At 45.5% G+C, this 222469-nt stretch overlaps 3 protein-coding genes and 2 long non-coding RNA genes across 6 annotated transcripts; 2 read left to right on the top strand and 3 right to left on the bottom strand.

Annotated features, from left to right (window-relative positions):
- Nucleotides 1-21236: 21236 nt before the first annotated feature.
- LOC129387097 (uncharacterized) lies at nt 21237-26131 on the bottom strand. The gene is made up of 3 exons (XR_008614402.2): nt 24813-26131; nt 22404-22454; nt 21237-21349 (listed from the first exon to the last, which is right to left on the bottom strand). It is a non-coding gene; the product is annotated as an uncharacterized lncRNA (long non-coding RNA).
- Nucleotides 26132-66246: 40115 nt separating this feature from the next.
- Bcs1 (mitochondrial chaperone BCS1) lies at nt 66247-162037 on the bottom strand. 2 transcript variants are annotated; one of them, XM_050186697.2, is made up of 9 exons: nt 161850-162037; nt 159477-159601; nt 152590-152801; nt 146880-147019; nt 138793-138987; nt 125910-125973; nt 122920-123089; nt 120006-120123; nt 66247-66761 (listed from the first exon to the last, which is right to left on the bottom strand). In XM_050186697.2, exons 2-9 carry the CDS (start codon nt 159585-159587, stop codon nt 66500-66502), a joined length of 1272 nt encoding a protein of 423 aa, XP_050042654.1. In that variant the 5' UTR covers nt 159588-159601; nt 161850-162037; the 3' UTR covers nt 66247-66499. The 2 variants fall into 2 exon arrangements, with proteins under 2 accessions (XP_050042654.1, XP_050042655.1); XM_050186698.2 differs by having other exon boundaries at nt 161859-162037.
- LOC126539886 (uncharacterized) lies at nt 92246-101384 on the top strand. Its single transcript, XM_055075685.1, has one exon. The coding sequence runs from the start codon at nt 92514-92516 to the stop codon at nt 93504-93506; it is 993 nt and encodes a 330-aa protein (XP_054931660.1). The 5' UTR covers nt 92246-92513; the 3' UTR covers nt 93507-101384.
- Nucleotides 162038-162254: 217 nt separating the features above from the next.
- rho-7 (rhomboid family intramembrane serine protease rho-7) lies at nt 162255-217222 on the top strand. Its single transcript, XM_050186701.3, has 9 exons — nt 162255-162475; nt 171448-171565; nt 179885-180007; nt 189153-189297; nt 197076-197225; nt 202527-202597; nt 210899-211000; nt 211736-211833; nt 217016-217222. The coding sequence occupies exons 1-9, from the start codon at nt 162438-162440 to the stop codon at nt 217107-217109; spliced, it is 939 nt and encodes a 312-aa protein (XP_050042658.1). The 5' UTR covers nt 162255-162437; the 3' UTR covers nt 217110-217222.
- LOC129387034 (uncharacterized) lies at nt 177341-189116 on the bottom strand. The gene is made up of 3 exons (XR_008614352.1): nt 188596-189116; nt 182359-182457; nt 177341-177549 (listed from the first exon to the last, which is right to left on the bottom strand). It is a non-coding gene; the product is annotated as an uncharacterized lncRNA (long non-coding RNA).
- Nucleotides 217223-222469: the final 5247 nt, after the last annotated feature.

The raw sequence follows: 222469 nt of genomic DNA, 5'->3' as shown, positions 1-222469 counted from the left end.
GAAGAGGTCACTACTAACCAGCTTCAGAGCTTGGCGACCTGGGCCTGCATCAGTGAGACATTTATCATGAGCTTTTTTTCTTTTCTTTTCAGAGTGTACCACATGATACCTGGCAAAGTCTTCTCGGTTATGGCCAAAAAAAATAAGGTATTTCAGTGCGCCCTCATTTGTGAAGGCCATCAGCAAGTTTTGGAAAAAACTGTCCTTAAAGAATTTTCAGTTTTCGGCAGCCACGCCAGCCACCCACCATAGGACCCAGCCCAACAATGGATGCCCCATAAAGTGTAAAACAGCTCCTGCAAGCACCAACTGTACGTTCCGCTATAACCAAATATGGTATACCAAGGTTCGTTGCCCGCACAAGGTAACCCCTGCCGCCCACAAATTCAGAAGTAAAAGGACCCGACTAGAAGACAGGAAATTGGAAAGTCAAAGAGAAAGACGAAGATTGGATAGAAGAGTAGGAAAAGGTAACTACCGGTTTCATTCGGGTAGGTCTGTCCAACGTTACTGGTTGGGCCTACAAGGTCGGAACAGCCTGCATCGGCTCAACTGCCAGGAGCCCCTTTCCCCAGACAGGGCAAATTTTATTTATTTATTTATTTTACAATACTGCCGCTCTCAGCCGAGAGCCTAGCAGACGGGCATGAACACTTTCTTTTCACCACATAAATACATGTGCGAGCTACACAAAGAATGAAAAAGCAACAATATTCAACAAAATACAAAAGATAAGGTAGATAAGCTATACAACAGAACACTAAACAAAGCAGAATAATATGAACAACAACCGGGGCATATCATAGCCAAAGCAAAAACGTGAAGCATTTGGAAATAAACAAGTGTATACATTTTTTTTTTCGAAGTACTGTTAGTTTAACATAAAGAGAATAGGGAACAAACATGAGAAATCATTAATAATCTCTTGTGACGAGCTCTAGTTGTGAAACGAACAGGGATAAAGAATTTGTCGCTGTTAATGACGAGTTAAGTTCATTCCATTCTCTGATTACTCGAGGAAAGAATGAGTACCTGAATGCGTCATTAGAAAAGGAATACTCGGTTAGCGTATGTTCGTGTTGATGCCGTGTTATTCTAGATTGCGAATATGAAATGTACCGGGTGATATCAATTTTATACTGACGGTGCAGCATTTGAAACAGAAATTTGAGTCGACCTTGTTTCGCTCTCGTCGATAATGTGTTGAGGCCTGAGGAAGCTAAGAGACGTGAAGGTGAGTCAGTAGTACGATATTTGTTATGAATGAACCTTGCGGCTTTTCTTTGTACACCTTCAAGTTTAGCTATGTTAGTTGCTGTGTAAGGAAACCAAATTGTGTTAGCGTATTCTAAAATAGGTCTCACAAATGTTTTGTAGGCCAGAAGCTTAATGTTCGTTGGAGCGATCTTTAGGCGTCTTTTTAGATAAAATAGCTTTCGTAGTGCAGTAGTTGTAATGTTAGTTATGTGTGTTTCCCAATTGAGGTTTGATGTCAGTGTTATCCCTAAATATTTCTGTTGCTCAACCATGGAAAGAGGCGTGCCATTAACGATATAGGTGAAATGAGAGGGTTGCTTTTTTCTTGTTATTGTCATTGCCACTGATTTATTGACGTTAATAGACATTTGCCACTGGGAGCACCACTCGGCTAGCGTGTTAAGGGAATCAGAAAGATCGAGATGGTCGTTATGGCTGTTAATTTCTTTATATATCACACAGTCATCCGCGAAGAGTTTGATTTTGCAGCCTATATTATTGGTTATATCGTTAATAAAGATCAGAAATAACAGCGGCCCGAGTACCGAGCCTTGTGGTACTCCAGATGTGACAGGAACGACATCAGATGGCATGTGGTCAAACATAACAAATTGTGAGCGGTGTGTTAGAAAAGCTGTTATCCAAGCAGAAACTTCTCCTTTCCCGATGGCATGCTCCACTTTTGCAATTAGCTTAGTGTGACTCACGCAATCAAAAGCTTTAGATAAGTCAAGTAAAATCATGTCAATTTGAGAACGATTATTAATACTAAGAGCAAGGTCATGAACTACCTCTGTTAGTTGAGTGATGGTTGATAAGCCAGATCGAAAACCATGCTGGTGAGGCGATAGGATGTTTTCACGTTCTAGAAATACTGTCATGTGTTTTAGAATGATATGTTCTAGTATTTTGCATGAAGTGCTGGTGAGAGATATGGGTCTGAAATTGGCAACGTTATTTTTGTCGCCTTTCTTGTGGATCGGTATTATTTTAGCCTTTTTCCAGTCGCGTGGTAGATTAGAAGTTGCTAGTGATTTACGAAAAATGTGTCCCAGATATCTACTGCACCACTCAGCATATTTTTTTAGGAATTCGTTTGGAATTTCGTCAGGCCCGTTTGATTTCTTAGGGTCAATGTTGAGGAGAAGATTGTGGATTCCGGCGTCCGTTATTATTAACCGATCAAGCACTGACGTACAGAATGGTGGAAGAGGGGGGAGTGTACCATTGTCTTCCGTGAAGACTGATTTGAAGAAATTGTTATATTTGTTTGCTGTTGCACTTTTTTCTTCTTCAGTTAGTTTGGTTGTTGTCTGCTCGGTACTGCGCAGATGTTTCCAGAATCTTTGTGGGTTATTTTTTAGGAAGCTAGCAAGAGTGACACTGTAGTAATATTGTTTCGAATTTTTTAGTTTCTGTTTGAAATGCATAACTGCAGATTTTAACTTCAAGGCTGTCTAACTTCAATCCATGCAAGTCTAGGCGTGGGAGGGTCCAACCCTCGTGTACTCAGGTCCGTTGTGTCGCAACAAACGCCTGCTTACGCAGATGCCGCTGCGGGGTCATGTTGCTGTGGATCCTCTAGGTGACCCACGCGTCGGCGGGAGGTGTTGCTGCTTTGTTAGCCTTGTCTACACAGGCTTGCCAAATGCCCGAATTCACCGCCGCCGTTAGGTTAGGTGAGGTTCGTTGTTCCCCATCAGCAGCATCTTTAAGTGAAGCTTTTTTTGCCTCTTCCTTTGACTTTCCCACTGCTTTTGTTGGTGCTGCTGCCTTGTACGCCGCGCCGGGAGGTGGTCAAGAGCGTGCATATACATCGCAGAAGCATGGGAGAGGGAAAAGTCAACGCGCGAAGCTCGTTTGGACATTTGTACAGCGTCGCACGTGCACAATGCCCTCTGGAGCTCCTTGAGCGTCGCCACAATACCCTCGTCACAGCTGTACTTATTTGTGACCTCCAGCAAAAACACTGCAGGAACTGCAGCGATTACCTTTCTACAATGCCCAGAGGGGAGGTGGATAGTATGGTAGAAAGAGGTAGGTGAGAGTAGGCAGAGAATCGGTAGAACCCACTCAGTCATTAAACGAGTGAACTGCACCCAAGGTACCCTTCGCTCGTAACTCGCATATATGGGGGAAGAGTGGGAGAGGGAAAAAGCAACGGGAGCAGGTGAGGAAACCCTACTACTAGACAGGAAAGCGGTTGCGGACTAACTGGATAAATAAAGTTGAAGGTACGGCACGGCACGTTTATGCTATTTCTGAAAAATAAACACCATGGAAATTTGTCAAGCGGACAACTGACACAGGGCGCGCAGACACTAAGCCGCACAAAAGCACCGTAGCGTCTAAGCGACATCATAGAACCGTGGCATCTCGGTGTCGCATGTCGTTTCAAGACTTTTGTGCCCGCCATGGTAACTCTGCGGCTATGGCATCGCTAGAGGTCGTAGGTTTGATCCCGACCGCGGCAGCCACATTTCGACTGGGCAAAATACAAGAACGCTCGTGTACTAAGATTTAGGCGCTCGTTAGAGAACCCACGAGGTCAAAATTAATCCGTGCTCTACCACTACGCCGTGCCTCATAATCCGAGGGTAATTTTGGCATATGCAGCCCAATAATTAAAGTTAACACTTCTGCCACGATACGATGTGCCGTGCGAGGGAATGACAATACTAACGTTCTCGAAGGTTATGAGCAATGGCGCACCACAACGCCTCAAACAAACACGTCTCGCTATGTGTTTTGTGTACTACGCAAACAGCAGTGGTGCACGCAAGGTAGCATTTATCATCAAATCACCGCTAATTATCGTCAATCAAAGCAAACAGCACACAAAGCTTCGCTTATATCTATTCCAACAGTACAAAAATTTTCTTATGGTTTCACCTGTGACTTCAGCTGCTGGTTCCTCGGTGTTGGTGGTAGTTGTGAGTTCCCCTTGAATTGCTTGTATGCCTTCTACTTCAAGCTTCGGCTCTTCAAGCTCTTCTACGTACAATTTGGAAATTTCCGCCGCTTTGCATGTGGTGATTATACTATGTCGAGCTTCAAGTCCCGCTCGCGAAAAAGGCACTCTCGAAATGCTGCATCCCTTTTTCCTGCAAGCATGCGGTAACCAGTGAGTCAATCTTTTTTCTCCCCAAAGTCGCATTTTCCTGCTCGCCTCCGAAATATTGTTACAAATTCGCCGAATGTTTGCTTTTCTTTTCGCTTCATTGTTTTGAAGGCAGCAGGCTTATTGAGGGCGTCGAACTATTCTAGGAGGTAGGTAACGTGATCCGTCGGCTGCACACCATCGGCCGTTGGAGGAAGAGAGCAGAACGACTAAGCGACGCGGAGGCCGCAGACCCGAGAACATGGAGGAGTGGGACCAATCCCGTGGCTGCAGGTTCGGTGGCATACTCACAAGGTGCACGCCTGTTTCAAGTCTTCCCAGGCTTGTTGCGATTTGTCATCCGTCTCGAACTGTGCCATTGGTTGCAGGAATGCGTTGGCCACATTTGCGGGGTGGTTCCGATTATTCTGGCACCACGTTAGTTGTGTTGTATCTGGAGCGAGTCGGACACAGTGCCCGCCAAATCGAGAGCAGCAGTGTAACTGTGTTTATTCAGGCTGTACAGATTCAGAATTCGTTACATAAGTAGCACGAGCTGTCGGTTAAATTGAAGACGTCAGATAATTGGCAGGAGAAGAGGAAGCAGTGCGCATATACAACAATTGTGAAGCTCCTGTAGGATCGCAAATTCCGGGTTGTGATTTCTTCTCTTTGCTTTAGTTTCAAACATTAGTAGAATGCCGACAAATGTGCCGCAACATATGTTACGAACACAAGTGAAACAAAGTTTGCAAGGCTTGTAGCAATGGTACTGTTTGTTTATTTGCTGCAGGTTATTTTACAAAATTGGAGGCGATGACGAGCGAAGCCCACTTGGCCTAGCCAAAATCCTAGCGTGCCTAAAGTCTAGCACAGATTCCAAAAAAGTCTCGCACCACTTTCTAGATTTTCGGCCTTAAAATGGGCTACGACATACTTGGGGGTTGCAGATAACAATTTTCCCGGAAACGTACGTCAAGTGGTTGGGAAGGATCTTAACCGTAACGCCTGTGCATAATTTAGCAGAAATTGCAGGTGGACATCTTGAAAGTGGTGCTAGTTTTAAGACTTCTCATCAGCATCCACAAATTCAATACCAGTTAGTGAATCTTTTTAATTAAAGCATAACTGCGAGCCGGCCTAGTTGGAACAGATTCATCTTTAAAAAACTTTTTGTCGCAAACAATCAGGGACGAAGAAAATGAGCTCCTTTTCTTCGTCCCTGCTTGTTTGCACACAAAAAGCTTTTTAATTAGCCACCCGGACATTGATATTTGTAACCCATGTAACGTCCAAGTATTAAGGTATTTCACCTCAACGCGCTTAAACGTGCTACTCCATTCGATTTTTTTAATCGCCAGAACAAGACACACACACATGGTATATCATGAAAACTAACATTATCCCCTGACTTGGCTGACCGCACTTATATAAGCGCAACCAACTGGAAATATTTCATCATCATAATTCCATTTTTTTCTTTTGTAGCTTTCAAATGCGCTTATACTTCATTAGCACATTTCTGTTGCTCTCACACACCACCAGCTGTACTATCTAAACCTTAAGGACCTCTGCAAATCCACTCATTTGTTTTAATATGAACTAGAATATCACCTACAGATGTGCGCTCACAGATGCACATAGCTGCATTCCTTTCTATTGCATGTTACAACGCGTCGAAATTAGGCGTCTAACTCCCACTGGACAGAGGAAAGAGGTTCAGGTCTCTCTCACAGTCTCTGCCATTTTAAGTTGAAGAATTGCACCAGGCGCTCCACGTGTTCTAATATTTTGTCATAATCTTTAGGAAAGTAAAAAGCTTTCCCATTCAGTTCTTATTTTAATGAAGGCGATCCGCCGCAATGGTTCCATGGCTTCTACTGCTGAGCACGAGGTCGCGAGTTCGATACCCGGCCGCCGCGGCCACATTGCACCCCGGGGATGTTGCACTATTTCTCGGTGTGACACCACAGTGTGAGATGGAGGCTGACGCTAGCACATAGCGCTGCATTGCATATAGAATGCTTCCACGAACAAGATGACACTGTTCCGATCGACTCGTCACGTAAACGTTGCTTAACGCACTCTAGTGCACCCCATACCGTCGGCCTGCGCGAGCATCTGGCTGAACTCACTGAACTTTGTATGCATGAGGTATAAATTGCTCAGCTCGATTCTCTAGAGTCAAGCCACAAGCAAACGCTGTCTTGCGATGTCGGTGCAGCACCAAGGAACCGGGTGGCCTGCTGTTCGCACACTCTGTCGTATTCTCAGTCATTGCGCACAACTGCCAACCTCGGAAACCAGATAAGTCCTTTTGTAAACGTGGTCAATTTGGTGTGTGTGATTTGTCACTCAACCTGATCCTATCGAGTGCAGCCAACGCAACCGCGACGTGCTACATCTCGAACGAAGCGGCATACACTTCTTAAAAATGGTAGGTATGGCCGGCATGCCCACTTAAAGAACAGCGTATATTAAAGAACAGACGCCCATGGACAAGAGTACAATTGCGCCGAGTATGTGACAATATCAGGTTACCGCTGCTTTAAGTACGCAATCATTGCGATATAGAGATCACAATACTGGGCTATTAATCTTAACTTTTCAGCCCTCTCTTCGTCACTGAACTTATTCTGCTTAGTTGACGCTGCCTTCTTGTTTTACAGAATGGCTCGAAGAAAGCGTATTTCTTTATAATTTAGCTCTTGCTATTGCTCCATATTGCTACCATCCACCAAAATAGGACGCGATCCTGCAGCCTTGAGTGCTCACGCAACAACCCACGCACAGACGAAAGTACAGATGCAGTATTTGCGTGAATTTACATATGTTTGCGGCTTCGACCCAGCGAATGGGTAGCCTCGCCATCATACTTGAGGAACACCGACGTTAAAGGCGCACTTACCTCGGTTATGCACTGCCCTAGTCGACGCATTCGCTGAAGCATAAAGAAACAACAAAGAAGAGGCATGTAGTCAGTTCCAGTATTTTAAGTGTGCTTGCCATTTTCTCCAATTGTTTGCAGTGGGATGACCACGTGAACAATGCTCTAAGAATATTAAACTAAGTCAGGCAACTGGAATCTTAAACCGCATCCGGTACCTTATCCCAAAGTCGGTGAAGTTAATATACCGGACGCTCTTCAGCTCTTATCATAACTACAATTATTTCGTTTGGCGAAAGATACAGATATTCAGATATGTTCGGATACGGGCGGGCAGGTCCGCGCTGATCATACGTACTTTTGATTAAAGAACGCGCGTTCTGCTACCTGATCGCGAATAAAAACGAAATCTATCCTAGTTTTACAAGTAAAAGTCCGTGTGCACGAAAAAACTCACAGGCCTGCGCGTCACACCCAGCACAGTGAAAGCGTAAGCTGGAGGAGCGACTCCATAGGAGCTCCATTTTCGGCACCCCGCGCTGTAGGGTCTTGCGAAGTCTCTTCGCATCGTTTTCACGAGAACGATCTGAACAGTCCACGCGGCGTCGACGGCGAGCTGCGGCTTGTCCTGCTCTCTGTAGAGCGGTCTGCTGAGCCCAATGTTACCGAATTGCAGCCGTGCCCGTAGCTCTACGGTTCGCTTATGGCACGTGTTTGCATTGATGGTGATGATGGTTTATTGGCATGCCCTTCCAAACGGAGTGGTGACAGTCATCTAGCGTGCTTGAGCTAATCAGGTCCACCTACATGCAGCATGCAAGTGCTACATGTCGGAACAACTTGTGGAGTATAACGGAATCGCAGTGCACAGTCAGTACGTATCGACGCCGCGTAGTACGTTTCGACGCTACGCGGCGTACATGGAGTGTCAAGTGGCACGATACGATGCTGATGATGATTTAATGGTCTTCTTTTTGAAACGGGCCGGTTAGAAACAGTCACCTACCCTGCTTGAATTAATCGGGTAGGCCGTAGATGTTTTTCAATGCAGCAATATTTATACATCTCCATAATCTTTTTCACCATCAAGACATGTCTATCTACCTTGTACCGCTACCTATGCAACTGCTACATGGCGTGCCACCTGGTGTAATAATTGTCATCACGATCAGCCTATTTATGTCCACTGCAAGACGAAGGCCTTTCCCTGCGATCTCCAATTACCCCTGCCATGCGCCAACAGATTCCAACTGGCCACTGCAAATTTCCTAATATCATCACCCTACGTAGCTTTCTGCCGTCCTCGACTGCGCTTCCCTTCTCTTTGCATCCGTTCTGTAACTCTAACAGTCCACCGGTTATCCATCCTACGCATTTCATGGCCTTCCCAGCTCCATGTTTTTTTCTCTTAATGTCAACTGGAATATCGGCTATCACTGTGCTCTCCCATCCACATCGCTCTCTTCCTGTGCCATAACTTTACGCCTAAAATTTTTCGTTCCATCGCTCTTTGCGCGGTCCTTAACTTGTTCTCGAGCTTGTTTGTCAACCTGCAAGTTTTTCTCCCACATGTTAGCACCGGTATAATGCAATTATTGTACGCTTTTGGTTTCGACGACAGTGGTAAGCCCCCAGTCGGGATCTGGCAATGCCTGCCGTACGCACTCCAACCAATTTTTATTCTTCTGTAAATTTCCTTCTCATGATCAGGGTCCACTGTGAGTAATTGACCTATAAAAACCTACTCATTTACAGGCTCTAATAATATGCATCTGCAAAAATGTGTAATAAGGTGTAACATGCAACTGCAATGCAAATGGTTCACGTATAAACGCTATGTGGCGCGCATCTCGCATTGCAATACAGGTGGCACGATACGACGCTAATGATGATAATGATGATGTATCTGCATCCCCTTTGAAACGCGGCGGGGACAAAGTCACCTAGCCAGCTTGCTTTAATTAGGTACACAATATATATATATATATATATATATATATATATATATATATATATATATATATATATATATATATATATATATATATTTAGTATTCTTGTATACATCTCCTTAAACTTCTTTTACTCCCTCAAACCTTCCCTACATAGTACCGCTACCTGTGCATCTGCTACATGGAGTTCTAGCTGGGGTAATAATATGCAAAATGCAATGCAATATGTGCACGCATTGACGCCACGCGGCGCGCATGTCACGTCGCGCGTCTCTTCTTGCGCTAGGACGCGTTTATAGGTGTTTTTCCGGCCGCATGCTAGCAACCGCTGGCATGACTCAGTAGTAGAGTAGCTGACTCCCGCGAAACAATGCCAGGTTCGATGCCAGCGGGAACTGGGTCTTTTGCTTTTCTCATTCCCGGCGACAGCTGCTACGGACACCGGATACCGGCGGCAACGGTGACGGTGGACAACATCGTCAAGCGAAACGGCTATTGGAATGAGCCCTATAACAGCTTACGCTGTAAAAATATGGAAGCTCCGGTGCCGGTCAGAAGCGCTTTTTGCGAATTTTGCCGAAACCGCATTTTGGTTAGCTTCCGCGAAAAGGTGTTTCAGCTGCAACTCTACAAATGTTATGATAGAGTAGAGACAATAGCATCGACTATAGTTGTTAGAGAGTACAACCGCTATGATGAGGAGAAAAAATCACGAAAACAGAACATTGTACAATATTGCTCAAAGTCGATATTTCTATTTCCTTATCTGTCAAGACCGTGGTTTTTTAATTTTGTCAGCCTGTTACCATAAACGTTGTTCAAATATCAGGCAAGGACCATTGCCCTGGGTGGCAATGAAAATTCACAAAAAACACTCAAGTTTAAGCCTATTGTTAAATTAGCGGTATTACAAAAAAAAAAATATCTTTGAAACAGGCCATTTTTGCTTTTCTTCAACGTTTCTAAAATTAAATCCATTCACCTGAACTAATAAACAGGAAAAAATGTTGCATGTTTCTTTTATTTGGGAATAGAATGCCAGAAATGCGACCGAATAAACGGTACCGCCGCTGCGACATACGGGGTCCGCTCGTGCTCGTGGTTACAGGTTCCTTTCTTGGGACCGAAACTCGGGACAAAGGAACGACGACAGAGTAGTGCACACAACCAGAAGGGCGTTTATTGCGCATTTCATACACCAGTGCAAGCTAGCCGAATTACTGCCAACAGAATATATGGAAAGGCGCTGACGAATCGAAGAGGTCCCACTCACCGCGCTGGGATATCGAGCGATTATTTTCGGCCCCATGCAGGACAACACCACGTAATCGTTCGCGTGTACGGCCTCGTGAATCGTGATGCCTTAGAACGACCATGTGCATCCATCCCGGTGTCCGGCACCGAAGCCTTTCGCATGACGGTCCCGTAAAGCGTGCTGGGAGGCGCGCGAAACATCCAAAGACAGGAATAGGCTGCTCCCTTTTGCGCCGGAGTATTCCCGCCGTTAGGTGGCATTAGCAGCGCCACACTCACGCTACCACTCGTACTATTCTACAACTACACCGACCGCCGGCTCCGCTTAGCTACGCGGCGAAGCCGGATTGAGGGCAAGAGCCCTGCGAGATGCGACAGCCATGCGGGACGAAAACAACATAAGGGGCCGCAAGAGAGTCGAGCGTCCTAGTGTTCCTGTATATGATCCCGCTGGGAGCAGAGTTGCGCGTAACTTTTCCGGCGCCGCTCGCACCGCTATTCGCCGAGCGCAATCACATGGTGGAAAATGACGTCATATGATCAACTGCGAGCTCCGAAGCCAACATTAAGGAAACGGCGCTGACTCGTTTCTGTCAGTGCCATCGAAATTGCAATCCGCGTACCGTCGAGCGTGCGTAACAACGATCAGCTACGGGTTGCAGGCATGGTATTCGAGGATATTAAGTTAATGACTTTTGTGAAGTGCTACGAAGCAGATCATTTTGACACTTGTATTCCAATATGGCGGATTGCAGCGCACCAAACTGCGCAAATCGCACGGGAGGTGGCAAAGCTTTTTACGCGGTGCTGTGCGGACGGGCGAGACCGGCCGGCTCCGAAAGGGACCAGGATATGCGAGGTCCGTTCGCCTTGTTTACAGAGGTGAGTTCGGCTTATTTACATTCAAGCGGCATTTATCTCGAGTAACACTCCTGTGCACGCTGAAATGCGTACGCCTGGTATGAGAGGTTGTTCACTTCTGCAATTTTTGTTGTATATGTGCAGCGCGTCACAGACGCGGTACAAAGAAAGGACGACACGTCTGTATCGCGTGGCACATATACGCCAAGAATGTTAACTTATACCAACTCGCTCAATTCGCTTTCTTGCTTGTACGATTGTTCTGACTATGCGGCTCAAGAAAAGTGTGTTCAGAACAGAGTAAATACTAGCAGGTACAATTTGCCCGCTGCACCCTGGCTTTCCTGTGCTCCGTTTTTTTTTTTTTTTTTGTCTGCGTTCAGATTTTTCTACTAAAGTCGACTGATGTGCCGGTGTTCATTGGTTTGTAGTAAGCGAAAACACCGTGCGCTCCCGCTTATGAGACAGCTGCGATAGCTTCAGCATTTACCGCCCGCAATATGTTTCTTGTTCGATCAGCCTTATTCGACGTGAGGAATGTGAAATTATTTTTTTACGTTTTATAAGCGCTGTGTTATAGTAAATTGACCTGAGTAGTATGAAGAGATAAAGAAAAATGTGCTGTCATATTACAGTCTGCAATGCGTGAATAATTACTTTGCCAGTTTGTCATTTATATGATTAGTCCAATAAAAATAATCTGTTGTTACTCTTACCCATTAAAGACCAGAGTGACCATATGGTCACGTTAGTCTGCACAGTGCATTTCAATTAAGTAAGATTAACAAAACGGCACCAAAATCGCCTTTGACATGCCGATTGACAGATTAGAGTCCCCTTTATGGATGCCAAGTGTCAGCAGCTGTCATTCGTTTCGTGGGAGCCCCTCGCAAAGGCGGGAATAAGTGTTGCTCTGCGAGTAGCGTCGCGATGCATCGCTCCAAGGGTTAAGTGTTTTTTTTTTTTCACTACTTGTTTAAGCAATAGTCGGATATCGTTACCTCCATATTGTTCTTTGAATATGTGACCTTCGATGAGCATGTGTGAAAGAATTATGTGATTTATCCATGAACGAGTACGTTATCTTGTGCGTTGCCATATGGTCACGCTGGGCCTTTAGCATACCTAACTTTTTATTTTTTTTTAAACTGCATTCTCATCTCTTGCATGGCTGCTGACGCGTTCCCGCAGTGATTATTTGTTATTTTATTGTCTGAATAGGTAGATGTTGGAAGAAATAGCGAAGACACTCGAAGAGGAAGATGACGACGTGTCAGTGATTTATATCGAGCTGCCAGAGGCTAGCACCTATTCGGATGAACACTCGGTCGATGAAGACTCAGACGAGCTCATTGACAATCTAAGCGGGCGGTAGCTATGAGCCGGCGCTGAAACTGTTTTCTCTGACGGACGCCGCATTGGTGGATGCGAGTCTGACCACAACGACCCCGGCGGACAAAGTGACGAAACATCAGAGGTTTCTTCTGCTGTAGTTGACGTGGTCATTCCTGCGAAATTACCCACTGCTTCTAAGTGGACGACGGGTGATCTCCAGAAAAGCCTTGGCATATTTCCCGACTAAAGCTTTCCTGCTTACAGGGACTTTTCACCTGTTGAGTTGTTCGAACTCTTTTTTTGACGAAGCCGTCGTGGAACTGCTAGTCGAACAAACAAGAAACGTTATTTTGAATATGCCTGAGCCGGAGGTTACCAAAAAAGAATTAAGATAAGTTTTCTTGGAGTACTTGTTTTTTCCGGCTATAACCGCTTGCCAGATAAAAAGTGCTATTGGGACAGCGGCACGGATATGTGCAACACGATGGCCTAGAATGCTATGCGAAGAAATCGCTTCGTACAGATAATGTGATTCCTGCAGTGAGCGAAATGCAAGCCTACACTTAGTGACAAGTTGTCAAAGTTGCGTCCATTGATGGCACTATTGAAAACAAGGTTTCTGGAGCACTTTCAACCCGTGCGTCACCTGAGCTACGACGAAAGTATGATTTAGTATTATGGTCGTCATGGCTGTAAACAGTTCATAAGCAGAAAGCCTATCCGCTTCGGGCATAAAGTATGGTGCCTAAGGGTGCGATCTTGTACGCGTTCCAAAATAGAACGGAGGCGGTTCGTTCTTTACGTCACGAAATAGGCGGTATGTTCCGTTCCGTTTGTCCGATAGCAGACGACACGGAATGATTGACAGCAGATATCACGTCACACTTGACGTCATGGCGTTCGGCATGGTTCGAATTGACGAATCGTATTTGGCTCGGTGGAACGAACCGCCTCCGTTCTATTTTGGAACGCGTACAAGATCGCACCCTAAATGTCAAGAACGGATGCCTTGAAAACCTCAAAGTGTATCAAGGCAAGCAGGGGATCCCGGAGCATCTCAAAAATATGAAAAGGACTTCGGAAAAGCAGCAGCGCCACTTTTTCAAATGGTGGATGAACTCGCAGCAAAGACGCACGACCATGCTTTCTTTTTCTATTTTGATAATTTATTCACAAGCATGCAGCTACTCAGGTATCTCAAGGCACAGGACTACGAAGGCACGGGCCCAGCGAAGCAGAACCGTGTTCCCAAAGAATGCCCTTTTGCTGTACCAGAATTCGTCGAGTGCCAACCTCGCGGGCACGAAGAGCCCATGCTGAGCGACAATGGGATAATTGCTGTCCGCTGGATGGACAATTCTGTAGTAACTATCGTAAGCACCATTCACGGCGTAGAGCCAATGTCATCTGCAGACAGGTACTCTCGTGTTCAGAAGCGAATCAAGGTGGCCCGTCCAAACACTGTTGCTCAGTACACGATTTATGGGAGGTACGGACCAGATGGATGCAAATGTAGGCGCCTACAGGTTTGCAATCCGTAGCAAAAAGTGGTGGTGGCCGATTTTCACTTGACTTTGTGATGTAATTCGTAGCACAGGGTTCAACGTCACGCAGGTGGAATTCCGCCGGCAATTTGCACAAAGCTCTTGGATGCGATGGGACAATAAGCCTAGAAGACCTGGTCAACGCAGAATCCCAAAGACTGGTGATGTCCTGACTGGTACAGGGTATGACCAAGTCACCCGCTTTGTTGCACCAATACCTAATGGCAAGAGGTGGAGGTGTGTATGAGATAATTGCAACCACGCGGTGCACCCAAAACGCACAAAGTATGACGTCGGCATGTGTATTCCATGATTTAAACCATATCACACTAAATAAGTGCTCGACTCTTCGCTATGTATGTTTTTGTGACGTTTCATGGCTTGAAATAAATGTTTTTCACTTCGCGTATTTTGCTGTATCGTAAGGGCCCAGTGTGACCATATGGTCACGGGCTATATTTCAAAAACTAATTAGGCAAGAGCAATAATTTTTTGCATGTGAATTATTAGTATAAAGGTAAGTTAATATATCCTATTTATTTCAAGATAGCAAAAAAAAAACAGAAACCGGTTCCTAATGGGTTAATAACTTGTTGCAGTGGCTTTGAATTCTGCCCCTGAAGGCTCCAAGAACCAGCACTCATCCCCTGCTGACACTAGCCATTGTTCATCCATTAACTTGTACGAAATAAATTTGACGTAGAAGCACGTGCATCTTGAATCTTTTTCCACTCGCAGATTTGCTGCTACGAAGCAGCTGTTAAGTTTGCGGTATGAATTGTAAAAATAACCTTTGCGTAAAATGTGCGCATGTGAACATTTGAAATTCGTTTAAATTAACGTGTCTGCACCGCATATATCGAAAACGTGCAGCTGCTGTGAGCGACGTTTAGTGATGAATGACGGTCAACGGTCACTGACACAATTGCAGGCACGATAGTTCTGTTGGCGACATTCATTATTCGTCTCGTTTCGGCGGCCAAAATGTGCTCACATAATTGTCTATCACATGTGCGTGAAGTTTTCTTGAAACACCCTTTAAAACGTTTCTTGCCTTCCACCTCCACGAGAAAACTTCATAAGCATGCTGAAAAACAATGCACCGCTTTTTGTTGCAAGTTAATGCGCGAATGCCGACGAATACCGCAAAAATAAATTGGGAGAGGCGTACGCCAGGAAGGGTGAAGTGCAGGGGCAAGTGCACGGAGTGCTAAAGACGCGAGGAGGCTATGAGCAGTGCCAGGGGCAGGGGGCTGAACGAAGGCTGGTTACATGGCCGCAACCTGAGCATACAATGTCGGTGGTGTAGGAGGGGCATAGCTCGCAGCGCAGGCCATGGAGGAGAGTTCCTCTTTGATGATGTCGCGGAGCCCAGGAACCGAAAATTGAGTTTGAGTGACGGGAGAACTGAGCACGCCATGAGCTTGGAGCTCTTGTATGAGGGTGCGAATGAGCATACGCAGGTCCGTGTCCAAGAAAGGACGTGTGTCACAGGCATCAGGGTGTAAACGGATTGCCTGCAGTACGTCCAGACGTCGGCAAGTCGCGATGACGTCGTCAACGGCCGTGGGATTCTTTGTCGTAAGTGCGTTGAATGCAACGTGTCCAATTCCCTTTATTATGTGACGAACGCGATCAGATTATCTCGTAGTGGCGTCAACACGGCGGCAAAGAGCGAGAACGTCTTCAATATAACAGGTGTGTGTTTCGCCAGGAAATTGCATGCGTCCAACGAGCCTTTTCTTGGCAACCTCAGAGCAAACGTTTAGAGTGTCGAAAATGTGCGGAAGATGATGTTTGAACGCCGCCCAGTCTGGTGAGGTGCTCTCATGGTCTTGGCAACGTCAGTGAGGTAGAAGGCGACGCTGCGAAGCTTGTGAGAATCATCCCACCGGTTAAAGTCACTCACTCGGTCGTAATTAACTGTCCAGTCATTCTTGAACGTCGTCACCACGTAGACCAGCGTACATGGTGGGGTCACGCTGCCCGGTGGTGATGGTCAAGGAGGAAGCGGCCGGTTGGACAGAGACGGTGACGCAGGAGGCTCCTGATGGCGCATCTTGGGCCATGGCGTAGGAAAGGCGGAGCAAGCGGCAACCTGAAGGAAGCTCCATAAGTACTCAAAGGCGCAGAGGACCAAAGGATCGAGGGCAACCTCCATCACTTGCGAGGCAGCTGTTAAACCTCAAGCTTTATTCAGCAGGCCACGCGCTGAAGCGCATGACGCTGGTCATGATGATGAATATATACAGATGAAGAACACGAAGGGAAAATATAATCCTCACAATATATATATAGATGAGAAGCACAACTTCGCGGTTATATTCGATATATTTGCCCAGCAGTTTCGGCCGGTGGACCGTGGGCAAATAAAATAAACCGAAGATAACCGCGAAGTAGTGCTTGTGAATACGTTTTACCTTAAATATTCACATGCGACTATGTATGTATGTTTTACCTGTTTCTGCTGCCAGCCTGAAAGTGTGCTTTGTTCACTGTGAACGCTTTCAAGCATTCAGTGGCAGCTTTTGAAGCATGCACACTTTGTCGCGTAAAAGTGTTAAAGCTTGTGTATGCTTACTAGAGGTCTCAGGGATAGGAAAGCCTGGAAGAGAATAGAAACGCAATGCAATCTCTTGCAATAGTGCTTACGGTACAGACTGATTTGCCGACGCGTGTACGTACACAAGATGTTTCTCCTCTTCCGAAAGAAAAGCAGCCCGCATTGTTTCTATTGCCGCCGGTGAGCAAGGTACATAAACTCCATTCTCGCATTATTATACGTCCAATTTTATTTATGGCTGGCCCAATATACGTATACCGGGTCATCGTAACGTTGCACGTTTACAAGCTATACTTATGTCGAGATCGCTTGTATATTTTAACGAAATTACGAAAACTCTAGAGCACCATACGATACGCCCCCGTCTTGTGCGGTAAGTTCCAAGCTGGCGTAAAAAGACGAAGTACGTAGTGCACGCGCAAGCAATTGTGCTATATTCTAGCACTGCAAACGCAGCGCAGCTCATATTGCTAAATAACTGAGAAAACCGTCCTTAAGTCTACGTTCCACGCTTTAAAAAATGCAGAGTAAAAGCTCCTTCTGCCCTTGCCTCTCTCATGCAACAAAATATGATACTGCTTTGTACCGGCTAATGCGAACTTGATATTTCGAATCAGTATAGCAACGATATTATTTTCCTTTTTTTTTTTTAGCCGACAGGGTCTCACTTGCCAGAACCGGCTGTAGGCAGGGGTATTGAATTGAATTCTGGCGGTTTACGTGTCCAAATCACGATTTCATTATGAGGCACGCCGTATACATATAGTGGGGGACTCCCGATTAATTTTTACCAACTGGAGATCTTTAACGTGCCCCTAATGCACGGGACACGGGTGTTTTGCATTTCGCCCCTGTCGAAATGCGGCTGCAGCGGCCGGAGTTTCATCCCGCGACCTCGTGCTTAGCAGCACAGCACCATAGCCGCTAAGCCACTGCAGCGGGTAAGACAGGGGGCAGAATAGTCGCAAGGGAACATTAGCTACACGTTTGACCGCCATTACTCCGCATCAGATATCATAACCCATGCTCTGTGATGGTCTGCTTAGGCAATAATACGCCTGCTGAAAGTGTATTATGGGCAATTGCTGCTAAACGACTAGTGCACTTCACGTTATGAAGTTGTTTGCAGCTATATAAAAAGACAGTTGGCGACTTTTGGCGATTCAGCGATCGTGCAAAAATGCTTCTCGTGATGCGTTTAGGGAAGATCCGCGTCAACGCGTTTTGTATGCGCGCCGTCTCGCGCTGGCTGACTGTCCATTACACGTTTGCACTTACTGGGCGGCCGCTTAGTGTCTGAAAAACAGAGAAGAGAAAAGTCAATTTACGTAGTATTGAGCATACTGGTAATGACAAGGTTGTCAGGACAATCGCACAATTATTTCATGTTTAGAAGCATGCATGAGTGCCAGAGTTGCGCGCACATTTTAAAGATTGACAGCGCATAAATCGTAAGAAACAAAGAAACAGACGCACTGCGCTGCCCACATCGCATTTTACACTTGAATCGGCAGGATACATATTACACACAGGCCAACGAAACCAACAAGATAACGCTCAAGGTCGTGAAAAGGTGAGCTGTACGGGCGTTGTCACGTCCTCTGCTCCGGTAACGGATAATGCAAAATGGCAAAGAATTGTTATTGAATACAGGCAATTTGCCAAAGAAAATAAGCAACTTAGAGAAGTGTTTAACGAGTCTCGAAACGAAATTGCGACACCGAAGGCTAGACTTAACGCCATAGAGGCATCTAAAAGTTGTGTGGGCCTTAACGCCACGCCAGCGGCAACTGCCTCCTCAGCAGAAGCGGAAGAACGAGGCGGCATGACGCAGGGCACTGCAGCACCAACGCCAACAACAATTTCAGGTCCAGCAGCAGCAGCTGCAGTGAAAATGGAAGAGATGGTCTCTGACCTTCAGCAACAGAAACAAGAGTGCGGAGGAGACGCTCGCCATTTTGGAGAGGGCGATTCATAAGCGCACTCGCAACGCTACAGCGGATGGGTCGCGACCAACGGCCGCCTCGCCGACGAATCCGATACAACGGACAACGAGAGCGGCCGCAGACGGCGCAAATTAAATTAACACCCAACTTCGAACAGATCAGGCAGTGGAACTGGCACACGTTTCACTCGCGAGCGGCAGCACTCTAGAATTACACTCATTCGGCACTGATTCCACCTGATGTATTATGCTTGTAGGGAGCGACCTGTTCATCAGCTAGGATATACCCTTTATGATATCACCATGTGGGCGACTAAGGTTTCAAAAGCGCAGGAAGAACAGACAGTGCAGGAGGCCAGCGACGACTGTAGCGGAGTTTGCTAGAAATAGCGGGCTTAGCTGCGCGCCAGATAAGCCCAAAGTAATCAGAATACATGAAAAATTGTATGAAAGGAGTAACGGCGATTTTTGGCTCGAGGTGGACGGCCACGCCATCTCCGAGGCAAGGCCAAACACACCATCACCACCTTAAAGACTACAGTGAAGAATAATACATCGTAGCACGAAGCACTGAAAGGGCATGCGCGAAAAAGATACCATAAGGCTCATCCAACGCTTCGTCCTGACTAGAGGGACGTACGGCCGGCCGTACCACCAACACCTCTCTAGAGGGTGTTGGTACCACTCGCTCGACAAAGGGCGAGGAACGTCACATTGACGCCTTAATTAGAAGCGCCTACAAAGTGGCCCTCGGGCTTACCCTCAGTACACCAACGGAGAGGCTCCTAGCGTTAGCTTTTCATAACATCTACGCATAACTCGGAGCAACAGTACTCACCTGTCGGAGGGACCGTCTCTGTAAAACCCCAGCATGTAGAGAAATCTTTACTAGGACAGGAGCCGCGCCCCACACCCAGCATCTCGACGAGTTTGGAGGACGTGCCGCCCGATGTTAGGAAACAAATCTCGGCGGTACCAGTGCCAAAAAAGCATGCACTGCGGCTACCGTGAGGCCAGACGTATGGCGATAGTCAAATGGCTCCGTACACAGTTTGGTATCAAGGAGGTTAAAGAAAAACTGCTAGAGTAGAAGGTCCCGTAGCTTCTTACCAGGGAAGGTGAAACCAATGCTTGCCCCTCCTTCACCTGAAATAGAGCCTTGTCGGGTGATGTACGCTTACAGATGAAGTGATTTGGCTCTCTGATTGTAACACTAAGCTAATTAGAAAATAGGAGCTGGTTGTTCCCAGCGAAAATAGTAATTTCTTCTGAATATTAATGACGTTCCCCCTAGTACAATATGCCTGGATATTCAGATTTCGCACTAAAACGATTAATACAGATACATTCGTAGATAAGTATCTGTCTGGTAAGATAAGCCGTGATTAACAAATAAGCTTGATTAACTCGTGGCAACTGTGCGAAAAGCGCTTCATCATTTTTATCGCTTACTTATAGTTTTACCGTGCCCCTCCTGTGCGGCTTCACCTTCAGGACATAGTTTGCACTCCAGCAGTTTTTCTTTAACCTCCCAGTTTGGTACAGGCTTCAGTGTCACGCACGTCGACGCGGCCAGCTACGATAGGCAACGCCACGTAATCAGGGCCGTAAACAAGGATTTACAATAAACCACTAGCGCTTCCCTACGCACCATCTCGGCTACGAAGGCATAGGCTGCCGCCCTAGCCGTACAGTTTCAGAAGCGCAAGGGAGTGCCGTCCGTGATATCAGACTAGCAGGAAGCCTGGCGGCTCTTCATGGCCGGTAGAGCACCTGTCACAGTCATAAAGATGCTCGAACCAAAAGCGACCCAACGCGGCAGGTTGATTTTGTGCCCGAGCCACGTTGGGCTCGAGGGTAACGGGAGGGGCGTTAGCTCGCGTGCTTATTCACCGAGCGGCGCTCTCTAAACGGCGATCGTCGCCCGTTCCAATACTAGACTCACCAGCGTTTCACGCGCCAAAAGCATGGAAAGCCTCACAAGTCCCTATGTAAAGAAGAGGCGACCGACGTAAGAAGGATACAGATGGACGTATATCGGCGTCTCTTAAGATTAAACGCTGCACATCCAGCGCTTTACCCGGCCAAATATCCGTTGTGCGTAGGTAGGCCGACACTATGCCACGCTTCGTGGTGATGCGCGTAGAAGCCCAGAGACCTGAACTCTAGTTCAGGCAATCAGACAATAATAGTTCGGAGCAGTGGGAGGCACAGCTCGCCAGTACACGGAGCCCTTGACGGAGGGCCCTACCCATAAGACTATAAAACCCGTTCCCCTTTTTCCTTTTGAAGCCTTTCTTTCATTCGTGCAATCAAAAATCAAAGGAACATGCTCGCAGTTTCCATACTTATTAGCAGTTCCTGCGATGCTGGCACGTCTTGTCACGTCCACAAACCATGCACTCATTGTGCGATGCCCGTACACCGTTCTCTCGTCAGTCTGCGATGAGACTTCGCTTAAGGATAGGACCGTACCTAGCCTTCGATGTGCTGCACGCATTTAACGAGACACGCTGCACGAGCGATACTCACCGCCGGAGACGAGGTGGTAGAGCAGCAGGCTGAGCAACATCACCGAGAGCAGACCGGCAGCGATGATGTCCCACGACCAGCGCTGCGGCGCCGGCGCGTCGTGGTGGAAGCCACGGTGCCTGCACACACGTGACCGAGCTCTATTGGCGACAGTGATCTGTTACTCTCTGATGGCCACAGGGCAATCGGCCGGAAAAGAAGCTGAATTACTAATTTTTACGTGCCAAAACCACGATCTGACCACGAGGCACGCCGTAGTGGGGGACTCCGGAGACTTGGACCACCTGGAGTTCCTTAACGTGCGCCTAAATCTATGTACACCGTTGTTTTCGTATTTCGCCCCCACGGAAATGCGGCCGCAGTGGCCACGATTCGATCCCGCGACCTCGTGCTTAACAGCCCAACACCATAGCCACAAAGCAACCACGGAGGGTGTAAGAGGCAGGACTGAAAAGCATTATTCACGAGTACAGATCGGACGGTACTTTAACGTAAAAGCGGTTATACTGTCTGTCACAGGTTATTCACTCTTCCATAATACCTAATAATAAGAGAAAAGAAAAAAAATTCACAACAGAACCTTTTAGTACCAAGAGTCGACACAAACTACAATAAGATGGCACGCCTCTTTTCAGCCATACCGCTTTGGAATTTTCTGCCATCAAGCTTTAAATGTCCATCGCAATATCTTTCCTTCTTTTTCGAAATTATAGCTCATGGATAATTATTTGCCAATAAAATTTGTTGGTTTCCATGTTCCTTTGCTTCTGTGCTCTTGATTTTATATGCGATTATTTTATTAAATAGTTATTGTTAATAATTCACTTGCGTGTCTATTCAGGATACAAGTTATTCTTGCTGACATCTGTATATAATCTCGAACTACCTCGTGTTTCTTTATGTACTTCCAATACGTCTACTTGTATTTTTGCGCTGTTTTATGCTGTGTTGCTAACCGTACGTGCCATATTTTATGCCTGTGTTGTCAGGAGGTCTCCCGACAGTTTTTACTTTGGGACCTCCTTCTGTGTGATATACATTTTGTAGCAAAAGGTAATCGCACTGGCATAAAACGTGCATAAAAATCCTTGAAGTTCAGTAGCCGCTAAATTACGCGACGTACACAAACAGACCAATCAAACGCCGCACTGGCCTGGTGGGAACCAATCATACCTGAGGACAATTAGTGAATCGACTGGCATGACCAACTTGACCAAGTGCTACCTGGAAATAAAAAGCCCTTCGTTAGCTGATTTAAACCAATACGCAGGCAATGTGATATGGTTGTCCGAAAATGCGATATTATGGAACTTTGTGCACATTTGCACTGCATTCCTTCTTTCTTTTTCTCTCCGACTCCTTCTTTGGCTAGTATTACGGGATGATCGTTTTTAAGTTTCTTGCGGAATTTTTCAAGAATCGCCTGGGGCAGATAGCAGAGTTATTGTTCTCGAGCTGGATTATTCGAAGAGGTGGATATTACTAGCACGAGAAATCGAAACAAATATTCTACCAAACATTCACTAAGTAACTTCTTCCCTAATCATATTGAGGCACGTATTGCAATTTACAAATTGTAGCTGGTGAGTGTGCAAGACGTATCCACTGGATATGAATTTCTAGGATGACATCAATTTGAAGATATTGTTTCCAGCATGTAGGACGACACACATGGGCATTCCGGTTAGCTTGGTGCTTAAATGCACAAAAGAGCGTTTTGTTAGGGAACTAAGTAGAACAAAGTATTTTGCGGCCAGTTTGGTGGCGCACATCTCGAAAGTGGTGTCATAATGGAAATTCATTCCAAGTGGATGCGCATTGTAATCTCACCAGCTACAATTGATAGATGACCAAAATTAATAAGTGAAACAGTTAATTGTTGACTTTTTTTTAATTAGTTGAATGTGTTTTCGTTTATCGCGCAAGTCATGTCCGCCTCTCCGAATAATCCTGCTTAACGACTAGAATTATCTGTAACAACCAATTCTTGAATATTCCGTAAACCTTTGAAGTGGTCGCCCGGCCGTGTGTGCAGCTGGACGCGGTAACCGCTCAGCTGCCGCGCCCATGCTCAATTCATGGATCGAGCGCGACACGCACGAAGCAGAATAAAAGACGAAGGCAAACCTATTTGCCGAGCGCGCAAAATTTGCGCTGCTGGGAGCTCTTCCACAGCAAAATATAGGTTCGCAACGAGAAGGATGCGCTGCCCGTTAATACGCAGATCAAGCCAGAGAGTGATAAATACTGAATATAGATGCACTTGGGCTGTCCTTTGTTCTGTAATACCGTCAATACTCGCAAAATTCTCGCACTCGCATAATGGTCGCACCACCCATATTAGGCATTCAAGCTGCCATTTTCTTTTTCCTTTTTTTATTTACGTGAGGAAAACTTTTCCCGCTGATTATCGCACCTCCTGACACGCATCAATATTCCGAGCATGAAAAGTGCGAGCATTAGCGGCTAAATTATGTGCAAGCAAAAATAGTAATAATATGCCCCCGCCCGGCTTTGTTACTTATTCGACAAGTACAGTGCGCAGATCTTGCGTGGAGGACCCACGACAAATCATGCATCGGCCCGAACGTAGGCGAATGTCCGAGAAATCGCGTCGCCCTCATGACTCAAGCTGTGTGGGCGAAGTCAGCAGGGCGCAGCGAAATTACACGAAGCCATTCAAGCAGTTCGCTTCCAGTATAGATTCGCGCTAGATTCGCACATTCAGAACCATGGGGGAATAGTAACTCCAGCGGTTGTGTTACGCGCTCTTGACAAAAATAGAAAAACGAAAAAAAAAAGAAACCCTTAGGGAATCAAAGCTGAATTTGTAGTCAAGCTGTCGCAACATCACTCGCCCTTGTGAACAACGGCAGTGGTTCAGACAAGATAAAGCAAACTTAGATAAATTGATACAACAAAATTAATTAAACCACACATATAAATAGAGCCTTTCCCCGTTCCTTAGAATTTTCAACACGCTACACCACCTGGTTCCTCGGAGAGCTATAGGTGCAGGTATATTCGAATGTCGCGTATTTGGCATAGGTACTTTCGATGTTTATCTTTTTAATTTTTTTTTACGGAAACGTAAGCTTAACCAGCGAAAACATATTATTTGTCTGTGACATTTCCGTTTTTCGCTACCGTTGCCTAGACCTACCCCAGGAACCCAGTCAAGCCTTTTCAGGCATTTTGTCCGCGCTCCAAACACATGCAAGATGTTGAATAAGGCTGAATTGATTCATTAAGCGAAAATGAGACATACATCCAATCGTAGCAATTGCTACAAACGAAACCGATACGGGTTCCTTGTCTCATTTTAGCTTAATTAATTACCTCTCTCCACTTTACGGGCTTCCGCAGAACAATTGCGACAAAGGCTCAATTGAACGGGACATCACAGTTAGCGCCGCTGCGTCGAAAGCAGGCTGGCCGAGTTAAGGCGCGTCTTCCGGTCACGGCAGAGCTTACAGCGCACGACGTTAATGCAATCCTCACTTGGTGCCCAGGGAGCCTCGACCGTATAGTCACTTTCTTAGGACCTATCTCGTGCCAGCAAGGCGAAACACCTATGCTCACCTGCGACGCTTCTGCGCTGTAAATCCTCGCTATATGCTGGTTCTGCGCCGACCAAGAACGAGGTCGCGTGATCACCTTTGTCTTCCAGCGCTGCACCAACCACACTCCTTTTCTTTTTCTAACGTTTGCCCTGCGACGTAAATTGAGTGAAGCACGTCATATATACATGCGTAGTCTCTCGTTTTTTATTGAAGTCCATCAGCGATCGGTACTATGTGGTACGGGCATAGAGAAAGACAGTCAACAAAAGCGTACACTCCCATAGAGCCCAGCGGTCGAATTGACTGTAGCGCACCAAGCGGATGGGATTAACTCATACCGGTTTCGGTTTTGGGCGCGCGCGTTTTGAACGCTAGCTGGACGCGCAACACCGGCTGCGCTACTCGACGCTTTTCTTTCTTTCTTTTTTTACTTCTGCTCCTCAGTCCCGCGCCGTCTTAGTTCGGAGTCGTTTATTAAAATGATTGCGAACAACCTTTACAAGCCTCCGTCGAATCTGTGTCACCTGCTCTTTCATAAAGTAGACGCAAAACGCTTTGTAAATGAGGAAATGTTTATTTCACTCAATATAAATGCTCGTTCCTGGCTTTTGTGCGTTCTTCAAACGTTGTAGCACCAGGTAAGCTGCGGTAGTTCCCGTACGAAGCTTCATCGGACGGCATCAGCTGAAAAAAGCAAATTACAAGCAGGTGTAATTTTGGTATTTAGCCCTTATAGGAATACTGATTGTCGAGGGGAAACGTGCGGAAGGGGTGAATGGGCAACATTACAAACAAAAGCAATTCGCTTTTCCATAAATGGAGTCGAAAATACCCGACTCATTCCACGCCGTACTATAAGTTATGAAGAAAACACCTCATTTCCAGGCATTCCCCCATTCCCGGGCATTATTTCCGGCAATTTCAGAGGACAAATGCAAGGACGACTGCCCATTCCAAAAAAAAAGAAAAAGAAGAAGAAGAAAAGAAAAACTTGGCCACAGCCGACGCGATTGCACGCAACACACACAGAGGTGGCCACAACACAGGCTCTCAGCCAGACCATGATAAACTCTCGCAGAATGCCTTCTACTCGAGCGTGGGTGCACAGCCTGTTTTCAGTCGTTCAGAATACAGAATTTCCGAGTTCTTGGTTTTTGAGCTCCTCAGCGCTATCTCTTGCGCGTTCTGCCGGCGCAAGCAACACACTCCAATGTTATCACTATTGGCTATCCCTCGTCGCGTCTTTGACAAGCGTGAGTCTCGAAAGAATGTATATGTTGCGGGGCCATAGAAAGCGTCACAAGCTTGTCTCACTAATGCCATCTTCGGCTGGTCGTTGCTGAGCGCTCTCGCGAGCGGCGTTGTCTTCGGCTGGTTGAAAGAGGGTGCGCACCCTGCGTTCAGCTGGTTCTTCTCGATTGCTCTCCTCCATCTTTGAGTGCTCTGGGGCGCTCCGAGCCCGGTCGTCGGAGCAGTCGTCGAGATTGAAACGTCATCGCAACGCCGCGTCACTGCTGTTGGCGACGGCCCACCGTAACCTAGGCAGCCTAGGCCACTGCATGCTGGTTAGGCGAAACATCGGACGTTGGCAGTAGCCACGTGCTTTCGCTATTGCCCTTTCCTCCTCCGATAGCGAGTCGCACGTTCGGCTTGCGCGCTTGTCCTCTACCCGACTCTGCTTCGGGGGATGGAGGCGATCAGTCGAAGATGGCGTATGATTCAGTACACGCCAAACTAACTGTCACCACGGGCGGCTTGATTTATTGTTAACTGCTTCACAACCTCAGGTGAGGCGACCGTGCCTAAATAGTATCCCCAATAAGTAACGAAATTAATTACACTAATTTCCAGGGTCACAGAATGCGTCACAAACTTGTGCCTGTAAGGTTCAGTACACGCAAAACTAACTGCGGCACACAGCCGAGCTGCTTTTCGCTAAGTGCGTCACAATGCCTGGCGCGGCAAGCGTGTTCAAAAGCTACCAAAATATTTTTTAGTAATAGAAACACCTCCCAGTATGAGTCATTAACTCAAATTAACTACGCCAGGACGGCTGAGCAGTTCTTCACTATGTCACAAGTCTCGGTGTCATGCCGTAAAAGCCAAAACTGCTTCAAATGCATCGCAGACTGTCAAACGAAATTTCTCACCTTGCCGTAGTCCAATAGTGCAGTGCTGCCGTGTCGAAGCGCAGAAGAAACACTGCGAGCCCAACAAACACACTACACCCAGAAGAGCCAGGCCTCGCTCGCTTCGGTGGCATGTCTGGCGAATGACGCATGCTTATGGTGCGTCTGGCGTGCCGCTAGCTTGTTGCTAGGTGACGCAAGAAAAATAGGTCGCGAAGTATAATTACATTTATACGCAAACCTTAGTTTTAGCGGGAAAGAATAAAAAAAAATAAAACGTTATCTTTAAGTTCATTTCAAATTATTTTTTTTTTTTCCAATGCTCACATCAACTAACGGATGGGGTTAACACAAGGCGCGACGTGCTTCCTGTTGCCAATTTTTGCCGAGTGTCTTTCAGCATGCCGCGATGTACGAACTGCTCGAGCGCACGATCGTACACGCCGTGACGGCGGCGGTCTTTCGACATGCCGCGAAACGGCGGGCCTCCTGCAATCTTTGTTGACTGCATGCCGCTAGACAAGTAGTTATGCCTGCACTGTAGTAGCGGCCATCTGTCCCTTTAGCAATTGATAAATAACTGATGCAATGCATATGAGCTCGCAGTATGGTACGTGCGAATCGCGCTGCAGCGCGAGCTCGTGCGTTGCTCGCTTGATGTAGCTTTTAATGACAGCGCTCGAACATCGATGTGCTGCAATCAATACTACCTTGCTGCGCTGCCTCAACGTGCTGGCTTGAGGTCAAGGATGAGCACATTTAACTCTCTAACCTGTGCTGCTCGTAGTGGTGTAGTGAATTGTCACCGAATCAGCCCTACCATTTGTGGTCATTTGTGTCATTTGTGCACACACCTGGTCACTTCACCACTTCGCACCAGTCAAATTGTTAATTGCTATGTCGGACTGCCGTCGGGACTGTAGGTGCAAAACACCGAATTTTAGAATGCAGATAATCAAGCAAGCTTCAAGACAGGTGAAGCAGTCAGCATGGCTGCGAAGTTTCGCTTACCCGGCGCGACGAACTGCAGCTATCCAGGGCGCCCGACGCTCCGCTTCGTGAGGCCTTGAAGGAAAACGGTAGAATCTGATGTTGGGATACAGGCCTTCTTGTTCATGGCAACCCACGACGCAAAAGTAACGACGGTGACGCTTTTTCGAGGCTGAGCTAGGTCTCTCCGGATCGGCGTCGCCGATTCCTTCTGCTTCCAGCATTACGTCCCACGGCACACGTAGAGTCCGTTTTCGTGAAACTATACGCTGCGGCTAGCTCGCAGCGTGGTCGGCGTGGTCTGTGAGAAGTGACGAGCCTTTTCGCACTCGCAACAGGGCAGAAAAAAGTGCGAATCGACGCAAAACTCGGGCTAGAAACGTGCTTTGCCACAGCCAGGGCTCAATACTACCCAGATAACGTTTCGCGCGCCGCCACCAGGCGCCGCTACTAAACCTCAAACTCCAACGCAAGACGCCCATATTGCGATATTTTCGTTTTTCTTCTGGTTCTATTATTTGAAAGCGACAAAAAAGGCGCTGCAGCAACGATGACAGCGCAAATTGTTCCGCGCACACTTCTGTTCACGTTTCGTTTGATCTCGATAGCACATTTGATTTCGCTGCGCTGTCATAATACCCGCCCTTTATAGTGTGATATTTTATCTTCTGTCTTCTTCGATTTTCTTTTCTCACTTTCAAGTAAAATAGAACCAGAAGAGAAACGAAAATATACAGCTCTATTGAGGGCGAGTTCCACCACTGGAAAAGCTAGCGCCACCGTCGGCATGACGTGGCATGAGGGATCACGTGGACACAGCGGCCGCGTCGGCTGCTACGGGAGCGCCGAAGCGAGCTGAAAACGAAAGTTTAAAGTCCCACCTGCGCCGCGGTTCTGATTAAGTACTGAGGCTTTACCGCGTTGGGTGTCTGCATGACAACATTTGAAAGCACTATAATATGTAGTGGCTGCCCTTGGAGGCGTGCAGCATGGTAGGCTACTGCTCGGTGCCGCAGTGCCGGACGTGCGCAACGGAACCCGGTGTCAGCCTTATTCACACGTAGCCGCAGGACAAGCAGCTGCGTGAAGCTTGGCTGGCGAAACTTAGAACCGGCAGACAGCCATCGGCTACCACTCGGGTATGCAGCAAGCACAGAAGCGAGCAACATTTCTGCTACGGCGCCCGGACTGCATACGCGATGTTCGGTGAGTAGCAGAAGACGCGGGCTGACACGCGCGCCCGCTGCCCGGCGAATGTCATGACGGTTTGGTCTATCAACTTGTTGATGCTAGATACTGGCAAGTTCACTGGAACGGAAAGGAAGCGGTAAGACGCACATTAAAAAAAGGCACGGCATATGGTCATGTTTGTGTTATGAATTAATGCACTGGATTACGAAAAAAGAAGCAGAGGGAAATCGCACGCTAAGAAGACCGATAAACGTACAGTGCGACGCAACTTGAGAAATAATATTGAAATGTCCAAGAATTTAGAAGACAAAAATGATTGAATCGTCTCGACGGCACATAACAGTCGCCGTAGCTAGGTGTCGAAGTCTCAATAACGAAATTATTTTTGAACAGTTCTGATAGCGTCCACACAACAATGGTTGCTAGTGTACTACCAAATGCTCATATGCTGCTGCCTAAAACTCACGGCACGGTGCGACAACGCGCTCACAGCGATAGCAAAACATTGTGAGCGGACATGCATGCAGACGCGCAGTCGGTCGCTGCGAACCCGTGCGATCGCTACATTCAGGCTTCATTTTGTTATGCTCCATTTGGTTATACAGACAGCCAACTAGAAGAACATATTTCGCATAGTTTACTCTCAGTGCTCGGCTACCTTTCGCGCAATAGGCCGGTCCGGGAGACTCCATCGCGACGACCGCGCGTAGTGGCGTTCACTGTACGTATTCGGTAAAGAGATAGCGTCTGTAAATGATTCTGTGCTTTCAGTTTGCCCAAGATTATTATATCGACAGTAAAAAAATTCCCTCGTTTTGACAGTACTTACATAAATGTCCAGCAGGGCTGCCGCGTGGTGTTTTTATTGAGCGCCGTAAGCGAAACTTATGAGGAGCGCGCCGCGTGATCCCTCATACTACGCAAGGGAGGCGCTTCCGACAGATGGCGACTCCGTAACTCCCCGCCGCCAATAGGGAGAGCATCATCCCGCAATGTGGTCACACCGGATGTGCGCCTCTGTCAATGGTGATGACTCGGCGGCGCGCAGTATACGAGTATACTTTCAGTCAGGCTTACGCCACGCGCTCCGTTCTTCGCGTTTTAATAAAACTTGTTGGGAAAGCTGGTGCGATTTGTAAAAAAATGAATCTAAGGCACTAAAAAGACACGCGAAAGGGAGAAGCTCACACGGACGCATTTCATCTGACGACGATAGTACCGTCCCAGCGGAAAAAGATTAGTGACTGGTGGCCGGGGCGTCAAAATCGCGACACGCGGAGCCCCTTTTCCCAAGCGCGCTGATCGCGAGAGTGCAAGGTACATTCTATTTTCCAAATCAGTGGTAGCCGGTAGAAACCAGCCCATCTTAAAGCCCTCATTTCGAAAGCTATCACATGCCTCTCTTTTCGGCCAAGCTATGCACGTAAACCGCCCCCCCCCCCCCCCTTTCCTCTTTCTTTTTTTTCTTTGCGCACGGGCGTTATCAGCGATGGTAGTTTCTTTATCGCAGCCTTGTTGCGTACATACGTATTACATGACCACCATAGCTCCATTTTGTGCACTAACGAAGATGGCACGCACGAGCATGTTAAACAGGACACGCCGGCTGCACTGCACGAAAAGGTTCAGCTTTTAGTACCGTCATCTCCGCTAGGCGACTCGACTGTCTGTTGTACTTTAGTCTGATGACTGTATCGCAGCGAATCACAATCGTCGAATCGGTCGCGATACCACGCCGATGATATCGCGTCGTTCGGTAGCATCCCCACCTCCGAAGCAATCCCACCTCCGATAGTATGGAATAGGGGACAGGATAGCACCCCGGGAATCCAAGGGCAAAGTCGTTCTCAAGGTAGCATTTGACGGTGGCCGTCTCCGTCATTAGTTCAGGCTGTCAGGTAGGGGCCTTTTGTGGACCCGTCAACCTTTGGTGTCAACGCTGCGTTGACTTCTGGATAGGCGCTGTTGAATGTGTGGGGTTGCTTCGTGGAAAACGTATAATTAATGCCTTTGGCCATGTTGTGACGTAACACCCGCAGTAAACGAGTGGCTGTTGACCGTCTTGCCGGTCGTTCACGCTTGATCCCATCCAAACGCTGTTTGTTTCCGTCCCTACAAATAAGACGTTGCATTGAAACGAAGACAAAGTAACTATAAATGTTAACTAATCTGCTTTGCGCAAGTGTTTCTTGATGTGGTAAAACAGGTCGAAAAGTTATATGCGCGCATTAAATTCAGTTGTTCCGCTTCATAACGCGGCTACAACGTTTCGAGTTCCGTTAAGATTTTGCGGTGACCTCCACTACTGCAACATTCGTGGCGCTGCGGGCGCCAAGAGACCAGTAACACTAATGCTGGGGCAAAATCTATAAACGAACAGAACCAAAAGAATCCTAAACGTACATCACTATAAGTTATTGAAGCGCCTGTCAAAGCGAAACACATTCCGTGATTTGAAACGCCAGCAAGATATTGAAAGCAATGTTCAGCTCACAGGAAGAAAGTAGTCCCGAGTGAAGTGTTTAGGACAAACCGGAATAGTTTATCAGTCGTCACCTTTTCCCAATGCGAAGTTTCTTATCGAAGTCACTCTTTGATTCACGTCGTCTGGTTCTTCCGCGAAAAGATGAGATCATACATTGCTATCTTTCCACCACGATGGCACACATAACACACCGCAAGTCTTTGGACATGGTGGTTACATCTTTATTGAAAAATCATGGCCGCATCTCAGGGTGCCTCCTGTTGGGGGCGACTCCTTTAGCCCAACTGACGATCTTCAGTTGTTCCCCGAGCTCGGCTGCAGTCCTAAGTAGGGCCTCCCAGGTAAGTTCAAAGGGGGCTGGCAAGAGCGTTTTGTGGGGAGCTGAACACCTACATCCGCAGAGGATGTGGTCTTGTGTCGCCGATTCGTTCAGGTTACAATTTTGACATATGGGGTTAAATTCCCCATTGGTGATAATCGCCAGTCTATGTGGGCTGAGAAAAGCGTTTGTCCGAAGGTGGCGAAGGACGGTGGCCTGAGCAGTCGTAAGGTTCCGATGAGGCGCCGCATAAGTGCGCCTCATTTCTTCATGCAAGTCTGTTATTTCGTTATGTGTGGTCACCGCCACACCAGAGAATCCGAGTCGGAGTGGCGCACCTCCCGGCTTGTTAACCCTCGGGCGATGCGGTTCCCTCCCTCGTTTCCAGGATTTCCGGAGTGGGCGGGGACCCATACTAGACTGATCAATCTGTCCACTTGATAGAAAATTAAGTGTGGTAATTGTTTAAGATTTGCTGTGTAGTTTTGTTAACAGTGCCTTTACTGTAATTTAAGATAGCGCTTTTTGAATCGCTCATGATTGTATGAACGAACTCATTCGTGATGGCTAGACCAATCGCTGTCTCCTGCGCTTCAAGGGCGGAGAAGGCCCCGACCATGGTTGCGCTTAAAATGCGTCCGCTCTCGGTCACTACGCTCACAACGTATTTTCGGTTACCCGGCACCGCCACATCCACATAGTTGTGGTGTAAGGAGTGGTCCTCCTTACACCACAACTGCTTTGCCCTGGCCGTACGACGACTGTCGTGCCTCACTGGGAGCATGTTTTTAGGAATATGTTTAATGATCAGTTGTCGTCTTGCTATTAGTGGCAAGGGGGTTCGTCCCACCGAGGCGATTGGGGGATTTAGGCCAAGCTTGTCCAGAATGCACTAGCCGGCCAGTGTACCAGACAGACGAAAAATCTGCGCCGTTTTGTGCACCTCGATCAGTTCTTCTATAGTGTTATGTATTCCTAATCTCAATAGTTTGTCCCAACTGATGTACTTGGGTAAGCCCAACGCGGTTCTGTATGCTAGACGGATTAAGGCGTTAATTTTATCCCTATCCGCTCGCTTTGGTGGAAATAAGGGAGGGATTACACTGTGCAACTGATCAGAAAGGCCTAAATCAGCTGACATAGTTCCCCCTCTTTCAGGCCTGTGTGCCTTGATGCGATTCTTTTTATTAATCCGCACATTTGTCGGATCGTTGATTGTAGCCCGGCTATAGCTTGTGCGTTGCGGGTGATGTGCCGTATGAGAATTCCTAGCACCCGAATGGTCAGTACACGCGGGAATGGGCCAGATTCCATTCGAATTCCTATTGTGGAGGCCTGCTGTTGGCGGTCTGTTTTGTCTATTCTGCTTCTGATTATCAGTTGTTCATATTTCTGGGCAGAACATGTTAGCTCGTTTAGTTTAGCGCAGTCTTGAACCGTGTCCGCAGCCGTTTGCAGTGCCTCTGAAATTTCCCCATCTGAGCCAGTATTTATCCATATTGTTATGTCGTCTGCATATGTTAAATGGCTAACGTGGGATTTTCATCTAGGAGGGGTGGCAATTTTCTCGTGGCAATGTTGAAAAGAAAAGGTGAGAGAACTGCTCCTTGCGGGGTTCCTCTTCTTCCTAAGGTGAATCGTTCGCTCTTGAGGTCGCCCAGATGAATTTCTGCAGTTCTCTTCCTGAGGAAGTTTGACATATATTCAAAACTGCGTTTCTCCACGTTCGTCTAGTTCAGATTAGTTAAGATTGAACGATGCGTAACACCGTCAAATGCCTTGCTTATGTCCAGCGCTGGTATGGTCCGTGTGGCTCGGATAGGGCTTGGCTGCAGGATGTCTGTTGCAATTGCCACATTATGTCCTGTGTGGAAAGAGTCGGCCTAAAACCCACCATCATGTGATGGAATAGCAACTCTGTCTCAGCATAGTCGTTAAGCCTTCTGAGTATAACACGCTCCCTGACTTTTCCTAAGCAACAGGTCAAGGAAATTGGTCTTAAGTTTCCTAAGTCGAACTTCTTGCCCAATTTGGGTATAAAAGTGACTTTTGCATGCTTCCAGCTGGGAGGGATTGTGCCAGCTTTCCAATTAGCGTTGAAGAACTTTGTAATTTCTATGATTGAATGGTCATCTAGGTTTCTGAGCATCTTACTTGTGACCCCGTCTTCACCGGCTGCACCTGTGGTCTTTATGTCATTAAGAAAAACTCAAACTTCAGCCTCCTCAATTTCTTTATTGAGGGCTCCATTTCCTTGCCCTGTGTAGGTAAGGTATTTGAGACAGGGAAGTCATCGTCGACGTTGAAGTAGCGATTTTTAAATCTTCAATGAATATGTCGTTATCCCCAGGGAAGGAAGGAATAATTATTTGCATGTTTTTTCGCGATGCAGACTTCGTTTGAATGCAGTCGATTACGTGCCTAAGCAGGAACCATGTGTTTGTATTTCTCAACTGTCCGTTCATTCGATCGCAAAGCTGATGCCAGTGTTCCGAACTTAGGAACAGGGAGTGATGCTCAATTTCGTTTTCTAATTGTACGAGCTTCTTGCGAAGGCTTTTGTTATGTTTTTGTGAGGACCATCGGCTGGTATGCTTTTCTGTGCTTCTCATAAGTGAATTAGTCTTGAGACCAGAGTGGGGCCGTCATCTTCGATTTCCGTCTGTATGGTTGCATTGTTGGCGTCTTGGAGTATGGTATCTACCAATTCATCGAGCTCTTTGAGGTTAGTGATGGGTGCGGGAATTCGATGATGGCGAGCGTAACGAAAAGCGTCCCACGGTATGCAGGATAGTAAGTTTACGTTTGCTTTAGACCTTTAGAAAGGCCGTGATAGCTAGAATGTAGTGATCACTTCCCACGTTCATTTCAGTATTGTCCCATGCGGTTCTTACAATATTTTTCACGAGGGCTAGTTCGGGGGACGTACTTCGACTCACACTGTTGCCAATGCGCGTGGGGCACTCCGGGTCGTTTGTAAGGGTGAAACCATAGGCTTGTACTGTTTCCCAGATCCTGTTGCCTTTTTTTCATCCTTTGGGTAGCCCCAGTCTGAATGCCGGGCGTTAAAATCGCCCAGCACTACGAGTGGTGCTTTATCAGTGTGCTTATAGGCTTTGATCATCAATTTCGATGCGTATGGACTTTTGTCTTTAGGGGGGATACGCAAATTTAGAAAGAAAAGTGATTGATTGGCCCATTTATAAGGTAGAATTTCAATTAATGTGTACGCCACCTCCTCACATCCCAAGTCTATTTGAATGGCTGTCAGATTTCTATGCACCATAAGCGCCGTGGCCGCAAAGCGGCCGCATCGAAGAATTTCTGTGTAGGTTGCATAGCCTGTTAATTTGGCTGCAATACCAATCTCTTGGATGCCAAAACGCCAGGTATTTTGTTGTGCATCTTGAATTGTCAATTCTAGGGCTCGACGTTTTTTGTCTGAACCCTCTACAGTTCCATTGCCATATAATTACAGGTGCTCTAGCCATCATGACCGTCTATGAGAATCCAGCCGCGCCGAGCCCACGCCGTGCGATCTGATTGGTCCCTCTGCCCGGTGTCGAGCATCTGCCTTCGACGTCGAAGCTTCAGGTGAGTCATTGTCTCTCGACAGGTGCGAGGGATTTGCGGACGGCTTACGTGCCATGTCTAAGCCTGTATGGGTGGCAAGTGCCTGCACTGTCGTGCTTAGGATAACAATGTTATTAGTTTGTTGCTTAATTTGATCGGTTAAACTGCTCATGGCATTTAGAATTTGTTCGATTGTGGTTTTTAGTTGAGCTACGCGCGCATCTATCCCTTCCGCTTTAACTTTCTCATCACATGTCGATTCTGTTAGGCTATAGCTGCTTTCCGTTTTACGCCTTTAGTTGCCTCAGTTTCCATATTTTCTGCCTCACTCGGAGCGCAAACCACTGTCGCGCTGAGATTCTGTGAGTTACTAAAGGTAGTTGGTTTGATTTCGAGTTGGCGAATTTTGTCATTAGCAGCAGCCAATTGCTGTTAGAAATTTTATCTGCTCCGCCAGCTCCCTCACCTCTTGGTGCTGTTGTTGCCGTTGTAGCTTGCTTTGCTGGTGCCTTGTGGGGTTGCCCTCTCCTCGGGCAGCCTGACTGGTTATGGAGCCGGAAAGCTCTTCCCCTGTCTGCGTTGCTGACCGTCGGCTTCGTGATTGCTGCTCAGGCGGTGTCCCCAATGAGGTGGTCACTTGCGGTGTTGTTTGGTAGAGGAAGTTAGGTTTACCGCTGCTCCAGGCTACGTTATTGGCAGGTTCGTGTTTCTGGGAGTTTCCTCCGGAGGCAGACTTGTCTCTCTCTCTGCAATGCGGAGGAGGGAATGGCTCGAAGCGGTCTCGAAAGACGCCTTGGGTGCGCCCTCTTCAGCGGGAACGCCTGGTCTCTACGGTGGTCTTGATATGCCTTCTTGAGGTTGTTCTCTTGGCCTGTTTTGGTTGTATGAAGCGCCGTTTGCAGTTTCGACTAACAGTTGGGTGTTGCCCGTGACAAATTGGGTGTTGCCCGTGACAAACGACACAGAGTGGGATGCACGTTGGTTTCTTTCCCTCCGGTGGAGTTGAGTGCTCTTCTCCGCACCTTCGGCATCTGGGCATTGCTGGTCGGGGTTGTGGACATACGTCGGAGCGATGACCTAATTTCCGACAATTGAAGCAAGCTTCCGGTCTCTTCCTGAAGGGGTACACGTTTAGGGTGAAACACCGATAACGTATCGAGGGCTGCAAGTCTCTCCCGGCAAATGTGATCACAAAGTGCTTTGAATTACTTAGTCTTCTTGCATTCACAATAGGTAATTGTGATTTTTTTTTCGATATTTCATCGTGAATGGCTTGGTCCGTTTCGTTAGTATAGGCTCTGTATAACAGTCCCCGTATGGAGTCGTCCGGAGCCGGTACGCACGCCGATATACCTTTCGACATGCATTTTTTTTCACTTTTGGGTTTGAGCGCAGCAGCATCACGACGATTTCATAACTACGAGGCATTCAGCGCATGCCATGATAGGAGGCCCTCTTTCGCTTAAAGCTTGAACCTGGATGAGCTGTTTCTCGGCGCGACCGTTAGGGGGTGAGCATTTAGTTGGAGTTGCCAATTGCTTGCATTTTCTGTTAGCCTACTTACCTGTAAAAAGATTCCAGGTCAATCACGCCTCCTCGTAGTGCGTCGCTCTCCGTCATGTCGCCGGTCTAATCGAATGTTTCTGCAAAGACATTGCAGGGAGCAAAAGCTGACCTTTCACAGCGAGGCTGTAGAGTAATAGGATCCTGGGATTTCTTCGTCTCCGTAGCCAAAAACTCAACGAATCACAGCGGGAGGCGCGCGCCGCTGGGTTCCTTGCAGCACCACCAGGTGGAGTGCGCATCCGCGGCAGCGGCGGCGCCGGCCGTGGAAAGAAAGAAAGAAAAGAACCAGAAAGCTCGCATTCGCGCACAGCGCTCGCCGCAAGCATTTGCCGGTAAATATAACGATAGCGTAAGCTGCAGTTGTCAGGAAGCGGCAACTGTAGCGTAGGAAGTAGGGAGTGACGACACTACACTTTCATATATACCCGCCTAGTAACTGATTCCATGTGTGTCCCGATAGCGCTATGGAAAGCCACGCATAGTTAGGGCTCCCGAAGAGCAGTGTTAACACGTTGAAGAGCAACGAGAGCAACAACATCAATGAGCACAACGGTGTCGTGCTCAGGGTAGTTAGGACACAGCGGTTCCTGCCCTAAGCAAACCACGCACAGTTAGGACGTCTGAAGAGCCGCGCGAATACGATGAACGACGAAAGTAACAGCAACTTCAATATGCACAACAGCGTAGTGCTCAGGGTCGGCAGGACCCCATTTCAAGGCTACGTCACATTCATCTATCTGATGAAATGATACAACAGCTTCACTGGGCAACCACTTTCACAACGTGGATTGAAGCCCGTTTTTGTAGTAATGATTTAAGTACTTTTGCGACTGTTTCGGCTTATGCTGTGTTGTGGCTCATTCACCGATACAAAAAGACTTTCCAGACACACGTGGAAGCGTAATTTGTGAAGGAAATAGCCACAAGGCATCGTGCTCGGGAAGCCCACGGCGTTTTCATTGTTCCGTGATGTGAACTTTACTGCAACTTCTCTACTCTCTGCCAGCTGCGATGTGGTGCCGCGCTAAGAGAGTGATTTTATACTGGCACTGTCTGTGTTTGAAAGTGCGCACTGTACCAGTAGCGAACAGTTGTTCTTCAACACAGCACTATGGAGAAGTTCTGTCTGTCTCCAAACTATAATAAAATGTATGTACTTTTGCATTATGTTTCATAATTATAAGCGACGCAGTGCCACGAAAAATGTGCCGATGCTCAAAGGTAAAGTTGGTAACGAGGACCGCTGTCTGGCTATCACGAAGTTCCTCAAGGATTCGCGCTACACAAATACTTTGGGTCAGGAACATAGAAATGCCTTCTACAATGGCTTCACCGTCTCGTAGCTCGTCGGACTTGACCGGAACCATAACACTCGCACGCGGCAGTATCGTGATGCTGTCGTCCGAAACGCGAAGTGCGGATCTGTGTCCAATGGCGTCGGTCTGTGTTGTTGCCCTTTGTGTCGAGAAAGTGATGCAGCGCACGCGGAGGTCAATAATGGCGTCATATTCCCGGAGAAAGTCTATCCCAAGAATTAAATCACGGGAACACTCGCGTGGAACTATACAAGGGGCGAGAAAAGCAGCACCGCGAATTTCTACTTTGGCCGTGCATAAGCCAAGGTGTGACGACGTGGCCACCTGCCGTACGAACTGGTGCCCCATTCCAGGGCAACGTAACTTTTTTCAGAACGCTCGCCAGTTTGCCACTAAGAATAGAGTAATCGGCGCCGTTATCTACAAGTGCACTCATTTTTCTGCCGTCGATCAACACAGGCAGGGTGTCTACCAACCGGGAAAACCGGGAATTCTCCGGGATTTTGAGTAGTCTGGAAAATCTCAGAGAAAACTCAGGGATAACTCAGGGAACTTGTGCCTCTACCAGGGAAAATTAGCTGTAATTTTATTGAAAGGGTCGGAAGTCGCGGTAATGCTAGCTCGAGTAACAGACAGGAATCTTAATGAATCGTCTTTGACGTCCTGTCGTCGGCTGAAGGAATTGCCAGTGTACAGTGAACGACCGACTTTCCGGATTCTCGATAATTTGGACGGCTTCGCAGTACCACCACGTACCTCATAGAGTCAATGTATCAGAACGTGTGAAATTTCTGACGCAAGAACTCTTCACCGTTCGATTTTCCAGACGTTTTGCCGTGACCGCAGGTCCGAAACGGCATTAATCAAAGCCACCATCGCTGCCATTTTGTTTACCTCGCTGCCTCGAACCGGCGCTCTCGCACGCAGATCCGCTGACAGCCGTAGCCACCACTGCGGCAACGCTAGGCCTAGCTGCTTCGACGTTCGCTATGAAGCTTCTTGCCGTTAGATGCCGTGTTTTTTATTGAAAGAATTCGCTACTGTCAGCAATGGCACGGATTCCGCCGTTGTGATCCTCGCGATTGGCTCAGAAGCTTGGAAAGCACGGTGCGTTGCATAATGCCGGTTCCCGAAAGTCAACTTCGCCTCCCTACAGAAATGTTACTTGGTGAAGTATACGCAAAAGTATTGCAGTGAAGCATAAATGTGGAAAGGGGCTATTGCCACGAGACACAGTATGTATTCCTTAATTATACACGCGTGCATCCGGTATTTCTTGTCGCAGTACGGGCACCTATTTGCCTAATACATGTACTAACAGGCCTTCAGAGTGTTTTCGAACGTGCCTGTGGCGGTTTGAGCCTTTAAGGGCAGTAAATGACATGCGTTTATATTTTCCAACTGGCCAATTTTTCGGACGTTCTTGCGCCCCTTAGGGAGTTCGAAAAATCGGACGTGGACTGTGAAATTGACACGTCATAGTAGCAGTTCGCAACACGCAGCGAAAAAGAGCCGAAATAACGGCCTGAATAAACACAACATGCACAGCCACTGCTGAAGCTTCAGCAATAGCGATGACAATCAAACACAGCGACAACGCCGCGCACTCGGTACTGGTTATCTCCGACTCTCAAGCAGCATGCAGAATGCACATGCAAGGCAGATTGCCACGAATCGCGCTGAGAATCTTAGGCGACACACTCCAAGAAGAACATGCAATCATATGGTGTCCAGGACACGAGGGCTTCCCAGGCAATGAGAGTCGCTAGCTGAGAACTCACAAACCGAGCGGGGAACCACAGCCCTTTCCAAGATAGTCCACTTACAGCCCGAGACATCCTCGAACACTAACGTCGCACGAGTGAGCGCCTTGCCCCTCCCCCCCCCCCCGCATCGGCAACTGTGGGTACAAGAAGCCCGCGCATACTGAAGAATACAGACACACACCTATCCCCACTTGGGAAGAGGGAGAGAGAGAAAGGCAAAGGAAAGACAGGGAGGTTAACCAAAGATTATCTCCGGTTGGCTACCCTGTACTGGGGGAGGGGAAAGGGGATGCAATAGGTGAGAAAGAAAGAAGGATAAAAAATGAAAAAAAAAACACCTAAGCACACACACACGCACGTCCACACGATCTATTTCTGTGGGCACTGCCACGCAGCCCGCAAAGGCGTTCCTAGTCTTACGCAGTGTCACCGTACAGTCCTACGTCACACAGTGTATAGTCACAATTTGTCAGAAAGTCCAGTGTCTTTCAAGTATCGCAGCAGCGCCTCCATAGCGGATCGCGCTGATGTTCGCGTAGGCCAGGTTCCAAGGATCTTGTTTTCGGTCATTGGGCGCTTGTCCAGTTTGTCTAAGGTGGCTGAAAGGACTGCTCTTTGTGGGTTAAAACGAGAGCACTGACAAAAAAGACGCTCGATCGTTTCGTTGCACCCGCAGAAGTTACACAGTGGGCTGTTGGCCATTCCGATAAGGAAAGTGTAGGCATTTGAAAATGCTACTCCAAGCCATAGACAGACAAGGAGGGTGCAGTCACGTCGTGGAAGCTCGGGCAGAATATGGAGCTGTAAATTAGGGTCCAGGGTATGGAGGCGTGCACTTGTGAAATCGGATGAATTCCATTGGGCTAATGTCAGGTCACGCGCAAGTGCGGAAAGTTTTTTCGCTGAGTCGGCTCTCGAAAGAGGAATGGCAACACAGTTAACGCCGTCATGGGCAGATCGGGCAGCTGCGTCTGCTCGATCATTGCCATGTATGCCACAGTGACTAGGCAACCACTGATATATTATATCGTGTCCTTCGTCAACTAGTCGATGGTGGACTTCTCTAATCTCTGCGACGAGCTGCTCATGTGACCCATGGCGCAGTGCTGAGAGTACACTCTGTAGGGCTGCCTAGGAATCACAGAAGACTGACCATGCGTGCGATGGTTCCTCCTTAATGAAATGAAGAGCCGCACGCAGGGCTACCAGTTCAGCAGCTGTCGTTGATGATACATGTGACGTCTTTAGCTGTATTTTGACGGATCTTCTTGGTATGACCACAGCGGCAGCTGCGCTTGCAGATGTGGCTGAACCATCGATGTAAACGTGCACGCGGCCACTGTGCACCTCATGTAAAAGTTCTAATGTGGCCTGCTTAAGGGCAAACGACGGCATGTTGGCTTTCTTCATGATTCCTGGGATGGTGAGGCGTTTGTCAGGTCTGTGCAGGCACCATAAAGGTGAGGATGATCTTGCTGCAGGCATGTAGTTCGATGGCAATGAGGTACGATTGGCATCAATTATACGACTGAAAGTTGTGTGTGGCCTTTCTGCGGGTAGAGCGGCAAGATGGTGAGAAGGTAATCGGGCAACGTGCCGAATATGCGCCCTGAGAGCGTCGGTTGCCAAGTACGTTGATATTGGATGATCTTGAGCTATGACAATCGTTGGCCTTGGGAAGAGCACACCACATGAATCCCACACTACATGCCGGCGCTTGTCCATGCTGCGGTGCGTGGTCGTCGCTGCCACATGTCACGTGGGAATGTACAAAAAGACCACGAGAAGCGAACTCGCCTGAGATGCTTACCTACAATAGGGAGCCGTGGGAGATCCTCCTCGCCCGGCCGGGGCTGGGGGGCCCAAAGAGGCCTTTTGGACCAGGTGGAGAGAGTAGCCAGGATCACTGGTGTCCTGTAATAGGGACCCACCCAACCGCTTCCCTCCCACCCTACCCTTTTTCTTACTCCCCTCTTCCCTCCCAATAATTAATAAAGTTTTTCCACCACCACTACCAAGATGCTTCAAATGGTCCGTGGGACGAACGAGTGGCGGAAGGAGGACGAGAACAGAAAGGACCGCATTGAGGAATGAACGGATAAGGAAGCGTGCTGCCACCTCTTTGAAGGATCTTGAGCTCAAAAAACGGTGTTGGCTGATGCCGAGATGAATGTTGTATCGAGCGTAATACACACGGTCGTGGCTACAAGAAGAATGCTTTATTGATAAGAAGGGAACGTATTTATAACTGCGCTGCTCTCTTAGTTTGCACAGTGTTGCTATCTTGGTTGGCCGTTGCATCCTCCTTTCTTTGAAGAATGGAAACACTGAAAACACGGAAAGCACTCAACATCGAAGAGTAGCAGTCAACACTCCTAGGCTGTTTGTCTGCTGGAATCCGTGCGTGTAGGCCAGGCGATCTTGCGGTCTTCGCGGTCTGGTAGATCGCCTTAGTGAATCTGGGAGCTTGGGTGTGCCTGCTGGTGGTCGATCCGGTGCGGCCTGCGGACGTTCTGGCTGCTGCTGCGAGGCTGCGCTCGAAGATGAATCGGGGGTGTCGTCGCAGTCGTCCGCCTGGTAATGGATGGCTCGATGGAACGCTTCTGGTGTTTTGCAAAGGTGCTGTCCATTTCGACGGAAAACCCGGCCATCCTCTGTCAGAACGGTGTACGACCTTGGGGCCACGAGATCTTGGACGTGCGCCTTGATTTTCCATCTACCATTTCCGAGGATGCGGACGACGTCTCCCTTCTGTAGTAGAGTTAGTGGTCGTCCTGCGGTCCTTGCTTGAACATGTTTTTGGACGAGACCTGATGATGACGCTGAAAAATGTGGAAGTAGCGTTCTGAGACTTCGTCCCATTAGCAGTTCCGATGGTGATCGGCCATCCTCGAGAGGACACACCCTGTAATTGAGAAGGCCCAAATAGAAGTCCTCTTTCTTGCTCTCAGTCTTGCCAAGAAGCCATTTGACCACTTGTACGCCTCGGCGAGTCCATTGGACCTGGGAAAACGGGGACTGAAAATCGTATGCACAAAGTCATAACCAGCCGTAAAATCTTTAAACTCTTTTGACGTAAACTGCGGGGCGCCATCACTGCAAACCTCTAGTGGTAATCCATGCCTTGCAAAGATCTGACGTAGTTTATGGATGACAGTCGTTGCAGAGGTATCCTTGAGATGCTCGACTTCTGGAAAATTAGAATAGGCGTCATAGACAACTAAAAGATGCTTTCCGGCGTGTTGAAAAAGATCTGTACCAACCCTCACCCATGGCATGTCTGGAACGGTGCGTTGGCAGAGGGGCTCGTCAGGCTGTCGATAAGCAAACTTCCTGCAAACGTCACACCTGTCGATGAAATGGGCAATATCTGTTGACATTCCTGGCCAATACAACAACTTGCGAGCCCTCGATTTGCATTTTCATAAGCCGAGATGCCCTTGGTGCACTCGTCGCAGCATCTCTGTTCGCATGCTTGCAGGTACGACTACTTTAGTTCTCTTGAGAAGTACTCCGTTGACTACAGAAAGTTCTTGTGCGAAGGACTTTAGCTCACCATCTACAGGTATTGACGACTGCAGGCTGGAGATGACGTCTTGCGCCGTTGCATCACTGGCCGTTGCTGCCTGCAGACGAGATAGGGTGGCTGGTCCAACAACGGCAGTCAGGGCGCCCACGGCATGAACTTCAACATCCGTTGAGCCTTTTTCTGGTTGTTCCTGTGATGGGATTCGTGACAGGGTGTCGGCAACAACCAATTTGCTGGCTGGAACATGCTGCAACTCTAACTCGTACTTCGGCAGTCGAAGAAATAGTCGTTGCAGACGGGGTGGCATGTCGCCAATTTCTTTATTTGAAATAGCCAATAATGGGTTGTGGTCGGTTTCGATAACGACATGTCTTCCAATAACGTAATCATTAAACTTTTCACAGCCGAATGTTATGCCCAGGGCCTCTTTTTCTATTTGGGCGTACCTTCGCTCAATTTCTGTGAGTGCTCGCGATGCGTAGCCTACCGGGCGCCAGTCTCTTCCATGATACCCGCCGTGGTTGCTCAGTGGCTATGGTGTTAGGCTGCTGAGCACGAGGTCGGGGGATCGAATCCCGGCCACGGCGGCCGCATTTCGATGGAGGCGAAATGCGAAAACACCCGTGTACTTAGATTTAGGTGCACGTTAAAGAACCCCAGGTGGTCGAAAATTCCGGAGTCCTCCACTACGGCGTGCCTCATAATCGGAGAGTGGTTTTAGCTCGTAAAACCCCATAATTTAATATATTTTTTTCTTTTTCATGTTGTTAGAAAAGCACTGCTCCGAGTGCAAATGCTGACGCATCCGTCGACAGTTTCGTGCGAAGCTCGGGATTAAAGATAGCCAGGACGGGTGCTTCCGTCAGCATCTTTTTGAGTTGCACCCACTCACGCTCGTGAACATGCGTCCGCTCGAAAAGTGTGTCGTTTCTAATCAGGCTGCGCAGGTCCTCAGTGTGGGCTGACAACAGTGGCAAGTATTTCCCGAAATACTTGCCAAGTAAGCGCTGGACGTCTTTCTTGGTCGTTGGCGGAGGGTGGTTTAAAAGGCACTCTATCAGGTCGGGATTTGGCTCAATACCTTTGGAACTAATCTTATCACCCAAGAAGCTGATTTCAGTACGTCCAAAAATGCACTTTTCTGCATTCGAAGTTAGGCCCTCTGCCTGTGCCCTTTCCAGCGCTTTGTACAGGCGTTCATCGTGCTCCTTTCGCGCAGAACCACGCACTAGTACATCGTCAATGTACACACGTGTTCCCGGGAGGTTGTCGAATATCTGGCTCATTGTACGCTGGAAAACTTCGGGTGCAGATGCAATACCGAACGGCAGTCTGAGATACCGATACCGATCAAACGGCGAACTGAATGTGCAGATTTCTGATGTTTTTTTGTCGAGAGGAATTTGATGGAACCCACTATTTGCATCGAGTCTGCTGAAATACTTTGCATGCGCTAGATCACCTTCGATTTCTTCCCGGCATGGCAACTGAAAGTGCTCTCTCTTCACCACCCGATTAATTGCCCGCGGGTCAATGTCTCCATGTCTCTTAATGTCTCTTAAGTCTCCATTTTTCTTCCTCACGATAACCAAGGGACTTACCCAGTCTGACGGTTCTTCCACCTTCTCGATGAGATGTTCGCAGCATTCATCCGGTCGAGTTCTTTCTTAAGCCGCTTCTTGAGGGCGTAAGGCACACGCCAGGTTGGCTGTAGCACAGGGACAGCGTCCTTCCGGAGCACCATTTTGTACTCGCGCCCTGTCCTGCCAATGCCCGTGAATAGCCTTGGGAATGCCTGCTTTAAGCTTGCGTATGTCTCGCTGCTGTCCACCGAGTTCACTCTGTTGACCAGACCAAGTTGCTCACTTGTCCCGAGGCCCAGGATGGCTTGCTTCTTCTTTACTATGAAGAACTCAACCAGTACACGCCGTTTGTCTAACTGCACGGCGAGGCGAACTTTCCCCCTGTGCGGTATTTCGCCGCCTCCGTAATGGCGCAGGATGCTTCTCGTGGGGTACGGCTGCTGTCTAGTTCCGAGCCTTTTGAACAGCGAACGCGGCAACAAGTTAGCCTGTGCTCCCGTGTCGACCTTCACCTGCACATCAGTTCCCTCAATGCTCGTTGTTACAATCCAGTCGCGAATTTCGGGGCCACGCTTACTTTCCGTCCTCCTGACCTCCAGAACGTCGAAGTCATTGTCACTCTCCGCTCCTTCGACCACGTCATCAACGGCTGCTCGCTTGCTCGTACAGCAGGCGGCAATTAGCCTTCGTGCACTTGTTGCATGTTTTGCCGTACGCCGGACTCTTCCTGGGCGCATGCGAGAAGTTGCAATACCGGCATTTTTGGCGTCCGTGTTTAGCTTTTGCGTTCGTAAAATAGGTTCAATCTTGCTTTCCTCCGTCCATGCCCTATTTTGCGATTAGGCAAGTTCCTCAGCTTTGCAGCATTCCACTGCTGTGGCTAGGGTCAGGTCTTTCTTTCGAAGAAGTTTTTTCCCGCAGGGAAGAGCTGCAAATGCCATAGACGATTTGATCCCGCAGCACAAAATTTCGTAAATCCCCGAAGTTGCACGTTCTTGCTTTTAGTTGCAGATCCCGAAAGAACTGTTCGAATGGCTCTCCGTGTGCCTGACGACGCGAGCGAAACGCATATCGCTCATAAGTTTCATTACACTTAATTAGGCAAGCAGTAGTTTTCAAATGCTTTAACCAAAACGTCGTAGTCTTTAGCTTCCTCCGGTGATAGGTTCAGAGTATTAAACACGTCAAATGCTTCTTAACCCGCAACATGCAAAAAAAAAAATGCAGCTTTCTGCTCCTTACTGCGTGGCTTCGTGAGCTCAGTTGCTATCAGGTACAGCTCGATGCGTTGCTTGAATGTCTGCCAGGACGCCGCTGCGTTGTCGCCCACTTGCAGTGGCTCAGGCGGGCGTAGGTCGGTCATGGTCCCGTGAGCGATCCCACTTCTGACACCATGTATCGAGCGTAATGCACACGGTCGTGACTACAAAAAGAATACTTTATTGATAAGAAGGGAACGTATTTATAGCTGCGCTGCTCTCTTCCTTTGCACAGTGTTGCTATCTTGATTGGCCGTTGCACATGTGTCCCTCATCCAAACCAAAATAAACTCTTTAAAGCAGTGAAACACAACACTGAGGCGTCGTGCGTGGGCTGAGAGTATGTCAGGACAGTTGAGGTTGACTTACGAGCTGTTGAGAGAGAATCTCAATTGTGACAAAGTTTGCGCCTCATACCACTAAGCTTGCTATCAGTTGATAGAAATAGCTCATATACGAAAATATTTGCTTCTGCATGCAGCTCCTTTTTATTCGTATGTGAGAATGTCCGACGTACTCCATTTGCAATTTTTTTCAAAGACATTTTATTTGCTGCGCATTTTACTAACCCCTTCCTTCTGTTCTCTTTTTGAATAACATAAATACTACTCCTTAGTATTCGAATCGGATTAAGTAGTTTTTTTTATTTTTTATATGCTTACTAGAGAGTGAAAGCATCGGTCGATATGGTTTCAGCCCGTCTTGACAAAAAGATAGTTCTGCATCACTCAGAGAATTTTGCTAAGGCACTCGGGGAAAACCTGTAAAACTCAGGGAAATTGTAAATGTCAGCTTGGTACACACCCTGACAGGTATGTCCAGCGAAATCTTGATCGCGGAAACTGGTTCTGGCATCATCGTGTTTTCGTTGTTCTGCGGTCGGCACGATACGAGGTCTTCAGCGCGTCGAGTATCAGCGGCCCCGCCTCGGAAGGTTGCTGACGTCAGTTTTCCCGTCGTGGACTTGGTGATCTCCCTTGCGTCGTCCTCGAGGTGGCATCACGAGCAGGGAAATATCGCTGCGGTGAGGGTGAGCGTCACTGTCGCTGCGATGTGCCCGGCCTGCGTTGCTGTTCGAGGAATTTTACGATGTCGGGAGGCCTTTGTCAGAGCCTAGGTCGAGGCGAATCGATAGAAAAACCGCGCAGTCCGAGTCGTCGGTAGGGGCACTCCCTATACGCATGACCAGCTTCGCTGCAGTGGTAACACAGCGGTCGTCGATCGGGTGCTCGCCAAACCTCTGATTTTCTCGCGGGTGTTCGGCGGTCGTCGAAGTACGGTAGCGGAGTTGTCGGAGCGGCTTGCGCCGATTGCAACGCGACTGGCGACGCAACATAGGTAGGTGTGAAAGCTTGGGTTGGGCTCAGTAATGTTTCTGCGTAAGTCTTGCGCCGGGACTCGCTTGGCAGAGGTGGCGCTTCACTGCTGGAAAGAGATGCCTGCAGTGCCTGCGGTACTTCGTTGCGGAGGACGCTGGCGAGGGAGCTGACTGCAGGTGGCGACGTACCGTGGTGCTTCTGCAGCTCGTCGCGAACCACTGAGCGAATCAGCTCGCAAAGCAAGGCGACGTCGCACCCGAAGCCTACTGGCGTATCCGGAGTGCCGGTGGCATTTACTTGTCGGTTGTACATGTTCGACCGTTGCTGAAGGGTCTTCTCAATCGCGGTGGCTTCGGTGAGGAACTCCGCAATAGTCTTGGGCGTACTCCGAACAAGACCGCCAAAGTGCTGTTTTTTTACGCCTCTCATCAGATGACGCACCTTCTTCTCTTCAGACATGCTCGGATCGGCACGCTGAAAGAGACGCGTCATGTCCTCCATGTACATCGTGACGCTCTCGTTGGGCTTTTGAATGCGTGACTGAAAGGCCCGCTCAGCTCTTTCCCGGCGATCGGGGCTGGAGTAAGTCTCCAGTCGCTTGCGCTGGAACTCAGGCCAGGATGACAGGGCACTTTCACGGTTCATAAACCACGTGCGAGCACCATCCTGGAGGCTGAAGTAGACGTTCCTGAGTTTGGCGTTGTTGTCCCACTCGTTAAAGGCAGCCACGCGCTCGAACTCCGCCAGTCAGTCTTCCACGTCTTCAAATGTGTCGCCATGAAAAGCCGTCGGCCCTTGGGGGTTCAGCAGCTTTAGTTGAGTCGGTGTCACCTTTCCGTAGAAGTCGCAGTGGTCGCAGTCATCACTTTTTCCTGGAGGTTTCCAAATTCTGGGGCGAGGCCTCGGATTTGCCGGCTTGTGCGGTGAACTGGAGTCAACTCCAATTGTGGGGCGAGGTTCTTGCTGCTCAGTGGGGTCTCCTGCATAAGTTGAGCGTACCCAGCAAGCTCCACCATACTGTCGCGTATACCCTGCTGTAGTATACACGCTGAATGAAGATCCAGGCGTTTGCACTTTACGAAAACGTAAGCGGCTACGCGCGATGCCGAGACGAACCTCGTTCTCCTCTTCTTCAGTCCACTTGCTGTGCCACACCATGTGGCAATACGTTTGATTTCCATTTCGTCTTGCACATTCGGGTAGTTTGCTACAAACGTGAACTGTTAGTGGTGTGAAACGTTTTAAATGCGACAGTCGTCGCATTTAAAACATTTCACACGACAGACGTCGTCTCATGCTCTTCGCTGGGAGTGCGTATAAACACGTCGCGTACGAGCACAAGACTATCACAGTGGTCGTGATGACTTACTTTATCGTAAATAATGTGTCAGCATATCTTAGATCCTCCCTGCTCGCGCATTACAAAATGAGAGGTCGCGAAATCTTTACCCTATGCTTTAAGAGGAAGCTTTAGCTCGGGTGCTCCTGTCTAAATACACGTAAAAGGATAATTCGTTTTCCTCGGCAATCACCTCACCAAATTTGGCGAGGTTTGTTGCATTTAAAAAAAAAAAAAGCTTAAAATCTAAAAATTAAAAATTTCCAAAAGTCGGAAATACTCGGAAAAGGAAACAATGAAGTTTACAACTCTGTAACTCAGGAATGAAAAATGATTTCACAATTCTGTGAACCAAATCTATTAATACACCTACAGCGCATAAGATTTACATGTTACACATGAATCTCTTAAAAATTTAATGATATAGAAATACAGCTTTTGCTGTATTTCCTTGTACAATGTATAACCCTTGTACACAACGTAACAAATTCCCACAAGATATAAAATGACATATCGAATTTGTCCGCTTTAAATGATCTAATGGATGCCGTTCACAGAACCGAGATACCTGTTCTGCATGCAGAGATATTAATTTGTAAACTTCGTGCTTCTATCTTTTCTAAAATTCCGAATTTTTGAAAATCCTTTTAAGGAAATTCAGGCCCGGAATCAAAATTCCGCTGCAACGGTCAATACAATTTAACTTTCTCTCTCAAATGCAACATATTTTGTTAATATCGGTCCAGGGCTAATATCAGAAAAACGTTTTTGCGTTTTACATGTATTTGATTAGGCCGCGTCGGAGTTGGGCCCGAGGTAAAGCTTCCTCTTAACGCCTGTGAGATTGCATTGTTGTGGTTTTGTGTCTTACTTTATTAAAGCCCACACCTCAGTATTGGATGGCAATGCACAGATGACTACTAATTACCTTCCTTTTTTTTCTTTCAATATACAACGCCCAGAGTTTCACAGCAGCAAGCTCACAAAAAGAAATATTTCTACTATACATGTAGAGCTATAGGGTGCATCGGCAACTGACGACGCCCAGAATGCTGAACATCTTCGCATAATTAGATTCATTCCTGCGGCACTCAAGTTTGACTGGTAGAATAATATAGGAAACGCCTGACTCAATTTGGGAACGCCTCCAGTTTGTCGCACATTTATTTACATGGCTTCCTTTCGCACCCTGTGGCTTCAGCAGCACAGAGTGCTAAGAGAGAGAGAGAGAGAGAGAGAGAACAACTTTAGTGAAAATGCCTGCAGAGTCGGTTAGGCTCCCTCCACGCAGGGAGGACAAGCTTTTACCGCGACGCGGCCACTACGTCAGTCTCGTGCATTGTGCTCCTCGAGGTCTTGGTTCCTCGCTACTTCCGCGGGTCCGAGAGGGCCGCCGCCCCCTTCCTCGGGGTGCTGCCCCCCTTCTCCTCGGTTTCGCGAGCTCGCTGCCTCTCTAGAGCTGCCGAGACCTGCTGGACGGCCTTGAGTTGCGTATCTTGGTCATAGTTCCTCGTTGCAGCCTCTAGCTGCGGCGGGATCGTCGTCTTCTCGCTGGCTTCTCGTGGATTTATACTACAGTCCCAAAGGATGTGAGCCGCGGTGGCTCTCTCCTTAGCGCACAGTCTACACACGTCACTCGCGTACACGCTCGGACACACGTGCTTAGCTAGCACCGGGGTGAGCAGGAACCCCGTCTGTAATTGCCTGTATAACACTGCCTCCTTCCGGGTAAGCCCCGGGTGAGGTGGCGGCATAGTCTGTCTGTTAAGTCTGTACCACTTCACTATTTCGTTGAAGGTGGTCGTCTTGTCCTTGGCACTGCACCGCGACCAACACTCCGAGTCGGCCGTGCTTGCAGCTGCGCGGTTGGTTAGTCCTCGCGCGGCCGAGTTGGCCGTCTCGTTGTGGTTCAGGTTCCCGCGTTCCGACACGTCACTTCCCATGTGGGCCGGAAACCACTTGATCACCACAGCGCTTTTGCGTCCGATGTCTTCGGCCTTGCGCAGTATGCGCGCAGCCTCACTACATACTCTACCCTTGGCGTAGTTCCTCACTGCCGTTCTAGAGTCACACAACACTTTAGTGCATCCGGGGTCGGAGACGGCCAAGGCGATGGCCACCTCCTCCGCCCGGTGCGCCTCTCGAGTCCGGACGCTCGCCGCGGTCTTCGTTTCACCCGTCGATGCCCCGACAGCCACCACCGCGTATGCGTCGCTGCTCCCTCGATACTCTGCCGCGTCCACGTAGACGGCGCCTTCTTCTCTGGCGTGGAGGTCCACGAGAGCCCTGGCCCTCGCCAACCTCCGCTCCTTGTTGTGCTCGGGGTTCACGTTCCTCGGGATCGGGCAGACCCTGAGCTTTCTGTTGATGCTATCCGGTATAGGTACGTCTTTCTGCTGCTCGCCTTCCCTCGGCTCGAGGCCAAGGTCCCGCAGTATCTTTCTTCCGGTTCTCGTTTCAGAGAGACGCTCGAGTTGCGCCGTTCTCTGTGCTTCGGCTATTTCGTCCAGCGTGTTGTGGCCTCCCAGCGCCATGAATTTTTCGGTGCTCGTGCTCCCGAGGAGGCCGAGTGCCGCCTTATACGCCTTGCGTATGGTGGCGTCTATCTTGTTACGTTCGCTCGGCCTCCAGTTGTGGAAAGCGGCCACGTACGTTATGTGGCTAACTGCGAAGGATTGAACGAGCCTAGTCAGGCTCTCCTCCTTCATCCCCGCTCTTCTGTTGGACACCCTCTTGATGAGTCTCATTGCCGTGGCCGCTTTGGCCGCGAGCTTGTTGACCGTTTCACCGTTGACTCGGTTTCGCTGGATGAGCAGCCCGAGCACTCGAATCTTCTCGACCACCGGTATTACTTGTCCTCCCGCTGTCTTGACCGTGATCTTGGGCCACTCGTACTTGACTTCCATATTCTTTCTTTTCCTGCCCGCTCCTGTCGGTGGAATCACCAGCAGTTCTGACTTGGCCGGAGAGCAAACGAGTCCAGACACGCCCAGCTGCTCCTCGATGGCGTTGACCGCTTCTTGCAGCGTTGTCTCGATGTGTCCGTCGCTTCCTCCCGGTACCCATAGCGTAACGTCGTCGGCGTAGATGGTGTGTCGGACTCCCGCTACTCTTTCTAGCCGGTTGGTCACCCCGATCATCACGAGGTTGAAGAGAAGCGGGGAGATCACCGAGCCCTGCGGAGTTCCGACGCTGCCCAGCTTCTTCTCTTCGAGCTGCAGGTCTCCCGCGCAGATTTCGGTGGTCCGTTCCGTCAGGAAGTCTTTGATGTACTGGTATGTCCTTCTGCCCATGTTTAGTCTAGATACTTGGGCCAGGATAGCCGAGTCATCATCATCAGCCTGATTACGCCCACTGCAGGGCAAAGGCCTCTCCCATACTTCTCCAACTACCCCGGTCATGTACTAATTGTGGCCATGTTGACCCTCCAAACTTCCTAATCTCATCTGCCCACCTAACTTTCTGTCGCCCCCTGCTACGCTTCCCTTCCCTCGGAATCCAGTCCGTAACCCTTAATGACCATCGGTTATCTTCCCTCCTCATTACATGTCCTGCCCATGCCCATTTCTTTTTCTTGATTTCAACTAAGATGTCATTAACGCGCGTTTGTTCCCTCACCCAATCTGCTCTTTTCTTATCCCTTAACGTTACACCTATCATTTTTCTTTCCATAGCTCGTTGCGTCGTCCTCAATTTAAGTAGAACCCTTTTCGTAAGCCTCCAGGTTTCTGCCCCGTACGTGAGTACTGGTAAGACACAGCTGTTATACACTTTTCTCTTGAGGGATAATGGCAACCTGCTGTTCATGATCTGCGAATGCCTGCCAAACCACCCCAGCCCATTCTTATTCTTCTGATTATTTCACTCTCATGATCTGGATCAGCAGTCACTACCTGTCCTAAGTAGATGTATTCTCTTACCACTTCCAGTGCCTCGCTACCTATCGTAAACTGCTGTTCCCTTCCGAGACTGTTAAACATTACTTTAGTTTTCTGCAGATTCATTTTTAGTCCCACCCTTCTGCTCTGCCTCTCCAGATCAGTGAGCATGCATTGCAGTTGGTCCCCTGAGTTACTAAGCAAGGCAATATCATCAGCGAAGCGCAAGTTACTAAGGTATTCTCCATTTACTCTTATCCCCAATTCTTCCCAATCCAGGTCTCTGAATACCTCCTGTAAACACGCTGTGAATAGCATTGGAGAGATCGTATCTCCCTGCCTGACGCCTTTCTTTATTGGGATTTTGTTGCTTTCTTTATGGAGGAGTACAGTGGCTGTGGAGCCGCTATAGATATCTTTCAGTATTTTTACATACGGCTCGTCTACACCCTGATTCCGCAATGCCTCCATGACTGCTGAGGTTTCGACTGAATCAAACGCTCTCGTAATCAATGAAAGCTATATATAATGGTTGGTTATATTCCGCACATTTCTCTATCACCTGATTGATAGTGTGAATATGATCTATTGTTGAGTAGCCTTTACGGAATCCTGCCTGGTCCTTTGGTTGACGGAAGTCTAAGGTGTTCCGGATTCTATTTGCAATTACCTTAGTAAATACTTTGTAGGCAACGGACAGTAAGCTGATCGGTCTATAATTTTTCAAGTCTTTGGCGTCGCCTTTCTTATGGATTAGGATTATGTTAGCGTTCTTCCAAGATTCCGGTACGCTCGAGGTCTTGAGGCATTGCGTATAGAGGCTGGCCAGTTTTTCTAGAACAATCTGCCCACCATCCTTCAGCAAATCTGCTGTTACCTGATCCTCCCCAGCTGCCTTCCCCCTTTGCATAGCTCCCAAGGCTTTCTTTACTTCTTCTGGCGTTACTTCTGGGATATCGAATTCCTCTAGATTATTCTCTCTTCCATTATCATCGTGGGTGCCACTCGTACTGTATAAATCTCTATAGAACTCCTCAGCCACTTGAACTATCTCATCCATATTAGTAATGATATTGCCGGCTTTGTCTCTTAGCGCATACATCTGATTCTTGCCAATTCCTAGTTTCTTCTTTACTGCTTTTTTTAGGCTTCCTCCGTTCCTGAGAGCTTGTTCAATTCTATCCATGTTATACTTCCTTATGTCAGCTGTCTTACGCTTGTTGATTAACTTCGAAAGTTCTGCCAGTTCTATTCTAGCTGTAGGGTTAGAGGCTTTCATACATTGGCGTTTCTTGATCAGATCTTTCGTCTCCTGCGATAGCTTACTGGTATCCTGTCTAACGGAGTTACCACCGACTTCTATTGCACACTCCTTAATGATGCCCACAAGATTGTCGTTCATTGCTTCAACACTAAGAACCTCTTCGTGGCTTAAAGCCGAATACCTGTTCTGTAGCTTGATCTGGAATTCCTCTATAGCCGAGTGCCTCACTTTATCAAAGGCGCTCTGCAAGTCCAGCCCGAGTATGGCTCTGTTGTCCTTGGTGCCCGTCGTATCGTCGATGATCTCATTCTTCAGTAAGATCATGGCGTCTTGCGTCCCGATCTTCTTCGGAAACCCGATGATGGAATTTGGGTAAAGCTCCGATTCTTCCAGGTAACGCTGCCACCTGTTCATGAGAACGTGCTCGAGGACCTTTCCCACGCACGAAGTGAGCGAGATCGGCCTGAGGTTCTCTATGTTGGGTGGCTTGCCAGGCTTGGGGATGAGGATCGTCTTGGCTGCTTTCCATTGCTTGGGCAGCCTTCCTTCTTGCCAGCACTTGTAGAAGTTCGTGAGCGTTTCGATGGCCGCTTCGTTGAGGTTCTTGAGCGCTCTGTTGGTCACTCGATCGGGACCCGCGGCGGACCTGCCATTGAGACCCTGCAGGGCAACTCTGACTTCCCATGTCTGGATGTCTCGATCTAGCGTCTCGTTCTCGTTGCCTTGGTAATCCGGGTGTCTTTCCGTGGGGGTGGTCGGTAGGTACTTGGCGTCCAAGCGCCCCTTGACCTCGTCCTCCCCGTCTTCACAGATTGCCTTGTGTAGGATTCTGGCCAGGTTGTTGTGTTGGTGGCCCTTGGTCTTGGTTTCGTCGAGGAGGTGCCGCAGCATGTTCCACGTCTTGCCCTTGTGCATCTGTCCGTCGGCTTCGTTGCAGGCCTCGTTCCACTGTTTGGTGCATAGCACCCTGCAGTGGACCTCGATCTGCCTGTTGAGCTCAGTGATTTTCTTCCTTACACTTCGGTTAGTTCGTCGCTTCTGCCACCTCGCCTTTATGGACTGCTTGGCTTCTATCAGGTGGGCCAGCCGACTGTCCATCTTGTCTATCCGTTCGTCCGTCTCCAGCTCTTTGGTGGCTCCTTCCATCGTCTCAAGGATGTTGGCCTTTCCCACCAGGATCGGCACATCGGTTACGAGAGACACCACTCCGGACCTTACCTTCGTCAAAACCGACGGAGGATCGAGAGAAGCAAAATGGAGAAACACGGGCCAAGAGCTGGGCAGCGATCATTACATCGTGGAGGTCGTCGTACCGCTCGAAGGCCGAGGCAACAGCGGCATAAGGAAGCATCGCATTACGGATTGGGACGCCTTTCGAAAGGCGCTACCCGTGGTGCAACTGGACATTACGGACATCGAGCAATGAGAGTGCTAAGAGCTCAGATAACTTGTCACTGCTATATTAAGATCGCATTTACACATATGTAGGGCGACCCGACGGTAATGGGGCAGAAGAAAGTGAAATATATAGCTGTGGCTTTGAGTCTTGTAGTGAAGTGTACCTGTGCACTGGGTAATATAAAACTACAAATCTCCAGGTTAGTATAAGTACATAAGCAGCGTTGAACTCGTTTTTATTCAAATAACGTGACCGATAATGGACAATATTTCTAGAATGTCATAGGGAACATGTTGGTAGCAGGTTTGAAATAATTTACAGTCATGATGGGGTCTAAACAAGCGATTGTAGAATGCTATACTCTCGGACAGCATTCTGTGGCTATGAAGAGAAAGCTACAGGGGCGGAGCTTCTGCCCCTGTGTTACCGCGCCAAGGAGTCCGCCAGCGTAAGGGTGATGGGTCATAAGGTGATAAGCTAAAAAAGTTAATTAGTGAATTCTTGTTAATTCGTCGATTTTGCATTTCAATGTTTTGTGCAAGTAGTGTCCGCCGCTTCGATTAGACCCATAAACTCTTAGGCTCATAAACTAGAGTTAAGCTATCTGCCCCAGGCAACCTTTAAAAAATTTTGGAAGTGTTCGCTGGAACAGCCTGTATAAGTAACGAAGCGACTGCGCGTCCATGGGTTACAGTTGCTAGGTACGACTGGTTTATTCGAAGCCTGTTTTCCCTGGCCCTGTTGTGTTACAACAGCAGGAAGTTGCCAGAAATCCTATGAATATTGTCACGTGGTGGTGACGTTGGAGAACACAGTAGCAAATACTGTGAAAGACAAAACTAATTTTTATTGGGCGAACCTGTGCCCACAAAAACAGGCTACACTTATAGCACAACGATAGCGGCGAACACGGTCGGCGATCGTCGAAAATCTGATCAGCGGGTCAAGCGCGTCGGCTTTTAAAGAACAGCCGTCGAATGTTCCAGACTATAGTCTGGAACATAGTCTGGTCCGAACGATTATAATCGTTCGGACCCGCGTGCCTTCCACAAAGTTCTACACCATTCGCGTCAGGTGATGAAATCAGATAACATAAGGTCCGGCGACAACAGACAGCGGATAGAAGCATCGATAACTTTCCAGAAACTTCGGATACATGCAGGCGCGTCCCACGCTGTGCGATTACATTTGTTAGGCGGCGAAACGTGGTTGCCCGATAAAGATAAGTACACGTGTCAATACCCCCCTCTTAGAAAGCATCGTCCCGATGCTACAAATATAAGAGAGCGAAACACAAAATGACACTTATTAAACATAAGTAACAAAACAACGAAAAGAAACAAAGTTCAAAGGTCAGTTACGCGAAGTCCCAAAGTTCATCAACGCTGGTAGTACGGCTTGAGCCGCACAACGTGGACAATTTCAGGTCGTGAGCGGCGCCGCTGTGACAGCGAAATGCCGTCTGGCAAGACCTCATAGTCCAGTGCGCCAATACGACGGATGATCTTGTACGGTCCGAAATAGCGACGCAAAAGCTTCTCGCTAAGCCCTCGTCGGCGTATAGGGGTCCAAACCCAAACACGGTCACCGGGCTTGTACTCGACGAAGCGTCGTCGGAGGTTGTAGTGTCGGCTGTCGGTACGCTGCTGGTTCTTGATCCGCAGGCGGGCGAGTTGTCGGGCTTCTTCGGCGCGCTGGAGGTGGGTAGCGACGTCGAGGTTCTCCTCGTCAGTGACGTGCGGCAGCATGGCGTCGAGCGTCGTCGTCGGGTTCCTGCCGTAGACCAGCTTGAACGGCGTGATCTGTGTTGTTTCTTGCACCGCCGTGTTGTAAGCGAATGTTACGTACGGCAGGACGGCATCCCAGGTCTTGTGTTCGACGTCGACGTACATCGCTAGCATGTCGGCGAGGGTCTTATTCAGGCGCTCCGTAAGACCATTCGTCTGTGGGTGGTAGGCCGTTGTCCTTCTGTGCCTTGTCTGACTGTATTTCAGAATGGCTTGGGTGAGCTCCGCTGTAAAGGCCGTTCCTCTGTCGGTGATGAGGACTTCTGGGGCGCCATGTCGCAGCAGGATGTTTTCGACAAAGAATTTCGCCACTTCGGCTGCGCTACCTTTCGGCAGTGCTTTTGTTTCAGCGAAGCGGGTGAGGTAGTCCGTCGCCACGACGATCCACTTATTTCCGGTTATTGACGTCGGAAAGGGTCCCAGCAAGTCCATCCCGATCTGCTGGAATGGTCGGCAAGGAGGCTCGATTGGCTGTCGTAATCCGGCTGGCCTTGTCGGCGGTGTCTTGCGTCGCTGACAGTCTCGGCATGTTCTGACATAACGGGCGACGTCGGCGGTCAGGCGCGGCCAATAATACTTTTCTTGTATCCTCGATAGTGTCCGGTGAAATCCGAGGTGTCCAGCGGTCGGATCGTCATGTAGGGCGTGCAATACTTCTGGACGAAGTCCTGACAGGACAACAAGGAGGTAATTGGCGCGGACTGGTGAGAACTTCTTCTTCACGAGTAGATTGTTTTGAAGCGTGAAGGAAGATAATCCGCGCTAAATGCCCTGGGGACAACGTCGGTGTGCCCTTCCAAATATTCGACGAGGCCTTTTAGCTCCGGGTCTACCCGTTGCTGTTCAGCGAAGTCTTCCGCGCTTATCATTCTAAGGAAGGCGTCGTCATTCTCGTCATCTTGCGGCGGCGGGTCAATGGGTGCGCGTGATAGGCAATCGGCATCGGAGTGTTTTGGTCCGGACTTGTAGGTTACAGTGATGTCGTATTCTTGTAGTCTGAGGCTCCACCGCGCCAGTCGTCCTGAAGGATCCTTTATATTCGCTAGCCAACACAACGCGTGATGGTCACTGACGACTTTGAATGGCCTGCCATAAAGATAAGGGCGAAATTTAGCTGTAGCCGAAACGATGGCGAGGCATTCCTTTTCGGTGGTAGAATAGTTGCCTTCCGCTTTTGACAGCGACCGGCTAGCGTAAGCTATCACCTGTTCGACTCTGCTTCTTCTCTGGACTAGAACGGCACCGAGGCCTAGGCTACTGGCGTCAGTATGGATTTCTGTATCGGCGTACTCGTCGAAGTGCGCAAGTACCGGCGGCGACTGCATGCGTCGTTTGAGTTCTTCAAATGCGTCGGCCTGCGGCGTTTCCCACTTGAACTCAACATCACATTTAGTTAAACGTGTCAACGGCTCGGCGATGCGTGAAAAGTCCTTGACAAAGCGCCTGTAGTAGGCACACATGCCAAGGAATATACGCACTGCCTTCTTGTTGGTGGGTTACGGGAACTGTGCGATCGCAGCTGTCTTTTGCGGGTCTGGACGGACACCAGATTTGCTGATTACGTGGCCTAGGAACAGAAGCTCATCGTAAGCGAAGCGGCATTTTTCCGGCTTCAGAGTAAGCCCTGACGACTTGATGGCCTCTAGTATTGTCGCAAGCCGCCTAAGGTGATCGTCGAAATTTCCGGCGAATACAACGACGTCATCCAAGTAAACGAGACAGGTCTGCCACTTCAATCCTGCTAAAACCGTGTACATCACGCGCTGGAACGTTGCAGGCGCCGAGCACAGTCCAAATGGCATTACCTTGAACTCGTAGAGGCCGTCTGGGGTGATGAAGGCGGTCTTTTCGCGATCTCTTTCGTCGACTTCTATTTGCCAATAGCCAGACTTGAGGCCCATCAAGGAGAAGTATTTAGCGTTGCAGAGCCGATCCAATGTGTCGTCTATCCGTGGGAGGGGGTATACGTCTTTCTTCGTGATCTTGTTCAGACGACGATAATCGACGCAGAAACGTAGGGTTCCGTCCTTTTTCTTCACCAGGACAACAGGGGATGCCCACGGGCTTTTGGATGATGTCGTCGCGCAGCATTTCGTCGACTTGTTCTCTTATAGCTTCGCGCTCTCGCGGCGAAACTCGATAAGGGCTCTGGCGGAGTGGTCGAGCGTACTCGGTGATTATGCGATGCTTGGCGACTGGTGTTTGTCGAATCCTCGATGACGTCGAAAAGGAGCCTTTGTATCGTCGGAGCAGACTTCTGAGCTGCTGTCGCTTAATCACGGGGAGACTTGGATTAATGTCGTAGTCTGGTTCGGGAACCATGGTCGTCGGGGTAGATGCGGCCGAATCCGAGAGGACAAACGCATTACTGGTTTCCAGAATTTCCTCGATGTACGCGATCGTCGTGCCCTTGTTGATGTGCTTGAACTCTTGGCTGAAGTTTGTCAGCGACACTTCAGTTTTCCCTCCATGCAGTCGAGCGATCCCTCTTGCGACGCAAATTTCACGGTCTAGCAGTAGACGTTGGTCGGCTTCGATGACGCCTTCTACGACAGCGGGTGTTTCGGTGCCGACCGAAATAACAATGCTCGAGCGAGGCGGGATGCTCACTTGATCTTCGAGAACACTCAAGGCGTGGTGACTACGAAAGCTCTCCGGCGGTATCGCTTGATCTTCCGACAGCGTTATCTTGACTTCAGGTCTATGACTGCGCCGTGTTGGTCAGGAAGTCCATGCCGAGAATGACGTCTCGTGAACCCTGTTGGAGGATAACGAAGGTGGCAGGGTAAGTCCGGTCATGAACGGTTATTCTTGCCGTGCAGATTCCAGTCGGCGTAATGAGGTGTCCTCCAGCGGTACGAATTTGAGGGCCCTCCCATGCAGTCTTAACCTTCTTCAACTGGGCGGCGATGTGTCCACTGATTACGGAGTAATCGGCCCCTGTGTCGACTAAGGCAGTGACTGCGTGGCCGTCGAGAAGTACGTCGAGGTCGGTGGTCCTTTGTCTGGCGTTGCAGTTCTGTCTTGGCGTCGGATCACGGCTGCGTCGCGTTGAACTGAAGCTGGAACGTCGCGTCGTCAAGCCGTCTTTCGTCGGTGTAGTCTCTGCTTCCTGACTTCGTCGGGACGGCGGCGTGTCGTCATTAGGTCGTCGAGATGGTTTCTTCGTCGTCTTCGTCGGCGACGGAGGATCTTCGTCAGTTCGACGAACAGCAACCGCACCTCCATCGGTTGCTGCTTTTAGTTTTCCGGATATGGGCTCGCTGACCGGCCCCGGGCTGGGCCAGTGTATGGTCGGCGCTGCGGCGAGAGGTAGCGAGCGGCCTGGTGATGGCGAACGCGACGGTCGTCGAGAGCTCCACTGAGTAGCGGCGAGGTAGTCGGCGATATCGCGAGGGCGTTCACCTTGCTGCGGGAGCGGAGCGTTGACGGCGAAACCTCGCAGTCCCATCTCCCGGTATGGGCATCGGCGATACACATGACCGGCTTCTCCGCAGTGATAGCAGAGCGGGCGGTGGTCGGGGGCTCGCCAAATGTCCGTCTTCCTCGCGTAGGTGCGCTGGGCGAAGGGTGGGCGTGCTGGCGGCGGCGGCGGACGACGGAATTGCGTCGTTGCAGGGCCCTGGCGTGGTCGCGGAGGGGGACCTTGACGGCGTGCGACGGCGGCGTATGTCATCGCTTTTGGCTGGGGCTGCGGTAATTGTGGTTGCAGCTCGGGAACTCCAAGCGATCGGTGCACCTCTTCTTTCACGATGTCGGCGATCGAAGCCACTTGAGGCTGCGACGAAGGCAGGACCTTGCGCAGTTCTTCGCGCACAATGGCCGTGATGGTCTCCTGAAGGTCGTCGGAATCCAGTCCTTGGATAGCGTACTGCGGCGTGAGCCCCTGGCGGTTATATTGCCGGGTGCGCATCTCCAGAGTTTTCTCAATCGTCGATGCCTCTGCAGAAAACTCAGCTACGGTCTTCGGCGGGTTACGAATAAGTCCTGCGAGAAGTTCTTGCTTGACGCCCCGCATCAGGAAGCTGACTTTTTTCTCCTCTGACATTTCCGGGTCGGCGTGCCGGGAAAGACGGGCCATCTCCTCCGTGAATATCGCGATCGTCTCGTTTGGCAGCTGCACTCTGGTTTCTATAGTAGTGCTTGGGCTCGCTCTTTTCGCACGACACATGTAAACGTTTGCAAGAAGGCGCTTCGGAACAGGTCCCACGTCGTTAAGGTGGCTTCTCGATTCTCGAACCAGGTCCTGGCGGCGTCTTCCAGTGCGAAATAGATATGCCGCAGCTTGTCGTCGCTATCCCAACTGTTAAACATAGCGACCCTCTTATACGTCTCGAGCCAGGTTTCCGGGTCCTCGAATGTTGATCCGCGGGACGTCGGAGGTTCCCTGGGCTGCTGCAGCACGATGGGGGACGTTGGGGCTGCCATTGGGGTTGCCCTGGCCACAATCTTCTTGGTCTTCTCAGGTAGAAGTCCGTGCTCCGGGGGCAGCTGTTGAAGACGGCGGCTTGCTCGATGCTCCGGGACTACGTTGGTGTTCTCTTTGCGGTCCGGGCTTGTATCACGGCTTGTCGGGGGCGTCCGGTACATGAACGAAAAGCACCTCCACCAGATGTCACGTGGTGGTGACGTTGAAGAACACAGTAGCAAATACTGTGAAAGACAAAACTAACTTTTATTGGGCGAACCTGTACCCACAAAAACAGGCTACACTTATAGCACAACGATAGCGGCGAACACGGTCGGCGATCGTCGAAAATCTGATCAGCGGGTCAAGCGCGTCAGCTTTTAAAGAACAGCCTTCGAATGTTCCAGACTAATCATTCGGACCCGCGTGCCTTCCACAAAGTTCTACACCATTCGCATCAGGTGATGAAATCAGATAACATAAGGTTCGGCGACAACAGACAGCGGATAGAAGCATTGATAACTTTCCAGAAACTTCGTATACATGCAGGCGCGTCCCACGCTGTGCGATTACATTTGTTAGGCGGCGAAACGTGGTTGCCCGAAAAAGATAAGTACACGTGTCAATACGTTTCAAATTAACGTTGGCTGCCAATTGCTGCTAGGGTGTTGCTAGCGAATTTTTAGGAACTCTAAAAACCGTTGGAAAGATTTAAAGTGACTGTTCGTAGGTTCGAGTAACAATAGTCTAAAGACGGTCAAAAAATGTTGCTTTAAAATTTTGTAACGGTAATTTAGGAAGCGGGGATTAGGGAGGTTGGGAAGGGAGACAGCTGTCTTCATGGCCCTATGGTCTTCTAGCGAAGAACAAGCCTGGTACCTGTGGTTCCTGGAAGTATTGTAGAACGGCCTGCGAAAATCGCTATGCGTCAGAAGTTCCAAGGTTCAGAGTGGTATGAGTCCAGTCTGGTAGTGTAGGTTGTGTACCGAGGGAACGAAGCGTGCCCTCCCGGACGGCTCCAAATGACGGGCACAACCACAGAAGATGTTCGGCTGTTTTTCTAGCCTGGCACTGGGGAATGGCATAGGCTTCTAAAATTATAAGCTGAAGCTTGGCTCGTGAGAGCAACGTACCAGTCTGAGCGCGGCGGAGGAGCGCTGCCCTACGGAATGTTCCAGTTGATAGCCCGCAAAGTCCAAGATTGCCAAGATGCGCGAGGGTGCTACAGTGCCCTCACGCAGGATGCCCACATCGCCACGTCTCAGCCACATCCGTGACAGGCGAGCTGGGCTGGTGGAGTGCATTGGGCGACGAATCAGGGAAAACGTCCGCCCCAGGAAAATATAAGCATGGAGAAGCTAAGCGCGATGCCAGGTGCGCCATATCGTTTCCACTCATCCCTTCGTGTGTGGGAATCCACTTTATTATAATGTAGCCCTTATTTCGTAGATGACAAACCATTGCTGGGATAGAGTTAAGTATGGCGTGTTCTGCCCCAACAGCACGGCAGACGGTGTAAGCTGCTTGTGAATCCGTATAGATCCGGACTGGGAGCGCTGAGATGGTTATCGTGATGCAATGACGTCTCTAGCTCGTCTATAGCTAAAGCAACATCGTACACGCTAACATCGAGCGCTAAGCCTACGGGTAGCGCAGATGCGCGTGTAGGCTGGGGGGAAAATATCTCTCTCACTTGTAATGATAGCTCGTTGAGGGATACGTTCAACTTCAGTGCCCTATTAAATACTGGCGGATTTGGCCGTTTGCGCGCCAGCATGGACTTGAAGAAATGCCATGCCTTAGAGATATGAAGTGTGTCATCGAATAAGTGATAGAGAAGCTCCTAGTCACAAACAGCAAGGAGGGTAGTATACAGCTTCAGCTCTTTGGTTATGCGGCTCAGAATGCGCTTACGACGTGCCATACGACCGGAACGGTCATGAGCCTTAAAAACACGAAGCCTGCGATTCCACAGTGTCATTAAGTGAGAGTCCGGCTTGGGAGCATCAAAGTTGATAGGAAGCTTAGTTGCGGCGTTCTGCTTGGCCGCATGGATTTGTTTGCAGTTCACCTTATGTGGTTGTCCTTTGTACCACGAGTAACAAAAATGAATCTGATGCGAAATAAATTTTGGTCGCATTATTAGTAAAACTAATAAAGGTACATGAATGAAATTTTGCATCTTAAATGGAAATTCCTTGAACTCTAACTTATCCAAAATTTAGCTTCCTTGAACACATAGTTGCCAGGCTGTTTACAACAGAAGTTGCGATATTTGGCAATCTTCAAAAGCAAATTATCCAGAAAGTAAAAATTCAACATTTTGCTGCATCTAGGAAAGAGATAAATATGTCCTAAAGCTACAGAGCAAGCCACAATGCAGTAAATGTGGTAGTTTCTGCTAAATATGGTCATAACTGAGACACAGTTTGCAAAGACCATGTATCTCATGCTTGTTCTTGAACATTTATTTCTAAATCACATCAATCAATTTCTACATATTATATATAGTTGGAATCTACAAGAATTAAGCTTTCTTATGGTATATACGACAACTTTATATCCTAAGCAGAAGAGCCGCCACGGTTGCTCCAAAAGTACTGAAAACGGGGGGCTCGTGCCACCGGAGTGGGACCGCCAACGCTGCGCCCAGAATATCTCCTTATGGCAGAATGAAATTGAGAAGCCTCTCTTATACGAAGCGGAAGTTCATTCCAAAGTGCTGCATTCGAGCTCCTCGGACAGTGTTCTAAACATACGTGAAGGTGATGAGTTGGCACAACGCGGCACTCGAAACAACTGCTGCTGCGCAGCAGGAACAGCCTCCTTTATAACAGGCGTCTCACAATGCTGACAGGATGAGGTGCATCACCAGGTGGCGTTGCAGGCGTCACGCCTCGATGGTGCTTGAGATGAGACCGATGGGAGACGAACGGCATTAGTTAGCGCCCATTAGGCGTTAGCTTCACGTCCATCGGTTCCGCTCAGAAAAGTGCATGCACGCAGCAGCTCAGCTGGAACGCTAGTGTGCTTAGTGGCGCATGCACAGTGCTCATTCCAGCAGCGCAAGGCAGAACGCTCACTCAAGGCGACTGCGCGTAGAGCCGTCGGTACGCTGGCTGCATGGGCTTCGTCGTTTTCGCAGCCAAACGCACTCCATGTCTTTAAATAGGCCGTCCCACTGGCGAGTGGGGCAGCAGCACGACGGCGCTGTTGCCCTCCCAGCATCCGTATAATTTAAAAACCGAATGACACATTGATTCTCTTTTTTTTCTTTCACGACAGACCAACCACGCAAATGCCTTTGTGTATGTCATATAACTTGCCTGCTTGGCGTTGCTGGTAACAATGGTGCATACTGAAACAATTCGCTTGTCAGCCTTTCTTTCGCCCCTATCACATGGCATGTCATGACCTCCTGGCGATCACTTCGGCGCGACCAAAGCTTCGCATGGTGGCTGTATGCCAGTCCTTGCAGAACAAATTGCAGCTATTTTTGGGACAGATGTATGATCTTTTAAAGTCTCTTGGGAGTTCATTATCTGAGCCGCACATTTATGTTATGAGGTTTTTAGATACTACGAGAACATGTATTTTTTTCTGTTGAATAGCTGGCCACTAGTGGGTGCCATCAGTAGATGAAAACATTTTTATACGAACGGAAGCCCACAAATATAACCTTAATTTGCACTCATTGTCTTCTTCCAGAATGAGCAAAAGCTAATTAAGTGTTTTGTTTTTTTCTTGCCTGAATTGTTTCCCGATAGTTATTACAACAATGAAGTGTATCAAATCTAAGAAGTAAACATACTGCGGTCGTTACAGTGTGAAAGTAGATTGCAAGGCATAAAATTCAAAGGATGTACAAATATTCGAAACTTTTGAATAATGAATTCAATATCACCCTATTCAATCCAGACTTTGAATCGATTAGAAACTATTTGTAAACAAAACTATTTCTCAAATATTTTTTTGAATAATTCAAATTGAAAACTGGGCGACAATTTTCATTTTGGAGGCTGTAGTAGACATAAAACTCGGAGTTACATTTTGGAGCACGCTGTCACCCATGCATGAAGCCTGACATTTTAGGGTAAACCACTATCGTGCCCACTGACCAATGAGTCCTGAATATGCAAATAAACCGCTTGTTTGCTCGTAATGTCATTTGTTCTTTTAACAAACAAATGCTCAAGATGCACAGTGTAACGACAGAAACTTGCTAATGTTGCCTTCATGCTATAGGGCATCGATGGTGGGAACAGCAGTTTATTATATGAAAACTATTCGAATAATATTTGGTTCGATTCGCTTTTACTCTATTTGATTCGGTCTCAAGAATGACTATTCGCACACCACTAATAAAATTCCTTTACTATTGTATTACTCCAAAACCGATTACTACTGCAATCAGTAAGAAGTACAAAATCCAGAAATTGTACTCAGGGTCTTTGTTCCATCTCCCAAGGAAACGTCGACTCGTCTGCCTTTTATAGTTGGCCAAAGTCAAAGTTACTCTGAGTCTCTTTGATTCCGCATAAATTGTTATTCGCACGTGTGTAGACTAGTACAACTGCAGTGGCGCGCCCAATGGGCCGCGCCTTGGTCACAACTTGGCCATCTGTGCGACGTCTCGGATGGCCGACCGTGGTTCGTCCTTGTGGAAGAGGAAGTATCCCTGCACCAGCGCCATGCTCAGGGGCGTCTCGCCGAACTCTTGCCGCACGGCCTGGACGAAGGCGCCGGCGTCGGCCTCCCCTTCCTGAGGGTAAAAGCGACGGAACAGCGCCGCCAATTGGTGGTCACTCGCAGGACCCACAAACTCGCGCACGTCCACGCGACCGGGACGGATCAGGGCGGGGTCCAACCTACAAAACAGAAGTGCATGTAATGAACGGACTAAAGAAAAAAATTCGGAGGACGCTTAAGCTTCGCCTTTAAGAGTGGAATGCGATAGCATTCAAAGATCCCCAACTGTGTCTCATGCTTCCCGGCAACTGCAGTGTATGTAACCTTAATGTTTACCAGGAAATGCTCGCGGCGAATGCTATGCATGAAGGCGGGCTTTCTGGTCGAAATGCGGCCTCTTGCATGCGTCGCAATGGACGGATGGATGTTATGAGCGTCCGCTTTGGAATGGCGCGGTGGGTTGCGCCACCAAGCTTTGGATGGATGGATGGATGGATGTGGATGGATGTTATGAGTGTCCCCTTTGGAACGGGGCGGTGGGTTGTGCCACCAAGCTCTTGCTATTATACTGCCTAATGTCCTACCTACGTTAAACAAGAAAAAAACAAAAAAACACTATGAACTCCCACAACCAATTTTTCTGATCCCCTATTGCGAACTTTGCTTTTGTACGTCTCCGTTTTTGTCGTTTCCCTACTTTTCTTCCACCAATCCTCCGATCGCCTCTTACTAATCCCTATCGCGGACATGTTTAGTTTTCCACTGCTCTCGCTGAACCCAAGGGCTTCAAGGAGGCCAGTGGTGCCTAAATCGACTGCTGGGCAGACGTCATCACAGTCTAATAAAACATGCTCCATAGTTTCCCTAGCTTTACCGCAGCAAGCACATGCTTCTTCTTCCTTCTTATATCTCGCTTTATAGGTGCGTGTTCTAAGGCATCCCAATCTCACTTTGAAAAGTAATGAGCTTCCCTTTGAGTTATCATAAATTGTTTCTTTCCTGATTTCGTTTTTTCCTCTTAAGTAGTTACTCATGGCAGGTTTCTTTTCCATTGCCGCCACCCATGAGATTATTCCAGCCTCTCTGACTTTCCCCTTGACGTTCTTCGTTGCTACGTTGCCCACCCTACAGGCTGCATACTTGCTGGTAAGCTTCCTAGTTCTTTTCCTCCACTGTGAATCAATGTTTTGACTGTACAGATACCTCAACGCTTTCCCAGCCCATTTACTTTCTTCCATATTTGTTTATTTACAATACCCCTAAAGGCCCTCGAAGGAGGGTATAATTTTTTTTCCGCTGAATAAGGCAGTGTAGTTATCACATTGAACCAAGAAACCAAAAAAAAAGAAAAAGAAAGAAACGTACATGAAAACATCAGGAGCAAGCAACAACTCACAAAGCCTCAAAAATATCAGGGAAACACACTTAACAAGAAAACAACATTTTTAACAGCACGTCACAGTAGTGCAAATTGTTTCCTTAAATTTGGCTATGTCAGTTTCCATGGCTACGTATGAGGGTAAATCGTTCCAATCGATGATAGTGCGTGGTATGAAGGATTGAGCGAAAGTTGATGACCGACACAAAATGCATTTCACTTTGTTAGGGTGATCGCGGTGAGGAAAGATAATCGGTGGTAACTGAAAAGAATCATCGCGAAGTGAGGAGTGGTAGAAAATTTTATGAAATAGTGATAGTGATAGTGAAGCAGAAGCCTAAAAGCAGAGAAGCCTAAAAGCAGAGAAGAAGGAACTAGGAATTGGCAAGAATCAGATGTATGCGTTAAGAGACAAAGCCGGCAATATCATTACTAATATGGATGAGATAGTTCAAGTGGCTGAGGAGTTCTATAGAGATTTATACAGTACGAGTGGAACCCACGATGATAATGGAAGAGAGAATAATCTAGAGGAATCCGAAATCCCACAAGTAACGCCGGAAGAAGTAAGGAAACCCTTGGGAGCTATGCAAAGGGAGAAGGCAGCTAGGAAGGATCAGGTAATAGCAGATTTGTTGAAGGACGGTGGGCAGATTGTTCTAGAAAAACTGGCCACCCTGTATACACAATGCCTCATGACCTCGAGCGTACCGGAATCTTGGAAGAACGCTAACATAATCCTAATCCATAAGAAAGGGGACGCCAAAGACTTGAAAAATTATAGACCGATCAGCTTACTGTCCGTTGCCTACAAAGTATTTACTAAGGTAATTGCAAATAGAATCAGGAACACCTTAGACTTCTGTCAACCAAAAGACCAGGCAGGATTCCGTAAAGGCTACTCAACAATAGATCATATTCACACTATCAATCAGGTGATAGAAAAATGTGCGGAATATAACCAACCATTATATATAGCTTTCATTGATTATGAGAAAGCGTTTGATTCAGTCGAAACCTCAGCAGTCATGGAGGCATTGCGGAATCAGGGTGTAGATGAACCGTACGTAAAAATACTGAAAGATATCTATAGCGGCTCCACAGCCACTGTAGTCCTCCATAAAGAAAGCAACAAAATCCCTATAAAGAAAGGCGTCAGGCAGGGAGATACGATCTCTCCAATGCTATTCACAGCATGTTTACAGGAGGTATTCAGAGACCTGGATTGGGAAAAATTGGGGATAAAATTAATGGAGAATACCTTAGTAACTTGCGATTCGCTGATGATATTGCCTTGCTTAGTAAACTAAACTCAGGGGAACAATTGCAATGCATGCTCACTGACCTGGAGAGGCAAAGCAGAAGAGTGGGTCTAAAAATTAATCTGCAGAAAACTAAAGTAATGTTTAACAGTCTCCGAAGAGAACAGCAATATACAATAGGCAGCGAGGCACTGGAAGTGGTAAGGGAGTACATCTACTTAGGGCAGGTAGTGACGGCGGATCCGGATCATGAGACGGAATTAATCAGAAGAATAAGAATGGGCTGGGGTGCGTTTGGCAGGCATTCTGAGATCATGAACAGCAGGTTGCCATTATCCCTCAAGAGAAAAGTTTATAACAGCTGTGTCTTACCAGTACTCACGTACGGGGCAGAAACCTGGAGGCTTACGAAAAGGGTTCTACTTAAATTGAGGACGACGCAACGAGCTATGGAAAGAAGAATGATAGGTGTAACATTAAGGGATAAGAAAAGAGCAGATTGGGTGAGGGAACAAACGCGCGTTAATGACATCTTAGTTGAAATCAAGAAAAAGAAATGGGCATGGGCAGGACATGTAATGAGGAGGGAAGATAACCGATGGTCATTAAGGGTTACGGACTGGATTCCGAGGGAAGGGAAGCGTAGCAGGGGGCGACAGAAAGTTAGGTGGGCAGATGAGATTAGGAAGTTTGGAGGGTCAACATGGCCACAATTAGTACATGACCGGGGCAGTTGGAGAAGTATGGGAGAGGCCTTTGCCCTGCAGTGGGCGTAACCAGGCTGATGATGATGATGATGATAAGCGAGAATGCTTTCGACGAAGGCTCAAGGATTGCAAACCGGCACGTTTCTTTAAAGATGTAATGCTGGTGAATGTTGAATAATCTGAAAAAATAAATCGAGCAGCACGGTTCTGCAGGGCTTCAAGGTTAGAGGCTAGATATACCTGATGGGGATCCCAAATTGCCGCAGCATATTCAATTTTCGGGCGAATGATTGTGATATATGCCTGTTTTCCTACGAGTGGTGGCGCTTGCTTGAGGGTTCATTTAAGTATACCAAGAGTACGGTTAGCAGCTGCCAGGGTTAAATTTATGTGGTGATGCCACGTTAGGTCAGACAGGTAATGATGGCCAAGATATTTTTGTAGGAAGTGGAAGACTCAATCGTGCTGTTATTAATGAAGTAAGTGTTTCAATTCGAGACTTTCAGCCGTTAAATGTCATTAACTTGGTTTTAGAGATATTAAGTGACATTAGCCATTTGGAGCACCATAAGGTAATTGCATCAAGGTCAGATTGCAAGCATTGGCGATCGATATCAGAGGAAATTGTGCGGTAAATTACGACATCATCTGCAAAGAGACGAACCCGGGACGTTACGCAAGAAGGAAGATGGTTAATATATACTAAAAAAAGTAAAGGACTAGCACACTGTCCTGGGGGACACCGGAAGTAACGTGGGCAATAGAAGAAATGTTGTTGTTAGCGGAAGTAAACTGGAGCCTGGAGGAAAGAAAAGCTTTAACCCATGCGAGGATGTTAGGGTGAATGTTTAGGCATGCAAGTTTGAGAAGTAATCTGTGGTGCGAAACGCGATCAAAAGCTTTGGAGAAATCAAGGAAAACTGCATCTACTTGTAAGCCAGTGTCAACGGATGAGTGTAAGTCATGAACAAACCCTGCAAGTTGTGTTTCACAAGAGTAGCCCTTGCGGAAACCGTGCTGATACTGGTATATTATGCTGTGGCTTTCTAAGTATTTGGCAATTTCGGAGTGAATGACGTGTTCCATGACCTTGCATATGGTACTTGTTAGCGAAATAGGGCTGTAGTTGCATGGTGAAGAATGGTCACCTGACTTGAAAAAGGGTGCTACCTTGGCTATTCGCCAATCATCGGGGATAGTGCCTGTCGCGAGAGATTGTGAAAAAAGGTCCGTCAGAATACTACAGATGCCATGGTGTGTATATTTCAGTATAGTGTTATTAGTGTTATTGATACCATTATGATCACATGTAGAAGAAATTTTCAGTTTACTTAAAAGGGAAAATATGCCCGCTTCAGTTACATCAATTTCTGGCATGTCGATGTCAGATATACAATCCTTCTTAGGTGCGGTAGAAATATCCGAGCAGATAAAGACAGCTGTGAATGTCCCATTTAGAAGTTCTGCGCATTGTGATTCTGGAAGTGAAGTGTTGTTGCTATCATGAAGAATGATATCAGGATGTTGTTTGGGATTCATGATGCGCCAGAATCTTCGAGGGTTATATTTAAGCATAGATGTTAGGTTATGGCAAAAGAAATGACGGCATGTGGTTTTAAGTAATGGGTAATGTTTGGTATTTTTTATTGCAGGCTTTGTAACGCAGCTAAGAAACCGACGTAACATTTTTATCGGCCCGTCTGTAGAGTCGCTTTTTTTTTATTGTTTAAACGCCGAAGCTGCTGCGTGAACCAGGGAGCAGTGCGGTTGCTTTTTATTGTAATGGTAGGTATACATATTTCTATTAGTTCTTTGAGGAAGTTCATAAACAGAAGCCAATTTTCTTCTACCGTGAATGATAGGTGCCTGCCAATAAAGTGCTCTGAAAAACTCAATAATTCGGAATTCATACTAGCAAAGTTGGCTCTGTTGTAGCGTCTGATTTTTTTGTTGGTGGCTTGTCGTGTGTTAAATGAGCGTGTGAGACGGGCGTGTATATTCCTCAGTCGTTCTTCATACTCAATTTTACTGCGAGCTTCCCTCACTTGAAAACTAGTCCAGCCCGTATCACCCTGCACAGCTTCATTTGTAGTCCTCCTGTGAGTGCCCAATGCGAGGTATCCTACCGATTTTTGGTTACCATCGTGTCCTGATTGTACCCCTGATTTAAAGCAAACAACCGCATTTCCAAAAGTAAGTCCTGGCACCATTATACCTTTCCACATACCTGAGCACCTCGTACCTATTGTATCCCCATAGCGCTCTGTGCTTCATTATGGCTGCATTTCTCTTTCCCTTCACTGTTATTGTTTTTTCCTTTGTTTCCATATATCTATTGCCTTCGTTTATCCATATACCAAGGTATTTATATTCTGTTACCCGAGGTATTTCCTGGCCCTGTATTGCCACTGCCTGTTCACTGTTTTTATTGAATACCATAACACCTGATTTTCTAACACTAAATTTGAAACCTATATTCCTGCCTTTCTGTCCACAGATATTAGCCAGAAGTTGCAAGTCACTTTGCTTGTTAGCTAGCAACACAATGTCGTCCGCATAAAATTAACCTGGAAGCTGCTGCTCTACTACTGTACCCACCTGTTTGTGTGAGAAATTAAAACCGATATTACTTCCTTCTAGCACCCTCTCCATCCTCACCATGTAAATCATAAACAGCAGTGGGGATAAAGGGCACCCCTGCCTCAGTCCCTTGTTGATATCAACTTTCTCCTCGCTTCTCATCCCTTCCCATTCAACGCAAATGGTTTTTCCTTGGTAAATCTCTCTCAAAAGCCGTAGACAATCGTCACCGAGCCTGGCAAGATAAGAATTCATGACTGATAGTCATCATCTAGAATCTGTGCAAGAATATGTTCACCCAGGCAAATGTCTCACAAGGGACTGATTATGAGAGAGAAATTTACAGAAGAATAAAAATGGGATGGAGCGCATACGGTAGACACTACAAAGCCATGACCAGCAGCTTGCCACTATCCACAAAAAGAAAAGTGTACTATCATTGCATTCTAACATCTGGGGCAGAATCTTGGAGTTTAACAAAAAATTATGGCAGAAACCATTCTCGATGATTCTCTAAGTCAATGCAAAGCATTTCTCCCTGCATGTGGTTCAAAGTCCAAACGAACTCACGTCCGCCGGGGAAAACGCTCACTCGAGGACCACTGCATGCGCGGGCTGAGACACCCTGACGACGTACAATCAGTAACAGACGTGATTGCAGACAGTACACACCGCACCACATTCGTCTTCGACAGAGTGCTTTTGAAAGTATGCAGCTGCTTCCCACAAGTGGCAGTCCTCCAATCAATGCAGTTTGGTTTCAACTGGTTCAGCGGGCGTTCGATTAGGGCACCACTGTTCTTCGGTTGCATGTCACTCCTCTTGTTGCCCACACTCTATAGTGATGCACGTCTCGTTGGCTTGTCGCTCTGTACGCATACCTCTATAGTGTGTGCAGGGCCTTAGCACTCTTACGCTCCTTTTCCGCATGATACTTTCGAGGATTTATTGTTGTATGTGGTAGTAGAGGCCTTCATGCAACAAAACGCAACTGGCACAACCGAGCCATGTCTATTTGTGGCGCGTATACCAGTATCGACGAGTAGAGCAAGAAGAGGAGATGTGAAGCCAGTAGCAGTGTGCGAGCAGGTGCGTGAGAGAGCACGTGTATGCGCATTGAGCAAGGAGACTTGAGGAAATAGCGGCCAGCGAGCAGACATATGAGGTTGCGCGCGTCGGCGACAGACTTTGCGACCTTGGGCGGCCTCGCATTTGGTCTTGACTCTGACTAGGCAAAGAAATGCTTCGTATTAAAAAGCTTGAGAGGTAGCTAAAGAATGCGCAATGAGCAACTGAAAGACAAAGGATATGCGTAGCCTTAAGGGACAGGAAGACAGCGGTGCGGATAAAAGAGCAACCAGGAGTAGCCGATATTCTAGTTGACATTAGGAGGAGAAAATCAGCAGGGCCCGTGTCACAATAAATGTCGACATTAATGCAATTAGCAATAAAGCAATGTAGTGATACATTGTGTTGGCACTGCCAAAACACGTCAAGTTTTAGACAGTGTACTGAAGTTGGCCCCACCACTCGTGCTTTGATGACGACGACAATTTATTGGCATCCCCTTTGAAATGGGGCGCTGACACCCAGCCTGCTTGAGCTAATCAGGTACATGCTTTTCATTCTAGCAATTTTCTACACATCTCCTTAATCTTTTTTCTCTTCAACACTTCTCTACTTACCTTGTACTGCTGCCTATATGCATGTAACGGATCTAGTTGTATCAATCTCTTCCTTGCTTTTTTTTCCGCCGGTACTCTAAATGTCCCTTGCTTATCTCGACTGCTGACCAGTTCATGTTTCCACGCACTTCTGGAAGACATACGTTACCTACGGGTCTCACTGGGTGAATCTCTTCCCATTTCATTACGAAGTGCTGAGTGGTCTCTGGATTTTTGCTGCAACATACACATGCCTCATCTTCTTGCAAATATTTGCTCCGGTATGTTTTTCTCCTCAGGCAACCAGGTCGAGCCTCAAATAGCAAGGCACTGCCCTTTGTGTTATCGTACAGATCTTCTGTTCTAATTTCTTCCTTCCCATTCATGTAAATCTCTATGTTCTTTTTTGTTTCAATTATTCGCATCCAATCACTGTCTCTTTCTCTCACTTTTTTTTTTCTGACTAGCCTCCCCCCCCCCCTGCCCCTGTTGTATATTTACACTTCCAAAAACCCTGTACTTGAGTGCCAACTTTCTTGACCTCTTCCTCCATTTTGTGTCCACACTTTTCAGCTACAGATTCTTGTGCACTTTAGTCTCCCACTTATTTCAGTCCTTGTTCCTGAGCGATTCTTCAAAACTGATTTTGCTCTGTGCTTCTCTGACTCCAAAAGAAGCCCAACCCATGTCACCCTGCATTGCCGCGTTTGTGGTTTTACCATGGGCTCCCAAAGTCAACCAGCCTACCAATCTTTGGTTAACCTCCAATGCCGACAAGATATGTAATTTTAAGCATAGAATGGTATTAGCGAACATTAGCATTGGCACCATTACTCTTTTCAGAGTCCATGCATTATCTCGTATTTATTGTGACCCTAAAGTGCTCTGTGTTTCATTACTGCTGCATTCCGCTTCCCCTTTCACAGCAAAGCCTCTAGTTGGTCGGCACTTTTCGTGTCCGCTTCCTTCAGCAAAAATGTGGGCCAATCTTGGCAGCAGTGCAGGGTCAGGAGCAGTGGCTCATACCCCCGTAAGGTAGAGGCTTCAAGCATTCAGCAAAGTGAAGCAAACAGTGCATACATTCTTTGGAACCACGCATACAACACATAGAACTTCACATGTTTTAATAAAGAACAAGCATAAAACAATCATCCGAACCACATAATTGATAAGGTGCTTCTGTGAGCAATGTAAAGCATGCAGTGCTTCCCGGTAAAGATTACTGTTGCGCATGCTGCCACACCCACAACTTGCAGCATCGGGAGTGGCGTCCCTAGCCTTTTGTATATATAAGAACCAGCCTAGCAACTGATTTCAATGTTGTTGCAACACCACTATGGGCGGCGGCGTGCTGTCAAAATTACCATTACTCCCATTTTACCATTACTCTAAATTACCGTTACTACCATTACTTTAAAGCAATAAAGCATTTCATAACCCCCTCAGTAGTTGTAGTGGTGGTTTTCAACAGCTTCGCTGGGAAACCGCTTTCGCAAGCCCGGGATGGCGACTCGATTTTTATTTTCAGATTATCTTGGTGAGTGCTTTAGTAAGTCTTTCCTTCATTTTTTGTCTACACCCAGGTGTTTATATTGCTTAGCTATGGGTATGACTTGCTGTTGAATTAATACCATGTAATCACTAGTATCTTCATTAAATATCATAATTCTCGATTTCTCTGTGCCAAACTTATTGCCTAGAAAAAACAGCAACGATAGGCTGCTTATCAAGACGTGGTACCAGTACAGTTGAAACTCTGTTAGGTCACACATGTCCTTCAAGTGATTAATAATTTTAGCACACTGAAATTTTGACAAAACGATATCATATGGCATATGTCAAATGGCACATCTTTGCAACGTGCAATCAAGCATTGGATGGTATGCTGGTTCAAAATCAAGCCTTTCTTAAGAGTCCTTTAAAGCACATACGAAAACATTAATGCAACTTTACAACTTATGAAGCAATGCTCTATAGTTTCAGGTACACTGCAAAGGCAAAAGTAGATACAAAAATGCCGTTTTTGTGCTACCAAATTTTCACAGGTAGTGTTTCACTGTGTAAGTTAAAGAAAAATGTTTTTAAACATGGGGATAAAGGCATCTTGCAGACTCATTGAAGTATGTCATGCCCTGGCAGATAAGAGAATGTAGAATGGTAAAGGGGAGGTGGGAAAATCATTGATACTAAATTTGTTTCGACACTGTGTAGAAATATTCAGTAGAAAAACTCAACCAAGAGGAATTGCACAGAAAAATATACTTCATACATAAAACCCCCACAAACAAGGACGCTCAGAATATTGACATGAAACTACCAAGTTGGGTAAAGCATTCCCTAAATTAAATTGTATGAACATCGTAGTAGTGGATGTGAAATATGACAAAAAAATAAGAAACGACAAACAGTTTGTCACACTAATAGATGCACCAGACCAAGTCCGCCAGCATACATGGGTCTAAAGATATTATCTTGCAGATCAACCTACAGCCTATGAGGCTGATCTATCGTGCAATGACAGTGCTGGGCAATTAGTGCAAGGCTTTGTGCTCCACACAAACTCTTGAGAGAAGTGGGATCTGTGCATGTATCTCGGAGGCTATGACAAGCAATACTGTAGTGGACGAGGATTACATTATGTGCATCACACAGAAATTGTTCTTGACAAGATGGTAGCATGTTTGCGTGCAATTCTCCATAATGATTTTTGTGAAAACAGCGTCGGTGGCACAGAGAAGGAGCACATGACAAAGATGATGATGATGATAAGCCTCAAACATGGCACATGCCTAAATATAGAATACGCCAAGAATAAGGTAGTTGGTGAAAGTGAACAGTGACGTCAAAGCGACAACACCATGTCGTTTACACAGTACTTCACTATATACACAGGTGCCAAATGACGAAAATGGTGGTACTGCAAATATACAGACTGTTGTGACGCGAAGCGCCAACTGATAAGACAAGACTATGCATTGACGGGGAACCACGGAACTGCCTTTATTCTGATGGCAATCGCTTATATACACTTGATATAATTGACAGCGCCCCCTATACACAACACATTCCCCCTCATTAACAAAAAAAATGAAAGGAAATAAAGTCAATCCACTTTCGCGCACTCACTTCACATCACATGACACGAGCGATGTTCTTACTGTCAGGTAAGCTCGTAGTCTTGATATCGCGCTGGCACTCTTCTTGTTCGTTCCGGCCTGGTGCGAGATGGTGCTGTGGTTGTGGCCAATTGCGATCGAGAATTGTCTTGCTGATCGGGAACCTCTAGAATAGACTCCGTTACTGTGGGCTGTGCACCGTCAGAATGGCTGGCGCTTCTCTGGATGTCTTCTGATGGCACCATTTCAGATTGATTCTCGACGGTAGTAGGGGTATTTTGCTCCGCCATCTTCCCTATGTGAAGATCCAGGTCACAGGAAAACCCCGAGGCCGCACTGCGTTGCGCTGTGACCGCGTCCGCTAGTGCCTGTCCTGTCCCAACTTTACCAATTACTGTTAGTTTTGATGAGTTCCATTTCGTACCGTTTGCCAGCAAAAACGAATTCGTGCCCACTCGTCTCTTCACCTGGATCGGCAAAGAAAACTTGTGTTTCGTCTTTGGTCCCCCTTGCTTTATTTTTACGAAATCTCCTGGCTCAATGGTAGACGCTCTGGCACCTCGTTTTTCATCGGTGTACTTTTTTGTTCGTTGTTGCTGCTCCTTAATGCGCTGTTTCAACTTTTCCATGGCGGCACGCGGCTCCTCGAAAAATTCCCTTTCTGGGAGGCCAACAACATCTAATCTTGTTCTGGGTCTTCTTCCATGCAGTAGGTAAGCCGGTGACGCTCCTGTAGTTGCATGTGGGGTGGCCCTGTAAACACCCAGGTAGTCCCAGATTGCCTCCTTCAGTGGTCTTCGTTCCAATGCCGCAACCTGAATATATTCCTTGAGAACGCGGTTGAACCTCTCAATCTGACCATTGCATTGCGGGTAATACAATGTTGTAACACAATGCTGGATTCCCCGATCTCGTAAAAACTGCTCAAAACATGTCGACATAAACTGACGCCCATTGTCAGTCACAATGCTTTTCGGGTACCCTTCTCTCGCAAAAAGTTCCAAAAGCACTTTCACTACTGCCTGTGCAGTGATTGTGGACACAAATGCCACCTCGGGCCACTTGCTGTGGTAATCAATAATAGTGATTGCAAACCTGCACTCCGGAGGGGCTCGCTCCATCGGCCCAACGATGTCGATTCCCAGCTTTTCCCACGGCTTCTCGGGCCACTTTACTGGCTCCAATGGGGCCATTACGGTTTTTGCCGATTTATCTGATGCTTTGCAGATAGCACAATTGCTAACCAGCGATTCCACATCCCTGTCCATTCCGGGCCACCAGTACTGTTCCCTTAACCGTTGTTTGGTCCTTACAATGCCTGGATGCGATTCATGTGCCATAATGACCAGCCTGGAAGTGAGTGTCGATGGGGGAACGACCCGTTCCGCGCGAAACAGTAGCCCGTCTATCACCGACAGCTCTTCTTTTATACGAAAAAACAACCTTAACTTTCCAGCTAAACAGCCCTTTTCCGGCCATCTGAACGTAACATGCTGCGCCACCTCATTTAATAATGAATCCTCAGCTGTTTCTGCTTGCAACTCACTCTTAGTGATTATGCTGGAAACCACAGCAACTACTTCCTCCACCGGTTCGTCCTCTGCAGAGGTCAAAGGTAACCTAGAAAGTGCATCCGCAACGACATTGGTGTTCCCCTTTGTGTACTGCACAGTGAAGTTGTATCTCAAAAGTCTAGCACACCAGCGTTCAATACGCAGTGGGCGTCTTCCAACCCCATTTGTGGACAGCAGTGTCACCAAAGCCTGATGATCAGTTCGTAAGACAAACCTGCGGCCCCACAGATAAACGTGCCAATGTTCGCAAGCCCATAAACATGCCAGCGCCTCTCGTTCCCCGGTAGAGTACTTGCGCTCTGTAGGAGTTAGTGTCCTCGAAGCGAATGCCACTGTACGTACTTCTCCGTCGACTACCTGCTGGAGCACAGCTCCCAGTCCATATGCCGAGGCGTCAGTGGTCACTTGTACAGGCAAAGACTCGTTGAACATAGCCACCACCCCGCATGATGACAGCATCTCCTTGATCCTGCAAAAGCTCTCCTCGGTGCTCTGATCCCACACGAACTTCTGTCCTTTACGAAGAAGTCGTCGCAGCGGCTCCACCACCTCTGCATAATTGGGAAGAAAATGGGAGTAATAGCCTACGAGCCCAAGGAAAGACCGCAGCGAGACTACATCGGCAGGCGTTTGTGCTTTAATCACAGCATCCACCTTTGACTTGAGTGGGGCAAGACCACTTGCACTCACACGATGACCCAAAAAGGAGAGTTCCTTGACAGCGAACACGCATTTCTGATTTAGCTGCAGCCCCGCCTCAGCGATCCGATGCAATACCTCGCGAAGGTTACGGTTGTGCTCGTTCTTAGTCTTTCCAAAGACTATGATGTCGTCGATATAAAACAACACGCCCTTGCAGCCCTTCAAGATTTCTTGCATCATTCGCTGAAACGCGGCTGGTGCCGATGCGAGACCAAAACACACTCTGCGGAACCTAAATAAGCCTTCGTGCGTAATAAACGTCGTTAATTCGCGACTATCTTCGGCTAATTCCACTTGATGGTAGGCTGCAGCAAGATCCAGTTTCGAGAACCATGCTGCTCCGCTCAGCGCATGCAAGAGTTCCTCAGTGTGCGGCAAAGGGAATCCATCAATGACTACTGCTTTGTTCGGCTCGCGTAAATCGACGCATAGACGAATAGTTCCATCCTTCTTCTGCACAACCACTATAGGAGACACCCATTCCGCAGCACTGACCTTTTCTATAATGCCTGCATCCAATAATCTTGCCAGTTCAGCCGCTACCTTCTCTCGCAGCGTCAGGGGCAACCGTCGAACCTTCGCTGCTACTGGTTTTACATCTGTACGCCGCTTCACAGAATGTACGAAGTTTTTCGCTAATCCCAACTTATCAGCGAAAAGAAAGGAAAACTCACATAATTCAGGAGGAAGCGACTGGGGGCTGACCGTGATTTGCAAACACTCCAGTGTAGAACCGATGATGTGCAATTGTAGCTGGTGGACCCCATCCAGTCCTAGTAATGCCATGCCTTGGGGAACAACGTAAAATCGAAGGCAAGCCGAGTTGTTCCCGCGTACAACTCTGGCTGTGAACCATCCCAAGACCGGAATTTTCTTCTGTGAAAAATCCCGCAGCGTCGCTGAAGCCGCAGTCAAAGGAAAGCTGTTGGCGAACTTGGCTCGATAAACGTGGTCTGGCAAAATAGACACCGACGACCCAGTATCTACCAGCAACTGAAGTGGCTCGTTCTCAATAACGACGTCAACGACCAAAGTCCTTCGTTCCACTTGTCTGACCGCCAGTACAGTGAGCACGTCCTCCTCGCTAGCGCCGTCGTTTCGGACGGCGCTAGCGAAAAATCACTGAAATTTCGTAGGTGGCTCTTTGCCATTTTGCTCATGGTATCAGTTTTAGTAGAAGTTTATTGGCCTCAGGGTCTATTTGAGTGTCCCAGGAGAGACATTCGAAACTAGTCATCTAAAAAGCATGAAGCATTTAACTTAGCAACTGCTTCATTACCAGCGCCCTAATTTTGATTTACATAAAAACTTAATTTCACAAATTGTGTAAGGAGACTTCAAATTTGAAGGCCAAATTCCATGCTGGAGCCATGTCGGGCAGATCAGTGCTTGGATGTTGTCCAACTGAATGATGAAAACAAATAAATGTGACTGTTTCACAGAAAACAAGCAAAAATAAACTTGATTCACCAAGATTATCTTAATCAAATCTATTTAAAAAGCAAATTGTCAAACCGCCAAGAAAAAAACATAGCATAAGCCTTTAGCCAAACCACTGCGAATGAAAGGTTCTACAAAGCTGTGCATTTCGACTACATAAACATAACCTACTTAGGCAGGGGTCTGTCCATGTTGAAGTTCAAATCTCGCAACATGCATTGAACAACTACATTGTGTACATAAAAAAGAAAAGAACAGAACTTACCTAATCCACCCTATGTTTTCTGTACTATTATAACTACTTTTCAATTAAATATTTCTTTTTTAATGTTGCTGTTGTTTCAAACGTTTATTATTTTATTTATATTTATTTGTACATACTGCAGCCCGATCGGGCTATTGCAGGAGTGGGTGTGAAAGGCAGAGAAATGAAAATAGTAAGCATTACAGGCAATACGAACAATACAATCCAATACAAACCAAAACTATTCAATGGCAGCCAAGAATAAGTTTAAAGGAACAGAACAAGTAGGACCAGGCAAAGAATTCCAGTACACGATTACATGGGGAAATAAACTGTATTCAAAAGTGTCCGTACCGGCAAAATAAGGTGCGATGTTTAGGTGATGGTGACTTCTAGTATTAGGTGGTTTTGCAGGAGTTAGGTAGTTATCTGAAGATATACGGCAGGAAGAGTTAATAATGCAATGCAAGAACTTCAGTGATTCCGTGCGTCGGCGATCTGAGAGCGGTTGTAAGCCTAGGGATGAAAGCGCTGTATATGGTGAAAAATCCCTATCGTACCTATGGTATATGAAGCGGATCGCTTTATTTCGGATGGCCTCAATCTGATTAATGTCGCACTGTTCATGTGGATTCAGACGGGAGAAGCATATTCTAGTATAGGCTGGATTAGTGATTTATACATCGGTAGTTTAGTATCCCTTGGGGCTGTGGTCAATGTGCGGCGCTGATAGCCTAACTTTTTCAGTGCTTTTGAGGTTATTAAATCTACGTGCTTCGACCAAGACATACTGGGTGTGAAAACAAGACCAAGGTATTTATATTCACTAACACTCTGAATTGAAGTATTATTGACTTTGTAAGTAAAAGCGGAAGGTGTTGTTTTATTAGTGAAAGTCATAACAACGGTGTTACAGATGTTAATTGTCATTTGCCAGGTATCGCATTAAGAGCTAAAATTAGAAAATAATTTTTGAAGCTGTAAATGGTCATGAAAGGAGGAAATTTTATGATATAATACACAGTCATCAGCATACAAACATATATTTGAGGTTATGTGACGAGGCAAATCATTTATAAAGATCAAGAAAAGCAACGGACTCAGTACGGAACCTTGTGGCACTCCCGAAGGCACCTCTGTCACCCTGGAATTAGCTCTGTTAAAAGAAACAAATTGAGATCGATCGGAGAGAAAACTAGAAATCCAGCTGAGAATGCAGGGATTATTAAGGATGGCGTCAAGCTTATACATCAATTTCGAGTGAATCACTGCATCAAATGCCTTTGAAAAGTCAATGAAGATTGCGTCAGTTTGGTTGCCCCCGTCGAGGTTCATACAAATGTCATGTGTAAATTCACTTAGCTGTGTTAATGTGCTGAACCCACGTCTGAAGCCATGCTGGACATTAGTTCGTAATTTATGTGACTCAAGGTATTCCATGATGTGTTTGTAAATAATATGCTCTAACATTTTACACGAATGAGAGGTTACAGAAATTGGTCTATAATTAGATAAGAGGAGCTTGTCACCGGTCTTGAATAAAGGAAGAACTTGAGCCATTTTCCAGGATGAGGGTACTGTAGAGGATGCCAGGGACTTGCGAAATATGACAGTGAGGTAGCGACAAGTCCATAATGAGTACCGTACCAAAAACAAGTTCGGAATGCTATCTGGCCCAGCAGACTTCTTAATTTTGAGTTTCAATATTAAGTTCAACACACCTTCTTTGGTAATGTTAATGTCATTGATGGGTATGTCACTAGGAGCAATGGTGTCTGGTTGGATGATGTTCAAAAATCAAAAAGAAAACCATGCTTACTTTAAAATATGTTTTTTCATAGACCATACCCTTCACCCGCCCCCCCCACCCCCTTCCCCGAACAAACATCCCTATAACCACTGGGTTCTTGTGTGGTTCCCCGTAAGCGAGTGAATGCAATTATTTGAGGAAGGAGCAGGCAAGCATAGAATGGTGGTCCTCACTAGGGGAGACTGCTGCTGTCACAATAAATGAGTTCTAAGACAAAGGAATTGCTGAGACTGCTGTCCTTTCTTAATTCTACTTCTTGTTATTATTGCAATCTGGTGACTCTGATTAGTTGCGAATGTGATGTGTACACCTTTTCAAGTGCTCAGACAAATGACACAGAGTGTGTTATTTGTCATGCAAGCTTTTTGAAGCACAGACTTCATGCCACTTCCACACTCTGCAAAAACTGCGATGAAAATGCGACAGCAAACGAAAGCCCCATTCTCTGGGAATGCGAGGGCCTTCCCCCACCCAGAGACCTTCTGCCAACTCCCTCAGAAACAATGTGGGAGACCCTAATACGGTCCCCAGAAGAAAAAGTACAAAAAGCAATCATTGCCTGGGTGGAAGAGTTCGCCGCAAACAAGTGGCATCTACAAAGCCCTGAAATTTCTCTTGAATAAAGTTGTTTCCTCCTCCTCCTCCCCACTCTGACCCCCCACTTCACACACACACACACACACACACACACACACACACGCACACACACACACACACACACACACGCACGCACGCACACACACACGCACGCACGCACACACACACACACACACACACACACACAAAGCAGGTAGTATTTGCGCGTCATTATAAGTTGCTTGCCACCAGCTCTTTCGTTTACAACAGCTTCTTTGTTCAAACCTTTCTCAAATGAAAGCCGTGCACAAAAAATAATTGCATAATTGTACAGCTAGGCCTCGCTCATTTTCACCATGGCGTCGCTACACCAGTTCCAGCCAGCCATGTTTGCAGCCAATAGCAATGCCTCTCCATTCTTAGGCAGCGCACATACAAGCAAAACAAGAGACAGAATACAAGAAGAGTGCTGGTCTAACAACTGTCCAGCGCTTGTCCTGTATTCTTTCTCGTGTTAAGTTTGTATGTAATGGATAGGTATTCACTTGCCCACTTTTAAATCCTTCTGCAGCAATGCCTATGTCGACGTATCCTAGCTAGCGAAAGGAGTAGGGAACGACTGTAGGAAGGGTTCATCGTGGCACCCGGCAGGCGCTTTCTGAGGAATTCTGCACCTACAAACCCCAATTCCCCTGTACGTCTCATGCTGCTAAGAAGACTTCTCCATCTGTTCTTGGAACCTATTTTCAGTATCATCTTTTATATTTATTTAGTACATACTGTAGACCAATAAAGGTCCAAGAAGGAGAGGAAGTACAAACAGTCAATGCAAACATGAATCTTTTCAAAAATGAAAAAGAAAAATGAAAGAAATATGAATAAAACAAAATCCACCATAACACAAAAGAGGGACACAATTTCAGTACAATACAATTCACTCAGGGGGCATAAGAAAGTATTTGGTAATACATGCCATTCAGTGATCATCTTTAGAGAAAAAGGAATATTTATATGCATTCATACATGCATAAACGGGTTTAATGTTATACATATGTTTGTGGTGGGATGCTCTTGTTGTATACTGTCCTTGTCAAAGACATCCTCAGGTCGAATTCGCAGCTTATAAAGGTATATCGAAGAAGCATCATGACTCTTGACCTTCCTCCCTTTTGAATGCGATTGCAGATTTGGTAGTGCCAACATAGCTGAAGGAGAGCCATGACATTCATAACGATTGAATATTAATCAGGCGGATAATCTTTGAATGATTTCAAGTATCTTTTTTTCTCCGACGTATACCACCTATACTGTTTTCACGTACTCAAAAGCTGGTCTAATAATTGCTTTTCATGCCTTTAGTCGAAGTGAACTAGCTGAATTTTTCAGTTTGAGTTTTAAGAGACTTGACTTCCTTCGTGCCGAAGAACATACACGATCAACTTGCTTTGTCCATCTCGGACGTTAAGTTACAAGGTGACACCTAAGTACTTGAAGTCTTCTACTATGTTCATAAAAGCTAGCTTGTTTATCTTATTAGTGAAGCTTAAATGGAGAGTTTTATCAAAGTTTATAGACATTGCCAAATTTTAGACCATTATGCCAATACTGTAATTGCAAATTATCATTAAGTGTTGTGAGGGTACCGGGCCGCTGCCAAATGGTGTAGAGTCGCAGGCACGAGACGGTAGGAAACTGTAGAGTAGCAGGCACGGGACGGTAGGCAACGGTCTGTGGCAGGGAGGGAGACAAGACATTCATTTGAGGGATCGCCAGTCGTTTGGGCACAGCCACAGGTAAGAGCGGGGGTAAGAGCGGGGGTAAAAGAGAAAATCTGGGGGCTTTTCCTCCTTGAATATGTGACTCTGCCTCGGCACTACGGAGTAGGATTCTTAGCGCATGTTGTATGCGTTTATCCCCTAAGCATGCCGGCATTGCGGAGTGCGGTCGAGTTTATTTACACTCTGTCGCTGGGTGCCCGCGCAGTGAGGCAGTGTGCACGGATGCCCCATTTGGTGATCGCTGTATCTGAAGGGGCAAGGTTCTGACTGGTGTTGTATAAGTCGCGGGTCGCTTTTTTCGTTGCGACGATAGATTAGATTTTTTACAAGCACTGCTCCAGGAGGGCACATGTAACCGGCAAACGGAGGCCTCAGGAGAGCACCTGAGGTTATAGTAAAGCAGGCGGCGCAGGATCTCCAGGGCACCCAAGGGGTAGCGGGGGGATCAAAGCTGGAAGCAGGGCGGCCCATGGGTTGGGGCCGCAGAGGCCGAAGCGTGCCAGGGGGTGTTCGAACAAAAAATTGGCTGTCCGCGACAGAATCCCACAACAGATCAGTATAGAATTCTTTTGGTGCTTTTACTATATCTTCGAAATTGCTGATGATATTACCCTGCTTATCTTTCAGTGCATACACCTTGGCTTGTCCTATGCCAAGATTTCTTCTCACTGATTTCATGCTGCGTCAGTTTTTTACTGCTTCCTCAGTCTTTCCCACATTACAATTTTGAATATCACTTACTTTCTCCTTGTCGATCAGTTTCAACAGTTCCACAAATTATATCTGCTCTCTTGAATTGGACACTTTCATTCTTTGTCATTTCTTTATAAGGTCCTTCGTTACTTGGGAGAGAGAGAGAGAGAGAGGGCTCTTTATTGGAAAAACAGAGAATTTTGCCGGCGCGTATATAACTGCTGGCATGCTACTCTGTATAGGGTAGGGGGAATGGGATTAAAAGATTCCAGAAAAGAGTTGGAGAAAAAAAAGGATAAAAGTAAATATGAAATGTCCGAGTGGACCTGATACTAATATATACAGGTGACATGGCGGGTAAATTTAAGCTTTTGCATGGGAAGGATGCAATTTTTAAAGCTTTCCTATTTGACCAATTTCTGTCAGGTAATTGAACAATAAATCCAAAACCCGTCGCTGTTTTGAAGGGCCGGGCATTGGACCTAAGATGCTCGGTAACGTTAACGGTTCGTGGCAAATCATGTCCATTTGGTGCTCAAAAAATTGTCTCTCGTCGCGGTACGCGGGGCATTCTAGTAATATGTGCTCAATTGTCTCTAAGTTGCGACAGTTATCACAGTATGGGTTAGTGGTAAGTCCTATGCGGTACAGATAATTGTTCGTGTATGCCACGTTCAGTCGGAGACGATGGTACAATGTCTCTAAGTGTCGAGGAAGTGGTCGTGGAATTTTCGGTCTCATTTCTGGGTCAATGTAACGTAGGAAGTTATCTTGGTGAAGCGGCTGATTCAAGATGCGGTCTTTTTCTTGATAGGCATATTTTTTTGCCATGTTTGAAGCATCGGCTTTTGTAAAATATGTTCTTTTGAACTTCGGTATTGGAGTCCATTTCTGGCGGCTTCGTCCGCTCTTTCATTTCCCGAAATGCTGGCATGGCCAGGTATCCACTGGAACTTTATGCAATGCCCAGCAATCTTAGCCCTGTGGTGAAGATAAGCAATGTCAAATGCTGCTGGTTGATTATTGCAACGCTTGTGCCTGTTCCAGATACTTTGTAGGGCTGCTTTTGAGTCTGTGAAAATCACCCATGTCTTTGGCAGCTGCTGTCGAAGTACATACACAAGGGCCTCCTTAATGCCATATAGCTCCGCTGAAGTAGATGATGTCGCTCGCTCAAGACGAAACGAGAATCGTTGCCCTGTAGAGGTTACAAAAAGTCCGCATGATGAACGATGTGGAGTTGTAGAGCCATCTGTGAAAATGTGCGTTGCGGCTGCGTATTCTTTGTGCATATATTCTAAAGCTATCTGATAAGTCGCTGCCTGAGGCATTTTCTTTTTCGCACTGATTCGAGGTATATATGGCACGATTTCCAGTGGGGACAGTGTCCATGGTGAAATGTTTCGCGGCATAATTTGTGACGCCTGAGCAGGAATCGAAATAGATATGCTTCCGACGGCCTGCCCAAAGCTAGATGTAGCACGGGTTCTGGAAATATCCTTTAAAAAGTGAGTCTTCGTATGAATGACGTGGCGGAGGTGTATCCGAAGTGTCTCCTGCGAACGTAGCACTTCCAGAGGCAGGCATCCAGCTTCTGCTATAGTCCCTGACCGGGACGACCCCTTCGGAAGGCCAAGACATACGCGAAGGCAGTTGTTTCGTGCTGCCTCGAGTTTTCTCTTGCTTGTGGGAGATATTTTGTGCAGGATCGGGAGGTAATATCGTAGTGTTCCGTCGACGTAGGCCTTATGGAGGAGCACCATTGATCTACAGTTGCTGCCCCACTGTGATCCGGCTAAAAATCGGAATACGTGCGACGCCGAGGAAATCTTCTCACTCAGTTTTTTCACTTGGGGCGACCATGTGAGGTTCCTATCGATCGTCACTCCAAGAAACCTTTGCGTCTTGACGTATGGAAGGGCACGACCACCCAACACTAGTGGGTATTTTTCCATACACCTCCGCGTGAAAGCCATGGCAACGCTTTTGTCGGGGGACAATTTCAGACCCCTTGGATTTAGGTAGGCCGATATATTTGCTAGCGCTCTCTGGAGGCGTTGTTGGGTGGTACTGCGGGAACGCGCCGCACTCCAAATGCAGATGTCGTCCGCATACAGTGTGATTTTGACGCCAGGGGGCAGGTTTCTTTTCAGATGGATGAGGACTAAATTAAATAATACCGAGCTTAACACAGCTCCTTGTGGCACTCCCTTCTCGACGGCATAAAGCGCCGTGGGGCCATCCGGGGTACACATGAAAAGTTGGCGTCCTTGAAGATAGTCTTCAATCCATGCGTAGAGCCGTCCTCCAAGACCAAGGGTTTCCAAAGCGTCAAGTATTGCTTTATGATAGACCGAATCATATGCTGCCTTAATGTCTAAAAATAATGCAGTAGGTATGTTTCCAGAGACCAATTCCTCTTCAATTGATGAGACCAAGGCAATGACATTATCAATTGCGGATCTATTTTGCCGGAAGCCATTCATTTCCTCCGGGTAAACTTAGATGCAGCAAGGGTAAAAGCAGACCAGTTCAGGCTGGCGCTTGCCAACAAACATGCAGCCTTAGAACAGAGAGATGAAGACCTAGAAGTAATGAAGGAAACTTGGGAGAGCTTGCCTACTGGAAGCCAGCCTAGTTACAGTTTCCTTCATTACTTCTAGGTCTTCATCTCTCTGTTCTAAGGCTGCATGTTTGTTGGCAAGCGCCAGCCTGAACTGGTCTGCTTTTACCCTTGCTGCATCTAAGTTGGCCTGTTTCTTCTTGACTAATTTTACTCTTTCTCTCTTCATATTGAGGTGAATCCTAGACCTCACTAACCTATTATCACTCTATTTTACCTCACCTCACACTTGCACATCCTGCACTATGCTGGGATTGGCACAAAATATGAAATCTATTTAATTTCTTGTTTCTCCATTTGGGCTTTTCCAGGTCCTCTTTCTGTTGCTATGCTTCCTGAAAAATGTTTATTATTCACAGCTTATTTCTTTCCGAAAATTCTACCAACATCTCTGCTCTAATGTTCCTCGAATCGATGCCTTAGTTGTCCATTGATTGTTCATCCACATGCTTTTTCTCCACTTTTGCATTGAAGTCGCCCATGACTACAGTATACCAAGTATTCAACGTTTTCATAAACATGTTCTATTTCTTCATCATCGTGACTGGAGGTTAGAGTGCAGGCTTGTACTCCCTTTATTCTGCACATCGTATTTAGTTTTATTAAGACTACTGCTACCCTCTCATTAATGCTAGGAATTCATCAAAGTTGCCCGCTATGTCCTTATGGATAAGGAATCCTACCCCATATTGCTTCATATCTGGGAGTCTATAGCAGAGTAGTGTAGCATAGTGGCCGTTAGTCAGCACTGTATAAACTTCACCAGTTCTTCTAACCTCACTAAGGTCAATGATATCCCACATAATGCCTGGTAGCCCACTGCTCTGTGAGTTGAAGCACATTCCATAAATGAAACAGCATGTACTGCACGTCGATTGCTGGCCCATCCACTTCAAGCTCATCAACTAGCAAGCAAGGTTTCTTAGACGAGCCACACACTGCAGGTTCTGCACACCTTTTTTCTGAAGGGCTTTCGCATACTGCCACCTTTGACAGGTACTAAGGAACATTCAGAAGAATGGTCGGTACTGCATCCGGTGAAGGCTTTTTACGTGGTATCCGTACTGGCTTTCCATCAATGACGTAAACATAAGTCTTGAAGTACTTACTTTTCTTCGAACCTGTAGCTCACACACAGCATCAGTCAGCTGCAGGGGCTTATCAGCACAGCGAAGGTTCTGATTACAAACACAGCGCCTTTCGTCGTCTTCAGGTACACGAAACAACTTTGGCATGTTCTTCACGCCACTATGGCCAGTTCTGCAACTGGGAGCGAAGCAGTTCTTCCGACGAGGCTTCATCATGTCACCTCATTGGTCCGATAAAAACTGCACACGAAGTAACAAATGCAAGCACAAAACACAGAACACAAATACGTGGACGAGTACAGGTGGTGGCCAATGCGTGTGTGTGGCGGTGGCATGGCAGGCCCCATGTGAAAGGCTCCATAACGCCGCCTCACGGCCGCAAAAATTTTCAGGATTTTCTGCTTCATGCGCGTACATTGCCCACACCTCCCCCTCGGCCCACTACCACTACTCTAGTACACTATGGTCTTAGCCATCGGGTTGCAATAATTTTGACTGGATTTCAACACTCAACTAGCCTCGAACTACATGCTAAAACTTAAAGTCGAACGAAATGTACGTTTGCCAGCGCGCACTCACTCCTGATCGACCCTGGTCAGACGCCTTGGGAGATTTCGCTTGGTATTGGACTACTGATAGTGCTTCAAAATGCGCAAGTTGGATGCGGCTACTATCCGTCGATCAAGCTGGTGCAGGACAAAGCCAGTAAGCACCACATAGCAAGGCTAGACTGCAGCATCTGAGCATGAGCTCCAGCCCTGTCATGGGCAAGGCAACTCACTAAAGTTCCATGTAGGTACAGACTGCCACACGTAGCGTAGATATCGATGCGACCACAATGAGTCCACTGGCTGAACGCACTGCGACTCGCTGAGGACAACTGAGTTTGGCGCATCATAGGCGCCAAAATCGCAAGTAGTGAGGTCTACGTGAACATCCAAAATCAAATTTGAACTGTGCACCCCGTAACGCTCAGTAGGTGTAGTGTTGTCGCTCCGCTGTAGCCTTCACCATAGAGTTTCATACAATTACTTGAGCGAATTTCGGCATTAGTGTCTATGGAAGCTGCAGGAGGGCAGTCCAGTCAGCATGGGAACAATGGGTGGTACATGGATTTGTCAAAACTTCATCCTTCTGGCTGTAAATGGCTTCTTGACATTGCAAGGTAATCAATATACTGCATTATAATCAATTAAATAAACATTATTAAACTTGTCCGATGGCAGGACTTGAACACAGGACCTCTAGCATAGAAGCCCAATATTGAAACAATTATGCCACGAACGCGTGGACAAGTGGAATCGCTGCAATTAGCAGCGACTATGCATGTTAGCAGAGTCTTTTTAACTTCTGCTTTAAATAAAATCGCAAATTTCTTTGAAATTTAGTGCAATTTAGGCCCAGATAAAGCGTGATAAACAAAGCCACAGGAACGTGTTAAGTCCCAAGCATGAAGAATAGACAAATCCATGTACTGCATCATTCCCATGGTGGCTGAATGATCACAGCACCACAGTTCCCTCTAGTAATTGTAGGAACCTCTGTGTTTTAAACCAAGTTGTCTAAACTGCCATTATAAGATGTTCTTCATTAAAGAAGACAACGGGCAGCAGAATAAGAAAAAATTATCCATAGTCTCGTCTTTTTCCACAAGTTCGTCACAGACAGGATGGCGCCACACCAGCCCTGTGATGGTAAAAGTTGAAGAGAGGTATCCAGCAACATAATAATGCTTCTTTTTTCTTTCTTGTCTTTTGTTGTTTACTGCGGCTCTGAAAAAATGAATGCGCGCATGTCTTGCCCTTCAATCACGCTTTCTGCTCATAAAGCATACATCTATATTCTGCCTCATTTATTTATTCATTGACTACCTGAAAAGTCCCATTTAAGGCGTTTACACGAGCCGTGAGTTTTCAATGATGTGCATGAAGTAAGCAAGCAACATTAGGTATTATCTGGCTCACTGAAACTATTAGGCCTATAGAAGTAGGCCCGTAGCCATTCAAACATTTGGCGCTCCAAGTTTGATGTAGTAGAGATAACACCTTTTCCGAGTGTTTGAGCTCGGAAAGTCAAGGAATAAAAAAGACGTCGTAGTGAGCTAAGAACATGGCCTCCGAGGTAGCACCTGTAACCTCAGAGGCCATGCGAAACTCAGTCTCATTTGTCCACGTCACCCCCCCCCCCCCCCCCAAAACCCGTTTTTATTTATTTACTGTTATAAACTTTATTAATAGCCTCGAGCGTTCGCTGCAATGCGACAATCCCCTTTGCTGACGCTCTCATGCAACTAATTTGAGTGAACTAGGGTTGCGCAGCTCATTCAGCGCGTCTGAAGGCGGGCGGCCGGTTTCTCCGTGACCGGTGGCGCTTAATTCCTCTCATTAAGACTTGTGAAGGGCGCTCTTCATTGTCTTTTTCGTGTTAGCGTACGTTGCGTTATCTATAGTTGCGATCCCTACCAGACCTTCGTGACCATCTTACACCGTGCGCTCGTCTAAATATTAGCAGCAACACCGCCATCGTGCGCATCGGATCAGATCAAATCGACATCGCCATCAGTGGAAACTGCAAGCAGTCGAGAGAAGCGCAAGGAGGGACATCTCAGCATCAATATTGAACGTCAGCTACGAGTGCGAAAAAACTTCGAGCACGAGGACGTTGAGATCGCCAAACAGAACCCGCGGCGGCGGACGATGGGTGGCCTGACGGCGCAGCACTTCTGCCTGAAGTGGAACCAGCATCACGGCAGCTTGGTGTCGGTGTACGAGGAGCTGCGTAGCCGCGACGCGTTTGTTGACGTGACGCTCGTCTGCGAGGAAGGCGTCAGCATGAAGGCGCACAAGCTGGTGCTGGCAGCGTGCAGCCCCTTCTTCGAGGCGCTGTTCGAACGCAACCCGTGCGCGCACCCGGTGGTCATCATGAGCCAGACGCGCGAGGCCGACCTGCGCACCCTGCTCGAGTTCATGTACCGGGGCGAAGTGAACGTCGCGCAGGACCATCTGCCGGCGCTGCTGCGTACGGCCGAGCTTCTCCAGGTACGCGGCTTAGCCGAGGTGGCCGGCGAGAACCCCTGCTCGGACGAAGGAGGGCACCCGTCGCAGGCGCAGCAGCCGGCGTCCAGCGGCGTCAGGGGTTCGGCCGCCCGGCTGCCCAAGCGCAAGCAGCGGACGCCGCCGCCGCCACCGTTGCAACAGCCCGCGGCACCGCGACACCACGACGAGCCGAGCGAGCCGCTGACTGCCGAGAGACCAGAGAGCCCCGAGCCGGCAGCCGCGGCGCCCAAGGCGCGACCGGCAGCCAAGCCGCCGGCACCCGCGAGCCGGCGCACTTTCGACCACTCGTACTCGGACGACAAGACCAACTGGGTGCCCGCCGTGGCCGTTCACCACCACCAACATCAGCGAGAGCCGCAGCCCCTGCTGCTGCCTCCGGCGGTCCCGCCGGACGGCGGCACGGCCGCCGCAGCGGACGACCGCCCGCCCGTGTGCAGTGTGTGCTCGCGCGTGTTCTCGACCAAGGGTAACTTGAAGCGGCACATGCTCATGCACCGGCCCTACCGGCACAAACACCAGTGCACGCTGTGCCTCAAGACGTTCAGCTGGCCCGGGGACCTGCGCACGCACCTGCGCGTCACGCACGGTCAGGGCCGCCTCAAGCCGCGCCAAATGGCCTTCCTGTTCACTTAGCCAACTCGCTGTGTGTGACAGTGCTGCTTCGGTGTGCGACGCCGTTCCGAACAGAGCGGGCCGATGCCCGGCACAGCGTTGTGCGTCGAGGCCGCCCTTCCACTGCCTCGGTGGCGTGGTGCTTATCCACGGATCGAGCACGACTGTGTTCACGAGCAGTGACTGCGGATGGGTACCCAGTCACTGCTCTCGCCGCTCGATGCCACAGTCCGAAATTCTCGGTGAATCACTTTTGGGAATAGTCTTGCGCAACGCGACATCCAGTGAGTCACCGCCGATCAACTCGCTCTGGAGTGATCAAACTAGAATACAATCCCGGGTTTTCATAGATCAAGTTTCCACTCCAACACTCTCAGCTGGAGGCTGTGCAGGTGCCGAGCCACAAAACGTAGCTTTGTGGCTCGACCTCCACAAGAAAAGAATAGCATGATGTTCCCTAACCCATTCTCAGCACAAAAGATGCAACTCTTTCAGTGTTTGGCAAATCAGACTTATGAGATTAAGCTGTGTGCGACAATGCAACTGTGCATGTTCTCTATGTAAAATTTTGAAGGAGTACTGACAAAAAAATGTTTGTCTGGTTTAATAAAGCAAGAAATGCTTTATTATACTCTACAGATGTCCCGTAATAACAGCATGAGACTTCAATTCCTCAGGCATGTACCAAATTCCGAACTATACCATCATTTAAGTGACAACTTCAAAACGTGAACTAAATGGAGCATGGCTGCAGGTGCGATGACTGGGGCTCCTCAGAAAACCAAAAGTGCTGGTTGGGAGTGGTGGAAAGTGGGAGTGACAAATGTGGAAGAGCGCCAAGTGAAAGAAGAAAAAAATGCTGGACGTGGTGCTTGCCCTGCTTTGGCGACGCAGCCACCATAGTATGGCTTGCAACCACACACCAGGCTGACTGACGCATGCATCAGCGGTTTTTGATACCGTGTTTCCATTACCTCCAATTCTTGTGATTCGAGGCCTTTGTCAACACACCCAGTGCCATTAAGTTTCACTCCTTTTGGCACGCGTTTTCAGCAAGTCACTTTACTAGGCGATATGAGTAACAATTTGGTGCACGTTCAAGGAATTCCGGTAGCATACTGTTTTTACCTATCTACAGCAAAATACAAAATTTATGTGCGAATAGTTCTTTAAGAATTAGTGCCAGAAACACTCAAGCAGGTCATAGCGAGCGCAGTAGGTACCACCGCTGCCTAGGTGATGGGAGACGCGATTATTTTCTATCGATGGAGGCTGCTGTAGGAGTCATTCCTTCCGAGCACATCTTGCATCATGGCCAGCCTGCTGCTGCCCAGACTTCTTGTGTGATCCAACACAGACTGCTGCTGCAAGCACTTACACATGTGTGACAACACGGTACACATTTGCACTGCAACAGGACTAGTGGCAAGACATGCCTGGTGCAAAGCGGGTTTGCAGAGAAGCAATGGCTGCAAAAAGCGCAATGTCAGGGTGTGCTGACATGGCAGGCCAGCAGTGGCTAGCCTGCCATTGTCTCAGCTGCACTGGATAGTGTTTCAGAGCAGCAGCCATGACCTTATCACTCCTCTGCTCTAGGAAGGGGTGACAGACAATGTACAGCAACCTGCAGTTTTATTCTAACATAAAAAAAAAAAGACTTAGCACTTAATATTGCTGCCACTGCTTTCACTCAGATTTTCAACATATATTGGTCTGCATTGCGATAACACATTGGGCATAGTCACATCTGGTCTTTGCAAAGGCAGTCCACGTTTCGACCACAAACTCACTTCTTTGAAGGCAGGGTGCACGTTTGATGTTGGTTTTAAGTTTTCCCCCACAAAGCAGGCAAGCAGAAATGGTGAATCCTTTACTGAATCGTGCAGGCCAAAAAATGCAAACTTGTTCTGATATTTAAATGAAAATAAAGCACTGGTAAGCACAAAGTCCTCATTAATAGTTGCTAGCATAAAAACAAAGTTTCAACGCTGCTTTGTGAGTGATAAGACATGCTGCTGGGCTACCGTGGTACGCTTGGCTACAAAGGCCAGCAATTGTTAAAGCCATACAGGGGGAGGGTGGAGGTATTCTGTAGGAGTCCACCTAGCGGACTGTCCATTTCGGCCGCTGCTGATTGGCAGGGGCTGCTCGTCTCCTCCTCTCTTGTACTGCTGCATCCAATCAGCAGCGGCCGAAATGGACAGTCCACTAGGTGGGCTCTTACAGAATACCCCTCTGCCCCCAGATGTTGCATTACTTGACCCAGTGGTGTGTACAGTAAAACAGGTGGTGGCTTTTAATCTTCTAGCAAAAGTACACGCACTCGCTTAAAGGAAGGAACCCATTTGTGATTCAGACGCATTTAATTAATGTGTGCATTAGAAAGTTCGCAATGCCTAGTCTGGACTGCAGTCCTCAATTTCAAGTTACAATCATAGGCAAAGAAAAAAATTCGCTCTATTCCAGAATCCCTGTTCAGTGTATACATTTGGTCAGGGTGGAACCTGCACAGGTTAGAATGGCTGCTGACAAATGAGCTCTCAGTCTTGTACCATTCATAACAAGGAAGTTACGTACTACAAGTTACGTACTACAAATTGTGGTCAGCTACATCAGTAGCACATATTATTAGTTTGCAGAATGCTTCGGTGCACTAAAATGAAGTACAACAATTAGGGATTAGGATGGCGACGTAAAGTATGAGTCCTGCTTCTCCTGCGGCCTGAACTGCCTACGAGATTTTCCTTAAACCAACTAGCCCAACTTCATGCTCCTGCCATTCACAATGTAACCCGCTGCCGGAAGTTCTATGCAGCCAATGCTAAATATTTGAGGTAGGGCGCCGTTGGTGTTTTTCGTGGAACCACAGAGAAAAAGTGGAGATGAATCGGGAGTAGTTAAAATTGGAGGTGTGCAAATGTTTCATGCTTTCTAATAACAACCTCAATATTGTCCTATTCGCTTAGGTCCTTAAATACTTGCTATTCAAGAACCTTAATATTTTTTTTTAATACTTTACATGACCGACTGTACATGATCAAACATTAATTGAAGCAAAAATGCAATAGCTTTCATCCCATCCACAACAGACACATATTAGAGCATGCTGCATCCTCAGACAGGCAGATTTTTTCCGCTAAGCACAATTCCTTGCATTAAAACATGTAGACACGGCATTCATAAGTGGGTATTGTTTGGTGCTATTTATAGACACAGCACCTGTGTCTTCTCATCGAATTAAGACAGAATACGTTTTATTGCAGCATACTTTGTACAATAGTGGCACTATCTGCCGCGGCCATTTGAACAAGACAAAACATGCTTTTTCTTTCATTCTGCTATCGCTGCAGACGGCACGCATTGATGGTTTGGTCGCAAAGGTGTACGCAGATATTAGCAGGCCTGTAAGGTTACTTTTCTGATAACGATAATGGTTTTATGATAATGCATGACTGTAAGCTGTGAAGAGCCCAAAGTTCATGAACAATCTGCTTAGTTGTTCCCGACGCTCCCTTTGTACTTTTAATAAAGCATGCTTTATAATGTCCGGTGTAATGGCAGCAACTTTATAATGTTATGAATACTAGGATGGAAAAATTGTTTGATATTAGAGGTGCAAAGTACAGCCAACAGCAAAAGTTTACGGGATGCGGTTTCCTCTTCAAATGTGAATTCCTGCACTGTTAAGGCATGACACTTCGTATTTAATGAATCACTGTGTAGGTGGCGAAGGCTACTACATGCTGGAACATTTTATTCAGTGCTGTGTGACCACGCTTCGCGAGAATTCAGCTTGGCAGATCCTGTGTCCCGTAAACTTTTGCGGTTGACTGTACATTATCCACGAATTATTATTCTATTCGTTTCTGGCACTATTCATATTCAAATTGGTCTCAAGAAACTGCTATTTGTACTCCCCTAGCCGAAACAAATGAACGCAGTACAGTTTTCACCTGGGAAGGTTCATCTCATTGAAGGTAGCATTCAAGGCTTAGAAGAGCTCAGAGTGATGTTGTTGACAACATGACTATACACATCCGGCTTACAATAGCTACTAAGGGCAGTTATAGTGAGGATAGCACTGTGCTACCATGAGTAGTTGGTAGGCGATTGCCTCTGTGATATGCTATGCTGCTGGGAATCTAGCAGTAAATGTGGCCCATTCATTCATTCAATAGATTGTTTGTGCATGCAGAAAACTCTGTACTTGTGTTCTGCACGACTACATTGTTCAAGATGCAGCGTAAAATGCAGGAACATTGTGCTACTGGAATACAATGCATGTGAGTCTAAGGGCTTTGCGCTATGACCGTGTGGCCAGGAAGATGCAACGCATAGTCAACAGGGTTCTTCTGTGCATGGAATGCCAGGCAAAGAACTGATTTACTGTTGTGGCTTCTCAATGTCGACAAGAAAACGAACAAAACCAAACGTCTTGATGGCAAGCCACAATTATTTCAAGTAGGGTGGTTTGCTGGGTAAGCTAGTGCGTAGCGAAGGCACGATTGTCCGAGCACGGTGAATAAGACACGAACACAAGCAGGAGGAGGACATGGAACAAACAGTTCAAAGAATGTATTCCTCATCATTTTCAGACATTGCCTGGTGCTTAGATCATGCAGTCACGATCGTCGTATCTAAGAAATGTTACAACCATGTAAGCCACAAATACAGCATGAATTTCTAGCAAAAGCGGCTGATCTCATCATCACCTGAGCTGGTAAATCACGACAGCAGATTCAGCTTTAGAGTTGCAGGTTGAGAGGCAATAACATCTGGAAGGATGTGCTACGTGCATGCACAGTCTGGTCACTGAGCTGTGTTTCATTTGTATGCTTTAAAGAAGCCCACGTACATACTATCACTTGTTTTGCGCCACTCCTGCTTGTCTCAACTTTTTCTATTCCACACGTGCTCACTGTTCCTAGACGTCCTTCATGCACACACTGGTGTCACTTCGGTATAAGCATGGATGCTTGGTTGTCAACTCCGCGACATGTAACAAAAGCAAAGAAAAAAAGAAGGGCCTGGTGGCCCTTGTGATGTCATTTTCTTGCGTAAGTGCTTGACTTCAATAAGAGAAAAGGAATGGGAAAAGTGTTGCCTACGGGAGAGAATGTCTGTGCAGTGGGAATCGCTCTTGCCTCAGGCCAGCATTGTCATAAGTGGCATAGCCAGGGAGGGGGGCACACCAGGCACATGCCTCCCTCCCTGAAATAAATGTCTTGCTAGGTCACTGACTGTCTTGCAAAATTTCATATCTCTTTGTATTTCTATTACTACTGTACTGAATGCTTTTGAAGACTAAATTCCCAGAGGAGAATGCTTCTTGCCGTGTTTACAATATCCAGTACATGATAAGGGGACACTTGGACAACAGGAAAGGACACTGGGGAAGATGCTTAGGAACTTACAAGGAGGGATGGAATGAAAAGAACTATGTGGCTAACAATTCAGAGAACTATCTTCTTATCTGGTAATATCAAGTACACAGATAGCTGGCAGTTTTGAGACCAAGAGGAATACAGTCGAATTCCTTTATATGAAGTGCTTGGGGCCTCCAAAATCATTTGTTATACACATCACTTCGTTGTAAAGGTCATGCACCACACAATAAAACCGGGGCAGAACTATTCCTTCTTTACCTAGGTCATCTCGTTGAAGAGGCGCTCGACTGTAAATAGAAGCGGCCAGGTCTGTAGGGAATAGATGGTGGTCTATTGGAGTAGCAGAATGGGTGTCGCGCGAAGGTTAAGTCAGCGGCAGTAGACGATTAGATGGAGTTCAGGAAATTTGCAGGCATAGAATGAAGTGAGCTAACACAAGAGTGGGGCAGCAGAAGGTCACTGGGGGAAAGGCTTTTGTGGTGCACTGGACATAAATTAAGGTGATGCCAAATACAACATCCACATGGGCCAGGAGAGTAAAATATTAGGTAGATGGAAGATTATACATTTGCCAATAGAGGCAATGTTTACAAAAAGCGAAGGCTTAGTGCCAAAAACTACGTAAAAACAAGACAGATGACACCACCACCTTGGGATGCTTGCACCACAACTGTATTCTTGACCAATTATTTTTAGAGCGGTTTCATGATGCAGTATTATGCCTTACTAAAGTGCTGGACAATCTATACATGTGCTTGGAATTAAGCAGCATGAAATTAGTGATGGGTAGTCTGCCATTTTTTTGATCACATTTGCTGCTTTGGTTCATTGTGCTCTAAAAGGGATATATACGTGAAACTGATTATCAATGATACATCCATGATGACTAGAAATGTATCAAAGGCTAGTTAAACTCTCAAGAAAAAAAATGATTGTGCTGCACATACAACTTGACTCAGACACGTATGTCTTGTTGCACAGGGACCAAAATGCAGCAACAGCCACATACTTCAAGGGACGTGCTACTTTGATTCTCTCTGCCTATAGGTCACCTGCCTCTATGGAGAAATGCATAATGGGTTCTGGAGAGATTCATCTGTTGCATGTCTAGACAAAGGTAGCCATTTCCCTTTGGTGTTCCTTTAACCAGACTGCTGTTCCAGCAATGGGTGCAGTATGTAGGAAGTAGTGACATCCATGCACTGTTTTCGATAAAATCTTTGACAAGTGCTATGGCCTAGGCAGCACATGGACACCTTCTCCATTGTCAGCACCTGTGCAACTTGTGCTCTAGTTACCCTAACCATGGTTATGACTACAGTTAAACTCCCATCGAAATCCTAACTGTAGTTATTTAAATAACTACAGTAACTTTACATTCAAGCGTGGTTTAGCTTATCACCTAACAATGAATTACAGCAGCAGGCTGTAATTGAAGTTCAACCCAACCATGGTTATTGTATCCATGAAACTGGTACTAGTGGAGGAAGTACCTTGGAAGGGCCAGAGATTGGTCTAGTTCATGTGCTTTGAAAAACCCGAGCAAGCAAAGTACCCTTCATTTTGTCTTCACTTGTGTTGTGTTGTGTTATGCCAGCTCAGGCTTTTCGAAAAGAAGTTCCGTGTACAAAGAAAGGCAGGCTTGACAAGATTACCTTCAGCTACACTGGCCACAATGAAATGTCTACCAAATGAACAATATGGAGCAATGCATCTTTGTGTCATGTTCAGAGTGCCATCAAATCCAAGAAAGGCAGATGTGGCCTATGTTCAGAGCCTCTGTATGTTTCTGTAAGCACCAACAGTGTATTCCTGAAAGGAGCTTTGTTTCAGATAGCCTAGCTGGACACGGCATCCAGGCACCCAAGGACAGCAATGACCACTACAACCACAGCCTTTCAGCCACATTTGCAGATTGAGCAGTGTTCGCGGGGCAGATAATGTGACTTCACAATGGAACAATCCAATGTTTGCAGCGATGTGCAGTGCACAGGTGGGCACAAATCACTTCAGGCAAAGCATTCTACTAATGCACAGATATGTTACAATTGTTCCTGCTCCGCCTGTGATAAACATGTACAACCACTGCCAGGCATTTCGCGCACCTTGTGATCATGTGACAGAAAATTGTACTGGTGGCCAGTTGAGAGCCGAGGTGCACATGTTTTGTGCTATTAGATGGCATCTAGCAACAGAGAATGAGTTGCCACTATAGAAAATGCTGCGTCTGCTATTCACACTGATGGTCCAGTTTCAGCATTGTATTTTTCACACCTGAAAGAAAAGGCAAAGGATAAAGAGGCCGGTAGACCTGCAACCTTGGCCATTCACGCTGATTTACTCGCATCCTGGGTGTGCAAGTACTGTGTAGCTCTGTGCCCAGTGTCGAACTTCTGGTGTGCATGCCGAATGAAGCAAGGTGTATGTGAAGTAGTCTGATGGTGTTTCTGGAGATCTTGCATATATGTATGTATTTAAATCCTGCCATGCAACAATGTGATATTCTTCTGTACACTTTCTCACGAGTGCTCATTACTGTTTGTACATAGCTTTCAAAGACAGCCACATTCACACATCAGCCCATCTTGCACACATTTTGCACCAATTACTTAGTGTGGTGTGGGCATGTCGTGGCTTTTGTGGCTGTGTTGCACATTTACAAGCCTAAACCTATGTAGCTTCCACAGTTGCGTACAGCAGGGCTCGTCTTGCAAGCACTCTGAGAGACCCGACTTGAGCTGTTTGCTTGACTCAAATATATGAATGAAGCTAGATGTGTCACTGAAGCCGGTGCTTGTTCTTTTTCTTTAGGTAGACCATAAACCACTGAGATAAAAAGTAGTTCTACAATAGGGATTACGGGCATTCTTCCCAAGAAGCTTTTGGAAGAGGTGAATTGGCAAGCCTAGCATTTCTAAGTAACCAAGTGCAGGTGTGCCTTCACCATTATATTCTATTGAGTCAAACACTCATCTAACATGACTACCTACAAAGTCAATCAGCCATACAAGCTCACATGAGCATTTCACACAGTGCTGCTTCCTACCTTTTTCTTTCATGTGTCACTTGAAAAAGCCTTCACAACCAGTTCTTGATGCTAGCACTGCATCTTCTCACTTCACACACACACACTTCTCATCCACAATAAATGATCGTGGGGTGCATGCTACCGAGAGAAGTTGCGAACACATCCGCTCAACATGTAAAAACATTTTCTTTACCAATGTAGACACTCCAAGTGTGTGCAAGTTGCTGAGGTGCCTCAGTACCATCTGTCATCAAGAGTATTAACAGCCTTTGACTGAATCCACACCGCCTCACCATGACCTTGGGTCATAGAAGTGTTCAAATACCTTTTTCTTCTTGTGCTACATACAACAGGAACGTGCCAACAGACATGAAATACAGACCCTTACTAGAATGGCAACCAAATTACAGTCGAACCCACTTATAACGATACTGGTTTTAACAATATAGTTTAACAATAACAACAAATTTGAGCCGCTGCACGATGGGCCGCTGCTCCAACCGCTGCCGCGTGCTCATTTGCCAGCCATCTCCGCATGGCTCTCGCCTGTTGCCCTTCCACCCCTCCGAACACAAATGGGCTGCACCCATAGCTCTACACCACCCCACCCTCCGAAACACGAATGGACTGTGCCAACTGCGCCGCTCACAGATTGCTCGATTGCTCACATGCTGCTCGCTGGCTCCTCATTCAGTGCAGTTCTGCAAACAGCTTAATCGTGCGCGTCCGTCTTTGTTGGTTGCGTCGAAATCATTCCTGGCCACACGGTTTCTCAGCCTCGCTTGACTCGCTGCTGAAAGGGAAGATGGCTGATCTGCCCACAGATCATCGGCATTGCACATTGTTGCCGGTGAAAAGAAAGCGCACGGCTATAGGTTTGGAAACTGTAAGTGCTTCTAACCAATGCGACGATCGTCGCGAACGTGCTTGCATCAGATGGCAACAACGGCAGCGATGACGCGGTAGGGCAGGCTACCTCAATGTTGTCCTCACAGGAGCCCTGGCAGATGATTTTGTCCCCCCAGGGCTTCGTTTTCGCGAGAAACCTTCCACTGCACTACGTGGAGCACCTGGATGCCTTGGAGAAGGATGTCGGCAAGCTTCGCGTAAAGCATTCAAGGCTGACGGACGTAGCCTAGTCTCGTGCAAGCTAGTGAGAAGTATGTGTACATGGCGAGATGCTTCTGGCGATCTCTCTTAAGCGTTTCTTCTGGATTTCTCAAGCTGACAGGCTGCCGCGGCAGCCTTCTCACAATCTTTAATTAAAAGGCCCCCTTTGTGGCCACCAAAGCGATGCCTCGGCGATGTTCTCATATCGCTTGCAATCCGTGACACCTCTTTGCAGTTATAGCAGTGCCATTCTTTAATGCCGACAGCGGTGGCTTGTTATACGCGATTGGAGCACCCAGGAAGCATTTAAACGAATGAACATAATCAGCAGATGGATGGAGGAAGGTGGTGGGGAGGGGCAATGGCTTCCCCGCCATTATAGTTTTCTCACATCAGCTCTGCCATTCCCCTATTTTGATTTTTTTCGTGCAACCCGGTTATAACAATTATCAGTTATAACAACAGAATTTTCGTGGCACTTGAATATTGTTATAAGTGGATAGACTGTACATATATCCCTCTCTATTGCCCCTTAGATGTCAAACCACGTAGTCAAAATAGAAAAAAAGCAACAGACTTCAGTAACTCTGCTTCCCTCAAGTCTGTGACTGCAAACTGCCGTTACGAGCCCCCAACTCCACAACATGCTTAGACACGAAAACCAAGCTCCTGTATGTCACGGACACCATAATGCAAACAAGCCAAACCCTCTACCTCATTATCTGCAGCACATTGTTCCACATGCCTCCAGGAATCCCCATAGTTCTGAGTTCAGTGATGTCCCTTTTTGAACTGCACAGGTGCTCTGCCAAAGGCTCTAACTTTCAAGCAATCTTTTTGCATCTTATTCCTTAAATATGCCAAGTAATGTTTCAAGGCTGCACTGTATTAAATGTGATTCGTTACTATAGCCTTGCAGTATTCTTTGCTGTACCTCGTACAAACTCTTTGCTTCACACACGCACAGAAATAGAAGTTTGCCACGATATTAATTTTGCTCATTCCGGACATTTTCCAATATGGAAGGACTATTAAACGATACAAGCATTATGTGATTGCTTGTGCAAAGCACCGTGGCGTGTGGTTAGAATGCTTGGCTCGAAACCCCATGACCAGGTACACCTGTTTGGATGTTCACTCAACATAAGTGCGTTTCTGAAAAAAATTCTTGCCTCCTTGAACAGCAATGCTACATGCATACTCCCTGTTGTGTCACATTAGCAATTCATGTCAAGACACACTGTCCAGGTGCCCAACTTATAGCTGCATTGTTTACTGCACCAAAACAAAAGCAGGTGCCAAGAGCATCCACTATAGTTGCAAAGAGCAGGGCTTGTGTGCACCTTGAAAGAGCAGTAATTTTTTATGCTTTGCCAAATTTATCTTTGCACTGCTTTTGCTGCAAGAAGTAAACCATCAAGAAATCTATGCATTATGTTAACTTCTATACTGCTGCGATAGACAAATCAATGCTTGGAATACTGGGACATCAGAGGAATTCATTGCATGCCAAGCTATCAAAGGAACGTTGCAGGCATTGAAAAGAGGAGTGTGCTGTTGCTTTTGTGGGCTCTCCACAATACACGGTGCTGCAATCTTGAAAACATATGATTGTTAATAAGTCCTCCTTGTGTCAGGGTGGCTTGTTCAAAATGTTGAACCATGTTCCTTTCCTTCGTTTTTAATTTGGAAGCATGCCTTGAAAAACATACTTCTCACAGGCTCATGTAGAGCAGACCTTGAAGTGCACTGGCACACAGACAAAAGGATAAAAAAAAACAAAGAAAGCAGACAAGACAGCGGTTCTGAAAGGAAGCATTGTCCTGTCTACTTTTTTGTAACCTTTTACCTGTGTGCCGATGCGTTTCGAGATCTGTTTAACATGAACTTTAACCAACTAGCCAGACTCACCACCTTGTCACACGGGCTCGCTGGAAAACCTCACAATGAGAACAATAGTGTAGGCAAGGAGTTACCGCTTAATCTGTTGCACCTCGCCTGATGCAGGGAATTGGTACGGAACATATGGCGGTAGCTCTTTTTCTCTCTCTCTGTCTCTCTTTGTGATGAATGCACTGTTATTCGCAGTAACAAAACTGGACAAAGCACAGACCACACATCGCACCCTGTGTGGTATATGTGCTTCGTCCCTCTGAATAACAGCACATTTACCCCAAGATGTATTTGGCCCCAATTGCAGCTCTACTTCCGATATCTATTGGCATGTCGTAGAAAGAGTGCATGCACAGTTATCTTTCGTGCCACAATCCATTTCTCACCCAGCGAGCCTTCTTGAGGGCACTGCTTTTTAGTGCGGGTCAGTGTGTAATCATGTGGTATTCTTCTTTTGCGGGTTTTCTTTTTCAGCAAAATAACCTTAATAGCCTGAGTCATCGCCTACCCCCCATTTAGGCAAAAGATCAATTATGTCAAAACCACCGAGTCAACGCCCACCCCTATAGAACATACAGCGCAGCCCGCAAAATTTGCAGAAATATCCTCCTAAATGTCGTGACCGGAAGAAAATAAGAAAGAAAGAAGAAGGAAAAAACAAGACAGAAAGAAACTGTTTTGTTGACGCACCTAGCCAGATGCAGTTGTGTGCAACAGGTGGTGCTTTCTTTCAAAAGGGGTCTACTTAAGCTGCAGTCTTGCAGTCTGTGTTCCCACTGTCACTGCCAGTGATGTTGCTGCCTTTTTATACACGACGAGAAACAGTTACACAGTCGAGAAGAAAGTGGAGGTCAATGAATGTTACCGGAATCATGACATCAACATCATTTCAACGCGGACTGCAAGCGTGTGCAGGAGCTAGACTTGAACTTCGAAGCGCTGCTGCAAGAGTGCCACAAAAATAGGACATATAGGCGCACCATCCACAGTGGCCCTGCAGTCTTCAGCGAAGAAGTCAACGAGGGACTGATGAATTTCCTAACAGAAAGAGCAGCGGGATGAACGGTAAGCTACTGGAGCCTTCAAGAGCATGCGACATAGCTTGCCGGGGAGATGGGCCTCAGTAACTGTGAGGCCTCCCACCAGTACCTCTCCCGATGAAAGAAGCGGTTCAACGTTTCACTGCGTGCTGCCACCAGTGACAGCCTAAAGTTTCCAGTGGACTACACAGAGGGGAGCGCCGCCTTCTGAAGTGTTGTGCATATGTTTCGACGTTGGAATGAATGTGATGTTTCCTTTGAGGGTGTTGATGAGGACGACAAGTAAATAAAGGTTTTCTCGAACGTCAAACACAAGCTTTTTCTTTCAGTTCATCCATGAAAGCCGTTCGTGGCTTGTCACGCTCGGTTTAGGTCGAGCGGTATGTCATCCGTCCCGCCCAGATAGCCACCACTGTGTACACATCACACACACATACAGCAGTTTTAACACAATAGCGTTAAGAGCCCCGTGTCGAAAAAAATCCCGTGTCGCAAAAAATCCAGTGTCGGCGCCTTGCGTCGGATGTCGTTTCATGAAAAATCGTTCCAAACCACAACCACGCAGGTCCTCCACATGGCGCAGAGGCATTACTGAACTAATTGAATTCCTCAAAGTAAAATGCGTCAGAAAAATCTTATACAACATACAGACATGATAGCGTCGGATTATAATTCGAATATGCCAGAAAACATAATTCTGTTACGCAGAAACTCGAACACAAACCCCCTTTTCCAGTGTTTCTACCATTCATGGAGTGATGCAGCTCACTCAGTTCCTTGCACCAACAGCATCCAGATGGCGCTCACCTCTGCGCATTCACAAGAAAGCTGCAGTTGCCAGGAAACATGACAAGCACACCGGGATCTTTGAATGCACGCTATCACGTTCATTCTTAAAGGTCAAGGTTAAGCATCCTCCAAATTTTGTTTGCTCACAACGCACTTCCTTATCTGCTTTTAGCACTCGTCACCTTGCTAGTTTGTGACTCGGATACCTCCCTCCCTTCTTTCTTTCAGGGTACAAAATAACATCCCATGATAAAGATTTAGTGTATCTCTTGTTAAGCCATGGTAGATGCTAACAAAAAATTTATATTTTCTAGCATTTTCCAATTTTTTTGTTTAGTCCCCAAGACATGGCTCACCCAACTTATTTTATCAATTTCAGGTGGGGCGGTTGGGGGGATGACTCGGTATATTACAGTAGACAAGCAGACAAACATCCCAATTTGAGCTTTTGCATAACTGTCTACAACTTATTAATTGACATCTTGTCTATTAGGACAGTAATTCTCTAGTTATATTGTTACATTGCCATGACGATGAAGAACGAAGCAGTGGCAAAATTGTCAGTCACTAATCTAACGCTTTATTGGGCAAACTTGTGACTAGAAAAACAAGTGACACTCAAAGCACAACGATACTGGCGAGCACAGTTGTCAGTCAATGAAATCTGATTTTATAATTTACTGGTCATACATTGCAGTGCGATTGATGGCGCTCTCATATAATATAGTTACGGTGGAAAAAGAGGACAAGGTTGTCGACGGTGAAGATGACGAAATGGCGACAGCCTCTCGGGATTCTCGGCTGCTGTTTATATATGCCTTGTAAATACACCGTGTAAATAGTTTTATACCTGTGACATTTTGGTGGATGTGCGGGGTACGCATCTTCGCCACGGAGCTCCACAGCGGACATCTCACCCAGCCTGGGACCATGCTTCCAGTGGAAGGCACTGCAGCTGCATTGCAAACTACGCATACCCAGTACGTTGCTCTACCTCAGCTGCGAGACCCCGGCAAGTTCACCGGCATTGATGGTATTGACGTAGAAGAATGGTTGAAGATGTATGAGCGCGTCAGTAAGGTGAGCAGGTGGGATCCAACCATAATGCTGGCCAATGTCGTGTTCTACCTCGACAGAACACTGCAAACATGGTTTTACACACATGAGGAAGAGCTAACCAGCTGGGACTTGTTCAAATAAAAGCTGTCCGACATTTTTGGCAATCCGACCGGTCGACAACTAGCCGCCAAGCAACAACTCACCACGTGTGCCCAAACTGTTAACGAGTCATATGTCTCGTACATTCAGGACGTCCTCGCCCTCTGTCATAAAATCGTCCATGCCAGAGGTGGACAAGGTTTTACACATTATCAAAGGCATCGCAGAACGACGCATTCAACCTTCTGGTCTTTAGAAACTTATCGACTGTCGACGCCATCATGAAGGAATGCCATCGTTTTGAGCAGGCGAAGAGTCGCCGCATATACAATCAGTTTACACGGCTTCCAAATACTGCACCGACCTTTTCCTGTACCGACTCCACCGACCAATCTAGCTCACCACCACCAAGCGAAAATGTGACCCGAATTGTACGCTGCGAACACAGAAGCAGCGTTTCCTGCCTCGCCTTAACAGACGTCTTGGAACAACATTGCTGAGACGATATCGCTCATCCAGTCCGTGGTTCACCAGGAAATCGCTAATATGGTTCTTCCCAGCGCCTGCTCCTTGAGTCACCCTGACACCCGCCCTGCTCCTATGCCTCGGTGCTATCGCAGTCCACCTTACAGCGTCCGTTATCCCTACACTACCATGAATCCATCGGACTGGCATACACCTGACGACAGGCCGATCTGTTTCTGCTGCGGCGGAGTCGGTCACATTTCCCATCACTGCCGGAGCCATTGGCCGTCCCCTCCTCGAAACACCTTCCGGAATTCAAGTTCGCTCTGAAGTTCCTCACCACGTCGCTTCTACGACGCTTCCGACGCCACTACCTCGCCTTGCTGCTATGCTCGCCCTCACCTCAACGTTGCCAGCCACGTCTGCCCCAGCTTTACCGCTCGCCCTCGCCGGCCTACCCAGGACCATCCCAACAAAAAAACTAGGCAATGTGGCACCTCGACGTGGCGCTGCAATGTCGGATTCGCCACAAAATCCTCCTTTGACGCTGTTTACGAGACATAACCTTCTTGACGTCCAAGTTGATGGCACACGCGTCACAGCACTTATAGGTACTGGATTATGATTGATTATGATGAGCCGCCTACGCCACCATTTAAAGAAAATTGTTACGCCTGCCGTTACTCAGTTTGTACGAATCGCCGACGTTAGCATGGTGACCATGGTCAGAATGTGTACTGCACGTGTGAGAATTTCTGGCCGCTATACTGTCGTTCTTTTCACTGTGCTTGAACACTGCCCCCATGACCTCATACTAGGCCTAGACTTTTTCTCCGCCTATTCAGCGCTCATCGATTGTTTCTTAAGTACTGTGCGTCTTGATGTGCCTCTACTCGACATTCTTCCGACACCACACGAAATTCACCTAAGACCGACTGATTTTGTTCACGTTCCACCACAGGTCTTGACATACATCAATATGTAGCCTTCTCCGCCAGTTCCCTATGGTGATTACATCTCCGCTCCCATAACTGCCATCGTTCTCACCCACAATGTTACTGTCCCGCATACAATACTGAGGGTCACAGACAATTGCACGTATCTCCCTGTGGTGAATTTCGGGCTCGCTAAGCAAATTCTGCCTAAAGATATCACCCTGGCTACAATTTCTGCTGTTGAAGTTGGTTGCAGTGAGACTCTTGCCTTGACGCTTCCTGTTAGCCTTTCCGGTTTGCCAAATGTACTGACAACGACATTAGGAAAATTATCGCCCCGAATCTCACTCCTGCAGAGACTGAACAGCTCTGCAGTCTATTGCTTTCCTACAAGGATATATTTGACCTGAACAACCGCCCCATAGGCCAGACATCACTTGTCAAACATTGTACACATACAGGCAGTAATCCACCCATCTATCGGCGACCCTACTGAGTGTCAGCTTCAGAGCGTCATGTTATCAAAACGAAAGCAGACAAGATACTAGCGAAAGACATCATTGAGCCATCGTCAAGTCCCTGGGCGTCCCCTGTCATGCTGGTCAAAAAGAAGGACAGCTCAAGGAGATTCTGCGCCGATTATCGCCACCTCAAACGCATCACAAAAAAGGACATCTACCCACTACCCTGTATCAATGACGCCCTCAATTGCCTATACAGGGCGCAGTATTTTTCGTCCATTGACTTATGGTTTGGATATTGGCAAATCGCTGTCATTGATCTAGATCATGAAAAGACCGCCTTTACCGCCTTTGGTGCCTGATGGTCTTTACCACTTCAAAGTTATGCCTTTTGGGCTTTGCAACGCTCCAGCTACCTCTGAGCGTATGATGGACTCATTACTCCAAGGATTCAAGTGGTCGACTTGTCTATGCTACCTAGATGATGTTATTGTGTTCTCGCCCTCATTCAGCAAACACATTGTGCGCCTTTCAGCTGTACTTCGGTCTACAGCTCAACTCCAAGAAATGTAACTTCAGCCACTGTCAGATTACTATTCTTGGACATGTCGTCAGTGCGATTGGCATCCAACTGGATCCAGAGAAAATTCACACTGTGAAAGAGTTCCCTGTTCCATGGTCCACAAAATATGTCGGAAGTTTCGTGGGCCTTTGCTCTTACTTCCGCTGCTTTGTTAAAGATTTTGCCGCCATAGCACGCCCTTTCACAGATCTCCTGAAGAAAAGTGTGCCGTTTCCACGGGGATCGTCTCAGGCCACCACCTTCTCTCGCCTCACCACCATGCTCACCACTCCACCGATTCTAGGACACTTCGCTACTCCAGCCCCTACAGAGGTGTGCACCGATGCCAGTGGCCACGAAATTGGTGCCGTCTTGGCACAACTTCAACAGGGCTATGAACGTGTCATTACGTACGCTAGCCGTCTTTTGTCGCCTGCGGAGTGGAACTACTCTATTACCTAGCACAAATGTTTGGCCATTGTGTGGGCAGTGGCGAAATTCCGCCCCTATTTATACGGCAGGCCCTTTTCTATTGTAACGGACCACCACACCCCCCTCTGTTGGCTTTCGTCCTTAAAGATCCCACAGGGAGGCTTGGACGATGGGCTTTGCGGCTGGAAGAGTATTCCTATTTGGTGGTGTATAGGTCTGGTCGGCTACACAAGGACGCCGACTGCTTGTCCCGCTACCCTGTACACACGCTCGCCAACGCCGACATGGACGCTTCCGCAAGTGTTTTTTCCATTTCCCAGCTTTTGGACATCGCCAACGAGCAATGCCATGACATTACTTTGAGGACTTTCATCGACCGAACGGAATCAGCTCCTACTGATCCATCATTACGGTGGTTCGTTCTCAACGACGGGATATTGTACCGACGCAGTTTTCATCCTGATGGTCCTCCCCTTCTCTTTGTGGTTCCTCAACACTTCCGCTCAACCGTGCTTCAGATGATGCCCTAACTGCCGGACACCTTGGGTTTGCTCGCACTTACAACCGTGTGCGCCGCCGCTTCTACTGGCTCGGCCTTGCACGCTCCCTACGGCGCTATGTAGGTGCTTGCATGCTCTGTCAACATTGCAAATAGCCAGCAATGCTTCCTGCCTTGTATTTACAGCCGATCGACATTCCACCTGAGCCTTTCTTTCGCGTGGGTTTGGATCTCCTTCTCCCCTTCCCCGAGTCCAGCTCCGGAAGCAGGTGGATCGCTGTCACTACTGATTACGCAACGCGCTATGCAATCACTCAGGCACTTCCCACGAGCTGCGCTATTGACGTCGCAGATTTCCTCCTCCGGGATATCATTTTAGTACACGGCATCCCGCGACAGCTCCTTACTGACCGCGGCCGCACTTCTCTCTCCCAAGTCATCGCCGATATACTACGCTCATGTTCTACCAAGCACAAACTGGTTACCTCCTATCATCCCCAGACCAACGGCCTTACTGAGTGACTTAATCAGACCATTACTGACATGCTATCGAAATATGTTTCACCCGACCGCAAGGACTGGGATGTGGCTCTCCCTTATGTCACGTTCGCCTATAATTCCTCACACCCTGATACTGCTGGGTACTCCCCCTTTTACTAACTCTTCGGTCGTGACCCTGTACTACCATTGGACACTTCGCTCCCTTTGATACAGGATTCGAGGACCGAGTATGCCTGCGATGCCGTCGCCCACGCTGACCATGCGCGCCAGCTTGCCCATACTCGTCTGTTGGCATCGCAGGAATCTCAACGGCATGCTTACAATCGCTGCCATCGCGACATATTTTTCACCAGGCTCTCTCGTGCTACTTTGGTCCCCTTGCCGCCGAGTGGGGCTCTCCGAGAAACTCCTTCCATGCTACAAAGGCCCTTACTGTGTTCTACGTCAAGTGACCAATGTCACGAGATAATCCCCGTGACCTCCGTCATGCCACCTGGTTCCACATCATCTGACGTCGTACACGTCTCTCGGCTTGAACCTTACTATGCCCTTACCGACGGCCCCGTCTGAAGCACCGGGACAGTGTTTTTCTGCCTGGGGTCGTGTTACGGTGGAAAAAGAGGACAAGGTCGTCGACGGTGAAGACAACGAAGTGGCGAAAGCCTCTCTGGATTCGCAGCTGCTGTTTATATACGCCTTGCAAATACACCGTGTAAATAGTTTTATACCCGTGACAATATACATCACTGTTCAATTTGTGCATGCAATCTGATTATATAGGATTTTTCATACATAATCGCCGACAACATTCGAGAAAGTTGTTCATTGCACCAAACGCTAACTTCGTTAGCTGGTGAAAAACGGTCACCAGGAAAAGGTAAACAATGTGTGTGTGTCAATATGATTAATCGTAATTGACTAAGTTTAATATTACTGAAAGTTGAGCAAGTTGGTAGGAATTCATGTTACTGAAAGGCAGGTGTGCAAATGTGCACGCGACAAGCAATGAAAAGCACTGCACAAATACCGACTGTCAACTGAGAGGTCACACAGTGGTAGCAGAGAAGAAAGACCCAAAACCGATCTGTGCATGCTCAAGGGAAGGCAGCGAAAGCCCATCAATCATCGACATGTGCGGGTGCTCACAAAAAATAAATGTTTAGGCATGAAAATTCCTCTGGGTGCAAGATAATTGAGTGCTGAATAATGCACGTGCTATCAATATTAACAGTATGCCAAGCCTTAACCATCAGGTGAACGTCCTCATTCTTGTCTCTAAACAAAGCTGTAGTACTTTCTGGTAACCTTGGAGTACACTTGCAATCGTGACAGTGTAGCAAAACGTTAGACAGTGTTGCAGTGGTCAACGAACATCTAGATTCAATTAATCTGTAACTGATGCAATGCCCTGACTGCCCTGCACAAAAGCGACCGCAGCTAAACATAACTTTATTAACTGCACCCATTCTTCATTCAGTGAGCTTGTTGGTATGCTTTACATAACACTGATCAGGTCTTTTAGTGCAGTTCAACTGGTTTTTCTTTCTTTCTTTGCATGGGGGTGCATATTTTTCCTAACTTGTCGTCAGCCATGAAGACAACACTTGAACCTTTATCAAGTGCCTCCTTTCTTAAGGGAATGCTAGGCTGAAGATAAACTTTTGAACTCTCTAACCAAGTTTAATCAAATTTTGTGGGTTGATTTACCGTTTTGTCATTAGAATACACTTTGAACTTTATCACTTTAGCATAAACAGAAAAAAGAAGCTATAGTCATCATATCAAGCTTAGGAAAGTTATTTCAAGAACAAAGGAGATATACTCATTATCTAGTACATTCAATATTTATTTATTTTATTTATACAAGTACCTGCAGCACCACAAGGGCATTATTGCAGGGGGCGACAAATTGAAGAAAAATGAACATGTGACAAAAACTTGAAACAGCTAAGCACAGGTGGTAAAAGTAACAAAATACTTAACATCGATGAGTCATCTCGACAGCAAAACGGCCTTCAGTGAAATGCGGTACAAAATTGCAAGACAGAAATGGAAAGGGTACACTATCGCATGAAGTGCAATGCCAGCCAAACGATATAAAGAAAACGGGATGATATACTACGACAGACTGCGTGACAATAAAGACAGAAACTCTGAACACGTTTTACACGTTTCTGCACTTTCTGCTATTCTGCGCTACATGGTATGTAGTGCAGAATAGGGCAACCATTTTTTCATTTACTTCGGTTCTGTAAAGATCCTGTCACTTGAAAACCAAATGTGTTTCTTGCGTTGATAATATCAGTGTTGTCGTCTTAGCAATTTTGTCGCTAGATTAAGTAACTCGTATGTTTAGCAACATTTTCTTTTTCTTTAGCAACCAGCAACTATTTTTTAGCAAGGTGACAGAACAATTGGCGACATTTTAGCGACTTTGAAGTTAAGAAAGTTGCTTCAAAAATTACTTTCTAGAACGTGTTTTATTATTCAATAGGTAGAGAAAGACCATCGAAATTGGTTGTACAGCATATGAACTCTGTGGCCATGATGAAGCAACCATGGTCTGTACTTACGAAGGCTGCGGTTAACTGCGCCACTTTTTGTGACATCTCTTTCTTTTTCTTTCTTTCGGAAAGCTATTAGAAGGGTTCTTAAAATGCTATGGATGCTGTAGATTCACATTAAGTTTGACCGCTAGATGTTCACAAGCGTAGCAGTAAATTATCTAGACTTATTGCAATAGATTTAAACTGAATAATTGGACATATGAACTATAAGAACTCAGGCATACAGATAAGATGGGCTGGCATTGTTGACACAAATCAATGCACTGACTTTTTTTGACACGGCTCTTGGACAAATCAATACTGCATGGAGCATTCAAGTGGATCAAGTGGCAGCAATCTAATATTTTGCCTGTATAAAGCTCATATAATTTTCATCGCCGTGTAAACACAATGACCAAGATTGTGTCGCATATTTATTTTTTCTGACACGAGCGCTTAAAGCTAGAAATTTTGTATTCATAATGTGGTCAAAGTGCATCTTTGTTGTGGGACAATCACGTGACCCGTGGTCATTTGAACCTTGTAAAATTTTTCATCTTGAAATCCAGAGGTAAATGCAGGATTTTGGCTGTCATCATGCATAGTTTCTATATGTATGAATAAATTAAATGAAGTTCTCTACACCCTGCTGATAAATTCACCACTTATTCTTCACTGGCATGGACACTAGATGAATGCACAACACTTTGGTAGTAGCATTACGCCATCTTAGCTTATATTATAATGTTACAAGAATGCCTACTTTATATGAAAATCACTTGGCTGTTCTAGCAAAATTTTTAGCAACAATAGAGAAAATTTTAATGAGAATTTAGTGACCTCGTTACCTCAGTTTAGTGACATGCTCAAAAAAAGAAGATTGCATCACTTGTGTTAAAAAGTATTTAGAAACCTAAAGAGTACCTTACATTGTTTCTGAGAAAATTTCACTTTAGAAACTACTTTGAAAGTCACTTTATCAATGACGTTGGGAAACAATAGCTTTTCCAATGATGTTGCTTGGACAAAATGTGCAAACTGGGGAAAATAAACTTAAATATTGCAGAACATGCTACTTTCTGGTGTATAGTGATAATTCACTATTCACCATATTCACTGCATTGTGCCCTTTTCTTCAAAGTGACACTGCTCAGCAGCAACTGCCTTTCAGGTGTCAGCAGCCTCGTCTGTGCTCGTGAAATGCTTTCCCTGGGTGTCTACCAAGTTGACATTTTCAAGTTCCCCGAGTTTTCCAGGTTTTCCCTGAGTGACACAGAGCTTTATTTTATGTCAAGACAGGCTGGCACCATGTCACCCGATGCTGTCACTCTAAAGTAAGCATTAAAGAAAAAACTTAATTCCAGTTTGAATAGCAAGAAGTAGTGTTTATTTTATTCAAAATAAAAAACTGAAGGGAAGGGATAGTAAAATGCCCAGCGAATATCTTTGAAAAAAATGATAAAGCCCATTGCAAATCGAGTCAAACATATTCAAATATGAATAAAAAGGAGATGCATACAGAAGCAAATCTTTTCGAAAATGAGCTATTTTTATCAAGTGATAGCAAGATCATTGGTACTAGGCCCGAACTTTGTGACAAGTGAGATTTTCTCAGCAGCTGCAAAGTCAACCTCAACTGTCCTCACATACTCTCAGCACGTGCACAATGCCTCAGTGTTGCCTTTCACTGCCTTAAAGAGTTTATTTTGGTTTGGCAGAGGGACACTTGCATCTTTGCGTCAGCCTAGACTTTGCTTGTTTAGCTCAAGCTCCTTCAAAGAGGAGGCCTTTCCCGATCATTCCTAAGTGCGACTGTCATTTCTGTTCTTGTCCTCGTTTTGGCGTGCGTTCGCCCCACGAACCATTTGAACCATTCTCCTGGTCAGTTTTACAGTCAACGTCCGATTTTTCGGACTTCCTGGGGGCCACCAAAACGTCCACAAAATCAAGCCAGGCAGTCCGAAAAAATGAATGCACGTCTTTTACTACCCTTAAGGGCTCAACTTCCAGAAAAGCTCTGAAGGCCTGCCAGTACACTTATTAGGCATATCTGTGCTCGAACTGTGACAGGAGACGGTGGGTGGGCGCGTGTATAATTAAGGAATACATACTGGGTCCCGTGACAATTGCCCCATTCCCACACTTGTGTGAAGAAAGGGGACGCCAAAGACTTGAAAAATTATAGACCGATCAGCTTACTGTCAGTTGCCTACAAACTATTTACTAAGGTAATCGCAAATAGAATCAGGAACACCTTAGACTTCTGTTAAGCAAAGGACCAGGCAGGATTCCGTAAGGGCTACTCAACAATAGACCATATTCACACTATCAATCAGGTGATAGAGAAATGTGCCGAATATAACCAACCCTTATATATAGCTTTCATTGATTACGAGAAAGCGTTTGAGTCTGTCGAAACCTCAGCAGCCATGGAGGCATTACAGAATCAGGGTGTAGACGAGCCGTATGTAAAAATACTGAAAGATATCTATAGCGGCTCCACAGCCACCGTAGTCCTCCATAAAGAAAGCAACAAAATCCCAATAAAGAAAGGCGTCAGGCAGGGAGATACGATCTCTCCAATGCTATTCACAGCGTGTTTACAGGAGGTATTCGGAGACCTGGATTGGGAAAAATTGGGGATAAAATTAATGGAGAATACCTTAGTAACTTGCGATTCGCTGATGATATTGCCTTGCTTAGTAAACTAAACTCAGGGGAACAATTGCAATGCATGCTCACTGACCTGGAGAGGCAAAGCAGAAGAGTGGGTCTAAAAATTAATCTGCAGAAAACTAAAGTAATGTTTAACAGTCTCAGAAGAGAACAGCAATATACAATAGGCAGCGAGGCACTGGAAGTGGTAAGGGAGTACATCTACTTAGGGCAGGTAGTGACGGCGGATCCGGATCATGAGACGGAAATAATCAGAAGAATAAGAATGGGCTGGGGTGCGTTTGGCAGGCATTCTCAGATCATGAAGAGCAGGTTGCCATTATCCCTCAAGAGAAAAGTGTGTAATAGCTGTGTGTTACCAGTACTCACCTACGGGGCAGAAACCTGGAGGCTTACGAAAAGGGTTCTACTTAAATTGAGGACGACGCAACGAGCTATGGAAAGAAGAATGATGGGTGTAACGTTAAGGGATAAGAAAAGAGCAGATTGGGTGAGGGAACAAACGCGAGTTAATGACACCTTAGTTGAAATCAAGGAATAGAATTGGGCATGGGCAGGACATGTAATGAGGAGGGAAGGTAACCGATGGTCAGTAAGGGTTACGGACTGGATTCCAAGGGAAGGGAAGCGTAGCAGGGGGCAGCAGAAAGTTAGGTGGGTGGATGAGATTAAGAAGTTTGCAGGGATGACATGGTCACAATTAGTACATGACCGGAGTTGTTGGAGAAGTATGGGAGAGGCCTTTGCCCTGCAGTGGGCGTAACCAGGCTGATGATAATGATGATGACACTTGTGAAGTTTCACCGCAATACTTCACGTACGCTGAGGCAAAGCTGCCTTTCGGCAACCGGTATTATGCAACGCGCCATGCTTTCTAAGCTTTGAAGCCAATCGCGAGTATTTCAGAGGCGGAGTGGGTGCCATTACTGACAGCGGCGAATTCTCTCAATGAAAAACGCGACACTGAACGGTAAGAACTTTAATGGCGAACGTCGAAGCAGCTGGACTTCGTGTTGCCGCGGTGGTGGCTACGGCTGCCAGCGGATCTGCGTGCGAGAGCGCTGGTTCGAGGCGGCGAGATAATCAAAACGGCAGTGTTGGCTTTGATTAATGCTGTTTCGGACTTGCGGCCGCGGCAAAAAGTCCGGAAAACCGGACAGTGAAGGGTTCTTGCGTCTGAAATTACAGACGTTCTTATTCATTTCACTCTATGGGGCACGTGGTGGTGCCGCGAATCCGTCCGCATTATCGGGCATTTCCCAAAAATCGGGCGTCCGGCAAATCGGTTGCTGACTGTGCATTGGCAACTCCTCCAGCCAACGACAAGGCGTCAAAGAGAATTCGTTTCGATTCCTCTCTTTTACTCGAGCCAGCAGCAGCGCGACTTTCGTTCCTTTTTAATAAAATGACCGCTAATTGTCCCTGATTGAAGCAAAAATTTCCCGAGTTTTCCCTGAGTATCTCCAGACTATTCTAAATCCCTGAGAATTCCCGTTTTCCTGGTTGGTAGACAGCCTGTGAATCCCATAGTTACACGGTGGACGTGCTTGCTCATTTGAACTCCACAATACAGCTCCAATTCAAGAACCACTCTCTTGGTGAACACAGCTAGTTGGATGATATGGTTCAGCATTGCAAGTATGCAAATATGGCTAAGAGACAAAGACAAAAGGAAGGACGAGACACACATAGCACATGATGCTGCATGCATTGAACTCTAGCACAGCCAATGCTCAAACACTGCTGCAGAGACACTCCGCTGTTCTCAGGAGTGCGAACTTTCTTCAAGCACCTCTTTCACAATAAAGCCATGCACAGTTTATATGCATTCTGCATCTACATCCTTGAGCATCGTTCAAGAGGCTTTGGCTTCCTGTGCCTGTTGCACAGAGACGTGAGCTCTTTGGCAATGTCTCTACTGAAGGCTGGACGGTGGGTTATTGGCACCGATGGCCTTCAACAGAGGTTTTCTGATGAGTATTCAACAAATGCAGTTCAATTGTAATCCACCAATCTGAGTTTCAGAGTCACTTTCACACTCACCGTAATTGAAAATATGCCATCTTTGTTGCCTTTTCGTCAAACCTAGTTACATCTTCAGTTTTCACAGCCAAAAATATCGCTTTCTTCCAGCACTTTCTTCTGCAGATTATCCAGCAGCCTCGATAGGTCTCTTATGGCTAAAAAGTGCAAAAAACTAGCTGACTGATTGCATCACACTACTGTGAAATAAGGCGCAAGGACAGACAATAGATCCAGACTAGGAATGCCAAGCGTCCCAGATTTAGCGGGACAGTCCTGACTTATCAGTATATGCCCTGTGCATCGACTTGATCAAGTCATGATGGCCAAATGTCCTGACCTTTATTTCGTTTCCTACTGTATAACAAAACTAGACCAGATTTCCTTTTCATGTGTGACACCTCATTTGCACAGTATTCCTTTTTCTGCTCTACTGAGATAAACATAAAGCCAATTTCGTTTTTGTTGTGGTTCTAGCTGTGTTGTAGGCTCTAGCTGTTCACAGCACTTCTCTCTGTACTGATAGCCTTGTTAGTCAAGCAACTATACTGCACCTTTCTTGTTGAAAATTGTGACACATTAGGACTAAAACGCTCGCTGAAGTTTGTTGCATGTAACGACTAGTGGCTCCTGGCAATGACCAGGTCGGCTGTTGCCAGCCACCGCCCTCCCGCTGTTCCCTTGCTCCTCCCCATCCCGACTTTGTTCACTCAAGAGCTTGCAACCCTAATGCAGATGGTATTAAACAAGCTAGTGCCAACTAGCCCCAGCATTGGCTCTTCTAGCAAAGAACTATCATCTTTCAAACAAGGACGGGCATTGTGCGTTCAATTCCTTCCGTGCAAAGAACCAGAGAAGTTAAAGGAATTGCACTAATACTATTTGTCTTTGCACTTTCACTGCCAGATTTGTTAGTTTCTTTGTACTTTTTGCACTGCATTTCAGTATGTCATCAGCCAACCAGACTCGCCTTTTGCACAGCAGACAGCAGTACAATGCTTGCAAGAGGGACTCACCGGTCCAGATGATTGGTGGTCATGAACACGATTCGTGCCTCTGCAGAGGCCACTCCATCCAGCATGTTGAGCAGACCGCTGAACGTCACCCTGCTGAGCCCTTCATAGGCTGCCTTCACTGCAATGAACCACAACAATCCACTAGGATGTCATCACAGATGACACTATTTCAATACCAGCTGCAGCTAGGTATGCAACTGAAGTGCCGTTCGTCACTGTACCCAGATTGTGGGAGATGATGTGAGAGCACACAATGCAAGAAAAAAGTTGCCATTCAATTCTAACAAAATGCTACAAGAAGAACTAATTTCTGTGTGCTTTAAACACAAACTTCATGGTCGAAACATCTGTCCCGGTCAAGGGATCAAACCCTGAACTGCTGGCTTCACCACATCATGGCTGCTCCCTCATCTGAGCTAGCAAAACTTCCAGTGCTTCAACTTATACCATGATTTGGCCTTGCACTCCCATCTGCTAGCCTCTTGGTTAGCTCACATAGCAGAACACCAATACTAAAAACACAGTTCAGGGATCAAAACCCATTCTATGAAGGATAAATTTTTTTGGAACTAAAATCTCTGCTGTTCAAGCACACCAGCAAGAGTCTGTCTGTAGCCATCTGCTACAGTCAAATGAATGCAAACCATTCTTAACGTGAAGATACCTCCACCTTGCAACTTCCTACAGAAATTAATTGAATTACTACTATCAATGCATTTATAAAACCCAAATATTATCTATGCAAATTGCATAGAAATACCCCTGTAAGCAAGTAAAAAATGCAATGGCTCATACCCCCTTAAGGCAGAGGCCACAAGCGCTCGGCAAAGTGAAGCGAACAGTACATACATTCATTGAAATCATCCATACAAGACACAAAATAGCATTCATGTCAATAAAAAAACAAGCTCAAAACAAGCATCCGAACCATCAAAAAAGCATTGCATACTCCCCTCAGCAGTTGTAGTGCTGGTTTCGCAACAGCTTCGCTGGGCATCCACTTTCGCAGGGCCACAATGGCAAGTCAACTTCATAATGCAAGTGCAAATTCATGAAGCCACAAATATAAACAGAGGACTGCTTCAACGAAAGGCACCACTCGAAGTGCATTAAAGCCGTTCATTTGCGGCTTCATGCGTAAGTTTAAGGAACAGGAGGATGGCAGCACGTATTGGAGACCAAACGAGGACATCAGTTATTCAAGCTGATGGTACCGAGAAGCAGGAAAGAAATCGGGACAGGTCATGTAATACAGACGACTTCTGTTAATTCGACCCTGGCGAGACCGACGAAACATCGAATTATCCGGTGGGTCGAATTAAACAAGAGACAAAAACGCCGAAACACGCTATTACTTGGCAGCGTTTGCTTCTAAAGTTAGCTTTGTGACATCACATCCACGGTATGTGGTGGAGCATACTAATCGGGGAAAAGGTGCTACTGTTACGAGGCATAGCACGTGTTCCTTAATTTACATGGGCAATCTCCATTCACAGTACGAGCACAGTGGCGTCTAATATGCTTACTGACATGCCTTCAGAGTTTTATATAGACCCCCACTCTTTTTTTTTTTTTGTCCTAAACGCATGTCCCCTTGAATTTGAGAGCTTTTCATTTTACCGCCTTCCCTTTCGATAGCTTTCCTAAAGCATGAGGTTTCTCTCCTCTTCTCGGTGTAGGGCACGTGCGCGCGCACATAATTAAGGAATGCATACTATGCCCCGCTAACGGTATGATATACGAGACGCATGGTGGGTAAGACGAGGACTCGAATCACCACACCAACGTCATAAACAGCTCTGAGTGGTTGCCAGTATGCTTATTAGGCGTCTCGGTACTGGTACTGTGATCGAAGACAGCTCGTGCGTGCATCTATAATAATAAACACGTACTATGCCCCATGACAGTGGCCCCTTTCCATTATTGTGCTTCACCCGGTGGCCCAACACTGCGAAGCTTATTTAGTCAAGTTCGAGTTATTTGGTGAAGGACAATTTTGAGATCGAAATACTTGAAGTTTGGGCGCACTGAAACGCTTGGACGCCTGCCGGAACCATCGATAGGGATCGACTTAGCCGGAAATTCGAATTAACCAGAGTTGAATCAACTGAAGTCTACTCTAGTGTGTACAAAACAAGAACTGAAATTTGGGTGAGTTTGTAAGAATTCGTAATTGACTTTTAAAGAGCAGAAAATGAGGACACAAGACAGAAAGTCAGACACGACGAACGCTACTTAAAACTAAAGTTTATTTTTGGAAAAACGCGTATATTTATCAGTCGACACGGGGATCAAAAGCAAAGTACACCATTGCATAAGTGCACACCAACACCCTACCCCGCACTTTCCAAAAATGAGAAAAAAATAAAGTAAATTATAAAAGGGTAATTGTGCCATGGCTAAGCTCATAAAAAATAAAAAACCAAGAGCTGTGGCCGGTCAGTCAACCACAAGGTAGCGGATGTGCTAAATGTATTCAAAGAGCAAGGGCTAGGTTTCGGACTTTTTGTTCGAGACTCCAAAAGAACATAGGATTCAGTTCCTAAACCTGCAGCTAGTGCTTGGGGGTTCACAGGTATGCTCGAAATAGGTGTCCTGATCTGCGAAAGCCCTCCTAAGCTTTCGTTCATGCTATTTCAAACTTGTCAAAAATGGCATGGCCTTTTCCTGCGTCTGCTCGGTGGTGATCAAGTCTTGCCAACACTTAATAAAACAGTGTGTGGATGGTCAGATAAAAAAAACTTTGCAAAGCTGGCTACCCTGAAGGTGTTGTTACAACAGTCAGCTTGAAATAGGCAAGATAGAGTTGGCTGACACAGGAAAGAGATAACTCAAGACTGTAGGGAGAGGCTTTTTCTATCGCATTGGCCATGATGAACATAGTAAGAGAGTGGGAACCGCCGCCATCACCCACCTGTGCTGCTCTCCTCCCGGCTGACAAAAGCGGCATCGATGTCCTCGAGCAGAATGATGCTCTGCTGGGGTGCCACTGACATGAGGTGCTGCAGCCGGTCGTCCGAGAGGCCCCGCTCACTCAGGTTGAGTACACAGATGCTGTACTCGAGGGCGCCCGCCAGAGCTGTGCTGCACGGGGCCAATGAAAGCTCATGGTTGGTTTTTGATCATGGGTGTGAAGTTGCACTACATAGTTCTAGTACAGCCCTCTCCATCCTGTAACGTATCTTGGCGCAGAACCGTTCGACACCAAAGCAGCTATAGGATTCTTGAATGATGTCGAATTGCATGTTTTTAGTCCTATAAATTCATAGCACATCCTCTTTCAAGAGGATGCCGCTGTGATAGTGGTTCTGTATAGCACACGCCTCCAGGTCCTTGCATTTCAAGGGCTCTGCTAAGGCAGTAGTGCTTCATGCAAATGTTTACCTCCAACATATTTTACTATATCATCATTGTTTCACAATGTATCTTTCGTGCCCATAGTACAGCTCATCAACCATTGGCATAATTTTACCTCATATAGGCACTTGACAGCGACTGTTTTTTAGGCCCCTTTACAGTTATGTAACATCAACCTCTCGTTATTCACAGCTCCACTGCGAACTCATTCACATTGGCCTGGTGCTCTTTGGCCATATTTGGCCTTCGCATCACAAAAACCCACATTCATCATCACCATCATCACATAGTTTTAACAGTGCACAAAGCACACACACTCATTTAACATCATTTAAGATATGGCAACCTCATCCTGAGTGTGTGACTGTGCATCCTTGTGCTTTGTTACAACTAGGTAGTGCAATTTGACATCCATACGCTGCACCAGTTCTTTGAGGGGCATCAAAAAGAAAAACTAAAGCTAGCCCAAACTGGTAGATCACACTACTAGACTACCAAAAAGGCCAGCCTTACAGGGAGAACAGGATTTGTAGGACAGAAAGAATGTGTAGGCAAAAGTTGTGTGGAAGCTCCTTTAGAGTTGAAGTTCCCACAGCAGACCTTCATAATGACATTAAATTTATAGATTTTGACAGCATCTGCTTAGGGCCAGTTGAATGTTTATCGATAAAGAAACATTACACTGCATCCAAAAGTAACCAAAGGCTCAGTCTGGCAACCTCTTTAGAACTGCTTTTGCACGGTAACAAGTGGGATACTTTAAAAAACAACACCAAGAATCTCACAATGACAGATTTGGCATGCAAGAATCGGTCATAAAATTTTAAACAGGAAGATTAGCTTTTTTATTGTCTCCATTAATAATTACAATTTCTGTGCCAGAGAAATGCTAGTTTATTACACAGCACCTTGACAGTCCAAATTGGGATGCCATTTTTAAAACTGTCAATTTCTGCCACATTGTTGAATTTACCATCTTGTCAGCTCTTCTGAATGGCTTAATATGCCCCTTTCTGATTGCCTCAAAATGTATGAATTTGTGCTACATATGTAATAAGAGTTTTATTTATGCACAGGAGAAGACAATCAAATCACGACAAAGTATAGCCATGACATGGAATACAATAGACTTTCGTTTATTCGACTTTGGTTAATTCGATCCTAACCGAATGCCCTGGCTGGCGCTCATGCTTTTCTATGGCCCCAAACTTTCATTATTTCTAACCATAAATTGGCCTTCGCTGGACAATTCGAACTTGAGCAGTCAGCACGCACACTCCTGGCCCCTACGGTGACCTTTTCTCTTTCTCTCCCTAATTTTCCCTCTCCTTACTTTTCTTCTGCTCTGTGGCTTAATAAGAAACTGGTCAGAATCCCGAGTCACCACATGTCATGCCTATGCAGACCTACACTTTACGTTAACTCCTGCTCCCTACTTCTCATTTGTCTTCACTTTATGTTGGCTTACCTCGTTTTTTTTTTCTTTTACAATTGGCTTTTCTCAAATTACAATTTGCGTTTCTACCCCTCTTTATTCATTTTCGATTGGCTTCAACCTGCTATACCTTGGTGGTGCAGGTTTCCCTCATATTTATTTAGGTTGTTTTGTAACTTGAGGGAATTAAAATACAGTGACCTAAATAGTGACAGCTTCAGTGGCAGTGTCTGTCTCAATGGAGCTTGGTGGAGAGTGAATGCATTTAACAAATGTCAATATCTCTCGTCGAAAACGCCTATTTCCGGCCTGCCCTAGGCAGATTTTCAAGTGATATCTATAGCGCACGATTCCTGTTTACGGTATACCCGATATTTTTTTTTCAGTGAAGCTGAGCTGAAGACTGCCTGCACACAAAACCAAAACCGCCTTCGCGGCATTTGCATGCTTTACCACACAACAGGGTTGTATTGCGGCGAAGCTGGCTTGAGACAGAACGAGCGTGATGCGAGTGAGGTAGTGAATGTTTGGCTTTTAGGCAAGGCATGGCAGATAAATAACTTCACAAGACGCACATCTAAGAGAAGTTTTTTAAACTAGTGTAGAAGCTGTTTCAAATATCATCTAACTCTTTGTGGTCTTGTATAGCTCCCTACTTCCAACATATACAGCAAAAATTAACCAGATATGTGCAACGGTTGCCTTTCCAGAAATTAATTATGCCTTCGCATTGTACCAATAAAAAGGACGCTATTCTTTCTATGTACAGTGACTTAGAGGGCTTTCATCCAATGTATTCAACATGAATGATGCTGAAATTTAAAATAAAGTCCATCAAATATATTTTCATAAACAAACTAGTGGGTGTATATAATAACATACTTATAATGAATTTCGAAGGGATACAACAGACATGCCATTAGCCACAGTCTTTTTTGTGTGCTAAAAACATCGAAAACTGAATGCCAACTAGCTCTATCTTGCATCCTGCTATATACGGTATGTAAGCTCTACCTGCCAACTTTAGCTCACCAGAGAGTTCATTTTACAAATTGCATGTGCCGCTAAGGCACAACTGCTGGCATCTGCATCGACGCCCTGAAGTCACTTACATGAAACTGCTCTTGCCACAGCCTGGGGGCCCATACAGCAGGTAGCCTCTTCGATACGGGATGCCTGCACCAGAATGTGATCCACCATTCTAAAAGCAGGTACATAAAGCATGGACAGCAGGGAGACAGTGACAACAACATGACTGTTAGGGACCCAGTAGCAGTGCACAAGAGGTGATGGACGGTGTAAAACACAATGTGCGCACTGTCTTCCATGTCTATTAACTCTTGTGCACTCCTACTAGGTTCCAAAAATTTATGAACTGGCGCACGTCTAGATTCCTGAATACAAACCCTGACCGTCAACCGAAATGTCGTAAGTATAAATGAGATTTTTCTGCATTTAATTTTTTTTCCAAGATTTGGTGAACATTCCTTGGCATCCATATTTAATTTCTTTTTTTCAACAAATTTGGAATTTACCAGCACCTGTTTTCTTACATGGCCTGCTTTCGGCATTCATACAGGTAAGGAAGAGGGGGTGGGGAGGAAGGAGGGCTTGAGTTTCTCTTCATTTATTGAGAACCAATGCCTCAAGCACATATCAGTGGTGATTTTTCCTGATGTGAAAGGGGCTTACGATAATTTCACACTTAAAGTGATCCTACAGTCATTGGAGGATGTCCAAATTGGTGGCTGAATGTTTCAGTGGATCCACGACTGTTCGACAATAACGTCCTTCCTTGTGCAGACGAAAGATGGCCCCACTGTTAACTATTATGGTACGTATGGTGGCATCCAAAAGGGCAGGGTATTGAGCCCTACTCTCCTTAACCCAACTGTGGTCAACCTTGCTGAACTTTTAGCCGAGACAGTTCACCTATCAATACATGCTGACAATATTTGTCTTTGGCCTTGTGCGGAGACTCGTATTGAAGTACGTGTACGGATCCAGTGAGCAGCCACCCTAACTTGTTAATATACCACAAACAATGCCTTAGTGCATCCGCTGAAAAATGTGCGTTAATTGCATTTATGCACAGACCCATGACACTGTACCCTATTTATCTCAATGGCCAAGCTGTCGCATACCAGAAGTCTCCTCGCTTCTTAGGTGCGACTATTTACTGGGACCTTTCATGGAGACCCCACTGCATCTACCTGAAGCGGAGCCTAATTTTAATAATTCATATAATGAAGCTCCTGTGTGGAAAAACCTGGTGCATGTAAGTACGGTCCACGCTGAATTGAATTCTGGGGTATTAAACGCCGAAACCACAATCTGATTATGAGGCTCGACGTAGTGGGGGACTCCGGATTATTTTGGCCACCAGGAAATTTTTAATGCGCCTACAATGCACGGGACACGGGCATTTTTGCATTCTGCCCCCATCGAAATGCAGCCACCGCAGTCCATGCTTCAGCTGTATAGAGCACTATATATGGGCTTTTTACAGTACAGCTTGCCAGTTTTGGCAAAAATGTGCAAAACAAATGTTTGCACCCTCGAAAGTTTGCAAAGGCCAGACCCCACACACGTGTCTTGGACTATCACAGTGCGCCTCAACTCATAAAACAACCACGATTGCTAGAGACCATCTGCTTCCAATATATGTACATCACAGTTGAGAACCTCAGAGCACACATTCGACACCTGTTGTGTCTCGTCATTAGTATATTGCTGCTTCGCCGGCACAAAGACCTTAAGCTACATTTTCAAAACTTGTTGCAACACATCAAGGCTGCTTTCTGCTGGGTTTTACACCAGCACCAAGACCACTGTTAACCCGGTAGTGCCTACAACAACCACAAGTATGCCACACAATTCTGGGAATTACACAGAAGACTTGTCATTCAACAATGGCTCTACGACAGTTCACCTTGTCACTATTGAACAAGTTATATGGACAAAGAATGCACATTTGTATGCATCACAATGTATTTGTCTCAGCCACCAGCTTCACAGGTGCTGTTGTCAACCTGGCCTTACTAGTCACAATCAAGTTCAAAGTGTCCCACGTAACTACCTCTACAGCAGCTGAACTTGCTGCCCTGTGTGCAGATGTTAATTACATTGTGCAAACACAACCTCAAAAGCGGGTCCTTTTTTGCTGCTCCAAAGTAGCCCTTCAAAACCTACAGTCAGCCTTATGATGCAGGACACATGAACACCTTGTGTTTGAGACTAGAGAGGTTATCCATCTAGCTCACACAAAGGGACCTGACATCATCGCCCAATGGCTGCCGGGACACTGTGGCATCGCTGGTAATGACCTAGCCAGAGACACAGATTCTTGGACCACAGACACACGAACTGAAGCAATGTAGGCATTGCTTCAGTTCATGAAATCAGCTGGCCTGAGTGACCAATTTCAGGAGTGAAGTGATGGACAAGCAAACATGTTCACACTGAGAGTACCTTTTTTCCTCCCTCCCCTTTCCCTGTATAGGTTAGCAAACCGGACACACATCTGGTTGACCTCCCTACCTTTGTTTCCTTTTTTTTCCTCCTCCTCCTAATTGAGAACCAAGCAACACATACCAGGCCATCGGTGCATGCACCTGTAGTAAATAGCCTCTGGCAGAACTTTCCGCCTCCCAGCTAAAGTCAAGTGAAGCCAAGCAACTACGCTTGACCAGATTTGCCTGGATGTTGCCTTCGCTCGACGTTATGCCCATCTTATCAGCCATGCAGTCAACCAGAACTGTGAAGACTTCCAAGTGTCTGAGAATCTACATCTGATTTGCAACTGTCCTATCTATGTGTCCCAGCAGGAGGAGCTGGCTTCCATGCTGGTAGGCAATGAACGGCAAATGCTGTCAGAAAGTACTGTTTTGTCCATACACACAGAAGCAACAACACCTACAAGGGCTGCTATGGACTATTTAAAGATGACCAATCTACAGACTCGAGCATAGGCAGAAAGTTTTCATTTTTCTAGGGAGGGGGGGGGGGGGCTACTGGGGCCCGACCATTTTTCTGACTACCCCCCCCCATATATATATTTATAATCTTTAATAAGCGTTGGATTTGAAGAACCTTCGCGTGACCACGAAGAATTGTTCACAGAAGTGATGGCCTTATATGAGTAGTTACAAGACGTCATAGTAGGAGACAGTTCAATTTTACAGCCCGAGTGCCCTCACACCGCCGAGAGACTGGCATCTCGGATGAGCCTTACCACAAGCGGATTCAGTTAAACACATTAGGGAAATATTTGTGTTTTGTGCATATTAGGTTGCACAAACACACATCAATGAAAAAAAGCCCCGCAACACCTTCCGAAAGTTTTAATACACAAAGATAAAATAAAGGAACCTTTTCCTGACGAAACGTCATGTGAGAAAATAAGACATTACATATATAAAGATTACACAATATATAACAATTGCTGAACACAACATATGAACAGAATTATTAGCATAATGCAGAGTGACTCCATAATGCAATAGTTCAATTACTTATCAAAGCATGCCTTATTCCACTGGTTTCATTTATTTCCAGGCGGCAGAATAAAGGGTTGTCAGGCGCACAAATAAACAACAATGTTAACAAATAAATCGATAAATAATAGGGCACAGCGATATCTCAAAAGTGCGAAAGGACACGAGAGTGAGTAGGAACAGCGCAGATTATGTTATTGAGCAGCTGATGAAGCACATGACGAATAAAAAATTTATCAGGAAAATTCACAGTTTAGACTATAGAGTTTTAGAAACAGCGCAACCAAGCAACTTTGGGTACCCAAAAGGCCTCACCCTGCTTGCGTACCCTATTTTTGTTCCTTTGTATAACTTCTTGCATTGTTTTCTAAGCCAGGTAGTTTGCTTGAAGCTTGCCTCACTTCCCTGAAGCTTCCCTCACTGCCTCCTGGCCTCGTATTAGCACCTGATTACTTTTGCCAACTGAATACCTCATGTATGCCTTACTGTAAAAGGAAAACTCTGTAAAACTGGCGCCCTGGTACAGAACACACTAGAGCTATGTGATAGCTCCCAACTTCTTTCTTTTATCCAGACTTATTGCCACACAACGTTCACGAAGGCGTACCCCTCCATTAGGACGAGAGCGAACACTTTTCCGAATCAATCAGTTATGTCGAATCAGTTATTAAAGTGCATGTTTTCTCCTAGTTTGTAGCGACTGCACTTGACTGTCTGTGTGCCTGAGCAGTACTACATATGCAGGTGGTGCACTTTATTTTGGAGGTAATCTGCACTGGGCTCAAGCTTGCAATAAGAGATGGCTGGTCCCCTCATGTGTGCTGTTTCCCCGTGCACCTAGTGTCACGTTTCCGCTGGTGCTTATACATTAAAAAATATGCTTCCTTCTCAGCATCAGGCGTGTTCTGACAGAGTATGGATAAGCGATGTACCCTGTTGGCTTTGTCGTTGGTGTTCCTGCTGTGCTTGTAGCCGGTGCAGATTGCGACGTCCACAGCCATGGAAGCAGCGAACTCGAAACGTTTTCTATTTCTCATTTTATTTCTCCTCGTTGCCGTGATGTTTCGTATGAGGCCAAAAAGCCATATGAATGAGAAACCCATACATCGTGGAAGCGAGAAGAAAGCATGTAACAGTGAGCTGAAAAGGATGGTGGCTTGATGGGCATTATCTTCCCACGTGCTCAATGTTCAAGTTAGTTGGAGGTCACATGACCAAACACGCGCTTGGGAAGGCGAGCGCGTGTATTCTCCTCTATCCCTGCCGTGGCTGCGAATGACTGTGCAAGGCTGATGTTTACATGGCCCGCGGGCCGCACCTAATTGTTGGTGGTTTATTGGTGGGTGCAACGCTAAAGGGCAGCAGGGATGGCTGCTAACTTTATGTGCGCTGTCTTACTTCCCAGGCTGTCTTTCCGTAGCCCTAGTGTTGCAGATGACATAGTCTAAGAGAGAGCGGTAACTGGAGATATTGCTGGAAGAGACCGTCTTGTAGCGGAAATAAAAATAGGCGGATGATCATGCTGAATCTAAGTTACGGAGTCACGGCGAATCACGTGGCTGCAAGAACTGTTTGCCCCCACTGCCGGTGTTCTTCACAATGCCAGTGTTGTGATTGCGAGTGCTCGTGGTCATGCAGTAAGATATTTACAGGTTTACATGGCTTGCGCATTACACTGCGCTTTTAATTAGTAAGTGAATGTTTACTACAATTTATATGGCCAACGTAACGTACAGACTCATGTAAGGGCCCCACTTCTGTGTTGCGATCTTGACAAACCTTACATAGGAACGGCCTATTTGAACTAAATTTTCCAACCACATGTACAAAGCCCACCGTAAACCACCACGATCGCCTCCTCTCGCCATCCACTAGCGAGGCGCTAAAGTACGCTGCACGCGAAAACTCGCTGTTGAGCGTGACTGGAGGCAGCACACTGAATGCGATTGCTTCTTAGTTGGGTATGTTTTTTTTTTTTTAAATATTAGCTGTAAAGTTGGGGGTGCGGCCCTTACATGGGTGCAGCCCTTTCACGGATATATATGGTAAGAATTTTCCTTCATGTAATAACTTTGCTATCACTGATACTGCTTCGCTTTCCAGAAAAACTGCAGCCTCTCTCTCCTTTGTGAGTCCGAGTATAAGCGCTGCTGCACATGAGTGCTATTGAATGTGATTTCGAGTGAATTCAGCTTAGCCTCATTTCGGTTACTGAGTAAATTATATATATATATATTTGACGTCTGCATGCAAGTGGCGATGTTTCCATCCCTGACAACCGTTATAAATTATTAGAAGAGGTCTCTTTTTTGCGAGTTGTTAGCACTGCAGACTGGATAGAGAAGCAGTACTGAGACATATCATTCTCATGCATTTTGCACGCCGTTTATAAAAGACTCTGCCGAAGGGGTCAGTAAAGTCTGTAGGTTTTCTTTCAGGGACAAAAAGAAAACAAAAAAAAAAACATGCCGAGCAATTTGAAGCGAGGTGAACATACAGCAACATATTCATTCTCTAGGCATAGGCTATCCATATCATTAAATATAATTGTTAGTTGGCTACCTCCTTGTCTTGAAAAAGTATAATAAATTTTGTCCTGTGTATATATTTATATGTGTTGTGTTTGTGCACAGTGCTCACAGTGGAAATAAAGAAAATGAAGTTAGAAAATATGGATGAAGTAGTTACTGCTGGTGTTTCTAACGCGCTTGTCCTCTTATTGTCAGGATTTGCAGAAATAAAGCGAAAGTATGAATTAAAAGCTGTGCACATCCGCACCAAGAATGATGCAGAGCACGGAGCGCAGTGAGGGATGAAAGACGCGAGCAGGAGGGTGCAGTGGAACCACGAGGTGGAAGGCGGAGGAGGAGGGCAAGGCGAAAGCATGCGAAGAAAAGCATAGTGCAGCTACAATGGCTACGAGATGGCGCCAGAGTAGCGCACGTTGTCTGGGAGGTCCATCTGTGATGGCCACTGTGAATCGCATCCACACGTTACCCATGCACTGCTTCTCGCGATCTCCAAGTTAACGACGCAGTGGTGTGCCTCATGAGACCGATTGTGCGCGCCAGCCAATATATAGCGAAATGAAAACACGTACAATAGAGCTGCGCTCAAATTTCAGATTAGGGAGTACCGTAATTATCAGGGAATTTTTTTCTGTGCCCATTTGCTCCACAGAGACCAGATACTCTTCGAATCGTTCACTTTAAAATTATCCAGATCCCACGAACTCTCATCATCATCATCATCAGCCTATTTTATGTCCACTGCAGGACGAAGGCTTCTCCCCGCGATCTCCAAATACCCCTGTCATGTGCCATCCGATTCCAACTAGCACCCGCAAATTTCCTAATTTCGTCGCAGCACCAAGTCTTCTGTCGTCCTCTACTGCACTTCCCTTCTCTTGGTACCCATTCTGTCACCCTAATGGTCCAACGGTTATCTACTCTGCGCATTACATGAACTGCCCAGCGCCATTTTTTTCTCTTCATGTCAATTAGGATGTCGTCTATACCCATTTGCTCTCTGATCCAAACCGCTCTCTCTCTGTCTCTTAAAGTTATGCCTAGCATTCTTTGTTCTATCGCTGTTTGCGCAGTCCTTAACTTGTTCTCAGGCTTCTTTGTCAGTCTCCAGGTCTCTGCCCCATATGTCAGCACCGGTAAAATGCACTGATTGTACACCTTCCTTTTCAATGTTAAACGGTAAGCTTCCAGTCAGGAGCTCACGATGTCTGCCGTATGCGATCCAACCCACTTTTATTCTTCTGTAAATTTCCTTCTCATAATCAGGGTCCTCTGTGAGTAATTGACCTAGGTAAACATAGTCCTTCACAGACTGTAAAGGGTGACTTGCAATCCTGAACTCTTGTTCCCTTGCCCAGTTATTTATCATTATAGCTTTGTTCTAATGCATATTAATCTTCAACCCCACTCTTACACTCTCCCTCTTAAGGTCCTAAATCATTTGTTATAACTTGTATGCAGTGTTGCTGAATAGAACAATGTCATCGGCAAACCGAAGGTTGTTGGGATATTTGCCGTCGATGCTTACTCCTAAACCTTCCCAGTTTAATAGCTTGAATATTTCTTCTAAGCACGCAGTGAATAGCATTGGAGAGATTGTGTCTCCTTATCTGACCCCTTTCTTTACGGGCATCTTCCTACTTTTCTTGTGTAGAATTAAGGTGGCTGTGGAATCTCTGTAGATATTTTCCAAGGTATTTACATAAGCGGTCTGTACTCCTTGATTACGCAATGCCTCTATGACTGCTGGTACCTCTACTGAATTAAATGCTTTTTCATAATCTATGAAAGCCATATAGAAAGGTTTATTTTACTCTGCGGATTTCTCGATAACCTGATTAATGACAGGGATGTGATCCAATGTAGAGAATCCCTTCCTGAAGCCCGCCTGTTCCCTTGGTTGACTAAAGCCCAGTGTTGCCCGTATACTATTGGAGATTATTTCGATAAATATTTTATATAATACTGGGGGTAAGCTAATAGGCCTATAATTCTTTAGTTCCTTAATGTCTCCCTTTTTGTTTATTAGTATAATTAGTGCATTCTTCCACTTTTCTGGGACCGCTTCGGTCGATAGACACTTCCTATAGAAAGCTGCCAGTTTTCCAAGAATTATGTCTCCTCTATCTTTGATTAAATCGACTGTTATTCCATCTTCTCCTGCCACTTTTCCCCATTTCATGTCTTGCAAGGCCCTTCTGACATCATCTCTAGTTAGAGGAGGAATTTCTGTATCCTGTTCATTATCGTTTTGAATGGAGTTCTCCTGAGTCCTCTGGGTACTGTACAGGTCAGTATAGAATTCTTCCGCCGCATTTATTATACCTTTCAGATTGCTGATGATATTACCCTCCTTATCTTTCAGTGCACAAATCTTGGTTTGTCCTTTGCCAAGTTTGCTTCTCACTGATTTCAGGCTGCATCCATTTTTTACGGCTTCCTCAGCCTTTCTCAAGTTATAGTTTCAAATATCACTTATTTTTGCCTTGTTGATCAGTTTCGACAGTTCCGCGAATTCTACGGTATTTTATCTCGAGCTGGACACTTTCATTCTTTGTCGTTTCTTTATTAGATCCTTTGTTATTTGGGAGAGCTTGCCTACTGGTTGCCTTGGTGCCTTGCCACCCACTTCAGTTGCTGCCTCTGAAGCCAGCCTTATTACGCTTTCATTCTTTACCTTTACGTCATCATCATCATCATCTCTCTGTTCTAAATCTGCAAATTTGTTTACAAGTACCAGCCTAAATTTGTCTGCTTTTACCCTTACCGCCTCTAAGTTGACCTGTTTTTTCTTGACCACTTTTACTCTTTCTCTCTTCAAATTGAGGTGAATCCTAGCCCTCATTAACCTACGATCACTGCACTTTACCCTACGTATCACTTCTATATCCTGCACTATGCTGGTATCGGCAGAAAGTATGAAATCAATTTCATTCCTTGTTTCACCATTAAGGCTTTTCCAGGTCCACTGTCTGTTGTTACATTTCCTGAAGAAGGTGCTCATTATTCTAAGCTTAGTCCTTTCTGCGAATTCTACCAGCATCTCTCCTCTAGAGTTCCTAGAATCGACACCGTAGTTGCCAATTGCTTGTTCACCAGCCTGCTTTTTCCACACTTTTGCATTGAAGTTGCCCATTACTACAGTATACTGAGTTTGCACTTTTCTCACAGCTAATTCAACATATTCATAAAACTGATCTCCTTCCTCATCGTCGTGACTGGATGTTGGAGCGCAGGCTAGTACTACCTTTAAACTATCATCATCATCATCATCATCATCATCATCATCATCATCATCATCATCATCATCATCAGCCTGGTTATGCCCACTGCAGGGCAAAGGCCTCTCCCATACTTCTCCAACTACGCCGGTCATGTACTAATTGTGGCCATGTTGTCCCTGCAAACTTCTTAATCTCATCCACCCACCTAACTTTCTGCCACACCCTGCTACGCTTTCCTTCCCTTGGAATCCATTCCGTAACTCTTAATGACCATCGGTTATCTTCCCTCCTCATTCAATGTCCTGCCCATGCCCATTTCTTTTTCTTGATTTCAACTAAGATATCATTAACTCGCATTTGTTCCCTCACCCAATCTGCTCTTTTCTTATCCCTTAACGTTATACCAATCATTCTTCTTTCCGTAGCTCGTTGCGTCGTCCTCAATTTAAGTAGAACCCTTTTCGTAAGCCTCCAGGTTTCTGCCCCGTACGTGAGTACTGGTAAGACACAGCTGTTATAAACTTTTCTCTTGAGGGATAATCGCAACCTACTGTTCATGATCTGAGAATGCCTGCCAAACGCACTCCAGCCCAATCTTATTCTTCTGATTATTTCAGTCTCATGATCCGGATCCGCAGTCACTACCTGTCCTAAGTAGATGTATTCCCTTACCACTTCCAATGCCTCACTACCTATTGTAAACTGCTGTTCCCTTCCGAGACTGTTAAACATTACTTTAGTTTTCTGCAGATTAATTTTTAGACCCACCTTTCGGCTTTGCCTCTCCAAGTCAGTGAGCATGCATTGCAGTTGGTCCCCTGAGTTACTAAGCAAGGCAATATCATCAGCGAATCGCAAGTTACTAAGGTATTCTCCATTAACTCTTATCCCCAATTCTTCCCAATCCAGGTCTCTGAGTACCTCCTGTAAACACGCTGTGAATAGCATCGGAGAGATCGTATCTCCCTGCCTGACGCCTTTCTTTATTGGGATTTTGTTGCTTTCTTTATGGAGGACTACAGTGGCTGTGGAGCCACTATAGATATCTTTCAGTATTTTTACATATGGTTCATCTACACACTGATTATGCAATGCCTCCATGACTGCTGAGGTTTTGACTGAATCAAACGCTTTCTCGTAATCAATGAAAGCTATATATAAAGGTTGGTTATACTCCGCACATTTTTCTATCACCTGATTGATACTGTGAATATGGTCTATTGTTGAGCAGCCTTTACGGAATCCTGCCTGATCCTTTGGTTGACGGAAGTCTAAGGTGTTCCTGATTCCATTTGCAATTACCTTAGTAAATACTTTGTAGGCAACGGACAGTAAACTGATCGGTCTATAATTTTTCAAGTCTTTGGCGTCCCCTTTCTTATGGATTAGGATTATGTTAGCATTTTTCCAGGATTCCGGTACGCTCGAAGCCATGAGGCATTGCGATTACAGGGTGGCCAGTTTCTCTAGAACAATCTGCCCACCATCCTTCAACAAATCTGCTGTTATCTGATCCTGATCCTCCCCAGCTGCGTTCCGCCTTTGCATAGCTCCCAATGCTTTCTTTACTTCTTCCAGTGTTACCTGTGGGATTTCGAATTCCTCTAGACTATTCTCTCTTCCATTATCGTCGTGGGTGCCACTGGTACTGTATAAATCTCTATAGAACTCCTCAGCCACTTGAACTATCTCATCCATATTAGTAATGATATTGCCGGCTTTGTCTCTTAACGCATACATCTAATTCTTGCCTATTCCTAGTTTCTTCTTCACTGCCTTTAGGCTTCCTCCGTTCCTGAGAGCATCTTCAATTCTATCCATATAATACTTCCTTATGTCAGCTGTCTTACGCTTGTTGATTAACTTTGAAAGTTCTGCCAGTTCTATTCTAGCTGTAGAGTTAGAGGCTTTCATACATTGGCGTTTCTTGATCAGATCTTTCGTTTCCTGCGATAGCTTACTGGTATCCTGTCTAACGGAGTTACCACCGACTTCTATTGCACACTCCTTAATGATGCCCACAATATTGCCCTTCATTGCTTCAACACTAAGGTCCTCTTCCTGAGTTAAAGCCGAATACCTGTTCTGTAGCTTGACCTTTAATCTATACCTCTTATTAATTTTGATTACAACTGCTGCTACCTTCTCATTAATGCTGTAGAATTTGTCAACGTTGCCTGCTATGTCCTTTGGATTAGGAATCTTACTCCGTATTGCTTCTTATCACGGAGACCTCTATAGCAGAGGACATGGCTATTATTCAACAACGTATAAGACTCACCAGTTCTTCTAATCTCACTAAGGCCGATGATATCCCAAACAATGTCTGATAGTTCCTCAAAGAGTACTGCTAAGGTAGCCTCACTGGATAGAGTTCGGCAAGTAAAGGGTGACAGGGTCAGTTTCCATTGGCGGCCTGTCCACACCCAGAGATTCTTAGCACCCTCTGCTGCATTACAGGTCTAACCGCCGCCTTGGACAAGTGCTCCGCAGCTGCTGGGAACTGAGGGCCGTGAGTTAATTGTAGATATCATTGGGGAGGTTGTGGCCGAATACTGCACCAGGGAGGCCAATTTCTGTTCTGGTGAGGGAGTGTCTTTGTTCAAGCTTAGTGGGCCTTCCTAATTTGGTTGTACCTGGATTAGTATGGCCCCATTCGCTCTTGCCATCTTTCGCCGGTGTCAGGCACCACTCCAAGCCTGCAGATGTAGTGCTCTGGAGGATGTCATATTCCACGAACTCTAAGAGTCAGCACTCCTCCCTCTATTAAACAACTTGCTTTTCTAACCTTTGTGTGGCCCAAGCTGGAGTATGCCAATGCTATTTTTGAACCCCACCACAATAACTTTATTAATGCCCTCGAGTCAGTTCAAAAATGCGCAACACGATTTAGTCTGTCAACTTATTCATACAATTCAAGCATCTCAGCATTAAAAGCCCAAATAAACTTACCCTCTCTAACCTCACGCGGTGGAATAGCACGTGTTAAGCTTTTTCATAAATTTTTCCATTCTTTGCCTTTTGACAACCTGTCCATAAAAATAGCACATAGCACTGCCCGTACCAGTCACTCTAACACAGTACCATACCACAGTACCACAAGCCCATACTGTGACTTTTCAGCAATAATTTTTTCTACGCACAACACGAGACTGGAATGGCCTGCCCACCGAAGTTGCTACTATCATCAACCCACTTGCATTCAAGCGGCTCATCGAAATCATGCCTTTGCAATTTGTAGTATGTTTCTTTGTGACTAACCCCCCACTCCCTCATGTAATGTCTGAACAAGAGACCTTTGAGGAAATAAATAAATAAATAAATAAAGTGAAGCTGTGATGCACTGACAAAACGAAACAGCCCATCTCGATGACAGACACGCAGCACACTTTGGCGGCGAATGTGCTCTGAAATTATCATCCCAGTCGGCAGAAAAAGCAGCGAAGTGCCACCGCTGACCACAGTGTCTAAATCATCAGACACCACTGAGCTCTCGTGTGGAAGCACATGCGTCCCAAAGAGCTAGGTGGTGTTTGGCGAAGAACGTGCCCAGCAACTCAGTTGTGCAAGAGTATTTCCCTTCACAACGTAAAAAAAAAAGTCAGGCCACTGAACACAACAATGGGTAAAAGACCCAACGAAAGCTGTCCACTTTAAAGGGCATTTCGCGTCTGTCTCCTCACACTGTTTACCATTTTTAAGAGGTGCCAGTCAGGCTAACGTTGCACGCAACTACACGAGGCTCACCTCGTTCAGCATACCACTGAGGGTTGGCGATGAACTCCCGGATGTCAGCGAGCAGACGCTCGGCTATGCCGGCGTCCAGGATGACCGAGTCCAAGGGCCTTCGCTGCCGAGGCAGCCCAAAGGGCCGCCACTCTGAGCCCATGGCACAGTAGACGACTGTTCGGCCGGCCTCCTTCTCCAGGGCTAGGGCACGCGCTGCACACCAGGAGGTTTCATGACATCCCAGTAGGGCACAGCCTTATTAAAGTCGAACCTCTTTATAACAACACTGGCACGGCAGGGCACACAGCAGTACGACGGGCAAGGCACTGACCGCTGGTGCTCCCAACATCGTGGTGTTAAATGCCATCTCATTAGCGAGACACCACAGCAACCGCCCACACCCCCATCAACTCACGGCAGTCCAACCAAGCCAAGTTGTAAGGGCCAAAATGCACATGTGCATCGAGAGTGTTCCATTTTAACATGGAGTAAAAAAAAATTTCCCCCATGCATATTGAGTTGTACTTGTAAGTACTACAACCGGTGTCATTTTTAGACACGAAGAAGGCCATACACAAACTTAACTCTGCTGCCACCGCCATCAGTCAAGACCGTGTCTGTGATCTCAGGTTTGATCAACAATGACGCCTACAGGTATGAGCATATTTATGGAGAGCTTCCCTTAAACTTTGTTGGCAGCCACTTCACCTGCTGTTGGCAAATTTTTTTCCCTGTACTGCGTAGGCCATGATTAAAAAAATGAAATTCTGGGTTCTCGTGTGCAGAAACCATGATCTGATTACGAGGTGCACCATTGTGGGGAAATATTGATTAATTTTGACCACCTGCGGTCCTTTAACGTGCACCTAGATCTAAATACACAAGCGTTCTCATATTTTGTCATCAAAATCTGGCTGCTGTGACTGCGATCGAACCTGCGACCTCAAGCTCACCAGTGTAACGCTCTAACCAGATCTTCTTGCACAGCAGTCGGCAGTCGAAGTTGTGGCTCGGTGCCGAGTCAACATGGCAGCAACGTTATACACAGCCACAGTGCTTTGCACGAGCACATCATGTAAAAAATCGAGCATGCAGTCTTCAAAATTTCAGCTGCTGTTATACATTGGTTCAAAGGGCAGGTGATGATGCCACGGGGAAGTCCCAAAGGTCAAGGCAGGTCCAAAAATCAATCATCTGAAATATCAGTTGGTGACTATATTTAGCATTTTAACGTTTTCAATACCAGAAAACATTTTGAGCCATGTGAAAACAAATTTGCTTCACTATAACTGCTAGTGTGTTGGATCTCGTATTATTGCTTTCGTTATAGCAGAAGAATACTCCATTGAAATGAAGCTTGAGCAAGCAAATTTTATATCTACTTAATTAAATCCAATGATTTGTTTTAATTGATCCACGTCCCTTATAGAAAAGTTCAACCATATGTCTTTCTGTACTAAATCACATGGCTAGTACTGTAGCTCAGCTGTAAAAAAAAAGATATATATATTTCTTTATTTGTTTGTACCAGATTTTCACAGGCACTATCCAGCTGGTAACTTAGTGGGATAACTTTGTCTTGTCATTGTATATTGAGGTATGTATGTAGTGAAAAAAAAAAAGCATCACTGCCTTTGGCATTACCCCAGTGCACTTATCTAAGGGAGTGGCCTATCATGCAATGATATGCATCAGTGATGTACATCCAATTACACACACATACAAGCTAAATATTAAATGGTGTCATGGAAGTCTGGCAAAATGAGAAGCCAATGGATGTTTTTTACAGTGAAGCTATTAAGGGCTAGTTCCCCCAGAGTCGTCCCCATGTGTAGACACAAAACTTCCCATACACTGGCCAATCCCGAAGATAGTGCAATGCCGGGCCGACCCGCGGCAGAGGGGCGGTTCGCCATTAAGGGGCCCACAGGGGCGCAGCCAGGGGGGGGGGGGGGGAGGCAGCTTAGGGGCTTCAGCCTCTCTCCGAAATTTTTTTCGTGCTGTCATGCACCGCCGACCAAAACAACCCCTGGTGCCAGAAATCCTTCTGGATTTTGTCTAGAATGTCATTTTCACGCTCAAAAAGACATTTTAGCGCAAACATTGCGAACTTGGACCGGATTTCGCGGCAACGCCCATGCACTGGGAGTCACATGACGCAAGGAGCCCCATCCGAGCACAAAGTTTCAAGGGCGTTTTGATGGCGAGCGGGCTTGTCGCGGCATCTCGCAGAGGCCACGGAATCTACAATGTGCATGGATTTCAATTCCGAAGCTTTATGGGTATAAAGTTCTCATAAACTTTTGATGTGAAAGGTGCTTTGACGTTTCCAAAGTCGTGCTTTAGATTTTAAATTCCGGAACTTTGTGGGTTTGATGTTGTTATAAGCATTTGACACCAAAGGTGCATCAAGTTTTCTAAAGTTGTACATTGGACCGTACAACGAGACAAGCCAAATCAACACACTATCAAACAAGTTGACAAAGCATGCAGCAAGGTCCGATGAGACAAAGCGTTGTGATGGTTCATTTGTGCCATCATGCCAAAGAAAAGAATATCACCATTTTTTTCACCTACGCCAAAGCATTCATGTCAAGACACTAAGGCCAGCAAAAGCAAATACGTTCTTATTTATTTTTTCTACTTTGACTTTTATTCGCTAGGACACATTGAGCCTCCTCAATTTTCTTGTTCTTGCTACCCGCGGGCTGCCACGGGCTGCGCACTGCATGCGTTTTTCTCGTGTTGCCCCGACCATCGCGCGGCGCACTTTGGTGTGCGTTTGTTTTTCTCTGGCCGAGTGGATTTTCGCTTAGTTGAGTTTTGGACGCTTTCTGGCTAGCAGACGAGAGAAACAATGGTTGCTAGCTGCCATCACTGCGGGGACTCGATGGATTGCAACGCGTTCACTAGAGCGCAACCTCTCCGGAAAGCCTTGTCTAGCTGGGGTAGGACACCGAGCAGTATACGTATGCTTCTCTGTGTACCAAGCGCCTCACGTTTTCTTTGGTATTCCTTCAGTAGCCATATTAGGTGCCCAAAGTAGGCATTTAATTGTGGCCAGCATGCTTTCCTTTGCGTTTTTTCATTTCGGTGCCCCCACCCTACAAAACAAAGAAAGATGTTGCGGAGCAGCAAATTGTCGCATGGTAAAAGTTCGATTTGGTTACTTCTTCTTCTTTTGCGGAAAGTAATCGGCCACTGAATGCTTCAGTTCCCCGATGCTATTATTATGTTATTGCAATAGCAATTATATGGACACTCCAGGTGCATTCCTGTCGTCGCCGTCGCCCTCATGTTCCGTATAAAGTTCAAGGGAGATAACATCGTGACCACACGCCGCGTGCTGTACGTGCGAGTAAAAGCGTAGGAGGGTGGTGGTGGCATGGGTGAGCCGACGATAGTGGCTCAGTATTGTGTGTGCAAGGAAGAAAAGCAGGGAGGAAGCGCGCCGCCTTCCGTCGCGCGCGATACATCAATGGGAGTGGAGGGAGGGGTGGCGGGCCTTAGGATTCTGTGATCTGTGAATCTGTGATTGCGCAACATGTTTATTTGCCTTGTTTGACATATTATATACAGTGACATTTTCTTAGATACATAGATTTATTGGAGACTTATACATATATTTAAATATCTTGTTGCAAGGTCTTGTGTATACGTGCAGTGAACTTTGTTTCCAGTGACACTTCTTTTTGCCCTTTATCAAGCTGTATCTTTGCATTTGTATATTCCATTGTATCTTCACATTTCTAATGCATGAGGGCAAGTGAAATGAAAGTGAGCCAACCCGCTGCGCATAATAATGGTTCGGTTCATTATCTGCGAAGCCTGCGTGTAGCACACAGGCTTCTCTCATTTACAAAAGTGACACGCAGGTGTGAGGCTAAATGTTCTTTAATGCTCTCATACACTAGGTTGAACATGGTCACATGACATAATAGGTGCTCCAAAAGTTCAACTGCATAGTGTCGTGAGTTTTTGACAGCTAAAGGTGTTTCCCACAAAGAAATTAGTTGCCGGTTGGTAGTCGTGTACGTTGAACATTGCATTTCATTGGCCACTGTGAAGCATTGGAGCAAACTGTTCAAAGAAGGATCTGAAAGTTGCAAAGTGGATCCAACACTGGGCCAAAGCCACCGTGCAATCACCCCCAACACAATTGCAAAGGTTGAGGAGCTGATTAGACAAGAACAGAGGATAAGTTTCGATGAACTGGCAGAGGACGTGAACATCAGTCATGGCTCATTTCACACCATAATTCATGAACACCTCGGTTATCGGCTCTTGTGTGCGCAATAGATGCCCGAAGATGAAGATGCCAGAAGACAGAGAGGTTTGGCGCAGCCTTGACTCATCTGATCCGATATCACAATGAGGGTGATGACTTCTTGTCTGCAACAATGACCAAGGACGAATCATGGTGTCGCTACTACGAGCCTGAAACAGGACGGCAAAGCTTAGTGGAAACATTCGAATTCACCACCCCCAAAGAAAGCAAAGGCCATCATTTCTGCCGGAAAGGCATTGTTGACTTTTTTTCTATCATCCGGGGCCATAACAGATTGAATTTGCTAAACCTGGAGAGACTGTCAACCGTTTGCGATATTGTGAAATGCTGGATCGGCTGCGTGTTGCAATCAAGAACAAATGACGTGGAAAATTGTCGAATGGGGTCATCTTGCTCCACAATGCCCGTCCCCACATAGTTGATGTGGTTAACACAAAATTGGTAAAGTTCAAGTGGGAAATGCTGCAACATGCACCTTGCAGCCCAAACCTGTCGCCTTGCGACTTCCACATTTCGGGGCAATTGAAGAAACAGCTCAAGGGATCGAGATTCGCATTGGACGATGACATGAAAGAGCCAGTTACAAACTCTTTGAAGCAGCAACCCAAGGAGTTTTATGAGACGAGAATCACGCAATTCTTTAGTATATGGGAGAAATGTCTAAATGCTCATGGAGACTACTTTTAAATAAAGTACCTCGTTTGTCATATATCTGCATTTGCTCACTTTCATTTTATTTGCCCTTGTATATTTTACAGAACTCCTGCTTTTTATATGTGCTCTCTGTTGCGACTATAATTTTAGTGCAATTACTCACAACACACGATCGATGACAGCTGCTTCTGCGCAGTACATTGGAACAAAGGACAGCATCATTGAGGTTTTCCCCTGGCCGTTGCATATGTACAAAAATGTAAACAAGGTTCTTGAATGAGAAAGTTTCATTAAAATATTTGCCCTGAACTTGTTTATTTCATGGCCTTGACAGTTTTCATATCAGCGGCATGCACTGCTTTGCTGGTTTTGAACTGATATAGTTCTAAAGTTCATGTGATATTTTCTTTACTTATTAAATAGGCAAAAAACGTGCAAGCATTGATATCAGTTATTTCCGGCACAATTTTTGGGACATACGAGTATATTCTTTTATGAAAAAATACGTATTTTACTTCTCTTGACAGTGCACAACGTTTAAGAATTTCTTTGCAGCACTTTTGGCAATGACAATGCAGGTATTATTCATGTACTTGATCCCTTGACAAATTTTATAAGGAGGAGGCCGAGCTGCAACGGTGAGCCCCCCCTACCGAATAAAATTTCTGGCTAAACCACTGCTACACAGCTACACTGGTCATCCTCCTTCACAGAGTGGAAGTGCACTTTTTAGCCAAACGTGGTTCACAGGAAGATGGGTTCACGGGAAAATGGACGCTAGAAGTGATCAACAGTGCTAGAGCAAGGAATGTCGCTGGATCCAACATTTAAACAAGGGGACTGGTCTTCACCAGGGCAGGCAGCAAATGCTTTTCTTGGCAACGTTTATATACAGCTCACTCCTTTCCCAACGCTAATGGGGGGAGGAGAATAGGCAGTTGCTTGGAGTAGGGCGAGAGAAGTTGAAATCAGGAGTGTGCGAATACTGATAATAGATTTAGAATCAAATATTGAATCAAAAAGAAAAGGTGGAATATCGAATCAAATATTCAATATCAGAAAAATTAACGCAAACCTCTACGCTCTCAAATTTTGTGCAAAAAGCACAGTGCTGCACGAGCTCAGGAGGCTGATCACATTACCAAGCACGAATCTTGGTAGCTGTAAGCAACTTACGTACCTACGAGTCCAGATGCATGGTATGCTCTACTCTCATTAAAGGAAACACCAAATTAGTATGCTAGCATTGATAATAACCGAGTTCATATACGAAAGTCTGGAAAATATTTTTTTATCGATAGAATGTATGTCAAATGGAATTAAATGCTTTTTTTCCCCTTTGAAGCTAGCTGAAGATATATGAAGTCGTCCTAAATACCAATGGGCCTTTCCTGTGCTTAATGGCATCAGAAAGTATTGCTTTCCAGTTTTCTTCCAGGAAATGGGAGGTTCTTTTTTCCATCATTATGGCAGATGGTTTCTGTGGGTTATCGTCGGCTCGTTAAGGCCAATCTTCATGAAAGACAAAAGCGAGGGATGTGTATCAGGCCACTCGGCACCGCTCTGGCAGACAATGGTGCCACACGCATCAACTGCGGTCAGTGCCAACGGTGAAGAGTTCTCAAGTCAGGGGGCCCACAGCAAGTTTGTGTGATGACCCCCCCCCCCCCCTTATTTTTGTCCATATCCATCTGCCGCCTGTGTAAATGCGTCTGTCACATGACATTTTTGAGCCACCCATGTAAATCCAAAGCTAGTCTTGTGATGGGTCACTCAAAGCTACGAAAAGAGAGCATGCGCCTACAAATGGCATTCAGAACGAGGGGCCACCCTATAGTATTTCACAAAGATGAAGGCCACGAACATGCAACGGTCATGCCGTGCACTCGCCTTTGTTGGTGAGGCGGTTAGTCCGCTTTCTGAGGGCCGTGGTGTGACTGCTGTAAATAGACCTGCGTTGATTTGGTAAAAACAACTTTAGCCGGCGACACCCAATGACACAGCTCCGATTGGGCCTAAACAGCTAGACAGTGTGGCCAATGGTGTGGCCACGAAAAAAATTCAATTCCAGAAAGCTTCTCACTATTATGTTCCTATGGCTGGCTCATCAGTGATTGGCCATGACATCATGCGTACCGGTTAGATAGACGACCGCTGAAGTGGCATTTGCGTCCACAACCAACCAGCCGGCAACTACCGCGAGCATGCGTGGCAAGTTTGCCTGTGTGCTCGCATGTGGGTAGAAAGCTGCAAGGTGCTCGAATTTGCATGCGACAACAGTGAACTCGTGTATCCAATACAATCAGCATACCTTCTGGCGGCTAACCAGCCCAATCTTCACACATGCTTTCGCACTTTCCACACAGGCTGCTTTTGTTGATCCCTCCGATCGCGTACCGTTAATTGTTTCGATCGGTCCAGTCTACCCGGTCGACCCTTGCGCTGATAAAAATTGTGCGCCATGGGAATGCTGCACGCGTCAAGGCACTGATCGTGGCCGGGTCATCACCGAGGGTACCGATATTCAAAAAACCTAATATTCAAGAAGTCGAATATGAGACATTTGATTTGCAAATCAAATTATTTGAATGTTGACTATTTGATTTGAAATAGAATATTCTAGTATTTGGCCCACCGCTAGTCGAAATGTTTAAGAAGGTGGGGGCAGTCAAGTCTCGTTATAATGGTGAGGGAACAAGGGGGATGGGGGACTAAAACAAGAGAGTCTTCTTGTGTGACAACAACTACACGTGCATGTCATGGCATGTATGTACAAGACAGATGACATGCTGCAAAACACCTCTCAGGATGAAACTTTGGCTATGCATATGTAAGTGCATTGTCACTGCTATAGTATACTGAAGTAGAGAAAGCATTAATGAATATTTTGGGGAAGGCATGCAGACACTCCACAGTAACGATAATTCTGCACAAGAAGAATGTAAAATGAAAATTAAGTGGAGATCATTCTCTGAATTACTTCGCCAAGTAACGTGCATTTTCTTCTTCTGCTCTGTTGTGTCTTCCGTTGTTCTTTTTATCCTTGTGTGCCAAATTAGAAGGCAAGTAGGCTATTTTTGGACACAGTAACAATTCAATTCGATTCAATTTATACACAAAAGTGACAAAGTGGGAGTGATGCAACTGAAGCTGAGCAGCCCACCTTCCTCGAGCAGGCGGAAGAATAGTTGCCGGTCTCGGCCCAGGGCAGTTAGCGTCACCGTTTCCCAAGGCACGCCCATGTGCAAGTCCAGGGTGTGCTGTTCCCGGCTGCGTTCCACTCGGATCCATGAGCCCCCATACCTGATATTGAGAAAGAGGAAAAAAAAGAAAACTAGGACATCTAAGCACTCCTTACAAGTCAAAATGTGAAAGCATTAATGTCCAATTCAACGTCGCTGAGCTATCCTTTGAGTTTTGAACTCCTCGCAGGCAAGCGAGTGGGTTGAGACACTTGGTGCATTTTCATTTGGCCTTACATAGGCGCAGTTAGAAGGCAGGCGAGAGCTTGCAAGGACAAGGAATGCACGGATAACACATGGCTTTCAAGAGTGAGGGTGATGTAGTGTTATGGTGATGTGATCTCCCCTCACGCAACACTAGGAGCGCTATCACAGCAGCCGGTGTGCCCTTTCACCCGCTCTACTCCGTTGAGATGCGCTCGTGACCTGGCGTTGCAACCAGCGGGAAATTTTGTGCTGTTTCGCTCCTACAGATGACAGATGCTGGCTTTTCGATCAATGAGCTGTTTCATGCTTTCGCATCAAAATGTGCTCGTATATTAACACGCTTCAGTAGTGTTTAGTGATCTGTATCTGCTGACCATTAACGGGGTATTATGATAAAAAACATCTACTCAAAATGTTGAAAGTTATTGCTCTTTTACAACTTGTTTTTCTTTCCAACTAATTTTGCCAAAAGACATACTTTCTTCCATTTTCAAGCCTCAATCAAAGCATTAAATGCATCATAAAGCAGGAGAACTATTGACGTAAGAAATAATCCAGGTAGAGGAACTTACAAGGCACGCAGCCTCAGTGAACGCTTGTTACTATAAACGCCACATTAACGACCATCTCAGAAGCTCCCTGCTGAGTATTCATACTCCCAATGTAAAGATATTTTAGTACTATGAACTTCAGAATACCAAACGTTCCAGAATTCGTTATTCAGGTTACATCATCATCATCATCATTGTCAGCCTGTTTTATGTCTACTGCAGGATGAAGGCCTCTCCCTGCAATCTCCAATTACCCCTGTCCTGCACCAACCGATTCCAACTAGCACCTGCGAATTTCTTAATTTCATCACCCCACCTAGTTTTATGCCGTCCTTGACTGTGCTTCCCTTCTCTTGGCACCCATTCTGTAACCCTAATGGTCTACCTGTTATCTAACCTACGCATTACATGACCACATTCAGTTTAGATATCATGTTAACAATCTCTCAGTACGATTCAATATTCCAAAATTTGGGGATTCTTCGATTTCTGTGTGTCCTGCATGGCAGCCAGAATGGTAAGCTAGCAGACGACAAGGTGCAGAAAGGGAACGCCGCAGCACACAGAGCTTCATACATTACCTACTAGAGAGAACTCTGGCACTAGTGTCTATGGGAGCTGCAATCGAGGCGGTTCAGCTGGCATGCGAATAATGGTTCGTACATGGATTTCCTTAAACTTCATCCTTGTCACTTCAAATAGTTTCATGGCTTTCTAATCTCATCCTTTTAAGCAAAGTGCCGTGTCATCAATAATTAAACCATTAAAATTGCCCAAAGCGAGGAGTCAAACACAGGACAACTAGTACAGAAGCCCGATATAGAAACCATTACGCCACGGATGCATGCATCGACAAGCGGGAAAAGGGCAAGCAAGCACGTTGAAATGCTTAATGCGTTTCGATTTGGCCACCTCAACAGACTAAACTGCTGCAATTAGCGGCAATTATGTGTGTTCATAGGGTCTTCTGCATTTATAAAGGTATAGATTGCTTTGAAATTTAGGCCAGTGAAGGCAGATAAAGCATAATAAATAAAGCCACGAGAACGTCTGAATCCAGAAACACGAGGGTCCCATGTACTACCCATCATTCCCATGGTGACTAAACGATCACCGCACTAGAGTTCTCTCTAGTAATTACTGTAGGAAACGCTATGCTGCGGTGCACGGGTTTTCTGAGATGGCACCAGAGGACAAAAGCATGGGTAGGGAGTTTTTTTTTTTTTCTGTTGCGCAGGAAACAACGCATCAGGTCAGGTTTTGCGAGCGTGTGCTCCAGCCAGACAAGCGTCGCCCAGCAACGAAGGCATGCCTCTTCCTCTTGCGCCTCTTTCTAGAGCCGTACCAGCTACACACGCGGAAAAATGCAACCTCCATGTTCGCGTGGATGCCACATGGTCGGACTTTCCGGACGGTGTCTTTTACAGGCGCTTACGCTTTGGAATAGTTCAGGTGTCTCCCTCAAGCATGTCAGTTGTGGTGTCCATGGCAAGGATGTGAAAAACAAACAAAAGAAACATTGCACTTTCGAGGAGACATGGAGTGTCCTCTTTGTCATGGTTTTCTTAGAGTCAGCGTTTTTTGCATGCGCCACTCTTACTATGATATCTGATGAACTGATGGGTTGATGGGCGAAATGGGCTTTCCCTATAACGACCTTTCAGAGTAACAAACAATTTGCTGCGGTCCTCTGAAGTTTGTTACATAGAGATTTCACTGTTGTGGGGATGCGTGACTCTCACGCCTCCCCTGAGATCTAGTTTTCCCGCATAGCTCGTCTCCTGCAGGGCGGCTTCGCCCGTTGCGTGGCCTGGCGCCGGCGGCGATCGGAGTGGTTGAAGCGCAGTGCGAGAGATGGCGCTAGTGTTGCGCTGCTAACGCCGCCGACAGGCGAGGTTACTTGGGCGCCGAAAGGAAGGCGCTTGCTCTCTTTGAGTTCGGGAAGCGAGCGGGACGGACGTGCCGCCCGTGCGTGCGCCGACCATGCTTCTGCGAGACCGCCTCGCGTGGCCGCCTTCGAACGCGCCACCGTTGGCGTGACCGAACACGCGAACGACCAGGCGTTGGGATCCAGCATGGGGCGAACATATTCGCTCGCAATGCGGTCGCGGTAAGTCGGACTTCTAGATTTGTCGCACGCCCATCGGCATGTTTTGTGGATAGCAACTCGGCTAGCAGGCATTGATCTATGAAAGGTGCGATAAATGCCCTTGTGACTGTTTGCACTACTGTGTTGTCGTTCCTTTGTCCCCAAGAGTACGGAGGAGAACCCCATATCTCCCACACTGTATACATTCAGTCGAGCCTTGTTATAACAAAGCCATATCTGAAATGAGAATACCATCATTATATCCAATATCTGTTATAAGCAAGTATTCACTGCATGCTGATATTGGTGAGAAACATTTCAGATTTACATAGTTATATCCATGTTTGTTATATAATATTCAAATCCCACTATAAAGTCAAACCTTGTTATATGGAGTGTTTTATCATTAGCAAAGCTTTTAAATATCCCCCATGACACGTAACACCAGTGCTGCCAACTAGAAACGAAAAAAAAAAAAACCACAAGTCAAGATCCTTTCAATACTCTAAAACCTGCGATACGAACCCCCAAATATGCTAAAACCTCACTAAATGCAGACAAGAATCAGAATCAAATTCAAAATATGTTTAATTTTTCCTACATAAAACACGCTGGAAAAAAATTACGCTAGACATAAGAGCCTGTTTCTTATTCTAAATAATGGAATAAAAGATAAATTATAGATAAATTAGTGCAACTGTAAATAGCAGAACTGTATTGTGAAACAAGATTTTTAGAAAATATACTTCCATGAACTACAATCAGTGGCCAGAAAGCTGGTTGAACTACCTGGCAGTGATTAAAATTAAAGAAAAATGTGCTTTGTACTATTACCTTATTACGGCTGCACGTCCTCTGTGTGCAAGTTCAGTGGCATAGCTGCGTCTCGGATCAGCACTATCGCTGACCCAATAGACCTCCATCGTGCTGATCTTGCAAAAAACGTGCTCAGGCAGCAGGTAACTTTTGCAGCATTTTTCATTATTTCGGAAACCAGCCGACACAATAAGGATGGCAGAAACGCGAGGTAGAAATGTGAAATACACGGTTTGTGGATAATGATTGAATTCCCTCTTACTTCCAAAGCTGCATGTTTGGGACACGTGACGCACAAATTAGTGAAAAAATATTGAAGCTTTTGTACCACAAGAAGGAAGCCACCATTACAAAAACACTAAAAAATCCACCACCTGCATCAAGAAAAATGTTCCCGCTGGCAGCGAGAAAAAAAGCTAAATCTAGCAGGAAAACCGCTAAATTGGCAACACCGTAGCACAGTTCCACTTCTTGAGCTAGATTACGCTTAGAGGTAGCCTTTACTTGCACAAGAAATGACAGTGAATATTTGAGTAGTTAACACATTTTTGTTAATTAGCTTTTAAACCAATTACTTTACACCACATATTGAGATTTACTAATTTAAAATAATAATTTTGGGGTTTCATGTGCCAAAACACGAATATGATAATGAGGTATGTCACAGTGGAGGACTCCGGATTAATTTTGACCACCAGGGGTTCTTTAACACACATCCAATGTACAGTACACGGGCATTTTTTATTTTTTTCAGTGATTTATAAAAGTGACAGCTCTAACCAAGCTCCAAACTGGGCTCGACTCGTGGCAACATCTGTAGTTCGTAAGCAATGAGAAGTGACTGCAGGTATCGCTTTCTCTCAACTAACATATGTAACGCAGATTCATTCATTAGACGCCACTGATTCCGAATTCGATTGTCAACGTCCTGGCTCATAGACCTAACATGGTTTAACTTGACTGGTGAAGGCACGTAAAGTTGGTTACTCAAAACTAAGTGCAACTAATTGCTTGCTGCTAATAGAATAGCCCCTAAACTGTAACTAAATGTGAAAACATGAAAGTCAACATTACTCTTCTTATCACAAAATGGAATATTTATTTTAATTATATACAATAGCTTTTCTTTGACGCTGTAGTAGCGCTTGAAGCACAAGACGCCATGCACGAATGCAAAGCCATATTCTAAATCTCTTTGCTCCTGCGTGCCCCAACACTAATACCCGGAAAGCTCTTTGGGGCACCAAACTATTGGGGTCCCTATTCTAAAACTCCCTATTATCTCTAGAACCACAATAGCACTCAGCTACATCGCTGACTTAATGCATATTGCATGCTATGCTCATCTTAAACACCTTGCTGGTGGGCTACAGGATGAAGCAACCACATCCTGCTAAACACTTCTTCAACACGGTACGGTGCTGCCATCTATGATCAACACTTATATGTGTGATCGACACACACGCATGTGATGCATTTACTGTTAAGCTTTATGTCATAAAAAGAATGAGCAGCAAACCTGCAACTGCCTTTGTTGTTCCTTCTACTTATCTTTTTCACTATAGACCTTGGAGTTAAGTGCCAAGTAGCCCAACATTGATCCAGGTCATAATGGAACAGGTTGCAACATTTCTTTGCCGGAGTACAGTGAACCAGCCATCATGCCATTACTGTTGCCACGAAACCATCCTTTGCTGTCGTCGAGTCATTGTCAATGCTGCACTGCCGCCTTGCTGCTGTCGTCACCCACATGCTCGCATCACACAGAATATCTAGCCTTACACGAACATGTAGAGCCATCTCGCAATGGTATGCACAATTCCAGAAAATGCTAGATAGCGAGCTAGCTGCAAAATGTTTTTTTTTTCTTTATTGTTCTGGCTCTGTATACAGCAAAGGGAGCTGCACACCCCCCAAAAAAGAAGAGAACAAAAACAAAGGCGTCCCTGCGTGGGGAGAATAGCTCACGCAAAGAAGTGGGTGCCCACGCTGGGTATGAAGTCGAAGGAGGTGCGAGCACTGCCACCCGCCTCGGGCTGCAGGAAGGTGGTCTCGACGCTCAGGTGCTGCGTGTGGCGAGCGTGCCGTGTGATCCACTGCAGCAGCCACTGGTAGCTCTTGTCCCGGCAGGGCACCTCCAGAGTGATCATGTAGTGGCGCCGAAACAGCACCATGCCTACCTGCAAGAACAAACTCCATGGAGCCGTGGCACACGATGTGTGCAGTACCGAGCTTACAGCTGTGAGCAATATGCACTGCGAACAAAAGGGTGCTGGATCTCTTTCCAACTCTGCATACGAACATCCGCCACTCAATAGACTAGCCCCGTCTTCCGACTGGCCAGCCAGCATATCGTGTCGTCAATGCACTTCCTTTTAACAAAGGAACAGATCCCCAGCTCTCGTTTTAGACTCCGTCTTAACACCGACTGTAACACTTCTTTTGTTTTAACAGGGAACCTATTACATGGCTGTGACATCATGCATAAGAGCAGTGAGAGAGATTTGTGTAATAGCTGCAACTGCACAGAGGCACACCCTTAAAGGAAGAAATTGTTGCAGCAACAGAAAATACGGCTGGGAAACTGAGGGGCTCGATATTTTGTTAGTTACAACCACATGACACCAACACATAATGAAGCCAGGGAAAGCCGTACAAGGTAACCTAATTTTTCTTCTTAGTAGAATTTAGTTTTTAGGTAAGTTGAAGTTGATTTCAATTAAAGAGAGCCGTAATTTGCTCGTTCACTTTCCCTGGCTCTATTGTCCACTGGCATCAAATGGCCCTCTTTATTTAAATTAGATTTTACTTACGTACAAGTCCAACATCTCAACTTCAAGGTGAAAAGTCATGTTCAGATGAAAAAGAAAGAAAAGGCCAGTGAATGCAGCTAATTGTAGCACACTAGCATGTGACAGAGAGATACAGACATAGCAAAGAAACAAGAAAAAGCATTTTATCTATATCTGCTTCGCCGCCCTGTCTACAGCTATGATGAATCATCAAATTTATTAACTCACCCAGATTCACATTGTTTACAACCCCTCATGGCTGTTATATATATATATATATTCTTTATTTCAATTTTTTAACAAAGGCAACATTTCATATTGATAGAAGAAATCAATTTTCAAATTATATGTTATTATTAGGACCACAAGATGAGGCATATTGCTTTGTGACTTATAGCCCCATGTATGTGACACTTTTCAAAGTTTGAAATGTTAACATAAGTAAGCTGTACAATTACAAAGTAAGCACTTTCGGGAGCCAACAAATTTGTTAAAAGGTCCCTACCAATTGTTGTTAAGAAAAACCATGTTTACGGCAGCTCCTATTTCGGCAGTGTAATTACATAACAATGGAAATATCACAAATTTAGGGGCGTTTCAAACTTTTCTTTCAAAAATTCACTTTCTCAGGGCACCATTTCATTATTTATTTTACTCTTTATTACTTGTGCGAGCCAGGTGAAAAGTGATATTATGGATTCATTATTCCACGTGCGAAGTGGCTTTGAAGTTGCAAAAGCACACTCTGCATGAAAACAGTGCTTTCAGCTGGTGGTCTTTCATGGCATCTTTTTTTTTTTCGTAGGTCAGTAGCTTGGTGATGAAATAATGGTTTTGACTAGTGCATACACTTATATAGAACCTTGTTGATACAATGGTATGTACGCTTTCCTGGTGCCAACGTTTGCAATTGAGAACACAAGAAATGACTCAATTTTAAGAATATTTAACTGGTCCACACGTTCCCAGAAAACACGATCTTTAGGCACCACCGTTCAGTACATCGCCAAGCTGCAATCATATGGTACACTTCCGGCCGTTAGATTACATGCACACAAAGAAATGCGCAAGGCACACACGAACGAGAACAGTAGCCGCCTGCTGTGGCAGCTACACCGCAATACTTGCTCGCCCGCGACACGTGAAAATGCCGGCGTGCACCAATTTTCTTATTCTGGAACCGGCAAATCTCCTCCCGGGTCGTTACACCGCCTCATTCACACCTATCGCCGGCAGCCCTATTGTGATAAGTACCTTCACCTATCTGTTTTACAGCGCGTGGGGCCATGACGTGGGGCGTAGTGCCGATGGAAGCGTATTGCATGCTTTTAGTAGGTGATAACCCAAACGTGCCGCCATTCCCTGCTGCTGGTGGCACGATGTGAGCATCACTCCAGCACCATCTGGCATTGCCCACCAGCTCGATTTCGTTTAGGTCTCTCATCACTGTCTCAAACTTCTATGCAATAGGAAAACAACACAATGTGCCTCGGGCCGCGAAAGCCTCACCAGCTCGATGCCCATTGGCGTCTTGTGCCACAATGCTTCACATTACGTAGATGTCAACTATAGGTGAGTATGTTCAAATTTTCTAGTTACTTCGTATCATACGTTTTCCCAGTTAGTACGTTTTCTCTTGATGTTTTCCCCAGAACATATGAACGAGTTTCTACAGTGTGTATATGTATATTATGTATATATATATATATATATATATATATGTAGGAATGAAATTTAAAAAGGGAAATATTGTAACTTGTTTTGATGTCCCGTGGAATCACCAGTCATAAAACCTACTGGAAAATTATGTTACACTCAATAAAAACCTTCCTCGTGCATTTAGGGACCATGCTAGAGAAAACAGAAATGTACTTGGCAGCATTTCATAACCCAAAAGCTGCTGCAAACACAGTAAATGAACATGCCACGAACATTGACTTCAGTGCTACAAATACAATTCATTTTTGCAGTCCTATACATGCTAATTAATTAGGAACTAAAGTAGCAAATGATTGCTCTATTAGGCTGATACGTAATCATCATCATCATCAGCCTACTTATTTCCTCTCACAGAACAAATGCCTCTCCAAGCAATCTCCTCTTATCTCTGTCTTCTTTCAGCCAAATTCATCATATGCTTGCAAGTTCCCTTATCTTATCGGACCACCCAATCTCCTTGCACACGTGAATGCAACAAAGCCATTCCCTATGCACCCTCCTCTTGTTCCTGTAATAAAGGGGTTCCCAAACTTCCTGGCCTTGGGGAGCCCACACTGCATTTCCAAAGTACCATGAAACCATGCTGCGGTATCACTTCCTGTTCCATCAATCCTTGCATGGTAATTAGCTCCTTCTCAAGCTTTTCTTTGTTGTTGTTGCAGCTGTTACGCTACAATTTCTAGCCCCATAGTGCTGCCCAGTCGAACCTCAATATAACAAACATAGATATAGCAAATTAATTATCAGATATAATGAAGCAAATAAAGAATAATCCTTTTTTTTCACCAATATCACCATGTATGCTTATAAATATGTAATGAAGGTATATTGTGGTGGATGTGGCTTCATTGTAATGTAGTTTGACTGTACACTTTTTTATCAAAAGTGTACGGGCTACATCACCTGTGACCACCATACTGAATACAAGCTGTTTAGGCGAGTTCCTTAAAAAAAAATTAGCATTCTGAGGTTTTAAGTGCCAGAATCACAATATGATACTTAGGCACACTATAGTGATAAACTCTACAATAATTTTGACCACCTTGGGGTTCTTGTGTACTTAAACTGAGTGTTCTTCCAATTTGCTCCCATAGAAATGCAGCCACCTGGCTGGGAATTGAGCCCAAGACCTCATGCTTAGCAGTGAAATGCTTACCACTAAGCCACCGCGGCGGGTAACAGAGGGCCTGTGGCATGCTACAAGTTCCAATGCACTGGGGATTGAAAACGTGCTCTCGTACTCATTATCCACAGATCTGGAGTGTTGGAGTGTTCAACATACATGTTGAAGGTGCAAGTTGTCCAGATATTTCTGACAAAGACTGTACATGCAAGGGGCAATGAATGACAGCGCCTGACCTCCGGGATTTATTTATGTGAAGGGGTTCTTTGTGAAGGTGCCTCACAACATGCTGTCTCCCCAAGGACACACAAAGGCAGCAATGAAAGGGTAGGTAGCTTGGAACAACATCTGGTGTGTTTATCAGTTTAAAGGGGGACTAAGAAGAACTAACACACTGTTAGGCTGGACTGATAGATTACCATGCCGAGAGTTGTGGACATGCAAGTCTTACCATGACAAGAGGCTTGGCAAGCCAGAAAGGGTGTAGAAACAAAAGACTGGTGACAATGCCATCCTGGAATTACAGCTCTCTATGACGTCACAAATTTTTACGCCGTCTGCTTGGGACTGGTTATTTATCAACAGAAATGGATTTACTCCCACTCAAATGCAAACAACAATACAACCTGGTAACTATAAAATAGTAATATACTCCTTCAGCACGTAGAAGAGCTGAGGTACACAAAAATAACATCATCATCATCAGCCTGGTTATGCCCACTGCAGGGCAAAGGCCTCTCCCATACTTCTCCAACTACCCTGGTCATGTACTAATTGTGGCCATGTTGTCCCTGCAAACTTCTTAATCTCATCCGCCCACCTAACTTTCTGCCGCCCTCTGCTGCGCTTTCCTTCCCTTGGAATCCATTCCGTAACTCTTAATGACCATCGGTTATCTTCCCTCCTCATTACGTGTCCTGCCCATGCCCATTTCTTTTTCTTGATTTCAACTAAGATATCATTAACTCGCATTTGTTCCCTCACCCAGTCTGCTCTTTTCTTATCCCTTAACGTTACACCTATCATTCTTCTTTCCATAGCTCGTTGCGTCGTCCTCAATTTAAGTAGAACCCTTTTCGTAAGCCTCCAGGTTTCTGCCCCAAACGTGAGTACTGGTAAGACACAGCTGTTATAAACTTTTCTATTGAGAGATAATGGCAACCTGCTGTTCATGATCTGAGAATGCTTGCCAAATGCACCGCAGCCCATTCTTATTCTTCTGATTATTTCAGTCTCATGATCCAGAGCCGCAGTCACTACCTGTCCTAAGTAGATGTATTCCCTTACCACTTCCAGTGCCTCACTACCTATTGTAAACTGCTGTTCCCTTCCGAGACTGTTAAACATTACTTTAGTTTTCTGCACATTAATCTTTAGACCCATCCTTCGGCTTTGCCTCTCCAGGTCAGTGAGCATGCATTGCAGTTGGTCCCCTGAGTTACTAAGCAAGGCAATATCATCAGCGAATCGCAAGTTACTAAGGTATTCTCCATTAACTCTTATCCCTAATTCTTCCCAATCCAGGTCTCTGAATACCTCCTGTAAACACGCTGTGAATAGCATCGGAGAGATCGTATCTCCCTGCCTGACGCCTTTCTTTATTGGGATTTTGTTGCTTTCTTTATGGAGGACTACGGTGGCTGTGGAGCCGCTATAGATATCTTTCAGTATTTTTACATACGGCTCGTCTACACCCTGATTCCGCAATGCCTCCACGACTGCTGAGGTTTCGACTGAATCAAATGCTTTCTCGTAATCAATGAAAGCTATATATAAAGGTTGGTTATATTCCGCACATTTTTCTATCACCTGATTGATAGTGTGAATATGGTCTATTGTTGAGTAGCCTTTACGGAATCCTGCCTGGTCCTTTGCTTGACAGAAGTCTAAGGTGTTCCTGATTCTATTTGCAATTACCTTAGTAAATACTTTGTAGGCAACGGACAGTAAACTGATCGGTCTATAATTTTTAAAGTCTTTGGCATCCCCTTTCTTGTGGATTAGGATTATGTTAGCGCTTTTCCAAGATTCCGGTACGCTCGAAGTCATGAGGCATTGCGTATACAGGGTGGCCAGTTTCTCTAGAACAATCTGCCCACCATCCTTCAACAAATCTGCTGTTACCTGATCCTCCCCAGCTGCCTTCCCCCTTTGCATAGCTCCCTATGCTTTCTTTACTTCTTCCGGTGTTACCTGTGGGATTTCGAATTCCTCTAGACTATTCTCTCTTCCGTTATTGTCGTGGGTGCCACTGGTACTGTATAAATCTCTATAGAACTCCTCAGCCACTTGAACTATCTCATCCATATTAGTAATGATATTGCCGGCTTTGTCTCTTAACGCATACATCTGATTCTTGCCAATTCCTAGTTTCTTCTTCACTGCTTTTAGGCTTCCTCCGTTCCTGAGAGCATGTTCAATTCTATCCATATTATACTTCCTTATGTCAGCTGTCTCACGCTTGTTGATTAACTTCGAAAGTTCTGCCAGTTCTATTCTAGCTGTAGGGTTAGAGGCTTTCCTCTAAGCCTCTAACAAAAATAACAATACGACATTAATGACATCACACAGATGACACCCGTGCCGAGGTTTGGGCACAGAATTGAAATAAGGAAGCTTTGCATGCATTTCCTCCACCATAAAAAAACCAACCTTTTCTATCTAAAGAAATTGAAACAGTCTTGAATGAGTAATCTACCAGTATGGATGCTGCTTGATACAAGTTCAGTAGCTGTAAATAGACAAACCAGTGCCATGACCACGATCACATAGTATTTTATGTTCACAGCTGCAAAAAATGCACTGGTTAAACAAAAAAATTGGCAGTGGACACATCCTTTGGAGATGACTGGCAACATTCATGTCAATAGAAATCTGTTTTATGATGGGTGTGTAATTGATGATTACACGTTTTATCCAATATGACGATTATTATGAAGGGCGGCACATACCCAGCTGCACATATATAGTATATGGTGACCCAAGTTGGCATCACAGAGGTTCACTGAAGAGCGCCACACACTCAAGTTGGCTCACATGAAAGGAAAACAGTTAGGTTCGGGCGTAGATACCGGAAAGCATGTGTAGTATTCTAAGAAAGCTAATCGCATTAAATACCGCCTTCCACCACGAATGCACCATCTCAAGAAATTTTCATCATCCCTGCAGCAATATGACACACAGAGGACGATTCGGTGGACTCAGACACACGCATCACTAACCTGCATTCCCTTCCGTAGTACTGCCGCTGCTGCGCCCACCCCAAAGAGCCCAAAGCCAGCCCCGAAGTATGGGTTGGTGCCAAGCTGCGACAGATACTCGGCCACGGTCATCTCTGTCTTGAGGCCTGCGACACACATCAGTCCAGAGGTTGTATTTTCAATTCATCGCACTGAGAAATGTGTTGCCTACTATGACCACTGATTGGCTAAGCTGACAGCTGCAGACATTAAGGAATACCAATGTAACCAGGCATACTTCTGGTGATATTTTCATATTTTGTAGCTGAATGCCATACTTATGTGAATATAGGTAGACCCTTTTTTGTTTGAAAGTATTCTCAGGATGGGCTATCAACCTATATTCATGAACAAAGCTAGCAAAAGTACTGAGCTAATGGAGTTCCTCCATCGCACCCACCATAAAGACAGCCTGGAGACTATCCAGAATGACTTTCGGATGTTGTATACTCAAAGCACTATAGGAACCCAAGATGACGTCGTTTGGGGTGCTGAAGATGTTTGCAAAGCATCCAACTACGTGTACTTCTCTGGCAGTTCCAACAAGGATGTAGCCTGTGGCATCGACTAAGGTGCTTTCTTTAGCCAAGCTTACGGTAAATAAAGGTGCGTCATGTTCAAAGCTTCTTTTTTTTGTATAAAGTATGGGTCGACCTATATTTGAATTATAATCTTTAATTTCTCACCGAGTTCCATATATAGGGCTCGACCTACTTGCGTATTCAGCTTATTTTCAAGTAAATACGGTACTCTGATTTTCGGTCTAGACATTCCAAAACTGCAATGTGGGCTATGAGTGATATGCCATATATAGTGAAAGTTCTGGCTGTTGGCCCTTTGCACCTTCATGATGCTCCAATATCTTGGTACATGGATTCCATTGCATTGCATCATAATCAGAATGAGCCTACAGAAAACATTATTTTATCAGACAGGTTTGATCTCACAGCCTCGGGAATTTCGTAGTTGTCGAGCCATGTGGTGATAAAGGAAGTGCACAATTTTTACAGTGACTAGGTCTGTCTGTATTGCACTTGATGCTGAACCTGCCCACTTTGTCCATGCGCTGAACCCCTTGCCCCCATTACTGCGCTGAAGACCATGGAAATGCTTGCAACTCCTTAAAGCCTTGTGATTAAGTTTAGTTAACTGACACGATCAAGTGTTCACTGTCTATGATGTGGTTACTGAGAGTTGCAAATATCTCCAAAAATTATTTTATAAGGAACAAAGGGCAAATTTCGATTTTTATTACATTCTCATAGCAAGAAATTCATACGTCAACTTCGGGTCACATGGGATCCAAGCACATTTTCTGTTGGGCATAAGATGTGCTGAAGATCAAAAAGTCATTGCATGCATACATTTCCACATATGCAAGCATGCTCGACACAAGACAGAGCATTATTTAAAAACTTTTTGTGCGCAAACAGACAGGGACAAAGAAGAGGGGCAACACAAGGACTCCTTCAGCACATATCTTCAGCACAGTCCTTTTGTTGCCCCTCTTCTTTGTCCCTGTCTGTTTGCGTACAAGTTTTTAAATAATGAATCTGTTCCAACTCGGCCGACTCGCAGTTATGCTTCAAGACAGAGCATACACAGACATGGTCACACACCGATTCAATGGAGTCACCTTGAATGCCACCTCATCAGGGTGAACAATTATGTCTATATACGAAACACCATAGCCTGATCAACACACCTGAGCACGTCAACTCAGCATGCATGGAGTTCAAAGCTAATGAATCTATTCAAACCTCTATGCGACGTGTATATATACAGGTCGCAGATAGAGTATGTGTAGGTAATATGTATGATGCAATGAACGCCGAATATGATAAAATGATTAACGAAAGTATTTCATTTTTGTATGCCAACCAGAATGCGTCAGTAACATTCGATCACCACCATAGAATGTGCATTATAGTGTTTTTGGTTGTTCCATATACTTTAACGTTTTATGTGCAAGGCAATTAACTAGACCGCGAAAGCCTCGTACGCTGAATATAGTCGCCACAGGAAATTATGGAACAGAGAGTCTCTCTCTTCTCTTCTTCTACTTTTCATTATCACAAGCTACAGATTCTACGCTCTTCGCTAAGCTAACTATTTGAGAAGAGAGAAAAGAACTCGTTAAGCGCCGTTGAGCTCTTGAATGCAGCAATAATTCTTCCTGCCAGTTTACCGAGGCACTGGTAGGTTTACAGTGAAGTGACGCTCGCACGAGATGAACTTCGGAGGTGGCAAGGAGTCCAACTGCTCTCCACCAAACCGCGAAAACTGCGCGAAACGAAACCCCGCCAAGCGGATCGCCGCAAGAGCCGGTTAGCTGGGGACACCGTTGGAACTCACCGTACTTACGAAGGCGAAAAGTGAACGCAAGAACTTGTAGATGCGTCGATTTCTAAGATCTTGCCATGGTGATAACTACTGCTGCACTCCTAGTACATTACGTTTCAAACTTCGCGTGCACGATACTTTGGGCGAACCTCGTGTAAACCACAAGATCGCATGCCGGCTCGCAGCCGGAGTATCAGTTTCGTTTTTGTAATATTCAAACTGCAGACTCATAAAAGATCTCACATCGTGCAGGGTATATTCTTTGTAAACTCCAACACTAAAATTTCTTGCAAGGAACGGCTTTTAAATGTCGCGTACTGCTGCAAAATAATTATTTTTATTTTATTAGTACTACATGGCTTAGAGCGGTGCCACGAATCAGCTGCAAACAGTGTTCAACCTCTTCTGCGCACGCGTGCGCATGTTTCGCGTCGTGCCGTCCGTGTGTTGCTCCGTAGCAACACGTTGCCAATAGCTGTTGCCGAAAGTGCCTGAATAAAATCATGGTGTCCGGTTAACCGTGCATCACATTAGCCGTTTGCACACAGAACATGCGCCTGATAGTTAGGTAGCAGCAAGTAATAGAGAAAGGACAGCGGCATGCTACCCGGGGGCGTAACTACTCGACTCTGTTGCCGGTGCGTGCTCATCGGCTTTCTTTCTCTTCGTCATCCGAATTTAACCTACGTTGCACGTTAGCCCCTTAAATGACCACATCGGCAAGGCTAAGCTTGTCAGTTTACAAGCAATCTCACTTTAAAAGATGCCTAAACTGTCCATTTAGGTCTGCAGTCCATGCCTGACTGCCAACTCTCATATCTGCTGATGCAACGTGATTCCGCATTGAATGGACAGTGTTATCTGTTTACGAAGCCACTATCATTCTCGCGTGCCTGTGTTTGGAACGAGCGGCTATGCATTGGCAAACGTCCTAACGAGGGCGTTGCTGCTTCGTCGCAGATGAGCAAAGTTGACGTTTCGTTTTGAATTCCGGAGATGTTGAGTTGCCATTTCGTCGCATTTAACTGAACTGCATTCACAGATAAGCTTTACCTAAAGTGAGGAAAAATGTAATATGATAACAAAAATAGCGCTCAACACGCCTACGGTTACGCGCCACTACATAAAGTTATCACGCGGAAAGCGAAACCGCAGAGCGGTTGATATTCGCGGTCATTTGCGTTTGCAGGCCGCTCGGCCGCTCGTAATGTTGCGTGGTTGGAGCAGGTTGTATTCCCAACGCGAGTGCGGCCGGCTGACTGCATTTTCGAAGATGCTCGCGCGGACGAAAGAGTTCTTATTCAATTCGCGATGGCGTTGTGACCACGTTTACTCTGGTCCTCGTCAAAGAGGTTTGTGCTAAGATGGGTGGACAATTTGCCGCATAACTTAAAGTGCTGAATGCGCTTAGAATTTCTGTTCGCTCCTTTGTGTATCCGTTACGTTAAGAACATATACTACTTGCTTTGTTTTGTTTGGTCTTTATCTTTTTGTCTGTATGCTACTGTCTGTGTACGTGTTTTGTTCCCTGGCTGGTCCCTAAACTTGTCTCGCTCAGATAGCTCACAATCGTGATGGATCCCATTGCTTTATACGTGCTGTTTCCATAAGCCGTGTACACATATAAAAGCGAACATATTTAAGAGGCTCATATATTCAAGACTGTATAGATCGAGAACAGCATAACCAAACAGATCATTAATTTCACAAATCAGTCACTTGCATGCCTTCACTTACAGTTGTATACTGACTGTTGCTGTTAGTGTGAATAACATTTGCTTACTTCAGCCGTTTGAGTCTATCTATCCGTAGCCTCTTAACCCAACCCAGTGTCCCAAGTTATCTATCTGCTTGGGCCATTAGGTATGTGTTCTGCTAGAGATGTAATATTTCATGAAATTTTGAGGTGCGTGAAAGAAGAAAGCTGGTTTCTCTCACACGTTTCTTTTTTTTTTAAGAGTAAAGATCTGTAAAATTGAAAAAAGATGATTTGCTCACAGAGCGATAAAAAATCCGACACATTTATTTAACACTGAAACGAACATAACTGTTACGTTATTGCATCACAAAAGTCCCAGCAGAGCTTCCACGTTCAAAATCTAGGCACGATTTCACGTCACAGCATTGATTTCTCATAAATCTGTGTTCAGTTTACTTCCGCTTGATGCATCAACGCTTCGCTGTACAGCAGACGAAGCCTTCCGGACATTGAGGTTAGAGTGCACATACACAAGTCTTTGCACGCAATCCCCTGGGAGCCTGTTGCGTAGCTTAGTGTGCACATTTCCAAACTCGGACCAGTTTCTTTCACATGCCGCAGAAGAAGGAGAATCTGCAGCATGCGGTAGGCGAGGGGCTCAAGGGTTGGTTGAAGCAAAGTCCTTGCCCTCACGTGGATAGATCTAGTTGCTTCGCAGACTCCCAAACTCCTTCTTTTGACCAAACATTTAGATACGTGGAAAGGTGTCACATCGCAACAGAATTCTGCGGGGAACCTTTTCTTTTTTTTTTAAGTATTATTCTGGTTGAAGAAAACAAAAAAAAAGTGTCTTTTTTTTTAATGTTCACTGTTTTTTTCGACCACCTACATCTCTAGCTCTTGCAGGACTGTTCCATTATTGTCATTCTTCATTATCTGCCTCTCATCATGCCATCATCATTATACAATTATGCATTCGTTGTGAAGCTGCCATAGTGAAGCGGTCGCAGTGGTTCAGTCGTTCACATTCCAGCTTGATGACCTGACTCTTGTCATGCTGTCGTCGTCTTGCCATCTTCTCCGACCCAGCGATCCAAGTTGTGTAATAGCTTGGGCCACTAGGTATGTGTTCAGGGATGTAGTGCTGTCATGGACGTTGCAGCGTCATAATTCCAGCTTTGTCATCCAACTCTTACCAACGTCATTGTCATCACACAGTTGTCATGGTGCTGTTGTTTTATCATTGTCCTCACTTCAGTGACATCATGCTATTTTTGTCGTGCTATCGTCATCATACTGCCTTTCTCATTCCACCTATGTCAATCTTTCTTCATGATTGTATTGTAATCATACTGTCGTCATTCAATTGTGATTCTGCCACCCTTGTCATGCGTTCGTCGTCACAACATCTTCGTCATACAGGTTTCTTGGATGGATGAATAAATGGATGGATGCTATGAGCGTCCCCTTTGAAATGGGGCAGTGGATTGTGCCACCAAGGTCTTGTTCTTATTTTGCCTAATGCCTTAGTTAACATATTACAAAAAGCACACAAAAAAAATCCTTGCATCAAACTTTCTGAACTTTGTAGGGAACTTTGTTTTTGTATGCTTCTCTTGTTTGTGGTCTCCCTACCTTGCAGCCACCAATCCTCCAATCAAGTCTTACTCATATTTATTGTGGACATGTTTACTTTCCCCCTGCTCTCGCTGAACCTAAGGGCTTCAAGGAGGCCAGTGATTCCTAAATCAACCGCTGGGCAGATGTCTTCACGTTCTAATAAAATGTTTTTTCTGTACAAATATCTGAACACTCTCCCTGCCCATTTACTTCTTCCATAATCCTCAGTCGTTCTTCATAATCAGTTTTACTTTGAGTTTCTCCCACTTCAAAACTTGTCCAGCCCATATCACCCTGGACAGCGTCCTTTGTAGTCTTCCCATGAACACTCAGTGTGAGGTGTCCCACTGACCTTTGGTTGCCATCGAGTCTCGATCTTATCCCTGATTTAAAGCAAACAATCGCATTTCTAAAAGTAAGTCCTGGAACCATTACACCTTTCCACATACCTCGGAGGACCTCGTACCTATTGTATCCCCATGGCACTCTGTGCTTCATTATGGCTGCATTTCTCTTCCCCTTTACTGTTATGGTTTTTTCCTGTGCTTCCATATAGCTCTTGCCTTTGTTTATCCCTACGGCAAGGTATTAATATTCTTTTAACTGAGGTATTCCTTGGCCCTGTATTGACGCTGTTCACTGTTTTCATTGAATACCATAAAACCGTATTTTTTAATGCTAAATTTCAATTCTGAGTTTCACATTCCTGTCCACAAATATTAGCCAGACGTTGCGTATCACTTTGCTTGTTAGCTAGCAACACAATGTCGTCCACATAAAATAAACCTGGGAGCTGCTGCTCTATTACTCTACCCGCCTGTTTGTATGAGAGATTAAACCCGATATTACTTCCTTCTAGCGCCCTCTCCATCCTCACCATGTACATCATAAACAGCAGCGGGGATAAAGGGCACCCCTGCCTTAGTCTCTTGTTAATATCAACTTTCTCCTTGCTCCTCATCCCTTCCCATTCAATGCAGCCGGTATTTTCTAGGTAAATCTCTCACAAAAGCTGTAGACACTCGTCGCCTAAGCCTTCCCCTCCCAGTAAATCCGACTTAATGTTGCGGTACATGTTATCATACGCTCCGGTAATGTCTAAAAAGCCACATATAAGTCTCCTTTCTTCTCTGGATATTCGTATACACTTAGTAAGAACAAATAAATTATCATCCAGATGCCTACCAATTCTGAAGCCATTCTGGAGTCCTCCCTATATGCCATTGTATTTCCACCATGCTTGCAGTTTTAATTTAATCGCCTGCATTGCTAACCTGTTTATTACCGATGTAATGGTCAATACGAGGAAGTTCTGTCTTTTTTGCCCTTACCTTTATAAATTAGATTCATTCTATTTTGTCACCAATTGAATGCTATTCACCTATCTTTTAAACTTTTTTTGACTGCTGTCAACAGAGCTTCCTTACTTCTTGGTCCGAGTTCATTTATCAGCCTAACGGGAACCTCGTCTAGCCCTGTGGCTGTGTGCTTAGGAATTTTCTCTTCCGCTTTCTTCCAGTTTAAATTTGTCAGCACCAGCTCCTTTTCTGTCTGTTTCTCGTTCATGCTGTTTTTTTTTTCCTCAGAAACCACCTTGTCATTGCCTTGAAATGATTCAGCTGTTATTTTACGAATGTAATTTAATGCCCTGTCCCCTTCCGGTTTGCTTCCATCTTCGTCTACGATATGGTGTTGTATTGTTCCAGACTTCTTGCCTAATAAGTTAATGTGGTCCTAAAATATGCTAGGTGCAGCCTTCATTTTCTCATGTATTTCTAACAACCAACATTCACTTTCACCTTGAATCTTTACTTGAACCAGTATTTGAACCACAGATCTTTTTCTACCGACATATTTCACATTTTCTGTCTACTTCAATGTTCAGCAACTGTGCTTTTTTTGCCTGCCAATGCTCTCGTGATGCCTTCTGTGATTCATCGAGTGCTTCCCGTATCTCCCTGTTCCATCAGCTTTTCGGTTTCCTTTTTCTTTTCCAACATACGTGTTGCTTCTCTTTCCTTATTTCTCTCATTACACTTCGAAGATCACTCTTTGCTTGGCCATTTGCCAAGTTCTTTCTTGACTCTTGTGACTATATTTATTTGTTCAGCGTTCCAATTTGGACTGGCCATTCTTCACTCTTTGCTCTCTTTCCCAACTACATACGAGCATCCCATTTTCAAAAGGATGCATTTATAGTCACTCCCTATGTTATTGTACCCTTCCTCATCAGTAACCATTGCCCCCAATTTATCATAACTTCCTTCTGTCATGAGACAGTAATCAGTGGTTGATTGTCTATTTCCGACTTCCCATGTGATCTGGCCATCACATTTAGGCCTCGTATTCGTGATAATGAGGTTACATTGCTCACAGAGATCTTGCATTAACTTCCCGTTGTTGTCAGTGTAACTGCCTAGATTGTGTGTGTGACGTGATACAGTTATCATCGCGGCATTGTCATCGTACACTGGTCAACATCTCGATGTCCTCGTGCTGTTGTCATGCCATTGCAGTCGTTCAATCGTCATCGCTATAAGTTGCGTCTGACTCTCCTGATGCCGTCGTCATCGAGCTATCGTAGTCATACTGTCTTTTCACCATCATCTTCATTTAAGTATCATCATCCTATTGTCATCATATCACATTTGTCGATCCGATCACGTCCTTACTTTTGTCATTCGCAGTTTGTCGTTCTGTCATAATCATGTCGTCATGCCATCTTGGTCATGCCATTGTCATCATTCCACCTTCTTCAGCCGCTTGCCGTTGTCATCATACAGTCATCGTTAACTCAGTGTCTTCATGTCTTTGTTACAGCATTGTCATAATTTTAGAATCGGCATCTCATCATTGTCGTGCCGTCGTTGTTATATGTCTTTGTCATGAAATTGATATCATTCCTTCGTTATCACGTCAGCATCACTCGGTTGCCATCACGCCTCCATGTTCACGGGTGGCCTATAGGCAAGCGAGTGCCGTAGCAAAGTGGGACTATGTCGGAGTATGTGGCACACAGCCGAAGCAATGAAAGTCTCAGAATTTGCATTACACGTCTTAAATAAACATCACTTCAGGGGTATGGTCTATCGCTACGTTGCTCGATTGCTATTCCCATTGCCGTCGACAGTCATCAGATGAGTTCTGCCGAATTTTCATCTCATGCTGGGCATCAATAAACTTTCCTCGAAAGTGTCTGTGCTTGGCAAGACAAATCATGGCATTAATGTGATAACATGGCAATAATGCGATTCCAGTATAGCTTAAATTTCGTTGGCAACTCAGCAAAGTTATGAGAGAGAGAAAAGGGAAAGGAAAGACAGGAAGGTTAGCCAATGCAAAACCAGCTGGCTAGCCTGTGCTGGGGAAAGGGGTAAGGGGAATAAAAGGAGAAAGAAGAGAAAAAAAAAACCAGAAAAATTCACACAGTAACGCGATGCTCTGCGCTACAACAGTCAAAGGCGGTCACACAATCCACAAGCCCTTAAAAACTTCAGCAAAGCCCTTAAGGCCTTGAGTGCAGAAACCCGTCTGGACCAGTGTCCTAGGAGAACATTTAACATGGTGCCAAGCGATGATTTTCTCTTTTTTTTTCCATATTGCAGTCACATCCTGCGAGACTAACAAATGTCTTCTGCTGTAGGCATAGAGGGCAATCCACTCCTAAGGAAACACCTAGCTAGTCGTAAATTAACTATTATTACTAAAGCCTACTTTGCGCAAAAAAAAGTGCCCGGCTGATAGGATGTACCTGTACATTAAAAAATAGTCTTCGTCCTGTGATGCTGTAATACAACTTTATTTAATAGCCAAATAATAGCTGTTTCCTTTAACAGTGTATTTTGCTGTACATTCTGCTGTAAACAAAGAAGTCTATGTGGCCCTCAGTTCAAATCTTTGTGGAATGGTGTTGGTAAAGACGTCATTGCAACAAGCTGCACGGGTTTCAGCTTAGCAGTAACTGTCGTGTTGCTGCAATTTAAGACTGGCAGCACTAAAATCAGTTTCATACTGTATGCAAAGGAGGACCTCAAACAAGTATTTCCTACTGACAGTGTCCTTCACCAAACTGCAGGCTGATGCTCTTCACTCAGAGCATACATTATGTTATAGGCACACAGTAAATTACCAACTCTGCCACCCCAATGGTGTTGAATTGGAGGTGCACAATCTCTGCTTCCCGCTGCGTAGCTTAGGGCTAAAGGAATAATACCTCAGTCACACAGTGTAGTTTACGATCATGAACAAGCCTAATTAAGATAGAATTTCTCAATCGCAATTGGCTGCCTTCCACAGCTTCAAGTTTAAGTTATAAGTTCGTGCAAAATTTTTGTGTGTCCATTTTTCGTTTGTTAATAAATCGACATGACAATACAAATAGATGTGACACAGCTGCTTTTGAATGCTAATCTTAGTGGCTAAACTGTACAGTTCAACTGGAACTCCTAAAACAATTTGATAATTCTATGTGCTTTTTTTTTGCAAAGTTCTTGGTTGCTTTTATTCTGTCAAATTGAATTTACAGTGTCAAACACTGTGAGTTCGAGCAACAAGAACATACTGGAGATGTGAAGAACAAACTGTCGAGTGTTCTTTTGGATGGGTCATTGTGTTTTGTGTTGTAGTCTCTGTAAGCCATTTCTACATGCAAGTTCTATTTGCACCATGGTCTGTGATGCTAATTTGGCAACTTCTGGAAGATGCATACTTAGGTGCATTGGTACATGGATGCATAGGAATTATGAGTACTACTATGATGAGACAGAGAAAAGATTAAATAAGACAGTGAATGAACCCCCATTTGCTTTATTGACTGGCAAAGACACTTAATGCTCAAAATATTTGTGAACATGTGTATTCTCTGTTGCAACTAACTACTGATTTAGGTTTTCCTAATTACTTTGTGCACCTTGTTTGCAACTTACTAGAGATTTACAGTCTTAGTTGTTATTGTTTATTCACCGTGTTCTACAACCTGTACATCTTATCACATTCGGTTTAAATAACCATTTCATGTGCCTCTTTGTGTGGTAGTTTGTAATATCCTTTTCTTTCATCAATGGAACCCTCTCACAATGCCTGTAAGTAATTTTCTTTGTAATTAGTTATGATCAATGAAGATGTGATCTGGTATATAGCATACATAGGCTTCTTGAAGTAAGAGCAATAACTAAGGTAAGCCAGTTCTCCGCGTTAGATGCAAACTAAGGTGCTGAGTATTGACTTATGGGGGCGTCTGGGTCTCCATGTAGATTTTTGTCCTACTTGTAGCTTCATGCTACAGTCGGCCGGCTGGATGACGAGTTCTCCGTTTCATGAACCTTCCTCCAACTTGCAGGCTTCTGCAGAACTGATTTGCAATATTCCGTGTCCCTGTGCTTCGATTTGTCGATCAATTCGACCTTGCCATGCAATCTGCTAGCCTCCTGGTTACCTCAGATAGCAGAGCAACTGATCCAAAAAAAGGTTTTGCTCCTCTGTTGAATCCCTGAGCTAGAAAAAAAGTTCCTTCAACTACAAAACACTGAAAAACCTGTATGGCTTTCGTTTGTATTAATGCGAAAGCATTATATGCCCCATGAAATGGAAAATCCGGCATCCGGCATTATCAACCAATGGTACTAAAACCCATGTGATCAAGGGATGATGTCGCATTCCCGGTGCTGGACCTGCTGTGGCTCGTGCTGGGAAATGTGACGGTCAACAGGCATGGCGTTGGACGGATGCTGTGGCCCGCTCAAAAAAAAAAAAGAAAAAAACAGCCTGGCACACTCCCAAAATTGAGTTAAGGTGAATTGAAGTGGATTAAGGTGGTTTAAGGTCAGGGCAAATTAGAGCAAGGTGGATTAAGGTAGAGTTTTAATTTAAGGTGATAACTTAGACCAGTTTTCATGCCTCCACATTCAAATCACTTAAGGATACTTAAGTGACTGTCAACTTTGCGGGTTGGGTAGAGGCAAAATTTTTTTTTTTTTTTTCATAAAACTAGCTCCACCTTGTAGATTTCTGCAGAACTGATTTCACAAATCTGGTTTTTGGTGCACTTTCATTTTCTTTGTAGTTTATAAATTTCAGTTAGAACTGCAAGTTGATTTCCCCTATGATTTCCTTGGCTTCATATGGCTACAACAAACGAAAATCGGGCCCCTTCGTTCCACTTTTTCTCGTTAACAGTAACTGCATGTTTCAACAGGCCAGATGAACGTTATTCATAGCACCTACTGTAGTTCTGTTCCGTGTCCTATTGCAATGCTCTTGTGTAAATGTTGTGGTGCATTTGCATGCGTTCAGTTGGCGCAGTGTAAAGCAGCCATGGGTGCGGCAAGCGCGGCCCCCACCGCCGCCTCCGGAGGCCCCACTTCCTCCTGGCTCGGCTCAGCTCACCAAGGCCACTGCATTCACCATTGGGGTATGTGCGTTCTCTGAGCACACTTGTGTCTGTAGTGCTGTGGTAGCATACAGTAATAATAAATCAATAATAAAAATAATTGTGCGGAAGCCATCAACAGTGATTGTCAGTGTAAGCGAATAGCTGAATGGTTCAAGAATTTGGTTTATTAAATGAACAGTGCCATTGACTGTACGTATTTGTTGCAGTGAGTATATTGAGGCAGTGTTTGCTGTTTGTTTAGTTGCATAATTCTGTAGACTGTGTTGAGAAAAGAGCAGTGAACCACCACATCTGTGGCAGTAATATGGGTAGACAACATGTGCATCTCAGAGATATATCGTTTGGCACTCAGCAACTAGTTAAGAACTGCAAAAAGAGCAGTGGAACGAAAAACGTTAGGCGTAACGTTAAGAGATGGAAGGAGAACGGTGTGGATCAGAGAGCAAACGGGGATAGCCAGTATTCTAACTGACATTGGGAGAAAAAAAATGGAGCTGGTCAGGCCACGTAACGTGTTGGTTCAATAACAGGTGGACCATTAGGGTTACAGAGTGGGTGCCAAGAGAAGGGAAACACAGTCAAGGATGGCAGAAGACTAGGTGGGGTGATGAAATTAAGAAATTCGCAGGTGCAGGTTGAAATTGGTTGGTGCAGGATACAGGCAATTGGAGATCCCAGGGAGAGGCCTTCATCTTGCAGTGCACTTAAAGTAGGCTGCTGCTGCTGCTGCTGCTGATGATGATGATGATGATGATGATGATGATGATGATGATGATGATGATGATGATGAATGAATATGCCTCACAAATTGGTTGCTCGAGTTCATGCGTCCCTTGCGTCGGTGCCTTTGCATCAGCGGTGAAAGTCCGACTTCACTCAACAAAAACAGGCAAAAAAATCAAGGCTATGCACTTTAATAGTAGCCTTATTGTGCAGAAAAGCATCCATGTACAAACAACAAATAAGCATGTACATGTGTTGCCGAACATAAGCACACGGTGCTTGAGGGTGGGCAGACATATCGGGCGTGACAGATTACGTCGTGAATGCGTGAGCATAGGATGGTGACCATGCTTGTGCCATCGATACTGGGACAGAATGGTGATGGCGGCCATGCTGGCGATGCAGACATGCCTAGAGTGTGTACATAATTGCTATCACAATATTATATTTGCAGTATTGATAGCTATCAAATGGAAGGCAGTATATTTGATGGCTGCAGCAGTCACTGTAGCAGAATAACGAACCAATGAACAGCACCTGGCATATTCAAGAATATTTTTAGAAAAAATAACATTGATTCAGTTAAAAAAGATATGCACAGAAAACAAAAGAAATCAAAATTGAATTAGTACATATGTGACTATCTAGGTTAACACAAGCTTTCTATGCTTTCAGCACGAAGCAAAAGACAGAAAAGAAACAGGATATATGTATGCCTCTCACCTTCTTTTGCAGCATTTCATTTTTTTTTTCGCAACATTTTGTCTGACTTACTATAAAAGTGAAGAAGTGTTTGTTTCTTTGAAGGGCACATTTCCAAGTCTGCCGGAAGGTAATTCCTACACATGTTTTCTTTCGTATTAGCATGACTCCAGTAGTTTTTTATGTCGGTTCCCATTTTCTTTGTACCACCATTACCATTCCATTGATTTCAGGACTGAAGTAACATGTTTCTGTAGTTCCCATTTTCTGTATGTTGTCGTGCTTCCTAGCTAAAAATGTTCTGTGGTGCTACTTGCTTGTAGGCTCTTGTTTTCACCACTGTCCTCCCAGTGTGACACAAGTAGCTGTGATTTTAATTGTGGTCTTATCAGCATATAGCCAGCAAATTATATGTTTAAAATGATAAATGTAAGTGACAAGTCGGTGGTGACATATACCTGAACCTGAATAGCTGTTGGGCTGCTGAGCACACGAGGTCATAGGATCGAATCCTGGCCATGGCAGCCGCATTTCGATGGGGGCGAATTGCAAAGACACCCGTGTACTTCCATTTAAGTGCACGTTAAAGAGCCTCAGGTGGTCCAAATTATTTCTGAGTCCCCCGCTACAACATGCCTCATAATGAGATCGTGGTTTTGGCACATAAAACCCCTTCTTTTTTTAGAACCTGATCAGCACTTATCCTAACTCTGCTAATTGCTTTCACTTGAAAGAGATGTTAGTTTGCTCGTCGGTTCTCATCTACATCTTTTTCTCTTTTTCTTTTTTGCATTGAACATCACAACTTAAGGCAGAGATGGTATTCACACAGCACAGTTCAATGCTTAACCCTTTCAATGTCACTGATGTACTGGTGCCCTTCCATGTGTCTGCCCCGCTATGTCACTGATGTACCTGTATGTTCTCCACTCTCTCCACTGTAATGTTCCCAGTAACATGAGCTCCGAGGTGACTCCACCATCTGTTCTGTATTTCTACAAGCACATTTTCTCCTCTCTCTGGGTTAGCTGAATCTGGCGTCTTCTTTCGCGGCTTCGAAACATGTCCCTTCGTGGGCGGGTTTGCGCAGCACGGAACAGATGCATTCGCAGATGGGAGGGATAGCTTTGTCTCCCGGACTTTGTACATTGCTACAGTGGCAATTCTCTATTCTGATATTTGTGCCATAGTGCTAGGCTACCACTCTTCCGTGCTTCTGCCATCTGTCGTATGTTTACAGAATTCTTTTAAATTTTTTGTCTCCCGCTGTTTTCGCTACGGCACGCCTCCCTTCGAGCAATGAGCGTGCTCTTTTCAACGGTAGGTGGGTATCAACCACGTGCCGTTTTCCATCGCTCCCTGCTTCTCTTCCAAAAAAAGTTTGCACCATTTCTGGCCCTGCAGTGAAAAATTACGTGCCACTGTTCCATTCCTACAAGTTCTTCACTGAGGGTGATGCAGACTTCTGATTTGTTTTCACTGAAATGAACAAGTAATGTGCATAAACATTGTATTAATGTGGTAATCAGCAGTATTCAGTTTGGTCATACTTTTTTTAAAAATTATCCTCCGAGGCACAGGAGCTGAGAGGCATTCCCACAAGGAACTCCTCTTTGCTGGAATTGCCGAAAGGTGTTTCTGAAACACAGTGACTGCTCCACTTGAAGGGCAATGCATTTAGAAGGTCACTCGGCAGAGTTTAGGAAGAGCTTCAAGGCATGTAGAGAGGGTGATTGCGTCTTTGGAGTGACCGAATCCTCTCCACTTTTTTTCGCACTGTTGCCACTCCCACTTCTTGCCAGAGTGCACTTCCTCTATGCCTCGTGCGTTGCAGTGCAAACTGAATGCTGTTTCTCCAGGATGGCTCTGCCCTCTGTCATATCTCTTTTATTTGTTGCTCTCTGCTTTGTCTGGCTGAATTTGAAAAAACGAAAGCTCTCCTTTATTGAGCATGGCCACATGATCACTTTGACATGGCTGCTTGCGCACACCTTCGACTGTTGATTGGAGTAGCGGCTCCTTTGACTCCGAGCACAAGCCAAGCTCAGAATCAGGAAATTATAGCTTGTCCTCCAAAGAAGAGGCGACTTTGATTGTGTTGAATTTTGACCCTTACATTGTGAGTAAGTACTGAGAACAATGGGGTTTTTGAGTCCGCTGTGCATTTTATTCATGTTTTGAGATAGGGATATGAGGACCGTACTAAGAGTGCATTTGCCATTTTCCATGTCGTTTTTTCCCTTCTGTATAACCAAAAATAGACCATTGTGTTCGTTTTATAATATCCGAGAAAAAATTTCACCGACGATTACGATACTCGCTAATGCGAATTTTGAGTGCAGCTGTTTGTGTTTTGAATCCGTGATATACTGGGGCAAATAATTTGATTCTGAACGACAGGGTCCTCTCAGCAGTGGTACCGAGCCTCTGCTCGGAGGCTCATTTAGCAGCAACGGCAGACAAAGTATTTCCACTGCTTGCGTCACTCATTGTTTAGAAATAAAGTGTGAACACTGGAAAGCATGGCTCGCGCTGAGTATATTCTCTAGCGGTGGCGTTGCAGGTGCGATAGTGCAAGCCCATGCCAGCACTTGTTTCTGCACTGGCCGCATGCCTGGTTGCTGCCAGCACTCCGCTTTCCTCCTCACCCTTTCACCACACCCTCCTCCATTTTCCACCTCCTGGTTCTGCTGCACCCTCTGCTTCGCTTTTCTTCTCGCGCCTCTTTGCTCTCGCCGCTTTTTTCGTCCCTCACTGCGTGCTGCATTCGCTCTCATCTTTCACTGGGCTCGTTCGCTCGGTTACAAGTGAAGCCAACGCTCACCGCAGGAGCGGGCGCCTAAGAGATGTGCTCTAAAAACGGATGCTCAAAGGGTTAAGTTAAGATGCCATACTAACAAAGACAAATTTTAATGCTTTCAAGTCACAGATTGTTCTTTGAACAATTTTTTCTTAGAAAAAAATTGAGCCATTCTACTCCGTGAAGGTGGATTACAAGTGAAGCTGTAGCACATCACAGAGGGTTAGACAAGGGTACATGTATTCGTTTTATCATTTGGTAACAGTAGTGAAGATAGCTTTGTGGTTACTGTGATACGCACTGATTGGTTCGGTTACAACCTTAGACAGGTCCTTGGCCAAAGTTAAATCTATACACAACCATTGTTGAGTACATTACTGACTTTGGATTGGTATGGCACTTCAAATCAAACTCTTCTAGCACAAACTGAGTGAACCATTTCTTGTCTGGCTTTAAAATGTCCACATTTGTGTCTCTAATGATGATGGCAGGGGTACTGTCACAGGGCTAACCCATGCAAAGTGCATGCTCATGAACATCTCGGTATCACACTTGGATGTTCCTGGATATACACACACAGTTCATGTCACAGTTTCGTCTTTCGTTTGTATGGCACAGACATCCCCACAGTCTGTGGCATTGTCCTCTTGCGAGTCAAGTGTGTATGGTTGTACATACATCTTCTCCTTTGCGTATATGGCAACACCTCCAGCTCGTGAGTTCATGTGCTGTTCACAGATGATTCCAGTATACTCATCAACTAGAAATGATGCATCTTGATTTGTTTATTTCATTACGTATTTATTATTATTGTTATTATTAGGGGTGCAGTGCTTGAAGCCTGCTTCAGCTCTGCCCCGCGTTGACCCAATATTGCACCATCTCCGGGATCGGCCCATGCTCGCCTAAGTGTATCTCAACTGTTGACATACAAACATGACATAGAACCGTAGCCATACACAGCTTCGCTATAAAAGAACTCATTGATGCAACCCTTGACAACAAGGCGGCAGGTAGTCAAAGGTTGCTGTCACTTGACTCTGCTCCATCTGCACCCTCATGTTTTGGGCATTTTTGTATTGCATGTTGCTGCGCTTTCATTTCCTGGCTCACGATGCTCATGATAAAAAGGCAGCCACATGCACGCAATATTGAAGCATAGCGATAGACGGACCCTGTCATACTGTGGTGTCTCGCTGTGGGACAGCTACTATATATATATGGGTGTGGCATCAAGAAAGGAAAAAGATTGGTGACAAATTTTGTTGTTGTCTGAATCATTACAATCGTACACCAGAAGAAAAATCTTGAATGTGCGGTGAGGCCAGCATTTTAACCAGAGGTTATTAGATCTAGTTTAAATGTGCTGTCATCACCAGTAAAAATGCACTCCATGCCACCAGTGGTAAATGATGTGGCGCCATCTGACATCTAGGGATCAAAAACACTTTCACGAGTACACGACCTCTGAAACTGTGGAAACGTGTGCAATCTGGGATGCTTAGTGTGAGTGTGGATACTCAGTATGATATGAGACAAATCAAAGACTTATTTTAGCATTTATTTTTTGCTGTCACAAAGGAGAGCAAGTAGCAAGAGCAAATTCAGATTGAGGCAGGCATACTAGTTGCTGTTGTTATGCAGTTACACATTAATGGCAGGCTGCAGCGCAGACTTCCGGGCGACAAGCAAAATTTCCGCCAGCTGCAGAAAATTTCGCATCCAATTTCGATGCTGTCGGCCGTGTCTTCACTCAGTTTCTGGCCATGCTTTGGTGCTATATGCAAGAAAAGAAGGAAAATAATAATCGTAGCACCAGCTGTTGAGCCCCATTTTACTCACCGATGGCAGTAAAGGGCAGTAATGCTGTATGCAATATCATAACTCCTTGCTCATGGATGAGTGATTTAAATAGCACTACAGAAATGTGGGCCCTCAAACTAAGTCTTAAACTAAGTCTTTTCTTAGCACGAAGCATGTGCTGCACAGTTTCAGGAATGGTATTTTAGCAATACATGTTGACATATTTGCCTTTAGTGTCCCTTTAATACAGTATGCGAGGTTCAGCCTGTGAAAATGATGATTTTTCACAAAGAATTCAGCATATTTAAAGAGACGAACATTTGAGCATGCCTCACATTGAACGTAGCTAAGTGCTACTCCATAAGGACATTCAGTGCTTGCAGATAACCATTCCAAAACTTGTATGGTCATATTGTGTTTATCATATTCACATGCAGTATGTATACATACCTAGTAATAAATACAGTGAAACTGCGTTAAACCTTAGTTGGCCGGAGCTCGGAAAAAGTACATACTAAAGGGTAGTACTGCTTAACCGAAATGGCACGAGATCGCCCACTTACCTGTCAAAAACGGAACTCAGAGAGAGCGCAATGAAAGGGGAAAAAACATGCAGTATTTATTCACTTTGCACGACAAAAGTGTTATTTTCATTTGATGCCGCCGTGGCCTAGCAGCGATGACAGCGGCCTCAAACTTACTGAAGCTGCGAGCCAGCTCTTCAGCCAGCCCCCTCTTCTCGGCAAACACTAGCATGGCAGATTCCTCGTTGGCGTCACATATTCTCCGTGTGCGCGCACAGTAGCGCTGCAGAAGTGGCGGGGCACCTTTTTCATTGCGGGGTGTTGTTCTCGTCGCGATGATTGTATTCACGAGGCTGACGTAATGCGCAGTCTCTGCCACTGTCGGGCCTAAATCGCCCATGCTGTCATGTTCCGTGTCTTCCTCATCACTGTCGCTAGTCGACACTTTGTCAACAACAGAGGCAACGATGGTGAAAAGTCGAACCTCGTAGCTGACACCTCTTCACGGTTGCAGCAGCGCTGCCGAGCAACTTCTTTGCTTTCCAAATGCCACACACCGTAGTCAACAGCAGATCCCTGTCGCGTGCCAGCACCGACTTCTTCGTGTCACATTCGATAGCACGAACAATGTCTAATTTTTCTTCTATGCTGAGCACCCGGTGTCTTTTTTATCCGAGCTTCGGCATGACGCGAGTCCTCGCTTGCAAGACGCCACAACGCTCTCTGGCACGCTGCCAAAATGATGTTGATGTGGCTTCACGCACAAACATACAGGGCGCTTGGAAGCCGTTGTTCCAATCTCTGAGGCTTGTTGTTCTGCCAGGCTGCCCAATGGAGACGATGCACCACCTTGTTTGCGCGACGAAAAGTGGAACCACTACGTGTTAACCAATACGTACGCAATAAGCTGGTATGGTTTATGCGGATACAAAACACATTATGTTCAATGGCTGCTGAGTCGGGGATTTGAGTTGTTTAAGCGGGTACTATTGTTTAAGCGGGTACGGTTTAACGAGGTTTTACTGTACAAATTTTTCACACAGTTGTATATAATGGCACAGTCGTCTCTGCACTTACATTTTATGCGTGTGCGGTACACTAAGAAGGCCGCCTGTTCCAAGAGCAGCAGTCGCTTTCGTCACTGAAAACATGTCTTAGTTGCGGTTCACATTTTGTGTGTGAATGCCAGCTATTAATATATACCATATATACTATACTATTGTGGACGAGTTAACTAGGAATTGGAAAGTATGAGTAGAACATCTCTTATGGTTAATAACTGAGGAGAACAATTTTATGTAGCTATGTCACCAAGGGCAGTCTAGGTAGTCTAGGCCAGAAAATTAGGCACACAAGCTGAAGTCGCGTGAGGAGCACATAAAGAAGTGAAAGGGAAAACAAAAGAATGCATTCAAATTGGACTTGCTAGGCTAGTTGAAAAATTCACTTGTTTGTATTTCATTCATCGACTGCATAATACACATTGTGTGCACTTTGTATTTCACAGTACAGTACTCGCAGAGTGAAACATGACGCCCGAACAGTCGGGTCTGTGGTGACCAGAAGCAGTAACCACTCCAAAAGATGCTGTTGCCCTCATGGTGTACCACAGTGCAACACCTTACTTCCGCAGGCATCCACAAACAGTGCTGCGTGTACTGGCAGCCATGCTCTACGGCCGTCACATTTCAATCCGTGAGCGCTGTACATGGTAGCCTTCACCGTGTTTAGTGGTAGCACTACTACATTGCACCTGTATCATAGCCCAAGGTGTTCTTCTTTCAGTGCTGTGGGGTGTCCTTCCTGGGTGCAGCTGTCTGGCAGTACGAACGCATGCGGCGTGAAGCACGAGCCATCATTGCGCACCGATGGACCTGGGAGCCAAAGCGTGGCAGCTTCCGACAGCAGGTCAGCTCCAGTTTAAGCTTTCTATAAATTTTTGCAGCTCACACAGATGTATTTATGTTCGCCTGACTATTTTGTCTGTCCTTATCTTTTGCTCGAGTATTTACAATGTATGCCCCCAGGAAAAGTATACAGACAAGGGATTTCGGGATAAAGCCTATTTCCTTCACCTATGAATGTGTGCCAAATCAGCTTCTTCCCTTGCGCCAAGATCTGTGCTAAAAGGTCACAATGCAGTTCCGCTATGGTGCGTGTAAAGAGAGGTAGAAATGGTGGCAAGGAGATGTTGTATACATGTGTTACTTAGTAGTGGTATGTGAAAACAGTGTAACAGAATAATCTCATAGCAATATGTATCTCCAACAGGCAGTAGAAATGCACAGAAGTAGCAGCGAATGCAGTGCAAGCAATGAAATCATCACATTGTTTTAAACATGGCACCCACGTCTGAATAGAACAGCACTGTCTGCAAATTCTGTGCCAGGCTCACAATGGTGACAGTACATAGAAAGATTAGATGACACTGCACTGGTCAGCAATTGTTTGTGCTTATTTAATCTTTGATCAATGCAACAGTCTGTCTATACTATATGAAAGCAGCTATAGCTAAAGGGAACTCTGCGCACTACTTCTATACGGCTTAAGAGAGTTTGAATGTGAGCTCGTTGGCGTAAATCCATCAAAGAAAACAGCACTAAAGACATGGATGAGAAAGGAAGAAGACAGGACACGTGCTGATTGCCAACAATTGGTTTTATTGTGTGTGACAAATGTATAGCTTGTAGAGGAAGAAGAGTTGGCGGCGCGCCGTATCACATTCGTGTACACACTGGTAATGCCCTCATAATGTGTGACGAAGATTTGCCGCCAGTCGATGCGATAATGGGGTGCAAACCATTGCAGAAAGCTTTTCGATACTATGTTCCTACGGGTGGCTCATCATTGAATGGTGTTAGACTGACGGTCGTTGAAGCAGTGTTCGAGTCTGCAGTCGACCAGCTGGCAACCACTGCGAGCATGCCTGCCAAGTTCGGCACATGAGTGAATAGCTCTAAGCTGCGCGAATGTGTGTGTGCGAACTCTGAACTCGCATATTCGATGCAGTCGGTGTGCTTTCCGGTGGCTAATTGGCCCAGTATTCACACATGCCCCACAGGGGCATCTCCATCAGCAGGCATTTGTTGTGTGGCGGCACCACGGACCCGAGCTCATGGGGGTTGGACCCTCCCGTGTCTAACTGTGCACGGCTTAGCCGTGTTCGCGGAAAAGAGGATCCTGGGATTCAATGCCAGTTGTTTCAATCCAGTGCCGGGTGTTTGGACCTTTAAGACCCCTTGGCGGAGGCAACGCACTCGTTTGGCCTCTGCTTCACGAAGACGGCACCCCCAGACTGACCCTCCCAGGGGAAATTGGTGGTCGCATTTCCTGTCCCTCTCCTCAATCCATTGCTTTGCTATCAGCTTACATTTTCTGTCCTGTCATCTCCTTTCTTCCCATTTTTTCTGTCTCTCCCAGGTGGCTTGGGTTAACCTGGAGCGGTATATCTAACCTTGAGTGTGGTGCATGGGGTTATAGCAGCGATGCATGGCTGGCATGTGCAAGTCATTGCTCTGTCAAGCTTGTAGCGTCCCCTTGTTGGACTCTGTGGTGGATAACTGCCATTGCTGCTGAAGTAAAAACATATAACATGCATAGAGCATCTTTCCCTTTGCCACGTGATCGTACCGCTGCAAAGCGCATACATACCGAAGTTTCTCTGAACTTCTTCGTTCAACACAAAAAATCTTTTCCGCAATACCACGTTATCCGCAGCGGTAAACCTGAAAAACCAGCAAAAGTTCTATCACCATTCCTTGTATCTAAATCCCTAATGGACACCATTGGACCAGGCTGTAAAGCTGGCAAGATGGCCAGCGACGACCTCCTCTGTGAGGTTCATGACAAGCTGCAATATGAAATGCTTGCAAATCTCACAGCTTTCGCTGACATCCCAATGACAGTGACCCCACATCGCTTCCTGAACACAGTCCAAGGCATGATCTCCAATTCCAACTTGTTAGAACAAACCGAAGCAGAATTATTGGAAGGCTGGCAAGAGCAAAATGTCTTTGAGGTAAAAAGAATAAAAATCATGTGAGACAACAACGAAATCCCAACACCATCATCATCATCAGCCTGGTTACGATGATCCCAACAAAGCATCTGATGATTACATTTTCCTCTAGTGTTCTGCCAGAGACCCTTGAGACAGGCAATACTAAAACCTATGTCAGGCCCTACATTCCTAACCTTTGACGGTGTTTCAAGTGCCAGAAGTATGGCCACGGCTCGCAATGCTGCTGAGGTCAACTCACCTGCACAAAATGTGGTGATAAAGGTCACCCCTCCGATAACAGTTCTGGCACATCCCACTGTGTGAACTGCGAAGTAGACCACCCGACATGTTCCCGATCCTGTGAAATGTGAAGCAAAGAGAACGAAATAATTACTTTAAAAATCAAAGAAAATATCTCATTCAAAGAATTCAGAAAAAGGTGCTCAGTTTTTTACAGTGCAGCTTGCGTGGATGCGGCTTGTCAGGGGGCAGTGCTGCATCGGCCTCTGCCACTTCCCCAGCCTGTGCGCAGCGAGCCTTCAGGTGTGGCGCCTGCCCACCTATAGCTACTGTTATACCTACTGCCCAGCGGTGGCAGTAGGTATAACCACTCCACCTACCCAGCAAAAGAGCTTGGCAACACCTGGGCCATCGGACCACAAGGTCTCTACTCACCAGCCGAGGCCTAAAACACGAACAAGCTGCCTGCAAAGGCTGGCATCCAAAGCTTCCAGGGAGGCAATAGTTACAACACCAGAACCGCAAGTGCCAAAAGAGCAGGGCAGTTCTCTCGACCCCGCCAAGAAAGGAAAGCAAAAGATCATGGGTCCAAGCAAGGACACATGAATATAAATTTGAATTTCTCCTTATCCTACAGAACACACCTTTTATAACTTTCAATGGCCATGCAAATAATGCACTGGAATACCAGGGGACTAATCTGTAATCTGGACAACGTAACTGAATTATTATCTCAATCTCAGCCGAAGCTGTTCTCTGTCCAGAAGACACATTTAAATTCCAGGCAAGTGAATTTTCTCCGGCAATACGCAATTTTTTGTAAAGACCATGATGACGCTGTTGACTCGTCTGGTAGGGTAGCACTTATTGATGACAGGTCTGTCACTAGCCAACATGTAGCCCTTCAGACGCCTTTCAAGGCTGTGTGAGCAATTCTTTTCAACAACTTCCTAGCCATTAGTTCTAATTACATATCGCCCAACTATCAGCTCAGCAAAACAGACATCTACAGCCTCATTGACCAGCTCCCGAAACCATACATTATCACCAGAGATTTTAATGCTGATCACACTCTTTGGGGAGACTAACATTGTGACACAAGAGGCCAGCTAATAGGAAACTTTCTTGTATCCTCTGGTGCTTGCCGCTTTAATAAAAGAGAGCCCATGTATTACAGCGTCCAACATAATTCGTGCTCTTCAACAGATTTAGCAAGTGGCTCTGTGTCCATCTTTCTGTATTTAGAATGAAGTCTAATGAAAGATCCCTTTGGAAGTGACCACTTCCCTGTAACGCTGAACCTGCTACAGCAACACGAATGCCCTCCAAATGGCTCTCAGTGGAAACTTTCATCTGCCGACTGGGATCATTTTAAAGAATCAAGTTATGTATCACAAGATTTTATCAGTGAATTTAGTATAGACGACGCAGTAGCTCGTTTTACTGGTTTTATAATAGACACAGCCGAAGAATGCATCCCAAAGACAAACAGGAACTCGTGCAAAAGACAAGTCCCCTGGTGGAACGATGACTGTAGGCAGGTGCGAAAGAAACAAGACAAAGCATGGGGCATTCTTCGTCAATATCCTAATATTGAAAACCTTATTGCATTCAGACAAATTAAATCGCAGGGAAGGAGGACGCGAAGGCAAGCAAGAAGGGCAAGCTGGGAGAGGTTTCCTTACGGTATTAATTTTTACACACAGGAGGTGAAAGTATGGGACGGGCTGGGAAGGCTGAAGGGGCAGCAGATCCATCTGTTGCTCTTGGTAAATGAATAAGGAGACAGTCCGAAGGACCAAGCCGATGGTCTTAATCAGCACTTTGAGTGTGTTTCTAGCTCTGTGCACTATTCCCTGCCTTTCCTGAAATATAAAACAATATAAAGCCGCGTAACCATAGATGTAGCCAAAATTAACCTTTTAACTGGCCTTTCTGCGTGTCTGAGCTGAAACCCTCTTTAAACACATTTTTAACACTGCAAGCTGGGCAAGTTGGTGATTGAACATGTTTCTATGGGTGGGCAGCGCAACCCGGACGAAAGACAAAAGGAAGTACACGATACGCTCGTATCGTGTACTTCCTCTCCTCTTTTATCCGGGTTGCGCTGCCCACCCATAGGAACATGTTTAAACACGTCAGAATTCTGCTCCGGATTGCAACAGAGTTATGTACAACATGGTTAACCTGAAAACTAAATCGTCTGCTGGTCCAGAGAATATCCCAAATGCATTCTTGCATAGGTGTGCTGAATCCATTGCGTATATTTTAACACAAGTGTTCCGACTTTCTTACAATAGCTCTGTAATTCCTGATGACTGGCGTACAGCACGTGTGGTGCCAGTGTTTAAAAAAGGCAATACATTGCAAACGCCATACCTATATCTTTAACTTACACGTCGTATAAGCGCTTAGAACATGTAGTCACAGATTATATCACCTCGTTTCTTGAAGAACGCAGATTTTTGTCGTCATTCCAACATGGTTTTAAGAAAAATTATCAACAACTGCACAACTGGTCACAATAATCCACAAGTTTGCTTCGTCTCTTGATAAGACAAATTTACGTACATTTTAGTAAGGCCTTTGTCCTTGTAACACACAGCAAATTCATTTATAAATTACACAGCATAGGCCTTCCCATTAACCTCATTCACTGTGTATGCTGTTATATTAACAATCTACAACAGCATGTTCAAGTGAATAACTGCATGTCCGGCATACTGCCCATATCATTGGGAGTCCCTCAGGGCAGCGTTCTGGGATCTGTCCTTTTTTTTTGTTTATATAAATTACGTCATTACATCAATAGATACATCAGAAGTAAATATACGACTTTTTGCAACCTGCTGCATACTTCTTAAAATACAACACAAGAGCAGCACTACCTCCAAATTAAGTGGCATGCCATTTTTAAGTGTAGTGCGAAGATTGGTCTATGACATTAAACAATGACAAATCCGTTTTCATGCATTTATCAATAAGAAATGTCCTCTTAACCATACGTATTTCCTTAACAACTGTCCTTTAGTTCAGGTCAGTGAGCACAAATATTTAGGTGTTACAGTTACAAATCTGACATGGTCCAGCCATCTTAATAAAATCTGCTCATCTGCGTCAAAAAAGCTCAGTTTCTTGTGGCACAAGCGAAAAACAATATCATCAGATATAAAACTATTAGCCTATAATGCTTTGATACGAAACAAATAAGAATATGCAAGTACCTTCTGGGACCCACTTGTAAAGAAAGACATTAATAAACTTGTGATGGTGCAACGAAAAGCGGTTCATTTCATCTTCAATGCTTACCAGAGGAATGATTCACCATCAACGCTCACGGCCACTAACAACATTCATGTCTTACAGTACCGAAGAGTGTGATTACTATACTAAAGTTTGTCCACTTGCTTTTACTTTCGTAAATTAAATATTAGTCCTGAAACATACATAAGACACCGACACTCCAGACAAACTAGACATACACATGCTCACACGCTTGAACCATACTTCGTGGGCACTTATCTTTTAATGTACTCGTTTCTTCCTTGAACTATCAATGAATGGAACGCTTTACCATCTGAAGCCTTTTTTTTTTAAATGGATAACCTGCACTTTGAAAATTATGTGTCCTTTTATTCGTCACCGCAGGATTCAAACTATGATGGCTGTCAATATCGCATTGCATATAAAATGTATGTGAATAATGCTTTGCTGTGTTGCATGACTTTTAGCTGTACATATAGTTCTATAGTGTGCTCTACCACTGGACCGTATTTTTAACACTTCTATTTTTTGTATGTTGTTTGAATTTGTTAGTTTTCTTTGTATTATGGCACCTCTGCTTGATGTTCGGACTGCGGTATGTTCTAGATAAATAAATAACAATAAATGTGAGAGAGAGATTGTGATAGTGTGATCGCAGAGTGGAAGATGGGCCACTTTATACAACCTTTCTAGAGATTATGGTATATTGTAGCTTTAGAAAGAACTTGGGGAAAACACTTGTACCCCTGTCAAGCGGGCAAGTTAAGTGCACTCCGGAACCCTGAGTGACACGTTAGGCTACGCATTGCCAAATGGGAAAACAGAGCGCACTCGCATGTTAAAAAAATGGCGACAGACTAAAATCATGTTTTTTGAAGATGTAGCTTAAAGTAAAAAAAACCTCCTAAAAAGCTATTGCTTTAGTTGTATTATAAATAAAAACAATCTTAATCTGTATTTACTCAACAAAAAACTAAAATATTTGTATCAAAGGAGTGTTACAAGTCGAGGCCGGCTAAGATGAATGCCTAGTCAATCCACAACAAGATGGTCTCATGCGACGAGGTGGCATTTGATCCTGCTAGAACAGGATATCAGCGAGTCCTGTTGTTTGTTAAAAGCTGTTCAACAGCTAGAATGAACTTCTGTGTCCTTTTTCTATGCATTACATTTTGTATCGTTGAAACCGCTGGCGGCAAGGCTACGCACTCGACCAGCAAAGTGCGTTCCGTGAATGCACTTCAACCGGAGTGCACTCTTCTGCAAGTTCACTCCGCTTGCGACATTTAGATTTGGGAAAGTGCACTTAAAGCTGAGTACACTCTCCGTAAGTTAACTTAACTTGCCCGCTTGACAAGGGTATTAGAAAGACTTAGAATTAGACTTAAAAAGCATTTAGAATGACTTGGGGAAGTGTATCCATGTACATGCCTGGGAGGTTGGGGAAGTGGGAGCAAGTTGTGTGTCCCCTTTAACCCTTTCCCTACCGTAGACGAGCTGGGCTTGTCCACACTGAGACAAGCGTTTGCGGCTGCTGCAGTCGAGCTACTCTGATAAATTCTGCGTAGTACTCTTTGGCTTCGGCACGTGGCACAGTAAAAAATTTTTAATGTGCTCAACGCTTGCATTTTGGTGGAGAAGCGTTTTGATGCTGGCAACTGCAATTTAAAAATGGGGTCCTCCTCTGTGCATGCGTGCGTGGGCAACGACTGCACCCCTGAAAAAGGAAAGAAAACATTTGTTTGCGGAGGTTTCGTCGAACTCGGACAGTGAAGAAGTTCGGTTCTCCTCTAAGAGTGCCGCAGTGATACTGAGCCGCGCATATTTTCTGAATCATCGGACGTAGGTGATGACAGTGTATCGATGTGTCTGCGCTATTCCATTCATTGAAATGTGGTGCAGCAAGCCTACAATTTAGGGACCTGATATTTCTTGCCACAAGTATGAGCCCCGCTTGTCACAGTATTGTTTTTGAAATTCCAAAGAGGCATCTTTTGCACCGAGGACTACAGAAACCCGGAGACTCTGCTGTGGAGTGCAGTATAGTCAATCCTCTCTCCATATATTCATAAAAATATGTCTTGCAGGTATCTTACAAATAAAGTGCCATTGAAGTTTTTTTTGGTTGTTTCAAGATACATAGAATTAATTAGGCAAATAAAAAAGATCGGTATTTTTGTATTTGCCCAAAAACTCAGTAAGGAAAGGGATAAAATGCCTCTGCTGTAGCCCATGAACAAACTTGAGGATCATGCATGTCTGTCTCTATTCTTAACGGGCCGTGAGCCTAACGATCTATGCTGTCAGCCAGCAGCATGTATTTATGATGTACCTTGAATATGTCCAGAGTAAATTATGCTAATAGTCGCTACAGCACCCCTCGTGGGGTGCCAGGGGGGCGCTGGCCGTTGTTTAGAGGTCAGTAATTGCAGATGCGGCCAGCAGAGTTCTCCGCTTTATTTATTTCTTATAACAGTCACAAATAATCGCATTTTCTAGAATGAGACATGATCTAGCTGATGCCGAGACGTAGGAAAAAGACGAGACAATGTCTGGTCTTTTTGTTCAAGCGACTGTTTTTTTTTATTGAGGGGACCCTTTTCACATCCCTGTAAGTCTGCTTCCTTGCAAGGTTTTGCAGAACTCCAGAAACATCTGGTGGCAAAAAAGGAATTATCTCTGAGTAGGAGAAGTTGGGAGGGGCTGGTCCAAAGCTTCCTGGTGGGGCCGCTGGCCCCGCTTCCCCCACGTAGTTGACACCTATGCTTTCTCAAACCATGCACAAACTGGAAAACATGACGTTATACCTTTACAGGTGCTTGGAGACAGTGACGCAAGGAAAAGCTGCTTCTACAAAATGCATGACCTGCCTACGAAAGCTGGGGTTCATCTGCACACATGACTTGCTGTGGGAGAACTTAAGACGCAACATGGCTATTCCATTTTTACAAGTGTAAATTGCATGATCGAAAATTTCAGCAGAGGTTCTTACCTTGCACTTTTTGGCAATATTTAGTCGAAGCTATGTGTAATTGGTGGTTGCCTGAAAGGATTAAGGTGAAGAAGAATTTGACAGCATTACAACCACTTTCAATGCACAATCGCCTAACTTTGCAGAATTATTGCAAAACATATGAGCCATGCAAAGGAACCTTCACTGCAAGATGATTTGGTGAAGCCATTGGAATGCAATGGCTACAATATGCTACAATGGCTTCAGTAAGTATCAACCAACTAGCCCAAGAACAAGTTATCTTAAGAGGTCTTGTGGCTGAACAAGCTTGTGCTTAACTAAAGACACATTAGGTAGCATGAAAAGGCAACCGCCAAATGAACAGCCCATATGGCATCCATGTGTACACTTTTTTGTGATCATCTTTTCGCTCAATGCCTAAATTTTTAAGACATTATGGCTGTTGTAACTTACCCGAAGCACTGTGGCATACAAGCTCCTAGTCTGAAAAAATAACCTACTCAGCTGGTAAGATTTAGTTTCTTTTGTTTTCTTGAAGATCTGCTCATCCACTGGTGGGCCTTTTTCTCCCTCAGCTGAATACATGGTGGCACAGCGTGCCGGAAGGCAGCCGGGTGGCGTACGGCCTGATTGCAGCCAATGCGGCGGTCTTCTTGCTATGGCGGGTGCCCCGGCTGGAGCCCATTATGCTGCGATACTTTGTCTCCCATCCGGCTTCCAGTGAGTGACGCACGCTATTGTCTGCCTGTCCGCAGCTCCTACCACGCTTCTCAGTTTCTTACGTTCACTTTTAATTAGGGGTGTGTGCGAATATTAGAAAATTTCGAATAGTACTGAATATTATATCTTTAATATTCGTATTTGAAAATTAGGTATTCAAAAATTTTCAGATAATCGGTATGACGCGAATATTCAAAACAAATCGAATATATTCTAACGGCATGGAAGTGAAAACGGTTCTTGGCGTTTGCTTTTGTCTAATTTAAGAATGTGTGTTTGATTTCGTGCTGAATTTTGGTTTAATTTTGGGCTGCTGGGCAAAATGTCGCCCGTAATGCACGCTCAGCCACTCGATGCCGAAGCTCGATCGGAAAGCCCACTTAGTAACATGGAGCGTGGGTTTGCAGACAGCAAGGGTGCACTCTTTTGCAGCACCACCCCCAATTCTGAGCTTATTGCTTAATGGCAGATTCAATGAGTGACAACTGGCACAGCCTCAAATGCTACTGGGAATTACTAAATTTTCCAAGTTAACATCAGCCAAGTGAACTTTTAGTATAATGGCTTACTAGTCTAATTTTTTACCATTGACAATTTAATTGCAATGTTCCAACATATTAAAATAACTAAAGTTGCTAACAAATGCATGCGCTAAGCGTTATTCAATATTTGATTCTATATTCAAAACTAACTAGTCGAACCCACTTATAACGATCCCAGATATAACGACCACATTTCCATGCATTTGCGAATTTCTGACCTTCCCCATGGAAACTGCTTCTAGATATAACGAATGTTTCTTTAAACCACCGTACTGCTACAACAAACACTTCCAATTCGGTCACAGTAAAAAGAGGGCACATGCAAAGTGCCAAAGCATGGGAGTGTGACCAAACTGGGCACATGGCAGCATGCACCCCGCTCCAGTCCAACCGCAGCACTGATGCAGCCTTTGAGATGAGCGAGCGACTGCCTTGCACAAATTTTGGAAGCCACAAAGGTCATGTGCGGTTGCGCGGTTTCAAGGCACGCCTCCAGTCTAGGGTAGAGGCATGCCAGGTACAAGCATAAGCAGCAGGGCGCAAGGCGTGCGCTGGTGCATGTGCCAGTGTGAAATCGGGGGGCCACGATGGCATCACCAGAGGCTGATCCAGATGCCTACTTTGGGGAGGCGCGGGAGGGGTTGCTTAATGCTGTTGGCAATTTGTGCAACTAACCACACATGTAACCAAATGTTCATGATTTGCTCTCACTTGCATCCCTTAGTGCCTTTTTCATCGACAACATCTTGCAGACAACCATGTGACCAGATTGAAAATAATTTATTGACACCGGTGGGCGTGGTCAAACCTTGTAATAGCACTAAAAACTATAAGGAGACAGAAAAGGAAGGTACAAGCTGCACTTAACTTCAATACCGTAAAAAATGTAGTCAAGAGAAACAGGAACATTTTCAACACTTCATTTGAAATGGCTTCAGAAGTGCAGAGAAAAAAATTGTGAAACAGTTTGGATTTTCAAATGAGTGTCCGCAAACGTGGACATTAGTTGGGAGCACGGTAAAAATAAAAGAAAATTTTATGCTTGCAGGCACAAGAAAACATTGCATTTTATGCACAAAACCCTTGACTTTGCTTTGCAATCTTTGTTCGTGCATCGCATTGCATTTTCAATTTTACAAAATTCTGGGAAGTGGTCAAAACCATTTTCTCGTGTCGCCATCAGGCAGCTAGGCTGGTCTGGTCTCTGGAGCTGCTGGTCTACTTTCGTACATTTATTCCCTTGTGCTAGTTTGATTTGGGTTAGATCTGGTCAATGTCTTGGCTACACGGAAAAAGACACACCAAATTTCCCCACCCACAACTTATGTTTGCAAACAGGGCACCGAGTGTACTCTACATTCACGTCTGTCCACAAACTTGGACACGCTTTCAACATGGCTGATAAATGCGAATTTTGGGTTTCATGGCATTGGAACCTCGTTAAGTGATTCACAAAGGTCATCATAAATTTTACCTACTGTATTTCATATATAAGAAATATTAATTGTGAAAATTGGAAAAGCTTACACGTTGATCGCCGCTATAGTCGTGCCGCCAGTTTGTATGTTGTATATATGAGCCACCGAAGGTAATAGAGGAGCCTTAGCTGAAAGTGACTTGTGCTGCCCTCTTCTGGAGCATGAGTAAAACGCACTCTGTGCGACAAAAGGTGCGAGCTTTAGTTACAATGAACGGTTTCCAGATCTATTTATATTGAAAGGTGACTTGTACCAGTACAGAATCCTAGCATAGCAGTGCGAAGTAAGGGAGCACGTGTCACGAGCAGAACAGAAAGGACCTACGCATTGAGGAATGAACGGGAAAGGAAGCCTGCCACAGCTTCTTTCAAGGAGCTTGAGTTGAAAAAACAAAGTGTTGGCTGATGCCGAGATGCAGGTGTCCCTCATCCAAACCAAAATAAACTCTGTAAAGCAGTGAAACGCAACACTGAGACGCCGCACGTGGGCTGAGAGTATGTCAGGACAGTTGAGATTGACACACCAGCTATTGAGAGAGAATCTCACTTGTGAATAAGTTCAGGCCTCATACCAATCAGCTTGCTATCAGTTGATAAAAATAGCTGATAACCCCTTCAGTCACAGCGTCCACATTTGTGGACGTGACCTATTATTGCCATTTCTGTGCAGTGGTAGCAAGAAATAGAGCACAAACATTAAGCTTAGTGCAAATTGAATATTCTGATAAGCTAAATTACTTCCATTTTGCCTCTGAGTGATATGTATCGATACAAAGTATCGCTTTGGTGAAGGCACTTCCATGCTTTATGTGACGCTTGACGTTGGGGCATGTCGGTAGCAATCTTGATATACGTCCTTTTTTTCTTTCTTGAAATGCTTGAGGCCAATGAATAACTTGTGCATGTAATTCGAGCAGGGGATTTTATTCTTTTTATGAAGAAATGTAGCATGACTGGCGATGCAATATTAAAATATTGAGTTAGTAATTATAATGACTCATCATAAAATGCTCAGTCATTCTACCACCTTGATTTACTTTCAGTGGAGTCTCAAGCACCATCTATGTTTCACACATGTGTCGACAGTCGACTATAATTCGTGACTGAAGGGGTTATTCGAAAACATTTGTTTCTGTATGCACCTCCTTTTTATTCATATTTTAGAATGTTCAACTCGACTTGCAATGAGCTTTACCATGTTTTCAAAAATATTTTATTCGCTGCGCATTTTACTTACCCCTCCCTTGTGATATAAAAAAAAAAAAAATGATACTTCTTACTATTCAAACTGGATTAAGTCGTTTTTTAGCATCGGGCAACATGGTGTCAGCCTGTCTTGACGCAAAACAAAGTTCTGTATCACTCAGGGAATTTTGCAAAGGCACTCAGGGAAAACCTGGTAAATTCGGGGAATTTGGAAATCTCAACTTGGTAGACACCCTGAGAGGTCGCACAAGTGTTCCTGCCATTGCAGCCTGAGTCGGTGAGACTTCTGCACCACACGCTGCCTCCATGCAATGTTGCAAAGGGTCAACAGTTACTGCACCATTATCGGGAGATCACAGTTTGGTGGCGCTACATTTACACGTTTGCCAATTGCTGACAGCAGTTCGTGGTGGCACTTATACTTGTGAATATTGAATGTTTTTTTTTTTTTGCCCGAAGTGAGATAGATAATGTAATTTTATGGCTCTTGTATGGCTGACAGGCAGTTGGAATGCCGAAGCCATGATGTCCGAGACCTGCACAGAATGGCGGCATGCCTCAGTAGTTTCCGAAGTTTACGCTTCCAACCAACTAGAATGCTTCGCTCTCGTGTGCAGAATACGGTCAAGTACTGCTGGTAGCAAAATATATCACAAGCTCTCGAGTAAAAATACCCGCTGCACTTGCAGTTTTGAAATGACAGGTGAGCGGAACCAGGCGTCATTTTGAAAGAGCTATACGATGCCACATTTCATTTTTAAATGGATGTTTCTAACACAAGTATGCAGCTAGGTGCAGAAATGCATCAGGAACAAAAACGGCACTGAAAATCTGGTTTTTGGACCTGCTGCCAAATTGTAACTGCTGACAGCAGCTTCAGTGCGGTAAATTTTTTAGTGCTTTTAAGGGCGAGTCCATATATAGATAACTACTGACATAACGACCACTTTTCGCGGAACTATCAAGTTGGTTATAAATGGGTTCAACTGTATTCATATTTGATTTGTGCTCAAAAATATTGATATTTGCACCCCTCTGTTTTCAACATATTACCCTTTTCATTGCAGCTTTTGTTTCAGAAAACCACCAAAATTTCCCGCATTTTTAATGACTGATTGTTAAGATCAGCTTTCATTATTGTAATGTCAACAGCTCATTTGTTATTTTCTGATGTCTTTTGTTGTCAAATCTTTTTCTTCATATTTTTGAGCTGCAGATAGACAAGGCTACAGAAACAGCCAATATAGAGTTTGATATTTTTAGAACACAAGCCAAATGTTCTTTTATTGTCGTCCATGCGATGCCTTATACTGGCACAGTAAGAAAAGCAAATCACAGAGGTGGTGATGGCAAAACGTTTTGCTTGAGTTGTGCCCACAAGATACAGGCCGCTATGGACTCTGAGTCTTCCTTGCAATAATCAGTACCGAGTTGAAGCTCTGAACATGACTCGCTAAAGTTTTAAAGGTCTAATTGTTTACACGAGGAGAAGAAATGCCCAATAGCACCACAATTTCAGCATGAAGAAAGGCAGCCATCATTGCTGCAGCCGCCTCATTTCGTGCCACCACATTTAAAACCCAGGAGAGTTAGATCTTCTCTGTTTCCGCCAACTGTGCCCTTAAGAAATAAGCTTTTTGGAGACCTGGGTCCAGTTATCAGCGCAGCATTCGCACCAAAATGACGAGACGATGGCCACTTGTCTGTGGCACTCAGTGGCAAAGGCAATTGCCTGGACTAGTCAGACTCAGAGGAAACACTTAGGTGAGTGAGAGCTGTTGTTGGCGTGGAGAGGGCCAAAGCCTAGGTTTTGACGATGTAGCAGTCAGGCATGTGAAGAGGGGGAGGGAATGTGGAGAGGGGGAGGGTATTTGTAGTGCATGGCGTTGATTTATCACTTGCATCAGTGAGCACTCTAGGTTGGTACGTATATCTGCAGAGATGGCTCCGATTGGCGTAACTCATTGGTGAAGAGTGATGCAGCTTAAGAACCTGCTTTAGCCTAGAGGCAAGGAGTTTGAGTGGGGCGATACATGGTCTAAGACAGTCGAACAGCTAGAAGCTCTGCTTTACATTTGAAGGTGTGTTTGCCAGACAGATGCAGTGGAAATGGAACTATTTTCTGCATCACTTGTCTCTTAAAACTCTCGCTGCCCTTTCTGAAGTGATAGCATTACATGCGCACTTCACCCACTTTGGAGACACGTGCCAGACATTTCAAAAAGTGACTTTGTCCAGAGAGAAGCACATCAGCAATTGTGGCCTAATGGTCAGAGCATTGGGCTGATTTTCTGGAAGACAGAGGTTAGATCCCACAATTGGTCATGCATTTCTTTATAGCATCCCTTTATAGGCAGATTTCACCCACTTTTAAAGTACAGTGGCACCTTGTTTATATGTTCGTGTTCCGTGCGTTTTCCAGGCGCCAACATTTGCAATCGAGAACATAAAAATGACCGAATAGAGTTACGCTCATCTTTTACTGGTTCATGCGTTCCCGGAAAACAGAATTCTTCAGCAACAACGTTCAGTACGTCGCAAAACTCAATCATATGATACATTTTCCATATAATATGTTTACATGGCTATATGCTATGTAAACAAGAAAATGTGCGAGGCATGCACGATCGACAATAGTATATAGCTGCCCACTGTGGCAGGTTCACCGCAATACTCGCTCGCCCATCTCATGTGAAAAAGCCGGCGCGCACTCAGTTTGTCATTTCGGTGCCAGTAAATCTTCTCCGGGGTCGTTGCACGCAGCATTCAGCGCTATCACCTCCAATCCTATTGCAATAAGCATCTTCGCCAATCTGTAGCGCAATGTGTGGGACCATCGGAAGCGTAGCGCACATTTTTAATAGGTGATAACTGAAATGCGTTGCCATTCCCTACTGCAGACTGCAATTGTACATGTTTTCCGGCCGCTAGATCCCGTGTGAACAAGAAAAGGCATGAGGCACGCACGATTGAGAACAGCATATAGCCACCTATCTCACATGAAAACGATGGCGTGCACAGTTTCTTATTCTGCTACCAGCAAGTCTCCGCCCAGGTCGTCGCACGCCGCATTCACAGCTATCACTGACAAACCAATCACGATAAGCATCTTCACCTATCTGTTTTACAGTGTGTGGTGTGTAGCGACATTCGTAGCGTAGTGCACGCTTTTAGTAAGCAATAATCCAAATGCGCCGCTATTCCCCGCTGCAGACGGTGCGATGTGGGCATCACATTTCGCTTCGGCGGCATCCAGCATCGCCCATCAGCTTGATATCCCTTTGGTTTCCTGTCGCCCTCTTAAAACACCATGCAATAGGAAAACAACAAGACTTGTTCCGGGCTGCCAGAGCACCACCAGCTCAACACACGTCGGTGTCTCGTACCGTAACAATTCGTGCGACACTTCTCATTATGTAGATGTCAACAATAGGTCTGTCAGATTTTTAATTACTTCGGATCATACGCTTTTCCAGTTAGTACGTTTTTCTCACGTTATTTTTTTTTTTTCGAAACGTATGAACAAGGTTCTACTGTGTTTAACAGAACACTGTAAGTGTGTTGAGTGGACGCATCACAGTGTGCACAAAATCACAAGTTTGTAAGAGATGCAAGGTATAGAAGCGTCACTTTGAGAAATGAGGGTATGCAAGGTCATCTGTGACGCATGCATGCGCAGCTGGGGAGACATCACAGTCATCACAATCTAGTACGTATGTTCTTGCATACTTAAAGTATGTATGTACTTTAAAGTAGTATGTATGTTCTTGCGTGCTTACTGAATCACAACCGTACTCGTTATTTTTAGACTTCCAGTGTTATGCTCGCTAAGGGCCAGAGCAATCTATACAGCTGTACAGGCAAGCAATTTATTATAACAAAGCATCTTTGATAGCTATTATGAACACATTTTCTTTTACGAATTGTTAATGCATTTATTCTGAAGCAAAGACAGTATTTGCAGTCAGTGATACTCCATGCTAGACAACCTTTTAAAATGATTTTCTTATGTGATGACTTCCTGACCACTGAACCATTGACAGCCTGAGGAGCTGTGGGTGATCTGTTAACTTGTTTTGGCTACTAAAATGCTCATGTACTTAAATTTAGATTACACCAAAAATCCGCAGGTGATCAAAATTAACTTTGAGTACTGTAGCATCACTCTAGAAACTGTACAACCTTGTTAGGGCGTGGGGAATAAAAGTCGATAAAGAAACGAAATCAGTCAATGGTCCTATAATCATGAACGCAGCAGAACCAATTCCTTGCCCTGCATTTTACTTCTTGCATTTTCATAGTTTTCTAGATGTGCTTGGCACGTGGTGAACTTCTATACATCTAACATTGGTACAATCGAACCTAGTTATATTAAAGTTGCATCCGAAATAAGGATACTGTCGGTATATATGATATTTATTATAAGCATATATATCTGTTGCATGATTTAATGTCTTACTTTGTTGTGTCCAATGATCTGTTATATTGAGGGTAAAATGTATATGCAAAACTTTTTGACTACCTTGTGTTCTGTCCTGTCGAACGATCCACAGAGCCACTGTGCCTGCCGATGTTCCTGTCTACGTTCAGTCACCACTCGTTCTTCCACCTAGCAGCCAACATGGTGGTGCTGAACAGCTTCGCTCCTACAGCCGTCGCCTTACTGGGGCGAGAGCAGTTCCTCGCTATGTACGTCAGTGGCGGTAAGGGTCTCACAGTTTCTGTATAGCTGGATTAGGTGAAGACCCCATCGAAGCAGTTCAGGGATGCTGTTCCAGACAGTGTCAGATTTCACCCTATTGTCAAAATCTGCAGTGGCAGCATTTGTAGAGAGGCCATAGCAGCCCTGTGAGCCGATAAAAGCTGACAAGATTTGGTAATGTCCTGAGTAGCGCCTCAGACTCCACCAAGGTTTTCCCGACACATTTTAGGGAAGATATGCCACCTAACTTTTGTGTTTTGCATGTTTATTTTAAAATCTTTTTGCACTTAGATAATTCACCTAGCATGCACCCAGTCTTTATCGACTTCTTATGATTGTTACTAAAAATTGAGCTACTCGATCCTTTTTATTTTTTTAGCTCATTGTGTCGTAAGCGTTTCAACCATGTAGCACTCAATGGTTTAATTAACCAGTTGCCTACTCCTCAGATGACATGCTATGCAATGCCTATGGTGTAATGGGCACGTTCCACATCTAACACTGTGGCCATGCATTGAACTGGCTGACAGTGTCAGGGCCAAGTTACATATATACACATATGTATGTAAATAATCTAGAAAGGGGTTAGAGCGACAACTGTTGACATAATTCAGTTTTAGAGCATTTAATGCATCGTGCAGATGTTGTGGGTTCATCTCTCACTAGCAGTGAAGTTGTTCTTTCTTCCACTCACATTCCACCTTTTCCTAAATCAAGTTTATTGAAGTCTAACCCCCATCTCTAGTTAATTGTACATCTCAATCAAAAACATGATTTCTCCTATGCCCTCCTTTGCTTCTTATAGTTGTGTTGTCTTTGTGCGTGTGTGTATGTACTGGGCTATCAATTTTGACGAGCACCCTGGGTCATAGCACCGTCATGTTGCTATGACAGCTCTTTTTCCTGGGAGTCCCTCCAGTGTACCTACCAGTAAATAAATTTATTTTTTCATGTTTAGATTACCACTGTTTATTACTGGTTATTGTCCAACCCCCATTTATGTAATGCCTCCACCTAATGGAAAAAATAAATGGTGAATTGAAATGGACATCTTTGTAGTCACGCGTATTTAGCCAATTTGTGGTAATTTTGGTTAGAAGCCATTTCACTCATTTAGACCACCATGTAGAAAAAGCGCTCACTTAAACGAATGCATTTTAAGTTGTCAGTAAATTTATTTATTCCTGAGGCTCTCAACAGTACTTGAGCACTGTGTGGTAGCACTCAGCACTTTCCTTAGTGGAAACCAGGATTTGCAGTGCAGGTTTGCACTTCATTCCTCTATAGTGCTCTCATCCAAGAACATGTGCTGACCATCTGAATATATTCAGCTGATCTTCTGATTCACTGGACTATACATGAATTTTGTTCATAATTTTGTGCATGTGCAAAAAACACCACCATCCTATCGGCGCTTCATGCCACAAATCACGCAAGGAAAATCCCTTCAAGCATGGAGGAAGGAAAAAAAAGAAAGTACTACCCTCACCTTGAGACATTTACGAAGTGCACTTAGGCAGATTGTAGATCAGTATTAGCTAATTAGTAAGAATTTACTTGAAAGATTTCTAAGAAACCATGTTCAATCAAATGGTTCAATTCTGGAACCAAAGCCAAGTAGTAGTGAAGTATAAAGTACATATAACTGAAACCTTGTGCTTGTGCACCAGCTTCGAAAATACTTCCTCAAAATATGTGGTAAAATGCATTAATTTCCTGTAAACACTTACCATGCCTTTATTCTTTGCAGTGCTGATAAAAGTAATTAGGTGACAGTGATGGTCACCTTTGTCTAATTCCTCTATTCCTGTTTTATTTATTTATTTATTTATTTTTGCTATTCTTTGTGCTGAAGATTTGAAATAAATGCATGTGTCATAGAAAAAAGCTTATTTGTTGTACACACCAGATGTTCCATAAGCAGGGTGTCTACCAACCGGGAATTCTCAGGGATCTTGAATAGTCTGGAGATAGGGAAAACTCGGGGAATTTTTGCTTCAATCGAGGAAAATTAGCTGTAATTTTATTGAAAGGGAACGAAAGTCGCGGTAATAACAAAGAGGAATCGTAACGAATCGCCATTGACGCCGTGTCGTCAGCAGGAGGAGTTGCCAATGTACAGTCAACGACCGATTTTTCGGTCGCCCGAGTCTTGAGACATGCCCGATAATTCAGACGGCTTCGCGGCACTGCCACGTACTCCATCGAGTCAATGTATAAGAACGTCTGAAATTTCGGACGCAAGAGCCCGTCGCCGTCTGATTTTCCGGGCCTTTTGCCGTGAGCTCAGGTCTGAAACGGCATTAATCAAAGCCACCAACGCCGCCATGTTGATTATTTCGCCGCCTCGAACCGGCGCTCTCGCACGCAGATCCGCTGGCAGCAGTAGCCACCAACGCGGCAACGCAATCTCTAGCTGGTTCGAAGTTCGCTATTAAGCTTCTTGTCGTTCGGTTCCGTGTTTTTCATTGAAAGGATTCGACGCTGTCAGCAATGGCACTGACTCCGTCTTTCTGGTCCTCGCGATTGGCTTCGAAGCTCGGAAAGCACAACGCGTTGCATAATGCCCGTTTCCGAAAGTCTGCTTCGCCTCGACACAGCAATGTAACGCGGTGAAGCTTACCAAGCGTGGGAAGAGGCAATTGTCATGGGACACAGTATGTATGTAGGAGACATAATGTTTGAAAAACTGGCGGCTATTTATACGAAGTGTCTATCGACTTTAACGCTCCCATAAAACTGGAAGAATGCAAACATTATACTAATCCACAAAAAGGGAGACGTTAATGAATTGAAAAATTATAGGCCCATTAGCTTACTCCCAGTATTATATAAAATATTCGCCATCAAAATTTCCGATAAAATAATGCAACACCGGACTTTAGTCAACCAAGGGAACAGGCTGGCTTCAGGAAGAGATACTCTACAATGGATCATGTCCATGTCATTAATCAGGTAATTGAGAAATCCACAGAGTACAATCAGCCTCTCTATACGGCTTTCAAAGATTTCGAAAAGGCATTTGATTCAGTAGAGATACCAGCAGTCATAGAGGCATTGTATAATCAAGGAGTACAGGCCGCTTACGTAAATATATTGGAAAATATTTACAGAGATTCCATAGCTACCTTAATTCTACACAAGAAAAGTAGGAAGATGCCTGTAAAGAAAAGGGTCAGACAAGGAGACACAATTCTCTCCAGTCCTATTCACTACATGCTTGGAAGAAGTATTCAAGCTATTAAACTGGGAAGGCTTAGGACTAAGGACCAACAGCGAGTATCTCAGCAACCTTCAGTTTGCAGATGACATTGTCCGGTTCAGCAGCACTGGAGATGAGTTACAACAAATGATTGAGGACCTTAACAGAAAGAGTAAGAGTGGGGTTGAAGATAAAATGCAGAAGACAAAGATAATGATCAACAGCTGGGCAAGGGAAAAAGAATTTAGGATCGCCAGTCAGCCTCTAGAGTCTGTGAAGGAGCATGTTTACCTAGGTCAATTACTCACGGGGAACCCTGGTCATGAGAAGGAAATTCACAGAAAAATCAAAATGGTTTGGAGCGCATACGGCTGACATTGTCAGCTCCTGAGTGGAAGCTTAGCATTATCATTGAAAAGGAAGGTATACAATCAGTGCATTTTACCAGTGCTGACATAGGGCAGAAACTTGGAGACTGACAAAGAAGCTTGAGAACAAGTTAAGGACTGCACAAAGAGCGATGGAATGATAAATGCTAGGCATAACGTTAAGAGACAGAAAGAGAGCGGTTTGGATCAGAGAGCAAACGGGTATAGCTGATATTCTAATTGACATTAGGAGAAAGAAATGGAGCTGGGCAGGTCATGTAATGCGTAGGTTAGATAATCGGTCAACCACTAATTAGGGTTACAGAACGGGTGCCAAGAGAAGGGAAGCACAGTCGGGGACGGCAGAAGACTAGGTGGAGCAATGAACTTAGGAAATTCGCGGGCGCTAGTTGGAACCGATTGGTGCAGAACAGGGGTAATTGGAGATCGGAGGGGGAGGCCTTCGTCCTGCAGTGGACATAAAATAGGCTGATGATGATGATGATGGTGATTATGATTATGATGATGATGAACTATATTCACGTGCATCTGCTGTCTCCTGTCACAAAACGAGCACCGATATGCCACGTATTGTACACGTATTCGGTTACTCGAATACGTGTACTGGCAGGCCTTCAGAGCTTTTCCAGACGTGCCTGTGGTAATTTGAGCCTTTAAAGGCAGTAAAATACATGCATTAATTTTTTATGATGTTTTCGCGGCCCCTAGGGAATCCTAGAAATCGGATGTTGACTGTACAACTGACCAAGAGGATGCTTCAAATGGTCTGTGGGACGAATGCGTGGTGGAAGGAGGATGAGATTAGAAAGGATCGACGTAGTGAGGAGTGAACGGAGAAGGAAGCATGCCACGGCTTCTTTGAAGAAGCTTGAGCTCATAAAACAAACTGTTGGCTGACGCTGAGATGCAGATGTCCCTCATCCAAACCAAAATAAACTCTTTAAAGCAATGAAATGCAACACTGAGGCATTGTGCACAGGTTGAGAGTATGCCAGGACAGTTGAGGTTAACTTTTCAGTTGCTGAGAGAGACTTGTTACAAAGTTTGGGCCTCGTATCAATAAGCTTGCTATCAGTTAATAGAAATAGCTCATATTCGAAAATATTTGCTTCTATATGCATCTTTTTTTCGTATTTGAAAATCTTCGAGTAGATTTGCAATGGGCTTTACCTTCTTTTTTAGGATATTTTATTCGCTGTGCATGTTACTATCCCCTCTCTTCTTATTTCTTTTTAAATAAAATAAGCACTACTCCTTACTATTTAAACTGGATTAAGGCTCTTTTATGATTTTTTAATACACTTACTAGAGAGTGACAGTATCGGGCTACATGGCGTCAGCATGCCTTGACATAAAACAAAGTTCTGTGTCACTCAGGAAATTTGCAAGAGCACTCAGGGAAAACCTGGAACACTCGGGGGAATTTGGAAATGTCAACTTGGTAGACACTCTGCATAAGACATCATTGTAGACTCCTTTTTATCCCTGATCGCATTTTCACGTGCAGCTAGTTTTAGAAAAACAAGCACTGAAAGACATCTGACAATTTATTCCAATATTAAGTGTGGTAATATGGGAGCCTGATTGTGACTAATGCTAGTTAAACGGCAGATGAGAAGGAGAACAGTACTGGTTTTCATTGTCCCTGTGGAAGCTTTGACTAGCTGTGCTTTTTCTCATTGACTGTGCCTTTCTGCTTGGACCTCTGCAGGTGTTGTGTCATCCCTTGCCAGCTATCTGCACAAGGTTGCCACCCGGCGAGCTGCCATGTCCCTGGGCGCGGTGCGTATAGCCATGTGGCATACCTGCGTGAAAATTATTCTAATTATTTTAGCCCAGTTGTCATTTGAGACCATGTTGTGTGAGGAGGTCAAGTTTGGAAAGCTACATATAGGGAGAAGACTGGGTAACAACAGTTTGTAGCAATACAGTAGCTTCACGTACCCTCACCTCTATCATGAATCTGCTGCCTTGTGTGCCCTATCAGATTCAGTTCTAGCTTCTGGGGACAGTGCAATACAGTTATTTGCACTTGCTGCAGCAATGTGCGCCCACAGCGGTCTTGGTGCACACACAAGTGATCCTACCCTGGTGCAAATGCATTGTTTGATTGAAAGAGCGGATAACTGACAAAGTGAAAAAAAAAAAAATCTTAGGTTTCGCATTTCGTACAAAACCGTTGTTCACCGTGGCATTTGTTTCATGGGCAGCCCATTATATACATTTATACCTCATTTTAACGAAGTCAGTAAAATCTGAACTTTACTTCGTTATATCAAAATTTCATTTTATTGAAATTTGACATTTTATGCAAATAAGTACAGCCACGATGAATTTTTCTTACACAAAATGGGCCACAACATTTTCCTAATTATTGGGCAATCAAAGAAGGCAAATTTGAAAGAAAAATAAATCATTTTTATTAATTTGAGAGTTGGGCAATAAAAGATACGGTTTCATGCCGTGTTGACGATATTTTCACATCTGCGGTACGAAGCGAAGCCAGCCACACTTTTGCGTCCACTCTGCGCCCGAGGCTGATAGTGTCACCTGCAGTGGGATGAAGCTAGGATGGAAAGTGGCGGCAGCGGGGAGTGAATGCTTTGTCATCCTCTCGTTTCAATGCAGCTCTGAAACTCAAGATTACGGGACCCCCTGTAGTAAATGCGCAGGAAGACAGCGCACGTGATGTCATACCATCTCGGCACTCCCACACTTTGTGCGCGCAGCGGATTACCTCTAAAACGGGCACACGGGCTGTGTATGCACTCAGCTGCATTTACAGCCATGAGCAGCCACAGCCGAACTGGAAAAGGCGGTGCTATCCAACCTGCCCTCCCTCGCACACACTGTTGCGACGCCGGTTACTCGAACCTCGAACGGCGTTACTACTGGGTAGCGCGGCATTGTCGGCAGGGGCGAGATGATTTCTAGTGCGAAACTTGGACTGTTTATTCAATGGTTGGTGAAGGATATAAAAGAAGAGAATAATAATAAAAATACATTGTGGGGCCGCTTAAATAGGCCCGCTAAGATTGTAGGTGGGATTTTGCTCACATCAACGTCACATGACATGTACCGAGTCCGGTCGGTGATGGGCAGCTGCTCCCTCTCGCCTAGGCAACGTTGCACGTGCTTGCCTCCGCTGGGGGCAACGCATAAGTCCAGTTTGGTTCGTGCAAGGAGTCTCCCCTTGAGTCGCACAGTTCGGGGAAGGCGGCCCTCCCTCCTGTCACGCACACACACAAAGAGGCCCTTATTCACTGCGGGGCGCCCGCCAGACCGGCAACCACTCGAGACGCCCATAGCAAATTAGGGATCCATCCTCCGTTTCGATTAGGCATGGTCTTTTGATCATCCTTTTTTGCACGAGGTGTTACATGCCAATCATAATAACACTTCATCACATTACTGGGAGCAGGCTCCTTTCATCTCCTTTCACTCGTTTTCAAAGCACACAGGGCACGATAGAGGATCCTATCGCACTTCGACTTTATACGCTGCTCCGCTTCGCCAGTCACTCTCGGTCATGCGGCACATCATTTGAGAAGTGAGGTGACAAGCAGTCGCATGTAATTCAACCATTTGACCATCTGATTCTGTGGAAGTTTCCATTTATTGTCTTGATGTTCCTTCGCTGTAGCAGTTAAACTTAAATAATATATAAGCGAACTTCGTTATATTGACATTCTAAATACATGGTGTTCTATGGACAAGAAGTTGTAAAAAGTTAAATATTTTGTTATATCAAGAATTTTGTTATATTGAAGTTCACTATATCAAGGTTTAACTGCACATCTTAGCATGCACCAGGATTTAGCATCGACACTAATTCTTGTGTAATTTTTGCTCAGTGATCACAATCTCAGGCCCAACCCAATTTATCTTGTGACAAGACTGGACACAAGATAAATTTGTACGAAACTAAAATTGTAGCCATTGAGTGAAATTTACCTACAATATTTTATCGCTTGTAGCCTTGTTATCCTTCAGCCTTGTAGCCTTGTTATCCTTCAGCATAATTGCTAAATCAGACGCATATAATAAGTTTCCCACAAAGCTGCCGCCATTGTGAACCAGGGTTCCCTATGGAACCTGAAAATATCAAAAGTGTTTTGTTTTGACTTTGAATTATGTTATTAACTATCATGTGTCATGTTTAGACGATTTCCACCAATCGCTTAATTTCAGCATCTGTTGCTGTAGCAGATCACATGCTGAAATGACTGGTTGCAGTGCAGTTTGTCAGTTGTTATAATTGTAGTTATTACTCTTGAAATTTCCTTAGGGGCCAAATCCTGTTTTGCAGTTTATTTGCTGTCACATTATGTTTTCGGCTACATGAAATCATTTTCAGATCTTGGTACTGCCTGTCACCCCTTGGTATAATCTCATGCATTCCTGTTCATTATGCACAAAAACCCATTGTCCTATTTTCAAATGTCTGACAGAGATATGATCCATTGACGTGTAACAAATTTGTGTTGGGGACTGTCTGTCTCTTGGAGAACAAACTGCATTTCGCGCAAGTCTTATATGTGCAACACATCGCCATGATTTAATGCTTTCATACAGAGCATGAGAAACTGTGGCACTTGGGGTATGTCCTGATGTCAAGAGCACAAATGTTTGTGCTTCAGGAAAATGCTGGTGTGGCTGGAAAGCTGTCTATTCCTGCGGCTCTACTATTTGTTCAGTGTATCTTTGGACACTTTAGCACATGGCTTGATTTAGTTTTATGACTAATTTGTTGAGAGCTAATATATAAATCTCATCAAAGGAAACTTGAATGAAGCCTTTTACAGTATAATATATAAATCTCATCCAAGCAAACTTGAATGAAGACCTTTTACAGTATAATATTCCACATTGTCAGATCACAGCATATCATTTGTGCTTAAAGGCCAACTGCAACGAAATTCTGGACCACATAAGAAAGCCCTGTTTTAGATAATTTAGACATACGGTAGCCTCTGTGGAAAACCCTGCACTTGAAATGCGTGTAAGCACTTCACAAAACACTCTCAGAAATTGACGTTTTTCACACCGAAACTGAAAAAACGCCACCATTACCAGTCGCCGGAAGTGACATACTATGCAGGCTATAGAGAACTGGTGCCTGAGTCGTCTGCTTTCCTTGCTTGTATACAGTTCCCATGTATCAGTGAACAGGTCCCGCACGTCTGCTGGCTACAGAGTTAGTATACCCTACTAGCTGCTTCGTGCACTGTTTCCATGTCGTTGTGTGCCCACGATGTTCTTCCAATGAGAAGTATTCTCCGAGTAAAGCCGGTTTTCTTACAGTTAAACCTCGTTACTACGAACACTACATGAACTAATTTTCAAAATTATTGAACTTTTCAGTAATTCCATCTGATTGTTTATAGTTTCAGTGCAAAAATATTTCAGTACTACAAACCTCAGAATACCGAATTTTTAGAATAATGATAGTTATTCAGTTTCCATGTCATATTAACAATGCCTCAGTGCTACGAAGTTATTTTCAGAAATCTGGGAATTCTTACATTTCCGTTTATCCTTTATATGGCAGCTGGAACAGTAGGCTAGCAGATGACACGGTTCAAAAAGCAGACGCCGCAGCGCATGGGTTCGAAAAGCCGGATACGGTGCCAGAGAAAGAAAACGCCAGGAGGGGACTTTTTTTTTCTCCCCCCTATAGTGGAAGGGGCAAACACATCAGGTTTTCCGAGCGCATGCTCCACCCAGACAAGTGTCCCCCAGCGACGGAGGCGCGTAGGTCTCTTCCTTCTTTTGCCCTTCTTACTGCGCATGCCTCTTCATTTCATGCTTCTTTCTGCAGACATACCAGCTAAACATCGAGAGAAATGTAACCTCTGTGCTTGCAGGGATGCCGCATGGTCCTACTTTCCGGGCAGTATTGTTTACACATGCTTGCACTTTGGAATAGTTCAGATGTCCACCTGCGAAGAACAAACAAACAAAAACATCACGGTTTATGGGAAACATGGAGCTTCTTTGTCGATGGTTTTCTCGGCGTCAGCATCTCTTTTGCCTCTTTTGCATGTGCCACTCTGCATACAGTTCATCAGCGGTGCGCAGTGGTGGAATCTGTGGAAAATAGCAACAGTGCGGGCTGAGAGCCAACGCGACAGTTTCATGTATAGTTCATACGATGACAACTGATAAGCTGATGGTTTGATGGGGGAAATGGTTAAATTTGGGGTTTTCACTATAACAATTTTTCAGAATGAACAATTTGCCGCGGTCCCCTGAAGTTTGTTATATCAAGATTTCACTATATCTGGTGGTCTACGTTCAGCAAGCATAGCCTCATGGCATTCTGCCTCCACTCAAAGAAGAGTGCATTGGGGTGGCCAAGCTAAAGGCACACATATAGTCCGGCTTAACGTGGACGCCTTCCATGCATGGCACAGTTATGCTACATCCGCGAAAATTGGGCAGCCATCACTCGTGTTCGAGTAAGTGTTCAAGTTCGTGTTCCAGCACCCGACGGCCACACAACGCACATGGGCATTCTTGCGAATATTGGACACTGTACAGTCTAGTGTGGCTGGCGCAGGAATAGAACATGTCCTATCGCATGCCGGAGCTACTGGAACGAGATACAGCATGCACTAGCTTGGCTGACCAGCAGCATGCTGATCTATATGCAGTTCGAGTTCACTGATGTAAGCATGTTTACGCCTTCAACAAACAACAAAGTGCTCACTCGCCGCATACATGTGCGCTTGCGCTGCGGAAACAACTGATCGCCGCGCTGCTGCAGGTCACGTTTCAAGCGCAGGATAAAATTTTAGCAACCTTAGCATCTCGGGCATGACGTATCCGACTTCACTGGCTGCTGCCTGGCACACAGGAAATGCTGGACTCGTTGACCGACTGGACAACTACCACCATCTGTAGTAAAGGATGATGAGTAGCTGAGGGTCGATACGGTCTCAGACTGGACGGGTCCGTCTACCCTATAGCCCAGCCATGGGCTTGGTGCAGAGTGCACGTAAACTCATAGCCAGAGAGGCCAGGCTCCAGCCATGATGAAGTTTTAACCATTTCACTCTGGCGACATTGCATTCTTACATAGCTTGCTGCTGCATCTAGACCATGGCCGCCACGTCGCGTTCTCCTCCGTGACAAATGCAGCATGCAGTTTCTGCTGACGTAATTTCTGGCGCTGTTTCAAAGAGGCTTTCGTTCATCTACTTCAATGTGCCCAGTTTAGAGACGTGCGAAATGTCAAAGATGATGCAACACTGGAAATGATCATTAGAGAATATCGCCTTGAATATACTGTATTTGCACGATTGTAAGTCAACCTATATTTCTTAATTTCAAGATCTGAAGTGGGAGGGTCGACTTACAATCAAAACCAAAACATGGCACCGCCAAAAAAGCGAGACCAACAGGAGCTACAACGTAGTTACAATTTTATGTTTGCTCTATGGCTCTACCTGTAGCTTTTCGCTATCCCGTGTGTTTGTTCATTTTTGGAAGGGTTTTTCAACATTTTTTAGAGTTTTACAGTGCACACAACACTCATGCGGGGATGTCAATAGGTGATGGAAGCGCTGCTGTTCCATTCAAGGCGGCACCCTCAGAACGGTGGCACTTGCGGGGAGTATCGGTAGTTCATGGAAGACCAGACACCGTTCACATGTTTCTCTTTGCCTGTAGATCTTAGCTTTCTCTTAGTTTGACCAAAGGCATTGATTTCATGCATTCGGCTTGAGTGCTGGCTATGTGCTACATACTTCCATGCTTCTTCAGTCGTCATGAGTGCTCCAGGCCCACTAATCATTCGGGACTTGTTCACAGCAGCATTCAAGAGGGCTGCCATCCTTAAGGATGGCAGCCCTCTTGATGGCGTAAATTTACGCCGAAGAAACAAATCACTGCGCAGCAGGCCGCAAGTTCGATTTTCCTGAACGGGTGGTGTGAGAGTGGCGACTGCAGTGAAGCGAAATTTTCACCTGTGACGGCAAGTGAGGGATTTCCCAAGCGCTGAAGTCTGGACGCTTTCTGGAGCCGTAGGCCAAGCTTGTGGCGTACGTCGCTGAAATGCGTGATCGGTCCCTGCCAGTGAAGTGCAACGTGTTCTTGAAACAAGCCCGGATCTTCACCTTTTAAGGACCTGGTCCGCCGTGAGTACAACGAGTGGCTGGCGGCAGAAGACCGTGAACTTACGCCACCCAGACCTGTCAAAAGAGCCTCCCTGACAGCTGCATGTGGTTGGGTGCATTCGGCATGGGCTGCTGTTGCACAAGGTGTGGTGTGGTCGTTTGGCAAATGTGGAATTTCACTGGATGACGAAGTGCTGTGGGACCGTAGCAGCGATGACGATGGCAGCACTAGTGAAGACGAGTAGTCCAGTGATCATGTCAGCTACTAATAAATTTTCGTTATCGAATGCGCCCTCGGGTGTGCTCCTTCTTTTTTTTTTCCTGTCACACGCGATATGGGGGGGTCGACTTACATTCAAGTCGACTTACAATCGTGTAAATACGGTAACTTACCTATGGTTTTCATGTACCATCGCAGCTTATAGCACTTGTAATCATCCCGAGAAAGCGTTTCCCAAGTGGATCCTGCATGGGTAAGCAACTGTGCTATTGAAATGTAGATTGTGCAGCTTCATCAACTGCAGTTCATATGCTTTGTGCACATTGGCTAGCCTGCGTTGCACTTGCCGGCTGCACCGCAGTGCACGCTTGCACTCTGAAAGCTGGAACAGGAAAGATGTGTTCGGCCTTCCTCTGCTAAGCGTTGTGCATTGCACAGGCATCGCCTGTGTTAGACTGTGTTCGAGCACCCAACGGCTACACAACACATTGGCATTCTTGAGATTCTTGCGACAGCTCATATCACGTACGCAATGAGAAAGCACGCTGAGTGAGACACCCATCAACTTTCACATGTTGAGTGAGCGATGTGCCTGGGTGCCTAGGCACAGCCGACAGATCAGCGGTCATGTACGGCTCTCCAACTTTCGATATTTCCACATCACTACCGCTTACCGTCAGGTGCATGCGGCTTAGGCACTACTAATACTACTACTACTACTAAGGCTGCTAATAAGGAAACGAGACAATTACCAGCCCTGCAGCTTTGCCTAGATTACATTGATACTATATGTGCTAAGCATATATAGGCAATTTAGCCCAAGTGAAATTTTGTTACAGTTAGCCTTAAAGTACTCACTACTCTAGTAGACTTGAAGCATCAAGGAAAGAGCAGCGATAAAAAGACATACACCGACAAGTGCTTTTCATCCCTGTTTTTTTCCTTTGCGCTTCAAGTCTGCTAGGGATGGAATGCCAACTAGCCCTCCCTCAAGCCTTGCTTACACTGCTGCAGTCAGGTTTAGAATTAGTAACAGCTTCACTTTTATGCTTTCTTGTTTACATTTCCTTAAAGAATTTTCCACAGAAGGCTAAGCATTCTGTGCATTCTCTCAATTTAGCAAAGTAATCTTGCATCACAGCTGCAATTTGGCTACACTTATTCACTAAAGGACTTCAGCTACGAGACATGCTATATCCAGGCATGGCATGGCTTAAGTAGACTGTACAGAAAGAAAGGCATTTTGTAAAGATATGAAAGATTAAATACAAATAAAGTCCAAACACCACCAACACATCAGTTCTGAAGAAGCAGATGTGCATCTGAGCAGTCACCTCTGCATCGGCACAAATCATGGCACAAGGTTGTTGGTCACAGTCGAATTTATCATTAGATTGAGGTCAAATTGAGGCTGGACTTGACCTGATATGATCAGAACGTCATGAGGTTGCCAACTTTGATGACGACACATGTGCAAGGCGACATGAGGCCTCCACCTAAGGGACGCAAGCAATAGCCCCGTTTCTCCTTGGCACCTGTTGCAACGCTAGTGTGCATAACCTGTCCATTCCCTTGGAGTTGCACTGTCAATCTGTCTCGGGCTGCATTAAAAAAGCAAACGTTGCGTGCTGCATAACTTAGTGCACGTGGAAAAAGAAGGAAGTGGTTGTACCTTTTGCCAGCTGTGTGACGTGGTGCTGTATTTTGTACTGACCTGTCCACTATGTGTCACTGTGCCTGCAGTCGGGAGCCATCCTGGCCGTGGTGGGAGCCCTGTGCTTGCAGTACCCAGATGCACAGCTCAGCATCATCTTCTTGCCTTTCTTCACCTTCTCGGCTGCTGCAGTGAGTCCGTTTCTCAAGGAATGCTAGCATGCCTTCTTTCTTCTTGGATGCGGCTGCAGACTACAAAGATCGGATGCAGATGCACGCGATGGAGGGCAGTAGCCGCCCGCCGCTGCAGCTTCACTTTAATACTCGCGCGCCTGTCTCACGTGAAAACGCCAGCGCTTGCTAAATTTCTTATTCTGATACCAGCAAATCAACTCTAGGGTCGTCGCACGCCGCATTCACGGCTATCGCCGGCAACCCTATTGCCATAAGCGTCTTCACTTATCTGTTTTACAGCACGTGGGGCGTATCACTTATGTAAATGCGCTGCACGCTTTTAGTAGGTGATAACCCAAATGCACTACCATTACCTGCTGCAGGCGGCATGATGTGAGCGTCATGTCTCGCTCCTGCATTTGTTTTTCATTTTCATTTTTATTGCTATGTAGCAGAGTTCTAAACTTGACGTTTCATTTTTCTTCTTTATTAAAGCCTTTCAATTTTCCGTTTCATGGCCAAAAATTGTATGCCTAAATAAAGAAGTCTGCTTCCAAGAGTCAGTAGATTTAGCATATCTTTTAAGGTTAACACATCTTATCAGAATCGTTTCAGAGGATGCCATACAGAATGATTTCTCTGTTCCTATGTATGTTCCAAAAGTAGAGCTTCTCATTAGTACCTAATAGGTGCTGGGCCACAGTACCTTATGTACATTCTTTCGTGTTAACTCTGCTGGTGTGTGGTCTGCAGGCATTGAAAGGTGTATTGGTGTTTGACACGGCTGGTATGCTGTTGCGGTGGCGCCTACTGGATCATGCAGCCCATTTAGGAGGCACCTTGTTCGGCGTGTGAGTACTCGCACACTCTTTGGCATCATCATGGTAATCGTCGGAAAGTAGCACTGCTGAGGACGCAGCGACAGAAAGAAAGCATCATGAAGACGCATCATTTCTCTGTTTCAGTCCCATCGTCATCGGCAGTGCTGGTATCTAATGATTAATCTCTAGTAATGAACACGCCAGCTGATGGTTGAGCTACAATGCAATTGCAAAGTACAGGACAAAATGCCACATGACATATGTGTATATATGCATATGTATACATTACATACAATTAAACCTCGATATAATGACTTTCAATATAACAAAATTTTTAATACATGTATTTAACTCTTTATAACTTCTTGTCCAAGAGCACCATGTATTTTATACCTCAATATAACGAAGTGTGTTTATACAAGATTTCAATCTAATGAAATTTCACTGCCAATGCGAAGAAATACCAAGACATTAAATAGAAACTTCCATGGACGGAGATGTTCAGAGAGTTTAATTACATGCAACTTCTTGTGAACGCACCTCTCAAATAGCACGCTGCATGGCCAAGAGCGACCACCGAAGCTGAGCAACATTATGTTTCATATAAAGTGCAAGACGATGAGCAAAGCGAGAACAAGGTGAAAGCATGAGCCAACGTTTCGACAAGTGGACTTGTCTTCTTCAAGGCGACATATGCTTTCCTCGCCACAGTATATATAGGTGGGGTTCTTCTAAAGGGGAGAGGGTGTAAGGTGGGTGGGTGCGGCAACGAGCGATTGTGTGTTAGCGTGTCGAATTGAGAATAAAGGAATGCTGTGCACAAGGTCAGGGACCCGGCCATCTGCAAATCGCGTGTCAACGCCTGTGTGTTAGCCAGCGTGTCAACAGTGTCTGACAGGCCGGCTGGGAAAAAAAAAAAGGAAAGAAAAGAAAAAAAAAACACTAAGAAACCACACTAAGTGTTGTTGCCTATAGCTTGAAATTCAGCATAGCGAATAGATTCTAAAGATCCCTTTGAAATGTTTATGCCTATTTATTCGCAATTCGACACGCTAACACACATTCTCTCGTTGCCCCCGCCTTACACCCTCTCCCCTTTAGAAGAACCCCACCTATCCATATTGTGGCGAGGAAAGCCTATGTCGCCTTGAAGAAGACAAGTCCACTTGTCGAAACGTTGGCTCCTGCTTTCACCTTGTTCTCGTTTTGCTCTTCGTCTTGAATTTCCATCTCCCGCCTTCCCCATGTTTTCCCCATATAATCATATATATCACACCCCACACACTGTGCTTTGGGTACAAATGAAAGCATGCGAGGGTGAGCTGAGGATGGTGGCTTGATGAATCCCATCTTCCCGCACGAGAAAGAGAAAAGGGGAGAGGGGAGTGAGCTCACAGTAACACAATCAAGTGTGCGTCTCCTTTTCTAGTGCAGCCGTGGGTGCGCATGGCTGTCAGAGTGACTGAGGGCACACACAGCCTATGCGCCCTGCTTTAGGGCTAATCTGCTGGGTGTGCAAAAACTGGGCGAGCTGAGGTGGCATGGAATCATGCACTTCCTTTCTGCATGTTGATTTCTGGAGGTTGCATAATCTCAAGTTTCGGAGACTCGTTGAAGTCGGAAACAGACAAAGCATTTGCTCCCCACTGCCAGTGCTTTCCATGATAGTGTCGTACCACTGTGAGTGTGACACCATCAGTCGCGGGAGTAGAGTGGACACGAAAACGTGGCTGGCTTCGCTTCGTACTGCCAATGTGAAGATATCGTCGACATGGCAAGGAACCATATCCCTTGTCATAGACTCTCAAATTCAACAAAATTAATTTTTTTCACATTCAAATTTGCGTTTTCCAATTGCCCGATGATTCAGAAAATTTTGTGGCCCCTTCCGTATGAGAAAAAATCCATCGGCAAGTGTACTTATTTGCATAAGCAGTCGAATTTTGATATAATGAAGCTAATTGTCAATGTCACCAATTTCGTTGTGTCGAGGTTTAACTGCTATATACTGTAAATCCCATTAACCTAAACATTTCAAAACTGAAAAAAAGAATGCCAGATAAGCGAAAATTGCAAAAACTGGAATCCTGCTCAGCATGCATAGACTGCATGGGGCCTTTCCCAAAGTAAGTCTAGTAATATTTTCAGTCACTTTCGCATGCATTGGCACTGGAGACGACAATGTATACGGGCAATGGCATTACTGGCACTGTGCCAAAACCACGTGCTTAGCAGAGTCTTGACGATTGATCCTTACAATATTTGAAGCCAGTCATCTGAGCATAACCATTTTCAGACATCCATAAAGCTCACTCACGCTATTACTTTCTGCACCATAATCGTAATTAACTCTTGAAAATTTAACTGCAAAAGCCGAAACTACGAAACTACTGTTGTCACGCCTTTAGCAGACGCCCACAAGTGAAGCTACATTCACGCCTCACCATCGCGTTGGGCATGAAGCGAGCGTCCTTATCGAGCCCTGATCTTGCTGAAACACTGTGGGCTCGCATGCTGGCTTTTCTTTTGAGCACAGCACGTGAGCTGATCGCACCTGCTCAAAAGTGCCGATCATCTTTGCCAAGGTCGTGATTATTACGCTGTGACCACACTGATGCATCACTGAGATTGTCTTAAATGAAGCAGAAAAAAAAAATGACATTCTTAGTTCACCACTGCTGCGTCAGGCCACAACAAGGTGGCAGCGAGCAGTGATAGATAGTCAGAAGGGGGAAAGAAAAGCAGGTAGTGTTGTCTGATGCTGCCCCATAGCCTTTTTCCTGGTATTTTCAGAGTCGAGGCATCGAGATATGGGGTGGCGTCTGGCAATAAACTTTTTGAGATGAAGGGTGAAAAACACATGGGTTGAAACCATGGCTGGGAAAGAAGCTTGACTTAACCGATATTTTGAGATAACAGAGTTTGAGTTAACTAGAGTTTGCTGTGTATACTGCAACTTCTTGCACGGCGCAATGTCTGAATGGACGTCCCATGACGGCTTTATCTGATAACCATACGTAGAGGGTTCATTTCCAGTGAACCAGACTGCAGTCATTCTGTATTTCTGGTTGCATGCTGGTGACAATGAATAAGACAGCAGATGGAGGTAAACTTAAGGTTGTCAGGTATGCAGCAGCAAGCTTATCTATTTATCAAAGCAGATGTTTGTTTAATTTTTATTGGTTATTGCCCTTACCTAGCAAATTTAATTGAAAGAAGTGCAACCCTTGCATTAGACATCATCATCATCAGCCTGGTTAAGCCCACTGCAGGGCAAAGGCCTCTCCTGTACTTCTCCAACTACCCCAGTCATGTACTAATTGTGGCCATGTCGTCCCTGCAAACTTCTTAATCTCATCCGCCCACCTAACTTTCTGCCGCCCTCTGCTACGCTTCCCTTCCCTTGGAATCCAGTCTGTAACCCTTAATGACCATCGGTTATCTTCCCTCCTCATTACATGTCCTGCCCATGCCCATTTTTTTTTCTTGATTTCAACTAAGATGTCATTAACTCGCGTTTGTTCCCTCATCCAATCTTCTCTTTTCTTATCCCTTAACGTTACACCTATAATTCTTCTTTCCATAGCTCGTTGCGTCGTCCTCAATTTAAGCATAACCCTTTTCGTAAGCCTCCAGGTTTCTGCTCCGTACGTGAGTACTGGTAAGACACAGCTGTTATACACTTTTTGCTTTAGGGATAATGGCAACCTGCTGTTCATGATCTGAGAATGCCTGCTAAACGCACCCCAGCCCATTCTTATTCTTCTGATTATTTCAGTCTCATGATCCGGATCCGCGGTCACTACCTGCCCTAAGTAGATGTATTCCCTTACCACTACCAGTGCCTCACTACCTATCGTAAACTGCTGTTCTCTTCCGAGACTGTTAAACATTACTTTAGTTTTCAGCAGAATAATTTTAAACCCATCCTTCTGCTTTGCCTCTCCAGGTCAGTGAGCAAGGTATTCTCCATTAACTCTTATCCCCAATTCTTCCCAATCCAGGTCTCTAAATACCTCCTGTAACCATTGGACACACAGCAGTCATTGATTCTTGCTTATGGCATCCAAGTCGATGGCTTGTTTTTCTGACCTTCGATTACTGGGGCTTCCCTGTAGCACCGTATGCCTACTGCATACATAGCCAATGTCATGACGGCCGATATTTCGGACATCGCATATTTGGTTGTTTGATTTTTCGGACTTGTATATAGGTGTGCACAATGTCGAAAACATGGCTACCACAAACGAACTTTGTGTAGTTCAAGCTGTTTCCGTGCTGTCAATTTCCTTGTCAAGGTGGTTCCTCAGTTTTTAGCATGCCGTACGGCTGCTGCAAAAACTTCGTTGACTTGGCACCAAACCACAAGTTTAACTGGTGACGGTGCGGTGCTGGTTCGGCCTAACCGGTGAAAATGGCAGGTAGCAAGCCATTGTGGGAAGTTCGCCCTTACTATTTTCATACTCATAGAGGACTAGATCAGAGCTTCGGCATGACATCTCGTGCATTGCCTAGACTGACCAGCATATGATGTATAGTTTGGGACCACAGGTGGCCAGTCGGTAACTAATTGTGGACACATACCAATTTTGTATTTGTACTTGCTGAATGTACTGATGTAAGCTCGCTGTGGGCATGAAGCTTTGAACTGGAGTTGTGCTACAAAGCTAAACTGACAGCTTCTCTGAGTTTAATACATGTGCACGATATCAGCACTTTACCACTGCACACACCGGGCATATTGGTCTGTGCTATGGGCGTACGCAATGCATACTCACAGCCTCAATCATCACAAAATTTCAAGTAGATTTCATTACAGTGAAGCACAAGCTAGAGCAAAATTCTGTGATCGAATATTCTGCTGCACTGGCATTGTGAGAAACAGCTAAATTAATTTTACAGTCGAAATTTGTTTTTATTTTTCGGGACTGTCCAGTTGTTAGGGCATTCTTGCAGCCTCAGCCATGCTCAAGAAAATCGGCTTGAAATTTGGATAATGAAGATGAGGCCACCCAATTCATGTGTGCATGTTAGTGCAAATCAGGGTCCTAGGTGTGTGCTGTCTGTAGGCAGGCATCTGCATGTCTCGATGACACAAATGACAAGTTTTTGCCTTACATGATGAGAAGGTAATAGAAGGCCTCTCATATCTTGTACTGCACGAGCCATGTTTTCGCTGCATAAAGCATGACATGCCCGCACACCATTGCAGGGGCTATGTGCTGTATGGCCAGGAGATGTGGAAGCGCAGGGAGCCTATCCTCAAGACATGGCACCAGCTGCGCGAAAGCTGGGGTCGTGGATGACGACCCAGGTGAAGGCACTGTTCGATGTTACAGGGTCACCCTGCTTCCTGGGTTACGGTATAGTCTGTGGACACTTCGCAATTGAGCTACAAATAAAAACGGAGTATATTTAAGCAATGACTCATTACGTAGATATATTGCAGGTAACACATGATTAGGGTTCAGCATTCTTTGTTTTTATTCCCACCCAAAAACTTCTTGAATATATTTTTCTTGAGGCCTTTCACATTTTTTTTCTAGGTAATCTTTTATGTTGTACCTCTCTTTCAGTAAATATCTGGTCCACTAGTTGATGCTGAGGCATGTTGTATCAATGCACATCCTACTTCTCAACACTGTAGCTGTATAAATACAGATTCACAAACTTTTTGAGAAGCACTCTATAGAAAGGCACAATGCCAGATGCCAATGTTACTATGAAAGAATGAAAAGGATACATTTTATAGTCAAGAACAAATAGAAAGAGACCTTATTTTATGTGGGTAAAGAGATCCAACAAATCATTAAAAAAAAAAACATGAAATATTGGTGCAACACTACGGTACCATCACTGAACTTTTCCAGTTCGCCCACCATAGTGGCCACTGTGCAAAGACTGCAAGGACTATAATGTACCACTACTTGTTGCTGGGCTAGTTGGTTCATATTTATTACAGTGTAACAGGGCACTAGACAAAATGAGGGAAGACCAAGACAGGAAAAGCCATCACTCATCCTTCCTGTATTTCTTTACTTCACTTTCTTTCACACCCTGTTGCACCTTACCACCATAATGAGACCGCAAGTTTGTGGGCTCACCTGACCTCTGTGCACCAACACCCCCCTCGCTGCATCTAAATTTCATCACTGTGACCAGCAAAAGGGAGCAAATATTAAAAAAAGTTCAGGTTATTTGAGCGACAGGTTAAAGTATGACCTTGACCTCACCAGGCTCTTTGCAGTGGAGCTTATGTAGACTCACAGTTTGGTCACGATTGGTGTCTTAGCCCTCTGGTAAATTTGCTTTGACTGACTGTTTTTGGCTAAAACCGAATTCTTGAGCAAAATATTGGTGTAGCTTTCTTGTTTCTTTTTTTACTCCTCGGTTTAAACGAAAACTTCTGAACCCTGCACATAGTGCTATCCTGGCTCAGTCAGCTACTGTGCTGACATTAAGGTAAGTGGCTGATTTGGTCTCGACTTTAAGAGGCGCCACTCGAGGCTTGGAGTGGTGCCTGACACCAGCAAGAATGCCGTGAGCCAGGGGAGCTATACTAATCCAGGTACAACCAAATTAGGAAGGCCCTTTAAGCTTCAACAAAAGACACTTCCTCATCAGAACAGGAATTGGCCTCCTTGGTGCAGTATTCGGCCATTCCTTCCCAAATAACTCATTCGATCAACTAATGGCCCTCAGTCCCCAGCAGCTGCGGAGCACCTGATCAAGGCGGCGGTCAGACCTGTAACACAGCAGAGGGTTCTAAGAATCTCTGGACCCTGACAGGCCGCCAATGGAAACTGACCCTTGCAACCTTTAACACCCGAACCCTCTCGAGTGAAGCTAACTTAGCAGGACTCTTTCATGAACTATCAGGCATTGTTTGGAATATCATTGGCCTTAGTGTAGTTAGAACTGGTGAGGCTTATACAGTGCTGACAAATGGGAACATCCTCTGCTATGAAGGACTTCCAGATAAGAAGCAGTACAGAGTAGAATTCCTAATCCATAAGCACATAGCGAGCAACATTGATGAATTCTACAGTATTAATGAAAGGATAGCAGTAGTCATAATAAAACTTAATATGGGAGGTATTGGTTAAAAGTAGTACAAGCCTATGCTCCAACCTCCAGTCGTGATGATGATGAAGTAGGTAAGTTTTATGAAGGTGTTGAATTAGCGATGAGGAAAGTACAAACTCAGAATACAGTAGTAATGGGTGACTTCAATGCAAAAGATGGGAAACAGCAGGCTGGTGAACAAGCAATTGGCAACTACGGCGTCGATTCTATGAACACTCAAGGAGAGATGTTGGTAGAATTCCAGAAAGGAATAAGCTGTGAATAATGAACGCCTTCTTCAGGAAGTGTAGCAACAGAAAGTAGACCTGGAAAAGCCTAATGGTGAAACAAGAAATGAAATTGACTTCATACTTTCTGCCAATCCCAGCATAGTGCAGGATGTAGAAGTGTTAAGTAAGGTGAAGTGCAGTGATCATAGGTTAGTGAGGGCTAGGATTCACCTCAATTTGAAGAGAGAAAGAGCGAAATTGGTCAAGAAGAAAAAGTCCAACCTAGATGCTGTAAGTATAAAAGTAGGCCACTTGAGACTGGTACTTGCAAACAAATGTGCAGCCTTAGAACAGAGAAATGAAGATTACATTGAGGTAATGAATGAAACCGTAACTAGGCTGGCTTCAGAAGCAGCAATTTAAGTGGGAGGTAATGCACCAAGGCAACCAGTAGGTAAGCTCTCCCAAGTAGCAAAGGACCTAATAAAGAAATCACAAAGAATGAAAGTGCCCAACTTAAGGGATCAGATAGAATTCATGAAACCGTCAAAACTGATCAACAAGAAAATACAGGATATCCGAAATTATAACGTGAAAAAGACTGAGGGACCAGTAAAAAATGGACGCAGCATTAAATCAGTCAGGAGAAAACTTGGCATAGGACAAACCAAGATGTATGCACTGGAAGGTAAGCAGGGTAATATCATCAGCAACTTCGAAGATATAGTAAAAGCAGCAGAAGAATTTTATACTGGCCGCTACAATACCCAGAGCAGCCAGGATACCTCCATTGAATGTAGTAATGAACAGGTTACAGAGGCTCCTTCTATAACTTGTGATGAAGTTAGAATGGCCTTGCAAGACGTGAAATGGGGAAATGTGGCAGGAAACGATGGAATAACAGTCAATTTAATAAAAAATGGAGGGGACATAATGCTTGAAAAACTGGCGGCCCTTTATATGAACTGTCTATGAAATCAAGGGTCCCAGAGAACTGGAAGAATGTGAACATTATACTAATCCACAAAAAGGGAGACATTAAAGAATTGAAAAATTATAAGCCCATTAGCTTACTCCCAGTATTATATAAGATATTCGCCATCAAAATTTCCGATAAAATAATCCAACACTGGACTTTAGTCAACCGAGGGAACAGGCTGGCTTCAGGAAGCGATGTACTACAATGGGTAACATCCATGTCATTAATCAGGTTATCATGGAATCCGCAGAGTACTATAAGCCTCTCTATATGGCTTTCATAGATTACGAAAAGGCATTTGATTCAGTAGAGATACGAGCAGAGGTATTGCATAATCAAGGAGTACAGAACGCTTAGGTAGATATCTACAGAGGTTCCACAGCTACCTTAATTCTACACAAGAAAAGTAGGAAGATGCCTGTAAAGAAAGGGGTCAGACAAGGGTACACAATCTCTCCACTCCTATTCACTGCATGCTTGGAAGAAGTATTCAAGCTATTAAACTGGGGAAGGCTTAGGAGTAAGGATCGACGGTGAATACCTCAGCAATCTTCGGTTTGCCGATGACATTGTTCTATTCAGCAATAATGCAGATGAGTTACAGCAAATGATTGAGGACCTTAACAGAGAGAGTGTAAGTGTGGGATTGAAGATTACGTGCAGAAGACAAAGATAATGATCAACAGCGGGGCAAGAGAGCAAGAATTCGGGATTGCCAGCCAGCCTCTAGAGTCTGTGAAGAAGTAAGTTTACCTAGGTCAGTTACTCACAAAGGACCCTGATCATGAGAAGGAAATTTACAGAAGAATAAAAATGGGTTAGAGCGCATACGACTGACATTGTCAGATCCTGACTGGAAGCTTACCATTGTCATTGAAAAGAAAGGTGTACAATCGATGCATTCTACCGGTGCTAACATATGGGGCAGAAACTTGGAAACTTACAAAGAAGCTCAAAAGCAAGTTAAGGACTGTGCAAAGAGCGATGGAATGAAGAATGTTTGGGTGTAATGATTAGAGACAGGAAGAGAGCAGTGTGGATAAGAGAGCAAACGGGGTTAGCTGATATTCTAATTGGCATTAAGAGAAAAAAATGGAGCTGGGCAGGGCATGTAATGCGTAGGTTAGATAATTGGTCGACCATTAATTAGGGTAACAGAATGGGTGCCAAGAGAAGGGAAGTGCAGTTGAGGACAGCAGAAGACTAGGTGGGGTGATGGAATTAAGAAATTTGCAGGTGCTAGTCGGAATCAGCTGGTGCAGGACAGGGGTAATCGGATATCGCAGGGAGATGCCTTCGTCCTGCAGTGGACATAAAATAGGCTGATGATGATGATGATGAGAGTTCGTAGGATCTGGATCTGGAGAAGGCCAAGAAATTATTTTGCCGTCAGTGCTAAAGTTACAGCAAATTCTCTTTCCCATCATCGAAGCCAAAACATGCATCCATCATTATAAACTTTTATGGTGGTACGGGGATCTCTATGGGTTAACGATAACCTGTGCTAACGCCGTGTATAAAAGTAGCAGAGGCTGAAACTAAACCGTAACACAGCTTTCCTGGGCATACATGGTGCACATGACTATTTAAATAGAAAACTGTGAAATACTCTTTACAGAGGGGCAAGTGAATGAAGACAGAACTGGTAAGAGAAATATACATGGAAAATAAAGTTCAGATTTCGCAGCTAGGCTTATGTATACAGGGAACTGTAGACACAGCAAAGGTCTGCGAGAGGGCTGTACATCGGCACTTTCTTAAAATAATTTATGTAAGGGGACAGGAAAGAAAAAGAGCAATAAAATATGATTTAGCCTCTCACGTAAGCAGAATGGAGTAGTGTTAGAGCAACAGCTATCAGTCTGAGTGTATGTGGATGGCATATGTATGATGAGCATTAGCAGATAACCAGTGCAATAACCAGCGGCTTGCTATTGGGGGCGAGGACTTACAGAGTCGGCATCTGTTGGAAGTGTCTCCCTTGCGTAGTATGAGAGATAGCGCGGCGTGCTCCTCATAGGTTTGGCTTATGGTGCTCTAAAAACACCATGCGGCAGCTCTTCTGGACATTTCTGTAAGTATACTCTCAAAATGAGGGAAGTTCTTTACTGTCACAATAATAATCTTGGGCAAACTGGAAGCACCAGAATTGTTTACAGACACTCTCTCTTTACTGAATAGGTACAGTGAACGTCACAGCGCGCGATCGCCGCGATGGAGTCTCTCGAACTGGCTTCTTGCGTGAAAGGTAGGCAAATGGCTGAAAACAAACTATGTGAAATATGTTCTTATAGTGGGCCCTCTGTATAACTGAATGGAGCATAACAGAATGAAGCCTCAATGCAACGATCGCACGGGTTTGCAGTGACCGACTGCATGTCTGCAAGCATGT

This window comes from Dermacentor andersoni, chromosome 2 (genome assembly GCF_023375885.2).
Source record: "Dermacentor andersoni chromosome 2, qqDerAnde1_hic_scaffold, whole genome shotgun sequence".
Taxonomy (NCBI): domain Eukaryota; kingdom Metazoa; phylum Arthropoda; class Arachnida; order Ixodida; family Ixodidae; genus Dermacentor; species Dermacentor andersoni.
The sequence above is the reverse complement of the archived record's forward strand: the minus strand, read 5'-3'. Positions and strand labels throughout refer to the sequence as shown.

Excerpts from the sequence above, each read along its gene's own strand:
- LOC126539886 (XM_055075685.1), top strand. The coding sequence starts at position 92,514 with ATGGGTGGCCTGACGGCGCAGCACTTCTGCCTGAAGTGGAACCAGCAT.
- rho-7 (XM_050186701.3), top strand. The coding sequence starts at position 162,438 with ATGCTACCCGGGGGCGTAACTACTCGACTCTGTTGCCG. Across the intron at positions 180,008-189,152 it reads GTGGCAGCTTCCGACAGCAG|CTGAATACATGGTGGCACAG; the intron begins GTCAGCTCCAGT and ends TTTCTCCCTCAG. Across the intron at positions 202,598-210,898 it reads CTGCCATGTCCCTGGGCGCG|TCGGGAGCCATCCTGGCCGT; the intron begins GTGCGTATAGCC and ends CTGTGCCTGCAG.
- Bcs1 (XM_050186697.2), bottom strand. The coding sequence starts at position 159,587 with ATGACCGTGGCCGAGTATCTGTCGCAGCTTGGCACCAACCCATACTTC. Across the intron at positions 147,020-152,589 it reads GTGGGCACCCACTTCTTTGC|GTATGGGGGCTCATGGATCC; the intron begins GTGAGCTATTCT and ends TCTCAATATCAG. Across the intron at positions 125,974-138,792 it reads TCAGTGGTATGCTGAACGAG|GCATCCCGTATCGAAGAGGC; the intron begins GTGAGCCTCGTG and ends ATTCTGGTGCAG.